This window comes from Triturus cristatus, chromosome 8, assembly GCF_964204655.1.
Source record: "Triturus cristatus chromosome 8, aTriCri1.1, whole genome shotgun sequence".
NCBI lineage: Eukaryota > Metazoa > Chordata > Amphibia > Caudata > Salamandridae > Triturus > Triturus cristatus.
Genome location: NC_140591.1, coordinates 1,072,523,467 through 1,072,806,906, shown reverse-complemented (window position 1 = coordinate 1,072,806,906; position 283,440 = coordinate 1,072,523,467). Strand labels below are relative to the sequence as shown.

The 283,440-nt window shown below is 46.8% G+C and overlaps 1 protein-coding gene across 2 annotated transcripts; it reads right to left on the bottom strand.

The window, feature by feature from the left end:
- Positions 1 to 48,064: 48,064 nt before the first annotated feature.
- On the bottom strand, positions 48,065 to 278,308 carry GPR45 (G protein-coupled receptor 45). 2 transcript variants are annotated; one of them, XM_085622605.1, is made up of 2 exons: positions 278,111 to 278,308; positions 48,065 to 52,489 (listed from the first exon to the last, which is right to left on the bottom strand). In XM_085622605.1, exon 2 carries the CDS (start codon positions 52,290 to 52,292, stop codon positions 51,177 to 51,179), a length of 1,116 nt encoding a protein of 371 aa, XP_085478731.1. In that variant the 5' UTR covers positions 52,293 to 52,489; positions 278,111 to 278,308; the 3' UTR covers positions 48,065 to 51,176. The 2 variants fall into 2 exon arrangements, with proteins under 2 accessions (XP_085478731.1, XP_085478732.1); XM_085622606.1 differs by lacking the exon at positions 278,111 to 278,308 and adding an exon at positions 244,504 to 244,704.
- Between the last annotated feature and the right edge of the window lie 5,132 nt (positions 278,309 to 283,440).

Sequence of the window (283,440 nt, the reverse complement as noted above, 5' to 3'; positions counted from 1 at the left end):
AGGTAAAATACGTTTTTATGTCTTTGATGATGTAGCAGTCTATATGAAAATATTACACACATTATTTAATAGGTCCATTCCATTGGACTGCTCCAGTTGCTCACAAACATACTGAATTCACTCCATATTTGCAGAGGTTATTCTTTGCATTATTGTTGGATCTTCCGATGATCCCCATTCCGAAGAGCTTCTTTACCACCCACACACGTGGGAGGTTTATTCTCGCAAACATTGGGTGTTTATTAAATGTTGTCACAAGGGGCTAGCAGACGTAGGAGTGAGAAGAAATTGCTCTTCAGTTACTGTGGTGTGCCCTGTGTAGTTAAAGACTACCCAGCACAAATAAAAGATAGTACCTCACAGTCAGGAAAACCATTTTCAACATCTATTTTAATTTTGAGGGGCACAAGTCTTCTCCGGACTAAAGGTTTTCAAAGTTATTTTGGCTGTCTTCCTCCTTAAAGGGGCCATCCAGTGAATCCTCTCATAATACATCTCAAAACCGAAGATGATGTTACTTGTAGGCCAAAAGCCAACACAAGCGCAGATCCGGAGAGAGCGGTACCCCCAGTCATTTTTTGACTGAGTTTTTTTTAGGCTTTTTGTCTCTGTTTTTTCGAGTCGATCGACTCCTGGTGCCGTAGGGATGCCCGGCTTCAAGTCTTGCGGGGACTGTCATCGCATGGTGACGGACCCGCACTGCATGTATCTTTACTGCCTGGGGTGCGACCACGACCCCAAGTCGGCCATGGTGCCGAAGACTTTGCGGGAGCAGTCCAGAAAGTTGCTTGAAGTTCGGGAGTCGGCTCCGCGCCGCTCAAGGTCCTGGTCCCGTGGGAGGTCGAGGGACCAGTTGCGGAGCCACCACCATCGTTCGTCGGGATTCAAGTCTTCGCACTCCAGGTCAGGGAAGGCGAAGCATCACGAGAAGACGAAGAAGCGCCATCGCTCTCCGGCTTTCCCTCACCCGTCGCGTGTCGTGGCTGAGTGTGCAGGTGGTGCCTCCCCCGCGGCTCCGGCGGAGCCTACGCAGTTGCCGTCGGCCTACCCGCCCTTCCCGGCTCTGTCGGCGACTCCGTCCCAGCTGCAGGAATTTCTGTCAGCCCTGCCACGCCTCTTTGTGCCGTCGGGCCCTGCCGGTGTCCCTTCGGACCACGCGGGCCCGACTGTGGGTCCTCGCCCTTTACTGTTGGCGGCTCCGGCATCGCTGTCGGCCCCGGCGCCGCACGGCCCCCTTGGATCCCGGCGTGGATACAGGTCTACGCCGGTTGACCTTGTGACACCTCCACCGGCGTTGACCCCACTGGCTCCACCTCCGATGTTGCCCATGCTACCGGACGACAGCGTCCCCGGTTTCAGCCCCGATGTGAACAAGGCGTCGCTCAACGCCGATTCCCGACGCCGATGAGACCTTTCGATCCCTATGTCCAGCCTCCTTATTTTCGGCCTGTTAATCAACCTTCGGAGGAAGGAGAGGACTGGGAGGGGCCTGAGGACCCTCTCACAGCTCAATGTGAGTTTGACCTGGACTGGGCAGAGGAGCTGGGGGATGCCAGTGGTCTTGATACCTCTCCTGACCTTGGAATGCTAACTCCTCTTACTGTGGCTACGAAGGAGGGTGCAAGTTACGCAGTGGTGTTGCGTAGGGCAGCTGAGGCCCTCCACCCCAAGCTCCCTACAGTGGCCGTCAGGACTAAACTCCTGACAGAAGTTCTTCAGCCGGTGGCTACCTCTGCGGAGCCACTGCTGCCCTTTAATGATGCACTTTCAGACGTTCTTTTGGGCACCTGGTCCAAGCCTAACACAGGGGCTCCTGTGGATAGGAACGTGGCCTGACGCCATTGCCCGGGCGACCCCCTTTTCCTTCCCAACACCCCACCCCCGAGAGCTTGGTTGTCCAAGCCTCTACATCCCAGAGCGCATTCCCTACCGCACCTCCGGACAGGGAATCCAAGAAACTGGAGCAGTTTGGTAAGAAGATTGTTTCTTCTGCCAGTTCAGGTCTGCGGTCTGTGAACACTGCATGCCTCTTGGGTCTTTATTCCCACTCCTTGTGGGATACGGTGGCGCAAGTGCTGCATCAGTGTCCGGAGTAGGCGCGGACAGTGCTCTCCCAGGCTATTGCTGAGGGGAGGGATGCAGCAAAGTTCATGATTTGATGTGGCCTTGACACTGCCGCTGGGCAGGGCGATTTCCACAACGTTGGCGCTCCGTCGCCACGCCTGGCTGAGGACTACTGGTTTCTCTGGCGATGTATAGAACACTCTGATGGACATGCCCTTTGATGGCGTTCGCTTTTCTGCAATAAAGCAGTGCGTTGGAGCGCTTTAAGGACTCGCGGGCTACGGCCAAGTCCCTGGGCCTCTCCGCCACGCGCCCTCCTCCGCCTTCTGCTTTTCACTCCTTCTGCTTTTCACTCCTTCCATGGAAGGTGTGCCCCGACACGTTTGCTTCAGAGCCAGAGGCTGGCGCAGCAGCAGTCTCAGCGCGGACGTGGGACCCACCGAGGTGGGTCAGGGGGCCAGCGGACGGGTCAGTCCACCTGCCCCCCGTTACCAATGCCTCCAAACCTTCCTTGTCCGGTTTTTCAGGCCCACCAAACGCCAGTGGGCGGCAGGATTCGCCATCACCTCCCCCACTGGTGCACCATCTCTTCGGACAGGTGAGTTTTACAAACAGTCCAAAGGGCCTACTCCCTCCCCTTCGAGACTACCCCTCCAGCCATGCCACCCCAGTACCACCGCATGTCGGAGGATCACGGCACTTATTCAACTGGTAGTTGTGGCCCTCTTGGCCAAGAGGGCCATCGACCGCGTTCCAACACCAGAAGTAGGTCATGGTTGTTACTCCCACTACTTTCTGGTTCCCAAGAAGGACTAGGGCCTGCGTCCTATCTTTGACCTCCGGAACGTCAATCGCTTCCGCCGGAAGGAGAAGTTCAAGATGTTGTTGCTTGCTCAGGTCTTGTCTGACCTTGACCCGCAAGACTGGATGGTGGCGTTGGACTTGCAGGACGCTTATTTTCATATCCCCGTCCTGCTGGCCCCCCGGCGTTACCTGTGGTTCACGGTAGGCCACGAGCACTTTGTTCACCGTGCTCCCTTTTGGCCTTACCAGCGCCCCTCGGGTGTTCACGAAAGTGATGGCGGTGGTCACAGCTCATCTGCGCAGATCAGGGGTTTCAATCTTCCCCTATCTCGACGACTGGCTGTTGAAGGCGGGCTCACCCCAGACAGTCGTCTCCCACCTCCAGACTATGGCCGACCTCCTGCATTTGCTGGGGTTCTCCATCAATGTGCCGAAGTCGCACATGATTCCCTCTCAGAAGCTCCTCTTCATCAGAGCGGTTCTGGACACGGCGCTGTTTCGGGTCTATTCTCCCGAACAGCGAGTCCGGGATATTCGGGCTATGATTATGTTCTTTCAGCCCTTATCCCGGGTTTCGGTCCGGATGACCCTGAGGCTGCTGGGCCTCATGGCCTCCTGCTGATCGATCATGCCAGGTGGCAAATGCGGGCTCTGCAGTGGAACCTGAAGTTCCAGTGGGCGCAGCATCAGGGGAACCTGTCTGATTATGTACAGATCTCGGAGGGCACTGCACAGCAATTGCAGTGGTGGCTCACGAACCGGCATTGGGTAAATTGCAGATCCCTCTCCCTTCCCCCAACCGGAGCACACAGTGGTGACAGATGCGTCCCTCCTGGGATAGGGCGGCCACATGGGAGAGGTGGAGTTCAGAGGCCTCTGTTCTCCGGTGGAGGCCAGGCTCCATATCAACCTTCTGGAGCTTCGGGCAATCCGACTTGCACTGAAGGCATTCCTTCCCTTTGTCAAGGGGAGAGTAGTGCAGGTGTTCACAGACAACACCACCGGCATGTGTTACTGCAACAAACAATGCGAGGTGGGGTCGTGGACCCTATGTCAGGAGGCTCTGCGTCTCTGGACATGGCTGGAACACCAGGGCATTTCTCTGGTGGTTCAACACTTGGCAGGTTCACTGAACATCAGGGCAGACGAACTCAGCATGATGGATCACGAATGGCGTCTTCACTCGGAGGTGGCGCAAGGTCTCTTTCAACAGTGGGGAGAGCCTTGGTTAGCTCTATTCGCCACCGAAGAGAACGCGCAATGTCAGCAGTTCTGCGTGTTGGAATTTCCATGGCGGCACTCGCTAGGAGACGGTTTCGTCGCCAGTGGAGTTGCGGTCTGTTGTAAGCCTTTCCGCCTATAACACTTCTACCCAGAGTGCTGAAGAAGATCCGGCGCAACCGGGCCCAAGTCATTCTTGTAGCTCCAGACTGGGCTCGAAGAGTATGGTATCCTGAGCTACTCAATATGACCATCAATCCTGGATCTGACTGCCTCTGCGGGAGCATCTTCTGTCGCAGCAGCAGGGGACGGTTCTCCACCCAAACCTGTCCAGTCTCTACCTCTTTGCGTGGAGATTGAGCGGCGGCAGTTGATTCCTTTTGACTTGCCTCCCGAAGTTTCTGATGTCATTCTGGCAGCCAAGCATCCCTCCACTAAGTTGGTAAACGCCTGCAGGTGGAACAAGTTTGTGGCATGGTGCACAGCAAAGGCTGTGGATCCCCTTTCTGCCCCTCTTTCAGAAGTCCTTTTGTTCCTTCTTTCCTTGGCCGGGCATGGCTCTGCTCTGGGCACTATCAAGGGCTAACACTCAGCTCGGCCTAACCAAGTCCTTAACACACATAGCATCTCTCTCTATCCCCTTTCTTTAGGAACAGCTACCCTCTCTAATTTAAAACGTGACTCTGAGGGAGCATGGGTACTGGACCTATTTTCTAATTACGCTCCCGGTCCCCCCCTCTCCTTGTTGATGATTTAATGAACGGCAGTTAGCCGTGGGACCTTCCTATCTTCTTTTCCTCTATTTATTCTGGGTTTTTGAGAGTACTCTCTCAACACAAACGAACATCTACTATGGACAACGCAGGTCTGAGTTTCGATGATGAAACCATAGCGGAGATCCTTCGGGCACCGTCACTCCTAGGAGAAGATGGCAGTGCAGCGACAGGCAGCAAAGCAGACGACTGGAAGTCCTTACAATCACTAAGAAAACTACAAATAAAGACGGCTCTCCACGGGTTGATGATGACCGAATACCTGAGAGCCAATGTCGCACCCAACGGTCTCCTAGTCACTATACCCCCAAGGATTTTCTTGGAAGACTTGACATTTCGCACAGAATGGTCACAAATTGCTTGGAAATGCACACGAGACTGGCTCGTTTTAATAATAAACACAGCTAAACGCCTCTCGGACGAACTCCTCATTCAAATTACCATGGCTGAAAATGGTTTAAAAACAGGGATCTCCATTACCTCATTCAAATCCAGATTAGCGGAAATTAACGAAGAAATGAGTGAACATAAAGACTTTCTGACTAAACAAAAGATCACCAAGTTACAGAAAGACTCGAAAAGATTCAATAAGGAGAAAGTATACCCCTACACCAAAGAAGACTACATATTCCCAAACAACGAAACAACATCCGATGAAGGGAGTAGCAACAGATCTAGTAGGACAGGATCTGTGGGGAGTGATTCAAGTTATGAAGGGCCACAGTATTCATCATATGCTAGAGGAATACAACAACCAACACGCCCCCCGTTATTCCACAATCCCCCACCACCATTCTCACACTCATCCTTTCAACCACCAGCCTACCCAGGCCAATGGATGGGACCACCTCCGATGTGGCATGTACCTCCTACTCATCATCTCCAACCGCCTCATTTTCAACAATACCAGAACCCCCCTTTTCAGAACAGAGGCAGGGGCAAAGGAAGAGGAAGAAGGAGAGGAGGCTTCAAGAAGGTACAGTGGCAAGATCAGGAACCAATGACACTACGGAGCCAAGCAAGAGGACAGAGACCCTAGTTGTCAATCTTTCATCCAGACAACTGACAGCAAAAGAAACCACACTACTGGAAAAGGGCCTGGGATTTGTCCCTACACCTAAAGAAGATCCCTTTCGGTTACATCAGGAACTTCAACAGTTCTTCAGAAAAATCAGACTGAAGGCCTTCTTTCAAGGAAAACCTGACAACCCCCCTACTGAGACAGGTTTGAAGAAACCTTCCAAATTCACTCCAACAGCAGCAATGACCCCACATGAGATCCTGACGTTTGAACAAGCTGTCCTAAAAGACATAGGAGCTCTGAACCCTAAACGATCCTATGACAACCTATCAAGAGAGGAAAGAACAATTCTTCGAACTCTGACAGAAGACCACAATATAATAATCAAGCCAGCTGACAAGGGCGGGGCCATTGTTATTCAGGACCAAGATGCATATGACAGAGAATGTGACCGACAATTGGCGAACACCAGGTATTACGAATTGATCACGGTGGACCCAACAAAACGCCTTCAGACCCAGATCAAGAGCATGACCAATGAGGCAGTAACGGAAGGCTGGATTTCACCACAGGAAGGGAATTTCCTGACCACAGAGGAACCCCGTACTCCATACTTCTATACACTACCTAAAATCCACAAGGGGCTCACCCCCCCACCTGGCCGGCCGATCGTGTCCGGAATTAACTCTGTACTGGAACCTCTGAGTAAGTTCTGCGATTTCTATCTACGACCTTTGGTCAGCAAAACTCCGACCTACCTGAGGGACACTACCGAAGTCCTAAATCTGATAGAACTCTTCCCGGATGCGGACAAGATTGACTTCCTGGTGACCATGGACGTGGAAGCACTTTACACCAACATACCACAGGATGCCACTTTGGAAGTGCTGGAGAACACACTCTGGAACATTGAACCATGGCCCTTCGAAACACCAATTACATTTATCTGCGATTGTGCTTCCCTAGCTCTGAAAGAGAATTTCTTTGCTTTCAAATCACAACTGTTCCACCAAATACAAGGTACGAGCATGGGAAGCACATTCGCGCCGAGCCTGGCATGCCTTTACATGGCACATTTCGAAGATAGGCACATCTTAGGAGCAACTAACCCCTACAACAAACACATTCTCCTTTGGCGTCGCTACATCGACGATGTGATCCTGTTTTGGCAAGGAAATGAAGAACAATGCATCGCTTTCTGTGATTGGGTCAACACTCTGAACCCATATTTGAAATTCACCAGCACGAGATCTCAACACAGCATCCCCTTCTTGGACCTTCTTATTTCACTGGAGAACGGCTGTCTGCACACTACAAACTACAGGAAACCTACAGACAGGAACAATCTTCTGATCTATGATAGCCACCATCCCCGTGCTCTAAGGAACAACCTCCCGGTAGGCCAGTTCTTACGCTTACGAAGGAATTGTGACACTACCAAGGAGTTTGAGACACAATCAGCTCTACTTGAGCGCAACTTGGAGGTTCGACACTACCCTAAGAACATTATTCGCCAAGCTCACAAAAGAGCAAAAAACAGCCCCAGAGCAGCCCTTTTGGAAATAAAAGAGAGACCCGATTTGGAAACAATCACTTGTGTCACCACGTTCACCCCCGGCTCCAACAATGTCCAGAAGGCAATCAAAAGACATTGGACTATATTGAACTCAGGAGCTTTCGAACCTGGTCCCCCACCTTTGTTTGCATTCAAACGTACGCAGAACTTAAAAGACCATCTGGTACATACAAGACCAAAACCACAACCCACACACCAATCCACACTGTGGTCTCTACCACCTGTAGTGGGACACTATCCCTGTGGCTCTTGCTCAACATGTGCAGAAACTGCGATCTCGAGAGAAATCGACCTAGGTCTAATGACACCTTGGCGCCAAACTAGACACACGAACTGTAATACTACTAATTGTGTCTACACTATAGTTTGCCCATGCAACAAGAGGTATGTGGGAATGACCACACGAGCAGTCAAGATACGCATAGGGGAGCACAAAAGCACCATAAGACGCAAGAAGACCAATACCAAATTACTAACTCATTTTTCTGAATTTGGACATCCAGCAGAAAGTCTGCGATGGACCATCATAGTTTCCAATCCCCATTGGAAAAAACGGACCTTGTTTATACAAGAACAACGGTGGGTCCATAAACTGAGATGTGACTCAACGGGTTTAAATGATGAAATCCCGTGGGCCGAACTAACATGATTCCCAGAGAACCCCCGACTGAATTCTAAGCTGAATTAACCTAGGTTCCGACTTGGCAATCTGTTCATCTTGATCAGGAACACGCTTTCCGGTAGCACGGTCCTTTTGATACGCACACAACATTAGAGACCAATACCGTGTAACGAGACTCACTACTGTACCATCACATTGTGAGTTTTCCATCTGCTCTATCTGCCTGACTAGCATCACGTCTAACACTTTGCGGCTGCTCAACTACTGTCACTCCTTTTCGTCTGTTTGATCGCTGCCTGACATTTGGCCAATGCATTCTGGCCGTTCTCTCGTTTACTTAGTTTCTTAGTGAATGAACGTACCTCCTTCGCGCATTATATTTTCTGCGCTACAACATTCTGGTTTCACTTCGTTCAACCTTCGTATTCACCTCCCCTCACGCCGTAACGATCTAATTAATCGTCGTGACAACGCCCCTCCCATCTTTTTTCAACCAACCACGGCACCTCCTGACGCGTCCGTAATGGACCACGTCGTCATGGATACCCAGTAGAGAGCGTCACTACGTCACCTTCCAGCACCGTGACGCTTCCGTATTGGAACGCATCGCCATGACTACTCGGCGGAGAGCGTCCGCTCGTCACCCTATAGCATCACTCGACGTCATTCCGTCACTCTCCGTAGTCTATTGACCGTGCACTTTTTTAACGTTTGTTTAGAATACTTATAAGCCCCCCATATCCAACACCGGTCTACCATTCCGGCGTGTTACGGAGGAGGGGTAGGTTACCACCCTGCAGGCGACTGAACACTTGTGAGTATTCCGCCACCATGGCAACACGCTCGACGTGGAAACGACTTGGACAAGGTAGACTGAAAATACTCTTTGATTCCCCTTAGTTTCATTGCTCGCCTCATCCGAACCGCTGACGGATCCCTTCCCTTTCAACTCGGAGGGTAGGCTTGTTTCGTCCTTAGTAGCTTTTTAAATATTTTTTAAATATTTCTTAATTATGTTTATGACATACCACCGACACCCGAACGCACACCGGGTGTTTCTTTCTCATTGTTCTAATCGCCGCTGTAATAAAGACCTGCACTCCGGTCTTTTCACATCACATGGGCACATTTAATTAGTTCGACGAATTTATATGTGCACTGTGGATAGCGGCTATATTCTCCTTAAGCAATTTCTTGGGTGAATAATTTCACTAGAACCTACATGTGTAAATTAGAAGCATGTGCATTATGTTCATTTCTCGTGCCACTGTATAATGAACTCACGGCATTTCTTGGCACTTCTACATGACAGATGTTGTATTTTCTTGGTCTGTTTATATATGTGTGTTTGTCCATCTTTGTATTTTTTCAGGTTGGGTTTAGGTTTCCCTTTAAGAAGGAGCACCTATAAGCGCAACAACGCAATTCCCTTAACTATAAAGGTAAATTTGGTTCACAGTACCCTACTTTCTCTGGAACCTTCATTTTTTCATTTACTTTTCTGACCCACTTATTTTCTTTGGTCCTGACGAAGCGCAATCGGATCCCTTAAGGACCTATTCATATGCGCGAAACATGTTGACCTTATTTTTTTGAATTTTCACACCCCCATTCACTCACATATCCTGAGAGTTGCGGAATAATTTTTATATCTGCCCTCATTATATTTGTTCTTGAGGACCTCCAGGATCAGGTCTTGGTTTCTACCCAGCTATTTTAAAGCACCACTCACATCCCTTATAGACATACCCACACACCCACATGCACAACTGCGGCGTCTCCGAAAAAAGAACTCCGACAAAGAGCCCTCTTGCGGGGCCCGTGGGGGACTGCAGCGCCACCCCCACGAGGAGCAACGCCCTATGATGAAGCAGGACACCTGAAAGGGTGTGTGAGGGCACTAAAATCTAAAGGAGAAATTCCCCACACTCAGCCCGGCCTAACCAAGTCCTTAACACACATAGCATCTCTCTCTATCCCCTTTCTTTAGGAACAGCTACCCTCTCTAATTTAAAACACTATCAAGGGCTACCTGTCTGCTATTTCAGCCTTTCTCAGGCTGCCTGATCAGCCCTATCTTTTCAAGTCCCCTGTTGTAAATAGATTCCTCAAAGGCATTACTCACCTTTTCCCTCCTATTCCCTTTGTGATGCCACACTCTGAATTGAACCTGGTTCTCACATATCTGATGTGCGCTCCCTTTGAGCTTCTTCACAAATTACCTCTTCGTTTGTTAACCTTGAAGACTGCTTTCCTGGTTGCCATTACCTCCACTAGGCGCGTGAGTGAGCTCCAGGCTCTTTCTTGTGAACCTCCTTTTCGGTCTGTCCATCCAGACAAGGTTGTGCTCAGAACACGTCCATCCTTTCTGCCAAAGGTTGTCACTGCTTTTCACATAGGGCAAACCATCACTTTGCCCACCTTCCTATCGCCTCCGCATCCTTCTAGAGAGGAAGAGAGGCTCCACCATTTGGACCCAAAACGTGCGCTCTTATTTTACCTGAACCGCACACAACAGTTCCGGGTGGATGACTAGCTCTTTGTTGGCTACGTATGCGCCAAGAAAGGTCTGGCCATACGCAAGCGGACTATCTCCCAATGGGTCGTCTTGTGTATTAAAGCCTGTTAATCTGTGGCTAAAAAGGAGCCTCTGGTCCATTCCACCAGGGCGACGGCAGCCACTACAGCATTGGGCCATGGTGTTCCCCTGCAAGACATCTGTCAGGCAGCTACGTGGGCCTCGCTGCACACTTTTACTAAGCATTATTGCCTGGACAGCCAAGTCCGGAGAGACGGCTTCTTTCGCCGTTCTGTTCTCCGGGACTTCCTGGTGTGATCTTGGTTCGCAGACCCACCACCTAAGTTGGAATTGCTGGGGTATCAATTCTAAGGTAAGGAATCAATCACTAACTTGTTTCTTTCAGATGCACAAGTTACTTACCTTCGGTAACAATATATCTGTAAGAAACATTAGTTAGTGATAGATTCCTTACCTTAGAATTACCCCCAAGCGTCAGACTGGATCGGGAAGGTTTTTGTCAGCAGTACCCACATATATTGTTACCGAAGGTAAGTAACTTGTGCAACAGCCTCATAACTAGGCCAGGGCAAAGTTCACGGAGTTCCATGTGACAAAAAAAACTCAGTGGAGCTCTGCAAGTGGCGGAGTGCAGCCCGAACAGCCATTCACGCAGATCTTCCTGCCGCTCGAGTAGAAATTCTACCCGAGTGGAAGCTCGCTCTCGCCAACTTACTGTTGGCAAGCGGGGAAAAAACTCTGCTGCACTATGTGGAGCGGAGTTTTCTGCACTCCGTGAGCTCTGCGGAGTACAGAAAACTCCGCAAACAGAGCAGAGTTCACCACCCAGGCCTACTCCATAACAGTTATTCCTTGGTTGTAGAACCTAAATCAAGGAATGAGATTTGGCTCCTTGCACTGCAGGCAAGACTGTTCAGTGCAGAAAGGCACTTGTAATGGCAGAGGACCCTCAAAGTTGAGGCACCGAGCCATAAAGCTGAGAGGGAACCGACCTGACTGCGACACAGTTAGACTCCGAAGCCAGGCAAAACCACGATTCCAAGCACATTCCTCAGCAAGAGCATAGTGATCATCCTTATACTAGACAGATGACCTTGATACAGGTCACATTGTTGCGCGGTCTCCTTCCACCATGCAGCCTTCTCACAGAAAAGGAAAGCACAGTTTTGAGAAATCAATTTCCGAGGAGCTTGGGGCCTATTGTATCCTTAAGTTGGAGAGAGTATACACAAACCCCTCCATCCACAAATATCCCCATCATGCTGAGTACATTTGCACTCTGGTTTTAAATATAGGTCTTTGTCAAATGCTTCTTAATATAGTTCAGTGGCCTTTAAACCAGCATGAAGATGCTTAGCCTGTATACAGGGCAAATCCTCTGGGCTGCTCGTCTTTGGAGCCATAATGTGTTAAGGCTTCTCTACTGATGGCACTTCTGCCTGCCGCGCACTTCTAGTCAGAGAGGCAGCTCACCGTAATGTACCCAGTCCTCATTGAGACCATTTCCAAGACTGAGCACAGTACACAGTTTTTGCTTAAGACAGTGCTTTTTTTTTTAATGTTACTTAGTGTACCCAGTTAAAACTAGAGCAGTTGGAGTGTATATATGGGTGGGCTCCAAGGTGGCTGCTTTTCAAATGACCCTTGTGCCATGCTCTTGTCTTCTGGCCTATGTGGTCACACTGGGATGACACTCAGCAATTGTGAAAAGCCTGATGCTAGTGCCCAGTGCGAGATCCTGGAGCTTTGAGTGCTGGCGGAAAGCTTAATGTGGTTGACTGAATTGCAGAGTTTGATGCCTATGATGCATCAAGTGTCTTCTCAGGCACGGTGGACCTCGAGACATGGGGGGTGACTGGCCATTTACCCTTGGAGCATTGCTTTGGCATACCTCAGGCAAAAGCAGAACCAGTGAAGAGACTGATCAGAGGCAGGTGGCCTACAAGTCAAGGGGGAGGAGCATAATCCCCACTTACAAGAGGGCTTTAATTCGAACTATGACCGCACTACAGAGCTTTTCCTCATGGGCATTCCACTGCGCAGCGGATTCCGCTGGGTGGTTGTCGTTACTGTACTTCCTTTCAGTGCTGAACAGAGGAGAATTCCACACAAGGAAAGGAGCAAAGAGGAGCAAAGAGTACATTGGGAAACAAGGCCTCAGCAAAAGACCTCAAGGAAAATATACCTAACCAATTGGGTGTATTAGGCTAATGGGCTCTGATGAGATATGTAACATCTTCACATAATATTTAGCAAAAGATACTTGCATTATTAGGTCAGCCCAGCAAAGGGTAGAAAGACAAGTGGAGACCTTAGTAGGTAGAGTCTTGGTGAATAGAGCAAAAAGTGAAGGGCACTGCAAGGACGATGTCTATTGAAAGGGCCATGCAAAGCATGCTACCATGGTTGAGGCAAATATCTTTGAGGATACAGTGACAAAAGCCCTTGTTAAATTGGAAGAAAGGAATGAAGTGTTGGAAAACTTAAGGAGGAGCTCCAATATTAGAGTTCTGGGGATCAGGCGTGAGGGTGCTACCTGCAGAGATTGTAGAGAATGAACTTCGAGAGAGTGACTGCTGAACTTCTGGGCAAACAGCATGTCACCATTAGCACAAATAACTCAAAACATAGGTCTGGGCCTCTGTAATGTCCGTAGTCCGGTCAACGGAGTTGAGAGAGAATTAGAAGGACGGCAGTGCAGGTGTTATGGGGTCTGAAAGTTTGATGCTGTTCTGGAACTTGTGCCTGCGGACACTAGCTGGGAAGAAAGTCCTCATGAGCATTCAATAAGAATTGTTACGGAAAAGGGCAAACCGCATCAGTGGGTTACCCAGAGCAAATGAGCACTGAGTGGTAAACTAAGAAATATGTGGTTTCTCAAGTGGCCTCTGCTAGGGTTACGCCATGGGTGGCATGCAGCATCAGCAGCAGAAAATGAATTTCAACAATCAAAGCAATGCAGCTTCTAAAACAGTATTCATCTTCTACCTGCAGATTCTTTATCTTCGAATTATCCCCATGCGTCAGACTGGAATCTGAAAATTCTTGAGCAGTACCCCTGCACACCTGGAGTGGCGTCATTCAGCTCTTCGTTAGCCACTTCAAATGTGAAATGCGCAGTGCCTATATAGGCGCCAACCCAGCGCACTGACATCAGTTCTTTTCTTTCTGCTCAAGTCAGCGCAGAACTGGAAGAGTTCCCCCAAGTCACTTTTTGACTGGGCTTTTTTTCAACATTTTATTGAAAAGCGTTTTGAGAATCCTTTCTCCTGGTGTATGAGGGATGTCGCATAAGAAACCAATGTGTTTTAAACCCTAGGGTGCTTGTCACAGGCAGATGTCTGTGACAGACCAGCACTTGGGTTTGTTTGTGGTGCTTGGAGCAGGACCACTATTCAAAGGCCTGCGTTGCCTACTGCCCCATGAACCCATGGACTCTGAGGGAAGGTTCCCTGAAGCTCTTCGCTGCCTGACAGACGACCCCGGGACGCTCTTGATCCCGGTCGCCTGAAAGGTCCTCAGATGGCTCACGGAGCTCCGCCCCACGATTGTTCATGGCAGTCTAAATCATCGGGTGAGTCGTACAACAGGTCAAAGAAGTTGAAGTGTTCTTTATCTTCTCCATGCCTGTCCAAGTGACTGGACGAGGCGTGGAAACAACAACCCCTTTCGAGTCCTTGCTTCTCCGCAGAGCCTGTTCCTGGGTCTGCTCTGCACCTCCCAGAGCTGAAGCGACCCCTACCTAACTCAAGGAGTTCTATGAGGCCATGGACCTCCTATGTGGGCGGCCTGACCCCTGTGGAGCGCCTTCGGGCTCCCTGGGGTTAGGAAGGACCCCTACTGAATTTCTGCTGGTGGGTTCGCTCTCAGTGCCAGTCTGGTCCCATAGATCCGATGATGCTGAAACCACAACCCTCCTCAGAGCTGTGTTGTCATTCCCGGCGCTGGCCGGTACCATGCCCTCTGAGTCGGAGCTAGTGCTTTTTCTTTTGATAGGCTTGGAGAAGGAGACGATTGGGGATGGTTTGAAGTCCCTTATTCATTCCATCACCCCCTATATGAGCCAGAGGTCTACTGGTATGAGGAACTGGCAAATGCCAGTGGGTTAGACACCTCACCAGATACTGGCTTTGATGAGGGAGCCTCCTTTGCAATGGTAGCTGCGGAGGGTGGCTAGTTGCCCATGGTGATAGTCAAGAACGTCTTGGCGGAGGTGCTTCAGACGACCTTTGCAATGGTAGGGCGGAGGGTGGCTAGGGTCCTGGACCTTTAGGTGCCCATGGTGATAGTCAAGAAGAAATTCTTGGCGGAGGTGCTTCAGACTGGAGTTACCCCCTTCTGAACCTCTCATCCTATTCATTTAAGTTCTCACTGAAGTCCTACTTTGGATCTGGGCTAAGCCCTTCACAGGGGGCTCCTGTGCATAGAACGATTGACAACAGCCATCGCCTGCACCTGTGGGCCCCTGTTTCCTCACCCAGCACCCAACCCCGTAGAGCTTGGTGGTCCAAGCCCCCACCACCAGGATCAACAACCGGCACGTTCCATACCTCTCCACTGGATAGGAAATTCAGAAGGCTGGATACATTTGACAAGAGGATTTTCTCTTCCAGCTTCCTAGCACTACCGTCCGTGAACACTGAGTGCCTTTTGGGCCTATATACACACACATAAACACACTGTAGGATTCGGTTGCGCAAGTGCTGCCTATGGTCTCGGAGGAGGCCAGAACGATACTCACTCAAGCCATATCAGATCGACGAAATGCAGCAAAGTTCACCATCAGATGTGGGCTGAGCACGACAGACTCACTAGGCAAAATGATTGCGTCATTGATGGCACTTGGACTACGCACGTGGTTGAAAACCACTGGATTTTCAGGGGATGGCACAATGTTCCTTGTGGACATGCCTTTTGATGGCTCGCCTTTTTGGCAAACAGCCTGACTCAGTGTTGGAGCACTTTAAAGACAGCAGAGCTTCAGCCTGGTATTAGCTGAAAAAACATGACCCAAATATTCTATTTCTTTGGATTTGAAAATACATTTGTCTTTCCTCAACGTGGCACCCCTAGATTCTAAAATGCTCAACACATTTTCCACTACAGCGTTATGTTCACCTTCACTCTCAGTGAACACCAAAATGTCGTCTTGGAAAACCACTACCTGAGATAAATGATCAAACATGCCAGACATTAATCTCTGAAAAACTGCTGCCGCAGAGGCAATACAAAAAGGCATCCTACAAAACTGAAAAGTTCCATCCGGAGTAACAAACGCAGTTAAATGGCGAGAGGATTCATCTAGGACCACTTGATGATAAGCCGACCTAAGATCCAGCTTTGTAAACCAACAAGAATGACCAATTTTGGTAATCAAATCCTCAATCCTTGGTAGAGGAAAATTATCCACCCAAATTGCCTCGTTGACACTTCTCAAGTCCACACACATCCTAAGTTCTCCATTTTATTTTTTAGCAAGAACTATGGGAGACAACCAAAGAGGGCCCTCCACTTTCACAATGATGCCTTGTTCACACAAATGTAAAAGCATGATGGAAAGTTCCTTCCTCACACTTAAAGGTATGTTGCGCAACTTATGTTTGACTGGGACAACCTTGTGTTTGACTTTAATAGAGAAAACAAAATCAGAAATTTTCCCTAATCTGTCTTGAAAAACCTTCTCGAATCTTTTATTCCAATCCAAATCAGACTTGGACTGTACCACATTATCACCAGACAGATCCACAGAACAACAACAGCTAGGAATTATTCTTTCAATGGTGACAGGATCAATTGAACCCGGCCTTATGACTAATTTCAATTGTGCTTGATGAATCAAACCTAGAACATTAATGCCTTTGCGAGCAATGTAAGCTTTGCCCTTGATAAGTGAATCAAGAAATCTGATACTGGCCACGAAATACCCAACCAAATCCACTTTGCTGCACTCAAATGCCACCGTAGAAACATCAGGAGGAAGCAAAGAGAATTGTATATCTTTTATAATCAATGATGGTAATACGGGCACCAGTATCAACCAGAAGTTTGACAGACACTTCATCTATCCAAACTTCAACCTCAGGATCAACAATTGAAGAAGGATTAATCTCTTTCACACATCTAACCCCCAGCATCAATTCAACATTAGTGCTTGCATCTTCATTTTCTACCTCACTAACCTCAGTTACTAAGAAGCGAATAGGATTATTAAATCTTCTACCCCTACATACTTTTGAAAAATGACCCATTCTGTTGCACCTTTTACATTGTTGACCAATCGCTGGACAATACCTAAAAGAAGAAACGTGATTAGGCGAACCACACCTAAAGCAAAATATTTTCCTTTGTGTAAAATTTTGGGCACTAGGTTTAACAGCAGTTGTAGGTCTCTTTTGATTAACAGACATTGCGGGCTTATTTACAACGGCTCCTGAAATACAAGTTTTGCTGAGAGATTCCTCAAGGGACTTGACGTCTTGACCAGATCCCTCAATACTTTTCGCTATAACAATGGCCTTATCAAGCGATGGATTCTTGCAAGTGAGTAATCGCTCTTGAATCTTTTTTGAACTGCATCTAGCCACAAGTTGATCTCTGATAAATTGAGACGTAAATTCTTCAAATTCACAAGTTGAAGCTAGTACTTTCAAAGCAGTCACATAAGAATCAATACTCTCCGAAGGTTTCTGTACTCTGGTAAAAAACTTAAACCTGTGAACAACCAAATTCTTTGACTTCGCAAAATACTTGTCAAGTTGGGCAATAGCTGCGTCAAATTCATCAATGTCTTCATCCGAACCATCATAATCAGGAAGATGGTCAAAGACATTTTGCCCCTCAACACCAAGGTGATAATACATTAACCCTTTCTTTCTGTCTGGTTTAAATTTGGTAGCATCAATAGCTACTAAATAAGCTTTAAATGAGCGAATCCAAAGTTTCCACTCTAGAGGAGGATCACCAGGATCCTGAAGAAAAGAAGCTGGCGCTGCTATGTTCTGCATGTTGGCCCCAAGTTAATTAAAAAAAAAAAAAATTGGTTATGATCAACTTGCACTAGATACTAAGCGTGCAAATCGCTGAGATGACAAACACCACCAAGGCCAGCAGACTTCCTAGCCTTTTCATGGCCACAGACGTGGTCCCCACAAACGTAGGAGCACCAGTCAGATGTGGGCCAGTCCATCACCCCCAGCCTCTAAACCCCTTTAGTTTGCTCTTATGCCAGCACGGGCACCCAGTGGTGGGCAGGATCCGCAATCATCTGCCCCACTAGCAGTCCATAATATTTGCGAAGTGTGTTTTACAAATCGACCATAGGGGCTACTCTATCCCTTTTCTGGAAACCCTCCTATCGCCACCCACTTACGACCGGCTGATGGTGAACCATCTAGATTTTCTCCATCAGGAAGTGTTGGCCCTTTTGTCCAAAGGGGTCTTCAAGAGGGTGCCGGCATCAGAAGTAGGTTGTTGTTGCTAATACCGCTACATTCTGGTGCCTAAAAAGGACGGAGGCCTCTGTCCTATTCCAAACCTATATTCTCAACTTATTTTTGAAGAAAGAGGTGTTCTATATGCTTATCTTATCTCGGGCCCTGTCTGCCCTCGATCATGGAGACTGGATGTTAGTGTTGGACTTGCAAGACTCATATTTCCACATCCCCGTCCTGCCTGCCCATAGATGTTACCTGCAATTCACGGTGGGCCAAGAGTAGTTTCTGTTCGCTGTGATTTCCTTTGGCCTTACCCGCTCCCCTTGGATGTTCACCAAGATGATGGCGGTGGTTGCAGCATGGAGGTAGAGGTTCCAGTCTTTTTGACATCGAGAATTGCCTGTTGAAGGTGGACTCACCCCAGAGAGTCGTCTCCCACCTTCAAAGTATGGCTAACCTCCTGCATTTGCGGGGGTTCACTATAAATGTGCTGAAGTCACACCTGACTCTCTCTCAGATTATCCCTTTTATCAGAGCTGTTCTGCACACAGTGCAGTTTAGGGCCTATCTTCCTGAACAGCAAGTCCAGGATATTCAGATTATGATTCAGATGTTTCAGCCTCTAGCCTGGATTTTGTGAGACTGATTCTGAGGCTTTAGAGCCTCATGGCCTTCTGCAGCCTGCTAGTGATACTTGCCCACTGGCATATGTGGGCTCTTCAGTGGCACCTGAAGTTCCAGTGAGTGCAGCATCAGGGAAATCTCTCTGACATGGTCCAGATCTTGGAGGGAAAAGCAGAATATCTGCAGTGGTGGTTAATGAGCCGTGATTGGGTCAGCGGCAGGCCACCTCTCCCTTCCCCAACCACATCTGATCGTAGTGACAGATGCGTCACTCCTGTGTTGGGGCAGTCATCTGGGAGAGGTGGAGATCAGGGGCCTCTGGTCTCTGGCGGAACATGGATGCCACATCCACCTTCTGGACTCCGGGTGATCCGGCTGGCAATAAAAGCATTTTTGTCCTCCATCAAGGGAGGCTAGTGCAAGTGTTCACGGACAACACCACTGCCATGTGGTACTGCAACAAATGGGGTGGGTTGGGTTCTAGGACCCTTTGTCAAGAGGCCCTGCATCGCTGGACGTGGCTGGAACTTCGAGACAGTTCTCTGATGGTTCAACACCTGGTGGGATCTCTGGACACTTGGGCCGATGAACTTAGCCACAGATGCCTAGGGGAATCATGAATGACATCTCCATCCGGAGTTGGTGCAAAGTCTCTTTCATCAGTGGGAAGAGCTTTGGTTAGATCTGTTCGCCACCGCTGAGAACATGCAATGTCAGCAGTTCTGCACACTGAGGTTTCCAAGGTGGCTCTTGCTCGGAGACACTTTTCATATCGAGTGAAGGTCAGGCCTCCTGTATGCCTTTCTGCTCAAACCACTCATGCCCAAAGTTCTCAAGAAGATCAGGAATGACTGGGCCCAAGTCATCCTGTGGCTCTGAACTGGGCTCTGAGAGTTTGGTATCCCGAGCTGTTGAGTGTGGCCATCAGTCCTCTGATCGGGCTACCCCTTCAGGAGGATCTTCTATTGCAGCATGTAGGAAAGTAGGATTTGCTTCTATGGTTACCCCCACTTTTTGCCTGGTGCTAAGCTATTACTGACTAGTCTGACTGGGATCCTGCTTATCAGGAAACCAGTCTATCTGCTTTCTCCCTAAATAGTTATGTTCAGTACTTAGGTACATCCCAGATTGGATACTGGGGTACCCTTATATGTCCTAAGGTACCCAGGGCATAGCTACACCAGAGGTCTCCCATGGGCTGAAACATGCATTATGCCACCCATGAGAGACCATTCAAAACGGAACTACAGGCCTGCCATTGCAGCCTGTGTAAGCTGGTGCTAGCACCACTTACTAAAGATCTAGGTTTCCTATATCTAGGGTCACTGCACTTAAAGCCTATGTCACCCCTATAGCAGGCCTTTGCAATCCTGAAGGCAGGGTGCATGGTTCTGAGTGAGCAGGTGCCCCTGCATGAGCAGGACAGTCCTATAGGCTACGTAGTCCATTCTCCTGGGTTGTCCGTAAAGCAGCCATTTACTATATAGAGAGGCAACGCATAATCACGCGATGACCATCTCGAAACTGGCTGCAACGAATCCTATCATTCTTGGTATCAAACCTGTTGGAATCCTACCTCCAACACAGTAAACGGTGTAGGAGGTATGACTTACAGCACTGGAAGAGCCCTCTGTTAGGCTTGCCATGTCCCCGATACCAGTCTTCCTGACACGGACACCACAAAATGGTTGTTGCCGACCAGAGACCCAATTCTGCCCTCCTGCTGCTGAGCCAAGCTCGAGCAGGGGAAGGCAGAACAATAGGCATCCTGTTACATGGAGGTGTGACCACCTCCCAGACAGGATTTAGTGTAATGGGGCAGGGTGGGTGCGCTTGTCAGCACCACTCAGTCTGCATGTGGAGCACATTTGGTGTCTCCATGCATTGTACAGTTTAAACCAGCCCTGGGAGCAGTTAGCTCCTGCTCTGGCGCGAAACTAGACAAAGGATATGGGAGTAACCTCTCCTGTGTCCATATCCTTTCCTGGGAGAGTCTCTTGAATCATCCCAACCCTTTCCCTAGGGTACTTAAGGGCTTACCTGGGTGTCGGTTCCTAGATTCGTCGTGGGATAAGATTTAGATCAGACACCACTTCTATTTCTACACTCTGGACTTCGTTTGGGCTTATCTCCCTTCCAGTCTGCTGCATCGTCTGCGCCTGTGCACCATACAGGAACCTTCCAAGGCCTGTGGGCATCAAAGACACCTGAAGGAATCTTCCTTGGAGTGAAGGAGTCACTCCCCTGTATTTGCAGGCACTGCAACTAAGTCAACCGGTCTGCTGATCCTGAGCTCCTCAGAACGGCTCTGCAACACAGGTGGTGGTTTTCCACAGATCCTGAGGCCTGCCCTGCCCTCTCACCAAGTTTGAGGCCAGTATCCCTCGTGGGTGTTGCAATAACTGGACCCCTATGCACCGCTGCAACTTTCAGTTGTAAAGGCTTGTTGACTCCTCTCCAAAAAGATTTTCGGGCTCCAAGTAGCCCCAATCTCGAGCATCCCCTGTGACCAGAATCTTCAGCCACACCGCATCGTGGCCTGCATCTTTTGGTGAGCTGCTTGAGGTCCTCTCGCGACTCCAGTGCCTCCGACCTGTGGGCCCATTTGAGGTTCACCTTTGTTTCTCTTGAGCTCCTCTGATTGGTTGGGGCCTGACCTGACTCCCCTGCTTTTGGTGAGTCCCCTGGACCTTGCAGGTCCAGACGTTGCTCCTTCTTCAGCTCCTGCAGTGGTTGCATTTGCCAAGGCTTGTTGGTGTTCACACTATACACCGACCCTCAGCACTAGACAATCTTCGTGGGACAGCTCGTGCACGGCTCCTGGTCTTCCTCAGTGTCACCTTGTTCTCACAGCTGCAGAGTCAAGGTTCTCGTCAACTCTCCTACAACACCCGACATCGGAGGGCATTCGTCTTCCAAGTCTTCTGGTCACTTCTGAGTGACATGGCTCTGACCCTCTCCTTGCAGGTACTTCTCATCTAGAATCCACCTTTGGATTCCACCGGACACTTTCTCCTCTTCTTGCAGCAGCACTTTTCTGAAGTCCTCCATTGGAAATGACAGCGGTTTCCGACACCCCTTCACACGTATGCACCCGGCTTCCCTGGTGTAGGTTTTGTGGGTACTAGGGTATCCACAGGTGGGGTGGCTCTCCAACCGTCTGTCTCCACAGGGTTTCTTCAGGGTCCACTTGGAAGGGTCCTTAATCTTTAAAAATCCAACCGCGACTTACACGTAGACTTGAACGGAGAATGCGGTTGTGTACTCACACTGCAGATGTACCCATGGGGTTCCTAGTCACTCACCTCAGGTGGTTCCTAGGGTCCACAGCACTTCTATGTCCTCTCAACATTGTCTTGACTCCAGTTGTGGTTCTTATACCACTTTCTTAGTATATTGTTTGGTCCCTCCCCCTTGGGGCCCACTGTGCAAAGAAATCACAGTAAATAGCACGAAATACAAACAATTGTGGGATTTGTGCATATCTCCAGGTAGGAGATATTGGTTTGTGTTCGAGAGTATTATATAATATTTTTTATAAATACCTTGTGTGGTTATTTTTCACTTAATCTATACTATAAGATTGCTTTCTGGTAAAACTAGCTGCTTTACACTCCATCTGGACTAAGCCTGAAGGCTGCTCTCCACAGCTACCCCTTAGAGAGCTTTCTAAGGTTGTCTAAGACCTCTTAAATCACCATAAGGGTTGTCTGGACTGGTGCAAGGTGTCCACTTACATAACTACATCGTATACCAGGCCAGATTCTCACACAGCAGCAGGGGATGGTTCTCCTCCGGAACTTATCAACACACCGCCTTCTTGCTTGGAGATTGAGCTCCAACATTTGACAGCCTTTGATCTTCCACCCAAGGTCTGTGATGCTGTTCTGGCAGCAAATTGTTCTCCACCAAAACGGTATACGCCTGCCGTTTTGTGGCATGGTGTGCAGAAAAGCAGGTCTACCCCTTTCTTGCTCCTCTTTTTCAGGTTATTCTCTTTCTTTCCCATGCCCAGCAGGGCTCTGCCCTGGGCTCCTTAAAGAGTTATCTTTTTGCTGTCTGAGATGTTCTACAGTTGCCTGACCAACCTTCTTCAAATCCCCTATTGTACATAGGTTCTTGAAAGGTTTGCAACATATGCTTCCTCCTTCTCCCTTTATCATGCGTCAGTGGGACCTTAATCTTGTCTTCACATTCCTGATGTGGACTTCCTTTGAACCATTGCACAGTTGTCCTCTCAGGCTCTTTACCATCAAGATGGCCTCTCTGGTGGCATTAACATCTGCCTGGAGTGTGAATGAGCTTCAGGCTTTGTCATTCAAGCCTCTATACCTGAACATCTACCCAGACAATCTGGTTCTACGAACTGGGGCTTCCTTTCTGCTGAAAGTCATCATTCCCTTTCATGTAGGCCAGTCCATCACCCAGCCTTGTTTTTACACTCCACCACATCCCTCTAAGGAAGAGGTGTGACTACACCAACTCAACCCAAAATGAGCATTGTTGTTCTACCGTGACCACACGAGTTCCGGGTGGACGACCAACTATTTGTGGGGTATGTTGGAGCGAAGAAGGGATGGACTGTGCAGAAGTGGACCATCTCCTGAAGGATCGTGCTATGCATTTAAATCGGCTACGCATTGGCCAAGAAGCACTCACTGAAGGCTTTCATGCTCATTCCACTAGATCCAAGGCTGCGACCATTGTCTTAGCACGCGGAGTCCTGGACTACTGCTAGGTAGCAACGTGGGCTTCCTTTCACAAAACACTAGTGCTTGGACAGTCGTGTCTGTCGGAATGGGCACTTTGCCAGTTCGGTTCTCCCGGACTTTTTGGTATGAAATTGTTTGGCAGGCCCACCTCAGGGGAGGTATTGCTTGGTTATCTATTCAAGGAATCTGTGCTAGAAATCTCTATCAGATGGACAAGTTACTCACCTTCGGTAACCCCTCATCTGGCCGCAGATCCCTTAACAACCCACTCATCATTCCCAGTCTGCGAAGGGATTTCTAGGGACCGGGCTTTCACCTTTCAGAGCCATAGTTTTCCACACCAATGGTCAATGTTCTTCGTGGCACTGCGCTCCTTGCGTGGAAAGCCACGAAAGGTAACTAACATCAGTGGGCTGGGGTGGCGCCTACATAGGCATGTAAATTCCTGTGCGGACAATTCCATGTGGAGCAGATCGATGCCACCCACCGGCATTCAGAGATACTGCTTACAAGAATTTCCCCGATCCAGTCTGACTACTGAAAATAATAATTAGGTATAGAATCTGCAGCTAGATAGAATCTCTCCCAGATAGGGTGCTACCGAAGGTAAGTAACTTGTTGATAAAAAAATTAGACAATCCTCAAGACATTAAGAATGAACTCATCCAAATATGTATCTTGCAACACTGCTTTAATCGAGTCATCTCTTTGTCATGCACTTACATGCATGAGCATTTCAGGACCACAATCTCTTAACATGTATGCAATATTGGTAACAAGGTCTTGAATAACAAGTGGTGTTTGAGAACGTGGGTGCAGTAGACTGCATTTGTGTTACAGAGAACCATTACTATGGATAGACATAGACTTGAAGAGCAACTAAGATCAAGTGAGCACTTCAGAGGAATGCCAGTGATTCATCAGACCTCATTGTTCATCTTGGATGGCATCTTCTAGCATCCAGTAGTGCATTAACATGAATGAGACATATGCTGATGGCAATAGCCCTCGCCAAATTTGGCAAATCTATTCACATGGAGAGTAGTACTCGCCTTCTGTGTCCATGCACAAAGAAATTGATGTTGGGGATGGGTCAGGGTCCAGGCTTCAAATTGGTTCTGTCCATGTGACTTCAGATGTTGGTGTAAAATAAACAGGCTGTGCATGTTCGAGTTGATATGCACTCGTGAGTTGAGACCCAAATACTAATATGCGTGGAGGCTTGATTATGCAAACTTGTTTAGAGATGTAACATTGGTGAAGAGGTCAATGCTTGACCGTGTGCAACACAAGCTCTCATTTTGTCTGGCTTCCACAGGCCCTTCGAACCACTCTCTGGCAGTAAGATCGCACCTTGAGTCGGCTTGGGCATTGTTTCTACTGAGGTGTATGCTCACATGTTGGTAGTTTGGTATACCACTGAAGGAATATCGAGTAGCAATAATAACGTGACTAAAATATTAAAAACCAAAATATCTTGTAGGTAAGTGCACAGAGGGCAGAACAGCTTTTATATTCTCAACACCACATCTAACTACTTCGAAGATCTAAAGACATATGTTCAAGGTAAGTAGCTGAGGAGTTGGGTATTGAAAATTTATAGATACCTGTCGATATTTTGATTCTCAATATTCTCATCGCAATATTGGGAACACTCAATAGTCCTATGGTAGTCCAGACCTACGCCTGATGATGTGCTGCCTGAAGAATAGCTGGAATGGAATGTCTGACTAAATATCGACAGACAGAAAATCAACCTACAAAAATATCGAGACAGAAATATCGAAGTCCAAAATATCGAAGTCCTATCTAAATAAAGGTAAGTACAAACATATCGGAAAAAATATCGTTGTCAGAAATATCGATGTTAAAAATATTGTTTTTTTAAATGTATTAATAATAATGTAAAAATGAGTAAATAATACATATATTTAAAAAAAATTATAGATATATTAAACATTTAAAAAATAATACATATAATGTTAAAATTAATTAAACATCTACATATAAATTAATATATATACTTATTGCAACATTAGGGAAAGCGTTGGCTAGTGTAGGGGTAAACAATACTATTCCAACTCCAGAGAGTGCAACAGTAAGGAAAGTGCAGGATAGCGTAGGGGTAAAAATTACTATTCCCACTCCAGAGAGTGCAACAGTAGGGAAAGTGTTGGATAGCGTAGGGGTAAAAATTACTATTCCATCTCCAGGGAGTGCAACAGTAGGGAAAGCGCTGGATAGCGTAGGGGGGAAAATACTATTCCCACTCCAGTGAGCCCAACAGTAGGGAAAGCATTGGATAGCGTAGGGGTAAAAATGACTATTCCCACTCCAGAGAGTGCAATATTAGGGAAAACGCTGGATAGCGTAGGGTTACAAATTACTATTCCCACTCCAGTGAGTGCAACAGTAGGGAAAGCGCTGGATAGCGTAGGGGTAAAAAAGACTATTCCCACTCCACAGAGTGCAACAGTAGGGAAAACATTGGATAGCGTAGGGGTAAAAATGACTATTCCCACTCCACAGAGTGCAACAGTAGGGAAAGCGCTGGATAGCGTAGGGGTTAAATTAACAGAATTATCAATTAAATATTTTTTTATAAAAAGATAACATTAATAATTTACAAAAGAATTATTAATAAATACCAATAAATTAAAATTAATATTTAATTAAATTACATCCCACACTATTCCCCTCTTTAACACACAACACACTACACATACAAAAACACAATTTAACTATCAATTAATAACAATAATACATTATCTATAATTAATATAGTTATAAATGAACTAATTAATACATATTAACTACTAAATAATAATGATTCACCAATTAATTATTAATTAGCAATTAATTAACAATAACAACACAAACATTATTAATACATTCATTATATTTAATATATTTAACTAATAATTAACAATTAATAAATACCAATAAATAAAAACAATATCAATTAATTTAATTTAATTACATCCCGCCCTATTCCCCTATAAATCCACAACACATAAAAAAATCACATAATTAAATTATCAATTAATCACTTAATAAAAATAAATCACCAATTAATTAATTAACAATAAATTAACAATAAATACAAATGTATACATTAATTATAATTAATACAATTAATTAATAAAAACTAATTACCAATTAATAATTAATTGACAATTAATGATAAATACCAATTAATAAAAACATATTAATTAATAATTAAATTACTTCCCACCCTATTCCCCTATTAACCCACAACCCACTCTGATACTAAAACGCAAAATGTACTTTAACAAAATTACTAATTTCTAAACAATTATTTTAAAATGTATTAAATACATTAAAAAAAGGTTTAACATCCATATAAAATACATAACACTAAAAAAAAAAAATCGATATTATTGACCGATATTTTTGCTTACGATATTACTTACTTCGATATTACTTACTTCGATATCTAAAAAAACAATATTACTTACCTTGGGGTCGATATTCTGGTCAACGATATTCTTGACTTCGATATTCTGTCCCTACGATATTAAAAACTCAATATTAATGTTGTCGATATTTAAAATTCGATATTTTGACTAACCACCGCTGGAATGTGGTTGCCTCAGACATTTTGGTTGCCTGCACTGAGAGGTACTTGCGCAGGCCCTGCCTTGTGCGAATGAGTGGTAGTAATGTGCACACCCTGCCTGCTTGATGGGACATTTATGAAATCGACTGTTAGAGGCTGTGCCCACTAGTTTTAGCATGCATGCTGAGTCTGGCACTGGAGATCTTGGGTGTTTAGGCATAAACGACTTAAGAACATTGCAAGGGCTTAGCGACTTAGCAAGGGTGCGCCAAAGACGCTGATGCAGTCTAGGAGCACAGGCCCCATGGCAGCTCTCAGTTCACGTATTGATCCCTGCGTCTGCTGCCATCTCAGGCCAAGGTGGTCTACTGGTGTAGGTGCTCATCCTTCCAACCTCAGGAGAAGCACACTGCATGAAGTCACACTCATGAACAATAAAGTGTAACGTAAGCTCAGCAAATCATCTCTGCGCACCACAAGGCTTCCTACACACTGGTAAAAAAGAAAAGTCCCAAAAATGTTCCACTCACTACCAAATACGAGGTATGATAATGGCTAAAATACAGTGCTGTCAGCGTTTAATAGGCAGTTCAGTACAGTGCCTTCTGTGTCTTTCTGCAGGTAGTTGCCGCCAGCATCTGTGTCTAACAACACAGATGAAGTGATCCCAGCTCAAACAATACAATGCTGCCACCTGTCTGAATTGTGGAGGGAACTTTTACGCCAAGCAAAAAGGACCGATTGCTATGCTCACCCTTGGGCACTCCAAAGACCTGCCAGAAGCCCATATTTCCCACATGGAGGCCTATCTCGCAAATTGCCTGGCTAAGACAGAGACAGTTGAGGTGGTAGAGGGGTGGGGTTCAGTATGAAAACTGCCATCCAAAAAGATACCAGATATGGTGGTAGCCCTACTTACCATGTCCAGTAAATAGGAAGACCTGCTCAGCTTGCAATAAGGGCAATCATTTCACCCAGGTTTGCAGAGCTCCTACAAGTGTTGGGCCACTGCAGCGAAATGAAAATCTGTCAAGTGTCTGCCTGCAGCAAATCAGCCTGAGGGGAGGGCTTAGTGGCTGATTCAACTCAGATGACGAGTATGTACATACATCTGTACCATGTGGTTTTCGAGGCTACAAATGAAGATTTTAACTAGTGTTAACTCACCCTCGATTGGACTCAACTGGTCAGCCTTATTGACACGGGTGCCAAAGAGTGAGTTATACCCTGGAAAACTTCACGACTCGAACCAAACTCCAAACCTCACAAAAGCATATACCTATGGCAGCACCTTGTCATTAGACATTGCTATCATGGGGATCTCCAATAATGCACGCAAATCAATGCAGCCTGGAGAAGTTAGTATCTGTGCTGACATGCGGCAAATATGGCAATCAAACAAGACCATATCACTCCAATCATCAATGACAGAATCACAGAATCACAGAGGTGAACGGAACTAATAGGTTCTCCAAGATTGACCTAACAGCAGAAATTAACCAACTATGACTGAGCAAGGCATTCACAATTACACCACATTCACCACACACATTGACCTCAGGAGGTACAAATACCTCAATCTCAGGATCTCAAATGCAGCAGAGGCATTCCAAAATTGTATAAAGGGGGGACTTTTATGTCTGCAAATATGTGGGTTTATTCCCCAGCATTGAGCAACATCATGATTGCGTTGGGTCCTGTGGAAAAAATAGGAGAAAGTGTGAATTTCTCAAGTCAGAAAGTGAATTGTTTGGATACCTCAGGAAGCATAAACTCTGACCCAAAGAAGGTCAGTGATATAAAGACAGGATCACTTCTGAACTTTTCTGGGGTTTATAGTTGTCTCGGCTTGGTGAGTTACTGTGGCCACTTCGCTCAGAACTTAATATCATTGACAAAGCCACTGCTTGACTTATTGAAGTCAGATACTGTATGATTTGGGTCAGCGGTCTAAATTCCATCGGTCCAAAGTGGTGGTGTCTGTAGAGACCACAATGAAATGCTACAACCCAAGGAGGTTCTACAGCAATCCCCATGGCAGCAAGATGCCAGCCCTTCAGTCATAGGAGCTGTTCTACTCCATCAGCAGACCAGCAAAAAATGGGACCGTCACATATACCAGCTGACCACTAACTGACACTGAGCAGGGGTGTTTCCATATTGGGAAGGAAGGCAATAGCAATCTTGTGGGGTTTAGATATTTATATTTATCTTTAGGTAAACCCTTCCATGTGTGAATGAATCATACCCCCCTCCCGTTATTCCAAGGAACAGCATACAAGCCACCTCTACAAATTGAGAACTGGATTTTGCAGCCTCAAGGATACTCATTTGGCATAGTGGATAAACCAAATCTAAGAATCCCCTCTCGCATCACTCCTGAGAAGCCACTGAAGAAGAAACTGTATGAGACACAGAAACAGAAGAATGATTCTGAATCATGATCAGCGGTTCAATCTGACACTAGAAGAAATAACAGACGAGTGCTGTTGCCCTAGCAAAGAATGCAGTATTTACCAACAACTGGCCACTACAGTTAAAGACACAGTCAAACCACATAAAGTTAAGACTCGGATACAAGACTATATTTAAGATGAAATGTCTAAAGCAGAAGGCTGATTGTTGTTGAGAGGAAACCGTAGAGTTATTCAGTCTGCTCCTGCAATTTCTGGTGGCCAATGTTGGGCATCAAGGGATGGTGAAAACAAAGATGCGTCTCTGTCAAAAGGTATGGTTGCCAGACCTAGATAGGCATGTTGAGCATGCAATAGTAACCTCTCCACCATGCCAAGTTACTGGACCACACGACTTACATACTCTGACCATATCAGAGGAATTACCAGAAATACCCTGGTCTCGCCTTAGTGCTGTTTTTGCCAGCCTAGCCGGTCAGTGACACCTGCTAGTTGTAGTTGATGATTACCGCAACTACCCTAAGGCAGAGATAGCTCAATCAAGGGTGGCTGGCAAAGTGGTACCAAAACTACAGACAATATTCACTGCTCATGGGTTCCTACAGGAAAACCCGCACAGACCATGGCGGGCTAGGAATTTGCATTTAGTCATGCAAAGAAACATTTTGCTCAGCTGGCCATAGGCCGTTGATTGGGCAGAAAGATTTATGCATACTTTAAACAAAGATCTTCATATTTCCGAGCTAGAGAAAGACCATGCTGAGTGGTCTATCAATAAGTTCCTCAATGAATACAGTAATAGCCCTCCTGCCGTCACTAGAATTCTCCTGTGATCATACTTTTTGGACACCAAGTAGCTGTCTCCCCCTTCTTCTACTGCTCGTGGCAAACAAAAGTGAAAACTCATGAGTTTATGCAGGAATGATGAAGAAGAACAATGACAAAACAAGCAGAAAGTGAAGAACGGGAAAATAGGAACTTCGCACCATGGGGGGGGGGGTCATCCTACTTCACGATGTTATCCCTGGCAGCAAGTTTAAGACAACCTTTGAACTTTTGAACCTGCATACGTTTACAACATATTATTTGTCCTTTCAACTCGCACATTGGGTACTCCAGATCATAAATAATCACCATCATGAATGTTGTGGTTGTAGGACTGTGATATAAACCAGGGATTCTCTCCATATTACTACCGGTCTTCTTTGCATGCCTTTATGGCACGCAGGGCCGGCTTTAGTGCTGGTGGCGCCCTGTGCGACAGTGTTTGTTGGCACCCCCCCAATGACCACCTCCACAACGGATTCTCTCACTAGCACCCTTTAACAGTGACCAAGTCTCCATAACCACACTCTCTCAGATGCATTAAAATAGTTATATAGCGCCACTCATACCAGTGTAGGGTGTCTGAGCACTTTGCATCACACACACATTACACAGAGACAATCAATCATACGTGTGTAAATCAGTGTATAGGAAATGTTACATTAGCCAAAGGTCAAACATACTGGTAGGCAGTATAGTTTAAGAGTGCTTGGTGTGGAGAAGCACAAACTCAGAGTCGAAAAAGAAACAGCATAGTTGGGAGTTTTCTTTAATAATAAGAATCGATTTCTAGCCAAATTAACTCTTTTTGCAACATTAATCAATGTTCTAATAATGTACACTTTGCAGTGTGTATGCACTTCTAGGATGAAAGTTAATAGCTCACTATTCTATATTAGGACTTTAAGTTATAAATTGCAAGTAACAAAAGGATTTCTCTTTTGAAAGCAGTAACCTGCTGATCTGTTTACATCATACGCACTCTGTAATCTACTTGGTACAAGTTCTTTGCAGCAGGCATATTAACCCTCTGCACTAACTTCACCAAAGTCAAAACCTCAACTATACAAAATGCTGATCTCTCTCCAGGAAGATAATTAATCACAGGAGCTATCTTGACATTTATGTGAGGCCTGGTAATTGCCGCTGCAGCAGGTGCTTCAGAAGCATAATAAACTTTCAATCACGACGCCCCCAGGAAGCCAGCACCCGATGCGGTGGCACCGGTCGCACCGCCCTAAAGCCGGCCCTGGTGGCACGATACACACTCTTAGGGACACTTACTAAACTGTCATGCAACGCAGGGTAACAAAGTTGCTCCGTTGTATTGCGTGAAAGGAAGAAAGCCGAAACGCTCTATCTTTACAAAGATATAGAGCATTTCTGCTCTCTCCTTGTTCTGGTGCACTATATGCAGCCTAGCGCCAATGCAGGCTCCCTTACACCATAGTGCAAGGGTGCCTGCGTTACAAGTAGGATTGTTTTTGTGCAGGAAGTGATATTTTCCTGTACAAAAATATTTCTTAGAGGCATTTTCCTCTTTCTATGTGTGCTACAGAATGCAGCACAAGTAGAAAGAGCAAATAATGAGGAGAAATAATGATTTGTCCTTGTTACGCATCACTCAGGAAGGCATAGCATTTTGACACATTCCAAGGTTTACAAGCCCTTGAAAATCTGGGAATGGGCCCTCTCCATGGGTAAATGCATGGGAACGCCCATGCTCCGCCCATGTAACGCCTCCCAAGTTGAAATGTAAAGCAGCGCAAGCAGCACCTTACATTACATTTCTATCTAAAGCCTCTTAAGGCCACGTAAATCAGGCTTGCGTGGCATTGTAAATATTACTGAAGCCTTTGCATTGTCCTTCTTTCACCTTGCGTAATGCAAGGACAACGCAAAGGCTTCCTAAATATGTGGCCCTAATTTTATGAAAACTATGATTTATTGGCACCATTGCGCATGAGGTCACACTGACTAGGTATTTGGGGTTTTAATAACTTCTATTATCTTATGGCCTGTTTCATGTGCTCTCTTACCCTAAATAGTGTAACTCAGAATCAACAACTAACTTGAGCAACACTGGAACTTGCCCCAAAAGTCATTAATACTTTTTCAGGTTCAGAGGTACCAATTATTTATTACATATTTCGAAGAAGAATAATTAATGGACATTACTTGAACATTCTTGGGGATTACAACTGTGTGGTTTTAGATAGGCTGGGCGGAGTTCCAATATGTGGAATTCCTCGAAGTGACCAGAAAACTCCACTGCGCTACGCAGAGTTCTGCAAGCGGTTGAGTGTGATTTTTAGCGCCAGGTTTTTGTCCCACGTTGTAAAATCAGTGAGAACGGCACCAGGTGCAGTGCAAGAGGGAGCTGCTTCTTTCTGCGGCTCGAATAGTCTACTTGAGCTGCAGCTTCCACAACACGAACAGGAGGTTTCTCAACACGAGCAGTAGCGACCATACGCCCGCTTTGAGGAATCATGCCAGGAGATGGTCTGGAGTAAGATTTTCCTTGTTCGCACTTGTCAACTTCGGAACTCAGCACCCTGCGCGGAATGGAAAAACTCCGTGATCAGAGCAAAATTTCACACACAGGCCTAGTTTTAGAATCCTTTCTTTTGGGAGAATTATTATGCTCATAAGTTTCCCTTGAAGGGATGTATTCAACGAAGGTACCCCTTCATCCAGCTGGTAAGTGGTTCAGTTCAAGTGACATTAGAGGTGGGTATAAAATAAAGGGGTTGCGCATGTCCAAGTTAATATTGCCATGGGGGGCGACTCCAGAGTACTGGTGGGTTTCTCCTTGAGAATCACTGCGCCGGCCTGAAAAGGCAGTCTTGCTCACAGGTGTAACAGAAGCTGGCTGTACTGTGAATAGATGCAAAAACAACAATTGATGGACAGAATGCAGAACAATGTCATACATTCACCCCAGTACAGAGATCGGGGCCTAAATCCATCGTTTTTTGCTCACCATGCCATTCCAGTTTGAACCCAGCCATATGCAAATCAGTCTTGACCCTGTGCCTCATGGGAACAGTCCAGCCCGAACTGCCAAGCCAGGTCCTCCCTGGACTGGAAACAAGCATCCTAGGACCGGTTTCGGGGTTTCACCCCTCTTCAGCCAGGATAGCTTGATTCCAGTGGCATGGAGAGCACGGGACTCACGTCTGAGCATACCCGTCCCACTCGGGGTGACAAATGCAAAAACAACAATTGATGGACAGAATGCAGAACAATGTCATACATTCACCCCAGTACAGAGATCTGGGCCTGAATCCATCGTTTTTTTGCTCACCATGCCATTCCAGTTTGAACCCAGCCATATGCAAATCAGTCTTGACCCTGTGCCTCATGGGAACAGTCCAGCCCGAACTGCCGAGCCAGGTCCTCCCTGGACTGGAAACAAGCATCCTAGGACCGGTTTCGGGGTTTCACCCCTCTTCAGCCAGGATAGCTTGATTCCAGTGGCATGGAGAGCACGGGACTCACGTCTGAGCATACCCGTCCCACTCGGGGTGACAAATGCAAAAACAACAATTGATGCACAGAATGCAGAACAATGTCATACATTCACCCCAGTACAGAGATCTGGGCCTAAATCCATCGTTTTTTTGCTCACCATGCCATTCCAGTTTGAACCCAGCCATATGCAAATCAGTCTTGACCCTGTGCCTTATGGGAACAGTCCAGCCCGAACTGCCAAGCCAGGTCCTCCCTGGACTGGAAACAAGCATCCTAGGACCGGTTTCGGGGTTTCACCCCTCTTCAGCCAGGATAGCTTGATTCCAGTGGCATGGAGAGCACGGGACTCACGTCTGAGCATACCCGTCCCACTCGGGGTGACAAATGCAAAAACAACAACTGATGGACAGAATGCAGAACAATGTCATACATTCACCCCAGTACAGAGATCTGGGCCTAAATCCATCGTTTTTTTGCTCACCATGCCATTCCAGTTTGAACCCAGCCATATGCAAATCAGTCTTGACCCTGTGCCTCATGGGAACAGTCCAGCCCGAACTGCCAAGCCAGGTCCTCCCTGGACTGGAAACAAGCATCCTAGGACCGTTTCGGGGTTTCACCCCTCTTCAGCCAGGATAGCTTGATTCCAGTGGCATGGAGAGCACGGGACTCACGTCTGAGCATACCCGTCCCACTCGGGGTGACAAATGCAAAAACAACAATTGATGGACAGAATGCAGAACAATGTCATACATTCACCCCAGTACAGAGATCTGGGCCTAAATCCATCGTTTTTTTGCTCACCATGCCATTCCAGTTTGAACCCAGCCATATGCAAATCAGTCTTGACCCTGTGCCTCATGGGAACAGTCCAGCCCGAACTGCCAAGCCAGGTCCTCCCTGGACTGGGGGAGAATGTCTGCATTGTCAGCATTCCGTCCATCATTTGTTTGTTGTAACGCTTTTCGCCCTAAGTGGGATGGGTATTCCCAGACGTGGGACCCGTGCTCACTACGCCACTTGAGTCAAGCTATCTTGGCTGATGACGGCTGATAGCCATAAACCGGTCCTAGGATGCTTGATTCCGGTCCAGGAAAGACATGGCTTGGCAGTTCGGGCTGGACTGTTCCCATGAGGCACAGGGTCAAGACTGATTTGCATATGGCCATGTCTAAACTGGGGTGGCGTAGTGGGCAAAAGAACAATGGATTTAACCCAGATCTCTTGACTGGGGGAGAATGTCTGCATTGTCAGCATTCCGTCCATCATTTGTCTTTTGTTTGTTGTAACGCTTTTCGCCCTAAGTGGGATGGGTATTCCCAGACGTGGGACCCGTGCTCACTACGCCACTGGAGTCAAGCTATCCTGGCTGATGACGGCTGATAGCCAGAAACCGGTCCTAGGATGCTTGATTCTGGTCCAGGAAAGACATGGCTTGGCAGTTCGGGCTGGACTGTTCCCATGAGGCACAGGGTCAAGACTGATTTGCATATGGCCATGTCTAAACTGGGGTGGCGTAGTGGGCAAAAGAACGATGGATTTAACCCAGATCTCTTGACTGGGGGAGAATGTCTGCATTGTCAGCATTCCGTCCATCATTTGTTTGTTGTAACGCTTTTCGCCCTAAGTGGGATGGGTATTCCCAGACGTGGGACCCTTGCTCACTACGCCACTGGAGTCAAGCTATCCTGGCTGATGACGGCTGATAGCCAGAAACCGGTCCTAGGATGCTTGATTCCGGTCTAGGAAAGACATGGCTTGGCAGTTCGGGCTGGACTGTTCCCATGAGGCACAGGGTCAAGACTGACTTGCATATGGCCATGTCTAAACTGGGGTGGCGTAGTGGGCAAAAGAACGATGGATTTAACCCAGATCTCTTGACTGGGGGAGAATGTCTGCATTGTCAGCATTCTGTCCATCATTTGTTTGTTGTAACGCTTTTCGCCCTAAGTGGGATGGGTATTCCCAGACGTGGGACCCGTGCTCACTACGCCACTGGAGTCAAGCTATCCTGGCTGATGACGGCTGATAGCCATAAACCGGTCCTAGGATGCTTGATTCCGGTCCAGGAAAGACATGGCTTGGCAGTTCGGGCTGGACTGTTCCCATGAGGCACAGGGTCAAGACTGATTTGCATATGGCCATGTCTAAACTGGGGTGGCGTAGTGGGCAAAAGAACGATGGATTTAACCCAGATCTCTTGACTGGGGGAGAATGTCTGCATTGTCAGCATTCCGTCCATCATTTGTTTGTTGTAACGCTTTTCGCCCTAAGTGGGATGGGTATTCCCAGACGTGGGACCCGTGCTCACTACGCCACTGGAGTCAAGCTATCCTGGCTGATGACGGCTGATAGCCATAAACCGGTCCTAGGATGCTTGATTCCGGTCCAGGAAAGACATGGCTTGGCAGTTCGGGCTGGACTGTTCCCATGAGGCACAGGGTCAAGACTGATTTGCATATGGCCATGTCTAAACTGGGGTGGCGTAGTGGGCAAAAGAACGATGGATTTAACCCAGATCTCTTGACTGGGGGAGAATGTCTGCATTGTCAGCATTCCGTGCATCATTTGTCTTTTGTTTGTTGTAACGCTTTTCGCCCTAAGTGGGATGGGTATTCCCAGACGTGGGACCCGTGCTCACTACGCCACTGGAGTCAAGCTATCCTGGCTGATGACGGCTGATAGCCAGAAACCGGTCCTAGGATGCTTGATTCCGGTCCAGGAAAGACATGGCTTGGCAGTTCGGGCTGGACTGTTCCCATGAGGCACAGGGTCAAGACTGATTTGCATATGGCCATGTCTAAACTGGGGTGGCGTAGTGGGCAAAAGAACGATGGATTTAACCCAGATCTCTTGACTGGGGGAGAATGTCTGCATTGTCAGCATTCCGTCCATCATTTGTTTGTTGTAACGCTTTGCGCCCTAAGTGGGATGGGTATTCCCAGATGTGGGACCCGTGCTCACTACGCCACTGGAGTCAAGCTATCCTGGCTGATGACGGCTGATAGCTATAAACCGGTCCTAGGATGCTTGATTCCGGTCCAGGAAAGACATGGCTTGGCAGTTCGGGCTGGACTGTTCCCATGAGGCACAGGGTCAAGACTGATTTGCATATGGCCATGTCTAAACTGGGGTGGCGTAGTGGGCAAAAGAACGATGGATTTAACCCAGATCTCTTGACTGGGGGAGAATGTCTGCATTGTCAGCATTCCGTCCATCATTTGTTAGTTGTAATGCTTTTCGCCCTAAGTGGGATGGGTATTCCCAGACGTGGGACCCGTGCTCACTACGCCACTGGAGTCAAGCTATCCTGGCTGATGACGGCTGATAGCCAGAAACCGGTCCTAGGATGCTTGATTCCGGTCCAGGAAAGACATGGCTTGGCAGTTCGTGCTGGACTGTTCCCATGAGGCACAGGGTCAAGACTGATTTGCATATGGCCATGTCTAAACTAGGGTGGCGTAGTGGGCAAAAGAACGATGGATTTAACCCAGATCTTTTGACGGGGGGAGAATGTCTGCATTGTCAGCATTCCGTCCATCATTTGTTTGTTGTAACGCTGTACTGTGAATAGAGGCACACTCAACCTATTTGGGGGCATATTAGCAAGAACCTTGTTAAAATTATCGCTGTTTTAGCGGCAGGAAACTGCCGCTAAAACGGCGATAATGGGCTTGCTAATACGCGTTATAGAATTCCAATAGAAGCCCAGGTTAGATGTCATAGAAGCCCAGGTTAGATGTCATAGAAGCCCAGTTTAGATGTGCAGGACATCTACCCTGGGCTTCTATTGGAATTCTATAACGCATATTAGCAAGCCCATTGTTATAACCTGTTCCCGGTTTCCCTGTCCCTGTTCCCCCCCCTCCTTTCCTCTTCTAGTGGGTTTGTCCGCATTTGGAATGTTGGTGGCTGAAGCTCTGTTTAGAACGTTGCTGTGAGACGAAGAGAAGGCTGAAGGGTCCACTACTAATAAACCTGCTCTCCTCATCTTTCCTGTCTGGAGACTTCATTATTACTACATATTATTTGGCGACGATTGTACTCACCGTGCTGGGGACGGTCTGGACCCTTCCCCCAGTTCCGTTCTGCCTTCGTGGAGCCTCCCGGTCGCTGAGTCCCGTCAAGCCTCCTGGGTTTAGTGTCCGTCATTCCACCTCTAGCCAGCGGATGGTGTTTTCTTGCTGTTTCTGGAATATTGAAGCCTTGATCCTGGTCCTGCGAGGGTGCTGATTTGGCTGCCTGTTCCCATTTCCTCTTCGGGAGCTTGAAGGTGCTGGTGTCCGGAGTTCCAGTCAGAAGGTTTTGTGCTGGTCGCGTACTCCGTTGGAACGACTCATGGGTCATCGCCTCTGTTTGAGGGGAAAAGGGGGGGCTCTCCAGGTTTTGCCATCAGGAAAAAAATTACTTGGGAAACTGCACTACCCCTCACATTTTATATTCGTAGCTGTTATATCTTTCCTTCTCCCTTTTCCTATTTTTCAATTTCTTTATCTCCTGGCACATTTCTTTTCTTTCTTTTCTTTCACTTTTCGCTGGGTACCTGCCTTCCCTATTTCCCTTTCGCTTATTACAATGTCTGCATTCGCAATGTCGCAACCTCCTCCATTCCTTGAGGAGGGGGATGATCCAGCAGTTCCATGGAAAAAATGGGTAAAATTATTTGAATCATACCTTATTGCTATTGGGGGGGACAGATTTTCCGCTGTGCGTAAACAACATGTCTTACTACATAATCTGGGCAAACAAGGGAGAGAAACTTTTGATGACCTACCTGATGACATTGTTGACAATGTAAATGTAGAAGCAGTGGGTGAGGGTGATGTACAACGTGATGTGTATCAGTTAACGTTATTGAAATTGGAGGCACAATTTGGTGACAAAATTAATATTGTCTTAGAACGTCACAAATTTTTCTTGCGCATTCAAGGGAAAAGTGAGAAAGTGATAAATTACGTAGCTGCATTGAGAGGGTTAGCCTCTACATGTGAATTTGGTACGTTAACCGAGTCTCTAGTCAGGGATCAGTTAGTAAGATGTACTAGCAACAAGAAAATTCAAGAAAGACTTCTAGCAGAAGCCCCAGATTTGAAACGTGCGATTGATATCGCTAAAAGCATTGAACATACAGCGTATTGCATGAATGAAATGAAGGAAGCTGTTGAGGTAAAACCATGTGCAGAGGGCAGTGTCCACAAAATAGTTAGCAAAGACATCAAGCATAAACTCCCAGCTGCTGGTCCAGAAGTACACGCTGCAGCGAGTAACAAACCCAAATGTTACAGGTGTGGGAATCCCAACCATATGGCCAACAGCATGAATTGTCCTGCAAGGGGTGTCGTATGTAGCAAGTGTAAGAAGAGGGGTCATTTCTCCAAAGTGTGTCACAATGCTAAAACTAATGTCACCCATATGATAGGGAGTGATTTAGAGCCACAACCCATTAGTGAAGATATAGTTTTTCAAGTAGCCATCTTTTCAGAAGGTAATAGCACTGTATACCCGAAATGTGAAATTTTGTTGGACAGTATTAAGTACGAAGTTTACGCTGATTCGTGTTCCCCATACACTCTTGTAAATGAGGCTACCTTTCAAGCTAATTCAGGAACGCGAGCATATAAACTCCTGCCGCCTGACATCAAACCAGGGGGGTACAACCAAGATCCTATACCACTGGTGGGGATGCTACTTATGAACATAGACTTCAAAGATAGATCCACTGTGGGGAAAGTCTACATCACGAAGAACGGGTCTAACCTACTTGGATGGAAACACCAAAAGGATTTGGGGATCAAGTTAGACCCTAACGCACCTGAACCGGTGTACCTGATCGACAGATCCAACGTGGGGAGAGAAATATGCAACAAATTCCCTGAGGTGTTTACGGATGAATTGGGACTCCTAAAGGTTTCCTTCACAAAATCAAACTTAAGACAAATGCTAAACCCATAGTTCATAAACCAAGATCCATTCCACTTTTAACAAGAGTGTGGTATCCTGCTGCTCAGCCAGAGTGGTAGCTGTGAGAATGTTGAGATGTGTGTTGTAATGTGGAATGTTGGAGTGCCTGAGGCAGTTGGTGTATGGGCTGAGCAGCAGGGAAGCTGCTCCTGGTGGGGTTCGTATTATATCTACATTTGTGACTTCTACTTGGAATAAACCTTCTTGGAAACTACTATGGACTCTGTCATCATTTTCAGCTTACTACATTTGGTACCAGGAGTGGGGTATCTTCAGTTTGAAAATTGAAGAAGCTGAAGAAAAATAACCCACAATCAAGATTTAAGATCAAGACGATTTCATTAATACTTAAAAGGAGGATTTCTATTCAACTGGCACCAACAAGCCCCACCAGTGATCCTGCCATCGGTCGCCCGCAACACTATATTAAAGTGCCAGTTTCAACTCTAATCTTCCAGTTCCTCCTATTGAATTTTTGCCAGCCATTCCTGTGACATCGATGGTCCAGCCTGCTATTTCCTGCCGCTAGCGTTTACAATTTTATTTCACCATTCCTTCGTGCCTGCTGCCTCCGGTACTTATAATATTCTTCGACCTCGTTTTATTGGTTCCGCTCAGATTACAGAGTAAATTAAACAACCCAGATCGGGGGAGAAGAAATCTAAACCGGCGTTTTAAATGCCAGCTGGTGAGATCTGAAACCAACAGAACTGTGTAAATATCTGCTGCCATCTACTGGAGGAGATTGGGAATTTTTATTTGCCTGCTATTTCGGGATTAGAAGGAAAATGTTCCCGTTCTCCTTTCACCTCGATGTAAGTCTCTTGTGACAATTGGAAACAGCGCAGGAATCGGAGGACAAAGTTCCCTCTATGCTGCCTACCTACGATTACACCTTCATTAATAGGGGCATTCAAATATTTGCGTTGTCATTTACAATAGCTGACCTCGGAACATAAATTGTAAGTACTTTGCATCTTTTCCATTTTACCTTCTATATGCCCCATAATGGCGGTTAAACTGCTTCCGTTCATTTTTAAATTGCCACGAGCCATCTACCAAGAAGATCAACTCGGCGCGTGCAGCTTTGCGCACCCTCCTTATCATTGTCTATGACGTATGCCTGCCACTCTTTATACCTCTTGGTCACGTTTAGAAGCACGGTGATTCTTTGAGCCACCCGGCATTCCTCACGTTGGCGTGCTTCCATTTTAGCGTTTATGCCTTCAGTTTCCAGGACACTGTTATCATTGGCCGGCAGTTCGTTTGGTCAGCCATAATTTCTTTCATTTTCCAAGAGTCATTTGGAACATTGCCTCTGGTCGGTCATCCAATTCATAAGGCGGTACTGTGTTTTCATTTATTTGTTTTAAAGCTAATCGAACTTTTTGTTCATCGAGGAGTTTTTCAAAGGCAGAAATGTATTTTGGGATTTTACAAATTTTCGTTCTGTTTGAGACTTTGTTTGGCGTTTCACACAAGTTTTCATTGGAATTTGCTTGTACCGGTTCACAGCACTTTGTGTCTCCATCACCACTTCTTCCTGCTACTGTCCTGGTCTTCGGGTGAGAAGTCGCTCACCGGAGTGAGTTATCATTTATTTTAAAAATGTTTTGCAAATGTTCATTGCTCAACCTCGATTTGAGTGTTATTATGCGTTTAGTTGGAATTTTAATGTTTATGTGGTCTACCCATTTTTTTTATGTAGCACATTGTGCTGTGTGTCTTGATGCACACCTTTCCACTCAAAATGTTGAGGGAATGTTTATTTAATTGGAATGTTGATATTTTATGTGGTTTTCACCGCATCTATTCTTTTATGTAGCACATCGTGCTGTGTGCCCTGTTGCACACCTTTTCATTTAATTGGAAAATATAATGTTTTATGTGGTTTTTCTCCACATCCATTTCATTTGCAAGTAGCACTTTGTGCTGTGTATGGTTACCGTACACTTTAATGTTTTATGTGGTCTTTCTCCACATCCATTTCATTTGCAAGTAGCACTTTGTGCTGTGTATGGTTACCGTACACTTTAATGTTTTATGTGGTCTTTCTCCACATCCAATTCATTTGCAGGTAGCACTTTGTGCCGTGTATGCTTTGTCATACACTTTAATGTTTTATGTGGTCTTTCTCCACATCTAGTTTATTTACATGTAGCACTTTGTGCCTCGCCGTACATCTTCCACCCAAAATTTTGTGGTGTTTGTCATTGTGCAGGGTTATTGCATGATAGTGTTTTACATTATTTTTAACCTTCTGTGCAACTACGATGTCAACGGCAACGGTTTATTTCTATGTACTGCAGGGTTTTCTGCAAGGTATTCTGCAGTACAGGATTTGCTGTCTTTCGGGGAATTTCCTCCATTCTCTTGTTTGAGTCTAAAGCAGTTATTCTTTTTGTTTGTTTTCTAAAGTTGATTTTCACTCTTTCAACCTATTTGCTTTTGTTTTTTCCACTTTGTTGCTCTTACCCTTGTATATTTTTATGTTTGCCTGGCCAGCTTTCGTATCTTTGTACATGGGTTTTCTTTTTGTTATTTATGTGAGGGAGGATGTGGGTTTGTCTTTCTGTGTGAAAGGGTGTTAGTGTTTTAGTCTTTGTTTCTTTTTGGTGTTTCTTGGTTGCGTTTCCTATTTTTCCCCACTTTTCTAATGCATGTTTTTCCCTTTTTCAATTCATGCTTTCTGGTGTTTTTTCTATATCTTTTCATGGTTAATTTATGATGTGCGTTGGTTCTTCTTTCTTTTTCTTTGTAAAGAAAGGAGATATGTGGTATCCTGCTGCTCAGCCAGAGTGGTAGCTGTGAGAATGTTGAGATGTGTGATGTAATGTGGAATGTTGGAGTGCCTGAGGCAGTTGGTGTATGGGCTGAGCAGCAGGGAAGCTGCTCCTGGTGGGGTTCGTATTATATCTACATTTGTGACTTCTACTTGGAATAAACCTTCTTGGAAACTACTATGGACTCTGTCATCATTTTCAGCTTACTACAAAGAGAGCCACTAAAGAAGGAACTGGACAGATTGGAGAAGTGCAAGATCATAGAGAGAATTGAGAGTTCTGAATGGTTGGCGCCCATTGTAGTAGCAGCTAAAGGAGGAAACAAAGGAATTCGTCTATGTGTGGTGGACCTCAGGGATTTAAACTCTAATATTTGGGTGGACAGACACCCCCTCCCCAACATAAATGAAATGCTATCTGCAATCCACGAGGCAAAAGTTTTTTCGGTGTTAGACCTATCTTCAGCATACCACCAGGTTGCCCTCCATCCGGAGTCGAAACCTCTCACCTCGTTCATAACCCCACATGGGGCGTATCAATTCTCCAGGTTACCTTTCGGATTGGCGTCGGCGGCAGCAGTATTCCAACGCATCATGCAACATATTCTGCAAGGCTTGGGAAAAGTTCTTTGCTTCCAAGATGATATATTGATCCACGGTTCATCCGCTGAAGAGCATAATAAAAATTTAGAAGCAGTGTTGACCCGACTCAGTAAGGCAGGTTTTACCACTCAAAGGGACAAATGCAAAATTGGAGTGGATTCGGTGGTCTATCTTGGTCACAACATATCAAGCGAAGGAATCAAACCCAAATCCAGTTTGGTAGATGCCGTCAAGCAAGCCCCAGAGCCCACCAACAAAGAGGAGCTCAAATCATTCCTGGGCCTAGCAGAGTATATGGCTAAGTTTGTTAAAAACTTCGCAGACCATGTGCAGCCCCTCAGAGAGTTGCTAAAGAAATGTTCCAAGTTCGAGTGGAATCAAGAGCATCAGTCAGCTTTCACACTCATCAAGAAGGCAATCGCGGATGCCCCTATTCTGGGTGCTTTTGACCCCAATGCCAAGACCACGCTTACCACGGACGCTAGCACGAAGGGGCTAAGAGCAGCACTAACCCAGAAAAAAAATGGACAAGAGTCCGTGGTAGCGTTCGCGTCCAGAACATTGAGAGACGCCGAATTAAACTACTCCACGGTGGAAAAAGAGGCTTTGGCTTGTTACTGGGCCATAAACCACTTTAAGTATTTCTTGTGGGGCATCCCATTTGTGTTGAGAACGGATCACAAACCCTTACTACCATTATTCTCCACTAAACGGCTGGAAGGTACTACTCCGAGAATAGCGAAGTGGGTGCTGAGTCTTCAAGGGTTCAACTATTCCATGGTATACGTCCCAGGAAGTGATAATAGGATAGCGGACTGTCTTTCACGGCTACCTGTGAATGGGGGTGATCCGATGCAAAATCCACCGGAAGAGACGGTCTTATGGGTGGAGATTCCTGCGATCAATCGTAAGAAGTGGGAGGAATCCTTAAGGGAGGACAGCGTTCTTATTGCATTGAAGAACATGATTCGCACAGGATGGCCGGATAACAAGTCTGAGGTGCCGGAACCTATCCACCAATTCTGGCCTGTGCGTGATGAACTATCCATCGTAAGTGAGCATATCTGCAGAGGAAGTAAAATCATTCCCCCTAAGGACATGTACGAAAGAATAATTCAGATTGCACATGAGGGTCACCCAGGGAGGAGCATGACCAAAAGTAAAATCAGACAGCACTACTGGTTCCCGGGTATGGATTCCAGAGTGGAGGAGCAAGTTAAGAACTGCACGGCGTGTGGTTCCAGCGACAAAACCAAAGTGATTCGCAAGTCACCGCTTATTCCAGTTGAAGTCCCTACTATACCATGGGCAAAATTGGGGTTGGATATAATCGGTCCCCTCAATCTACTGAACCAATCTCAGAGGTTCATGTTCGTTCTGATTGACTACCACTCTCATTGGATTGAAACAAGACTGGTACCCTCCATCACAACGGCGGTACTGTTAAGTTTCCTGAGAGATACCTTCGCCAAGGAGGGCATACCAGAGGTCATAATAACGGACAACGGGGTTCAATTCGTTTCTGAAGAAATGAAGCTGTTTTTGACCACACTGTCTATCACTCACATCAAGTCACCACTCTACTGTCCCAAGGCCAATGGGCTAGTGGAAAGAGCAAACAGGATGATAAAGGACACCATTCAGCTTGCATTGAGCTCTCAGGTACCAGTGGAGGAGGCCATTAGGAAGATGCTGTGGTCATACCATACAACTCCCAATGCGGTCTCGGGAGTGTCACCGTTTGTTTCACTCAAAGGTAGGAACCCCGGTTCTAAACTTACGCCTAACTGGCTTAATGGAGGAACCCCTGTATGGGTGGACAGAAACTATGTGGCTGAGAAGACTCGGAAACATCAACAAGAGTACAAACTCAGGTATGACAGCCGTTGGGGAGCGTCTACAAAAAAGTGCAGAGAAGGCCAATGGGTGGTGGTTAAGAGGCCCTCTCTATCTAAATCCAAGCTCTCTTCATTTTCCAAACCGCTGAGGATAACAAAGGTCTACGGCAATGCTGTAGTGCTAGAAGATGGGGGCACGTGGAGCATGGATAACATAGCGGGGTGCCCAAGCACAGTCGGTACCAAACCTTCATGCGAGAGTGACCAGAGCCCGGCTAGGCCTTGTAGTGAGGAACCCAAAATTACCAGAACACGTAGACCCCCAAGTTGGCAATCAGACTACAAAATGGGACCTTAACCCATCCAAGGGCCTCTGGCCCCACATCCCTGGCGGGTGGGGGCCCATTGGAGGAATTGTTACAGTATTGTTTGTATGCTTTTGCCTATCGTGTTTTCCTTCTCGTTTTGGGGGATGTTTTTCTCTAAAGGTACGAGGGGGTCAACAATTATCCTTTACTACTGTATAGTATTTGGGTACGAAATGTTTACAGTATAACTTAGCTGTTTATTGCTTTGTCCCGCAGGGAGATGTGTTATAACCTGTTCCCGGTTTCCCTGTCCCTGTTCCCCCCCCTCCTTTCCTCTTCTAGTGGGTTTGTCTGCATTTGGAATGTTGGTGGCTGAAGCTCTGTTTAGAACGTTGCTGTGAGACGAAGAGAAGGCTGAAGGGTCCACTACTAATAAACCTGCTCTCCTCATCTTTCCTGTCTGGAGACTTCATTATTACTACACCCATTATCGCCGTTTAGCGGCAGTTTCCTGCTGCTAAAACGGCGATAATTTTAACGAGGTTCTTGCTAATATGCCCCTCAGTGCTCATTCCTTCTACCATGTTAGTTTATCCGTGTTTGTTATTGATCCTCTGAGGCTTAGGAGTTTTCCAGGCACTTACTGCTTCTGCTGCAGTTCATAAAAACCTGCCTGGCCAGCCACCACTCTCTTCCAGGCAATATAAAATTCATCTTCCGGTTTCAAGTTTGCAAATATAAGGACTTTAGAATTTTCTTTTATTTACCACCTCACGGTATCCTTTTCCATGCGGTTTAATAAACACATTAATAGTTAAATAAATGTCGAGTCTAATCTGTATATTTTTATACGTAGGTTTAACTAAGAGCTTCTGATTTGGGAGTTTAAGGTAACTGAATCATTTTGTCAAAATATCGTCAAGTGCGGAACCACAATATCAACTATAAATATGTAGCTCCTTTCTGAATTTATGTTGTAATTTTCTGATGCAGTATCTCATTTTCCTTTGGTTTTGTGTGTGTCCATCCGGTTTCTTGAGTGAAGGACTAGAAAGAGAATTATGTTAAATGTAGAAATAAATCCATAAAATAACACATATAGGGGCATATTATCAAGAAACGGCGTTAAATTTATCGCCGCTTTGGCGGCAGAAAACTGCAGCTAAAGCGGCGATAGTGGGCTTGATAATATGCTCTTGAGAATTCCCATTGAAGCCCATGTTCACACCAGAACATGGGCTTCTATTGGAATTCTCAAGGGCATATTATCAAGCCCATTATCGCCGCTTTAGCAGCAGTTTTCTGCCGCTAAAGCGGCGATAATTTTAACGCCGTGCTTGATAATATGCCCCATAGGTCCTCTTTTACTAAGGTGTTTTGTGATTGCAAAGCCTGTGATTCTCAAACAAACAAAGGGGCTTTTTTACAAGCCCCTTGCGCCACCGTTTGTCACTTTTTCCCCATATAAACATTGACACAGCAGTGGCGCAAGGGGCTTGTAAATAAGCCCCAGAGTTTGCAACTGCAAAACATCTTAAACATCTTTCGGACTTACAGAAGGGTTTTGCTTTCCAATGCAAATCCTACAAATAGGAGTAACGTGAAAGAGGCTTCACCCTCAGTAAAGAAAAGTATCAATGGTCTGTGACCATCAGAAGTATCCAGAACCACTGGGCCTTCAGAAGGGCAGTAAAGACCTCGCTATTTCAGGCATAATCCTTCAGCCCCTGTCTCCCCCCTAGTTTTTGCGACCTGGGACCAGTGCTCAGACACCCCGTTGCTGGGGCAGCCATGCGCTTTATAAATTTAGTAACATAACATAACAACAAATGCGGTCACAAACATTGAACAGTTAAGGACTTCAGAGTTGCGGTGGTAACTGATTCACAAACAGCAGGATGTCCCCATGGGACAGATTATCTTTTAGAATCATATTGGCAGCCTCGGTGGAAGCAGGTAGTGGTTCACTGGACCCTTGCCTGTGTACTTAAATAGGATTTTATTTTTTTGTTGAAGCAGCACCTGTGCTTTTAATGCAGATGAGCTCCTATTAACAAAGTGTTTCCTGTTTGAGACTGAAAATATAGTGAAGGAGGCCTGCTGTCATCCTGCATGCCACCACTCCTGAATTTGCCGACAATCACAAGGGTGGCAAATTGCGACCTGCCTAATTGTTGTTCATTTGCTGGTTGTTTTGCAAACCCTACATCCCTGTCCCTTCTGGGTTCTTGCTTGATGTGTCAAAATGAGATGGGACCTATCAATGCAAACTATTAATACTTAGAGGGAGATTTACTAAGATTTTATGCTGCGTTTGCGTCACATAAGTGGCGCTAATCGGTGCAAAATCATTTTTTAAAAATTTGCTTTCCAGCGCTAAACTTCGTTAGCACTGGAAAGAACGTAAATGTAACGCAAAGGAGCGCCTAGTGCTGCTTTGCATTACTTAGCGCCAAGGGGGAGTACCATGGGTGGAACATGGGCGTTCCCATGCAGCCACCCAAGGTTTCTGACGGTAAACCCTATTTACTAAATAAAGTGGACCAGGTTTAGTGTAAAAAGAACTGCACCCTTTTGAAGTAGACGGAACGAAGGAGAAATGCTTTAATTTCTTCTAACTTTTTCGACTTTACAGCACACATACAAAGAGGGAATAATGTCTATGCATAGTATATTGTAGTGAAAGGTGCACACTGCCAGCTCTGTGCACCTTGTTAAACATTTTCTTTCACTTTTATTTTTTAATTGATCACGTTTGAAACATTGCTACACATTCACTTTGCGGGCCTAATATTCACAAGTATCATGAATTCATGGCTGTTATCTCTGGCTGATTGTCAAATGTTGGTAGACACTATCTCAATCCAAGAAATAATTCAGTAACATGTAGGTAGTTACACCTTTTATTAGACCAACAAAACCAGTGGCACTAATAAGCACTGTGAAGCGGCCTGGCACCCCTGAAAAGACAACCGAAGGTAAATAGGAAATGCAGTACATTAGCTTTAGACACCACAGGGTCCTTCTTCAGGTGAGAGCTCTTCACCAAGGCTGAATGTTGCCCATCTAAGGAATTCACAACTTCTCGTCAAAAAGTAATTTCTTTTACTACCTTTGTGCTTATTTGTATTGCTACACATTAGGATTATCAAGTCAGATACAAGTTGATCCTCTTTAATTTGAAAATCTTTAATTTCCCTATATATATCGGACAAAGTTTTTCGCAATTATTATTTTTTTCCTGAGGAAACACAATTTAGCGAACTGATTGGCACTATGTTAAAATCTTGTTTGGTGACCTGTGAAAGGAGTTTGTTGATGGTTACAGCTCAATGTGCTGTGGGTTATGTCAAACACAAAACACCATAGTGGTATAACATTGTATTGCTCACACTGTGCGGATCTTTATTTAGGCTAATACACAAAGAACATGAAATTATGCAGAGGTTTTGTGGGCTCCCTCCAGACCAGAGCCTGGTGCTCAATAAATAAATAACTGAAACAGAAGAGGATGGACTAAGAGACAGTGACCCTGGGCCCATGCAATATCCAACCTGTGGATGCACAAACAGAATTTGTAATGTAGACATCTGCATATCCTAGGGTGCATGAAGGGGGGTGGGTTCCCCACTCCTCAGCCCAAAGACTTTGTAAATCTGTGAAACAACCAGCATATATCGCAGGGGGCCCAACAATTTAAATTACGCCACTGCACAAAATTACGCTCCGTGCAACAAAAGGTATGTCCAAGGATTGTAACAGATATTACCAAAACGTTAATGCCCTTAAATACCAATTAAAGACGGTTTATCATTTTTTGAGAATTTAGCACAAGTGAATTTTTCTCAGCTGCTGTGCTTTTCTCCAGTTTACAGTGCCATTGCTCTCACTGCTCTCAGATGGATGAGTGTAACCTAATTGTTGAGATAGGTCTTTTGATTTGCTCATGGTACGGCAGTGCAAGAGCTGAACAGAATTTGTATTTGCACTCTGCTAAAATATTGTGGGGCATATTTACAAGGGGATATCGCCACCAAAACATCACTTTTAGTAACATTCTGGTGGCGATATGCCCTTCTCCATATTTACAAAGCAATGTTAAGCCACCATTTCTAGCTTAACACCACCATGTAAATAAGGCCCATTTACATGCATTACTTTGTGTCGAAGGGGCATGCAATGGGGGTTGCTGTGGGCGTTCCACCGCAACACCCATTGCTTTTGACGCTGACCCAGATTTGCAAGGAGGTGTAAAACTGAAGCAGTGCCAAAAACTAACGCCATGCAAGAGCAGGCGTTAGAATGGCAAAACGAGGAGAAATACTTTTTATTTCTCCTCGTTTTTGCTTTTTCTATGTGTGCTGCATTCTACAGAACACATAAAAAGAGCAAAATGCCATTTACTAATTGTTTATGTGCTGGAAGGTGTCCCTTCCTGTACCTAAACAATCAATAAATAATGACGATTTGCTACTTCTATGTGTGCTGAATTCGGCGGCACACATAAAAGTAACAAATCGCCACTAGTGATTGTTTATGGTCACTAAGGGACACCTTCTTGCACATAAAGAATCATGGTGCAAGGGTGCCTGCGTTGGCGCTAGACAGCTAAATTTAGCACCAGTGCTAGTGTGGTGCACCGTATTCTTGAGGATACGGCGCAGCCCTGCGTTTTGAAAATGTCGGAGAGTGGCTCTGCCAAATTTGGCGCAGCTCTGCACTCCAACATTTTCTTGTAAATATGCCCCTGTATTTTCAAAAACGTTTGTGAGAACTATAAAGTAAAGCTTATCCTTTTCTCAACACATTTCCTGACATTTTCACAATGTCTAAAGATTTTGAGTCAATTGCGTACATTTTCCGGGAAAATGTTTTGAAATATTTTTTGTGCCTGATAAAAGTCCACAATATAGATAGTAGAATTTAAGTAGAGCTGAAAATACAGAATTTTCCCACAACTAATAATTTGGGCAAGGGGCTAGTTAAAATAATGTATTCCCTCCAAATAGCTCCATGATTAGTATCTGATCAAAATTCTGCTCATTATATACATTCTTCATCAGGCAAATTATCTTCTTTTGGATGTGTGGAAGCAAAGAAATGGTCTTATAACTTCCAAACTATGAGCCAGTCAGTTAGAGTTCCAGAGAGTGTTTTGTGTTCAAAGTAATGAGTCCAGATTAGGAGCCCTGGAAGTTTTCCTAAATTCACTGTACCCTTTTAATGTCTCCATGAGTCCTTATTTCCCATGCCCAGTTGGAATTTCTATCAAATCTCATTGGCTGCTCACTCTTGTTTCAAAAGCATAGATCAGGCGATGATTCTGTCTAAAATGTCACCTAACTATTGGCTTCTATTTTTTATTTAGATTATCTTCTAGATATGCAGCCTTTTCTCCACATACACTACTGAAATATTGACATTGAGAAAAGCACTTTTTATATTATATTTGAGTGATCACTAATTTGGAAATCTGGCATTGGACTTAATATTTCTTATTAAAAAGCAAGAATGCTATAGTATTGCCAATTTTGTTTTCCCATGATGGATAAAAAATGAGGTGCCTGCTTGCAGCCAATCTGAATCTTTGTTGCAGGGAGTATTTCGAGCGTTAGCATGTTCATTTTTTATTGGGCACTTTTTGAGTTGTCAAAATATAGTTCCAAAAGCACTATACTATATGTAGAAACTCCCAAAACATATAATCTGATGCCAGTACCATTGCAGCCCACATGATCTACCTTTCAGTATTGTAGAATTCTTAACTGTTGTTTCAATTGATGTAATCTTACCTTTATGTAAAATGACTACACATTAAGTACATTTATGGGACCCAAACATTTTGTTGATACATGAGCGCTCATTGAGTGATATTCTTGTCCTTTATTGTTCCTTGCAAAGCTCCACTTGAACCAAATTATAAATAGCACATAGGTTCTCTTAAATTGAAGAGTTTGTTCCATGCATTTACATCCTTGCTCAGAACAGTCTGCCCTTATTGCCTAAACAGCAGATTGGTGTTCACTGCATACGTAGATGGTACTTGGCCGGATTCTCCTCCTTGTTCGACCAGGCACTTTGGGTAGGATCTGGAAAGTTTTAGGCATGAATTCCATGCAAGCTTCTCTGAATTTCTTGATCCTCCAGCAGTAGATGACAGGGTTGAACACAGACTTGAGGTAACTGAGCCACAGAATGCACGTGCTGGTAATGTAGAAGGAAGGGCTGTAGTAGAACGTCCTGCTGAACACCGAGAGCAGACTGAAGACGGTGTGCGGCAGCCAACAGAAAGAAAAGCCGATAAACAGGATCAAGATGGTGGTGAAGGCCCTGGTTTTGAAGCTCATGTCTACGTTCATCTGGTGTGGCCTCTGTAGCCCAATGAGACCGAGCTTGCTCACCTGGCTCAAGCAAAGGCTCTCGGCATGGTTGTGAATTCTGACGGCATTCCTCCGCACGGTGTTGAGAATGCAGAGGTAAGAGTAGAGCATGATACTGAAGGGGATGAAGAAGATGGCCACCAGCAACATCACAGCGTAGGCTCTGTCGGCTGGAAAATCGGTGTACCCAAGGACGCACTGAGGTGCGCGAGCAGGCACTTCCACAAACGACCAACCAACCACTGAGGGAAACGAAATGCAGAAGGAGAGGGACCAGGATATTGCAATCATGATCTTGGCACGGTGAGGGTTCAGTTTGTCTTGCCGTTGAACAATTATTAGGAAACGATCAACGCTAATGATCAACAATATGGCGACTCCTTCTAGGACAAAGAACCAGTACAGCATGGCTGATATGCGACAGAAGTGAGCCCCAAAGTGCCAGTTCACCGTAATTAGGGTGACTGTGGTAAAGGGCATGCAGAACAGGGACAACATGATATCGGAAAAGGCAAGAGTTGCCAGGAGAAGATTAATAGCCGAACGCATGGCCGGCTTCTGATAAACAATGAGGCAAACAATGGCATTGCCCAAGAAACCAATACCAATCATAACCACCATTGTCATTGCCAATAATATCCTAAGTGGCGCTGGCATGGTATTGACGTTTGAACCTATATCTGTGCCATTCGGAGCAGAAAAAACATAGCCGTCCATGGGAGTGTTGTTGCAGGCCATCACTGCAACACCACCGGAGGCAAAGCAGAAAATGTTAATGTCTGTTGATTAACTTTAATGTTGTTCCCTGGAAAAATCCTCTGTGCCATTGAGTGACCTCTACAAGGCCCTTCTCAAGATGCAAAGTGTGATCCTTACACTGTGTCCAATCCAAGAGCTATGTCACATATGGAGCGTCTTCTCAAACGTGGCTCCACCTGTAAAAACAATAAAATGCATAAGATATACAGACATAACTGAAAGACAACGCTAATATTATTTCAGAGATAAACACTCAAACATAGCCAGGAAAACATTTAGAAGACATAGCAAAAACATCAATTAAAAACTGAACCACATCAGAAAAGTGATGTCTGTGTTCCTGTTATTTTTAGTGGATTTGGGTTTTGGACACTTTCAGGGTCTGCTAGCCAGAGGCGTTCTTCATAGTGCTGATCAAGAGCTTTAAACGAGAAATTAATGGGCATATTTACTAGGAAGTGGCGAAGCGTGGTGTTAGTCACCTTGGCTTAACGCCGTGCTCCGCCACTTCCAAAACGCAGGGCTGCACCATATTTACAAGGATTCGGTGCAACCCTGCGTTTCCCTCTACGCTGGCGCTAATTTTAGCTGCCTAGTGGCAACGCAGACACCGTTGCACCATAGTGCAAGGGTGCCTGCGTTGTAGGGGAAGATTGTTTATGTGCAGGAAGGTGTCCCTTCCTGCATATAGACAATCTGAAATGGCATTTTGAAACTTCGATGTGTGTTGCTTAATGCAGCACACATAGAAGTTGGGTAACAATAAACATCTGTTATTCAGCGCCAAGATACCCGTAGTGGTGAACGTGCGCTTTACAAATACACGTGTTATGGTGTTATGAAGTGAAAAAACCATCATAAGATTTTTTTTTGTTGTAGCTGCTTGGCAGTCACTCTATTTTTCACAATTTGAGGATCTGCTAAAGTATTCCTCTTATTCTGTAAAGCCGAACCCGCAGCCAAGTTAGTGAACCAGTGTGGCATCAATTTTGATCTAGCTTCCCTACCTCTCAAAGCCTTAAAAGGTGTTATACCAGTGGTAGAATGAGGTGTTGTGAGGTAACTCCACACTTTTTCTTGCAGAAAATCACTTACGTCAAGATTGGCTGCGATAGCAGTTTGAACTCCTTCCTTCAAGAATCTATTGGCTATCTCAACGAGACCATTAGAGGAAGGACTGTGTAACACAACTTGGCAATATTTAGTTTCAGAGTTTTCCATAAATTCAGAAACTTGGTGAGAAAAAAAAGGTTGGCCATTGTCAGTAACAATGCATTTGGGAATACTTTCAATTCTAAATAACCTTTGAAGAAAATAAATGACAGTGGAAGAATTGGCTGCATGTGTGAAAGAATAATACATCCATTTGGAGTGATAATCAATGGCAACCAAACAATACCTATTTTCAGGTGGTAAAACATTAAAAGGTCCTGAGAAGTCTAAAGCAATTTTCTCCCATGGAGAATCAGGAAATGGGACTGTAAGTAAAGGTTTCTTATAGGTTTTCCAGTGTTTATCGGAAACAATGCAACTTGGACAATTGTCTATAAACAGAGCTACTTGTTTATCTAGACCTGGCCACCAATAAATGTCTTTTAATTTTTTGCAAGTGGCAGAAACTCCTAAGTGACCCTCATGGCTAATCTTAATGATTCTTTCTCTGAGTGAAGTTGGAGGGACAAATAACCCGTTCCTTATGCAAATGCCATTTTCAAAAGATAATTCCTCACTAATCTGTGCAAAGTGTCTCAGGTCATTGCTTAAACTCTTATCACCAGGCCATTTACTCTTAATGAAGATCTCAACTTTTTTAAGAGTTTCATCAGTGCCATTGCGGATGTCCATTCATCTTGTGAGATGCTACCATTGCATAAAGAAATGGCATCTACAAGACCAACTACACAATCTTTGTGAGTATCATTTTCGCCCTCACCGCAGTCAGAAAGGGGAATACGAGAAAGGCAATCAGCCCGGATGTTTTTACCTCCTTGAATATATTTTATTATCAGATTGTATTCTTGTAATTTGGAAAGTAGTCTGACCAATCTTGCGGAGGATTTGCCTAAACCATTGCCAGAGAGTAACGAAACCAAAGGTTTGTGATCAGTGAAAATTTCAGACTGATTTCCCCAAATATAAGTTTTAAATTTTTGTACTGCCCATACAATGGCAAGGGCTTCGCGTTCGATAGTACTGTAGTTGCACTCAGTGGGAGTTAGGGCACGTGAGGCAAAAGCAATAGTCTTTTCTTTGCCATCAACCCATTGTCCAAACACTGCACCGAGACCTCTTTGACTGGCATCTACAGATACAAATGATCTGGCATTGTAAACAAAAGGATGTAATGCAGGGGCATTGATGACTAATAATTTAATTTTCTCAAATGTGTCACTCAGAATGTCAGTCCATTCGAACTTTATGCCCTTCTTAAGAAGGCACCTTAGTGGTTGGACTAATTGTGCATAGCCAGGTACAAATCTTGCATAATATTCACATAAGCCCAAAAATGAACGTAATGAGTCTTTGTCATATGGAGGAGGAGCATTGCGTATTGCTTCTATGTTACAAAACTTGGGTTTGATGCCATTACATGAAAATGTGTTTCCTAAGTACTCAACTTCATTAACAAGAAGTTTGCATTTACTGGCTTTTATTGTCATACCTCTGTTATGTAAAATGTTAAACACTTCAATGTTCTTCCTTGGTTTCGGTGTGAATTAAGATATCATCTTGGAACGCTTGTACTTAGGGAATGTTGCCAAATAAATTGTCCATAAGTTTTTGGAAAACGCTTGCGGCTAAGGCAAGTCCAAAAGGTAATCTTAAATATTTGAAGGCCCCAAAAGGTGTTACAAAAGCAGTGAGGGCTTGGCAATTAGGGGTGAGTTGAATTTGGTGGTAGGCTGAGTGTAAATCAATGGTTGAGAAAAATTTAGACTTCCCAATATTAGCTAACATCTCATGTATGAGAGGTAAAGGGTGGCAATCAACTAATATGTTTTGGTTTAGAGACCTCAAGTCCAAACATAGCCTCAAGTCGCCGGTCTTTTTTTTCCGTAGGACGACCGGAGAAATCCATTCAGATGAATCTATAGGAGAGATGATACCTTCAGTTTGTAGGTTATTAAGTAGTAATTTAAGATCATCTCTGATGCTTAGAGGTACAGGTCTAACTTTTTGTGTAATGGGAATAGCATTTTTTTTTAATACAATGGTGTGTTCGTAACCTTTGACTGTGGCTACAGAATTTTTTAATACATCTGGAAAGCTTTTCTGCAGGTCTTCGACAGTTGAGTTTGAATCATTGATTAATAAAATATTTGATGGTAAATCACCTAAAACGATTGGAGGATCTTGACCAGGACGTAAAATAATGCCCAATAGCGCAAGGTCCTTCCAGCCAATGATGTCTCTACCTTTGATGGCTACGTACATTTTAGTTTTGACAGATCTGCCAAGACATTCTAAATTGTCCTAGAAAAAACCTATGAGATCAATGTCTTGTTCACCAAAGGCTTTGGGTTTGATGTTGGGGTTAATCAGTGTTGTGTTTTTGTGCCAATATTTGTAAAATGCAGTGTCAGCTAAAATGGTAACAGGTGCTCCTGAATCAGCCATGGCTAAAATAGTTTTACCATCAATGCAAATATCAATTAAAGGTCCTTTTATGGGTTTATCAAAAGATTCCGGAACTTCAATGGTAACAACAATATTTGTAAACTGAGAATTACATTCTTGTGTGTCTAGAGAAACACTTGAAATTTTGACTCTGCTAGACGGTGTGTTGTACAATTGCTCCTGCATACACTTTGGAAATGCCCGATTTTTTGACATTTAGTACATTTCTTACCTATAGCAGGACAGCTGGGGTTGTTTCCAATGTGATTCCTAGAACCACAACGGAAGCAAACTAACTGGGTTCTAGACGGTTGGTTTACAAATTGTTTCTTGTGATATGTTTGTTTGGTTTTTATGGCACATACAGTATTATCATTAGAAATTAGGCTTACATTTGAAGAATCTGTAGATTGAGTAGGAGGAAAGACATTTTGATTAGTATGACTGGATAATACTTTAGATGTGACAATTGATCTCTCAATGCTTTTGGCAACGTCAATAGTTTCAGCTAAAGTAGGATTCGGAAAGGTGAGAAGGCGTTCTTGAACTTTCTTGGAATGGCACCAAAAGACAAACTGGTCTCTTATATATATGTCTACATTGGGCCTAAAGTCACACTTTCCCGCCAAAACTCTCAGGGTTGCGATATAATCCTCAACAGATTCTTCGGAAGATTGTTTGCACATGGCAAAATTAAACCTCTCTAAAAGTACACTTGTAGCATCAGAATATTGTTTGCCCATGCGCAACTTAGCCTCGATGAAAACATTCCACACGGTGTCTTCTGTTGCAGGAGAAGGATAACGTGGGAGGTTGTCGAAAACTCTACGGCCAGCTGTGCCAAGGTGATTTACTAAAAGAGCCAGTTTCCTTGAAGGGGAATATCCATCAGCATCAATAGCAGTGAGATAATTTTCAAAATCTCTTAGCCATTCAGACCACTTCAAATCAGGTTTACCAGGTTTTACAAGAAAAGGTGCTGGCTGAATGACACCCTGGCTGGATGCCATTGTAAGAAAAGTGAATATATATATATATGCTTTTTCTGCTAGTGCACACAGAAGTATAAACAAATTTCACAATAAGGTAGTGAAAGTAAATAATATAACTGCTGTGAAGTAAAAGTATTCGTGAACAAAAGCCTTTGCTGCCGTAATGTAGAAGTATTTATATATGTCACTGACAATGGAAAGTAAAACTCACTGTAATGCCAACCATGAGGAGGAAATGACGATATGAGGATGGTGTGCGAATCACCGCTATAAGTGTCGCATGAAATGGATGCAGGAAAAGTGTGAAGGCAAAGTCCAGTTGAAGCGCTTCTCCCGCTGAAGAAATCGACGATGTGAGGGGAGGATCGCCGATCGTTTGCAGACCGATCAAAGATGGCCGCCAGTGAGCGTGTGACGTAAACACGCTCTCCCGTGGTGCAAAGCGGCAGTCGGAATGCGATGAGGACGATGAGAGATGGAAGATGGAATGGCACAGTAGATTCGAACAGAAGATCGATGAGAGCGAGCAGGTGAGCGACTTTTGAACGTGGCTCTCTCGCGCCTCGCGTCTTAACGCACTTGAAAGGATAATAAAATTTGAAGGTTTTAATCCGACCAACCTGGTAAAAATCGACGAGGAGGCGAAAGGGTGCGCTTAAAAGTCCAGTTAATTCAGCGGTATCAGTCCGGTGGGCTCCAACAGTAAAATAGTCATCCAATCTTGAAAAGCGGCGAATTACCCCACTCCTGGTACCAATTTGTAGTAAAGGGGAACGCCAATAACATCAGGAAGCTCTCCGTATACAATCCACTCATTTATTGATAATTGTAGATAGGTAGCAGTGAAGAATAAGGAGCCCACGGTAACAGCCGTTGAGAGGGCAGAAACCAAAAGCAACTTAACTAAAGAACAGAATATGAATGACATAGTGGAATCCTAAGAGGAGATTCTAAATGTTTAAAGGAACAGTGAGATGATAAGAATAGAGTATATCACAGCCTACTTACACCCATACATTCGCAAGCACATATATGCACATGCACACACCCAACTATTCAATCCCAAGCACACACAAATTTAAATTCACCCATCCACAAGCACGTACACACACACACTTGCACAAACCCATTCACAAGCCCAAGCGCGCAAATGCACATACTTTCATACATGCTCACACATACCCAAACATTAAATAAAGAACTTACCTGGCGGGCAATGATGGTGAAGGCAGGACCAGCAGAAAGCTGGGGGGAGAAGCATGCTGGTCCAGGAAAGAGCTTGAGGCTCCAGAAGTGAAGGAAGAAACAAGATCTTGATGCCTTCTCTCATTTGTTAACTTTGCAAAGGGTCAGCCAATGAGACAGGGACCATTCCTAAATCATCGCAGTGTTGGATTCCACCAGACTCTGTGACAAGTTGGAAAAGGGTGGTGTGAGGTGTCACTGATAAACAATCAGCCCTGGGCACTTTAGGGCCTAAACCTAAAGCACACACTACTGAGTCTATGAGTGACTCTCCCCCGCATCATCAAGGGAGGGATTATCACAGAGCTTTGATGGGCTGATGAGATCTTCAGACTGGCAAACCTTGGCTTATTAGCGCAAGTAAAGTGCCTGGCTGCCTGACCCACACATGATGATGGTCTTCCAGGCTGACCTTTGCTCAACCTAAACAACACTCATCATCCTTTGAAGTGGCAGGGAGTAGGGGAAACAGAGCCCCAACACCTTTACAGACAAGATGCCACTGGCGAAGGGAATGATAACTGAAACATATTATAACAGAGCCCCACACCATCTATGTGGTATTGGTTGGAGTACTTACATATGCACCAGGAAGCCTATCTTGTTGAGGCTTCCATACTAAACACCATGGGGCAGATTTACAAGAAAGTGACGCATCTGTACAGATGCGTCACTTTCCCTGCGCCAGCCATAGAAACCCTTGCGCCACCATAGATGCGCCGTATTTATAATACGGCGCACTATGGCGCAAGGATTGACAGATGCATCAGAAATTTGCTGGAGTTGTGTCGCAAGCACAATGCAACTCCAGCAATGCGTGTTGAGGCCTATTCCCACTACACTGCGTCACTACTTACGCCTGCTTGAAGCAGGCGTAAGGTTTTGACGCAGTGGCGTCCTAAAAGTGGCGCAGTGAAATCTTGTAGATTTCACCGAGTCACTTTTACGAGGCCTTCCTGCGTGGGAATGCCCACCCTGCATACATTATACCTGACGCAGGTATAATGTGACGCAGGGCTTTACAACGTGACACATCTCCCTCCCATAGAAGCCCATGTTGACACCAGAACATGGGCTTCTATGGGAATTCTCACAGGCATATTATCAAGCCCATTATCGCCGCTTTAGCGGCAGTTTTCTGCCGCTAAAGAGGCCAGAATTTTAACGCCGTTTCTTGATAATATGCCCCTTAGTTACAAGCTAAAGGCCCTCTTCCTCCTTTCTCTTGATCTCAGGCCCAGACACCTGGGTACTCCCGTTGGTTTACGAAGTTGTTTGATCCCTATTGGAAGCTTGTATGTGATATATTATATCTGTGCTTTGCCTTTACTTGGAGAGCTCGCTCATTTTACAATTTGCATGGCCCCACTTTTGGCCGAATCTGTGTCTAATGGATATTATGATAATTCATTTTCTTTTGTTAACAAACCTTGTCTGACTTCGGTCGAGGTCAGATTTTCCGTAACATAAACATTCAATAGGCAAGGGTCCGGCATACCACCCATAAGTATTCCTTTTCTGCAGCAACAAATCATGCATGTGCTCATAACAATCTTATGTGCCTTTTAAGGTTGGATGGGCTCACGATTATCAAGCCTATCCAAGCCAAAAACAGGTCCCTGTCGACAAAGGGCTTTTCCTGTTTTTCTTATGAGCGTTCCAGGCATCACCTAAGGTATGCCTGGAGTGGAGCAGCTTTGAGAGCAGGAGAGGATCTGTTGGAAAATAATCCAGGGCCCAGATTTATCAAAGGATTGCATTGCTCTTGCATCATGCAAGGTGACGCAAGGGCAATGCAATCCCTAATTCTGTATTGCTTGGTAAATCTGGAGTAATGCAAGTCAGCGCAAGTAGCTGCCTTGCATTACTCTGCAGCAGGAAGGCGTTACATGGGTGTAGCATGGGTGTTTCCATGAATCGACCTATGCTTTTGGACACATTTCCAGATTTACCAAGACTGTTAAACCTGAGAATGCATCAAAATCGTACGCATTCCCGATAGAGGCTTAACAAGGAGAAATATCTTTATTTCTCCTTGTTGTTTCCTCTTTCTAAGTCTGCTGTATTTTGCATCACAGGTAGAAAGAGGAATACGCCTTTAAGGACAGTTTTTTGTGCAGGAATGGCCACCTTCCTGCACAAAAACAACCCTTCCTGCAATGCTGGCACCCTTGCACCATCGTACAAGGGTTCCTGCGTTGGCAGGACACAGCGCGCCAGTGCAGGGATAGAGCAAGAATGTGCCACATCTTTGATAGATACAGCTCATTGCTGCCCTCTCCATTTGACGCAGCACAGCAAGTCGTCTTGCTGCATTGTGATGCATCAAATAATGAAAAATCAGGTCCCTGGTAATTTTTGAACGATAAAGACAACTTTATACTGGTCCTTGTCACTCTCAGGCAATTAATGTAAGGATTGTAAACCAGTGTTAAAGTGATAGCTCCTACTTTGGCTTTCTCACGCTCAGTATTTCTTTACTGTGGGGATTAATGCAAATAGTACTTCAGTAGTCCAGCCATGCTATGGCATAACCTTTATCAAAATAACCAAAATTATGAGTGGGAATTTTAGACAAGACACTAGTCTTTTTAATAACCTTTAGCTTCTGCATTCTCCCTGCAGTGGCTGCATTAAACTTGGAGTTAACACAGTGAGCATTATTAGAGATGACCCTTACGTTTCTCAGTTGAGTGACAGATGATAAATAGTGCTGCCAGTGATGTTTTTGAGCCAACGGGCAAATACAAAAATCTAAATTCGAGATAAACATTATTCCTTTTACCATTGGGAAGCAGCTGGTCCAACCTCAATGGCTTTAATGCTTATTATTATGCTTTAAAAAAAATAAAATATATATATATATATATACACTCAAAAAACCATAGGTTTCACACAGGTTATAGTTAGGTGGACATTTCACTCGTAAAAAACCAATGAAATTCCCCCGTTATAGTTAGTTCAGATAACTATATCACGCGCGCCCGCAATCCACTGCCCATGACGTCACATATTACATCACTTATGACATGGTCAGTGGCATCACTCATGACATCACTGATAACATCATCCTTGTGATAGAGTGGCGGTCGCGCGAGTTATAGTTATCTGAACTAACTATAACGGGGGAATTTCATTGGTTTTTTACGAGTGAAATGTCCACCTAACTATAACCTGTGTGAAACCTATGGTTTTTTAAGTGAATTTGCAAGGTTTTTTAAATGCTAATTCCTAACTATAACGTGTGTGAAACCTATGGTTTTTTAAGTGAATTTGTACGATTTTTTAAATGCTAAGTTATGTATTTATTAATATATATATTTTTTTAAGGATTTTCACCCTGCACGCACCGTGCGCACACCGTGCGCACACCGTGCGCGCACACCGCGATTTTTTTAAAATAAAATTAAATGTTTTTTTCACCCTTGGGGGTCCTTCTGTGACCCCCTGACTAAGGCTAGGGGTCAGAAACTCTCTTCCCTGCCCCCTTTTCACGTTTTCCACCTTTTTTCCACCTTTGCTTATCAGTGCGACAGACAAAATGGCGGCCGACACTTCCTGATTTCGACCGATTCGAATGTTGACTGACATCTAACAACCAATTAGAATTACGCTCGCGCACGTCAGGGTGCGCGCACCGTGCGCGCACGGTGCGCGCATATAGATATGTATATGCTTTTAAATGCAATTTTCTCAGGAAATACTGAACAGATTGACTCCAGATATGCAAAAGGCACTTCCCTGACCTGAGGACTACCCCTTTGCCAAATTTCAAGTAATTCTGTTCAGCCGTTCGGGCTGTACCTTCGACTAAAGGTCCTAAAGGTAAGGAAAATGCATGGGGAAAACGCGTTTTGGGACCCCCCTTTTTTCTCGGCCCCCGCTTGACGAATCACCCCGAGACTTTCAGGGTAGGAGCGGAGCGGAGAGCCCCATTAGTTTTGAAAATTTTGCGAGGATTCGTCAACCGGCGCCAAAGTTATTCAAAATAGAATTTTCTGATTTCCTAGAGAAACACGGTCCTAACTATAACTATCTACTGGCGACCACCAGTAGATAATATATGTATATGTATATATATATCTATCTATATATATATATATATTCAGCAAAATCAATCCTTCCTTGTTAAAAGATTGCGCCGAGCCCCAATTCATTTCATTAGCATGCTTTATTTAAAGCAATGACAAACACTGTCCTGACGCGTTTCAGAGCCTTAGTTCCTTAGTCACGGGTCAACAGACGTGAACGTGAGTCATGTGATATAGTGCAAAGAATAATAACAATACAAACAAAGGACTACGATGTTGCCTTAATTGAAAGACTGCTTCCACCACCATATTGGAATGATTCATTAGTGCCTGATAATATCTAATGGTTTTGATTTCAAAAACACTAAATCACAACTTAGAATCATTTCAAGAATAACAGTAATGAAAAAGCAATTTCATACATAATAGGTTTAGGTTTGATCAAAATTAAATGTCAGTGGACGCCATTTATATATCGCGTTAATAAAAAATAAAAAGAGAAGAACTTTTTAAAATCAAGGCTGATGCAGAAGTGGAGGAAGAACCTATACGGTTCATCACCACGTTCACCACGTTCAGTAATCAGGCAAACGATGTCAGAAAATGTTTAAATAAATTTTGGAAGGTGCTACGAATTGATGGGACCTTCATGAAATGTATTGACGATTTCCCAAAAGTTACATTTCGAAGATGTCCAGCCTTAAAAGATGTATTATGTAGAAATATTTTAATGCCTGAAAAGGAAACTAGATCAAATATTCAGGGATTTTTTTACATGTACCTCATGCAAAGCGTGTAGGAACAGTTTCAACTGTAAACAGATAGTTTTATCTAAAACTATGAAACCGTTTATCATAAGAAAGCATCTTAATTGTAAATCAGATTTTTGTGTGTATGCACTTGCATGCCCTTGCCAGCTGGTGTACATTGGCAGTACGATCAACCAGGTTAAATTACGCATTTTGGAACACATGCGTGCCATAACAAATGAGGACAGGCAATATCCTATTGCTCGGCATTTTAAAGAATGCCACAATAAAGATATTGGATTATTGAGATATTTTGCCCTCGACAGAATTGCTATCTCTGAAAGAGGGGGAAATAGAATACAAGAGCTGCGCAGATTGGAATCATGGTTGATAATAAAGTACGAATAGATGAAGATGAAGATGAAGAATTATCAGTTCATCTTGGTTAAGATGTAGCTCCAACCTGACCATTTTAATGTAATGTTTTTTTTTTTTATATAATGAATCTCGAAATGTTGCCTTTTGTACAGGATGTTGGTGTTTTTAATAGGTGGATAGTAACCATTATATTGTTTAGTGCATTTGGTTTTATTTTTGCCGGAGACGGAGTGTATGCCTTATTGTGAAGAATTGCAGTATTAATCCTCATGAATTGGTATCATTTAATGAATTGGAAACACGGTCGATATTTGCCCACTAGGGCATTAATGCAACAAACCGCCAACATTGCTGTGAATATTTACCCACTTGGGCAATATTGTTAAGCATGAAATGAGAATGTTTTTAATATTAACGCAATATATAAATGGCGTCCACTGACATTTAATTTTGATCAATCCTAAACCTATTATGTATGAAATTGCTTTTTCATTACTGTTATTCTTGAAATGATTCTAAGTTGTGATTTAGTGTTTTTGAAATCAAAACCATTAGATATTATCAGGTACTAATGAACCATTCCAATATGGTGGTGGAAGCAGTCTTTCAATTATGGCAACATCGTAGTTCTTTGTTTGTATTGTTATTATTCTTTTCACTATATCACATGACTCACGTTAACATCTGTTGACCCGTGACCAAGGAACTAAGGTTCTGAAACGCGTCGGGACAGTGTTTGTCATTGCTTTAAATAAAGCACGCTAATGAAATGAATTGGTGCTTGGCGCAATCTTTTAACAAGGAAGGATTGATCGTTTTTGCTGAATTTGAAGGGGTCGCCACCCTGCCGGCAGCCCGCCACCCCTTAAGAGGCAGAGATCAACCGCGAAACAAGGTTTGAGTGATATATATATATACATAAAAGACACTGGGGACTTCCTAAAGAAGATCAATAAGGTTCAATGGGCTGAGGATCTTTTGTTCATAACTTTGGACATTGAATCCCTGTATACTAGCATTGAGCACACTACAGGCATTAGAACACTTTTTAAATACTAGGCCCTTGGAGTGCTATAATCATAACAGAATGGTTTTAAATGTAACATTGTGGTGTCTGCACAACAAATACTTTATATTTGGTAATGATGTGTATTTGCAAAAGAGAGGCGTGGCGATGGGATCCTGCTTCTCCCCTAGTTACGCGTGTTTGCACGTGGGTTGGTGGGAGGAGCAGGTTCTACAGCGCACACACAATATTGAATATTTTAACCATGTTGTACAGTGGATAAGATATATTGACGATGTTTTCATTGTGTGGAGAGGTGATGAGCAAAGTGCAATCAATTTTATCAATCAGATTAATGTGAACACGGCCAATCTCAAATTCACATCCCAAATAAATAAGAACAGTATAGACTTTTTGGATGTGAAGGTTTATATCTCCAATGGAAAAATAGCCACTACTCTGCATAGGAAAGTCACTGCTGGCAATTCAACATTACATGCCAGCAGTGCACACCCCAGACATCTCATCAGAAATATCCCATATGGCGAGCTACTGCTTTTGAAAAGAATCTGTAGTACTGAGGCAGATCTAGCCATTTGCACAGAACAGGCTCTGGACAGATTTAAACAGAGGGGATATAGTGATGCTATATTGAAGGAGGCTGTCAACAAAATGAACAACAAATCGAGAGAGTCTTTGCTCACATTAAATAATGACACTATCACATCCCAAAGTGAAAACAATGATGAGGATGCCCCAAGATTTGTAACGACCTATAATAAACAAGAAAGAAAGATAAGGTCGATGATAACACGCAGTTGGCCCATACTTCTGACTGACGGGGTATTAGCCCCGAGACTCCCCAGGCACCCTACTATTAGATGCAGAAAGGGGCCATCAATGAGAACCCAAATTGTTAAGAGTAGTACGGAAGTGGGAGAAGCGAAGATGTGGTTACAACCCCGGCCAGGGTTTGTAAAATGTGCTTCCTGCAGAGCATGCAGATTTGGAATAAATACCACACACTATTCCACCCCTTTTAGTCCAGACCTGATCACCATCAAAGGAAGTTTTAACTGTAGAACCAAGTATGCAGTTTATGTTCTGACATGCACCTTTGGCTTGAGATATGTTGGCACTACCAAGCTGCAGGTGCATGTCAGAATTCTGCAACATCAGAGAGCAATTGTTAATAACGACAGCTTCTATCCAGTGGCTCGCCACTTTAAGCAAATGCACGATAATGAGCTCAACTGTTTAAAGTATTATGTAGTGGCAGCCATCCCCAAACCGCGACGAGGTGGGAATAGAGAGAAGATGTTGAGGCAGATGGAGTCTAGATTAATATTATAACTAGACAGTAAATTTCCTAACCGCCTCAACAACACAGAAGATCTATACCACTTCCTATAATATGGATGTTGATGGTGATCATCCGTTTACTATGATTATGATTTGTAATATATATTGTGGCATTTTGACACTCAACTCACGCTAGCTTAGGCTTTCTATTTTTAGGTATCAACTGTACCTTTTAGTATATTTTTATAATATTCTCACAACGGTTATTTATTATAGGTTTTAGCACTTGCACTTTAAATTGAATTATTCTTCTTGTGCTATGTTATATCTGAGTTTTATCTACAACATACTAAGTGCACATAGCATGCACATATCTGGCATTCAGGCAGGGATTAAAAACAAAGGCTCACCAAAGACAATGGTTATTACTAGTCGGATGTAAGATCTGTAAAGACTTGCCTTTAAACAGTAGCCGTATGATCAAATGTTAATGAATATAATGTTTGCACGAAAGTCAATGTTTACAGTAATTTGAGCAATATCTGCACCTTATGGAAAATTGCATTTATGCAGTAAGATGTGGGGGTAACTCCACATTTTGTATTGTTTGCACTATAGTCATGTGTTTACTAGGTATTTTGCATAATTTCCAGAAGCGTTCTATTAGGAAATCTTAATGATTAAGATTTTATCGTTTTTACTGTTTTTATCATATTGATTTTTGGTAGGCATGGTAGCAAATAATGCGCCTATTATAATCTTTGGTCTTAGGTTTATAGGTTTTTAGAAAGTGTGCGCAAATTGAAATGCACTTTAAGATGTTATCAATATCGGACTCTGACTAGTTGAATTAATTGTTCCATCATTGATTTATATGGTTTATTTATTTTGGCGACATGGTAGTTTCAATGTGCAACAATGAAAAGCCAAAACAAAAAATAATAATAATATGGATAATTATACTTTGAAAAACAGACTCTTCTATAGTGAAATGTCACAAGAAGTATTTCTTTTGTGTTTATTTACCACGTGGGGGTCCAACACTGCATATTTAAAAAAATGGCGAACGCTGCTATGTCATCTGTGAACAAGGGCAATTGTGTCCGAAATGCGTCAGAACTGAAGAAGAAAATAAAATAACATCTGTGGCAAGCAATTCTGTGGGGTTTGTGTTTCTCTACTCGCCACACAATGTGCGGAGGTGCAGAGGTTCCTAGGAGTCGTATATATATATATCTATATATATATCCAAAACAAGAGTTGCCCCCCAGATGAAGCCACATCACAGCGTGTTAATCCATTTATTCCAAGGATTCTATCAGCCTGGTTACAGCACACAAATATTGCCAAACGCATTTCGGGCGTAACAACGCCCTTGATCACTGGCATAGGAGACCCAACAACTCGAGCAGTCCACCTGAGCACAATTTAATGTCCCGCCCATGTGGGCGTGTGCTGTAGAGGATTCTGGTAAGTGTAGTCCGCTCTTTTATTTTAACCCCAGTGGGTGAAGTGGGAGGATGAAATTAACTTCAAGCCGCGCTGCAGCGCATACCCACATGGGTAAGACTGTTCATTTTTCCGGGGGCCCACATCACCCTGTACAACATGGTTAAAATATTCAATATTGTGTGTGCGCTGTAGAACCTGCTCCTCCCACCAACCCACGTGCAAACACGCGTAACTAGGGGAGAAGCAGGATCCCATCGCCACGCCCCTCTTTTGCAAATACACATCATTACCAAATATAAAGTATTTGTTATGCAGGCACCACGATGTTACATTTAAAACCATTCTGTTATGATTATAGCACTCCAAGGGCCTAGTATTTAAAAAGTGTTCTAATGCCTGTAGTGTGCTCAATGCTAGTATACAAGGATTCAATGTCCAAAGTTATGAACAAAAGATCCTCAGCCCATTGAACCTTATTGATCTTCTTTAGGAAGGATTCTGGTAAGTGTAGTCCGCTCTTTTATTTTAACCCCAGTGGGTGAAGTGGGAGGATGGAATTAACTTCAAGCCGCGCTGCAGCGCATACCCACATGGGTAAGACTGTTCATTTTTCCGGGGGCCTACATCACCCACTGGGGTTAAAATAAAAGAGCGGACTACACTTACCAGAATCCTCTACAGCACACGCCCACATGGGCGGGACATTAAATTGTGCTCAGGTGGACTGCTCGAGTTGTTGGGTCTCCTATGCCAGTGATCAAGGGCGTTGTTACGCCCGAAACGCGTTTGGCAATATTTGTGTGCTGTAACCAGGCTGATAGAATCCTTGGAATAAATGGATTAACACGCTGTGATGTGGCTTCATCTGGGGGGCAACTTTTGTTTTGGATTTATAGCGGCCGGCCCGGTCGCGGTGAGGCCCCACTGCGTAACATGCAGGTCCGTAGTGCAGGATACTAAGAGGCACTACAGGAACGGCGTGTCCATTCCGAGGAGGATGAAATTAACTTCAAGCCGCGCTGCAGCGCATACCCACATGGGTAAGACTGTTCATTTTTCCGGGGGCCCACATCACCCACTGGGGTTAAAATAAAAGAGCGGACTACACTTACCAGAATCCTCTACAGCACACGCCCACATGGGCGGGACATTAAATTGTGCTCAGGTGGACTGCTCGAGTTGTTGGGTCTCCTATGCCAGTGATCAAGGGCGTTGTTACGCCCGAAATGCGTTTGGCAATATTTGTGTGCTGTAACCAGGCTGATAGAATCCTTGGAATAAATGGATTAACACGCTGTGATGTGGCTTCATCTGGGGGGCAACTCTTGTTTTGGATTTATAGCGGCCGGCCCGGTCGCGGTGAGGCCCCACTGCGTAACATGCAGGTCCGTAGTGCAGGATACTAAGAGGCACTACAGGAACAGCGTGTCCATTCCGAGGAGGATGAAATTAACTTCAAGCCGCGCTGCAGCGCATACCCACATGGGTAAGACTGTTCATTTTTCCGGGGGCCCACATCACCCACTGGGGTTAAAATAAAAGAGCGGACTACACTTACCAGAATCCTCTACAGCACACGCCCACATGGGCGGGACATTAAATTGTGCTCAGGTGGACTGCTCGAGTTGTTGGGTCTCCTATGCCAGTGATCAAGGGCGGTGTTACGCCCGAAACGCGTTTGGCAATATTTGTGTGCTGTAACCAGGCTGATAGAATCCTTGGAATAAATGGATTAACACGCTGTGATGTGGCGTCATCTGGGGGCTGGGGGGCAACTCTTGTTTTGGATATACATATATATATATATATATATATATATATATATATATCGAATAAGTGAAGTGAAAATAAATGTGCTTTATTCCTCCATTAGTAGCAGCATGATGCATTTCGACCGGGTAAACCCGGTCTTGATCACGATATATACACATATATATATATATATATATATATATATATATATATATATATATATATAGCTGTAATCTGTATTATTATTATTATTAAAATTGCAGCCTCTGCTGCTAATCAACTGGTAGCAGACAGGTGTGGGTTTTTTTAGACTTCTGAAACTGAATCTGATACTCATTTCATTACACTGTTCTATAAACACGTACATACACTAAAAGTTTTGGCCTGTAAAACATAACCTTGATGGACCCTACTGGATACTACAGTATGATCAAAGGAGATGATTCCCTTTCTGTCTAGCTGGAACAGATTGCCCAGCAAGAAAGTAAACTACACCATTACTTGATTTTGTAGTATCTAATAGCCTGTAGTGTGTAGCCTCCAGCACTAGCCTGAGGTGGCATTAAACACAAATTAGAACGCTATCATGAGATGATTGAAAGCTTCCTCTCTATCAGTGCTCACCTTAGTGTGTGATCAACAATATCAACAAACAAACAGATGACCAGCATGTATGGATCTCTGCAGTATCCGACTATTCAATATGGACGAGAAAATTGCTTCTGCTTGTCTACGACAAAGATGGCCACCTTATAGTTTAGTAACTGTATGGTGACACCCTTCCCAGTTCATTTACCACAAAGGAAATACTGTATTTGCTGTCAGCCTATATTTCACTGGTGTTTTGAGAAGGTCCAGAAGGGCTGGACTTAAGCTAAATTGTTAGGATAAGCACAGGCTGTGTAAATAGGTTCCGTCTACATTCATTGTACATAAATGCTGGCCCTTATAAATTGTGACTCTGAGATTGTAGAGAGTCCAATAGCCCACAGTGGAGGGCATGACCGTCTTCAAAACCTTGGTTTCTACCCTGACTGTGGAGACTGTTGTTTGCCCCCTCTGACAGGCAGTGCCAACACTTCCTCACACCAGGACAGAAGGGTGCCAAAGAGAGGCAGAAAATTCGAAGCATGTAAGCACATCCGCTCCCTAAATTTCTGAACTGTATTATCCTGAACAGGGCTAACAGGCACCCAAAGACCCTTCAACACACCCTGCACCACAATGGACCATGGACAATCAGCAAATCTGGACCAAGCAACAGTCACTGGGCAAAGGCGCCTGTCTCCTTAACAAGCTATTGGAGGAAGGAAGGCAAATATCCAAAATGGAAACCATGGATCAACTTGCTCCACCCACACCCGAATCCATGTTGGAAGAGGAGTTGAGGGCAATGAACGAATCAAAGTCAATCATGTAACACAAAATTGATACTATAAATTATAGAAATTAATATGCTTTGTACGGATGTCTTGAAAATCAATCATGGGTTAATTCAAAATAAACTCCGATTTACTTACGTTTCATCCGAGGTTAAGTCAATCAGATTGTCGACTTTGATGCTACAGTTGGATGTGAAAGTTATGCAGGCTTGCCTGGAAGATATTGAAGGCAGAGCAAGAAGAAACAATATTCAGATAGTGAAAGTGCCAGAAAGAGCCAAAAGATAAAGGCCCAGATTTACCTACCTCTCACACAAGGCAGTGTAGCACCCAAAGTTGCTGCGCTGTGTTGTGTGAGAAGGAGAGAGCAGGAAAGTGCCATGACTACAGAGATATGGCATTCTCCTCCCCTTTCCCTAGCACCAGCGCACAATCAGATCAGGCTGCCATGCACCATGCACACACCTTTGCACCTTGGTGCAAGTGTTTACTTGAGTTTAGCATAGGTTTTGTACTGGAAGGGTATCCTTCCAGTGCTAAATACTATACCTAGACAAGCTGTAAAACTGTTCCCATTCTGTATATGTGCTGTACAGTGTAGCACACATGCAAATTTGGAAAAGAAAGGGGATATAAAAGTATTTCTCCTTTAACACCTGCTTTCAAGTGGCACTATTTTTTGTCATAAATCCCTGCCTACTATTGTTAGTACACAGGGGTTTGTGTCAAAAACCAAGATGGTTGCATAGGAATGCCCATGTACCACCGATAGGACGTCCCTTGATGCAGAGTAATGCAAAGCAGCACTTCCTGCTGGTTCCCATTAATGTTTCTTACAAACCAACGCAAATAACAATTTCTGATGGTTTGTAAATCCTAAAAAGGATTTTGCTTTGATCTGCATTAAAAAAGTACCGCAAACTCAACACAAAACCTTGTAAATCTGACCCAAAGTGTCCAACTGCTTGTGGAGGAATAAATAAAAACAGTTTTCATTAAAAATGTTGTAGGGAGAAAAGGGGACTGAAATAAAGTTGTGTCAAACATGTACTCACTAGAAAAATACAATGAAAAGTAAGTTGTGGCTACCAAAAAAAAAAAGTAGGAAAAAGCTGTGCCTTATATGGCAAAGGGAATTGTATTGGGAACATGGTCAAGAGGGCATCCTCTTGCTAAAGTAGAGAGGAACATTAACAGTGAAGTGGGAAAGGGGTGAGGGACTAGTAAGGGGTGTTTAGAATTTAAGGGAGAATTAGAATTAGTATGGGGTGGTAAGGTTTAGGTAAGGGTACAAATATAGGGTAGTAAGGAGCTTTTAGGTTTCAGGAAAGGCTTGAGTTTTAGGGGTACTAAGCAGTTTTTAGGATTCAGGATAAGGTATGATTAAGGGGTAGTAAAGGATTTTCAGGATACATGAAAAGGTGAATAAAGGGTGGAAAGACGTTAAAGGGCAGCGATGGGTTTTTAGGGGTATGGGAAAGAGTGTGTAAAAGGGTAATAAGAGGATTTTAATGTTCAGAGAGCGATAGCATTAAGGGGTAGTAAGTAGTTGGTTGGGTTTAATTTTTAGGGTACAGGGAAGGGTAGTGATATTAGGGGTTTAAGTTTTACGGAAGGGTAGTCTTAAGGGGTAAGAAGGGGCTTTTAGGTTCAGAGAAGGATAGCGTTTAAGGGTAGTAAGGATTTTTTGGGGTTAAGGGTAGAGCCGTGTTAAGTAGTAGTAAGGATTTTTAGGGTTTGTGGAAGGGTAGGGTTAAAGGGTAGTAAGAGGTTTTTAGGATTCAGGAAAAGATGCATAAAGGGGCAAAAAGGGGTCTTTAGGGTGCGGGGAACCGTTCTGGTAAGGGCTAGTAACGAGTCAGGAGGCTTCAGGGATTGGTAGCATTAACAGGTAGTAAGAGGCTTTTAGAGTTCAGGGAAGGGTGGCATTAAGAGGTAGTTTGGGGTTTTAAGGTTTAAGGGATAGGAAAAGTTAATTGATGCTAAGTGGTTATTAGGATATAGTTAGATCAATTAAATTCATTCAATTAAAAAACTTCTAAAATTCTACGTTTTTGGAATTGTTGTAGGTAATAATGAAGTGCACAATATTATTACCTTGTCAATTTCAACTCAACGTTACTACAGTCGACTAAAAGTTAACTTTATTACAGACAACCAAAAACACTCAAGCCCAAAGAAAAGCCCCATGGTAACCAAGGAAGCTGGGAGCCCGCCTGCTGAACATCTGGAACAGAGATGAAAGCGTGCAAGCGTCATGGCAACATATGAAAATGCCATCATTCAATCCATATGGGCATAAAATATTTTATGTTACCTGCTAACTTCAAGGTCATTGCGTAAGGAAAAACAGATCCTGATGTCCTGGAACAGTAGACTATGGTAAAAGTGCACCATGAAATCCAGAAGCGAATATGGGTAGACCTGTTACCATTTACCCTATATGTTGTTCAGACGAGGAAGAGGCAACTTGCCACACCCCTTCTAGTGACAACAGAAGCATCATTTAGCTACTAGTGTGAGGTGCACCAGCACGTCCTGGTGCAATAGTTGAAGTTTGGGTATGATGGGTCAATAAGCACATTGTGCACTGGGGGGCTCGGTAGTTTCTAAACTCTCAGTGTGACAGCGCAGGTGAGTTGGGAACTTTACTGATGCTTGAGGTTTGATTTATGATTAGGTAAACCCAGCAAATATGCATGGTAGATTAAGAAGGAATAATAATAAAAATCCACATTTGAAAAACGCGAACAATCTCCCGTAAGGGTCTCTAGGCGCTGGGGGCCGTCGGGAAGATTAAGCAAGCTATTGCCCAGAGTCACATGGTGCTGGGCTAATCTGCCGCCGGCACGGGGATCGAACCGTGATCCACAGATTCCGGAGTCAGTCGCCTTGGCCGCGGCGCCACACCTCTTCCCTCTAGGGGACCAAACTAGTTAGTACAGAACCCATCACAAACAAGATACTATAGTGAGATGGCTGAAGCCGATTCAGAAAGAAAGTGCATATTTACAACTAAAGTGGCGAAGCGCAGGGTGGCTGCTGTGCAGCATAGTTGAAAGTAAGAGAAAAAGCACCATGTCACAGCAGTTTAAAAAAAAAAAAACTTTTAGCCATGCTGGACTGCAGTATGGTTGAAAATAATCTTTAAAAAACGCTGTGTCGAGGCCATTGTTGACTTCATCATAGCACTTTTTTATTTTGCACTTTCAGTCATTCTGCTTTACAACATGGCTAAAATCATTGACAAAGCCAATAGATCTCATATAGGTGAGACCTATTGGCTTTGCCAATGCTTGTTTCCTTTTAGTACTTCCCACTGTGGTGTTTTGTTTCTGTTCCTAATTCTCTGTAGTAGCCACAAGGTGAGTTGTCGGCGTTCCATAACACTTCTAAATGCATTCCACTGACTTATTTGCTACTTAATTTCTCAGTCCTGTTATGGAAATAATTTAGAGAACATGTAAAGACATAGAAAATATATTTATGAATACACTTGATGCCTCAGAACATGAATGTTTAACATATTTTGACAGGTTGCAAAGGGTAGGGAACTGAAGATGGAAATAACAGATTTGTGGTCTACTAAATGCATAATGCTTGCCATAGGTATTTTTAATAACAGCAGATTTCAATAATGAAAAATAGCAGATTGCCAAGAGTTCAGCAATAGGGTTGAACTAGAGATGAAGAGAGGCGGGGATACGAAGGTCACAAAGAAAGATGCCTGCTTCAGGAAAAACAAGCATTGGCAACTCCAATAGATCTCACCCATGTTCGAACTATGGGCTTTGCCAATGTGTTTCAACCATGTTGTCCACCAGCATGGCTGCTTTTCAGCATGGCTAAGCGTTAGTGGTGTCGAGGAGAGTGGCGTAGAGTGTCGTAGGGTGGAATGGTGAAAAGTGGAGTAGAGTGTTGTGACATAAAGTGTCATGTATTGACGTGGCGTACAGTGGGGTACAGTGGAATGGCATAGAGTTAAGTGGACTTGTGTAGAGTGCATTGGCGTAGAATGTTGCACAGTATAGTGACGTAGAGTGCAGTGGCGTAGAGTGCAGCAGCATACTATGCAGCGTCGTAGAATGCAGTGGCGTAGATTAGAGTGGTGCATAGAAGAGTGTAATGGCGTAGAGTGCAGTGGTGGATGGCAGAGGGGTGCTGAGAAGAGTGACATTATGCAAGTGGCGCAGGCTGCAGTGGTGTAGAGTAAAGTGGAGTTGCACGAGTGTAGTGGCATAGAGTGGTGTAGAGTAGAACATAGTCCCTTAGAGTGCAGTTGCAAAAAGAACACTTGATGGACAGAATGTTGAACAATGTCAAACATTCACCCCAGTACAGAGATCTGGGCCTAAATCCATCATTTGTTTGCTCCCCATGCCATTCCAATTTAAACCCAGCCATATGCAAATCAGTCTTGACCCTGGTCCCTATATGAACAGTCCAGCCCGTACTGCCAGGCCAGGTCCTCCCTGGGCAGGAAATAAGCATCCTGGGACCGGTTTTGGGGTTTCTCCCCTCATCAGCCAGGCTAGCTTGACTCCAGTGGCATGGAGAGCATGTGGTGTGGAGTAGACTACAGTGGTGTAGAGTACAGTGGCATAGACTAGAGGAGGAGAGAGGGCAGTGGTGTAGAGTCGTGCAGAGTGGAGTGGCGTGAAATGGAGTGGCACAGAGTGGAGTCACATACAGTGGAGTGATGCAGAGTGCAGTGGCATAGAGGGCAGTGATGAAGAATGGAGTGGCATAGAGTGCATTGGCATAGAGTTCAGAGTAGAGTGGCATAGAGTTCAGTGGTGGAGGGTGCAGTGTTGCAGAATAGAGTATCAGAGTGCCGTGGCATAGAGTACAGTGGTGCAGAGTAGAGAGCAGTGGCATAGAGTGCAGAGACGCAGAGTGCAGTTGTGTAGAGTGCATTGGTATAGAGTGCAGGGACATAGCGTGGAGTACAGTGGCATAGAGTGGAGTGGCATAGAGTGGAGAAGAGTAGATTACAGTGGCAGAGTAGATTGTGTAAGAGTAGAGTGAAGTGGGGTAGAGTGGAGTGGTGCAGGGTAGAGTACAGTAGAGTGTAATGGCGGAGAGTAAAGTGGTGCAGAGTACAGTGGCATAAAGTGCAGTGGTGCACAGTAGCATGCAGTAGATGGCACGAGTGCAAGGGCGTAGAGTTGAGTGTCACAGAGTAAAGGTGATTGGCATAGAGTGCAGTGGCATAGAGCGCAGTGTTACAGAGTGGCATAGAGTAGAGTTTTGCAGAGTAGATTGGAGTGGTGTAGAGTGCAATGGCAAAGAGTGCAGTGGTGTACAGTAGAGAGACATAGAGTATTGGCATAGAGAAGAGTGGTGCAGAGTAGAGAGGCATAGAGTCAAGAAGCATAGAGTGCAGTGGCGTAGAGTGGAGTTGTGCAGAGTAGAGTAGAGTGCAGTGGTTCAGAGTGCAGTGATATGGAGTGGTGTAAAGTGGAGTGGTGCAGAGTAGAGTACAGTACAGTGCAATGGAGTGGCGCAGAGTACAGTGGAGTGGAGTAGAGGGGAATGTGCTTGGTGTTTAGTAGCACACTGCCATTATTGACAACACATTTTTTATTGGAATTACCATTACATTTGCACTGACATACAGTTTTACTAATAAAACTATACAGCGCACAAATGATAATGTGTGGAATTGCTTCACCTAGTGTATTGATTTGTTCTTATCATATTCAAATATTTGTCTCTAACACACTTCAAATTTATCCAAAAATGTGCTCCATTTGTGTATTCCTAATTCTGGAATATTCTGAAATACTTGCACAGTTCATTTAAATGTTTTGTGTTCATGAAAAAAAACCTTTCCTACCCCCAGTATTCAGCAAGATTGTCACATAAATGCTCTCACTTTGAAGTCAGAGAAAGAAAAGTAAACATCAACCTCACTCGGAAGACAGAGCCTGACATTTGACCTTTGTCACTGAATGCACAGCAAATGTGATGAGATAAGAATAAGATTTACAGGCCTTTTTAAAGAAAGGAGCACCCGTGGAAGAATAGAGTTGGCGTGAAAAGGCTTTGCTCCTTGGGAGGGATAAACTTACCCTGGACAGCCTTAAAGAAATAAAGCAAGTAAACAGAAAGACAGGAAATGTGAGTTAGTAACCTAAAGCCAATGGTAAGCAATGGATGGAATGCATTCCCAGGGAAGCTTTCTTAAAGTCCCTAAGATGTATTTAGCAAACCAGACAGCTGCACTGTCTGGTAGGCTTCGACTTAACAAAGTGTTGACTGTTGCCCATGATTCTTAATTTTAAATGCAGTTACTGTACCGTACGCCAGGGCCTATACAGTTGTCGCAATAAAAGACAATTACTTTTTTTTAAACTCTTTATCGTTTTCCAAATGAAGTTAAAGTTAAATCATGGAAACAAAAAACAATGGCATTTCCACAGTGGCTGCTGCTTTGCCAAGTCATTTCCCTACTGGCTGTTGCTCTCTCTAAGTTGCAAATATTCATATCTTTGCCTCATCTACACTAAATTCAGACTTTCACATCTCTTTCTACCTTCAAAGCTTATCAGTGCTTCATCGGTCACTGCTCAGCATTTTTTTATCGCTCTTTCTTCTCCCCTTCGTACAACTATCCATATTTTTTTTTGTATTTAGCAGTATTGATAAAGCGCATCAATCATCCCGAGGGACATCACGGCGCTAGGACGGATTAGAAAAAAGTGTAATTGATCATTGGTAGGGTCAGTCTCTAGGGAACAGGGTGGTTTTCATTTTTTTTATGAACATTAGGTAGTCGTCTGTCAGGCGAAGATCAAGGGGTAAGTTGTTCCAGAGGACCGCGGCTGATTTGGATAAGGACCGGTCGCCCATTCTGGCCTTGGAAGTGCGCTTGATAGAGGTGAGCGCTTGATTGCATGATCTCAGGGATGGGACCCTAAGGGATGTGGAAATGTAGTTTATTATGTAGAATTTGTTGTTCCTTTTTATGAAGGGTTTTATGTGCAAAACAGAGGAGCTTGAAGCTGGCTCTCTGGCGGACTGGGAGCCAGTGTAATTCCTTCAGGCAGAGGGATGCTGAACTGTATTTTTTTTTTATTACATAGTAGTTTGGCGTCAGCACTCAGAACTACCTGGAGTCTGGCGAAAAGATAGTCAGCCATGCCTACATAAAGGGTGTTGCCATAATCAAGTCTGCTCATAAGCAGAGCCTGGGTGACCGTTTTTCTTCAATTTTGTGGAATCCAGGGAAAGAGTCGCCTGAAAAGTTTCAGTGTGGCAGAGGCTTTACCACACAACGAGGTATATTCACAAGAACGTTTGATAACTACCGCAAGAGTAGCTTAACGCAACTCTCAACATCGCAGCCCATCGCGGGAAAATTACGCCGTGTCAACCAAGTATTGACAACGCAGCGGTAGCATGCGATAGTCCCCAGATAACGCGTCAAATGGCTGCGCAAAATTCAACACCACGCCGCAAAAATGTGAAACGCGAACGCAAAAAATCATGTGATGAGGCCAATCGCGGTACAAAAAGTAGCGAAAACCAGCCACAGGCCTGCAAATCCCATGCATCTGGTGAGAAAATGCACCATAAAAACCACAGAAACAACACACCAGAAACAAGCAACAGCACGTAGCAACATGGATGCACCCTGACCCAGCGCAGAGGCCAACGCGAACCCCACAACCCCCACAGACCACCAGCAAGGAACAATGAACTCAGGGAAGGCCAAGGAGAAGAGGGAGAGGAAGACGGGGTGCAGACCGCAGGAAACCAAGACCAGCATCACGGAGGTGACAGAACACTACCAGCAACTGACCCACAAGCAGACCACCTGGAATGCAGTCGGAGTGCCGAGGAGGCCAATCGAGGAGGCCAAGAGGTGCCGGCATGACGTGACAACCTAAACCAGGCACAAACCCGCTGCCAACAGGAATGCAGCAACGGCGACAGGAAGTGGCAGTCCTGCACCATAGGAGGACCTGGAGGAAACCGAGGCCACAGTCAACAGTGCTGAGACGCTGCAGTGAGTAGGGAGTACGGACACAGCTCGAGAGGACCTGACACAACATCAATAGGGAGAGTAACGAACAGGGCCTGGGGGGACGGGGAGATGGGCACAATGGCACACATGCACAACAAGGTGTAGCACACTGCGCACCCAGAATTACCCAGGTTCATGTCCCTGATCCCCTTGGCACACTGCAGCACACACACATAGCAATCACAGCACACCCACATTGACGACAACGTGGTACAATGCGCATAGCCGACACTGCAGAACAGAGGACACAACTGGCTCCGCACATGCACAGAAACAAGCCTACTACATCTGACAGAGCAGAAAACTGTGAAATGGAAATGTACGCGTACGACCTCACTTCCGTCATTGTTGTAATCATTAATAACTCTCAGCAACACGTAAAGTGTCTTTATTCCAAGCCATCCGCTCTCAGAATACACAAGGTACTGTCAACGTTCTAAGGTGAGCTCCCGGGCAGGCTAACAGGGGAAGAAGGGGAGGGGTGGACGGAAGGTACCAAGGGAAGGTAAAAGCGGTAATTTACAACACATCTCCCTCCCATATATCAACCACAAAACTAGAGACAGGAAGAACATTACGTGGCCAGTCTGTCCCCACTCCAGCTTTGACCACCCTCCAACCGCACCACATTTTTCCCCAAGCTCTTAACATTTTGTGGAGGGAAAAATTTGCTCTGCCCCACTTGAACACGAGTGGGCCTCTTTACCACCACAGGGTCGTTAACAGAAAGATTAAAGCCTTTCACTCTGTGTTTCCTGTCATACCAATCCTTGTATTTGGATTGATGCTGCTGAACTTTGAAATGACACTCCTTCCTGTCATAGGCCATTGTTTTGCCCCCATCAAGCCAGAGGGGATTAAGTTTGGTGCCCGGCTCTCTCCCTCTTAGGGCCACAAACGGGGAGATGCCGCTTACACAGTTGGGTGCCGTGTGGTAGGCCCACAAACAGTCTCTGAGGGAATCATTGACATTGAACCCATTAGATATCGCCAATTGGATATGATCCTTAATCATACGATTGGTTCTTTCTGCTAATCCGTTTGTCTTGGGACAATAGAGTGCTGTCCTCTCGTGTTTGATGTTGAAAGTCTTCAGAAAGTTTTTCATTTCTTCAGAGGTAAACTGCACCCCATTATCAGTTACGAGAATCGAAGGAATGCCTTCAAAAGAGAAAACTGATTTTAAGAAGGAAACCAGATTGTTGGTTGTGGTGGAAGATGTAAACTTGGCATTGACCCAGTGCGAAGTGTAGTCCACCAAAACAAACATAAATCTCTTTTGTGGACCTAGAGAGTCCATAGGGCCGATTATATCCATGGCAAGTTTTGTCCATGGGGTTTCCGGTACCTCCACCGGGGATAACGGCACCTTGTGTAACATCTTAGACTTGTCGCTTCTTGCACAACTGATGCATTCCTTCACTTTTAGTTCCACCCTGGAATCCATTCTAGGAAACCAAAAACTGTTCCTTACTTTGTTTTTTGTAATACTTCTCCCTAAGTGTCCCTCGTGGGCAAGGTCTATAATTTTGTCTCTTAGTTCTTCGGGTGGAACGATTTTAGAATTACGGTATACCTTGTTGTCCAGAATTGTCAGCTCATTCCTGACCTCCCAAAAGTTCTTCAACTCCTCCGAGAACTCAGAGCATTTCTCCGGCCACCCGTTGATTATTAAGTTTTTCAAAGACGACATAACAGAGTCCTTCTTCATTCCTTCATCCCATTCCTCTTTGGTGAAGGTAGGAGTATGAATTGAAAGAATAGGAGTATCTAAGGGATCTTCCGTTATGTCGACAGCAAGAGGTGACCTGGATAAAAAATCAGCCATCACATTTTCCTTACCCGGTAGGTATTCCACTTTAAAACAAAACTTTTCCAGCCCCAGAACCCATTTAGCTATTCTGGGAGATTCACAGTGTACTTTTTTGGGAGAAAAAATGTAAGTTAGCGGCTTATGGTCCGTACGAACCGTGAACTTACACCCCCATAGAAAAAACTTGAAATGGTTAATAGCCCAGAAACATGCCAGAGCTTCTCTCTCAATCACCGAATAGTTCCGTTCGGACTGACTGAGAGTGCGGGAGGCGAAGGCAATAATGGTCTCGTCATGGTCCCCTTTCTGTGATAGTATTGCCCCTAGGCCTTTGTTCGAAGCATCAATACTTAAGATTGTTTTCTTCCTATGGTCAAAAGGGCCTAAAGCATGTGAACTTATGATTTCTTTCTTTAAGTTAATCACAGACTCACAATGCTTCTTTTCCCATATGAATTCTTGCTTAGACTTCAACAGTTCGCGTAAGCTGTCGCATTTCTCAGCGAATCTTGGGATGAACTTAGCCATGTACTCCACCAGGCCTAAGAAGGACTTTAACTCTTCTTTATTCGAGGGGAAGGGTGCATCTTCCACAGCTTGAATTAAACTAAGCTTGGGTCTAATCCCCTCAAAAGACAAATTGTGACCTAGATAATCGACCTCCGGAACTTTTATTTTACATTTCTCTCTTTTTACGGTCAATCCCGCATCTGACAGCCTGGCACATACCTTCCTAAACACTGAGTCATGTTCCTCTTCATTGGCCCCGTAGACTAGCACATCATCTTGGAAACACATACTATTCGGGATGCCCTCCAGTACCTTTTGCATCATTTTTTGGAAAACAGCGGCCGCTGAAGCAAGGCCGAAAGGCATCCTTCTGAACATGAATGTGCCAAATGGAGAAGAGAACGCTGTCAAAGGTCTAGACTCCGGGTGGAGCTCAACTTGATAATATGCCATAGATAGGTCTATTACAGAGAAAAATTTAGCTCTTCCCATCGTGCTCAGCATTTCGTTAATGTTGGGAAGAGGAAACCGTTCCACCCAAATGTTCTCATTTAGGCTGCGTAAGTCGATGCATAGGCGGATGGATGCCTTGCCCATTCCCCTTGGACACAATTACAATGGAGGCTAACCACCCTGAAGCGTCTATAGGTTGTATGACACCTAAATGACATAGTTTGTCCAGTTCATCTTTTAATGGTTGTCTTAGAAGTAAAGGAACTTGGCGAGTTTTATGCACAACCGGTTTTGCCCCTTGTTTTACCTTTATCTTATGCTGAAATTGCTTCAATAGACCAAGATCATCAGAGAAAAGGCGTGGAAACTCGTCACAGAGGGAACTTCTCAAATTCACATCTTTGACAAGAATGACCTGATCTTCACTGTTGGGGTCAAGAATAATACCAAGTTCCCTTTGATGTTTCCAACCTAGGAGGTTAGAACCCTTGCTTACCAGATATACTTTTCCAAACGTGGATCTCCCTTTGAAGTTTATTTGCGTTTCCATCATACCTACTAATGGAATGGGATCCCTAGTGTAACCATGAGGTGTGATGTCAGGTTTACTTATTGTCATGGCCAAATCATTATGAACTTTCCTGTAATCCTCCATATTTAATAAGGTGAAAGGAGAACATGAATCTGCAAACATTTCAAATGCATTGTCATTTAGTAGGATGGTGCATTTAGGGTACTCTGCAACAGTGCCGCCACCTGAATTTTTTACTTGGAAAACAAACTTAAGTTGATCATCATTACCGTCATTGATGGCTTTAATTTGACTATTGTCTCTATCACTGCACACCCTTGCTAAATGTCCCCTTCTGTTGCATTTGTTACTGAGTGGGCGTTACGAGCAGAGCATGCGGGGTTGTTTGCTAAATGGTTATTACTCCCACATCTATAACACTTAAGATCAGAATGTACTCTAATAGGTTTGTAGGTTGGCTCCCCTTTACTTTTGACTTTCAAAGCACTATTTGTGGAAATCTCAGATTGTACTACGGCCACCACTTCCTCAGAAATCTTTATTTCCCTCATACATTTGGCGGTATGCTCAATGGATTGAGCTATAGATATAGCTTCTTCCAACGTGGGATTTTTAGAAAGTAACTTTTCTTGTATCTTGCTGTTGCATGTACATCTTACTAACTGATCCCGTATAAGGGAGTCATTGAGATCACCAAAATCACATCTTTGGGTTAAGCCTCTTAGGTCCGCTATGTAGTTCTTCACCGATTCACCCTTGCCTTGGACGCGACTGAAATATTTATGGCGTTCTAAAACAACGTTAATTTTGTCACCAAAGTGGTTCCCTAACTTTAACAACGTGACATCATACACATCCAAGTTGTCTTCCTCTTCGAGCTCCGGTTCAGGCAGGGTCTCAAACACTTTGCGTCCATGCACACCCAGATTATGAAGGAGAATGTGCTGCTTGCGTAATGCAGAACATCTCTCTCCCCCCATGGCAATTAGATAAGATTCGAATAATTTGGTCCATTCCTTCCAGTGTATGTCTGGGTCACCACATTCGTTCAAAAATGAGGGGGGTTGACAGATGCCAGGTGTGCCCATACAGAAAAAGAGGAAATAACAATCTCCACCACAGAATTGGAAGAAAAATTGCCGCAAGTATAGATCAAAGTTCACAATGGTGGAATCCCAAGGTTGACTACCCCTATTACTGTCACAGGCTGAATGGGTAGCACCTACGGCGCAGAAAGGTAACACGTATCCCCACAGTCAAAGGCTAACTGGTGACAAGTGAATGCGTTTTCCAGTAAAAATGCCAAAGTGGAAGGTTAGTAACAGCAAAGTCAGCCAGAATTGTTCATGGGAAAACAAACAAAAAATATGTAGCACGCCCACGGAGACGGAGCACGCAGGCACTACAAAATTAAGGAAGTTTCACCTCACAAAAATATGCCAATATGGACAGGCTGTAACAGCAAAGTCAGCCAGTATAGTACAGGAGAAAAATTATTGTTCCCACGAAGACGGAGCTCACAGGCACTCTACAATAATAAGGAAGTTTCGCCTCACCGTCTGTTAGTCCAAAGCAAGCCCCCCGTCCTTCAATGAGGCTGCCCAATGCAGTAATCGCAGACAAAGCTGGTCTAGAGGAGAGGTCCCGCCCGCTGGATGCGAAGGAGACGCCCAGGAACCACGTAACCGGCGCTGATGCAGAAAGGCAGCCGGGAAGCTGAAGAAGATCAGGAGCCCACAGCAGGAAACACTGGAGGCGTTCAATGAGGCGAATCTGGAGCCGTCAGTTAATTGCAGACACTACAGCTGCAGGTGACCTCCCTCCACCGGACAGAAGACGGAATTCCTCCCACACACTTGTGGAGATCAGCAACTGGCATTTAGTGAGACGAATTATGAGCCGGCCGTGAAGATAGGCACACTCGCCCCAGGCAATGCACTCCAAGCTCCTCTGTGAATCTGATCCGAGCAGTGGTAACAGCCAGCGCTCACCCGGCACACAATCTGAAGTGACTGGAATTGGCGAAATCCTCAGGTGACCTCTACGTATCAGGAGAGCAGATCCCAAACGGCTACAGCCCGGTAACCGAAACGCTGCAGCTGAAGGTGACACCATCCACAGGAAGGATAACCGTTTTCCTCCCGCACCTATGGAGAGCAGCAGAGAAGGGGGAAATGGCTTGACCTGTCCCCCTTACAGAATCGTCGCCAGTGTTGTAATCATTAATAACTCTCAGCAACACGTAAAGTGTCTTTATTCCAAGCCATCCGCTCTCAGAATACACAAGGTACTGTCAACGTTCTAAGGTGAGCTCCCGGGCAGGCTAACAGGGGAAGAAGGGGAGGGGTGGACGGAAGGAACCAAGGGAAGGTAAAAGCGGTAACTTACAACAGTCATGTAGTCCAAATGTACACTGTCCCGCAGCAGAATTCAGCACCACCCAAACACTCACAATGTCATACAGTCTGCATGTAAACCAGAACAATGCACCAACATACATGTCAACACAATGTCAACATGCATATCTCCTTCACATTGCAGAGGGGCACACTCCAGCAGAGCACAGAAGACAACACATCTGTGATGCCGGAGAGGACCACCACACCTTCGACAGCGACGCCCTACAACAGCCCATGGACATCACACGCAACCCACCACCAGGACCCGGGCAGCCAAGCTACTCAGAGGAGAACACAGAGCCTACAACAGACCACACAGCAGGAAGCACCCGCAAGCCCAACTGGCTCACAACACTTCACCCACCCACACATGGCACCCCAATGCCATGTGTCAGCATGCCAAAAGGAGGTGGCCGAACAGGTGTGGGGGGGTCTGAACCCATGGAAGGCGAACTAGATCACATATGTTGGTGTCTATCACCCTTCAGGGATCACCTAAACCCCACAAAGGAGACACACAGCCATAGAGACACATGCAGATGCACATTCACAGTACAGAACCACACCCATGGGCACACAAATAGCAGTCACACACCCACATTGGCTCTGCCTACAATGGCTGTACACAGCACAATGTAATGTTGTAGGGCCCAGGGCCCTCATGCATACAACAAGACCACAGGGACACACGCAGATATCATGTTGAACTGGCTACCGGCACGTGCGCCCGGCCCCTTTATTGGCAGGGCCACATGTACAGTGACGCCTGTGCTGGATGTATGTGGGGTGAGTGTAAGCCAGCACGCACGGAGTGCTTGGTGCTGGCAACCACTTGAACAGTGGACACCGGTGCAACGGAAACTGAAAACACCTGCATAACAGAGTCAACTGCTGAACAACATGGAGGGAGCCGGAGAAAGTCCAGAGGACACACAACATGCAAACAGACGTGTCAGTGAGTTGCAGTACACTGAGGTAAGGGCACTACAGCTGAGCGCGCCCTTATGAAGAAAAAGTCTTGGATTGTGTCTCCTCGAGATATTCCTGATGCAGACGCAGTGGGGGGTGTTAGACCTGCATCATCTTCCTCATCAACGTCCCAGGTCTCCCACACTGTTTGAGGTGACATTGCTGCGCAACCCCTCAACAACACAAAACTCAATCAGTAACGGACGATGGCTTGCGGTGCACTGAGTCACTGGCACCTGGAGTGCCGAGCAGGGTATCAGTCTGATGATGGCATCCAGGACAGGTGTGAGCAACTCTGTATGTCTGTCAGTACCACCGTTTCGACTCTGCCAGATGGCAGTTGGAGGTGGTCCTGGCGGTGGTGCCATGTGCCTCCAGCGGTGATGCGATGTCCGGGTCGCTCAGGACTCGATTTCATGTGTGAGCCCTGGTGGACCGCAGTTGAGGCCGGAGGCAGCGGACAGCGTAGACGCCACAGACACATGGCGTTGATGACACTAAGGCCATCGCCTCACAGGCCATTCAATATCTCAGAAGAAGGGGTCCCAGACAAGACCAGCACAGAGTTAGTGGCCCCGGATGCACAGCGGCCGGCACAGGCACCCTGCCACGGGACGGTGACTTGCGGTGCAGTCAGATGGGCCATGCGACCAGAGCGGGTCCTCATCAATATCCGAGGTGTATGTTGTGGAGGGTTGCGGGGGACAGTGAAAGCTGTCCTCCAGGGCATGATGTGGAAGGTCTGATGTTATCCGGAAGCAGCAAATTTATTTATTTATTTATTTCTTGTGACTTGTATAGCGCACTATAACCCAGGGGTCTCTAAGCGCTTTGTTAGGATCAGCTATACAATAAAAAGATGCATCAGATTAAAATTTAGCGGCCACCCCACGCTTGCTGGAAAAGCACAGTTTTTAATTGCTTGCGGAAGGGCATTAGTTTCTTTTCATTGCGGAGTTTCAGCGGTAGTTTATTCCACATAGCTGGCAAAGTATGTGAGAAAGCACGCCCACCCACAGTGGTCAGTCTACAGCGTGGCTGAACCAGATATATGGAATCAGCAGATCTAAGCACCCTCCCTGGTTTGTAAAGGGACAGGCGAGATTTCAGATAGGTGGGTGCTCTGCCATGAAGCGCTTTGTGTACAATGCAGAGCCCCTTGAACATTAGCCTCTGCCTAACTGGCAACCAATGGAGTTCCCGCAGGAGGGGGGATGCCTGGGTACTCCTCGGATTCTTGAAAATGAGCCTGGCAGCATCGTTCATGACCGTCTGCATTCTGTTTAAGAGGCCCTGTGGGAGTCCTATATACAATGAATTGCCATAGTCCAGCCTAGCCAAAATCATTGCAGAAACCGCGCTCCTTAGGGTGGAAAAAGAGAGCAGCGGGGAAACTTTCCTGAGTTGGCGAAGGAGGCCGACGCAGCAGCCCACCACAGCTGTGACTTGCTTTTTCATGGACAGCTTGCTGTCCACCTGGATGCCCAGGCTCTTAACCACCTCAGCCGGTTCTGGAGGCGTGCCCAACTCCCCAGGCCAGAAACGGTCACACCAAGGGTTGCCAGCGATGGTAATCGGCAACACCTCGGTTTTGTCCGGATTGATTTTTAGGGAGTTGCCGGACATCCAGTTAGCTGTACTTCTCAGAATATTTTGCAGTCTGGTAAAAGCATTCTGGCTATCCTCCAGCTGGATGATGATCTGGGTGTCGTCTGCGTAGTTATATACCTGACAGTCCATTTGATTAAGCATTCGAATCAAAGGCTGTAGGTATATGTTGAACAATAGGGGTGACAGAGCAGACCCTTGTGGGACTCCGCAAGTGATCGAGGTTGCGGTAGAGAGCATGTCACCTAATTGCACTTTCTGCGCCCTCCCTTGAAGGAAGGATGTGAACCATGCCAGTGCTATGCCCTGAATGCCGAAGTCCCTCATCCGCGACAGTAGTTGTTCATGACACACGGTATCAAATGCCGCGGAGAGGTCCAACAGCACCAGGGCCCCCGGGATTTTCTTGTCTGCTCTGTTCCTAAGTTCGTCTACGATTGACAACATAACCAGCTCCGTGCTGTGATTCGCACGGAAGCCTGCTTGATTCGGCTCTAGCAGCGTGTTGCTTTCCAGATGTTCTGAAAGGGTGATAAGGACATGCTGCTCCAGGACCTTCGCCAGGAATGGTAACTGGGAAATTGGTCTGAAGTTCTTCAGACATTTTGCGTCTGCCCCCGGTTTTTTTAGCAAGGGAATCAGACGGGCTTCCTTGAAGGCAGATGGCACTTGACCAGTTTGTAGAGAGAGGTTCAAGAGACTCAGCACGTCATCCTCAATGCCCGGGAGTGCGAGTTTGAAGACTTCAGGTGGGCATGGATCCGCCCTAGAGCCGGACTTGACCCGTCCCGTGAGGGAGACTAAACTCTCCTTTGTAATCAAGGGTAGATTAGAGAGCGGGATTGTAATTGGCAGTATGGCTGGGATATCCACCGGTGGACAGTCAATTTGCGAGGTTGCCGTAATTTCAGTGACCAAATCAATGACTTTGTTGGTGAAGAAATCCTGGAACTTCTGACAGTCCTCCTGACTAAAGTCCGGGGGCTGTTCCTTGTTCTTCCTGAGCTCCATGAGGACTCGGAAGACTTCTTTCTGAGGGTTCGTGGCCGTAGAAATCCTCTCCTCGTAGAACTCGGACTTCCTGGCTATAATCGCTTGCTTATAACCAGCGAGAGCCCGTAGATAGTTACTACGAGAGTCAGGACTGTAGTTTTTCCGCCAGGTTCTTTCCAGTTTGCGTAGCCCACGTTTCTGAGCTCTGAGTAAGTCATTATACCACGGGGCCCCTCGTTTCCTATCCGTACGGTTCACCCTACAGATTGGTGCAACTTTGTCTGTGGCATTCTGAAGTTTGTCCATGAGTGCCCCACAGAGGGCCTCTGGGTTGAGGGGGCAATTGTTGGCAGGGGGGTTGGTGCGAAGTAAATTTATCATTTTATCCCCATCAAACTTATTCCACTTCCTAACTGCCTTCCATCCTCCTTTGGTTGTAGTTTTCAGTCTGTCCGCCAAAACCTTGCCTCTCACCAAGTGGTGGTCAGACCATACGCATGGCAGAGCCGCAGCCATGTCCTGGACAGGAACTGTCGTCCACACCAAGTCTAGGGTGTGTCCCTTAGCATGTGTTGGGCCTCTTACTTGTTGAACCAGATCTAATGAGGTTAACGCCTCATCGATCTGTAACGCCTGACCATCTTTTGGGACCTTCTCCCAATGGTAGTTAAAATCCCCCATTATCATTACCTTGTCATATCTTGAGCGAATGTCCTGGGCCAGTCTTATGAACAAGTCAGGGAAATCAGGCGAGGTCCACGGAGGGCGATAGACTAACAGAATCAGCAGACAATCCGTCCCTGATTGCAACTTAACGCCCATCACTTCCGCGCCTGCCAAATTTTCCGTCAAGACCCTTTCAACCAATAGGCGTGAGTTGTACAGGAGGGCAACACCTCCCCCCCTCTTGGCTCCAGATCTATTGTAGAAAAGTGCCGAAAAGTCGGATGGTAGGGAGGCGACGAGATCCGGCATAGAGGAATCCTCTAACCATGTCTCGGTGAGTCCCAGGAGATCTAGTTCTCCTTCCTCAAGAAGGGTAAACACCTCTAAATTATGTCGTTGCAGGGAGCGTGTGTTAAGGAGCCGCGGGCCTGACTCATAACCTTACGACCTGGCTGGGGAGTGGGGGCGGACAAGATTCTCTCACGCACAAGAATGTCAACACAATCTGGGCTAATATCAGAATTGCAGGTGTTCAAAGACTCCAACTCACCTCTGGTGTATACCAAGCGAGAACCAGGGGTCGTGGCCCCGGGTCCCGTCTGGTCCCTGATGGGCACAGATGGGCTTGCCTCTGGCGAGCCTCCGGCGCGCCCACGCTGCGCGCATACGCTGCGCGCCTGCATGGTGGCAGGGTTAAGTAGCCTCGAGCGTGCAAGGTGGCCAGGCAGCAACTAGGCTGTCAACCACAATGGCGTCCCAAAGCGGCGCTTCCTCCCCCAAGATGGCTCCCGCCCCAAGAACCCAAGAAAGCAGCTAAAGACCCGCTCAACAGCGGTGCAATCTCCGATTAGAGTGTGGGTATATCCTAACTCAAACCCCACCAGAAAACGGGACCCTTCGAAAAATTTTAAAAAGTGCAAATTAATTAATTATTTCCGCATTTAAAAAGCGCTATACTCGCGCTAGTAGCAGCATGTAAATTCTAACAGGAGCAGCCTCAGTATCGCGGCGCTTACCTAGCAAATGGTGGAGTGGAATGCCACAGCCTCGTTTTCGCAACAAAGTCAGTATCACCGCCATGATGGTGACGACAACCCCAAGTCCATGGACTTAGTCACCACCTAAGTCCAATCAGAAAGTGTCCATGGGTCTTGGGGAATAGACATATTGGCACTGGGGCTGAAAGGGGATGCAGTCTGCGATGAGGCCTGTACAATTACGTCAAGTCTGCCATAAATAAACCAAGGCTGAATTCGAAGGTGTGTGTGACCTATTCGACCGCAGTGTAGGCCGGGGGGGCAGCGGTCAGCAAGGGCCCACAGCCATGTGTCATTGGGATGCTATGCACATGGTTGCTGCCACCTGACCATAGGGAGTACAGTGAAGTAGAAGCTTCCTTTTATGCGTACACGGACAATGCATGATCAAGACTCAGTTCCAAATGTGTGACCTACTTGTCCGTAGTGTGGGCCGTAGGCAGTAGTCAGCAGGGGACCACAGCCACCTGTCGTTGGCTCGCGATGCACAGAATTAGTGACACCAGGGCACTTATCGGTAGTGTTCGATCACCTCCGTAACGATGATCCTATTCCCTCCGGACTAGAATGCATCATCCTCTTACGCCTCTCCTTGCGTGCGATGATATGTATTCTGCCTTTGAGTAAACGATGTTCAGTTCCAATTCTGTGACCTACTCGTGTGCAGCATAGGCCGAGGGCAGTAGTCCGCGTAGGCCCACAGACACGTGTGGTTGTAATGCTATGCACAGACTTGGTGGCACCACATCGAAGGGAATATGGTGACATGAACTCTGCCTTAAATAATGTTCACTGCCATGGGGTAATCAAGACTCAGTTCCAAATGTGTGACCTACTTGACCGTGGTGTAGGCCGGAGGCGGCAGTAGAGAACGTCAATGACTACAGCGGGCCTGTGTCGTGGAGGCCGTGATCGTCTGAGAGGCTGCCAAGGTTGCGGCCCTCGGGCTTGGAGCTCGCGCAGGCACATGGTGGGCCCTCCTTGACACACGCCGGTGTCGGAAGTTGATCAGTGTGGCCTGGCTGCACAGGGACGGGCCTGACTGGTTCGGGGTCCAGCGGGCACAGGATCGCAGGCAACTCCGCTCAGGAGGACGGCGTCGGCCTCTTGGCAGGGTGAGAGGCGCTGCCCTGGGAGAGACGTTGGGCTTTCCGGAAGAGGACCACGCCCAGGGCTACGTGCTTTTTATTCACACCCCTATGCTGGCCTGGTGTACGCCGGGCCATCCCAATCCGCTCACGCTTACGGGGGGATGTCACGGGCAACATTTCCGCGAACTCCCCCGCTGGCTGGGGTGACATGGTTGCATCCACTGTCCACTACACTCCATACACCAGCGGTGTATGTCGCCATGGATATGGGTGTGTCCGGCATACTGCGGTCTGTCCAGCACATCTCCGCCACTCTTGGCATTGTGTACTTTCCCAATCATTGTTCTTCTGCATCCTTCACACATGCCTGGTTGCAACCTCTCACCACATTCGGCTAGTGTGTGGCTGAGGTGCCATGCCGTTCATGGCTCATGTTAACGGCTTGCCCAGGTTACCATTGTGAGTTGTTCTATCGTGTCTGGACGGTGGGCATGTTGTTTTGCATGTTGGTTGTGATTTTGTGACATGTGCATTGCCAGAGTTGTGAGTTGCATGGTTGTGGAGTTGAGGTGAGTGGGGTGTTCATTTGGAACTTGCCAAGGGGCTATGCATTTCCCGTGGTGCCATTCTGGGAACGCTGGTTGCTGATGGACTGTCGGAGGATGAAGGAATCATGCCCACTGGCTGGGTTTTTGTATGCAACATTGGTGGAGGTTCCACGGTGTTCGGTTGTTGCCTTCACATTGATGTGAGACGTGTGCTTTCTGTTGCGGTGATTGTATGCTGTGTCACCAAGGGGCACAGGTATGACATGTGTGCTGGGGATTGCCCCCAACACGTGCGTGCATCCATCTGTGGCGTATGGTCCTTGCTTAGTCTCCAACGGATCCTGGGCATTGTGTTGGACGTGTAGGGACTGGGTTACCAGGCTGATGGTGGCATCCAGGACAGGTGTGAGGGGCTTGGATGTGGCTGGCTGTGTGACTCCTCTGACTCTGGCGGGTGTTGGTTGGGGGGTACCAGGGGCCAACAGGTGCAGCACAGCCAGTAGCTTTGTGTGGGGTGGGATGTTGGTTGTCCGCTGTGTTGGTGCCGTTGGCCTGTTGGGCATTGTTGGTCAGGATGCGTGCGATGGTTGTCCTTTTGAGCCTGTAGTGGGCAATGACATTGTCAGGTGTTGGGTCTGTGAGGCTGGTGCGTTTCCTGGGGGTCCGCTGTCTTTGTCTGCGCTGCCTCTGTGGTGGTCCGGGGGGGGGAGGTTCCGGGTGGGGTTTGGGGTCCTGGGGTGGTGGCGGTGGGTGTTGTAGCCCTCTTGGGTGTCCGGGCCGCATGACCAGTGGCTCCATGGCATCTGTTGTCCTTCCGATGTGGCTGTGGGCTGTGCTCCCTGTTGTGGTGCAGGCTGTGGTCCGACTTTGCACCAGGTCAGAGCAGGTGTTAAAATCCTGCTGCTAACGCGACCTTATCACCTGTTTTGTGTTTTTATCGCAGTTCTGGCTGTTAGTTGAGAATGTTGTGGAGTGGTGTTGTCGCGGCTTTGGCACTGGAATGCCTACTCTGCATCTCATTAGCGATAGTTGCAGGGGTCATCTATGGCAATGCTTTTTGCGGCTGCTATCGCGGTTAAACTGGTGCTGTGGGATGTTAACACCAGCGTGTGATTGGGGCGATAAGTTTATCGCAACTTTGGCTGCGATAAAGTGCCGTTAACTCGGCGATAGATCCTTGTGAATATGCCTCAACATGCGTACTTGGTCCCCCCATAGATAGGGTGTCATCGAAGATGATGCCCAGATTTTTTGCCGCTCGCTTGGGTTCTCTGGCGATGCCTAGTGCCTGGGGCCACCAGCTATTGTCCCAGATATCCTGGGCACCACCGAAAAGCAGGATTTCATATTTTCCAGCGTTTCCTTTTAAACAGTGCAGAGACATCCAATCTGCGAGTTCAGTGAGACAGTTAATTCGGTTATTTTTTGTTTCAGTGTTGGTCAACCTATCTATCAAGGGAATCACCAATTGCGTATCATCGGCGTAGGAGCAGATATCAAATCCCCATTTCCTACTGATATCCGCCAGAGATGAAACGTATGCATAAAAAAGGGTGGGACTTAAGGTAGCTCCTTGCGGGATTCCGTACTTGATGCTCTTTGCGGTAGAGGTGCAGGATCCCATTTGAATTGTTTGGGTTTGATTTTTCAGAAAAGAGGCGACCCATGACAGGACTTTGGAACAGATCCCTTTTTTAGAGTAGTTTGGTATGAGAAACAGTATCGAAGGCCGCAGTGAGATATAGTAGGATCAATGCTACGGCTCTGCCCTGATCAACTAGTGATTTGATATTATCAGACACAGCCAGTAGAGTTGCTTCGGTACTGTTATTGGTTCTAAAGCCTGTCTGTGAGGGGTCAAATAGGTTATTAGATTCAAGGAAGGTGTTGAGTTGCTTATTAACTAAGCACGCCAAAACTTTGGATAAATAAGGTAGTTGAGAGATGGGCGATAGTTAGCTGGGTCATATATTCCGAGTCCTGCTTTTTTTTAAAGTGTGAATACTACTGTTTTCTTCCAAATGTCTGGGAATGATGCTTGCTCCAGAGATTGGTTGAATATTTTAGTGACATGATGGGATAAAATTGGCGCTAGTTTGGCGAAAATAAAATGCGGGCAGGGGTAGAGTGGGCATCCCGCCTTGACCTCAATCATGGCTTGGGTCACTCCCTCCTCTGAAAAAGGGGTTAGAGTGTCTAGGTGAGTTTGTGCAGAGGGATGAGGAGCCAAATTTTCCCAATCAACATTATCGTCTTCGAGGGAATTGTCGAAGGATGCATAAATTTTTGTCACTTTGTCAGTGAAAAAATTATTTATTAGTTCGCAGTTCTCTACCGTAGGGGCCATGGTTTGTGATAGGCTGGTGGCTTTACAAAGATCACGAACAACTTTATAGAGTTCCTTGGACGAGCTGCCGTTATCTTCTATCCTTTTTGAATAGTACTTTGTTTTGGCGTTTTTTAAAGCGTGATGGTAGATTTTCAGTTCAGCTAGGTAGTTCTGTCTATCTGTGTTGTCCTTTGACAGTCTCCATTTGTGCACCAAGGTGCGACATTTTCGTTTGTTTATTTTTAGTTCAGGAGTGTTCCATTTTTCGGCTCTCGAATTGGTAGTCGTTTTTTTTTTGTTTGGGGGCGCATTTGTCAAGCGACTTCTCTATTTCTTGTTGTTGTAGGTGAGTGGCTGAGGTGCTAGCACAGTGACAGTGAATTGTGTCCTGATCTAAGTGAGTGATGTGTATAGGAAAGGTTTCCTGAGTAATTAGTTTCCAAGATCTTATCCCTAATTGGTGTGTAGCTTCAGACTTAGATGACTTAATTGGTATAGTTAGGGAAAAGGAAATTAAGGAGTGATCTGTCCATGTAAGTGGTTTAATTTTGTGAATATTAATAGTCGTTATGTTTGAGAACATTAGGTCCAGTGTGTGTCCAGCCACATGGGTTGGATCCGATATCCTCTGAGTTAATTGCATTATGGCCATATCGTTTTCCAGGTGTTTAACACCTGGATTAGCAGCATTTTCATAATGGAGATTAAAATCACCCATGACTAGGAATTGATTCTGTTTTAGGCAGAGAGGAAAAAGTTGAGCAAGTAAATTAGTGCTTAATCAGGAATATTAGCCCGTAGGATTGTAAATGACTGCTCCTCCCAGTAATATATGGGCACCCTTCAAAACTGTAAAGGCTAGGATCTCATGGGAGCCTACTTGGGCAATTCTTCTGGGAATGCAGGAGAGAAGGTCTTTAAAAAGAATGGCTATACCCCCGACTCTCTTGCCTTTCCTGTCTTGTTTTAATATTTTATAGCCAAGTGGAAGGGCTGAAACAATATCAGGTGAATTGTTGTCGTCGATCCAGGTTTCGGTGGCGAAGGCCAGATCTGGCTTAAATCGTCAAGTGTGTCCCAGATCTCAATGCTATGTTTGGGAAATGACCTGGTGTTAAAATAGATACATTTTAGGATCCGGTTACTGTGGTGGTGAATTAAGTTTGCCGTTAAGGGTAGAGTGAGGACATCTTGGCATCCTCATTTACAGTTGAGGCAGGAAAAAGGTCTTTCCACCTCCGTTCGAGCGGCTTTTTTGCAGCATATGCCCGAGATGTGTTTGTCCACCAGTTTCATAAGCTCATCTCGTGAGGATATAAGATGGGAAAGTCTTTTTGAGGTGTGGAGGGCAGCAATTCTGGCCCCTGTGCCCGGTCAGGCACGGACAGGCGCAGACGGGCATGCCTTAGGCGCGCCTTTGGCGCGCCCGCTGCACACGTCCGCTGCAAGTTGAGACAGGCATCTGTATTTATGCAGCTAGTTGGGCAGCTAGACTGCTAACCGCCGCTGGCCTAGTGCTGAAAGAACGACACTTCCGGTCTGCGTCCGAAATCCCTCCTCTCAAGCCGAACAATCCGTGGTGGACCTGGGAAGACGCCGAGCTGACCGAGTGCAAAATACAATGTGCAAATGAGCGCGATTGCTTCAGGCAAGTTTAAAATCAACTCTAAAATGGGTTTCACAATGGGTTTAAAATGTTTACTCTGTTAATAAGAGTATTTTAAAAACAACACATGGAAAATTGCTCGGAGCCCTTTGCCAGGCGCTCCGTTCACTGACCAAACCATTTGAGATGCAATGACTAGTTTCCTCTAGCGCGTCTGCTGTGCGTCGAGGCAGGCATCTGTATTTATGCAGCCGGTTGGGCAGCTAGACTACTAACCGCTGCTGTGCCTCGTGCTGAAAGAACGACACTTCCGGTCTGCGTCAGAAATCCCTCCACTCAAGCGGAACAATCTGTGGTGGACTAGGGAAGACGCCGAGCTGAATGAGTGCAAAATACAATGTGCAAATGAGCGTAATTGCATCAGGTAAGTTTAAAATGAGGCAAGTCTAAAATGGGTTTCACAATGGGTTTAAAATGGTAAACAAACATAATATTGAAAAAAAATATCGACTGGACAGAATATTGAGTTTTTAATATAGAAAGGACAGAATATCGAATTGCCAAAATATAGTGGTGAAGAATATCGAAAATCAGGTAAGAAATATCGATTTACATAATATAGAAGTAAGTAATATCGACAGTCATAATATAGTTGCTAAAAATATCGAATTTTTTTCATAGTGATTTAAGTGTTAGTATATGTGTTAAAAGTGTGTATTAATTTAGGAATGTATGTTTGAATATTTTTAAAGTAATTAATTTTATGTAATTTAATTATTGTGTAAATTAATTCCGTAGTGGGGATGTGGGTTTATAGGGGATTAGGGTGGGAAGTAATTTAATTATAGTACATTAAATAATACTTTTTAGGAATTATTAATAATTTTTAATGTAATTTTGCGTTTTACTTCTGTAGCGGGTTGTGGGTTTATAGAGGAATAGGGTGGGAAGTAATTTGATATTGATTTGTTGGTTGTTGATTAATTAATTGGTAAATATTTTGTATTAATTGTTAATTAATTTGTATTAATTGTTTAATTGATAATTATGTTAATTGTATTAATTTATTATTTGTAGCAGGTTGTGGGTTTATAGGGAATATGGTGGGAAGTAATTTAATTGGAAATAATTAATTATTGAAATAATTTTTGTATATTGATAATTAATTTATTAATAATTAATTATTGTTTGGTATTATTTGTATTTATGAATTTTTGGTATTGGAGATTAATTGGTTGTTAATTAATTATTAATAGGTAATTAATTAAAAATAAAATGTATTGGTATTTATAATTAATTAATTATTAAATATTGTGTGATTGGTAATTAATTTTAATACTTTTTTTAGTATTAATAATTAATTTATTTTTAATAAAATATTAAATTATTATTTTCCCTACTATTGCACTCACTGGAGTGGCAATAGTAATTTTTACCCCTACGCTATCCAACGCTTTCCCTACTATTGCACTCACTGGAGTGGGAATAATAATTTTTACCCCTACGCTATCCAACGCTTTCCCTACTGTTGCACTCTTTGGAGTGGGAATAGTAATTTTTACCCCTATGCTATCCAACACTTTCCCTACTGTTGCACTCACTGGAGTGGGAATAGTAAATTTTACCCTCCCGCTATCCAACGCTTTCCCTACTGTTGCACTCTCTGGAGTGGGAATAGTAATTTTTACCCCTACGCTATCCAACGCTTTCCCTACTGTTGCACTCTTTGGAGTGGGAATAGTCATTTTTACCCCTACGCCATCTGACGTTTTCCCTACTGTTGCACTCAATGGAGTGGGAATAGTAAATTGTGCCCTCCCGCTATCCAACGCTTTCCCTACTGTTGCACTCTCTGGAGTGGGAATAGTAATTTTTACCCCTACGCTATCCAACGCTTTCCCTACTGTTGCACTCTTTAGAGTGGGAATAGTAATTTTTACCCCTATGCTATCCAACGCTTTCCCTACTGTTGCATTCACTGGAGTGGGAATAGTAAATTTTACCCTCCCGCTATCCAACGCTTTCCCTACTGTTGCACTCTCTGGAGTGGGAATAGTAATTTTTACCCCTACTCTATTCAATGCTTTCCCTACTGTTGCACTCTTTGGAGTGGGAATAGTAATTTTTACCCCTACGCTATCCAACGCTTTCCCTACTGTTGCACTCACTGGAGTGGGAATAGTAAATTTTACCCTCCCGCTATCCAACGCTTTCCCTACTGTTGCACTCTCTGGAGTGGGAATAGTAATTTTTACCCCTACGCTATCCGATGCTTTCCCTATTATTGCACTCTCTGGAGTGGGAATAGTAATTTTTACCCTCCCGCTATCCAATGCTTTCTCTACTGTTGCACTCTCTGGAGTGGGAATAGTAATTTTTACCCTCCCGCTATCCAACGCTTTCCCTACTATTGCACTTACTGGAGTGGTAATAGTAAATTTTACCCGGCCACTATCCTACGCAAAAAATATTGAATATTTTTAATTAATATTACGTTAATATATATGTATTGATTTTTTTTTTACTTACATTTATTATTTATTAATTTTAAAGTTATTTAAGTATTTCTAAGTATGTTTTAGTTAATTATATGTATTATTTCATTAATGTTACATTACTTTTAAGACATTTAAAAAAAAATCGATATTTTGACCAACTATATTTTTTACAACGATATTTTGGATTCTATATTTTTGTACTTACCTGTTTGTAGATAGGGATTCTATATTTCCGCATTCTATATTTTTGCCTCGATATTTTGGCAGGTCGATATTCTCCTTCTCGATATTTTGTCAGTGATCCGTTTAAAATGTTTAGTCTGTTAATCAGAGTATTTTGATAACAACACATGGAAAAGTGCTGGGAGCCCTTTTCCAGACGCTCCGTTCACTGACCAAACTGTTTGAGATGCAATGACTAGTTTCCTCTAGCATAGTATATAGAATGATACGCTGACAGCCCTCCTTCGCATCTTCAAAGACCGCAGCCAACCCACCCTGTGCTTATGCTAGAGAACCCACTGGAAAGATCCACAATAAATTGGCCATTTCAGCCCATGATGCCAGATACTGTTCCGCCCCCTCATCAGTTCTTACTGTCCTCACCTGTAGCTCCTCAGCAAGGGCCCATTCCACCACATCCTTTTCTCACACCTATTTCATAGAGCCAATTGGGGATGCATTAACCATCCTCAACCCAGCTCTATCCCCTCTTACTTGTTGGATTTATGTTTGCCTTTGACCAGGGGGGATACTTACAATAAAATTGTGCAGCACGCTGTTACTCCAAAATTGGTAGCATCTGACTGACCTTTTTTAAACGCAGGGGTGCGCCTATTTACAAAAATACGGCGCACCCCGGCATATCCCCTAGTGCTGGCGGCAAATAACAGTAGCGGCCCGTGGAGGGAGTTACCCCACACCCTGCCCCTGCCCCACCCCACCTCACAGCCCCAGGGAACTCTCTCCACGGGCTGCTAATGGTAAATAAGCAGCCTAGCGCCAGCGCAGATACCGTTGCACCATGTTGAAAGAACAGCCTGTGCTGCAGGGAAGATTGTTTATGTGCAGGAAGGGGCACCTTCCCGCAAATAAACAATATTTAAAGGCGATTTGCTTTCTCTATGTGTGCTGCAAAATGCAGCACACATAGAAAGAGCAAAATACGAAGAGAAATTGATCATTTCTCCTTGTATCGCCATCCTAAGACCAGGTTTTCTTGTAAATATGGGGCAGCGTCAAAAAGCAGTGGGTGTTGAGCTGAAACGCCCACAGCAACACATATTGGCCGCCCCTTTGCAGCAGCGGACTGCTGCGGTAAGGGGCATATTTGCAAGGTGGCGTTAAGCCACGTTCAGTGGCTTAACGCCACCTTGTATATACTGGGTAGAGAGCAACGCCACCGGAGCATCAGAGAAAGTGATGCTCCAGTGGTGTTAGGGGCTTGTAAATATGTCCCCAAGTCGATGCTCCACTGCTTTTGGGCTAGGATTGCACTGCAGAAATACCATATACATACATGCAAAAGTAGATACATAGCCGTTGTATCGCTATTCTGCACTTTGCTAGCAATAGGCCCAATACAGCAGGTCTATGTTGGGTTCCGTTTTTTGAGTCTAGGTTTTACTACTAATAGGGAATGTTTTGGAGTGATGTCTAACTTATTACTTACTACTGCTTTAGGAGTCGTGACTACCCCCTCCCCAATATTCAGTCAATATTCTGCAATTGCAGGTCACATGTAGAAAAAGCCGCATCCAGCCCTTCACATACTGGGCAAGCAGAGGTCCTGTCGACAAGAGAATTACTAATGAGAATCAATGCTTAAATGAATTTCTATAGAAAGGCAGTAAATCGACTGGCCGTCAACAGGTGTTGCAGACAGCATCATTCAACCAGGTTGCCACTAAATCAATCCCCATCCAGAATCCATATTCCACAGCTCTACACAGAGGAAACTGAGTGAGAATGGGGACACAGAAAAAGCTTACAGGATTTCAGACCCTGTCTGGAATATGTTTTCACAGACTGCAATATCGAATTCGATTGTTTGATGAAGGTAGGTTTGAAGCTTGTGATCAGGATTACCAGGAGGAGTAAAAATGTGTTTTACGCACAAACTCCCATACTGCATGTGGCGAGCAAGCGAAGTAAGCAAGCCTGACCACTGCAGGGAGGGTTTTGGTGGGGGGGATTCTCCCCCCACGCCCCCACAGAAAAAGGTTTTGAAAAAAAATGGAAATATGGTGCGTTTTACAATATATTTTCCATTACGAAACTTTGTCCAATCATTGAATGGATGGATGGCGATTGGAAAAAGGGCTCTGTGGTTCAATGAATGAATACTTGGATGGTGAGTAGTGGGTGTATAACTAAATAAAAAAATTGATGGCAATGAATAAAGACATTTAGCTACATGGAGCAAATCGTCTCAATGTTCTGACCAAGGGTGGGTGCTCTAGCTTTCATTTCAGTTTCTGCATTAGAACACCCCCCTCCCCAAACACTACTAGCAGCAGTCCTTATGAAACATGCATAGCCCAGCTGTATGTAACACAGGACTATGATATAGCGTATCAAGGAATCAAACACAACACAACATGGAGCTTTGATCTAAAAGAGGAGAGAGAATGAGATAACCATGGAGTGGCTGAATTGCACAACGTGAAACCAGGAAACCTTGCATTAATCCTGGCTTCCTCTTGACCACATTGCGTGATTCCAGGCAATTACTTTTTCACAATACCTTTTTTTTAGGTCTCGCCTGAGCCAGTACATGCGCTGCTCTGCGGGACATTTAGTAAGAGGGCTTTTAAAAGTCCTACCACACGCTTTTGCTGGCCTCAAGCTTGCGGTTACGCACGCATGCACGCGCACAGCCGCCATCTGGCTTTCCTATCTTTTCCTCATTAAGGGCATCGCTCGCTGGCACCCTCGCGATCACTTTCACTTTTGCGGCGCAGCCGCGCGGTCGCGTCACTTTAGTATTTCAGTGCTCGTTTACTGTACTCTCTGTCTACCGAGACGTTATGAAGCATTAATCTGTAAATTTGCACTGCTTCGCAAGATTTTCCAACTGAAATGCAAGCATAGTTTCTTTTGCTAACGGTTCTCACTGAATACTCTCAGAGAAGTACCGTAAATATACTGCTAGGGTTTTGTCCCGAGGTGCGGCTGCAGTATTCAACTATTATCGGCTCGGCTCGAGCCTAAACATGCTTTATGCAAATGAAGCATCTCACATTCAGCAATGCTCGAGCAGGCGTTCCGTCATTAGCGGTTTCTGAAATGTCCTTCTTAAAAGCCCTACTGTTGAAAAAAGATGCAAAGCGAAAGTATTACTCGGGGTGCGCCGATTTGCTATTTACCAGGGAGGTTACTAACATTAGCTTCTGAGCGGTACACTTAATGTATTATTAGGCCAGCTGGAGGATGCAGATTCTGAGTGCGGAGCAGCGCTGAAGTCAACTGACGTGTCCCATATGACATTCCTCAAACACAAACCCAAGGCAAGCGTTTCCTGAAAGTCAATGAATTCAGCTTTCGCGGAAGAGCCGACAACTGCAGTAATTAATCATTGGGGCTAAACATTGTCTAATGGCCAGGTGGTTTGTGGAGTTTTCATTTCTGGTGTGGGCATGAGCTGTGACCCGGCCTATTGCCCGACCTCCGCAAGTCCGCGGAGAAAGCTCCCATCATGCACTTCGCGACTCTCCCAGTGACACCTACCTGCTACCTGACAGGTGAAGGGCAGCCTTTGTAGCAGTCCAACTGAGAGAGACCGCCTGCTCTGCAGTGTGGAGCATGCCGGACTTGACCTACATTTCGGAAGATTCACCTTTAGGTAGAAAACAACAGCAATAATAAATTGGAGTTTCCATGTTGACCCATGTCCATTCTTGTCTTATTTGCTGAATTCTTGTTATTGTAGTTTGTGTCCTATAATAAATGCTGAGTAACACAAAACATAAGCAAAGTAAACGAACACTACATGACATCCTACTATTACCAGGCACTCTTCAGGCTGAATCTGTTTCTGAATACACGTGGAAAGCTGCTAATTTGAATCAAATTAAAATTGCAGTTATTTATTGCTGGTGACCTCATACGAAAACCTATGATCCCTGGCACTCAGCGGTGTAGCCTGGATTGCCAGCACCTGCGGCAAGGCAAGTATTGCACCCCAAAATTTGCGCTGGGGTGCAACATTTTAAAAGAAAAAACATTCGGCAGAAAGACACCTGCTGCCAATTTCTTTCTATTAAATGTTGTACCCCTAAGAATTTTGCATGGGCACTACGCCACTGCTGGCGCTTACTCTTTTCTTTGCATGACACAAAGGAAAATTCATGAGCTACCACTGTCACCACCTATTTGCTCGATTTCTAGATACATTTTCTCACCTTCCAAATGTATTATGTTTTTTCACATAGCACCGTAAAAGAGTGCCGCGTCTCAGTCTGTAATAGAGTAGCTTTAACTGGTCACACTCTGACTATATGGCATGCATTACACCGCAACATCAAATTGACTACAGCAAGCGCACCACTACCATGACTATGTAAGGCAAGCCTAGTTAAAGCAGATGTTGAGTTAAGCTATATATATATATCTATATATATATTCCTAGATTCCGCCACACGTCCACACCTGGAAGAATGGAACAGACCACAAAGATGTGCTGTATTCAATTATTTATTTTTCGAAGGTGCAAGTCTTGCCACAATGCGTTTCAGCCCACCACAGGCCTTGATCACATGACATGGGATACGCGTCACCGCGAAACTTTTAAAGTGGTAAGTGCTCTAAAAATTGTTGTAATGTGAAACACATGTGCAGCCAATGCCATAGAAATGGAAGAAATTTTATGTTGCATTCGTAATAATATTAATAGCATTTGTTTCACGAGTATGACGTAACAGAAGAGAGTCACAGAATAAATCACAAGATAAATCACAAGATAAATCACGGCTGACTAGCAACACTTAAAATATAAATAAATATAATTTCAAAAGTTTGCTAATAGATACAGCTCACATTCAGGAAATAGCCATTAGGTATGTAGAGTCCTGTAATGTGTTGTGCATAATGTCACAAATATCGTGTTTATCTGTTGCTGCAATAATGTACAGAAAGTTATGCCACTCTTTTGTTTGCTTACTATACTCTGTTCGGTCTTTGTTATGGCAAATTGAGTGCACATGTGTTATCTTTGTGTGAAAATAGTGCAAAATAAAAGTGCTAAAATAGTTTAGTGATTTTAAAAAAAATAATATTTTTTACTAAATGTTGGTTTTGGCAACTCAATAAACCCCTAATATAGTTAATGGATTTACACAAATGGTATTTCTTCATTGTAGCAGGATTTAGAGCCCTAAATCTCTGCAATAAAGAAAGATTTACTAGGTTCACTGTTTTAACTGGAAACACTTTGCCTATATGGCATGCATTACACCGCACAACAAAACCATCACATTGACTACAGCCAGCGCACCACTACCATGACCATGTAAGGTAAGCCTAGTTAAAGCAGATGTTGAGTTAAGCTATATATATATATATATATATATATTTTTTTTTTTATTCCAAAGAACCTCTGTTCGAGGACGCACTCTGAATCGAAATTTAGTACAGGCAACAGCTCCTCTCTCCCCAGATAAATCATGCAGCCTTACGCGTATATCCCAGCATGTTGCATTGGCGGACTCACCTGTTGCCTACTAAAGGAGTTGACTAATTACATGCTGTGGTTCGTTCATTTCTCTGTGCATTCACGCTGTGCCTGTGAGCAAGGAGCTGACCGCTCTGAAACGCGTAAGGCTGCATGATTTATCTGGGGAGAGAGAAGCTGTTGCCTGTACTAAATTTCGATTCAGAGTGCGTCCTCGAACAGAGGTTCTTTGGAATAAAAAACATTGGGCGGTAAACCAACCGCGAGGATGCACCGCCTGCCAAGTAAGGATCACGGAGACAAAGAACTATTCACGTTCTCCCGGTGATGAATCGAAAGACATGCACGGATAATCTACAACTCGGAGGCCCACTGGAGGGCTCAATAGTACATATTTGAGCGCAGAAACCAACTATTGGGGACACAATAAACAGCCTGACTAAGGCGGAACTATATATCCCAGCATGCCGCATTGGCGGACTCACCTGTTGCCTACTAAAGGAGTTGACTAATTACATGCTGTGGTTCGTTCATTTCTCTGCGCATTCACGCTGTGCCTGTGAACAAGGAGCTGACCGCTCTGAAACGCGTAAGGCTGCATGATTTATCTGGGGAGAGAGAAGCTGTTGCCTGTACTAAATTTCGATTCAGAGTGCGTCCTTGAACAGAGGTTCTTTGGAATAAAAAACATTGGGCGGTAAACCAACCACGAGGCTGCACTGCCTGCCAAGTAAGGATCACGGAGACAAAGAACTGTTCACGTTCTCCCGGTGATTAATCGAAAGACATGCACGGATAATCTACAACTCGGAGGCCCACTGGAGGGCTCAATAGTACATATTTGAGCGCAGAAACCAACTATTGGGGACACAATAATCAGCCTGAATAAGGCGGAACTATATATCCCAGCATGCCGCATTGGCGGACTCACCTGTTGCCTACTAAAGGAGTTGACTAATTACATGCTGTGGTTCGTTCATTTCTCTGCGCATTCACGCTGTGCCTGTGAACAAGGAGCTGACCGCTCTGAAACGCGTAAGGCTGCATGATTTATCTGGGGAGAGAGAAGCTGTTGCCTGTACTAAATTTCGATTCAGAGTGCGTCCTCGAACAGAGGTTCTTTGGAATAAAAAACATTGGGCGGTAAACCAACCGCGAGGATGCACCGCCTGCCAAGTAAGGATCACGGAGTCAAAGAACTATTCACGTTCTCCCGGTGATGAATCGAAAGACATGCACGGATAATCTACAACTCGGAGGCCCACTGGAGGGCTCAATAGTACATATTTGAGCGCAGAAACCAACTATTGGGGACACAATAATCAGCCTGACTAAGGCGGAACTATATATCCCAGCATGCCGCATTGGCGGACTCACCTGTTGCCTACTAAAGGAGTTGACTAATTACATGCTGTGGTTCGTTCATTTCTCTGCGCATTCACGCTGTGCCTGTGAACAAGGAGCTGACCGCTCTGAAACGCGTAAGGCTGCATGCTTTATCTGGGGAGAGAGAAGCTGTTGCCTGTACTAAATTTCGATTCAGAGTGCGTCCTCGAACAGAGGATCTTTGGAACAAAAAACATTGGGAGGTAAACCAACCGCGAGGATGCACCGCCTGCCAAGTAAGGATCACGGAGACAAAGAACTATTCACGTTCTCCCGGTGATGAATCGAAAGACATGCACGGATAATCTACAACTCGGAGGCCCACTGGAGGGCTCAATAGTACATATTTGAGCGCAGAAACCAACTATTGGGGACACAATAATCAGCCTAAGGCGAAACTATATATCCCAGCATGCCGCATTGGCGGACTCACCTGTTGCCTACTAAAGGAGTTCACTAATTACATGCTGTGGTTCGTTCATTTCTCTGCGCATTCACGCTGTGCCTGTGAACAAGGAGCTGACCGCTCTGAAACGCGTAAGGCTGCATGATTTATCTGGGGAGAGAGAAGCTGTTGCCTGTACTAAATTTCGATTCAGAGTGCGTCCTTGAACAGAGGTTCTTTGGAATAAAAAACATTGGGCGATAAACCAACCGCGAGGATGCACCGCCTGGCAAGTAAGGATCACGGAGACAAAGAACAATTCACGTTCTCCCGGTGATGAATCGAAAGACATGCACGGATAATCTACAGCTCGGAGGCCCACTGGAGGGCTCAATAGTACATATTTGAGCGCAGAAACCAACTATTGGGGACACAATAATCAGCCTGACTAAGGCGGAACTATATATCCCAGCATGCCGCATTGGCGGACTCACCTGTTGCCTACTAAAGGAGTTGACTAATTACATGCTGTGGTTCGTTCATTTCTCTGCGCATTCACGCTGTGCCTGTGAACAAGGAGCTGACCGCTCTGAAACGCGTAAGGCTGCATGATTTATCTGGGGAGAGAGAAGCTGTTGCCTGTACTAAATTTCAATTCAGAGTGCGTCCTCGAACAGAGGTTCTTTGGAATAAAAAAATAAATATATATATATATATATATATATATATATATATATATATCTATATATATATATTTCTATATTCTTAAACTGTGGTATAGTGATAGGTCATGTAATGGTCGCGATATTTGCGTCTATCAATACTATCTGCTTTGATGCCGTGGGTGGCATAAAACACGCTCGGAGCACTAATGTCCCTGCATTCGAGAATTTTGTGTTCTTAGGTGGACCCTAGAGTCAGCGCGCATGAGCTGCTCTGGGAGAGTTGTTGTAGTGGAGTATTGAATAGAAGCTCCACCCACTGTCCCCCCATATTTGGCATTGCCTTGTGTCATTGTCCTTCGTAAATGCTGGCTTCTGATTCATAAAGAGGCTTGTTAGTCCCTCCTTAGTACCGCCTTGTCTTCATTTAGAACCTCCCATGGCATAGCCAATAGGTCTCGCCTTTGGGACCTTATAAGTGCTTAGCCATGCAACAGTTGATGTTGTTGCACCAAGGATATTGTGCTGCATAACTAAATACTTATAAGGTCCTAAAAGCGAGACCTATTAGCTATGCCAATGCTTGTCTTTCCTCCTCTGATGACAGCAACTTGAAATATATCAGTTCAGAGTGTTCGCTGTACAAAAGCGAAAGACTTTGGGCCTATTTATAAAATTTCATGTAATGCAGCAAAACAACCTGCTCCGCTGCGAGACAGGGAGAGAGCAGGAATGTACCATGTCTACTAAGATATGACGCATTCCTGCTCTCTCTCTGCTCTGGCACACTGAGTGCTGCCTAGTGCCAACAAAGGCACCCGTGAGCCATGGTGCAGGGTGCCTGCCTTACAGGCAGGATTGTTTTTGAGCAGACTGCACAAAAACAACCCTTTGAGGCATTTTTCTATTTCTACCTTTGCTAAAGAATTCAGCACACATAGAAAGAGGAATTAACCAGGAGAAATAAATATATTTCTCCTTGTTATGCCCCTGCTATATGGGAATGCGCCTTAATCCATGGGTGGATGCATAGGACCGCCCATACTCCACCTATGGAACGCCTTCTCAATGCAGAGTACACACAAAGTAGCAATTTGCACTGTCTCGCATTACTCTCGATTTACTAAACCATGCAGAGCCATGCAAGGTGGTTTTGTGTGTCTTGTTAAATTTCACTTAAGCCCTTGCATTGACGTGCGTCGCCTTGCGTGATGAAACGCTAGAGCTTAGTAAACCTGGCCCTATGTTTCTCCATCTATAGTAATACTCTAGGCCCCGCACAGTTGGCAAAAGACAGCTGACTTTCCTTTTGGCTCATTAAAATCATCATGGTCAGGGCAGTGGTGGTGGGGGCATAATTGTGCCTAAGTTCATGATTAGAATCTGTCACTTCAAAGCACTGCACTGTTATAATTTAATATACTAAACTGAAATGCATTGCAAAGATCCCATTATACAGAAATAAAATGTTTTTAATTTAAGAAGAGTCTTTATAATATGTGTACTGGACTGAGCTAAACAGCAGCAGGCCCCTCCCCATGCCCTTCCCCCCACCCCTCCCCCAAAAGCCCTGAAGGTCAGCACTGTCGAGGCGCCCCTGTCGGAGGGAAGTGCTACCCAAGTGGAAAAAAAAATGGTTTTGAAGCACGCATGAAACACGGGCATCGATTCACCAAAATGCCAGGAATAGTGGAAGTAACATAATATATCCTTTGACCTTATGTTGTCACTTCCTATGAGGTCATTATAACCGTTGACACAGATTTTTTTCCAGAAAGGCATGTCTCTTGTCCCTTACATCACAACAATCGACATTGCTGAAGTTTCATAAGAACTGCATGATTAGTATACCAGCATAACAAGGGCAAATGTATTTTTCAGATTCCACCTATATTGTGCTGCTGACGTGATCTTTGAAAATTCTGGGGCAAAATACTTGCCCTTATTTTGAATGAGCGAGCAATGTGAGAATGCCGGACCTATGCTATGGGGTTTCTCCCAGTCTGGAAAAAAAATGTAATGGGATGAAATAGTGCTTTTTAATACACAATTTTCACATAAATTTGTTAAAATGCCATAGATGCTTAGCGGGCACTCATTAAATTTACAAATCCTTTCATGGTGTGCCAAGCCAATGAAAAGTGACGTTACCCACAAGTTGACCCCGTTTTTTTTCAAAATGTGGCATGGGTGTCCTAATATGTCAAAAATGACCTCCATTGTGCCAGGGCCAGCATTTTGTCATAGGTGCCCACATATTACACTGGTTTCCCCTTAAATCAAAATTTACATAAGACATGCTAATGCCAGAATGTTGCACTTTATGCCAGCTATATACCATAGGTAACCCTTGTATCAAAAATGACCTCAGTATGTCAGGGCCAGCATTTTGTCATGGGTGTCATTCTCCCATATGCCAGGTTGCCCACTTTCATGGCAGAATTCCCCCCTCCAATGTAATAGTACCAGCATTTTGCCACTGGGGTTCACATGCTAAGACTTTCCTCAACTATGCCATTAATTTTCCACGGGTGCCCTATATGCCATGGAAAACCTCTAGTATGCCAGTACCAGTATTTTGTAATTGGTGCCCTTTGCCTCTAGTATGCCAGTACCAGTATTTTGGCATTGGTGCTCTTTACCTCTAGCGTGCCAGTACCAGTATTTTGGCATTGGTGCCCTTTACCTCTAGTATGCCAGGTCCAGTATTTTGCCAGTGGTGCCCTTTATCCAAATAGTAACCCCACTGTGCAAGTGCCAGTATTTTGTGATAGGTGTCTGTCATTCTAGGAATTGTTGCAAGTATGCCAGCACTGATATTTTGTCCTGGGTGTCTCTATAAAACAATTATTATCTTCAGTATGCCAGGGCCAACGGCAAACTCACAATCATCACAACCCATTCTCGCTCACACTCACATTAACTCACTCAGACTGATTCTCTCATTTACTCTAACTCTTCTGCATCCCCTTATACTCATTCTTATTTATCCTCAATTGCTCACTCCACTCACTCATACTTAGTGATACTCAGGCTCAGCTTTTACTTACGGTTTGGGCTGGGTTTGTGTCACTTTTGTGATGCAAACCTAGTGCAAAGTGTTAAGGTGGGATTTATTATCCAACGCAAATAAGGATTTGCTTTGGATATTATCCCAAAGTTGCGTATGCGCTGCTTTCAGTTACTTTGCATCAAGGGGGCGTTCAATGAGTGGTGGACGGACTTTCCTATGCAATGAATTTTGCACCAAAATCTTACGCCTCCTTGAGACCGGCATAATAAGGAGAAATGTTTTCAATGCTCCTCGTTTTTAAAAATTTGCATGTGTGCTGCATTGTACAGCATACATACAAAATGGGAAAAGTCTTAAAGTATTGTTTCGTACTGGAAGGAATCCAAGACAATACACAACCTATGCCTCAGAGAAGGCACACATCCTTGCACTATGGTGCAAGGGTGTGTACGTAAGCGCATGGCTCTGAAGAGCGCACCAGCACTCAGGGAGAGAATAAATACACCATATCTTAGTACATTTTTTCTTTCTACCTTTGATGCAATGTAGCATAGCAACTTACAACAAGTACTCAAGGCATATGCTAAAAGTCTGTTTTCTTTAAAGTATGTCTTCCCTGTCTACACAGGTTGCATGAGTCACGTGATGAGGGTTTATCAAGTGACGTGGTCCACATAAATTTTTAATTTATTTGTGTTTTTTTCGTTCACTCACACATGGTTTGGTGAAGTGCTGAATAATGAAGTAGTGGAGGTATGTTTCTGTTCTTATATTGTCAGGTTTTTTATTTCGTTTTATAACTGGTTTTCACGGTTTGTTTCAGACACACGGGTGATTAACTGTTTTGAATTTTGTTTTTGTCTTTTTCAATTTGAATTGAATAATTATCAAGCACGGTTATGTTTGACCACTGAGTGTGTTTGGGTGATACACTGAGGAAGAACACATATACTCAGCATGTGATATATACACGTTGCATTGGAATTCATAAAAAGGCAACACTCATTAACAAGCATGTGCAATGCAATAGGTCTCGCATTTACACAAATTTAAGCTATTGGCATTGTAAATGACAATGCCTTTTAGTTATGTTTTAAAAACGGAACAAAAATAAAAGGCATTGTCATTTGCAATGTCAATAGCTCAAACTCGCGTAAATGCGAGACCTATTGCATTGCAAATGCTTGTTCTAGCTTGTATTGTTCACACATCTGGACCGCAGAGTCACGTAGCTTTTAAACAAAACAAAATCCTGTCTTGTTTATTTTGGAACTTGTATTCTTTGCACTAATAGAAGGGGGCGTGATAATTATAATTTATTTTGGGATACAGAAACGCGCAATCTGTTGATTATCCATCTGAAGCAAACACAAGCCGTCAAAAGAATTACATTATTTATCTAACTTGACACCCCGAGCCACGAGACAAATACACTGCAAGTACTCCAACCCCCTCCTCACACCCGGGGCACAATGTCGTCGCTCACTGCCTGTCCCTCTCTGAAGAAGATTTTACGGCCAGGGGCGAGCCTGTTTTTGCTGCGGCGTTAGCTGCCCAACACAGGCCCTGTACAAGCATAGCTCTGTAATCACGAGACTGACAGGGTCTCAATAGAAGAGCAGATGGATGGGGCACAAGCCAGTGTGTCCTCAGCGGATCGTGTCATGGTATGGATCCGCAATGTGACCAGAAAGCCTTACTGCAACCAGATCGCAGGAGTCGCTTTGGGACGTTAGGAAATCTGTTCTATTTAGGGCCTGTTGTGACCGCCTTTATAGCAACAACGAGGGGCTGTAAGCATACTTCTACACTGTGTATAGCCGTGCTGTGTCCTCGATGACCTTCCTCACCCCGAGAAGCGGTCCAGCGATGCTGCCAGCCCACTGCCCACTGGCGGCATAGCCCTGTTCTAAGGACAACATGGCCATTTTATGAGCTGTGATGACGTCAGCAGTTAAACTGGACAACGAGGAAGAGGCTGGCTTTAGCACTCTAGAGTTTTTTCTCTCTACTTTCCATGCAAATAAAAAAACACGAGCACCCAAAAGGGGGAGGATTTTTCAGTGGCACCTTTCAGTAACTACAGAAGGATGAAGAGCAGAGGCGAAAATCTGACCCCTGGGGTCAGACAGAAGGTCATCGGTGTATTTACACCACGCTTGGAGGATAGCGCCTGACTGGGAGGGATGGACGAGAGGGCAGCTGGAAGGCTTCTTTACCTTCTTCGTTTACCCTCCTCACCCTGGAGACTCAGCTTGGCATCTGCAGCGTAACGCAGCAAGTGAAAGATCCAGTCTGGGTGGGCGGGGCCAAAAGGAGACAGGGCAGTAACAAGGAGGGACTTAGAAGCCTCAACGTACTAACCTTCCCATGGGTTATTATTAGGCAATCTGTGGACAGTCTGCGCTTCTTTCACCACAAATCAACAGAACACAAAGATGCACAGCGACATGAAAGCAGCAAAGCGAGAGTTGAACATGCAGCGTATTGCCCCGAACGTACTATCCTCTCCCGTGAAAGCAGAAGAGCAACAATTGAACACGCAGCGTATTTCCCCGGACATACTAACCTCTCCGTGGCTTATTATTAGACAATCGGAGGACATTCGGTGCTTCCTTTGCCACACATCAACACAACAAAAACACGTGAAAGCTCTTACTGCTCGCTCCGTCTCCCCGTGAGGCTCTACCTTCCTCTTTGTCTCATGGCTTGCCCCATTCTAGTTAACACGCAGCGTATTGCCCCAAACATACTAACTTGTCTGTGGCTTATTATTAAACAATCGGTGGACAGTCGGCGCTTCCTTCGCCACAAATCAACACAACACAAACATGCACAGCGACATAAAGCAGAGAAGCAAAAATTGAACACGCTGCGTATTGCCCCGAACGTACTAACCTCTCCCGTGAGAGCAGAAAAGCAACAATTGAACACGCAGCGTATTGCCCCGAACGTACTCGCCTGTCTGTGGCTCCCTGTCACACTGGCGAGTACTGGTGCATATCACTCACTCTTACTGCCTCTGTGTCTCTCTCGCTCTGTATCCCCGTGAGCCTCTACCTCCCTCTTTGTCTCATGGTTTGCCCCATTTTAGTTAACATGCAGCGTATTGCCCCGAACGTACTAACTGTTCTGTGGCTTATTATTAAACAATCGGTGGACAGTCGGCGCTTCCTTCGCCACAAATCAACACAACACAAACATGCATAGCGACGTGAAAGCAGAAAAGCAAAAAATGAACACGTAGAATATTGCCCCGAACTTACGAACCTCTCCCGTGAAAGCAGAAGAGAAACACTTGATCACGCAGCGTATTGCCCCAAATGTACTAACCTCTCCGTGGCTTATTATTAGACAATCGGAGGACATTTGGCGCTTCCTTCGCCATGCATCAACACATCACGAACACTTGAAAGCTCTTACTGCCTCTGTGTCTCTCTCGCTCTGTCTCCCCATGAGGCTCTACCTCCCTCTTTGTCTCTTGGCTTGCCCCATTCTAGTTAATATACAGCATATTAGCCCGAACGTACTAACTTGTCTGTGGCTTATTGTTAAACAATCGGTGGACAGTCGGTGCTTCCTTCGCCACAAATCAACACAACACAATCATGCACAGCGACGTGAAAGCAGAAAAGTAAAAATTTAACATGCAGCGTATTGTCCCAAACGTACTAAACTCTCCCGTGAAAGCAGAAGAGCAACAATTGAACACGCAGCGTATTTCCCCGAACGTACTAACCTCTCCGTGGCTTATTATTAGACAAGCGGAGGACATTCAGTGCTTCCTTCGCCACACATCAACACAACACGAACACGTGAAAGCAGCTTCACTTAAATGAAAAATTGCCTACAACCAATAATAATAATAATAATAAAGAAAACAGTGTAACGCCTCAAAAATGTATGCTATGCATAGACGTGAAAGCAGATTCACTTTGATGAAAAAAGTGCCTACACCAACTAATAAAGTCAATAGTGTACTGCCGCAAGTACACCGTGCAGTCCGGATGGGCGGGGCTAAAATTAGACAGGGCGGTAACAAGGAGGAACTAAGAAGCCTCCTGTACAATCCAAAACCAGCGTTTAGCATGGATGATGGCGCAAGCCAATGAAATGCAGGGGCGGGGCTTAAACACCACTTCTGAATTCTTACCAATTACAATGAGCCTCGCAGAGCGTGGAGCGAATGCACGCTCCAGCGCTAGGTCTGCGAGACCTAAAAATGGGTTTGAGCATCTGTTAAAAGTTGAATGTACGGATGGATATCGACGTAACATGAAATGTTTGTAGTGTCTTTTATGCTAAATGGATTGATTTGCTTGTCGTTAGTCAGAAGCTATATGGCACTCATGGGATTCTCCTCAAATTGTAGTTTGCCCTGAAGAAGGGCACACTTGTCCGAAATGCATTGGGAGTACCATCAAAATATTGTACTATATGGGATCAAAAACTTGCAGTGTTTTGGAGTTAAGCCTACAGGTACTCGTTGAACTGTGGAGAAATTGAGAGATAATGATGTGTGGTTAAAAACTGGATTACCTGTGAAAACATAAGATTAAAATACATGAACTTATTGTCTGAAACATGTTGGTATGATTTGTATTCATTCAGCTGTGCATCCTGATCTGGAGAACCTGACGAGGCTCCAATTACAGTTTTCATATATACATACGCGCACGGGTATAGTGCGTCTTGGGGTAGCACGCATTAAATATTGCCTTTGAGCACTGTAAAACAAAGGATTAGATTATATTACGGTATGCATTCTATCATTATGTTGTGATGTGGAGAATAGCCACTTTGCCTTGTGTCAAAGACTAATAAATCTGGACATCAATCTCACACAGTCTCACTTAATACTTGTCACTAACTGACTAACTCACACACAGGCTTACACATACAGACATGCATGCTCACACATCCACACACTTTCTCACATAAACACACTCAAACCCACAGGAACACACACAACATTAATTTGATAAAAAATGTACTTACCATAGATGCCACCAAAGGTGCTTCATTTTTAGATTACACTGAGAGCGAATAATAGAATATTATTCACTACAAGTATAATGAAAAATTGGCAGAAAATAAGGAATGCAGAGCAACTCTTGTGTTCTTGGGACTGATTTTGCCCCTCTGAGGCCAGCTTTTGCATAGACAAGGCCAAGGTTCACAAGGGGCAAGCCAGAGAGGACTAGGGTGACCAGATGTTCCGTATTTCCCAGGAAAGTCCTGGTTTTCAGAGGACTGTCCCGGTGTCCTGACACTTTTGTTCATGTTAAATACATGTCCCGGTTTTTGGGACAAATGTCAGGTCATCCTATGAAGTACAATTTACAGGTATGCTCTCCTTTCAGGCACCTCAGAAGTCTGAAATAATGTATCTGCTCCCAACAGAGACACAGAATGGGGAGGCGGAGGAAGCGGTACAGGGTAGTGGGGAGGAGGGAGCGAGCAGGGGAGCGCAGGGTGGAGGTCCTACCATTGCTGATGTTATGTAAGCATAGCCTTCAAGTAAGAGCGAGAGTGAGAGTGAGAGAGACAGAGTGTGAGTGTATGTGTGTGTGTGTGTGTGTGTGTGTGTGTGTGTGTGCACGTGCTCACATATTTACAAGATTTACAGGCCTAGCACGCACACATATATGTATGTATACATTTAGAAGGCTTCGCAAAAAATGGGACAGACCATATACAGAAGATAGACTAAAGGTTTTAGTCCTACTTTTATGTCTGGCCTGTCCCAGTTTTTGCATCTGAAAATATGATCACCCTACTGGCATTACATCCACAACTTTAAAACCGTTTGTTCGAAACCATTTGCTTTGCATTGTTTATTTTATAAGCACCAAAGCGATGTAGGCAGGAAACCAGAAGGTGTATGATTTTACATCTGATACATTAAGGTAGTAATGGTATGAGTGCAAATAAGATAAAAGTAACAAAGTATTTTTGGGGACATTATGTGATAAATGCATTGAGAGGCTGCCTAATCTGGAATTGTTTAGCTTGTGCTTTAACTGACACGTCTCGGAGAAGAGTTGCAGTTCCACCACAGGCAGAGGTGTCTAATACACCTTGGGGAAGTTTGCTTTGGACTTTTGTGATCCATTTCTCAGTGTCATATTCAGTGCATGCTTTAGCTATGGTGAATTATCGTTAGAGGTGGATTTATAATGGGCTATCGTTCACAGGGCCATATTATCAAGAACGGCGTTAAAATTATCGCCGCTTTAGTGGCAGGAAACGGCCGCTAAAGTGGCGATAATGGGCTTGATAATATGCCCTTGAGAACTCCCATAGAAGCCCATGTTCTGGTGTGAACCTGGGTTTCTATTGGAATTCTCAAGGGCATATTATCAAGCCCATTATCGCCGCTTTAGCGTCGGTTTCCTGCCGCTAAAGCGGCGATAATTTTAACGCCGTTCTTGATAATATGCCCCACAGTGTTTAGAGGTGAAATTTGAAGGCCAGGAGAATTGTTAGCCAATGACTTCCTCGATGTTTTTATGAGAAAGTTGCCCCAGTGTTCTTTATACAGACAATGAAGTTCAACTAGGGTTGGGAGAAGTTAAAGCATGTTTTGCAAAATATTTTATGCAACACATAACAAAAAATTGGTTTTTCATGTAGTAGTGGATTATTAGAAGAGAGGTGTAGGGTGCTGAACAACTGCAGTTGGCCGCGTGTCAGAGAGGAGAGTGTAGGTTGGTACTGCAGAGGTTCCTTGGGATGTATTGGCCAATGCCACATTGTCTTAGATATGAAGAAGAGAAATGTCCATACTATGTTCAGCCAAGGTAGGATGTCAGTGAGCAGAAAAGGGTGCAAAAAGGAGACATGAATAGAGAGTGAGAACAGTGAGAAGACGGTGAAGAAGGTCGGATTTAGTATAGGGAAGTACATAATGGTGAAAATTAAGATGTTCCGGTTGATCAAGTGAAAGTTCAGATTTTTCTCAACCATTGTAAGTGGGACAAAGAACTGCAGAGTGCAGTGATGGGAATTTATGAAATAACTCTAAGATGGTCCAATAATTGAATGTGTGCTGAAGCAGTACATGTCAATTGTAGGTTTAATGATGAGTGTCATTGTCAAGGACGGAGGATGAAAGTTGTAATTGATGCCTGAACTTGCCCGAGGAGAGATTAGCCGTGGCGTGATAAAAAATGATGGGGCCTCAATGTAGAAAGTGATGAGGGGACCCTGAGTCTCGAATATCTCACCGGTATGCATTGGGATGAATGTGGGCTTTGAAAGGCTGAGGGACCCCCTGAGGTGTTGGGGACCCCTATGAGTCAGGGGCTGCAGGGGCTTGCATTACACTCCTGGGGTTTAGAATCCAGGCCTGGCTAGAGCACACCGTCTAGAATACTCTGTCATCACTTCTAATTATCGAATTATGTTTTGAGATTATTTTGGTGTAGATGGTATGGTGGTACCATATGGGAAAGTCTGCTTATATGAATATTGTTGCAGATGGGTTGTGTTGGTTGTTTTGCTCTGAGAGTTCTGTGAGTGTGGAAGGTGTAGGAGTAAGTAGATGTCAAAGCTTGGCTACTGTTCCTCCTGGTTGAGTCATCTTGTGCTTATTAATTTCATATTTTGCTTAATAAATATTAATATCTTTTTTTTTTTTTTTTTTTTTTTTTTTGAAAAACCTTTATTGACATTTCGATCATTGACAAGTATGGGCCTACAACCCCCCAGGGCCGGCCGCTAAGCAATCAGAGCAATAAGGTCAAATATAAGCACATGCGGCACCTCGGTAGCAAAATCTTCATACTAAGATAGTTCGGCCCGGGAGCCGCGCAGGTAGGACACCAGGAGAAAAGGGGTTTTTCATTTTATAATGAAACAAAACAGTAGGATCAGGTGCCAAACAATTTCCCAACAGCGATAAAGGGCAGGCCGCATGATAGACGTTAGCAATAACCAGCAATCTATTGAATCCATGGCGCAAACACAGGAAATGATGGGGAAGAATATCGAAAACAGTTGCGCCTGCAGGCCCCCATACCTAACGCCCAGAGAACCCCCGGAAACTGTGGCACACACGGAGAGGCAACGGTTCACAACAAAAGAGGCGTACCACGCTGATCCCAGAAAGAAAGAAACAAGAAGAAACGGAGAAGAAAAAGGAGGCCATGGAAAAAGAGAGGAAGACTGAGAAAGAAAAGAGTCCCCCCCCCCAACCCCCCACCCTGCACCTCTGCAAATGAGTATGGCCCCTCCCCCCCGCAGTGTGCCTGTCGCCCTGGAACTAGACCCGAAATGTAGAAGAAACAGGGAAAAAAGGAATAAGAAAGAACCCCACCAGGCGGGGGGGTGGAGAAAATATAATTAGCTGGAGGAGGGCCTTCAGAACGTACCCCCGGCTTCTCCCTCCCGCACAGTAAGGTATCCCAACAGCAAACAATAAGTAGCACCAAATCGACCATAACAAAAGGGGGAATGGGGAGCATTGCGCACCGAATATGCTAGTAGCTATATCCTGGGAGTACACAACCATAAGTCCGCCCGTCTACCAGATGACCACCCCGAGGGATCAGCCTCAACCCTGACCACTCCTGGCGATGCTGCCCATGCCTACCCCCCGACCCAGCGCCATGTCCGATATTCCAAGGTGAAGGGATGTCCCAAAACAACCGGGAAGCGACGCACACAGGTGGGGTGAAGATCTCAGAACGCCAACACAGTCCGCATCTCGGAGGGACGTCTTTCCCAGTGCTACCACAGGATCTGCACTGCACACAAGGTCCGGGAAGGCTGAATCATCCAAAGTAGACAGACGTTGCTGGTAAAGTCCCTGGGTCACCGGAGGTCGTGCACGGGACGAGGCCACCACCTTCCATTCGGAACCACTACCTCCGGAACAGATCAAACCCTCAGTCAGCCGATCATACGGTAGCATACTGTCCGGAGTGTACGGCTGCGCACTAATCGCAGGGATGGCCGCGACATTATCCTCCTGTGTGCAGTGTAGGAAGTCCTTGTGTAACTGTGGACCAGCATGCCGCCATTGTCCCAACGCTGATGCCACACCGTCGATCTTACTCCCCAAGACCTCGATGCCACGAGCCAAGGAGAAATGAAGGGCACCAAGGGCCTCAAGGAGGTCGCCGTACCCCAGCACTGCTCCCCGCGGTCGCTCTGCCACACTCCCAAAAGTCACACACTCCCAATCCTGCTGCGACCCGGTGGACAGGATAGTAGGCTGCATCACAACAAGATGGCCGCCGGGGGGGGCCCGACTCGTATGGGGGCCGGGACCCAGGGACAAGCACCTCGGGATCCACGTCGCTGGAGACAGGGGTCCGGGGGCAGGCACAAATTCAGCCGTTGCGTGGACTCGGGCAGCAGTCGTCTCCACCAAGGACCAGCAGCCGCGAAAATCCGGGAGCAGTCTGCAAGGATCAGGGCGAGCTAGGGGCGGTGTCCGGGCAGCTCACCGTCAAAGGCAGGGGCAAACACCGAAGAGTCTGAGAACTGCACCCCCGGGCATGCCCTCGATCCACTACGCTTTAGCAACGGGAGCGGCCGTGGCGAGATGCAGGCCGGGGGCAGCACCGCTCCGGTGGACCGACTCCACCCAGTCACCACAGGCCGTTGTTGTTAAACTGCCACCCGGCCAAGGCGTCCACTCGAGGTCCCGGCTCCGGGGCCGCAAAGTTCATCCGCAGATTTCTCAGGCGGTACAGTAGCCAGAAACCCCGGAGTCACACGATCGGTTGCCACTCTCCTTCACAAACACGATCCCATGGCGCAAACTGAGGATCTAGTACAGGATATCCGTGCGGGATGCGGAGGTTCACGGAGCCGGGAATCTACGCTGCCGTCTCGGTCGCCATCTTGGCTCCTCCCCCCAAAAAAATATTAATATCTTAATGTATTTTTGGTGTAGGAGTAAGTAGATGTCATAGCTTGGCTACTTACTGTTCCTCCTGGTTGAGTCATCTTGTGCTTATTCATTTCATTTTTTGCCTAATAAATATTAATAGCTTAAATAATTTTTGGTGATATACCGACCTCGTTGCAACAATAATTGAGAACATAGAACAGCTAATGGGAATTCCCTAGTCTTCTATGTAAGACTCGAAGAAGACTTTCTTGAGATTCCAGAGGGGGCCCAGGGCCAACCTGTTGCAGGCAGCCTGTGGACCACGAATCTCATTAGGAGGTCTCCTAGACTCATCTCAGGCCTGCAGCGTCCACGAGCATATATTAGTGCACATACACTCTCAACTTAACCCTCAACACATTTCTCCTTGAGGGTTTTAAATTGCCTTCAGAAAAAATGAATTAATTACAAGGATAAAATATGTGTTTCGCAATTGTTAATATTGATTTCAATAGGAGCTCAGCTTCTCATGTGTCATTTCAAAATACTATTTTTATTATAAATATGAATAATACTGAAAACGCAGAGAAGAACAGCACAGTTTGGGTTCAATGCCTGAAAATCAATACAAAAAAAGAAGAACGGGTGCCAACAGCTTTGCAATGATGTGTTTGGCATCCCAGGCTTTGGATGAGTCAATTTAATTAAATCTTATTTTTTGTAAAGCATGTCTATTTTCACAAAGTAAACAGATGACAAACTAAATATATATCTAAAAAGAAGTCTCTCACGCCAGGCAATTGCATATAAGCTGTATTTATTTATTAATTTGCCAGTGGCAGGCTTTACAGATTTCAATTGGGAACAACTTAAAAGGTATGGTTAAAAAAAAAAATTAAGCTTATGTCATGGTGCGGCAATCAATACGGATAGGGTTTTCAGAGCATACGATGTAACCATTGCAATTGGACCACTACTGGCTGATTGACCAGCTCATTCCTGTCCGTTATTAGAAAGAATCTCAAACCCTGGCTATTTAACTCTTAGCTCCATAACTAGGCGTCCTAATCTCCCTTCTGTTGTGCTACCAGACTGAACAGGTATATTACGACAGCAGCAGAAAGCAAAGCCCGATGGCAGGGCCTACTGTAGACAGCTCCCTCACCCTGACAATGAATGCAGTCAGATACGGAAGACAGAAGTCTGCTACTGTGCTTGACTGTCCTAACAATGAGGTCCAGCTGGAGGGTAGGGTCAGGGATCTGTTTTGGGGTTGTTCCATGCTACAAATAGGCAGGGTGGATTTAGAGGCCTGTTTAGAGTGTTTAGATAAGGGCTGCTCCTGGATCCTCTATCATCCCCCAAGACCTCATTTGCCATCCCTCAGAATCCCCCTGTAGGCCATCCGGCTCCACAGACTTTATCTGTTTTCCACTGGGAGTCACTTAGGAGCATATATCAAGGTGTTGCATTGCCCTTGCACCAAACAAGGGGACGCATGGGTGATGCAAAACCTAAATGAGATTTATCAAGCCACACAAGGCCACCTTGAATGGCCCTGCGTGGCTTGATACACCTAGAGTAATACAAGACAGAGCAAATCGCTGCCTTGCATTACTCTGCGGCAGGGAGGTGTGCCATGGTTGGAGCGTGAGTGTTCCCATGCATCCACCCACGGATTCTGATACATTACCAGATTTTCAACATTGGTAGACCTGGGAATGCATCAGATTTGTACTCCTCCTCAACAGAGGAGCAACAAGTAGAAATATCTTTATTTCTCCACATTGTATACTCTTTCTAGGTGTGCTGCAAAACATTTTGCAAAAACAACAATTGATGGACAGAATTCAGAACAATGTCATACATTCAACCCAGTACAGAGATCTGGGCCTAAATCCATCGTTTAGTTGCCCACCATGCCATTCCAGTTTGAACCCAGCCATATGCAAATCAGTCTTGACCATGTGCCCATTTTGCAGCACACATTAAAAGAGGAAATGCCCTGGAGAATTGTTTTTGTGCAGGAAGGTGTCCCTTTCTGTACAAAAACAATGCTGCCTGCAACGCAGGCACCTTTGCAACATGCAGCAAGAGTGCCTGCGTTGACGCTAGGCAGCTAAAACTGCGTAAGCACGAGGTGAGGACAAGAACGCACAGTATAATGGTAATTACGGTACATTTCAGGCTTTACACTTTCACACAGCGCAGCAAGGTGGCTTGCGGATTTCTGTTGCGTAAATGTTTGATAAATATGCCCCTCAGATTGCCCTCAGTTATCTTCGGCTAACTACTGAAAGGTATCTTGCCATCATCCCACATGCAGGGTGATCTCCACCCTCCTTGAAACTTCAGGCCAGGTGCTGCTTGTACTGAGAAAGAGTGACAGGCTGCTTCAGTCAGCAGGTCAGCCTTTTACTAATGCACTGCCCTCAGCGCATGACTCCATGCAAATGAGGGAAAACTGTGCCTCTGCGCCTGTACCATATATTGCACGTGGGTGCAAAGAGGCTGTCAGGAGGTGCCCAGACCATGCTCCACCTGAGGGCACCCTCAGAGTAAAGGCGGTCCCAAGGACTCCCCAGACATCCTGCTGCAGGTGTATGCAGTCACTCACTGCATCTGCATGCAATGGGATCTCTGCCCCCCTTGAATGTGCAGGACGGATGCCACCTGCCCTGTGAAAGCTCGAGTTCGAACAATGGGCCTTTACTTTAATACAGTCCCAGGTCCACTCTGTCAGATCTGAGAGTCTGTCATGCACCATCTGCTTATCCTCTGTTTTTTGCTTGATACACTTGAAACACGCTAAGTCACCATACGCCACCCTTTGGTGGCTTGCCCTCAGTACACGCTTAGAGGCTTTTAGCTGGCCCTGAGAGACCATTACCGGACTCTGAAAAATCCTCGCTCAGCCCTTCGAGTCCCTAGGTTTGCCATCATAAACCCTTAGCCAGATCTCACAGACTATCAACTGAGCTCACACACCCGTACCCAGTTTTCACAGTGGCACATTTCCACCGTGCTAGCCACCAGAGCCCCTGATACCGCCTTTATGAGCTATTGGAGACAGTCACCTAGCCATCAATGGCACTCAGGTGGCCCTCGGGCCATCCCTACTAGCCATCAGATATCCATCCTGTGAGCTTTAAGAGTTCTCCAGTCCCACTTTATGAGTTCATAGAACCCTTTAAATAGCTTCACGAATTCCTAGTACCACTTTCCCGGCCCACTCAGAACACACATCTTCCGGAAAGCCTACCCTCATCTCCCCACCGATTGAACCCCAGGTAACCGCATTCACAGTGCAGCCAGGCACATCACTTCAGTAGTCTGCAGCTCCTGGAGTTCATTTTTTTTTTTTTTTTAAACATGTTTTTATTGCAGAGTTGTAAACAAGGCATCCAGTAAGTCAACCTGTACACGCACGACATCTCAAAGCTCATCTGTCGTTATAACAATGCACACAGCCATTCAGCCCACATCCCGGGGGCCGGGCGGCGTACCATCACAGTGACTCAGAGTGTCAAGGCGATCACCTCACAGAGAGGGCAGGTCAACAGCGTAATATAGTATCTGCTTTTATACCCATCAAACTCCCTCCCCACAAACACCGCCAAATATAGTCAGCCACTCAGAGTTGGCTGCACCAGGATTATCCTTATCCACAGCACCGGTCCACAGTAGCTCCCTCCCGGAGGCGCAGTGCCTACAGCCTATCCAAAATCACATTAGAGGTACCCAAGGAGAGCTGCTCTGGAACCCCACTCCCTTCTGGTCCTTAGTCAGAGAGCCGGTCTGCCGGCGCTCTTATTATCCCTACAACTATACCCCATGAACTCCCCCCTACCCCTCCCACCCCCCAACTGCTGCAGCTGTGGGTTATACTTGTGGGTTCTGACGCTATGGCGTGCCATTTATCAGGTTTTGCATGTGATCTCTCAAGCCTCCGGGAACCCCGCCTTCTGAATGTTCGTGCTCCGCGCCCTCCAGCAGGTAGTCTTGCAGAGCCTGTACTATCATCTCCCAAGCCCTCGCCCACTCCAAACCCTTTTCATTACCTGTCTTGACAGCCTGTCGCCTTCTGAGCACACTCTCACATCCAGACCATTTCAACAGCTCAGCCGTCCATCTCCTAACTGAGGGGCCCTCCCGGGATTTCCAGTGCCATGTGCAGCTCCTGGAGTTCATGACACACAGTACATACATATGGCAGAAAGTCACTTTTCCAATTGTTACTATACACTTGAAGTTCAGTAGCAAGCAAAGTTAATGTGCCTTCTGCATGGCACTGTTTGTCATCTGCAGTTAATAGGTTAACATTAGCAATCTATATCAGTCGGTTCATACGTATGTGTCAGAGATCCTCTAACCTGTAGACCCCAAATCTTAAACCGGAGACAGCTCAGGCGGTTATGCGCATGCTGGTAACATCTGCATAGGTTTGAGTCTTTACAAGGCTTCATTCTTCAGACACTAATGAACTGAACGTCATCACATTGGGCAGTAATATTATTAAATGCCAAAAAATCGTTGAGTTTATATCCTTTGCTATGTAATGGGTGATTATTAGTATAATAATAATTTAAATAAACGATACATACATATTACTGGAAAAATGATGAGAAAATGCACCATATTAGTTCCTCTGACTTGTTCATCTTGTATCATAACTGACTTTCTTTGCAAATGCTTTTAAAGAGAATGTCCAAAGCTTCCACATGGTTATATCTTGGCCTACTTGTGAAGTGAACCGAGTACAACTTTGTTTCCCCTTGGAGGGGCATTCAGTCAGTCAGGCGGGCTGGTGTGAATGAACTTTTGACACCTACCAAATGGGCTACAATTATCGAGTAGGCTGTGGGGGCTTCAACGCAGCAGGAAGCCTCCTTCCAGCCTGTATGAATGGTCTTTTATGCCATTCTGACCTGACCCCACCAGTGTGGGTGCACACGTCGGTATATTTATAAGCCTCTATCGCCACAGGAACTTCACTTTTAGTGACATTCCTGTGGCAGTGGGCTTCGCCTTATTTACAAGGAAGCTTTAAGCCACGTTAAAGATGCCTTGTGAATAAGGCACCATTTCACACTACACTTATCATGAAAGGGGTGGGCAATGGGTGTTGTGGTGGCTGTTCCACCGCAACACCCATTGAATTTGACGCTGCCCCATATTTTCAAGGGTGGAAAAAATATGGGGCAGCGCCAAAATTAAGACCAGGAAAACCTAGTCTTACCCTGGCGAAACGAGTAGAAATGCTTTATTTCTCCTCGTTTTTGCTGTTTCCGTGTGTGCTGCGTGTGCAGCACACATAGAAACAGCAAAATGCCATTGATTCTGAAAGTGCAGGAAGGTGTCGTGCAGAAAGGTGTCCCATCCTGCACATAAACAATCGTAAAAAAAAGAAAATTGCAACTTTTATGTGCACTGCATTAAGCAGCACACATAGAAGTTTGAAAACGCAATTTCAGCACAGGCACCCTTGCACTATGGTGCAAGGGTGCCTGCATTGACGCTAGGAAGCTAAATTAGTGCCAGCGCAGGGGTAAATACAGTGCAGCCCTGCGTTTCAGAAGTGGAAGAGCGCAGCGTTAAGCCAAGGAGGCTAACACCACACTCCGCCAATTCCCTGTAAATATGCCCCCTGTAAATATGCCCCACACTTTGGAGACCTTAGAATGTGCTACAGATTTAGTATTAGACTGTGAGTACCTTACACCAGATGCTTTAACAATCCACACTATCCTCCCTGGTTACTCCTGTAAATGTGTACAGGGGTGTAGTTACCAGTCTTGACACTGGTGCAGTAGCACCAGGGCCCAGGAGCCAAAGAGGCCAATTGCACCACAGTTATAGCTATTTTTCACTTCCAAACTATGGGAGGTGGCACATTGTCCCTGCCTGCACTAGGGCTCACACCCACAGATTTAACCACCTTTTACCATTAGAGATCAAACAGAATATATTCTGTACTGGCTCCTTTATGTTTATGCTATAACTATCAGCGGATTTGCCTCAATTCACTATCAAAACCAAAGGGGATGCTGGACGGAGTGTTGAACATTGCAAGCACTCTCCCCCAGTCAACTGATCTGGGTTTAATCCATCATCATTCTTTAGCTCACTACGCCACCCCAGTTCAGACATGGCCATATGCAAATCAGTCTGACCCTGTGCCCCATGGGAACATGGCTTGGCCGTTCGGGCTGGACTGTTCCCATGAGGCACAGGGTCAAGACTGATTTGCATATGGCTGGGTTCAAACTGGAATGGCATGGTCAGCAAAAAAATGATGGATTTAGGCCCAGATCTCTGTACTGGGGTGAATGTATGACATTGTTCTGCATTCTGTCCATCAACTGTTGTTTTTGCATTTGTCACTCCGAGTGGGACGGGTATGTCCAGACATGGGTCCCTGCTCTCCATGCCACTGGAATCAAGCTATCCTGGCTGAAGAGGGGTGAAACACCGAAACCGGTCCTAACGTGCTTGTTTCCAGTCCAGGGAGGACCTGGCTAGGCAGTTCGGGCTGGACTGTTCCCATGAGGCACAGGGTCAAGACTGATTTGCATATGGCTGGAATGGCATGGTGAGCAAAAAAAAACCGATGGATTTAGGCCCCGATCTCTGTACTGGGGAGACTGTATGACATTGTTCTACAATCTGTCCATCAACTGTTGTTTTTTCAATTCACTATCCACAGATCCATAGAATGTGTTTCATCATTATAAAAATAACACAAAAGGTATAAACCCTATAGTGTTCACAGGGGCACAGCTCTCAACAGTGCAGCAGGTACAGTGGCACCAGTACCCAGGGATCTGAGTGGGCTGATAACTGTTTTTCACTACCCAACTAGGGTACTGGGGCATATTTTCCCTGTTTGCAAAAGTACCCATGGTACCATTGCCAAGCCTGTTAACGTGAATCTAGTAAACTGACAACCAGTGCCTAGCCGGCCAGCCTCAATAAAATCAGAACTAAAAACGTTTACGTGCAGCTGCACAGGCCGGAGGGACGGGCAATAAGAGGAATGATAAAAAGCAAGAGAAAAGAAAGAATTGTTTCTACCTGCTCAATCATCGACTGAACGTTAATTCTGGGTTATAGCTAGCTCCATATCATGCATTGTTGAATTAAATGATCAAGATGTATTTCCAAAGAGAAGTCACGAAAGGAAACTATCCCGTGAAATAAACCAATCAGTTTGTACATAGAAAATGTATTACCTCCCATCAAGAGGCAAAAGGCAAACATGTGAATTCAACTTGTTTAGACGGAAGATTCCCTTGCGTTCAGCAAAAAATGTTGCAATTTCTTCTTTTTTTTTTTTTGAAAACCTTTATTTACACATCGAATATTCACGGTCATGGGCCTACAACCGCATGGGCCGGCCGCTAATGTAAGACAATAATACAGCAGTCACAAGAGTCGGAGCGAGCCGCACGCATAACGGCTGCAGCCGCCCACAACTGAACATTGTACTACAGAAAGGTTTCTTATTAACTATTTCATAAAGAAAACAACAAAAAGAAACGTATACCAGGCAAAAGAACTCCATGAATAGGGACTTGCTCTCTCATGGGCGGGGGACAACAGTGACCACTCAACCAATTACACAGATATTCGTGTGAAAAAAGGGGGCGGGGGGGGCCGGGAGAGGAGCGGTCATCAATCCCGCAAAGCGACCAGGAACATCAAAGTCAAGGGGACATCGTCACGTCTGGTGCGACCACCAAGGGGGGGGCGCAGATATTCCCCCGATAGGAATTCCAGGGACCCCACATCTTACTCCATGCCCTAGGCTTGCCCCTGGCCGCGTAAACCGTCTTCTCTCGGAACATGCACCAATCCATGTTTTCTTTCCATTTCGCAACTGTGGGGGGCCGGTCGGACCCCCAGAGCTGCGCAATGTCCCTTTTAGCGATCATGTTGCCCAAAGTCACCCAGCGTTCTTGTGCCACATCGCAGTCAGTCGGTTCCCATACATTCAACACACATCGCCGAGCCTCAGGGAGCAGCGCCACACCCGTAACCTCCTCCATCACTGCATGTACACCAGTCCAGAAACGTATCACCCTCGGGCACTCCCACAGAATATGAAGAAAAGTACCAAGCAAGCCACAACCACGCCGACATAAACCATCATCTTTGTAACCCATGTGAAGCAAGCGGGGACCGGTGACATAGACCCTATGTAGTATCTTCAGCTGCACAAATCGAAGGTGAGCCGGTATAGCCACCTCTCTCGGTGAGGCTATGGCCGCGACCCAATCCTCATCATCCAACTCTAGGCCATCAGCGACCCAGACCTCTCGCAAATGCGTGAGGAGGTCCGCTCGAGTATTAATCAGTTTTTTGTAGATCAGGGAGATAGTACTATCTGGCAGGTAACCATCAAGCAAACGATCTTCCAATGGGGAGGCTTCGGGGACAGCTGCAGGATTCGGGAAAGCGGAAAGTAGCGCATGGCGCATTTGCGCATAACGGAAGAACTCCCTCTCGCTCAGCTTATATTCCGTCTGAAGAGCTTCAAACGATTTAAAAGTGCCCTTCGTCCAAAGATCCCCCACACGACTAATTCCGATCAAATCCCACTTCTCAAAGCCTTTCGAACGCCATAGACCTCCCAACGCATCCGGCGCATACAGTGGAGTCGCACGAGACAGACGGCCCGTCCATCCCGTAGCAGCGGTGGCGCAATGCCAGGCGCGCACCGCATTTTTCGTAGGACCGGTCAATTTAGCACTTCCCTTCGTAGAGTAAAGCGCCCTATTGAAATCTCTGCCCGGCAACAATAGCTTATCCATCTCGTACGCGGGGTTCACCGCCGGGCCATATGTCCCATGATTCACCGCCACCAACTGGGACGCCCAATAATATCGTCTAATATCAGGGAGGGCTATGCCACCATCATACCACGGTAGGGTCAGTTTAGCGAGAGCAATGCGCGGCCTCCCATCCCAAACTAGCTGCCTCTGTAAGCTCTCTACCTCACTAAAGTATCGGGCGGGCACCACGTCCAGCGTATTCTGCAATGCATACAAAAAGCGTGGAAGAGACATCATTTTGAATAAGGCTGCCCGGCCAAGCGGCGATAGCGGGAGCCTACGCCAACGAGCTACATCGGCCCGCAGCCGCTGGAGCGGGGGCAACAGATTCAGAGCATAACGGACCGCCGGATCGAGGGACATGTGGATACCCAGATATTTAAATCCAGAATGTGAAATCTGAATCGGACAGCCACGCGGGAGAAGAGGGGGGTCGCCAACCAGCACATAAACACAGGATTTCACCCAATTAATGACAAGCCCCGAATTGCGGCCGAAGGAGTTCAGTACATCAAATAGCACTATCAACGATTTCCGCGGGGATGTGAGATAGAGCAAGATATCATCTGCGTAGAGTGATACGCGATCCTCAAACGTCGGTGTCCACCGAATACCCGTCATGGAGGGTTCCCACCGGAGCCACGCCGCCAGGGGCTCCAACGCAAGAGCAAAGAGAAGCTGGGACAGGGGGCAACCCTGCCGCGTGCCCCTGCCAAGCAAAAAGGGGGCAGAGACTCTGCCATTCACCACCACCTGCGCCAGTGGTTCCACGTATAACAACTTCACCCATCCAATGAACCCAGGTCCAAAACCAAACCTAGCCAGTGCCGCCCAGAGATACGGCCATTCCAGCGTGTCAAACGCCATTGTGGCGTCCAGTGACGCCAAAATGGCCGGCTCCCGAATAGAGTCAACTCTCGCGAGGACTCCATGGAATCGCCGCAGGTTCAGCGCGGTGTTGCGATGCGGAATAAAACCAGACTGGTCCGGATGTACCAGGTCCCCGATGACTTTAATCAGACGATTAGCGAGCACTTTAGCGAGAATCTTAGGTTCAGCGTTTAGGAGTGAGATGGGCCTATAAGACGCACAGCAATCACGCGGCTTGCCCTCTTTATGGAGCACCACAATGGTCGCTAGACGTTGATCACGCGGCAGGGCGCCGGCCTCTCGGGATGCAAGAAACATCTCGCGGAGATGGGGCGCCAACTTATCTGGACGAAGCTTGTAAAGCTCGATCGGAAGGCCGTTAGGGCCGAGAGCCTTTCCTGAACGGACCGAGCAAATCGCCAATGCTATCTCATCGTTTGTAAGCGCCGCGTCCAGCAGCTCTTTATCATCGACCGAAAGGCACGGCAAAGCAATATCTCGCAACAATTGGCAAGAGTCCTCTTCTGGCCTCTCCGAGACCGGGGAGTAGACGTCTCGCAAATGGTCTGCAAAGCAGCCCACAATCTCCCTCGGATCCGTAACACTCACACCATCAGCACGCACAATCACCGGGACAACACGACTCGCTCGTTCTCTCCTCTCCAACCATGCAATCAACCTTCCAGCCTTGTCACCAACATCATACAAGCGCCGCTGTTGCTCCCTACTAGCGAGCTTAGCAGCATCCGTAACCAACGCCTTGTAATCCGCTTGCTTCAGGCCAAGGGCATGGAGTTTGTCCCGTGTGACCCCCCGCCCGAGATCTTCTTCCAAGTCAGTTATGTCCGACTCCAGGCGTACCACCTCCTCAGTTTTACGCCACTTAGCATGGGAGATCAAAGATAGGGCCTGCCCACGGATGACCACCTTGAAAGCCTCCCACAACGTTACGGCCGAGGAGACTGAACCCTGATTTTCCTCGAAATAGCGGTCCAGAGGCTTAACCAAAAGAGCACGAGTCGTGGGGTCATGCAAATACCAGGTATTAATCGGGGCCACCCTCCCCTCTGCCCCCATGGCCACATCTAAGTGGAGCAGGACCGGGGAATGGTCAGAGATGCCCCGGGCCAGATGTCTGACCTCCCTGATCATTTGGGCTTGGGCGGCCGGCATCAGCACATAGTCCAATCTAGATAAGGAGCCGTGGACGCCAGAGTGAAATGTAAATTGGGCGAGCCCCGGATGCATTGATCTCCAACAGTCCACAAGCCCCATAGTGTCGATAAAGCCACCCAGCCAAGAGTGCGCCCCGGGGAGGTCTCTGGGAGGGTGTCGATCCTCTCTACCCGACACCACAGAATTGAAGTCACCACCCACCAGCAAGAGGCCCTCCGGGAGCCCAAGCAGCAACCCTCCCAAGTCCGCAAAGGTAGTGGTTTGCAACCCCGGGGGAACATAAACTGAAACCAAACACCAGGTCTGTCCTTCCCACCGGCCCACCAACACCACGTAGCGCCCCAGGTCATCATGTATTACCTCATCAATTTCCAGCGGGAGAGAGGATCGAACCTAAATGCCCACCCCTTTGGAGCCGGTTGTAAAACCAGAGTGGGCCACCAAACAGTAGCCCTTTCTATTCATAGCATGGCATGAGTGTCCCACCAAGTGCGTCTCCTGCAACAGAACCACATCCGGAGAGTGACGTTTCAAATATTGTAGCACCACCCCTCGCTTCAATCGGTCCCCCAAACCATTTCAATTCCATGTTAAAATGCGCAATCCCCTACCCCCATCCCCACAGCAACGAACACCCCACCCACGATGAGAGCTAAAAACAGCACACTGATTGCCTGGTACAAAACGAACACCACACAAAAACAACACCCCTACCACCACCCCCCCAACTCCCGCTACAAACCCCCCCACCCTGCACCCCTGCACAAGACCATTAAGCCACCCCAACTCGCAGTGTGCCTGTCGCCCCCCCATGAACCTACTCTACGGAAAGAAAGAAGAAAACCCCTCCCGAGGAGGAAGAGTCTCACCAGATACCCCGCAGCCTCCCAATGATGAAGGAAGGGTAATGCAGTCCTAGAAAAGAAAAACCAGTACATCAAACCCAAGTCGGGGGTGAGCCCAAAATTGTCAAGGAACCACAAGTCATTCGTTCACTCTTGGTCTGCTGATCCACCACCCACATCCGCAGCTCGTTCCTCCCCGCCGTGCCGACGGTGCAAGGTGTCAAGCCAGTCCTCAACCGCCTCGGGCCGGTCGAAAAAATGAGTCCGTTCTTCCAATTCAATGCGTAACTTGGCCGGGAAAAGCATAGAGTACTTCAAGCCCATGTCCCTCAGCCGCCGCTTGACAGTCATGAAGCCCATTCGCTGTTTTTGCACCGATTGTGTAAAGTCAGGATAGAAACTGATATCCGCATTGTCATATTTCGTCGGGCCATGCACACGGGAGGCCTGCAGGATTGCGTCACGGTCCCTGAAGTTGAATATCCTGGCAATGATAGGTCGCGGTGGGGCCCCAGGCCTCGGCCGGCCCCCCGGGACTCTGTGTGCCCGCTCCACCGTGAAGAATTTGCTGAGGCCTTTCGGCGCTAATTTGGTCAGGATCAGATCTTCCACAAAGAGATTGACCGGCCCGTCCTCCGACCGCTCCGGCACACCGATAATGCGTACGTTATTCCGCCGGGCCCTGCTTTCAAAATCCTCCAGTCTCTTGGCAGAGAGGTCGCTGAGGGCCCGCAAACTACGGATCTCCGTCTGCAGTTCCGAGACATCCGTCTTGAGGCCAGATGACGTAAGATCGAGTGATTTGACCTTCTCACTAGTTTTCGACAGATCAGCCTTAAGTAAGGTGATATCGATCAACACGGTGTCCAGCTTGTGGGACAGCGAGTCGAATTGCTGGCCGACCGAGGCCTTCATGGCGTCGATGGCACCCATGACGTCTTGTAGTGTCAATTCCGACGAGGGTGACGGGCCCTCCTTGGCTGTATCTGAAAGTCCACTCGATCCGGGAGATCCCTTCTGCTGGGCATAGCGGTCCATGTTGTTCGCTTGCACGTAGCTACCCCTCCGGGGAGCTCTAGACTTGTGCTTGTCGCCGTCCAGCCGGGTCGTCATCACTCAGCAGGGAGGGCAGGTCCAGTACACTTGTTAGACGCAGCACTCACCCTGGGGAGTCCACCTGACTGATGGGCAGCCCCCTTGTCAATGCCACTCGACCGCTACAGCTCGGTCCAAACTCTGAGCGACTGTGAGCGCCTGCCACCAGACTCGTAGAGGAAAGTCAAAAACGAAGGTGAAACCAGGGGGGGTGTTGGAAGGCGGACCCCGAGGAGTCGGTGAGACCACTCAGGGGGGGCCCCCACACTGTACGAAGTAGCCGAGCGCTGCAGAGAAGCCTCCTGGGAGGTCCTCCTCCTATCCTGTACTAGCACAGTAACACCACCACACCGGACTCAAGGAGGTTGTCTCAAGATGAGCAATTCTTTATCAGCACGTTAAAAGGTTACGGGTTCAATATTTACACAAAAAGGGGATCGAGGGATCCGCAAAGGTCTCAGTGTCTCTTTAGAAGGGAAGGGGTAGCGGGACAGTCCTTGGCAGGAGCTGGGTACGAGGGTACCTGGGGCCCAGTTCTTATCCTCAAGCTGGGGGACCTCCGGATCTCGGAGGGGTCGAGCCGCGACGGCGTCAGCAGGGCTCCGAGGGAGGTTTCAGCGAGGTTGGGCCGCGACAGCGTCAGCAGGGCCCCGATGTTCCGGGGGGCTTCAAGGTTTCAGCAAGAGGGAGCCGCGACGCAGTTTGCAGGGCTCGTGGTGGTTTCCAGCAAGAGTTCTTCTCCGTAGGGTCGGCCGCGATTCAATCAGCAGGGCTCTCGACTCCGGGATACAACTGCCGGTCTGTGGCGGGGTCGCCCCAGATATAGGTCTGGAGCCCTTTGATGTCCGGACCCTTGCGCCCGGGGGGCGGAGAGGCCGGGTTGGGAGCGGCCAGACGCCCAGCAGGAGAGGCGCCCGGCCCAGGAGAGATGGAGGCCAATCGCACCTTGGTGTGTGGGGACGGTTGGGGGTCCCATCGATACCGCCCTCCGCCAGGGCGATGAGGTGTTCACGTGACACCCCCTGGCCAGTTCTTGGTGCCTCAATGTCTGGGCCTTGCTGGGGCCGAGGCCGGGTTGAGCGGAGTCAGGAGGACTGGTGTGCAGGGTCACGTGGCAGGCAACAAAATGGTGGAGCCCCGAGGTGTATGTGACCTCGTGCGGCCCGAACGGGTAGCTCGTGGAGGCTAGGGCGGGGAACGGGCCCAACCCCCGGGAAGTCAGGACCACGCCACGAGGCCGGGTCCAACAGGCGTCCCCCCCAGCCAAAGGCGGAGAGAGTCACCCATCTTCTTGGGGATTCTCCTCGTCAAGGCGGAAGAAGCGGGACAGGCCGTCCACGTTGGCGTGGTCATTGCCGGGTCGGTGCTCAACCGAAAAGTCCATCCCTTGCAGGGCAATGGACCATCGCAGCAGCTTGGGATTCTCGCCTTTCATTTGCATTAACCACCGCAAGGGCCGGTGGTCGGTCTGGACCCGAAAGTGGGTACCGAAGAGATAGGGCCGGAGCTTCTTAAGGGCCCACACTACGGCGAAGGCCTCGCGCTCTATGGTGCTCCATCGTTGCTCCCGGGGCAGCAGCCGTCGGCTGATGAAGGCCACCGGGCGGTCGAGTCCCTTCTCATCAACCTGAGACAGGACGGCCCCGATCCCATATTCGGAGGCGTCTGTCTGTACGATGAACTCTTTACTGTAGTCAGGGGCCTGGAGTACAGGGGCAGTGCACATCGCTGCCTTGAGAGCCTCGAAAGCGGACTGGCAGCGGGGAGTTCAGTGCACCTTATTGGGTTGTTTCTTCGAGGTGAGCTCTGTGAGAGGCCCAACAATGCTCCCATAGTCCCGGATGAACCGCCGGTAGTATCCAGTGAGGCCCAGGAAGGCCCGCACAGCGGTCTGGGTAGTGGGGTGCTCCCATGCCTGGATGGCATCGATTTTTGGCTGGAGAGGGGCTACCTGACCGCTCCCCACCTGATGGCCCAGGTAGGTCACTGATCCTTGGCCGATCTGGCATTTGCTGGCCTTGATCGTGAGCCCGGCCCTTTGGAGGGCGGCCAGGACGGCTTTGAGGTGAATTAGGTGCTCCGCCCAGTGGTTGCTGTACACGGCAATGTCATCCAAATAGGCCGCGCTGAAAGCCTCGAGCCCGGCCAGAACCTTGTTTACAAGTCTCTGAAAAGTGGCCGGGGCGTTCTTCATGCCGAAGGGCATCACCCGAAAGTGGTAATGCCCATCCGGGGTAGAAAAGGCGGATCTTTCTCGGGCGCCGGGGGTGAGCTGGATCTGCCAGTACCCGGCGGTGAGGTCCAGCGTGCTCAGGTAGCGGGCGGACCCCAAGCGGTCGATGAGTTCGTCGGCCCGGGGTATAGGATGGGCGTCCGTCTTGGTCACAGCATTCAGGGCCCGGTAGTCTACGCAAAATCGTAACTCCGGGGGATGGCCGGGGGCTGCGGCCTTTGGTACCAGGACGACAGGGCTGGCCCACGGGCTGTCGGAGGGCTCGATGACCCCCAGTGCCAACATTTTCGCTACTTCGGCCTGGATGCATGCCCGTACTCGGTCGGGTACCCTGTAGGCTCGGTGTCGCACGGGGGGGCTGTCCCCGGTGTCGACGTCGTGGACGCACCAGTGGGTCACCCCCGGGGTGAGGGAGAAGAGGGCTGCGTAGTCCTGCAGCAGCTGTTGACAGTCGATACGCTGTTCCAGGGTCAGGGAAGCGGCGAGTTGGACACCTTTGATGGATCCGTCGTGGACGTTGTTCTGCAAGAGGTCGGGTAGGGGCTCGGAGTCGTCCTCGCCCCCCTCGTCGGTCGCCAGCAGCAGGCTCAGTTCGGTCCGGGCAAAGTGGGGCTTGAGCCTGTTAGCATGTAGAACCCGGAGGGGGTTCCGGGGGGACTCTAGGTCGACTAGATAGGTGACGGGGCTTTTCTTCTCCACCACCTTGAAGGGCCCGGTCCACTTGTCCTGGAGGGCGCAGGGTTCAACAGGGGCCATGACCCAGACTCTCTGGCCTGGCTCGAACTCGATGGTAGAGGTGTTCCGATCGTACCACCGCTTCATGTCCTCCTGGCTGGCCTCGAGGTTGGCTTCGGCCAGGGCTCGGAACTTGCGGGTCTGGTTTCGTAGGGTCAAGAGGTATCGGTAGACGTCAGGAGGGGCGCCTTGGAGCTTCGTCTCCCAGCCCTCCTTGACCAGGCTGAGCGGTCCGCGGACCGAATGTCCGTACAATAGTTCAAACGGGCTGAACCCCAGGGACTTCTGCGGGACCTCCCGATAGGCGAACAGGAGGCATGGTAGTAGGACATCCCATCTCCGCCGGAGGGGCTCTTCCAAGCCCTGAATCATCCCCTTCAGGGTTCTGTTAAAGCGCTCGACCAGCCCGTTCCCCTGAGGGTGATAGGGGGTTGTGAATTTGTACGTGACCCCGCACTGCTGCCACAGGGACCGCATGTACTTGGAGATGAAGTTTGTGCCCCTGTCGCTCACCACTTCGCGGGGAAATCCCACTCGGGAGAAGATCCCCATCAAGGCCCGGCCTACCACGGGGGCCGTTACAGTTCTTAGCGGGACCGCCTCCGGGTACCTGGTGGCGTGGTCCACGAGGACCAGGATGAAGCGGTGGCCCAGGGCGGTCCGGGGATCCAGGGGCCCCACAATGTCGATCCCGACCCGTTCGAACGGGGTGCTGACGGCTGGAAAGGGCTGGAGGGGGGCCTTGACCCGACCCCCCGTCTTACCGCTGGCCTGGCAGGTCTGGCAGGACCGGCAGTGGTTGTCCACGTCTCTCCGCATCCGGGGCCAGTAGAAGTGGGTCACCAGATGGCTGTAAGTTTTGTCTTGCCCTAGGTGTCTGGCGAGGGGCACGTCATGTGCCAGGTTGAGAAGGAACTCCCGGAAGCGGAGGGGGACCACCAATACGCGGCTGGCCCCGAGTTCTGCCACTTTCTGTTCACTGTACAACAGGCCCTCGGCCCAGTAGACCCGGTGGGTGCCGGTCTGGTCCCCGTTAGCTTGTGCGGATGCTTGTTGTCGGACCCCTTCGAGAGAGGGACAGGACTGCTGTTCTTGCTGGAACTGCTCACGGGTGGGGCCCCCTTCGTGGCGCCATTGTGCTAGTTCTGGTAGGGCGCCGAGGGAAGCAATCTCTTCGGAGGAGGGTTCAGTAGGCCCAGTGTCGGTGTCCGCCTCCCCCTCGCTGCCGGCGGGGGGTGGTGCGAGCCCCTCGGGCGGGGCGGCACCGGGGGCCAAGGACGAGCGGGGGGCCTGGGCGGTCATGGACCGGGTGATGGGGCAGGCCCATTCGGATAGTCCCAGCATTCGGAGGTGCTCTCGTCGCTCCACTTGAGCCCAGGGGGAACTCTCCAGGTCGTTCCCCAGGAGGCAGTCTACTGGTGCGTCGTCGCGGACAGTCACTTTTAGTAGGCCTGTCACCCCTCCCCACTCGAAGGGGACCAGGGCCATCTGGCACAGGCTTTCGCTGTTGTCGGCCGTCCGGACGGGGCACAGCACATTGGGTAGGATCTGTTCGGGGGTCACCAGGTGGCAGCGGACAGCGGTGACACTGGCGCCGGTGTCACGAAGGGCTTCGGCCCGTTGTCCATTGACGATGACCTGCTGCCGGTACTTCTGGGTGTTGCTTGGGATGGGGGTGCGGGGCACCATTTCTCGGCTGCCCAGGCAGACCAGGGACATGGCCGCCGGCTCCCATTCGGTGGTTCCTCGGTCGGGGGTTTCTTCTTCTCCTTCCCCCAGGGCTGCGGCCGCAAGCTGTCGGGGCGGGGGCCCGCCGGCCCCGCTTCTTCGGTTCAGGGGGCAGACCGGATCGCTGGCATAGTGTCCGGTTTGTTGGCAGCCGTAGCATGTTACTGGGGGACGTGCTCCGGTTCTGGCTGGGGTCGCCCCTCTTCGGGCTAGGCTCGGTGAGAGGGGTTGCTGCGGTGGCCCTCGAGGTGGGCTCCTGGGGGCCCCGGCGGGGGGGTCCCGGTTCCTGTTCGGCCCTCCCCCTCCACCGCGTTGGCGGGGAGGTCCGGTGGGGTTCCTCTGGTACTCCCCCATCGAGTTCCGGGGGACTCGGGTGTTGACCCATCGATCGGCCTCGACGGCGAGTTTTCGTGGGTCGGTCATCTTGCTGTCGAGGAGGTGTTGCCTTAGCTCCACAAAGCAATTGTTGGAGAGGTGTTCCCAAACAATGAGGTCGACCAGCTGCCTGTAGGTGGTGACTTTGCTACCCTTGATCCACCCTTCTAGGGCCCGGCTGAAAAAGTCCACATATTCCACCCAGGTGGTACCCGGAATCTTCTTGCAGTCTCTGAACCGCTGGCGGTACATTTCCGCGGTTAGCCCGTAGCGGGTGAGCAGGGCCTCCTTCATGTGGTCGTAGGAGGTCATCACCTCCTCTGGCAGCTGGAGCAGGGTGTCTCGACCTTCACTCAGGAACCGACCCCACAGGCCGGCGCCCCAGTCCTTTCGGGGCACCCGATGGGAGGTCATGGCCACCTCGTATGCCTTGAACCATTGTTGGATGTCGTCATTCTTATAGTACTCCTTGACGACATCTTTCGGGATATGTACCTTGGCCTCGGCAGGCGGTAGGGGGTCTCTATTGCTGAGGGTGTCGGTCCCCCCGTTCTTTGCCTTGATTTCGAGCTCTTTGAGACTTCGCTCGTGCTCAAGGGTCATTTTTTTTCCTCCAACTCTCGGTGCCGTCTCTTCTCTTCTATCTCCTCTTGTAGCCGTAGCTGCTCTAGGGCCAGTTTCTTTTCCGCCAGCTGGAGTTCGCCGTCCAGCCGCAGTCGTGCGAGCTCTAGTTCGTGGTTCCGGACCTTCTCCCGCTCTCGTATCTCCTCTTCGGAGAGGCCGGTTTCTAGGCTCTTTCCTCCTCCGGTTGCCGGAGTCGGTGCGGTTGATGTGGCCACAGTCAGGGGCAGGGGACCTTCTTCCTGGGAGTGGCCCGCCTCGCCCTCCAGCCAGGTCCTCAGGGCTTTCTGCATCTCCTCTTTGGTACCTAGGCCGGTGGTTGTAATGCCTTTGTCCTTGCAGAACTGTTTCAATTCTTTGTGCGTATATTCCTCCAACCGTTCGGGCTGGAACTCCGTGGTTGCGTCATTTTCTTGGTTGCTCATGACTTCTGTTTGTCTGGATGGGTAGCTAGTGGGTTACTGGCTGGTACGTACTGCGTTCGGCTCGGATCCCGTCGCTGGCCACCAAATGTTGGAAGGCGGACCCCGAGGAGTCGGCGAGACCACTCAGGGGGGGCCCCCACACTGTACGAAGTAGCCGAGCGCTGCAGAGAAGCCTCCTGGGAGGTTGTCTCAAGATGAGCAATTCTTTATCAGCACGTTAAAAGGTTACGGGTTCAATATTTACACAAAAAGGGGATCGAGGGATCCGCAAAGGTCTCAGTGTCTCTTTAGAAGGGAAGGGGTAGCGGGACAGTCCTTGGCAGGAGCTGGGTACGAGGGTACCTGGGGCCCAGTTCTTATCCTCAAGCTGGGGGACCTCCGGATCTCGGAGGGGTCGAGCAGCGACGGCGTCAGCAGGGCTTTGGCATTCAGTTCGTGGAGAGCCGCGATCAGGTCGGCAGGGCTCTCAAGATGGTTTCTACTCAGCTCGAGCCGCGACGTCGTCAGCAGGGCTCCGAGGGAGGTTTCAGCGAGGTTGGGCCGCGACAGCGTCAGCAGGGCCCCGATGTTCCGGGGGGCTTCAAGGTTTCAGCAAGAGGGAGCCGCGACGCAGTTTGCAGGGCTCGTGGTGGTTTCCAGCAAGAGTTCTTCTCCGTAGGGTCGGCCGCGATTCAATCAGCAGGGCTCTCGACTCCGGGATACAACTGCCGGTCTGTGGCGGGGTCGCCCCAGATATAGGTCTGGAGCCCTTTGATGTCCGGACCCTTGCGCCCGGGGGGCGGAGAGGCCGGGTTGGGAGCGGCCAGACGCCCAGCAGGAGAGGCGCCCGGCCCAGGAGAGATGGAGGCCAATCGCACCTTGGTGTGTGGGGACGGTTGGGGGTCCCATCGATACCGCCCTCCGCCAGGGCAATGAGGTGTTCACGTGACACCCCCTGGCCAGTTCTTGGTGCCTCAATGTCTGGGCCTTGCTGGGGCCGAGGCCGGGTTGAGCGGAGTCAGGAGGACTGGTGTGCAGGGTCACGTGGCAGGCAACAAAATGGTGGAGCCCCGAGGTGTATGTGACCTCGTGCGGCCCGAACGGGTAGCTCGTGGAGGCTAGGGCGGGGAACGGGCCCAACCCCCGGGAAGTCAGGACCACGCCACGAGGCCGGGTCCAACAGGGGGGATGCCAGCCCAAGACCCTAATGCCGTTGTTGTTCAATTGGAGCTCGGGGACAGTGCCAACCCAAGTCCGGGGTGGCGCCACGGAGCAGGCCTCTTTCTGGAGCACAGGATAAGTCGAGTTCCCAAAGTCCGATTTAAGTCCCGAAAACGGGATTCACCTCCGCTTCGGTTCACCAGTAATATTCTTTCAGAATAACAGGATTATAGCCAGGATAGACGTGGGAGGCCGCGAGGGTCCCGGGAGCCCTGTGCCTACGCGTCCATCTTGGTTGCGCGCTAGGCTCCTCCTCCAAATGTTGCAATTTCTTATCCTTGAACCCAAAGAAAGCAGCGGGCCAGTACAATTCAATATTGAATTTCCACTCGAAATCTCTTTACTCGTCATCTCCAAATTTCGTCATGTATGAATAGGGTTCTAAGATCAGAAAGATGTGTATGTATGGTCCTTTGTCTCGGGGTGCGTTAGAACAGGAAACAAACCATAAGATCACTCCCTCAGTAAATTCTCCGCGGCTAGCAGAGGAAAATGCTGACTTTTCAGTGTCTCTTGATCAAAACAAAGACTTTTTTGTAAAAATTGTGCTCTATCCTTGCAGATACTTTGTTTGGTGTATGATTTGCTAAGGCAGGGACATTTTCTTGACATAAAACATGTGACCGCAGAACAGATCTAGGCTCTAGGAGAGATGTTGAGAGAACCTTTTTTATGGAACCTGAGGGCATATGTACAAAGAAGTGGCGGAGTAAGGCATTAGCCGCCATGGCTTAACGCCTCACTCCACCATTTCAGAAACGCAGGGCTGCACCATATTTATAAGGTTATGGTGCAGCTTTGCGTTTCCCCCTGCGCTGATGCTTAGTTTAGCAGCTTAGCACCAAAGCATGCACCCTGGCACCATAGTGCAAGGGTGTCTGCGTGCAGGGAAAGATTGTTTATGTGTAGGAAGGTCCCCCTATCTTGAAATGCCGTTTTGTCACTTCTATATGTGCTGCTTAATGCAGCACACATGAAAGTTACAAAATGTCATTTTCTTTTAAAGATTATTTATGTGAGGGCGCTAGGTGGCGCTACCCAAGATGGCCGCGCTGCGGTGAGGCTCCCGGGTGCCTGACCCCTCGCATCCGCACTTCTGCCGTTGTGGCTGTCCTAGGTGACCCTAGATGACCGCCGAGTGTTGAGGGGCTGCCGCTCTACCCCCGCTGCAAGTTTCGTCTCCATCGCAGCAGCCTGAGCTGAGATACACAGCCCGAGAGTTCCGCCGCTGCCTGGGACGCGTCTGGCTGGTCCCGCGGACGGTGATGTTGGCTGCGTGAGCCCCCGGCGCGCCACGAGGGGCGCGGGCCGCTGGGCCCCTGACGACGGACCGGAGACCGGGCGCTTGCCCCAGCGGGACTTGTGCGGGCGCTGGACCTCAGGTGAGCGGGGGGGGGGCGGTGGCTGCTGAGCGCCCCCCCGCTGGTGCGAGGGTCCGCATCGGCGGGCAGATCGGCCCGCGGGGGCGGCTGGATCCGGCTGGTGGAGTCCTCGGCGGCTCTGTGCGGAGGCTTTGTGTCGGTGAGGCCCTGCCCCACATGTCCGCGACACTTTCTTCCCAAATCCCGACTGCTGGGCAGCCGGCTCCCTGCTACCACCGTGGTTCGAGTTGGCCGGCCCGGCCTCCACCCCTGCCGCTGTCCCGTCTTCTTTCTTCCCTCCCGGACTGAGGGGGCTCCGGCCCTGGACGCGCCGCTCCCTGCGGTGAAGAGGGCGGCGGGTGGACAGTGTGTTGCAGCGCCCTGAACGTTCAGACCTTCTAGCTTGCCTCCAATCTGCACTCCACGGCCACTTGCCTGCTGTCCTGCCCGCCTTGCTACTGGTGCCCGTTGCCCCCTGGTGCTGGACCGACGCCGCCTGAGGAGGCCCCGCGCTGACCGGTTCTGGTGGACTCTTGTGGGGGCAGCCTCGGAGGCGTTGCGGGCCCGCCGGACTCAGCGGACGGACGCCGCATTTGGGGTGGGGACGCTCCTTGTACCAGCTGATGGCCCGGATTTCTCCTTCCTGGGGGGTCGCTGCCGATCAGGAGGCGGCTCCGCCGCCCCCCCCCCTGCCGCGCCTTGACTGTTTACCCCGGCGCTGTGGCCGTGCTCGGGGGGGGGCTTGCCTGTTGGCGCGCGACCTGGGCCCGTGGGGGGGGCGCGTGCTGACCGCGCTCCAGGCCTCCTGTCGGTGGAGATAGGCCACGCACTCATCATTTGCCTTCTTGTGGGAACCCGCCGCCCTTGACCTGCTGCTGGGGGTTGCTCCGCTTGGCGGGTGCGGGCCGCCGGCTGGTCTGCTGTGCCCCTCCCCGCGTCCGGCACGTGCCCCCCGGGTCCACCATGGGCAAGGACAAGGGCTCCAGGCCTCCGGCGACGTCCCACCAGACGCGGATTGACCAGTTCGCGCACTCGGACCCGCCAGGTGCGGGTGGAGGTGGGGCGCCGGCCCCGAGCAAGGACTTGGCCGTCATCCTTCATTCCATTGATGCCTCTCGCACATCCTTGGAGGGGATGGTTGGGGAGGTGAAGGTCGACGTTGCGCTCCTGCGGCAAGACCTCCGCAACGCCACGGCTCGCATTACGGAAACGGAATCCAGGATCTCCACGGCGGAGGATGACATTCGCCTCCTACAGGATCAGGTCCGGGAACTCACAACCCACTCGAAGGAACTGCACAGGCGGGCGGAAGATGCCGAGAACCGTGCCCGTCGCAACAACCTTCGCCTGGTGGGCTTTCCGGAGGGGGTCGAGTCTGGCCGAGTGGACGACTTCCTCGAAACGTGGTTTAAATCCTGGATGCCGGCGGCTGGTTTGTCGTCCTGGTTCGTGGTGGAGAGGGCGCACCGGTCGCTGGCTGCCAAGCCCCCCGTGGGAGCCCCCCCCGCGCCCCTTTATTCTTCGGATCCTCAACTTTAGGGACAGAGACGCTATCCTGCGGGAGGCGCGGGTGAGTGGCCCTTTGAAGTTTGACAACCACACCGTTATGATCTTCCCGGACTACACCCGGGAGGTCCAGGAGCAGCGCCGCTCCTACACGGAGGTGAAACAAAAGCTGCGCTCCCTGGGCCTCCAATACCAGCTCCAGTTCCCGGCCCGCTTGCGAGTCGTTTTCCAGGAGAAGACACTGTTCTTTGACACCCCCAGGGCGGCCTGGACCTGGCTCACCGAGGAAAGACCTTTGCGCCAACCCGGAGGGGGACCGCCCGTTGCTGTGCCCCGGGGCCGGGGAGGAGCTGGGTCCCAGCGCCCCAAGCGCAGGAGGCGCACGCACTCCCGGCAGCGCCGTGGTGCTGCGGGGGCCCGGACCCGGTCCGCGGGTGCCTCTGGGAGAGGGGTGAGAGACTCCTCGGCCTCCTCGGGAACCTCCTCTCATGCGGTTGGGGGGTCCCGGCGCTGCCCGTCACCCCGACCGGATGGTTCTCAAACCCCCCTCAACGTACAAATTGATTTGTCGGACCTCTCCCGTAGTCCTGCTATATGACTTCACATTTGCTTCCTGCAGTCACGGGGGGGCGGCGACCCCGTCGAGTGGCGGGGGTGGGGGGCTCTGCAGCCTCAAGCTTTCCCACATCAACCTAGGACGCGACACTGGAATCCGTACTTCAGGAGGGGTCCACCACGCTCTTTACACCCGAGCACCTAAGCTTGGGGCTTTGTAGTTGTTGGTTCAGTTAGGGCGACAGATGCTTCCGTTCTTGAAGTGTAGGGTGGGGGGTTGGGGTTGGGTAATTGTTGGTTGTTCTTCCTTGGGGGAATGTTTTGTTTGACTTGGGTCTGGTATCCACTGAGCCTCCTATGCAGCATCGCGCCCCGCATGTCGACGCGCTTCTCCGCGCTGCCGCTCCCACGCGTCCTGCCGCTGCCCACTTTCCTGCGCTGCCCGCCGGCTTCCCCTAGTGGGAGATGCGTAGTCCTGTGTTCACCCTGGCTGCTTCGCCCCAGCGCGTCCCATTCCTGTCACTACCATGGCCGACCTAGCCGCTAAGGCGCAGACGCGCATCCTGTCCTGGAACGTGAACGGTTTGCTGGATAAACTTAAGCGCACCGCCGTCCTTAAATACGCCCAACGCGTGGACGCCGATGTGCTCCTACTTCAGGAGACCCACCTGCTCGGCGAGCGATGTCCCTTCCTTGCGCGCTACGGGTACGACCGGGTGTGGCACTCGGGGTTCTCGCGCGGGTCGCGGGGGGTCGCCATTTTGCTGCGCCGTTCCCTCCCGTTTGTGCTTAACCGGGTGATCCATGACCCCCAGGGGATGGTGCTTGCCGTTTGCGGCACGCTAGAGGGTCGGCCGCTTAGCCTCCTGTCGCTCTATGCGCCGCCCACCGGGCTATCTCAAGCCTTATCTCACGTCGCGTCTCTGTTGGCAACTCTTCCGCCGGGTGCTATCGTTCTGGGGGGGGACTTCAATGCTGTCTCGACTCCTCCGGTCCAGTTTCGGCGCCCCGCGCTGCGCGGGCGAGGCAGTTGGCGGGTTGGGCGGAGGCGCAGGGCTTGTGCGATGCGTGGCGTACCTGGCACCCGCGCGCCCGGCAATATACTCATACTTCGGCCGCCCATCGCACCCATGCCCGTATCGATGCGATCTTTGTTCCTCCCACCGACTGTGTAGGCATCCAGGATGTCCGCATCCTCCCTAGGGGGATATCGGATCACTCCCCGGTCCTCCTGGGTCTGGGTCTTCCGCCTCGGGGGGCCCGCCAGGTGTGGCGCTTCAACGCCTGGTTCCTCCAGGATAAGACACTCCGCAAGGAGGTGGGGTCCGCTCTGGCGCACTACTTTGGAGACAACGACGGGTCGGTCTCCTCGGCTGGCACCCTTTGGGAGGCCTGTAAAGCCACCATCAGGGGGACCGCCAAAGCACAGGTGGTGCGGCACCGCCAGACGCAACTCCAGCGGCTCACTGTCTGTGAGGCCCGCGCACTACGGCTGGAGCAGTCTCTTTCTGGGTCCGATGATCCGGCTGGAACCCGGCAGCTGCGCCTTCTGCGTGAGGAGATTCGTCAACGCTCGCTTGATGCGGCTCGGCTCCTCTGGCAATCCTCGGTGGCACGGGTATATGGGTGGGGCGACAAGAATGGTGCGCTCCTGCATCGGCTGGCTACCTATCCCAGGGCATCGCGCATCATCCCGGCGGTGGCCGACTCTGACGGCCTGGTCCACTCCAGTTCCGTGGCCATAGCGGATGCCTTCGCTCAATATTACTCGCAGCTCTATCGGGCCCGAGCGGCGGACCTCTCCCTGGCTTCATTGCTTGCCGCCAGTGGCCAGCGGCTTCCCCGTCTTCGGTCGGGTGATTGGGAGGGTCTGGAGGTCCCCATCTCTCCTGAGGAGATTGGCGATGCGATAGGGCGCACGTCCGCGGGGAAGACCCCGGGACCTGACGGCTTTCCCCAGGAGTTTTACGCCACCTATAAAGAACACCTGCTGCCGCGGTTGGGTGCTCTCTACGCGGAAGCGGTCGAGCGAGGCTCCTTCCCGCCGGAAGCCGACATTGCCACAATTGTGGTCCTGCCCAAGTCCACGCCGCCTCCTCGTGATAGGTCGGCCTACCGGCCGATCTCCCTTATTAATACAGATATTAAACTTTACGCGGCGGTCCTGGCCCAAAGGCTCCGGCCCTTCTTGGCGGACTTGGTGCATTCGGACCAATGCGGCTTTATGCCGGACCGGGGCACTCGCCACTGCCTTCGTCGCCTTCACGTGGCCTTGGCTCACCGTCACCGCCTATCTCCATATCTCACTCTCCTGCTCGCTGATTTTGAGAAGGCCTTTGACTCGGTCGGGTGGGCCTACCTCTTTGAGGTCCTGACCCACATGGGTTTCGGCCCCAAGTTTGTTGGCATGGTGCGAGTCCTTTACGCGCGCCCCCGCGCCAGAGTGTTGGTCAACGGGGCACTGTCGAGACCATTCCGGATCGGACGGGGAACACGGCAGGGGTGCCCGCTGTCGCCCCTCCTCTTTGCTCTCGCAATGGAACCCCTTGCTGTCTTGATCCGAGCGGATCCTCTCCTTCGGGGCTGGGAGTGGCCGGGTCTACCATCGGACAGGATAGCCCTCTATGCGGACGACGTTCTACTGTACCTTAGTGACCCGGCGTGTTCAGGCCCCCGTGCGCTCTATCTCCTAGGCCGCTTTGGCCGCGCGTCCGGCCTCTACTTAAACCCGCGGAAGTCGGTTCTTGTGCCCCTACACCCCTCCCGGGAGTGTTTTGATTGGCAGGACGCGATTCCCCTCCGTCGGTTGTCCTTCAAATATCTGGGCATTTGGGTCTCCCTTCTCCCGGAACTGAGCTGGGCTCTTAACGTGACCCCCCTGGTCAAGAAGGCCAAGGTCGATCTGGCGCGATGGCAATCGCTCCCGCTCAATCCGCTGGGGAGGGTAGCACTATACAAAATGATGATTCTCCCCCGGTTTCTTTATGTACTGCAAAACACTCCTGTGTCCTTCCCACGGCCTTGGTTTCGCGAGCTGGATGGGTTGGCGACCAGGTTTCTTTGGGGTGGTGGGAGACCACGGCTGGCCCTGTCGACCTGTCGCCTGCCCACCTTTGATGGGGGGCTGGGCATGACCAATCTCTACCTCTATTACTTGGCCACCCGTCTTCTGGTCATCCACGACTGGTTTGGGGGGGGATGGTCCGATCCGGCCTATAGGGTGGAATTAGGGGACCTGGGTTTCTCCTGCATTCAGGACCGCCTGTACGGTGCCCCCGTCCCTGCCTCCTGCCCAGACATCACTAAGGCGGTCTTCCTGGCTTGGCGGGCGGCGCTTCGCCATACCCGGTGGACCGGGAGACTGACTCGTGCCACTCCCCTTTGGCATGGGACGTGGATGCGGGACGTTGCGGGCCTGGAGGGTTTCAGGTCCTGGGACTTGCTCGGCGTCTCCCAGCTGGGGGACGTCTGGCGGGGGGGACGCATGTGCTCCTACTCGGAACTGCAGGCGCGCTTCTCCCTTCACTCCTCTCAATTTTACAGGTACCTTCAACTGCGGCACGCCATACGCCTCTACACCCCTCTGGACATTAGGCTGCCGGATCACAGCCCCCCGGAGGCTCAGGTCCTGCTGGGTAACCTGGGGCGGGGGGGCATCTCCCGAATACATCGTTTCCTTATTAACAATACCCCCATGGTCCGGGAGGGCTTGAAGGCACGATGGGAGGAATGGGTGGGTCCCCTGGACGAGGTTGACTGGCGGGACGCCCTTATGGCCCCCAGGCTGGTGACTGCCTCCGCCAAATTGAGGCTTATCCAAATTTATTACCTGCATACAGCCTACCTCACACCGGCTCGTCTACACCGGGCGGGCCTCTCCGCTGTGGCAGCTTGCCCCCGCTGCGGTTTTGACCCGGCTGATTTCATTCACATGGTGTGGTCTTGTCCGGACTTGGGGGGTTACTGGGGGGGCATAGAGGCAGATCTTACGGAGGTCTTGGGATGGGTGGTGCCACATAACCCTCGGCACACCCTTCTGGGCATCACTGAGGGCCTGGACGGCACGCGCGCAGAGAAGCTATTCCTCATGACTGCATTCATGGTGGCGAAAAGGGATATAGCAGCGGCTTGGAAGCACCCACAACCGCCTAGCTTGGCCAAATGGAGCACGGGAGTGGACTGGTGTGCGGCACAGGAGCGAACCCTTTATCAGGCGAGGGGCTGTCTTAAAAAATACCGTAGGGTCTGGGGGAAATGGCTGGGCAATGTGCTCTGATTCTGTGGTCGGGGGGGTGGCTGGGGGAGCTTTGGGTGGGGGCGGGCGGATGGTATGCTTTTATGTCACGTGCTTGTAACTTGGTGGTTCGTCAGGCTCAATGTTTTTTCTGTTGTTTCACGCAAAACAATAAAAACTTGTTTATCAAAAAAAAAAAGATTATTTATGTGCAGGAAGGGACGCCTTCCTACACATAAACAACCAAGGCGTTTTGCTTTTTCCATGTGTGCTGCGCAAGGCAGCACCAATGGAAAAAGCAACAAGTATTTACAATGCAACGGTCTCGGCATTGGTACAGTTAGAGCTATTGGCATTGCTCATGACAATGCCGTTTCTTTAAATGTTTTAAAAACAAAAACATAAACAAACATAATGTCATGAGCAATGCCAATAGCTCTAACTTTACCAATGCCGAGACCATTGCATTGTAAATGCTTGTTGGGACTGAACTCACTAGAGAACACACAGTGTCCTGAACTGAACTTGCTTATTAGGCTCCTGAAGCGGAACAGTTTGATTTTTACTATGACCTGCTGGCTAGCTGTTTTTACGAGTCGAAATGATGCAGAGCTGAAGGAGTTCTCTCATTCCTCTCGGACTGGGCAAGCAAGTGGGGAGTTGAGAGCAGCGGCTAATGCTTCCGTCATCCCCCTGCAAGGCATGGAATGGACATTGTTAGACCTTAAGACATCCTGAAGGCACTGATTGGCACAATCACCAGAGCGTCATTACCCAAAGAGAGGAGGGCCCTGAAGCACAGTTGGCTGCCTGGAGTACCCAGAAGGGGAAGGAAGGGGAAAGGAGAAACAGAAATGGGAAAAGGGGAAAAGAAAGGTAATTTAGAAAGGAAGGGAGAGAGAGTCAAAGAGAAAGCTATTTCTGGGCCAAGAAAGGAGGACACATTTTCACAGACTATGGTTTTTACGAGTATGGGTGCTGGACATCAGTGTCAATTACACCGAGTGCAGGAAGGAATCAAAGCGACACTGATGCAAAAGAACCCATGCCGTCATCTACTGTGAAACTTAGGGAAAATCTCATAAAAGACACTCGTTATAATGTAGTAAGAAAACGTGCAAGAGAGCTGAAGTGCTAAGGTAGAAATTCTACACTCACCCACACTTGCATTCCTTCTTTCAGGCCCACAGTTCACTGGCAGCATCTTCAGTGCACTATTCTCCAGCGTTTTGGGGCTTATGGTAGACAGTCTACAACCTCCAGGTCCACCCCCCGCCTGCAGTACATCCAGCCACCAGCCTTTGACGTGGGAGTCCTGCCAACAATAATCCCATCAGCGCGAGTTCACCGATATATTCCACAATAAGGCCTCACCAAAGCTAGTCATGCACTGTGGGGGGAGGGGGGCCAAACTGAATTAAAAAGTAGGCCGTCAGGGTGTAGAATGGCCGATTACTCCACATCGTCCCCACTTTATAACTCGCCCACCCTGCTCCTGTCGCCTCTCTGCCCCTCCTGCTCACTACCTGTCCTGCACCTCTACACTTCTGTCTCTTCCTGTTTCTGCCCCTCTCTGACGCCTGTCCGCTACCTTTAATCACTTTCCACCCCGTTTGCCCTCACTGTCCTCGCCGCCTGCCATTTACCTCTGCCCTGTTTCTGCCCTTGCTCCTCATGCCCTGCCCCCGAGTGCCCGGACCTGCAGCTCAGCAGCAGCGCTCTCTCCACAGCCCAATGAAGCCTATCCTCTGCCCAGGGCTGTCCCAGACACCAAGGGCTGGGGGGTGTGTGTGAATGGGCGCGCACTTAGGGGCCTTTCACAAACAAAAGTGACACTCGGGAGGGAGAGCGCGGCGGAGGGGGCGGGGGTTAGGAAAGGCCAAAGTGAGAGCAGAGGCACCAGCAGCCCAGGTGCCCCCCATATCTCTGCAGAGATCACGCTGCCCCCACCCCACCCCTTCCGAGGAAAAACAACACATACAACATGCACCGGGTCTGACCCGCAAGGGGCTGCTTTCCAACCCCCCAGAGCAGGGACCACCAGGGGGCCTGCCTGGGAAAACAAGCACGCCAAATGGGAGCACGTCTGAGAAAACGGGCTGTAGTGGGGGAGAGGGGCTCCTACAAATCAAAACGGGATGGGGGCCGCCTGCAAATTAAACACAAAAAGAAAAAAAAGTACACCAAAGCAACAAAAACAGCGGGGATGCCCAGCCGTGAAAGATGAGGGGGGCGGGGTTCGAACAACTGAGGAGCGGAGCGGAGATCTTGAATATTAATTTGGCGCTGCGCGTCAGAACAGAGTAGCCCGTTTTTGCTTCAAACTGTATTTTTTTAGGCCGGACTGAGAAGTCAAAGCAGCCCTGGCAAATGATACCAGTCCAGCCCCCATGTGGTGCATAGCGAACGGAGGGCCCGCCTAACAAATTGGCAAAGCGTGCACAGAGTAACTCCTGATGGAATAGAAGGGAAGTGGATTCGGACACACGCCACTTACTTCAAAAGGTACTGCGGCATGGCGCAGCCTTCGAGCTAAAAACGAATCCTTACGGGGAAAGTTGACAGGAAATAAAATATTTAAAGGGCAGGAGCCGAGAGCAGGGGGAGAGGACAAGCACACCACCGCCTTTCTCCGAGGCAGAGCAGAAATGCCTCGGAGAAAGGCAGCGTCCTTTTCGGATTCGGGGGCGTGTTTTGCTGTTGTCTCCTCCTTGAGACTTCTTGCAAAAAACACGCCCCCCGATCCGAAAAGGACGGGGCCTAATCTGAATGACTGACCTCTTCTCCAATGGCTGGCCAGCATTCAAGAGGCCAGCCAATGGAGAACAGGGGAGAAGAGGGGCAGGTTCAAGCCCCTCTTCTCCAAGTCATTAAATCTCTCGACTTCCGGTTCTGCCTTCGGCAGACCGGATGGTCCCGAGACCTAAAAACGATGAGAAATAAAGCATTTCTCTCATTTCGCCAAGTTAAGACCAGGTTTTCCCTGGTCTAAAATTTGGTGCTGCCTTCTATTTATGCCACCATTGTAAATAGGGGGCAGCGTCAAAATCAATGGGAGTTGCGGTGGAACACCCACCGCAACGCCCACCGCAACACCCACCGCTCACTCCTTTCACGCTAAGCATAGCGTGAAAGGGGGCCTGATTTACAAGGCAGCGCTAAGCCACGTTAAGTGGCTTAACGCTGCCTTGTACATAAGGCAAAGCCCCTATCGCCACAGGAACCTCCTAAAAAGGGACGTTCCCATGGAGATAGGGGCTAGTACATATACCCCCTGGTTTGGTATTATAGGCCTGATTCATGAAGGTACTTACCTGTAGTAATGTTGTGAATGTGGAGTCTCCAAGGCAGAATCGCTGCACTCAGAAATGCAATGTATAGATTCCGCCCCAAGTGTGGAGACTCCGAAATCGTAACTTTACTACATATAAGTGCCATCGTGATTCGGGCTCTTTGTATTCTAGAGGCCAGAGGTAAATCATGATTCAGACTGTGCCTGGACTGCTCTGGATACACAACTTCCCAACTGGTGAAAATTGATGTCGCCTTTGTGGATGAAATTACAGAGAGAAGAGTTTCTTTCTGCTCTAAAACTTGAATAGTATGATTTTGTTATGGAAATATGAAAGGTTTTAGCTTAAAGACTGCCTCACGGTACACTTTCTAGATATGTTCGTAATCCTGTCCAGAAAATGAATGTCTCCTGAAACTTTGGCTTAAAATGTATACTACATTGGAAAACATCTTCTATTTTTGTTGACTGCCCTAGGTCTTCAAAAACTGGCCCAAATTTGTTTAGGTTAGATATAAAAATAGATTACGGTGTCCTAATAATTTGGTTTATTTTATACATTATTTTAGTTAATCCATTTTTATAACACTTGATCAGTGACCGCTGTTAGTGTTAGCTTAACTCTGAGTTCGCGGCTGGTGTAGTCTTAAGTAGCCTGGCTTACTGTTGGTAAAATGCTCATATTTGTCTTTTCAGTTTGGAAGCATTTCTATAAAATCTGTATTTTAGTATGCATTTTTCTATGTTTGATACACTGAGCATTTTGTGATGCATAATAATGGGCAAGTAGTAGTTGAGGGACCAAAAATATACATTAATCTCAAGCTTGCAAGTATCTGCAAAATCAAATGAATCAAAACGTGATCCAGCTAACTCTCCTGGGCTTTTGGATGAAATAGTTTAAAGAAGCTTCTGAAATAGGGTTTGGGATTTCTATCAAATATATTATACATCCAGATATTCAAATCTTCCATCAGAGAGGTGTGTTCTTGTGACAAAGTCAATCAATCAATCAGGTGTTTGTTAAGCATGACTACTCACAAGTAAGAGTCTCAAGGTGCTGGGGGGGTGGGGAGGGGGTCGCAGGTTCCAGTCCATCAAGGAGGTGGTCTGTCGAAGAGCCAGGTTTTGAGGTTTCTTGCGAAGATGGGGAGCGATGTTGTCTGTCTAAGGTGGAGCGGAAGGTCGTTCCAGGCTCTGGCCACGCGGAAGGAGAAGGAGCGGCCTCCCGATCTGGTCTTGTCAAAGTGGCAGACAAGGCGTAAAACTGACGGATTTCAAGAGCTCCTTCTGAGGACCCTGGTGGTGATATGACCACACACACACCTTCCAGGAGGCAATTGTACCTCTACGTGTTTTTAATACTTTCTCTGTTCTTTAATCAACTACATTTTATTTCTCATGGCCAGCTTAATCTCTTCACCACATAGGAAATAAACTTCAAGCACTAACATTATGAGGAATTTCAAGCCGTATGATGACTTTTAGCACCTCCCTTTTAGAACTTGCACTAAACTAAGACCAGCAGGTGTCTGTTTTCTGTGTATAGCTTGAATAGGTTTATCCCCTCCTAGAGTTTGTAGGTCTTAGAAGTTCTCATTGTTTTTCTCAAGATTGATGCAAGGTCCTTTGCCAGTTTTTAGAATAGAAATGCTGAAGTTAGTCATATATCATGCTTTGTTGACACTGTAAAGGTGTTTATTTGTGGGTGTTCTAAACACAATTTAATTCGAAAATTGCTGTTGATCATGTTAGATGTATTAGTAGGCAAGCAGACTGTCCTGAATAAGCTGTCAGAAATATTTTGTGATTTGTGCCCTTTTTGATCTGAAAGTTTTTTGCCAATGCTGTGACCGGTATGTCTGTAAATCATATTGCATGTGATCTGCGTGCATGACTGATGACTACAGCCGGAATCAATTCCCTCTTGGGTATAAGTGCCTGACGGCCACAGGAGCTGCAACCTCTGACTGATAATTTTTCCCATCTCAGTTCATTCAACAGTTACTGCACCCACCAATACAAGTTGAAGTTCAAAATCAGGAGAACCCATTCAGAATAGAAGATGGTTACAAATTGAGTGAACAATTTGACTTATGTGAAGCAGGAGTAGACAGTATCCATCAATGAAAAGGACAGAGCATTCTGGAAAACTTAAGGAGTTCTGCTACACATGTCATTAACATTCTCTGGTCAGGTGAGCTACACAGGGAGCACTCTGGAAGGTGTAGTCGCGTGAAGCAAAACTGGATCCAGTGCTACTGAAGTTTGGCAATGCAAGCCCAGACCCTCCTCAAGATGTTGTGCAGCCAGTAAGACAGGCATATATACGTTCTCGAACTCGACAGACCATGTGCTGGAAAGGCACTATGAGTATCCTGAGTAGTTGGTGGGGGACTGAGGTCATACTATAATTTTGTCAGTTCAGATTAAAGGGGAGCTGAGGAATGATTTTACCTACCCTATGTCAGAACAAGAATGCAACTCACCATAAGGTACAACTATGTCCACCTTCAGCCACTCTAGCACATTTTGTAAAATAAACAAAATGAAGGACATCAGCCTGGTGAAACTACATTTTGGTGAATGACGAAAAACTTTTTTTTTTTTTTAAGGAAGTCAAACAAAAAAGGACCTTAAAAAGGGCACATGGCGCCAAGAAAACAACAAGGAATAGCAAATAAGCAGAACAAGCATTGGCATAGCCAATAGGTCTCGCCTTTGGGACCTTATAAGTGTTTAGCTATGCAATAGTTGATGTTTTTGCCCCAAGGATATTGTGCTGCATAATTAAATACTTGTAAGGTTGTGAAAGCGAGACCTATTGGCTATGCCAATGCTTGTTTTGTTTGAGAGTGAGAGAGTTAGTTAGTGATTGTGTGAGAGAGTTAGTTATTTAGTTAGTGCGAAAGTGAGTGAGTGATTTAGTTAGTTAGTGAGAGTGTTTGAGTGAGAGAGTTTGTTATTTAGTGAGTGAGAGAGTGAGTGAGGTAGTAAGAGAGATTTTGTTAGTTTTTGAGAGAGAGTTAGTTCGGCAGTGAGAGAGAGAGCGTTTGTTAGTGAAAGATATTTTGAAAGTTAGTTAGTTATTAATTGAGAGTCAGAGCGTTAGTGATTTAGAATGAGAGACTTAGTTAGTGAGAGGGAGAGGCCAGTCGTAATCAGCCAGGGCAGAATTATGCATGGTAATATTGCTTTGCCTGGTTCATAATCAGGGCCTATGTATAAAAACATCTCAGAATTATGGTGACTGAAAATTATTTTGTGATTATATTCAACACTGACTTCGTGTTTAACATAAACATATGCTCTGATCTGTAATTGAGTGGACTCTCCTGAAGAACTCTGTCAAGAGGAATACTGCGATTTCTTACAAAACTCAAAGTAGGAAGGTAAGCACACAGTAGCACCCCAAGAGACACGGAAGACTTAAAGAAATGTGATTGAGACGAAAGAAAATGATATATAAATGCCATGGCGTGTAAAAAAAAAAAATCATAAATAACCATGATCCCAATTCACGTCAGCACTTCTGTGAATGCAAGAGGGGAAAGCATTCCGAGGCAACCGTTCGGATGCAAAAGAAGACATTTGCATGTAATGCATGCAGCAGAACTGCAGACCAGGGCAAGAACGGATATCGCCTGCACAATAGACACACACTGAGCAAATTACAAATAATAAGGGGTCAAAGATTCAGTCTTGAGGGAACGCAGACAGTATAACAGATGAGAAGCCTTAAACACCTCTGAAGGGGGGGCAGCCAATCAGCGAGAGATCGCGGTAATAAAGCCAGCTTAGTAATTTACAAACTTACAATAGAATTCATACGAGGTGCCATAATGATACGCCATGGTCACTGGTAAACAAAGGCTGATGAAATTTCAAGAAGCTACTGATTTCAGACATGACCAACACCAGCCTGGGGGCACTTCTCTGACTTCCCGTGCTTATGTGCATATCACGCCGGCCATGCGTATCTCTCATAGGGATTGAAAGGTGCTCACTTTTTAAATTTTTCTTAGCTGCTCTGATGAGTGACATTCAAATTGTGCAGCCATGTAAGGATGCGGGGCAGGATGAGGGGGGAAGGGGTGGGGCAGACACGCCTGTTCAATTATAGTGCCGGGAATGCCTTCTACATGACTGGAGCACGTTTGATCAATCACAGACAAGAGATGTGCCGTATACATTAGCCTGCAATGTATGCAACAAACGTAGAAAGGAATATTGTTCTCCATTGGGAGATAGTTTTTGTTGTCGCCATTTTTTACTCGTTTATACATGACGGTATTGCTAAAACAGTCCATTTTAATTATTGAATGAATGAACTCGTGATTGTGCTAGCTTGCCCCTAGAGGAGCGGGAGCAGCGGCACGCGGCCATGCTAATTAAAAACAAAAGGTCGGCGCGCCGCTGCTCGCTCCCGCAAGGCGGATGCCACCACAAGCACGAGTGTTCTTGAAAAGGAGATGACCGATTTCTAAAGGTCATCTCCTAGAGTAACGCATGGGCGCTGCCTAGGCGAGATCTAAAAAGGAGTAGGCATGATGGAGAATGAAAGAGATACTATGATACAGGTATAGGTGCTGTATGGTTAGGCTTAGAGGAATAGATCATAGGAATGGTAGTAGTACTAGGCTCGGGTAGACGTACTACCATATGGGTTTGCATAATGGTACTACAGTTAGGGATAGGTAGCCGTAACAGGTTATAGTTAGGTGAAGCTGTACTAGGTTATTTGCAGAGGGAAAGGTACTAGAATATAGGGAGGGGGAGTCTTATTGTGGTATAGTTAGGAGTAGAGAAACAACTGCACAGCAGGGTTAGAGTAAGGGTGTAGGGAGTGCTAGATGTACAATGTTATAGGCGGGAGTAATAGCAGTTGATATAAGAAAATGTAGAGGTTCTAGAGTCTAGGGAGTTTTAGAGAGGTGTGCGGGGATAGGCAGCAGCACAGGAGAAAGACAGGGGTAACTGTACTAGTGTATCAGCAGGCGCAACAAAGAAGAGAAAAGCAAATAAAACCTTGATGTGTGAGAAGTAACTAAGTAGGGGACAAGGAAGAGAGATGAACTGAAGAGGAGTGAAAAGTTAGGAGTAGTGTTAGCTACTAGGATACAAGAACAATTGATAAAGAGTGAAGTAATAAAAGTGGAAGAAGAATGGTCTGCGGGAGTTTTCTTGCCAAACGAAAATAAGAGATCTGTCCGATTTTCTAAAAAAAGGCAGCAGGACAAGTATTTGACACGAAGACCAATCACCAGAATGGATCCAACTGCCTCGCATGCTGTTCATTGACAGTGGTGTAAGGAAACTTGAGCCCCCCCACTGCAAAGTACAAAGAGGGGCACACCTCAGGACTCACTAAGGAGCTCTCAAGCAAGGGTACTGTGCTGCGGGGGCCTCCTGGAGCTCGAGGGCCCCCGCACTGCTGGGCTGCAAAGGCCTTTGTTCAGCAGCGGCTGCCGTAAACAAAGGTTGGTGGGGTCGGCTTCGCGGGAGATTACAATATAAAAAAAACCTTACTTTTGCTGAAGCGGCTGGTGTGAGAAAGTGGCTCTGTATATTCTGTTCCCTAATAGGCACAGGGTGTACAGAGTCCACGGTCCCCCAGGGTTTGGCAGAGGCTAAAGTTAGATATAACCTTACTCTCTAAAGTGGTAGCTTGGTCGAGCAGTAAGGCAGTATCAGAGGACAGTGTAAAGCATTTGTTGTACACATTCAGTCAGCAAATGGTCTCACACACTCAATAACTGAACTCTAGGCCAATGGTTTATATATAAAAAATATATGCTTGTTTTATTTTAGAACCAACAATTGGCATTAAAATATACTTTCTCAGAATGAGATGCTTTATATAAATACTTTTGCAATATGCAATTGACTTTGTAAACAGTTACAAGTGGTTGCAATAGGCAACAGTATTTTAAACACAACAATACATTGAGCTCAATAGAAATTTCAAGTTATTTGCAACAGATTACTTTTAGGAATATTTTTGGAATTCCAGGACTGGATCCTAGATTCAGTCCTGGGTCAGTACTTAGAATCAAGTGATGAAAGTGTGATGATTTTTAAACAATATTAAGCTATTTTAAAAGTTGACAGAAAATATTTCATAGAAAACAGTCAATGATTCCCTATGGAAGAAAATTCAAGTTGCAGGTACAGTATGTTCTAGTTACTTTTGTAATCCAGTACTGGGTACCTAGACTCAGTACTGGGACCTTTATCTAAAACAGGTAAGTAATTACGTTTTCAGATATTATACGATTTTTAAAGAATATTTAAAGATTGCAGAAATTGACACTTAGAAGAAATTAAACAGAAAAACAGTCAATGATTTCCTATGGGAGAAAATTGGGTTACTGGTAAGTACAGTTGTAAGTATTTTTCAGAGTCAGTCCTGGGCACCAAGATCCAGCACTGGGAGCTCACCTAAGAGCAGGTGAGTATTTTCGTTTTCGTTACTCGGCTGATTTTTGGTGAATATTTTAAGATTTGAAAAGTCCACACTTAGAAGAAATTTCAGAAAAAAGCCAGTCAATGTTACCCTAAGAAGAAAATAGAGTTATCGGTTTAAAGGTTAGTACTCGACTGGCAGAGTTGAGGTTCTGGGCATAGACTCAGGGGTCCCCCAGGGTCAGGTAGGTACAGTTGGTTCACCCTCAGCGATTCTAGGGCGGCTGGGCGCAGAGAGAGTTAGGCCCAATGTTATCCTATGAGGGATAGGAGGGCCTTGGTTGGTGGCTGCTGACTAGCAAGCCACGCGGCTGTGGGAGCTGGGCTCCTGGTCACTTACTCAGGGCAAGTGGGGAAGTAGGTAGGTGTAGAGTTTGCACTGCCAGGGCCACTTGGGCGGCTGGGTGCAGGGTACTTTTGAGCCTTCGGGCGCTCAATTGATTTCAATGGGAAATCTCCGGTTTAGAAAAAGCCTGCAAGCTCGGGGACGAGGATTCTTCAGGTGCCACCACCACTTCGAGAGGTAAGTTGGGTAGTTGGAGGATAGGTAGGTACCCTGGGATTGGGCACAGGGGGCCGCGGGGTGCCGCGTGCAGGGGTGCCTTTTGGTGTTGGGAAATCTTACCCTCTGTTGATCGTGGTAGGGGGGGCACCTTGTTCTGACAATGCAGGCTTCTTCAGGAGTGTCGAGGGAGGTCCTTGGGTGCCGGACTCGGGGTCACAGTCGCCGTGGGGTCATCCTCGTGATATTTGTTCACTTCGGCACCGGCCAGGTTTGGCTGGTGCAGAGTGTGCTGGGTTCGCGGTTCCGGGCTGCTGCCAGGGATTAGAAGTAGGTTTTGAGTAGAGCTTCTACTCATGGGAGTCCCAGGGGCTTAGAGCCAAAAGGTAGCGAGGTCCTCCGGGGTTTGTAAGGTTGCTGGCCACAAGAGATGCCGGGTTGGAGCAGGAGCAGGTTCGAGGGTCGACGGGCCGGTAGGGCTGGGGCCAAAGAAGTTGGTGTCTTCCTCTTCTTAGCAGCTGCAGGGCAGGTCTTCTTTCTTCTTGCTCTTTGTATTTCGGAATCTGGAATCTGGGGAAGGAAGGTTCAGGGTGTCCCTAAATACTAGATTTAGGGGCGTTACAGGTAGGTGAAGTCCTGATAGGGTAGGGCTTCCCATCTTCAAGATGGCGAGAGCCCGGAGATGTGCGTCACCTCGCCTCCCCCACCTGAGGGGTGGGGTTGACAGGCTGGCACATTCCCTGTCCTTATTTGTGGTTTCCGGCCTAGGTTCCCGGCAGAGTGGGGGGTTGCAGTGGCCTGGGGAAGCTCACAGAGGCGGCATGCCTTTGAAGCTTCCCCTTGCCCATCCTGGGGGAGGAGATTTAGCACCTCGCCCAGGATGTGCATTGTTGCAGGCCCAGGAGAGCAGGGGCTCTCCTACCCAGGGGTCCAGCAACATGTCTGCTGTGAGGCAGCCTAGGCAGCCTCAAAACAGACGTGGATTGTAGGTTAGGTTTAACGGGGCATCTCTAAGATGCCCTCTTGGGTGCTTGGTATATTAAATCCCACACTGGCATCAGTGTGGGTTTAATGTGCTGAGAAGTTTGATACCAAACTTCTCAGTCTTCAGTGTTGCCATTATGGTGTTGTGGAGTTTGTGTTTGATGAGCTCTCAGCACCATGTACTCTTAAATGGCAGCACTGCACTTACAGTGCCCAGGAATGGACCTGGGTACTGTAGGGGCACAGGGCTCATGCTCATGCTCCTGTGCCCACACCACTGGCATAGGGCACCCAGCTAGAGGGGTGGCTGATGTATGCCATGGCAGTGTAGGTGATGGGCATGGCACACAGGGATGTGTGCCATGTCGAATCTTTGTTTTGTCTTGCACCCAGACACCCAGCCTGCAAGGGCAGTGTGTGTTTGTAAGGGTACAGGGCCTCTAAGGGTGGCACAATGAGTGCTGCAGCCCTAAGAGGCCTTCCCTGGTCACAAGGCCCTGGGTACCTAGGGTACCATTTACCAGGGGCTGACATGTGGCCAGGATTTGCCAATTTGGGATTTGTGTGTTTTAGGGAACGCACATAGGCCTGGGCACCTGATTGGCAGGAGTCCAGGGCACACTCAGTCAAAGTACATTCAGCAATTCAGCAAAAAGTGGGGGCATACCATGCAAGAAAGATGGCACTTTCTCACAGCTGGCCATCTCCAGAGTCGTGTTCGCCACCTTTCCACTTCCTGGGTCCCGGCAGCCCCTGGAACCCAGACTCCCATCCAATTCCTGTGCTGCAGTGCAGCGCAGGCATTGGTCTGAGCAGTCAAGAAAGACGCTCTGCTCAGACCAGGTAGTCTGTGGGGTTTCTCCAGCCCGGCTGCTCAATACAGTTGGGATGGAGAAAACCTAAGTGCGCATGTGTGTTTTGGTTGGTCTGAAACGTGCGGCCAAAACACATATGGGCACTTAGGGAGTGGAGTGCAAGAGCATTGTTTTATTTTACATTTGCTGGCTCTGAGCCAGGCAGTGGGGCGACGATCCTCCGCCATTATGGAGGAGCCAACACTGTCTTTGTTACGCTACTGTTCAATGACAACATCTGAGGAAACATGTTATTGGAGAGTGTTTCTCCTCAACACGTTGCCTTATGTATGTTTTTCTCCAGAAACCTACACAACTGTCTGTATGCATTTTTTAAGGAAACAGCTGTGAAATTATTTTTCAAAAACTTCTATTGTTGAATTATCCTCCTTTTTGAAGGGATAACTCCCCTGCAGATGAAAAATAGGACTTAACATCCATTTAGAAAGGATTTAAACATGGTATTGATAGGTCTCTGTTCACTTGAAGTCCAAAAGCAGGATGACAAGAGGCTTCTGTGCTGCTGACATATGTGGTGATTCTTGAGTTTATATGACAACCACGCTATCTCTTCCCCATCCTCTTTTTATTCCCTTGTAGTTGGCAAGATCAATAAATGTTGTGTAAAAAGTATGGGGAGTGAGGTAAAGTCTAATGTGGGTATGTCAGCGCCTAATGTAAGATGATATTTCGTAATCTAACAGTACACTCCATAGTAGTACAAACCGGCACTGCTGCTAAATAGCTCTATTTAAATAGATGTTTACATCTTAAAATGTCACGTTTCCCTCTAATTCTTTGAGAAAGGAATTTAACCTTCGACACCTGTTCAATTTCAATCATTCGGCTTTAGGGCACATTTTTAATATGGCACATAAAACGTGTATTTTTATCTGTTAAAATGTACCATTAAGGTTCCTGTTGATGTTTTTTTTGGTATGATTTCTATTACTATTTCTTGGCGCAGCAAAGGTGCAGCAGAAAGCACAATTCCAGGTGAAGAATGACATATTAATTAGTGTAATGACGTGAGTCGTTTCCAGGACAGTGCGTCACGGAAGACTGCGCTCAATTAGTTATTTTGTTGTTATTTCTGCTGAAGTGGACGTGTTTCGGCGAAAAGGCTAATGATGCTCACGGAGTAAGTGCACGAATGTGTTTTGACTGAAAAAGGTTTGAATGAGACCCCTGGAAAGGGCTGTTTGCCTCTTTCAGTCAGTCCTGAGGGGATTTCCACGAAAACGCCACTCTCTAAAGCAACGTAAATTATTTCTAGGAAGTGGTTAGGGTCTCTTTTGTGGAAAGCTACATTTAGTGCAAAACAATTATTTGGCCGTATTCGGCCTAGTGCACATTCGTCATTCCACTGCGGAAATTCAGCATAAAGAAAGCATAACCTGAAATATTGCTAACGCCCTTCAACCCAGAGCTCTCCAGTACACGGCATTTACAGACGCTTTATGTGACTTTTTAGGTCTCGCCTGAGACAGCGCTTTAGCGCTGCTCTGGCGAGACTTATAGTAAGCACTTTTGGAAGTGCAAACGAGTGCTTTCAGGCCGCCAACTACTGTGCATGTGTGCCGGGCGCGCGCACCATTTGGCAGCCTGAAAGCACTCGTCTTTCACTTTCGCCTGTCACACAGCCGATCACTTACATTTCGAGGGCGCTTTGATGTTTTCAGTGAGCCGCGCGGCCACTGAGGACATCAAAGCGCCTGTGAACACCATTTGCCACCCCCACCTCTTCAGCCAACTTACTCGCCATGTCTGCTCTGGATTCTTGTGCCTCTTTTTGTAACTCAGGAGCAGTAACATTGTCGTGGTGTCACTAGGGCTTCAAGTGGATGCTTTTTCAATATTATATACAAGCCACAGTTACTGCTAATTTATCTTATGCAACTAACAACGATTGACAAAGCCAATAGTCCTAACTTGTTGTAGGTATCATGTTACTTGTTGTGTGTAGCTGTAAACACGTAGCTACAGCCGCCCACCTAGTGCTTAATTTGTAACAAATAAGTGCTGGTGTTTTAATGAGGCAGAAGCTTTACACTTTATACTTTTTTTTTATTTTGCGTAACACAGAGGACATCAACTGAAATTTAATAGTGGCTTGGCTACAGCCACTTTCCCAGTGCTTAACTTGTAACAGAAGAGGTGCCGGGGCTCTGATTAGGTGGCAACTTTACACAGCATGTTGTTTTGTTTAGCCTGCCTAACACAGAGCACACAAACCGGAAAAATGGGGAGGGGGTGTTCTTTAAAGGCCACTACTGCTAACTTACGAGTTTTGAAACCAGGTTTTAATGTCTGAATATGCTTAATAGCCTGTGATTGTGGACAAATTAGTTGATATTTCTATAGACACAAACATAAATATGACCTAAAGTGGAGCTACGTTATTATTTTATTTGTGTGTAGCTGCAAACACGTAGCTACAGCCACCCTCCTAGTGCTTAATTTGTAACAAAGGAAGTGCCGGTGTTTTGATGAGGCAGCAGCTTTACACTGTATATGTCTTTATTTAGTTTGCGTAACACAGAGCATATAAACTAAAATTCAATAGTGTCTTGGCTACAGCCACTTTCCTAGTGCTTAATTTGTAACCAAAGAGGTGCCGGGGCTTTTATCATGTTGAAGCTTTACAGAGCATGTTTGAATGGTTAGCCTGCCTAACACAGAGCACAGAAACCCTACAAATGGGGAGGACATGTTGTTTAAAGGCCAAAACTGCTACATGCCACACACTGATGCACGCCACACACTGCTGCACGCCACACACTGTTGCATGCCGCTGCACACCACACACTGCTGCACGCCACACACTGCTGCACGCGTAACACTGCTACACGCCACACACTGCTGCACGACACACACTGCTGCACGCCACACACTACTGCATGCCACACACTGCTGCACGCCACACACTGCTGCACGCCACACACTGCTGCACGCCACACACTGCTGCACGCCACACACTGCTGCATGCCGCCACACACTGCTGCACGCCACACACTGCTGCACGCCACACACTGCTGCACACCGCACACTGCTGCAACCGTGACACTGCTACATGCCACACACTGCTGCACGCCACACACTGCTGCACGCCACACACTGCTGCACGCCACACACTGCTGCACGCCACACACTACTGCATGCCACACACTGCTGCACGCCACACACTGCTGCACGCCACACACTGCTGCACGCCACACACTGCTGCATGCCTCCACACACTGCTGCACGCCACACACTGCTGCACGCCACACACTGCTGGACGCCGCACACTGCTGCAACCGTGACACTGCTACATGCCACACACTGACGCACGCCACACACTGCTGCACGCCATACTTTTTTTTTTATTGTGCGTAACACAGAGGACATAAACTGTAATTTAATAGTGGCTTGGCTACAGCCACTTTCCCAGTGCTTAATTTGTAACAGAGGAGGTGCCGGGGCTCTGATTAGGTGGCAACTTTACACAGCATGTTGTTTTGTTTAGCCTGCCTTACACAGAGCACACAAACCGGAAAAATGGGGAGGGGATGTTCTTTAAAGTCCACTACTGCTAACCTACGAGTTTTGAAACCAGGTTTTAATGTCTGAATATGCTTAATAGCCTGTGATTGTGGACAAATTAGTTGATATTTCTATAGACACAAACATAAATATGACCTAAAGTGGAGCTACGTTATTATTTTTATTTGTGTGTAGCTGCAAACACGTAGCTACAGCCACCCTCCTAGTGCTTAATTTGTAACAAAGGAAGTGCCGGTGTTTTGATGAGGCAGCAGCTTTACACTGTATATGTCTTTATTTAGTTTGCGTAACACAGAGCATATAAACTAAAATTCAATAGTGTCTTGGCTACAGCCACTTTCCTAGTGCTTAATTTGTAACCAAAGAGGTGCCGGGGCTTTTATCATGTTGAAGCTTTACAGAGCAGGTTTGAATGGTTAGCCTGCCTAACACAGAGCACAGAAACCCTACAAATGGGGAGGACATGTTGTTTAAAGGCCAAAACTGCTACATGCCACACACTGATGCACGCCACACACTGCTGCATGCCGCTGCACACCACACACTGCTGCACGCCACACACTGATGCACGCGTAACACTGCTACACGCCACACACTGCTGCACGCCACACACTGCTGCACGCCACACACTGCTGCACGCCACACACTGCTGCACGCCACACACTGCTGCACGCCACACACTGCTGCATGCCACACACTGCTGCATGCCGCCACACACTGCTGCATGCCACACACTGCTGCATGCCACACACTGCTGCATGCCGCCACACACTGCTGCATGCCGCCACACACTGCTTCATGCCGCCACACACTGCTGCATGCCACCACACACTGCTGCATGCTACACACTGCTGCACGCCACACACTGCTGCACGCCACACACTGCTGCATGCCACATACTGCTGCACGCCGCACACTGCTGCAACCGTGACACTGCTACATGCCACACACTGATGCACGCCACACACTGCTGCATGCCACACACTGCTGCACGCCACACACTGCTGCATGCCGCTGCACGCCACACACTGCTGCACGCCACACACTGCTGCATGCCACACACTGCTGCACGCCACACACTGATGCACGCCACACACTTCTGCACGCCACACACTGCTGCATGCCGCTGCACGCCACACACTGCTGCACGCCACACACTGCTGCACGCCGCACACTGCTGCATGCCGCACAATGCTGCACACCGCACACTGCTACACGAAACACTGCTGCAGGCCACACACTGCAGCACGCCACACACTGCTGCACGCCACACACTGCTGCATGCCGCTGCACGTCTCACACTGCTGCACGTCTCACACTGCTGCACGCCGCACACTGCTGCACGCCGCACACTGCTGCACGCCGCACACTACTGCACGCCGCACACTACTGCACGCCGCACACTGCTACACGCCACACACTGCAGCACGCCACACACTGCAGCACGCCACACACTGCTGCAAGCCACACACTGCTGCATGACGCTGCACGCCACACACTGCTGTCCGCCGCACACTGCTGCCCGCCGCACACTGCTGCCCGCCGCACACTGCTGCACGCCGCACACTGCCCACATCTGCTGCACGCCGCACAATGCTGCACGCCGCACACTGCTGCACTCCCCACACTGCTTTTATGCGAGTTTATGCTACTGACATTGTAAATGACAATGCCTTTTGTTTGTTTTAAGACCAAAACATAAATAAAAGGAATTGTAATTTTACAATGCCAATAGCTCAAACTCTTATAATTGCGAGACCTATTGCATTGCAAATGCTTGTTTTGCTAAGCAAGAGGAGTGAGGCCCAAATACAAGAAGGCGCAATCTTTAGAGTATTGAGGCAATATCACAATATCGTGACAAGGGGCAGGTACAGCCTCAGGCGAACATACCACAGAGTAGTGCTTTAAGTGGGCTGGGGCTCTCCATGTCTCGGACTGGGTAGTAATTCGAAATGGACATTGAAACTGGTCCCTATTGGGGCCCTATATTCATGTCCACATCTTGAGTGGTAAAAACACTGATCTGATCAATTTCTGAACAATGAATGCAAAAAAGTTAAGGTTATCCATGTCAGCGATTTAATTCCAGATTATGTTTCATATGTTTTATTCAATCATGCATTCCCTTAGAGCGTTAGCTATTTCCAGGATTTGCGTTTTATTTAGTTTTTCTCGCAGCATATTACTCTTGTATTGTGCATACTTTGAACTGAATCGCCTCCAGGTTATTAAAAGGGGTCATGGTTGACCACTCTGGAGTTGAGGCTGAAGGCAGTATGAGTTGTCTGCAGTAGGTCTTAAAGGTGTCAAAAATACAAGGTCATCCAATCCTTGGCCTCTCTACAGAGCGCACAGAGCAATGGTCACATATTCCAGTTGCAATTGTGATGCTGAGAAAATGTGTTTTAGTTTGCATATTTAAGCCCTGCTCTTAATTACACAGGGCCAGTGCTTTACATGGGTCGGTACTCACTGTTACTGAGTACTGGCACTTCTCATTTTTACCGCTCTGAGTACTGGCACTTCTCTGCTGCCAAGTAGAGTACTGGTACTCATCAAAGGTAGGGTCATTGTTGCTTTGGCTCACGCGCACGAACGAGGCTGTCTGACAGCCAAAGCGCCTCTAGCCCAAGATGAGCCACCTTTAAACAATTCAGCAGTGCCCATCTGTAATGTCCGGTGTTCACCACCACGCTGTGTTTGACAGAGCAGGGTCCATTCAGGCCCTATGCTGTCAATCACATTCACACCATGGTGTGCATTTGTGCACACACTCGAATCCAGGCATCCCGCTGACAGCAGCAATTAAGAAAGCCATAGGAGATAAAGGGTGTAAAATGGCCTTTATCCCACCTGATTCTTTTGTGTGAGTGTCTGTCTTTTGTGTGTCTGGGTGTTTGCCTGCTTGTGTGCGCATGTTTGTGTGTGTGTGTGTGTGTGTGTGTGAGAGAGAAAAGCAAGTGAAAGAGGGAGACAATCCAGCCACTAGGGAGGTATTTTAAAAGACATTCTTAGAATGCTTTGTGTGAGCATTGCTGCTTGTTTCTGTGAGTGCGCACTCAAGAATATATAAGTATTCTGCCACATAGTAGAAGTGTCTTATATGTCTTGTCCTTAGCCCTGCCCCTAGCCCCGCCCACTTGCTACACTCATAGCTCATTTTAAGAGTACCTCCACTTATTTTTTCCCATTTAAAGCACTGCACAGGGCACATCCCTTTTAAAGACCCTGCACTTTTATCATCCCTTTCAAAGCACTGCTACAGAGTTTACATGTGTTAAATGGAGACAGACCAACACATACTTACATATATTTGTTTATTTTACCCTTAGTAGAAGAGAATTTCTGATTTTAGAAAATGTCATGACTCCTTGTCTCCTGAAGAAAGAACAATATGGACAGTGGGGGCTGACCCGGAAAGAAGGGGAGGTGGGGTGAGTGAGTTCAAACAAAAACAATCACCTGTAATGCAGCCTGGGTCGAGAACATGCAAAGTGCGCATGAATGTTTTGCCGGCCAAGACGCTGCAGCAAGGAACAAATTGAATAATAATAACGTTGAGTTATTATCATTATATTTTTCCTTTTTTTTCACTGAGAAAAGCAGTGGCGGCGAGACTCCTCCAACTTAGCAGAGGAGCCGCCACTGTATATGGATGGTTACTTTATACTCTGTAGCCCAATAATCAATAAAACAGTAAAGGTCAGATTTGCAAGCTCCTTCCACACAAGAGGTGGCCTGCAAATATACACAGCAAAAAAACACGTTTCAGACACATGATAATAGGTATGAAAAACGAGTGTCTGCTGTAAAGTGCAGCAGTTACCTCTTACATATTTTGCTGTCCCAGCACCTGATTAGAAATTCATTGTCATTGTGAAGTTGTTCCCATCACCCAGGGGCAGAGGCAGAAAGGGGTGAGAAATAGGACAATGGCAAATTGGAAGTAGGGCCAGTCTGGGACTCGTAAACAGACCTATTAAAAACGTTTAAACCCAGACCCACTTCCTTCATGTTCCCCCCCCTCTCTCTCTTTTCCCCACCATGCCCCCAACCCCACCCACTCCCAAGGTAGTGGTGGCTATGTTGTGCCCACACTAACTGATGACTGAAAGCCCTGTGACGGCTGAAGCGTACAATCCTACAAGGGTGGAGATGGGAGGAGGATGGCAGCAAACTGGGGCCTCTGAAACACAAGGCCACCCAGCACTGTAATCTAGACCTCTTCAAATTAAAAGGCAGGAAGCACCAGCATCACCCTGATTTTACAACTACACAGGAAATGCCCTTCTCTCTATCAAAAGTAATTAGGCCTCAATGATGCAAGTTGCAAAGCCAATAGGCCTCACCTTTATATTGTGAGCACCAAGCTGTTGGCTTTGCCACGTACCCAACAGAAACCTGCGATGCTCCAACCTCGCACTGGCTGAAACCCCACGGATCCGCAGAACCATATCAGGCGGAAGATCATTCTCTCACATCGCAGCCAAGACCTGGAAAGAGCTACCGGTAGACATCAGACACGACCCCTCCCTGGACACCTTCAGGCAGACCCTCAAGACCTGACTCTTCGGCTGAACGGAGCAGCACCCCCCCCCCAACCCCACCCCCACCCCCAGCACCCTGAGACCCTCACGGGTGAGTAGCGCGCTTTTATATGCCCTGATTGATTGATTTGTTTGCCATTGCTTGTCTGTAAAGTATTGTTTAAAAAGTGAAAAAATCATGAAAAAATACTGGAGAAAAGCAAACATATCTCATTGTATAACAAAACTGTATGTATATTGAATTAAATGTTTTCCATGTTTATAAATGGCATGGTTTATTATTGAAAAACACCCAGAAAACTGAGCAGAATATAAAAAGAATAAAGAAGTGTCAGAATGTAAAGTGAAATGCTTCCCAAGACCTAATTTACTTTCCACAGGAACCAGCCTGCAGAAGCCCATGGAGCAGATATATGGCCCTTCAGGAGTAGTCATGCTTCTTCTTTTTTTTTTGAGAGAGACAAATAAAAAGGCCGCGGAACAAATCAAATTGCATATCCAGCAAAGAATAAGAGCAATACATAAGCAAAAGACATTCCATGGAAGGCAGCAAAAAAGATCATCATCCAAATGAATGATACTTATTCGTAATCGTAGAGGGAAGGATCATGGTAATAGTAAAAGAAAGGATAAGGCGTAAGCTCCTGTGTCCATGACAGGGACTGTATCTGCCATCCATTGCTGAATTGAGTCCCATATCTGACTCAGCCTCCACCTTCGTGGATCATTCTCTGCCAGCATCATCTCCAGCATACTCATATTCACCAATCCTTGCCACTAAATCCAGGGATCGAGAGCATCACTAGAAAGCCTTGAGCATGCCAGTACCAATCTTTGCCAGGAGATTAAAAAACAATATAAGCCCCACTAGATGAGGAGGGATAACAGGCGAGTGTGTCAGCATAATCAATTTTAGGTCAATCATGACCAAGGAATTAGAAATACTCTATATCTTGCCGAAAACAAAATCCCAAAATAAACGCACAGTAGGATAAAAAGTGAAAACATGAACTGCATTGGCCCCCTCGAGCCTGCAACGGAAACAACGGTCATCCTCCTGAAGTTTCAGAACATAAAAAGTCATGATACATTTAAAATGATGCATCTTAATACACAACACATTCAAAAGTGACTGAGGCAAAAAATGGATACACTGCAGATCATCGACAGTTACCTCTGTATTGAGAAGCAGGCTCCATTTATTAGCCATCATCACAAACAAAGACCTGCTCTAAAACGGGACAAACTTCGTGAGCATTTCCAAAGCCATATCATGGCTGTAATAGTTAAGTAAAACCAAAGGAAATGATGGACGGAGTGTTGAACATTCAATCAATCAATCAATCATAACACTTGTATAGCGCGCTACTCACCCGGAGGGTCTCAAGGCGCTTGTGGGAAGGGGGGCGCTACTGCTCGAACAGCCAGGTCTTGAGTTGTCTCCTGAATGCGAGGTGGTCCTGGGTCAGCGGAAGGTGGATGGGGAGGGAGTTCCATGTCTTGGCCGCCAGGTAGGAGAAGGATCTGCCTCCGGCAGTGGTTCTTCGGATGCGTGGTACGGCGGCGAGGGCGAGGCTAGCGGATCGTAGCTGGCGGGTGGGCGTGTGGAAGGTCAGGCAGTCGTTGAGGTACTTGGGGCCCAGGTTGTGGGGAGACTTGTGTGCGTGGGTGAGGAGCCTGAACGTGATCCTCTTGTTGACGGGCAGCCAGTGCAGGTTCCTCAGGTGGCCGGAGATGTGGCTGCGTTGAGGGATGTCCAGGATGAGTCGGGCGGAGGCGTTCTGGATGCGTTGTAGTCTTTTCTGTAGCTTGGCTGTGGTTCCGGCGTAGAGGGTGTTTCCGTAGTCCAGCCGGTGGTGACGAGGGCCTGGGTGACGGTCTTCCTGGTTTCGATCGGGATCCATCGGAAGATCTTGCGGCGCATGCGGAGGGTGTGAAAGCATGAAGAGGAGACGGCGTTGACTTGTCTGGTCATCGAGAGGGAGGAGTCCAGGATGAAGCCCAGGTTGCGTGCGTGGTCTGTCGGCTTGGGGGCGGTGCCCAGGGCTGGGGGCCACCAAGAGTCGTCCCAGGCGGAGGGTGATGGTCCGAGGATGAGGACTTCCGTCTTGTCTGAGTTCAGTTTCAAGCGGCTGTTCTTCATCCACTCGGCGACGTTTTTCATCCCTTCGTGGAGGCTGGTTCTGGCGGTGTCGGGGTCTCTGGTTAGGGAGAGGATCAGCTGGGTGTCGTCGACGTAGGAGATGATGTTGAGGTTGTGTTGGCGTGCGATGGCTGCGAGAGGTCTCATGTAGACGTTGAAGAGGGTGGGGCTGAGTGATGATCCTTGCGGGACGCCGCAGATGACTTCGGTGGCCTCGGAATGAAACGGGGGGAGGCGGACTCTCTGTGTTCTTCCAGCGAGGAACGAGATGATCCACTTCAGTGCCTTCTCTTGGATGCCGGTGTTGCTGAGGCGTTGGACTAGGGTGCGGTGGCAGACAGTGTTGAACGCGGCGGAGAGGTCCAGGAGGATGAGTGCCGCTGTTTCCCCGTTGTCGAGAAGGGCTCGGATGTCGTCGGTGGCTGCTATGAGGGCGGTCTCGGTGCTGTGGTTGGCTCTGAAGCCGGACTGCAAGGGGTCGAGGGATCAACTCGTCTCGAGGAAGGCGGCAAGCTGTCTGTTGGCGATCTTCTCGATGACTTTGGCAGGAAAAGGGAGGAGCGAGATGGGGCGGAAGTGTTTGAGGTCGGTGGGGTCCGCTGTTGGTTTCTTCAGTAGGGCGCTGAGCTCGGCATGCTTCCAGCTCTCCGGGAAGGTGGCGGTGTCGAAGGAGGTGTTGATGACGTCTCGGAGTTGGGGTGCGATGGTGGAGTCGGCCTTGTTGAAGACGTGGTGGGGGCAGGGGTCAGTCGGAGATCCGGAGTGGATGGTGTTCATCGTGCGGGCTGTGTCTTCGGTGGTCACTGCGGTCCAGGTGCGGAGGGTGGCGGTGGGGTGCGTTGGTTCGACGGTTGGGTGCGAGGATGGTGCGCCGAAGCTGTTGTGGATGTCGGCAATCTTGCGGTGGAAGAATGAGGCGAGGGAGTCGCAGAGATCGTGTGACGGGGTGATGTCGTTGTTGCCGGTGCTGGGGTTGGAGAACTCCTTGACGATGCTGAAGAGTTCCTTGCTGTCGTGGGCGTTGTTGTCCAGTTGATCCCTCAGTGATTTCTTCTTGGTGGTGCGGAAGAGCTGGTGGTGCTTGCGGGTCGCGTGTTTGAGGGCGGTCATGTTGTCAGTGGTCCGGTCGCGGAGCCAGGCTTTCTCGAGGGTGTGGCAGGTTTTCTTGGAGTCCTTGAGTTCGTCGGTGAACCTGGGGGCCTTCTTGCTTCTGGGTTTGCTGGGAGGGTTCCTCAGTGGTGCGAGGTCGTCGGCGCAGGCGGTCAGCCACTGCGTGAAGTTGCGGGCTGCTTCATTGGGGTCCGGTGTGCTGGCAGGAGGGTTCTGGCTGAGGGAGGTGGTGAGCTGGTCGGCGGTGATCTTGCTCCAGCTTCTGTGAGGAACCTGTTGCGGGTGGTGGTGGGTAGTGGTTTTTCTGAAGCTGATGTGGACGCAGCTGTGGTCGGTCCAGTGAAGTCCGGTGGAGTGGCTGAAGGCGATGTGCTTGCTGGCTGAGAAGACGGGGTCAAGTGTGTGGCCGGCGTAGTGGGTGGGGGTGTTGACCAGTTGCTTGAGTCCGAGGTTGGCAAGGTTGTCCAGCAGGGTGACGGTGTTGCGGTCCTTGTTGTTCTCCAGGTTGAAGTTGAGGTCCCCTAGGAGGATGTAGTCGGCGGAGGGGAGGGCGTGTGGGCTGATGAAGTCCGTGATGTCTTCGCTGAATTGTGTGCGTGGTCCCGGGGGTCTGTAGATGAGGGTGCCTCTGAGGGTCGTCTTTGGGTCGGTGTGAATCTAGAAGTGGAGGTGTTCGGCGGCGGTGTAGGTGTCGTCGGCGTCGGTCGTGATGCGGATGGTGTTCTTGTGGACGATGCCTCCCCCAGTCTGGTTGCCGCGGTCCCTCCTGATGATCTTGTATCCATCCGGGATGGCGATGGCGATGTCGGGGGCTGAGGAGGCGTTCATCCATGTTTCAGTGAGGAACGCGACGTCTGGTGATGTTGTGTCGAGCAGGTTCCAGAGTTCGACGGCGTGTCTGTGGACGGAGCGGGTGTTGAGCAGGATGCACTTGAGGTCGCAGCTGGGGTTTGGCTTGGCGGGCACGGTGCATGTTTGGAGGCAGGTGAGCTTGCAGGTTGTGCAGGTGAAGGGTCCGTGGAAGCGTTTCGGGGCGGCTTGGCAGCAGGCGGGGTTCCGGCCAGTATTGAGTGCGTTGAGGGCGGCGGCGTCGTAGGTCTGTCGGGTCGTCTTGCGTCGGTGGGGGCCAGGGGTCCTGGCGCTGGGCGCGGTCCAGGCGCGGACGGGCGCAGACGGGCTTGCCTTTGCGTGCCTTCTGCGCACATTCGGTGCTCCCGCTGCGCGTGACCGCTGCGCGTCTGCGCGGTCGCCATTTATGGCAAAGTGGGAGGGAGGGAGGAACAGCTGGGAGGCGGGAGCGGGTAGGGTACTGAACGAAAAGGGGGCATGGCCGCTAGCACGGCGGCGGGAAGCGGGGAGCGGGGCGGGCAGGCACAGGGGGGCACAGACAATACAACACAGTCCAGATAATTGCAAGTGCAATGAATAAAAACGGGAACCACAAAGATTACCAGAAAGCAGGATTAACAGAAGGGAAGAATGGTTAGAACAGTACACGCAAATGCACGCAAATCCGAGGCAGGTTCTACGAGGCAGCGGCGAGGCGGGGCACACACAGCAGCTGGTGGCCGTGCGGCGCGGGGGTGTCCTGAGAACAGGTCACACTCACCTGAGCCGCGCGGTCGCCATTTATGGCCAAGTGGGAGGGAGGGAGGAGTAGCTGGGAGGCGGGAGCGGGGAGGGTACAGAACGAAAAGGGGGCGTGGCCGCTAGCACGGCGGCGGGAAGCGGGGAGCGGGGCGGGCAGGCACAGGGGGGCACAGACAATACAACACAGTCCAGATAATTACAAGTGCAATTAATAAAAACGGGAACCACAAAGATTACCAGAAAGCAGGATTAACAGAAGGGAAGAATGGTTAGAACAGTACACGCAAATGCATGCAAATCCGAGGCAGGTTCTACGAGGCAGCAGCGAGGCGGGGCACACACAGCAGCTGGTGGCCGTGCGGCGCGGGGGTGTCCTGAGCACTCACCCCCAGTCAACTTTTCTGGGTTTAATCCATCACCGTTCTTTAGCCCACTCCGTCCATCATTTCCTTTGGTTTTGCTTTGTTCGCCATAAGTTGGCAGGGTATGCTCAGACGTGAGTCCCTTGCTCACTTTGCCACTGGATTCAAGCAAGCCTGGCTGAAGACGGCTGAAATGCCAGAAACCGGTCCTAGGAAGCTTGTTTCCGGTCCAGGGAAGACATGGCTTGGCAGTTCGGGCTGGACTGTTCCCATGAGGCACAGGGTCAGACTGATTTGCATATGACCATGTCTGAACTGGGGTGGCAGAATGGGCTAAAGAACGGTGATGGATTAAACCCAGATCAGTTGACTGGGGGTGAGTGCTTGCAACGTTCAACACTCCGTCCATCATTTCCTTTGGTTTTTGTAATAGTTAAGTACCAGCTGCCTAATGCTGTACACTCTGGGTGCTCCTATCGCTGGTTTAAAAAAATTCTAAAATGTGTCTACCCCCAGTACACAGATGGACTTGTATATTTCTTACACCAATTTTTTTTTCACATCACAACCAAAAAAAAGTGTGAAGGTGATGGAGGCACCTCACGGAAACACCACCATGGGAGCTACTGATAGGTTCTCATCAGTGTGCTCCGTTTTTCATCATTGGCAGCCTCCAAAACCGCAAAGAAATAGTGTGTAAAAAGTGCACAAATAAATTGAAAGTGTGAGAAGGTAAAACACGCACTAAGAAACAACTTTCGTGTGTCACCCGATCCTGACCCCCTGCTATCAAATCAAACAAATTACACTCTTTTTTGCTTTTACAAACTAAAAATGAGCTAAACCACCACTGGCAAACCATCAACTTTCAATCACTGCTGTGTGTCTGCTCAGTTTAAAAACAAGTCATACTGTCGCACTCCATCAGTTCTTATGGAACGCCAACATGTTTCATTGCCTTTTGACAATTTTCCGGCAATTTCTTCAGGGCTAGGGGTCAGTCCTTGCCACACTGTTAGTTCAGTAATGTACCTGGGGACAATAGAAACAGACAACACGTAACACAAAGTTAGGCACAGCGCACAATTAAAATCACTCCACGCAACGCTTGTTTTATATATGACTCACTGCTCACATATACAGAATATTTACCCGGTGGTTGCCCACACCTTGCATACCGGCAGCCACCTTTCCTGGGGATGTGTACGCGTCCACACCACCCACACGTAAAAATTACGGTTGCTATCTGTCAACCTGGAGAAAGATATAGACCTCAATTAATGGTGGAATAACACGGATATTTGTATTCACAGTGCAATCCGGGATTTGCTCCGCTCCCCACCTTTACCTATGTCTTACACTAACATATCAGACACAGCTGGGGTGATGGTCTGTGAATATATGCCTGCTTAGACACAGACCCCATTTCAAACGCCCCCTTTGTGAGGATTGTCTGCCAATATATGCCTGCTTAGACATAGACCCCATTTCAATCGCCCTCTTCGTGAGGAAACGGTTGTAGCAGTCGTCCCTACTCCCATGGACAAAGACCAGACCTTACTTGCACCCACCACCAAGAATCTGCTCTCCTCCCCGCTTACCGATACATTGCTAGCATCTGGCTTCAAACTCCGCGCACACTGGTTCTGTCTCCTCTGTGTCTATTTAAACACATCGTATCGGGCACAAGTACACGTCCACCCTCTTCCGGTATCACATGGTCACATGACCCTTTTCATGGGCGCCATCTTTGAATGGGGAGAAATGCTGAAGTATGTTTTTTTTAAAAAGGGCATCGAGTTGGTATGTATATACAAATGTTGATAGACCTATATTATTGAACGGACACACTCGGCATTACTTTCCCATTGACTACCCATAGATCTAACTTGTTTGTCAATTCCTCTCTCATAGTGTGACAGCACTTCAAGGTTGACTCTACCATTGTGCCCCATCGAGTGTAATGATCCGGTGTGTGCAAATCAAATGGTGTCTTACTGTATGATGCAAATACTGCCAGTCCGTGACATAATGCACCTAGGTGTATGTTCCCACCTTGTTCCATTCAATAACATTGTTAAGGCCACGTTGGTCAGCCCGCTCCTGATAGATCCAACAAGCCTCTTTGTTAGCAAGTCTATTCTCAATGTTATACGTGTCTCCCACCACTCTCTCAAGTACAACCCATTTAATGTCTTTGTAGTTGTGTTTCTGTTCTTGGAAGTGACCCACTAAACATGTAGTCAGTTTTCCTGCCTTAAACGTACTCAGATGTTCTTGGATTCTGATCTTAATTTTACGTGATGTCAATCCAATATAGTGCAACCCGCAATTATCCAGAAGGAAGCACGCTTGGGCCGTTGTCTCCGATTATCAACCAGGGGTTGAGTCATCCTACCTATCAAGTACTTATTCACTCTTCTGGAAGGTCAAATTTATGGCCCTAAAGCTAGGCGAATGGCCCTTTTTAAAGTATTTACCACAACGGCGGTGCCTTAGTCACAAAATCGAATGCAGGGAATGCGGCTACCACTCCGAAAGTCTGGAGCATATAGCCTGCACATGCCCAGCTCTGCTACATGACAGAAGGACCTTACTGAGAGCAGAGTGGATCAAATTAGGCGCTCGCACATGTCACCAGGCAATAATGGCAGCTATGAATCAAGAAAATATAAAGCTGAACATCCGGTTCACCAAATTCGTTGCCAGAGCTGCAAAAATGCTGGGGAAAGAAAAGGTAGCAATTCTTTCGCCAGTTTGCCCAGCTATCATGCTGCAATAAAAACTCTAGCGTCCTCAGGCCCCCTTCAGCAAGGTCCACATGGACACCGTGTTCAGCATTTCAAAACCAGCTGTCATACTTACTTGTCCCCCTTTTTTAAACTTTATTAAAACCACTCCGTGACTGCCATGGTTCTTAATGAGCTTGATCTGTAAAAGACAAATGCATATTCGGACAATTTTTAAATTGTGTCCAATTTTACTGCTAGACTATCGCACTGCTGCTGTACTAACCAAAGTTCTTTTTCGCTCCTTTTTAAATTTGTACATGTATACGTGAGTCATATGGTTTTAACATTTTGTTATGATTTTTAGTAATCATCAAACAAGGAGAAGGAACAACACAATTAAATGACAATAATATCTATATCAGAATTAAATCCTCAAAACGAAAAGAAGTCATTACGCATTTCGTCTTAAAAAGACGTCATCAGGGCTTAAGTAATTTTAAGGTGAATCTCCTCATTAAAACGTTCAGAGGCACCGCATGAATCAAAATATTAAATGTACTAGTATTCTTAGAGGAGTTTCATCTATTTAATATCCATTAATTTTGCACGTGTATTTTTCAAACAAGTAATCTTATTCAAATCTTATAACGGTATGAAGTTCTCAGTGGTAGTAATTGACCATCGTTGACAGCGTGGCCCGATAAATCCCGCTGTGCAAAATTAACGGATATTAAATAGATTAAACTCCTCTAAGAATACTAGTACACTTAGTATTTTGATTCATGCAGTGCCTTTGAACGTTTTAATGAGGAGATTCACCTTAAAATTACTTAAGCCCTGATGAAGTCTTTTTAAGACGAAACGCGTTGGCTGAATTAAATATTGCAACAATGCTCTGAGTCCCCCAGACTAAGATTGTTTTCTTCGTGGCTTGGTTGGGTACGGAGGGTGGGTTCCGGGAGGGTTTGGGGGGTTGTGGGACAGTTGAGCAGACACAGCTCCCCTTGAATACAATAGTTCGTAGGCTAGGAATGTAATGCACCACACTGGGATGGACTGGTGGCTTCCCCAGCTGTCTTGGGACATTTTGGAATGTATTGTGGACAACACTATAATGGGTACAGATGGCGCACAATGCCCGAATTGTAGCCTGTACTTTCTGAATAATCACAGTGTTCAATGTGATGTGTATTGCGATGTACCTCCACATGAAAATCCCAATAAAGTTTGTTTAAAAAAAAAAAAAAAAAAAAGAGTGATCTTATTTATGCAAGAAAGCTGCAAGTCTTTAATTTGAAAAAATCGAATGACTTTTCATGAAGAAAACTTGACTTGAATTACAATAAAGAAGATTGGATCTGAATCATGAACTATCTGCCTAATGACTTCTTTTCGTTTTGAGGATTTAATTCTAATATAGATATTATTGTCATTTAATTGTGTTGTTCCTTCTCCTTGATTGAGTATTAGTTAGTGTGGTTGTTTAGCGGTAAAACCACGAGAAGTGAGCATAAAAACTACACATTTTTCTTTATTACTGAATCTTTTTTTGATATATGTAAACGCCTAGTGCGCTAGTGCTTGAAGCCCTACCGATTGAGTTCTGTTGTTAATTTTTAGTAATCAAACAATAAAATAAATTTGAATTACATTTGAATTAGTGTAACCCGCATGGGCATGTCAGCCTGTAAATCACATTTGAAGTGTTGCAATTGTTAAATTTGTTCAGATACCACGTTCTGCCGTTGATCAATTGCACACTTTTAGTCACCCCTGTGAGTTCACATACAGAACATCCACTACATGGGTAGTGTCCCGATGGGGCGTGGCTTGCAGGCTGATGGAGGCAGACGCATGAGCTCCGAGCTCCGCGCCGGCCCTGTGAATTGTACGAGTTAACAACCGTCCTATCCTCGGGGGGTCGTCACAGAATGCTCCCACAGTAGCGTGGGGCTCCGAGGAGGAGGTCGCGGCCCTTTCCTGGCCGAGTTGCGGTGTGTGGCTGCAGCGTCGGCCTTGAGGGACTGCAGGCCGAGGAAGGCAAGATGGCGCTGACCTGAGCGAGGAACGCGCATGGACTGTCCCGCGAACCCGGCTTGGGACGCACGGAGAGCATTGGAGACCAACTGCTGGGAAGTGGGTGCCTGAGTCTACCACTGTGGCGACAGCGGTGCGGATTGGGACGATCTGAGACTCAAGACCGCTGTTCTCCGTGGTGGACCCCTGGCGAGATCGGCTGAGAGGGGCGGCGGTAATTGGGTCGGGAGACGCCGATCGTCACCGCCATACGGCGGTGTTTACTGGTTTGAAGTCCGACCAGCTTGTTATACGGGAGGCCCCCCGTTTGAGACCCGGCAGTATTGAGTGTCGCGGACTGCTCTCGCCATAGCGCGGCACCTTGAAGAGGGCATCGCGGTCCCCGCTTGGATGGATTGGGATGCGTGGATGCGGCGGCGACCTTGAGTAGCTATAGGCCGCGGCTGGCGAGCTGACGCCGGATTGAGAGGAGAAGACAGTCGGACTGCCCTGCGGGTTGCGGGCCCGGCTTGGGACATTCTGGGAGCCTTGGGGGCTAACGGCTGAAAATCGAGTGCCCGTACATGCCCCTGCAGCGGTAGTGCTGTGGATGGTGACGGCCTGAAATCCTGATCCGCTCCTCCCCGTGGCGGGCTCCTGGCGCGATCGGTCGAGAGGGGCGGAGGAGACTGAAGAGAGGGACGCCGACCGTCACCACCATACGATGAAGGTTCCCGAGGTGCCTTGGGGCGGCCTCCTTGCTGCACATGAGGCCCCCCGCCTGAGACCCGATAACATCGAGGGCGCTTGCGGGTGAGTGCTGTCCCGCGTGCCCTTTATTGAATTGCGCATTGGAGCTGGAAGGGGCCTCCCATATCGCTGCAATTAAAAGCTTGAGCACTCCATGAACCCGCGCTGGTCTATTGCGCACAAGCTCCGGACTGCCTAAGAATACAGCGGGAAGACCGGCGGCCCCCGGGACATCTGAACTTCGATCTGGACCATAGCCTGTTTGTTTGATTGGATTAGCTTGCGAGCTGGGGTTGCCTCTGACTTTCTGGTGGAGTGGGTGACCTGAGGACCCCTGCAGATCAGTTGCTGCGTGCCCCATAGCGCCTTCTTAGACACTGGTGGAGCGTTGGTGGGGGCTTGATGTGGTGAGATCAACGCTGCAAGTAGGATGTGCCCTGGCCTGAAGAGTCAACTCTGTTTCACGACTGCGCTATGGGGAAGCCTAGAGGGAAGCATCAGACGGCCCCGCCGGATCAGGAAGACGTGGGGCAGGAGGAGATACGACCGGCTTCTCCTGAAGTGCCAGATGATGCAGGAATGCAACAGCAATTGGCCCGTATACTCCAGGCTATCACTGATACAAGGGAGGCCCTGCATCAGGATATTGCTACAGTGTCGGTGGGCCTGGGGCTGCTGCGAGCCGAGCACGCCAAGTTGGCGGACAGAGTGGATCAGGCCGAAACCTCCCTGGCAACTTTGGAGCCGGCGCAGAAGACCATTGCTGACCAGGTAGGAGACCTCACCCGTAGACTTTCGGTGCTGGAGAAAAGGACCGAAGACGCCGAGGGGAGAAATCGGAGAAACAACATTCGAGTTTTGGGCCTTCCGGAGGGAATCGAGGGGTCCAACATGGTCCAGTATCTGGAGGACTGGCTCCGTGACAAGGTAGCACCGGAGGGGATGACACCGTTCTACACACTGGAAAGGTCTCATCGAGTTCCGGCCCGCCCACTGGCGCTGGGTCGCCTTCAACGTCCAGTGGTGGCCAAGCTCCTCCACTGCAAAGATAAGGACCACCTTCTGCAGACGGCGCGCATGGCTGGGCCATATACGGTGGACAACAGCAAGGTTTCAATTTTTCCGGATTATACACTGGAGGCCCAGCACTGCTGTGCGTCTTTCTTAGCTGTCAAAAGAGCTCTACTTGATGAGGGACTTCAATATTCACTGATGTTTCCGGTCCGACTGCGGATTATCCTGGATGGTACAACGCACTTTTGTGAGGATCCGTCGGAGGCATCGGACTGGCTGTAAACATATAAGACAGGCAAGAGGCCGGCTGGTGAAACTGAGGCTCGCTTACCCCGGGATGATTGTCACAGCGCCGGCGAAGGCCTCGGCGGCGCCCTATCACACTGAAGACTCCCAGCTCTTCCCAGACAGAGAGGGAGAGAAATGAAGCACTGCGCGCAGTGTCGGAACTGCTACGGGACCCTGAGAAGGGTTCGGAGACTGGCACAGAAACTGATAAATCTACTGCGGGCACAGACACGGACGAGTCCCAGGCTAGTGGCCTGCAGATGCCACATGTCACACCAGGCACTGCTGATGATATTGTTAATCATGTCTCATTGATTTGTTTTCCTTGCAGGCCTGCTGGACGAATTGTGTGCCTTCTTGATATTGGTACTATACGTATTTTGTTTGTATTGTGATATTGATTGTGGGCTAAGGCCGGGTGGGAGTTATGTACTTCTGCTGGTGCAACACTTTACGGGAATGAGAGAAGATTGCACTATGTGGGGCATAGGTGTGGTCTTTTCTTCATAACTTTATTGCTGGTAATTGACAGACTGCAACCACTTTTCCCCATTGTTCCTCTGTAGTTACTAGAGAAAAGTCAGTTTAGAGTAGTTTGGATGGGAACTAGTTTCTTAGTACCTGTCCTGGGGTGGGGTTGTTGGGGTTGTTTCTTTTGCAGTAAGGGAATGTTTCAGGGTATATGGCGTAACCTTTTAAAATTAGCTATGTGGAGCCAGTGCGGATCAACAACATGGGTTCGATATCTGATTTGAAATGTTTATCTTGGAATGTCAGGGGTATGCACACCATGTTACGGAGACATAAAATACACGCATACTTAGTCCGTAGGGGAGTCCAACTGGCTTTTCTTCAGGAAACACATATAGCACCAAAAGAAGATGTGACAATGCAGCATAGGTGGAGAGGGCAGATTTTTTGCACAACGTACTCCGCCTTTGCACGAGGGGTCCTGATATGGGTCAGGGCGGGTGTCCCTTTTCAACCCACTCGACAACTGAAGGATCCTGACGGCCGTTACCTATTGGTTGCAGGTCGGCTAAATGGTAGGGATGTAGTGCTTGGCAGCATATATGCACCAAACACGGACCAATCGGCCTTTTTCACACAATTGTCTGGGAAATTCGCTCCATTCTTGACTGGGTCAGTACTTATGGGTCAGGATTTCAACTCTGTCAGGGATGTCCTACTGGATAGATCTCATCCTCCCCTCCCGGACGCACCTACCCATGCTCTTTCAAAGATTAGGCGGGAATAGTAGCATTGATGGGGACTGATAGACACCTGAAGGGCGCACCACCCAACCACCCGGGATTATTCGTTCTTTTCTGCCATGCACGACCTTCATGTTCGGCTTGATGCGATGCTTTGCTCTCCTGACATACATGCTGTAGTACAGCACAGTGAATACCTCACTAGAACGCTATCTGACTATAACCCATTATTTTTACGTGTGAATTTATTGCCTGATCGCCCCAAGATTCCGACTTGGCGCTTAAACCCAGAATTGTTGGAAGATCAAGCATTTTGCGAAGTGGTGGGAACTGGCATTACTGTTTATTTTCAGAATAACACTAGTACTGCCTCATCGCTGATGGTGGAGTGGGACGCTTTCAAAAGTGTAATACGGGGGCATTGCATAGCGTATAAGCTGGGAGTACGTAGAGTGTTATTGCAAGATTTAGAGAGGGTGGATCAAAAGTTGTGGGACGCTCAGAGGGAGTGGCCTGGGCACCGAGATCGCCAACAAGACTTACTAGTAGCAAGGGAAGAGGTCGCAGTGCAGGTGGAGTGATTGCGCTGCTTTGACTATAAAAAATACGCTGCGCGGGCGCATGCAGAGAGCAATAAATCTGGGGCGCTATTGGCATGGCTAGCTAATCCAGCGCGAAGAGGGACGGTCATTTTAGAACTCCGTGCCCCAGATGGGGAGGACCACTATACGCAGCAGGGGATAAATGACCTGTTCTTTGCTTATTATAATGATCTATATCAAAGCAAAGTGGCCCCTGGCGAAGAGGTCCTTCATGAGTTTCTAGAGGAGGCAGATCTCCCAGCGCTAGATAGTGAGAGGGCGGAGATACTGGGTCCGGACATTACCTTGTCAGAGGTCCGTGGTGCGATTAAGCATTTGGCCCGAAAAAAGACCCCTGGTGTGGATGGCCTCTCGGTGGAATTTTATAGAGCGTATGTCGACCTGCTGGCCCCTAGGTTGGTGACACTGTATAATACTGCGAGGAAAGAGCGCCTCTTTCCTGCCACTACCCGAGAGGCGTTAATTATACCGTCACTAAAACCGGGTAAGCCTCCCCATGACAGGACCGCCTATCGCCCATTATCAATGCTGACCACGGATTATAAAATCTTGAGTCGGATTTTGGCGACCTGCCTGCTCCCATATATGGACCAATTAATACACATGAATCAAGCGGGATTTATACCAACATGGAATACGGCTCAGAATGTACGGCGCCTCATTACTATTTTAGAGGCTGACACCTACCACAAAGAGTCTGCTGCCGTCTTGGCAATAGATATCGAGTAGGCCTTTGATAGCTTGGAATGGTCATATTTGTTCCAAGTCATGCGGCAATTTGGATTGGGAGATGGCTTTGTAGATTGGACATCTCTTTTGTATAGACAGGCCACAGAACGGGTGAAGACGGGAGTGATGATATCAGACACTTGCTCTGTGGGTCGAGGGACGAGGCAGGGTTGTCCCCTTTCTTCTCTGCTGTTCGCCCTGGCCATGGAGACGCTGGCGGCACGGGCTAGGAAGGGCTTGCATTATTCAGGATTGAGAGTGCAAGAGCAAATTCATCATATCGCATTATATGCTGATGATCTCCTTCTGTTTTTGGCTGATGTAGAGGGTGCCCTTCGTGGCACAAAGGTTTTAATGGAGGACCTTGGCAAGGTGGCCGGTCTAAAGGTAAATTGGACTTGCCTGTTCCCTGCGGCGCTGCAGGCTGAGGGCCAAGTATATACGCAGGAGGTACGATGGGAGCGACAACGTCTGACGTACCTTGGCACTCGCAGTTATCACACCCAAACGGATCTATTGGAGGGTAACATGGGCAGGGCCATCAGAGCACTTAACGGTTGTATTGAGTTTTGGGGTACGATCCCACTTTCGGTAGCTGGACGAGTGGCCATTCTCAAGATGGTAGCGCTCCTCAGACTGTTGTATTATTTCAGGATACTGCCGATCTGGATCCCAGCATCTGTTTATAAGCAACTCCAGTCGATGGTGGTTGGGTTCCTCTGGGCTGGGGGACGGCGGAGAGTGGCTCTTAACAGACTAATGAGACCGCGATCGGAGGGTGGACAGGCGGTCCCTGATTTTGAATCGTATTATTTGGCGGCACAACTACAGTGGCTTACTCAGGTGGTGGTGTGGAAATATGGATTTTTCTGATCAGTTATGTCCCCTATCTTGGACCCCAACGGTTCCATGTATGAATCACAAGTACATGTATGTTTCCTCCAGTTCCAGTTATGAAGACGCAAACACATGTGCGTCCACCGTCAACATGTCCTCTGTCAGATCCGCCATGAATGGGCTGGATATTCGATTCCTAAGTACGAAAGGCCACCGACTTTATATGGCTCAGTTACTCCATTTTGCAGTTCAGGCGAGTAGGCCCGATTCTGCCATCAAGCTTTTCTCTGCTCTCTGCCTCTGACAGCTTCAGCTTGAGCTCGCATCTGTATCCATGAACTTTGTCCTACTCCCTGTGCGGCTAACGGTGCCTGCCTCGGCCGGTTTGCCTGCCTGCCAAAAACTGTATTTCACCTTCGAGTTATCTGCTTCGCTCCTCAGCCGATGCATTCCTGTCTAGTAGTTTAGGTAAACATTTCCTTCAGCTACCGAGCAAAGGGCCCGGCCTCTCTGTCCTCATGCAAGTAATTCATAGTCCTGTTACCATGGAAGGTTTCTGCCCCTTGCATCTCATATAGACACTTAGACGCTTGTGCACGCACACACAGTCAGTATAGAATAGATTTTGTCCAAGAGTCCTTCCTTTGTGGATAACATAGTTCTTTAAACATAGGATGTTAGATATGATTTGGGATTAGGTTGACTTGACCCCCCAGACTTCTTGTCTCCACATGTAGAGCTAAATGTCAAGTCCCCTTCACCCCCTAGTTGCACGTCAATCACACGTCATGCTGCTGCGCGCGCATCTATGCCAAGTATAATCTTATAGATCCACCTATATATGACATCCTAACCAATTATGTTTCTTTTTACTCCTCATTACGCCCATTTTCGGTTACGCATGTGAATTATCATCTTCCTTATCAATTGTTACGCCTCCCGCATTTGTTTCATTGTAATGTATGTTCTATAAAAACAACTTCTTGTCAATAAAGTATGTACTTCACTTCCTGAACCTCCGTGGTGATGGAACTTGGAGCAACCGATTATAATCGATCATTGGAATAAAGCCCATTCCGAACCTCTAATACCACGGATTCTGCCTCTTATTTACTGAGCTGTTTTATTATGTTTCTGTATCAAATTAAGTCCCGGTAATTAAATTATTTACCACATGAATGGCGCCCGAACAGGGACACTTTCTCATCTCACGCGCCGGCGGTGAGTTGCAGGCCCGGTCTCCTGCCACAGCTGGACGGACAATTACGCGTACCAGCAGGATTTCCTGTATCTCCCTCCGGTCAAGCGGGGGCGACTGAGGCTGCGATCAACACCCAGACGAGGCGGTGAGAAGTGCGAAGTATCCCGACCAGAGCCTAGCTGAGAGAGCAAGATCCGAGGTATACAGAGGCCCACCAGTTCCCGAAGTCCTGAGTCGAGTCCAGTTTCCGACGAGTCGAGTCGAGTCCAGTCCGGTTCAAGTTCAGTTCAGTTTCCGAGGCCTTCCGTTTCCGAGCTACCCGGTGAGTACCATTACTGGGGAGGCATTCTGACGTGCACATAGGTTGTGCCGGTCAAGACGGGTTTGGGTACACAAATCCGGTCTGCACTGTTTCAGCAGTGTATCTGTACTGTTTAGCAGTATATCTAGTATATCAAGTATATAAATTCAGAATAATTCAGTTAAAGTCGAGTATTATGTTTTAGTGATTAAGTTTTCCTTAGACCGTCATCATTATTGATTGTTCAGGTAAATGTTAAATGTTAATGTTTTAAGTACGTTCTGCATATTGTGGTATGAATGACTGTTCATTATCGTGTTTACTGTATTAAGTTTGTTCAAAATCAAGTATCAGATCAGTTCTCAATATGCCGCTCTTTTCGAAACTAAGACAGATCACAACAAGAAAAGGGGTACTCGAAGAAGCCGTTCCTATTCCTCCTAGGGACACTCCAGGGTACTTCATGTATCATAAACATGGCTTAGATGCTATATTATTTCTTGATTTATGGGTAGACTACACCAAGGAATTACCAGAAAGTCAAAGGTGGCCCACAGCGGGAACCTGGGATGCAGAGTGCATCATGAAAGTAGAGGAAGAGTTATGGAAAAGGAAAGTCAGACAGTCACAGAAAGACGCCGTTGAGTTATGGCGTAAAGAATCTCATAGACGTACCGAAAAAGCCCTCCGACAGGAAGAGAGAAATAAAGAGAGTTCAAATAAAGTTCGAGAAAACATATTAATTGAAGAAGGTACAAGAGTGAAATCAGAACAAGTAGACAGACAAAGAAATGCCCTTATGAATGGTATGTATCCCCTTCTGGCCGAAGGATTACCTAAGGCTACTCCAGAGATACCAAAAGACTTGCCACCCCCATTATTTCCAATAAAGGTACATCCTAAGGGGCATCCTAGAACCGCAGAAGATGTTTTTCTTTCCTCATATTTAGATGACGCAGCTCCCGAGTATGCTAATTCCGCCCCACATGGACCGCCTGCCAGGGAGGTTCAACGCCAAGATCCAGTACCCGTATCTCTACAGCAGCAAATCCTGTCACAAGTTCCGGCAAGCACATCTGTTTCTGCATCTGTTCCTACAGCTACTTCTATAGCTGTGTCCACACCTATAGTTGCTGTGTCGCGTTCAACGAATCCTTTCACGCCCGATACCCCAGACGGGGCTACGGGAGGTGCTACCAACATTTTCTCTACGCCACCCAGAATAAATAAACTTACCTTTCAAGAGTCAGCACATTCACGTACCCCCAAACTCATAAACGCCCGTACGCTTAAGGAACTCCTTGTAGATTGTAGATATGACCCTGTGCCCGGCAAAGAGGACAAAATGATCATGGCATCATTACGCATCAGACGAGCCGCGGTGTATTTAGGGAAGTTACCAGGAATGACTGCGCATCTAGATAATATATACCATTTTGTTCAAACAGGGCGAGATTCTGAATGTATTAACAGAGCTATGGAATATCAGAAAGTGGAGATACAGGGGGAACTGTTACGTTTCCTCATAAATTGTGTGATCAGAAATCAAGACCGACCGGGGGTAGACCCGGAAGCAATGCAAATTCTTACCAGATGGAGCCAGAATATATCAGAAGGGAGACATGATAAGCAAAATTGTATAATAGCCATGTGCCGAAAGATCCGTAAAGAAATAGAACGCCTACACGAAGAAAGATTAGCGGTAGACCAGTTCGAACAAAACGAAGAAGAAGGATCAGGACTGCCCACAGGACAGTCAGACACCATAGCCTATGTAGGTAGAGGAAGGTCTTGTAATAGTAATAGATGTCTTATTGACCCGATACGTCCGATATGTCCAGATAATAACAGGAATTTCCCAACACCCATAGTCCATATAAGGTCTAACGAGCATTCGTTCCAAGCCGCTGACAAATTACTCCGAGAACGAAGGGGTTATCATTTCCTCGATTCTATGGATGAACAAGAATTAGCCAGGTCAGCTGTCCATTGGGTTGACAGTCCCGGAAAGTACAGTGATGATACAGTAGCACGCACGTTTTTGAATCTCACCCCAGATGAACAGCGTTTAGCTGGGATTTATATGATTCAACAACTCATTATACTATATCAGAGTCAACATTCGGACCCTGGTCCCTTGCCTGATATATTGACTGAATTACTCATGAATAGATGGAGAGGTTCAGGTACTAAATTAATTAAAGAAATACTAGAATCAAGAAAGCAGTACATTCTTTTTGTATGTTCAGAACATGTCTCACTACCCATTAAGGAAAGAACCACGTATTACATGGACAGACAGAATCCTTTACGAGAAGTACACCCAATAAAGGGCGAGGACAATGAGTTTAAACGCGTATTTGTATACACGCCCATATCGAAAATAGAATTGTTAGAAATGAAGAAAGTGGTACCCAGTCATGACAAAGACCCAGCGGGTTTTCACCGAGAAATTAAAGACATGTTACTCATGGGAGAGTATACCTATCCCGACATTATGACAATATTAAAGGTATTGATGCCTGCTGGCATTTACGAAAAACTCAGGGAAAAAGAGTGGGAGGTAGGAGACCAAAAGATAGAATGGTCAGCATTAGAAGCAGAAGAAAGGGTCCGAACTGCAGGAGCAGGGCTTGGGGATAAAACTAAAGCACTACCAGGTTTACTAGTACAGGTACTGCCACGTTTATTAACTACGAAAAAGGAAGATTGGGGTACAATTTCAGCCTGTAAACAGAAGCAAGATGAAGACACTAGTGATTACTATGCCCGATTTGAAAAATGTTTTGGTATAAATAGTGGCATAAAAGCAAGTAGCGAATCATACCCACATCTGTTTGTGACAAAATTAGTAGAAAATGCCTTGCCTCAAGTGAAGAACAGAGTATTAAAATTCGAGAGTACCTGGCAGGGTAACACTCCATCACAAATGTTACAAATGTTACAGTACCACCACAATAGAATTAGAGAGGAACAAGAACATGAACACAGACGCATGAAAGACACGAAAATGAAAATGCTAGTTTCTCAGACAGTTCCGGCTGAAGGACATAAAAAGGGTATGACACATTCCGGTGATTCAACAGGACCTGTAAAAGGGACATGCAATTATTGTAAAAAGCCAGGTCATTACGTACACGATTGTCCAGTTTTGAAACATAATATCGCCATAGGTAATACAAAAGAAAGACCTCGGCCACCTAGACAGCATCAGAATGAACAAGGAGCCCCGCAGCATGCACAGTCCATGCCAGCTCCACCACAGTCTATACAGTTTGTGCCAGCTGCACCAGCGCTGCCTGTTGCTGCCACACAAACCACGACACGACAACTGTACCAAACTGCACAGTACGACTATCCTGATTATCAACGATACGCATGAACCAGCCTGGAGAGGGAAGTTGACTTACCCCTTATCGAGATCCCAGTAGACCAAGAAGGACCTTATGTACATAGTGAATTATTAGGCCAAGACAGAAAATTTTTACTCGATACTGGGGCAAGTCGAACAACCATAAAACGTAGTGAAGTTCCAGGGGCACCCCTCTCAGGCTCACAGAATATTTCCCTTGGTTTTTCAGGAAAACCTATTGTTAATGAGGTATCACAACCTCTTCCACTTACGATAGGACCTTTGACCCGAACTACAGATTTATTGCTTACTAAATCATGTCCAGAAAATCTGTTAGGAATAAAAACACTGAAAGCTCTAGGAGCTATTATATGTTGTTCTCCGGAAGGAGTAAGATTGTTTTTACGTGATTTTAAAGGTCACTATGTATCTAGAGACATGGATCCCCGACTGCAGACTTTACCTACACATCTATGGGCACAAGGCCCTACTGACGTTGGTTGCATGAATATTACACCATATCGAGTCACATTAAAGGCAGGAGTGGTACTACCACGAATGCGACAATACAAGTTACCACCAGATGCTGTAGTGGCTTTGCTGCAAATCATTGACGAGCTCATTGCCCAAGGAGTAGTTGTGGAAACAGACTCCAATGTATGTAATTCACCGATAATTCCGATTCTTAAACGAACAGATCCGAAGGCCCCGCCAGTATATCGATTGATTATTGATCTGCGCGAACTAAACAAGTGCATTGTGCCACAATTCCCTGTGGTCCCAGATATCTCGTCATTACTGACAGCTATTGATTCCGAAGCAACATTCTTTACTGTAATTGATCTCAAGAACGCCTTTTTCAGCGTCCCAATAGATCCGGAAAGCCAATATTTGTTCGGATTTAGTTTAAATGGACGAAGCTTTAAATTCTCACGCGCACCTCAAGGATTTACAGAGAGCCCCAGCATCTATAGCCAAGCACTGAAACGAGAACTTGACAGTATCCACATGCCAGTTAACACTGCCTTGCTTCAATATGTCGATGATCTGTTGATCACCGCTAGAAGCGAACCGGAATGTGAGAAAGCATCACTGACAGTTTTACACTTCCTAGCCGAAAAGGGGCACAAGGTGTCCCCTTCTAAGCTGCAATTCTGTGTCCAGCGAGTTGTTTATCTTGGACACTCGCTGTCCAAGGAGGGAAGGCAGCTTACACCCGACCGCATTCAGTTAATAGCTAACATGCCAATACCCAAGACACAAAAGGAAGTACGAGCTTTCATAGGCCTCACTTCATACTGTAGGCAGTGGATCCCTCAGTATGCATTTCTAGCAAAATCACTCATTCAGTTGACAACACAGGAGGCAGCCACATCGACTGTTCTCCCTTGGACTCAGGAACATACACAAGCTTTTGAAAGCCTAAAGAAAGCTTTATGTCAAGCACCTGTTTTAGCAACGCCATGTTACAGAAAACAGTTTACACTCTTTGTTACAGAACGCGAAGGTACTGCCTTGTCAGTACTCACACAGGAACAAGCAGGAGCACACAAACCATGTGCTTATTTTTCTAGTACATTAGATCCCGTAGCTCAGGCTTTGCCTGCGTGCCTAAAATCAGTAGCAGCGACAGCTTTAGCAATCAGACAAAGCGATGCGATAGTGTTAGGACATCCATTGACAGTTCAAGTACCACACGCAGTAGAGGTTCTTGTAAATAGAACGCAAACACAACACTTGACTATAGCGCGACTTACAGGGTATGAACTAACATTGTTCCAGCCACATATAGAAATCAGACGCTGTAACACATTGAATCCTGCCACACTTTTGCCAGTAATCGGAACAGACCCACTAGCTCATGACTGTATTGAAGTTATTACAATAACGACGAAACCCAGACAAGACTTAACCGATGTCCCATTGTCAGATCCAGACCTGACATTGTATGTAGATGGTTCATGTATGAGAACAAATACAGGAGAGTTAGTGGCTGCTTACGCAGTCACAACAGATACTGAAGTCACTGAAACAAATCGTATAAATTCCTTGTCAGCTCAAGCCGCAGAGCTCATCGCTCTGACACAAGCCTGTATCCAAGCCACAAATAAAAAAGTCAACATATACACTGATTCACGTTATGCATTCGGAGTTGTACATGACTTCGGCGTGCTGTGGCGAGAGAGAGGTTATTTAACTTCCCACGGCGCCCACATTCAGCACGGACCCCTCATTCATGCCTTATTAGATGCGATACATCTACCCACTGCAATATCAATTATGAAATGTAAAGCTCATACGAAAGTCACTGATATCATTTCTCAAGGCAATGATCTAGCCGACAGAACAGCTAAACAGACTGCTCAAACACAAACATCCGACATGACAAAGACAATAGTCCCGACGCCGACACATTGTATGACAGTTAAAGATCCTACTCTTGACGTAATTGACATACAGACACATGCTACACCAGATGAAATAAAGAAATGGACCGAATTAGGAGGGATCCAAACGGATCAAGGATAGATGATGAAGGAAAAATCCGTGTGGTTCCTTCCTGATTCAATGGTCCAAGTTATAATTAACACTATACATAGTCCAGCACATCTAGGAGAAAAAGCTATGCTAGACAGCATTCAACACATTTGGTTCAATAAACATTTATGGGCAGCAGCCAAACAAAAGGTTCGTACCTGTATGATCTGTTGCCAGTTCAACCCAGGAAAAAGCGTTCCCGTAGAACAGGGTGGATTTCATCCTCCTGATCACCCTTTTGAAGTCCTCCAGATGGATTATATTCAGATGGAACGATGTCGAGGATTCAAATATGTTCTCGTAGTTGTCTGTGCTCTTTCCCGTTGGACGGAGGCATACCCGGTTTCAGATTACACTGCCCCGACTACTGCCAAACAGTTGGTTCGAGAATTCTTCCCACGATACGGTTTACCACGTGTTGTTCACTCAGATAACGGCCAGCCGTTCTCATCCGAATTAATGAAACATGTTTCACTTTTGTTAGGTTATCAGTGGAAATTCCACTGTGTCCGACACCCTGAGGCAGCAGGTCTCGTAGAAAGACATAATCAGACCCTGAAAATTAGATTGTCCAAAATATGCAGGGAGAAAGGTGTCGACTGGGTAGTAGCACTACCAGTTGCACTCTTTTACACGAGAATGGTAGCACACTCTCGAACAGGGCTATCCCCGTATGAAGTGATCTTCGGCAGACCACCAAATATGTGGGGGACGCCTATACCACGCAAAATAACTGATATTGACTGTAATATGCTGACAGATTACTTGGCTTCCTTGATGTCTGCACTACAATCTTGTCGTTCACAGGTAGCTGCAGCTTTTCCTGACAACACTGAGGTGAAACCCCATGACGTAGTTCTGGGAGACTTGGTCCTCGTGAGGAACTTTGATCGAAAGACTCAGCTGGAACCTAGGTGGAGGTCACCTCAGCTGGTGTTGCTCACCACAAGAACAGCCGTGAAGATCGAGGGCAGGAAAGGCTGGATTCATTCAAGTCATATCAAGAAATTTCATGGACTACCAGCAGATGTGAATACCGCACCTCGTGTGTCTTCACCCATTGACTCAAAACTTCCTTTTGTTGAAAAGAGTAGTTCTGAACTTTATAAACTAAAGCTTAGGTCCAACCAGTCAAGCAATTTGATTGTTTAAGTCCTCTCCAAGGTGAAGCGGTTGAATTGTCTCTGACATGTATCCCTTGGACCTGAATAGAGAAAGCACCCGAAAAATGTTGAAACGACAGGCGTACTGTAAATCACTGCGTAGTCATTGCATAGTGACGTTATTAATTCTGTTTTTCTTGAGTCTTTTAATAATTACTGCAAGTATATTGTTGCACATATATTATCCTATTTCTAGACATGTTTATAATGTTACTGCTGAACATTCTTTTAGTGAATTACCTCCGCATGAGTTGTCTTATAGATTTGCGCTGCGCAATAACACGTTTATCAGTATGTTACATCATTCCCATCAGGTTAGCAATGCTACAAATTGTTGGATATGTGGCCGACTCCCTCCCTACCAGAATTATAAAGGAATTTTACCTCTCTTTCCATACCCGTTCACACACAACGGCTCCTGTGGAGCATGGTTTAGTTTAATTAATTCTCTAGATTCGAATTCTGCAGTTTATCAAGATAACTGGGTATGGGGAAATTTGAACTTAGTTTTGCTTAAGGTCTGCTACCCTAACAAGGAGGGACTTCCCCAGAGAACAGGAACTGATCTAGAAAATGAGGTGTATGGATTAGGTAATTTCACGCTTAATCTTATGATCCTAAATGTCGAATCCGAAGCTACTCCAATTTTGCCCGCTATGTCAATATTTCCAGTAAAGGGTGAACTATGTGTAAGGAAAAATGGGTCCATACATATGGGCCATAGTAAATGCACGACTGTAGTAAAATTTAGTGATCAAGGCAAGTCCACATTTAGAGCTTCCCGCCATTCCTATTTCATATGTGGTCAGACGGCATATGTACGTTTGCCTCTAGACTGGGATGGTACTTGCTACATTGGATTCCTTCTGCCACCTGTTTTCCTAGCTCCCCCTGATTATCACAGAAATACTCATTTAGTAAATAATAGAGTAAGGAGAGATCTCCCAATAGTCGATTACACTGAAACAGCGTGGGAAAAATACACAGATTTCAATAAAGGTCTCTTTCCCTATATAGGTACTGTTACTAGTAGTAAGCTGATACGTAGATTAACTAGAACCCTTGAAGCAGTAGTGAATGAAACTATTCCCGCTTTAGGCAATTTAACAGAAGAGCAGTCTGCTATGCGGATTGTTGTGCTTCAAAATCGTCTTGTCCTTGACGTCATCCTGGCTGATAGGGGCGGAGCTTGTAGGGTCATCGGATCAAGCTGTTGCATTTTCATACCAGAAAATTCGCCATCTGTATATAAAGCCATAACTCGCCTTCATAAGATTGTAAGCCAGATACACCAGAACCCAGGCACCTGGACTTGGTCCGGTTGGTTTTGGAGTGTATTATCTACCTTTGGATGGAAGGTCCTATCTTTCCTAGGTATTGGCCTTCTCATACTATTCAGTTGCTGTCTATGTCTACAATGTGGACCAGCGATCTGTGGTCTGTGTGCCACATCGTGTATTCCACCACCAAGATTTCACTCATCACGGAAGAAGAAAGAAGAACAAATGATGCTATATGAACAGATCAATGGATTGATGAAGATTGATATCTCTTAACGGGCAAGTAGGGGACAAGGAGGGAATGTGGAAATATGGATTTTTCTGATCAGTTATGTCCCCTATCTTGGACCCCAACGGTTCCATGTATGAATCACAAGTACATGTATGTTTCCTCCAGTTCCAGTTATGAAGACGCAAACACATGTGCGTCCACCGTCAACATGTCCTCTGTCAGATCCGCCATGAATGGGCTGGATATTCGATTCCTAAGTACGAAAGGCCACCGACTTTATATGGCTCAGTTACTCCATTTTGCAGTTCAGGCGAGTAGGCCCGATTCTGCCATCAAGCTTTTCTCTGCTCTCTGCCTCTGACAGCTTCAGCTTGAGCTCGCATCTGTATCCATGAACTTTGTCCTACTCCCTGTGCGGCTAACGGTGCCTGCCTCGGCCGGTTTGCCTGCCTGCCAAAAACTGTATTTCACCTTCGAGTTATCTGCTTCGCTCCTCAGCCGATGCATTCCTGTCTAGTAGTTTAGGTAAACATTTCCTTCAGCTACCGAGCAAAGGGCCCGGCCTCTCTGTCCTCATGCAAGTAATTCATAGTCCTGTTACCATGGAAGGTTTCTGCCCCTTGCATCTCATATAGACACTTAGACGCTTGTGCACGCACACACAGTCAGTATAGAATAGATTTTGTCCAAGAGTCCTTCCTTTGTGGATAACATAGTTTTTTAAACATAGGATGTTAGATATGATTTGGGATTAGGTTGACTTGACCCCCCAGACTTCTTGTCTCCACATGTAGAGCTAAATGTCAAGTCCCCTTCACCCCCTAGTTGCACGTCAATCACACGTCATGCTGCTGCGCGCGCATCTATGCCAAGTATAATCTTATAGATCCACCTATATATGACATCCTAACCAATTATGTTTCTTTTTACTCCTCATTACGCCCATTTTCGGTTACGCATGTGAATTATCATCTTCCTTATCAATTGTTACGCCTCCTGCATTTGTTTCATTGTAATGTATGTTCTATAAAAACAACTTCTTGTCAATAAAGTATGTACTTCACTTCCTGAACCTCCGTGGTGATGGAACTTGGAGCAACCGATTATAATCGATCATTGGAATAAAGCCCATTCCGAACCTCTAATACCACGGATTCTGCCTCTTATTTACTGAGCTGTTTTATTATGTTTCTGTATCAAATTAAGTCCCGGTAATTAAATTATTTACCACAGTGGCACGGCACTGATGATGAGGAGAGGAATCAGCTAAATAGACAAACGCTTTCCAAACTGCTATTGCAATTGCCACTCCCAGCCTCCTCGCTAACTTGAGAGATGGGGACGTTTAATCTCTGCTGGAACAGAAGTCACAGACGCGCACAAATAGTGCATCCATATCCCGTTGGCGCTATGTAGTGCTCTACCGCATGGCGGTAACTGGGCGGCACTGGTGGACTGGGCGGAGAGGGGGTTGACTACCATAGGGGAGCTGTATGAAGATGGTTCTGTGATTCCATATGGGATATTACAGGACAGATATGAACTGGCTCGGGGAGACTACTTGTTACACTTAGCGCTCGTAACGGCAATCCAGGCGCATTGGAAAATGGGACTCAGGGAACCGCCCACCTCCATGGTTTGTCAGTATGTAGTCCTAGCTGCTGGCACCATCAAGGCAATTACCTGCTTATATCCCCGGATGACAAGCGAACGACTGACCCCACTAGTAACGCTCCGGCGGCGATGAGAAATAGACCTAGGTGACGAAATTCCTGAGAAGGCATGGGTGGGACTGGTGGAACGTGCATGGAAAAGCACTAGGAACGCACGCTTTCAGTTGGTACATTTCTTTATACTTCATCGAGCATACCTTACACCTGAAAAAATGTATAAATATTTTAATGTGACTTCAGCAGTGTGCCCGTGCTGCAGTATGGTAGGAGCGGATTTCTGTCACATGCTGTGGAATTGTCCTCAACTTTGTACATTTTGGGAAAAGGTGTTCGCTCTTTTACATGCTCTTTTACATGCTGTTACGGACAGGGACATAGAATCCACTATAGGTCTCTGTTTGCTGCACTGGCTCCCCCATACCTCTTGGAATAAGATAACAAGTAAGTTTATAGACTTGGGGCTTCTGCTGGTGAAGAGGGAAATAACAGCCCACTGGAAGGCCAAGAAGGGCCCTAGTTTTCAGAGATGGCGTACTAAATGTATTAAATGGCCGGAATGTGAGGGAACCACGAGGCTGCAGCTGGCAGCCCGCACTAAAAGCGATAAGACGTTGGAGCTGGCAAGGGCCTAGGAGGAACTAGTACATTTATTGAAAACGCTGCATACTGACTCTGACGAGGACTCGAGCACATCAGGGTTGGAGACTCCGCCTCGAGGGATTACACCTCCCTAAGAGGATGGCTACAATGCTTTCTCTCATGCAACTACCTCTGACACCACAGAGCGGCTTTCTGGTTTACTGTATTGTGCTCATTTACTATCGACACAGTTATGATTTGTCATTAACATTGCTCACAAATATTTGTTACGCCATCAGGGAGGGGGAGGGATAAGTGGGTGGAATGGGACTGCATTTTGTGATATTTGATTTAATGATAAGTGAATAGTTGCAGTTGTATGACACTGGCGGGGACGTTTATTTCTAGAGAATTTGATTGATATTATGATGTTTTAAGATTTGACAAAATATTATGGACTGTATTTTCCATTACTTCTAATTCATAATCGGATGTAGGAGATATTCGTCAGAAAATAATTTATTTTCATAACATGATGCGAAGTGTACAACTTTCATTTGATATAAAATGCACCTGTTTTGTTTGGAAAAAATAATAAAAATATATTTAAAAAAAAACAAATGGGTAGTGTCCCGATGGAAGGCCCGATTTTTTTAAATCAAAAGTCGGGCGGGTATGCACCAACTGGTCACGCAGGTTTCTTGATCTTTTAAAAGCAAACCTTGGCTGTGGCATTTCAAAACTGCTTGTGCTCAACAAAGGCCAATGCTTCCTAAAGATCTGCCGTATCTTAGTAGATAGGGGGTCAAACGTGGTGACTACCGGTAGGCAGTCACCTTTCTCCTTGACATTCCTCTCCAGTAGTGCTGCTCTAGGTGCATTGAGCGCCCTTTTCCTAGCTCCATTGACTACTTTTTTGGGAAATGCCCGATTTTCAAGTTTGACTGCCAATTCAGCTGCCTGTTCAGCAAATGTCTGAGTGGAGGTACAATTCCTGCGATAACGCAGGAACTGCCAACCGGGTAAGTTATCCCGGAGGGCTCGGGCGTGAAATGATCTATAATGCAGAAGAGAGTTTTTGTCTGTGGGTTTCTGATGCACATTAGTGCAGAGTTGATTTCCAACTGCACAGATGTCCAAGTCTAGGTAGGTGGCTGTATTTTATAAGCCCCTCTATTATTATCATCTATAAATCTCTTACAGAGACAGATGTTATTCTGGAATGGATTAGATGAGTGATTGATGTAATTAGCGTCAAACTGGCCCACATAAATGCTGTTATATAAATCAAAGAGAGAGAGAGAGGAAAAAAGGAAGCTGGTTCAATTCCCCCGAGTACAAATTTAGAAAATCAAAAGGAACTAGCCCCACGGTCGAGGGGGATATGTGTATGTAGATATGAAGAAACAGAATAGTCTCTTTAGTCAAGGAAAACCATTTAGGTTTTTAAGAAAGGCCTCACCCACCAACCTAGTTGGTGGCATGCTTCATCATCGGCCCCCACTTGGGGTACCGAATGTACCCCAAGTGTGCTGCGACGGCTGCAATTGCAGCGGAGCTGGTTTATTGTCAAGGTGAGTGTGCAGTGATGGTGTAGTGCGTGTATATTTAAAAGCTGTCCCTCTGGTCCCAAATACCAATTAGAATTATTTAATAATGGGCCATGGGCAGCATTAAAAGGAGGCAGGGAATGGCTAAGGAGGTATCAATGGCCGCCACCATCCAGTGGGGTCAACATGTTTCAGCCAGTGCCTGGAAACTGGGGCTGGCTTTCATCAGGACCAAGAAAGTGGAAGGTGAGAGGACAGGTCTAACAGAGTGTGTATAGCCGTCTATGTGAGGCGCACGCTAAGGCGCCTTAACTGGCAGAGGGGGTATTCCTCTTATTTCCAATCCTGTGGGAGGGAAAAGACAAACATACACAAAACATACCACATATAATGTTAGCCTCAAGCAATATCAAGTAACATGAGTGACATGGTATACCGCGGTGGAGGTGCAGAGCGGTACAGCACGCGAGGCAGCGTCAAAAGCGTGCTATAAGTGGCGGTGCACGCTAAAAATACGCGGTAATGTGTCAAGTGGCTCAAGGACACGGTAAAAACATGGTGAACAAAAAAACTAGAATGAACCCATGAATGCTTACACCAAGAATTAAAGGGACAGGCTCCATGAGTCAGGAGTAGGGGTATTCTGTCACAGCTACCATCTGGACAGCTGACATTAACATCTCTCAAACCATAGCACAAACATCTGATTGGGACACACTTACCGAAAAGAAGCGCAATAGGATTAGGACGATCCTACATGGAGTCATCCTCACGGAGTATCTCCGTTCAAATACTGCACCACGAGGCCTGCTGGTTACCAATGCACCAAGGATCTTTCTTGATGACCCCGTCTTCAGAAAAGACTGGGCCCAGATTGCTCGGAGGTGTACCAGGGACTGGCTAGTCTTAATCATCAAAACAGCCAAACGTCTTTCTGATGCCATGATTATTGATATTCAGCTTACCGAGAGTCACTTGAAGACCACAGTGACCTCCTTCAAAAAAAAGCTTGATGAGACCAACAAGGAAATGGCAGAATACAAGGAATATCTGACCCAGGCCAAAATTTCTAAATTCCAGAAAGATCTCAAGAAATTTAGTTACTCTAAGACTTATCCGTATGCTGATGACAACTACAGGGCTCCTTCCAAGACTGATAAATCTTCTGACTTGTCAGGAGATTTCAGTTCGGCATCAAGCGACTCCAGCACTAGCTCTAACAAATCCTAGGGCAAAGGCCGGTTTCAACGCTGGCAACAACCGTGGAGTATGCCACAGCAGCAACATTACCCCCCACCCCACTTTATGGCACCACAACCATTCTTTGGCTGGCCTCCACAATATCACCCGGGGCCGCAACCTTTTTTTCACAACAACCCTAGGCCCCCTCCTTTTTTAGGACAAGGCCGCCGATCAAGGGGCCGCAGAAGAAACCCCCAAGTCCACTGGGTCGAAGAGAACGAACCGGTGAGTGCCAACACAAGGAACCGGATGAGGGAACCCCAACCGGGGACAAGCTCGTCCCATTGAATCAGGACATTACACAGAAAACCTCCCTTGTTTTCAATCTGTCTTCCATTCCCCTCACACCGGTTGAAGAACAGGTTCTTAACAAAGGGCTCTCCTTTGTTCCAACCAGCAGACTGGATAAATTCCAGTTACATAAGGAAATGTCCGTTTTTTTTCGCAAACTCAAACTCAAGGCCTTCTTCGAAAACACTTCGGAGCCCACTGCCCCAGTGAAGAGCAATGAGACAGGCCTAAGACCTAAATCAACTTTTGTTCCACCTTAATGTGCCATCCCTGTGGAAATCTCCACCTTTGAACAGGCTGTTACCAATGATATTATCAGCTTACAAAATCCTAACCCTTTTAACAACTTCTCCAAAGTTGAAAGAGATGCCCTCTTGTCTCTCCAAGAAAACAACAACATTGTTATCAAACAAGCCGATAAAGGTGGGGGTATTGTGATACAGGACAAATTGGATTACTCTAACGAATGCCACAGACTTCTTAATGATACCACTAACTACAGACTCCTTAGCGAGGACCCATCTGATCGCCTAAAACTGACTATACAGTGCCTGGTTGACCACGCCGAAAGCCACGGGCATATATCCAAACAGGAAGCCGATTACCTATGCAATACACAGGCGAAGGTCCCGTATTTTTACACCCTCCCTAAAGTGCATAAACCTCCCAGACCCCCTTCCAGGAGACCCATTGTCTCCGGCATTAACTCCCTACTAGAACCTCTATCGAGGTACTGCGACTTCTGTCTGAAACCCATGGTGCAAAAGGCCTCTACTTATATCCGGGATACAAAGCATCACCTACTGGGCATTCTCAAAGACATCACCTTTGACCCCACGACGGAACTCCTGGTGGGTTTCGATATTGAGAGCCTCTACACGAGCATCCCCCAAGACGCCACCATCCAAGTTCTTGAGGAGATGCTCTTTGCAAACCCCTGGAGCTACGCTACTCCCAGACATTTTATCATTCAGTCTGCAACCCTAGCGCTGAAAGAGAACTTTTTTGAGTACGAAGGCAAGATATACTTACAGACCAACGGCACCAGCATGGGTAGTGTTTTTGCTCCTAGCGTGGCGGGCTTATACGTATATCACTTTGAACTTACGCACATCCTGGGCAACACCAATCCATTCAGTTCTAACATTATACTGTGGCGTCGCTACATCGATGACATCCTCCCCATATGGAGGAGCTCCAGAGAGATGTTGCTAGCCTTTACCACCTGGCTCAATGCCCGGGACACCTTCTTAAGGTTCACCCATACAGCCAGTCCTGACTCTTTGGACTTCCTTGCCCTGACTATTAGGAGCGAGAACAGCGTTCTCACCACCACCACTTTCCATAAACCCACTGCCAAGAATTCCTAGCTACACTTCAACAGCTTTCACCCCAGACCACTGCGGGAAAACCTACCATTTAGCCAGTTTCTCCGCCTCCGCAGAAACTGTAGCTCTACTACCGATTACAAACACCAAGCGGCTGACCTTTCAGTGAAGCTACAACAGAGGGGCTACCCACGCAAGGTTGTTGAAACAACGAATAAAAGGGCTCGCAACCAGAACCGCGATGCCCTGTTGGAAGACCGCGCCAAGGCAGATTCCACTACCCCCTCACCTGTGTTACCACCTTGAATACTGCCAGCAATCAAGTGATGAAGATCATTAGAAAAAACTGGCTTATCCTGAATACTGGTACTAGAAACTGGATCCACCTCTATTTGCACACAAACGAGCTACCAGCTTAAAAGATCGCCTGATCTCTTCACGCCCTAAACTCAAAGAACCTATCCGCAACACTATCTGCGACAGTTAGGGCCTCCCCAAAGTCACTGGCCACTACCCTTGTGGGGATTGCAGCATCTGTCATCTGACTAGACCATCCAAAAACCTGGACTTGGAACCAGGCAAAGTGTGGTACCAACAAAAACACACTAACTGCAACTCCACACATGTGGTATACCTGATTCAATGTCCCTGCAACCTCAGTTACATTGGCATGACTACTCAAAAAGTGAGGCTAAGGATTGTGGAACACCGCAGCACAATTCGTTGCAAAAAAACAATGAGCAAATTGATCAGCCACTACGCTGAACGAGGTCATACCCCCAATGACATGTACTGGTCTGTGATTGAACAATTTAACCCTACCCATGATAACATGGCAAAGTTTCTTCTTGACAAGGAGCAACGCTGGGTATACCGCCTTTCCACCCATGTTGAAGGTCTCAATGAACAGATACCTTGGAATACCCTGAATAATTGAGATCGTCCCTCCACACTTGCGCTTCTTCCGTTTTATTTTTACTTTATTTTATTTTTATTTCATTATATTTGGTTTCACTTTTGACTTCTTCTGTGATTTGCAGTTGACATAAGTAACTTCGCGCTACTCCTTACCCACTCTGGAGGCACTGCCCATGAACCACACATACATGCCCCTTTGTCAGTCACGTGCGCGATTTACCCCCGGCTATTGGCCTCTCTGCTTATGCGCATAATACATTCGCCACATTGCTTGGCATGTGCGAGCTGCACTTCACTGCCGATGCGCGGTTATACACCTTCTGTGTGACGCACTGGTCTTACTAGTCCTTTTAGTCTTTCTTTTCTTTTTGCCCGGTATTTTTACCGGTCCCTGTGTGTCTGTCTTCTGTTTCCTTCTTTTTTTACAGACACCTGCCTGTTAATTGCCTGCAGCTGCTCCCCACACCTGAGCGCTATCTTGGCGGGTGTGCTATTTAAGCCTCAGCTTCCTCTGCTCATTTCCAACCACGGAGTCGGAGAGAGGCCACACAGGTTTGCGGTATGAGCTCTGTCAGCTACAAGTAAGTGGGATCTAATCTCTGACCGGCTTTGATTCCTTTGCCGGTGAAGTTTATTTACTTCCCCCTTTTTTTGGTCCCTTTCTCTCTCTCTTTTTTACCCTGTCCAGATGGTAGCTGTGACAGAATACCCCTACTCCTGACTCATGGAGCCTGTCCCTTTAATCTTTGGTGTAAGCATTCATGGGTTCATTCTAGTTTTTTTGTTCACCATGTTTTTACCGTGTCCTTGAGCCACTTGACACATTACCGCGTATTTTTAGCGTGCACTGCCACTTATAGCATGCTTTTGCCGCTGCCTCAAGTGCCGTACCGCTCTGCACCTCCACCGCGGTATACCATGTCACTCATGTTACTTGATATTGCTTGAGGCTAACATTATATGTGGTATGTTTTGTGTATGTTTGTCTTTTCCCTCCCACAGGATTGGAAATAAGAGGAATACCCCCTCTGCCAGTTAAAGCACCTTAGCGTGCGCCTCACATAGACGGCTATACACACTCTGTTAGACCTGTCCTCTCACCTTCCACTTTCTTGGTCCTGATGAAAGCCAGCCCCAGTTTCCAGGCACTGGCTGAAACATGTTGACCCCACTGGATGGTGGCGGCCATTGATACCTCCTTAGCCATCCCCTACCTCCTTTTAATGCTGCCCATGGCCCATTATTAAATAATTCTAATTGGTATTTGGGACCAGAGGGACAGCTTTTAAATATACACGCACTACACCATTACTGCACACTCACCTTGACAATAAACTAGCTCCGCTGCAATTGCAGGCGTCGCAGTACACTTGGGGGCCGATGATGAAGCATGCCACCAACTAGGTTGGTGGGTGAGGCCTTTCTTAAAAACCTAAATGGTTTCCCTTGACTAAAGAGACTATTCTGTTTCTTCATATCTACATACACATATCCCCCTTGACCGTGGGGCTAGTTCCTTTTGATTTTCCACATAAATGCTGCCCAGACTAGGGGCAAACGTTGCCCCCATTGAAGTACCAGACACTTGGAGGTACAGTTGATCTTTGTGCGCAAAGAAGTTTCTCTTCAGGGCTATCTCAATACATTGAAGAACAAATGATTGTGGAGTGTCGAAAAACCCCTCGCATTCCCCCTGTGCCCGCGCTGCTGCCACCAGCGTGGCGTCCTGGGGTATGCTCGTGTACAACGAATCAATATCAATCGTGACCAAGAATTGTTGATCAGGGTCATATTCCAGTGTCTCCAAGATATTCAAAACATCCGTAGTATCTTGAAGATACCACGGTTGGGTGACAACACATTCCCTCAGAAAGAAATCTGAAAATTGCGACAACGGCTCCAACACGGACTGGATACCCGAAACAATCGGGCGTCCCGGTGGAGGCTGCTGTGCTTTATGTATTTTCAGCAGTATATAGAATGCCGGTGTCCTGGGTTTTAGATTTATTAAAAACTCAGCCTCTTTGAACATAATCCATTTCCTTTCTTTGGCATCTGTCACTAGTTTAATTATTAGTTCCTGGAGTTCCCCCGTGGGTTCACATGTTAAAGGTTTGTAATTTTGATGTGCCCCAAGTAGCCTTAGTATTTCTGCCTCGTAATCACTAGTCTTCATCACCACCACCGCTCCGCCTTTATCCGCCGGTTTGATGGTCAGTGATGCATGATTTTGTAAAGACTTCACTGCTCTCCAATCAGTCCTACTCATATTGCAGTAAACTTTTTGGTTCTCGGCTTGTTCTAAGTTACCGATGTCCTGCAGTACTTTCTGCTCAAAAACCTTCAGGACCCATTGAACTGTTCGGGGGGCAAAATTGGGAAGGACGATGTAAATTCTTGGAAAAAAATGAAGGAGGACCACGCTCCTTTCCTGCAAAGAACTTCCTCAACTTAATCCTCCTCATAAGCTCAAAGAACTCACTCCAGCATTTGACACTGTCATGCATGGGAGGGGGTACAAACCCTAGTCCTTTGTTGAGGACCCGCAGCTTGTCGTTTATTAATACATAGTCAGATAGATTCACCACTATGTCATTCACTTGAACATTTGCTTCAACATTCACAGGGGTTTTCTGCCCCGACTGTGTGTAATTCTCGAAGAGTAGGTCTGCCATGTTTGATTCAAATTCTGAAGTGCCCTGCCCCTCCCCCTCGGACCACCCACTCCTCCCCTCTGGCCTCCCTGGTGCTGCCCTAATAAAGAATAGAAGAGTGCCCCCAAATCCTCATTAGAACTCTCCTGGGGGTCAAACCTTACTCGGCCCTGATTTGAAGTAGAGGGTTGGACACTGATCTCGTCCTCCTCGCTACTGGTATTGTCAAAGGTCCAGTTCTGGGGTGTCCTCCTGCCCTGACGACGGCCACCCTTCTGGCCTTGAGGTTGGTATTCCTATTCAGTGGTGGACTGGTAATATTTATCCTCTGTGTAAGGAAGGGCCCACTCGTGAGTGTATCGTTCCAAATTTTGTTTTAACCCCTTGATTTTTTGATTAACCATGTACGCCTTATATTCTCCAAGGTCACTCTGAATTCTCGCAAGTTGTTCCCTTGAATCAACAATGGTAGTGTCAACCTTAATGGCCTCCTCTAATTCAAGTATTTCTTTTAGGAGTTCCTCGCTCAGCCTCTTGGCCGTGTTAATAATGAGGATGAACCAGTCCCGGGTACACTTATTAGCAATATAGCTCCAGTCGACCTGGAACCTTTTATCCTCAAGACGTACCAATAAATTGGCTGGTGCTGCCCCTGCCCGTAAATACTCGGTCATAAGCGCGCCATAAAGCGCAACCCTGATCTGGCGTTTCTTAAGGTTACTCAACTTATCCCACTCCTCCATCGGGCTGTTGTAGTGCCAATCAGGGGTGCATCGGGTAGTAGCGATGGGCCTGACAAAATAGAAGCTATCCGATCTTCCGAGAAAGCCAAACAGTTCCTATCCATACTTTAAATACTGTATCGTGCAAGCAGAACTCATGCGCTGGGCCAACCACCGCGTCATGTGTGTCTCACCAAGACCTTGCCTCGGTTGTTAAATTCAAAATAGCTCTCACGACTGGTCCGCGGTTCTCAATATCGTTCACAAAAGGAGCTACAGAGGTATATAGCGCAGGTCGCCCTCCACTCAAAATATCATCACAAACAAATGTAAATGTAAATATATATGTACTTATATAGCGCCGAATCACCCCTAGGGGTATCTCAGCGCTGTACTCATACCCTTCCTGGCTTTCCGTGTGAAGTGTCCACTCCTGGGCACCCCCATGGTGAAGCCAGGCATCCCAGCACTGTTGGGGCCGTTGTGGAGATTAAGCAAGCTATTGCCCAGAGTTGCAGCGTGGGACCCATGATTAGAATAGGCACTGAGGCGAGAATATCCGGTCCGAGGAATTTATAGCCCGAGACCCTGCCGCGGCGGGAATCGAACCCTGGTCCCGGACCAGTGCTCTGCATCGAGATCTGCCGCTCTAACCATTGAGCCACACTTCTCCACAAAGACCTGCTCTAAAACGGGACAACCTTCGTGAGCATTCCCAAAGCCATATCATGGCTCTAATAGTTAAGTACCAGCTAGCTAAAGCTGTACACTCTGGGTGCTCCTATCCCTGGTTTAAAACATTTCTAATACATGTGTACCCCCAGAACACAGATGGACTTGTATATTTCTCACACCAAAATGTTTTGCACATCACAACCATAAAAAAGTGTGAAGGTGATGGAGGCACCTCACGGAAACACCACCATGGGAGCTACTGATAGGTTCTCATCAGTGTGCTCCGTTTTTCATCATTGGCATATTTATTAGCCCTCAACCGGAACGGATCACCTGAGTGATCCCGGGAGAAAAGATAAAGAACTTTATAAACCAAACCAATATTTCTCTTTGCTGGAGCTTTTGTTACCAACTCTTGTAGGAGACTGCCAGAACAGCTGATCTCTACTTCATTGAGACTAGAGATAAAGTGCCATCCTTGCAAATATCTATAAAAATAACTATGAGGAAGAGAAAACTGCTGCTGCAAGTTCTTGAAAGAGATAAGGATATCACCCTCAAACAACTGACCCAATGTAAAACATGCGGCCCTCTGACAGTTTTCCAGAAATTGTCTTGGACACAAGGGGGTAAATTGGTATTATATCCAAAGTATGTCAGCTAATTAAACAGTGTAACGTCTGGAAATATTTGCTTAATCAAACCCCAAATAAGATGGAAAACCTTTAGGGTCTTAAATTGGGTTATCTTAAAATACAGTGTGTCCACAATACCGACACCTGTGACTATTGAATCCCCCAGTGGTAAGAAATCAGTGAACATACACCATTGAGCCCACGTCCCCCACCCCAAGACCAAATAAAGTTGAGAGAAAAATAAGGCAAGATAATAGAACCACATAACTGGAAGAGAAACCCTGCCATCCTCTTTAGACTGTTGGAGAAACTGGATCCTTACAGCGAAGTTTCCTGTAACACCATATAAACCTCTGTCATAAAGGTTCGATCTTAGTAAAGAAGGCCAATGGGAGACATAGGGGAACACAATGAAAGAGGCAGTGATACCGGAGAGGATGATCATTTTAATAAGGGTATAACGTCCAATCAAGCCCAGGTGAAGACGGTTCCATTTAATAAAGACATTACCTGTAGTTGTTCTCCACAATATCCCCCATATGGATGGATAAAGTTACCCCTAAATATGCCACCAACCGTACCTATCTTTTATTGTGTCTGGGGAAAGAGACATTAAAGTCTTATCTGGATTTAACTTGTATCCGGAGACTTCCCCCAAATGACTGAGCAGCTGCCACCACTGCACGTAAGTCAGTAATCAGGATGTGGGTTAGAATTGCCACACCGTCCGCATAAGCTAACACCTTGAACAGGTGTATACTCAGGGGCTGAATCTCTTCAGGTGATTTGTGAGATTGAATGAAATGCTCTATATATAGTGCAAATAACTGACGGGAGAGAGGACACCCACGAGAGATGGTAATAGGATCTGAAAGGGAACCTGAACAGTGATTCTCTGCTTTCAAGCCAGTATAGAGACAATGGATTCTGGAAACAAAGCCAGAGCCTAGACCAGCGGTCTCCATGCCCCCTCAATGGAAGGGCGAGGAGACCCGGTTAAAGGCCTTCTTGGAGTCTAAAAAGAAATGCCCCTGAAACCCCCGCGTGAGAGGCCGTGTCCAAAGTCATTTTTGCCGTACCAGGGATGAAATGTATCACACCCTGGAATAAAGCCATACTGGTTCGAGTCGACTAGCCCCAAGATGACTACCAACAATCGGTTCGGGAGAACTCGCGTATAAATCTTCAAGTCTACATTGATTAAAGGCATTGGGCGGTATGACCTGCAGATTGTTAGATCTTTATCTTTTTGGGGTAAAATAGCAATATTAGTCTCACCCAATGACCCAGGAACCTGACCAGACGAATCGAAGGAATTAAACAAATACTTGGGAATCGGAGATAGAATATGTGAGAAAGTAACACAGAACTTCAACGGAATCTGATCCATACCGGAGGCCTTACCTTTAGCCAGGGAACCAATAGTTGTTTCCATCTCCAAAAGATTCCTAGGTGAGGCTAATTTGGATCGCTGGCTATGACTCAGCTTATGATGGAAATGCGCCCCACAAATGAAGGAATATCTTCAATGGAGGAACAGGCGTCTTGATAGAGGTCTTGATAGAATTGCCAAGAGATGTCTCTAATAGCAGCTGGATCAACTATCAGCTCACCGTTCTCACCCCATATCTGTTGAATGGTGTTGAAACTAGAACTATCCCTTACTCTGAAAGAAAGAATCCAAACCATTTTTCTTCACTAGTTTCGAAACCAAACATTTGCCTTGCACAACAGTTTTTGACCGCCGGTTCCAGATTTGCTTTTGGAGCAATGCCCGAAGGGCAATACATTGTTCCAAGAGAGCCTCCATTCGGGGCCTATCCTTGGCGATGATACTATATCCCAGGTTGGATTCTAAAGTACTGAGGATCTGACGAGCCTCAGTCTCCTCCACCATTACCACCCTCCGTTGGTGAGATGCAAACTGGAGTGTTTGTCCATGACACAAGGCCTTACATGCATCCCAAACAACTAAAAGTGATGCTGAGCCAATGTTAAACTCACAAAACTCAGTTAAATGAGAGTTTATGGAGCAGAGATAGCCTTGATCATACAGCAGTCTACATGCAAATGTTCAGACCCGGGGCCCTGATGCCTGAATAGGCCCACTGGGTTGAATGAAAAGCAATAAATAATCATGATCAGATATAACCCTCGGATTGATAGCCACGTTCAAAGATTAAACCAACACATGACTGACTAAAAACATGTCTTAACATGACATAGATTTATGGGAAGCAGAATAGAACGAGAACCCCAGTTCATGTAGTCGCTTATAATGCAAAAGGCCAACCAATGCATATGAAGAGATAAGTTGTTGCAGAGCCCCCCTGAGTTGATTCTTACCCAGGAAGGCCACGCTAACTTGAAGCTGGTCAAGGGTCGAAGTCTGAGACGTAGAATCTCTACTGGGATATAATGTCACATTGAAGTCACCACACACAATAAAAGGTTTTGGCTAAAGGTGCTATTCAGTCAACAAAATATCATTGATTCTTGGATCGTCCGTATTTGGCCCATAGACAACACAAATAGTAAAGCAGATACTTTCCTTCTGAATGGTCGTCAGAAGCCAGTGGCCCCCCGGATCAACCCTCTGATGAACAACCCCCCATTAACTACTCCGAGCCAGTAGCGTGACACCCTTTTCAGCAGAAGTAAAACACACTGTGGACAATACCCTGTAACCAAGATCCTTTAACAGAGAACATTCTTCATAAGATAAATGCATCTCCCGCAGATAAATGATTTGGGGCTTGCAGGTATTCAACTCCTCCCGTAACAGCTGGCACTTGTGTGGCGACTTAACCTCATTAATATTCTATGATAAGATATGCAGTTACTGTCCAGGGCCCCAACTATGACCAACCATTATCACTTTGACTCCGAACCCACCAGCTGCCCCTCAACCCCACAATTTGATGCCGGTACACCCCACATGTAAATTGACAAACCAATTTAGGAGTAGAGAAATGCTACGTACACCCTATGCTTTAGATGTGAGCAGAGTGAGCACAGCAGATGGCACTTTCACCCTGGTGCCATAAAAGCCTTTGTGCAATATGTGAAATGCAGGAGATAAAATGAAAACACCTTAAAATCTGCTCTTAAACCACCAAAAAATATATCCCTGTTGCTGTGCTTTTATAGTTAAGCTGAGTAGAGTGGGGAGCAACACAGTCCAGGGGCAGGTACTTGAGGAGGGGAAGCAGCACATGATGGAAAGCTAGGAAACACATGACCTCATAGAGTGCTGAATGAAAAAGAAAAATGTAGTTCCCTAAACATAAGCAATGGAAGAATACAATTCAGCCAATCAAAATGATTGTAAAGAAGCAGCACTCCAGGGGTGGGACGAAGATGGAATAAGGAAGGCTACCCAGAGAAAAACAAGCAAGCAAACAAGTGATAAAATAAAGCCAACCAATAGTAAGCAATGGGCGGGCTGTAAACACACTGCAAGTTCACAATAGGTCTTTTACAACCAGATACCTTGCACTGTTTGATAGGTAAGACCTAATAAATCAAGGACCTACTGGATCTATTCCCGGTCTGAAGTAATATTTTGAAATGCCACTATCACCTTCTAGTGGCCAATTAAAATTACCGCATTAAAATAGAAGCCCTCCCATAACCTGCAGCTGTATTCTTTAATTAAGGAATTCAATTGTTCTCAATTTCTTAAATCTGGAGAATAAGTACATAAAAAGGGAAAGCTGATCAAATAACTGACATTCCCAGAACCATAATCGAAATATTCACTCTCCTTATAGTCTTTATATAGAACCCCCACAATACTTAGGACTTGCTTCTGGTACCAGCTATTAGAACTACAAGCAGTATGACAGTCCCAGGAACTTTCCTGTTTTTGTTCAAACATTGTAAATGTGCTTACAATTGTATTCCCTAATTACTGATCATAGTTGTGATGTGATCATTATCTCTGGCTCAGTGATCACTCATTATCAACTTACTAGTACCTTAAAATGACACCATCTTCAGGGCTGACAGCATAAAATAGGGGGTGATATTGCAGTCACTATAAAACTCTATAATTTGAAACTTTACAGATCACTTATTATGATTCTTTTAAAAGTGTCAAACTACCAATCAATAATTCCACCTCTGATTCCCCAATATACTACTCTATGTACCATCCACCAAAGAATAAAAAGCTTACAGAGTACATCACGGAGAGGCACATGCCCACAACGCTTAACATATTCATACAGTATTTCAGACATGATTGGGGTAACCCATGTTGCAAATATACATCTGCTGTTAAACTCCTAACACACATTTGCAATCTTAAGTGGCACCACCCCCCCCCCCCCCAGCTCACAAAAACATTTTGGAGTTAATTTGAATGACTTTGACTTTATTACTTGCCACCCATTTGCATTAAACAGTCTGATCATTGTATAGCCCCCTTCAGCTTCTGAGTTAATTCCCCAGACATTCCTGCAGCCCTGCCACTCGCTAAACAAATTAGCCAGATACATGAGGGGGAAAAAAATCACCACTTATTTTTTTGGGCAGCAAATCCTACCAACTATTAACTTAATTGACCAAATGTAAAATATGGCAATGAAACAAGCAAGGAATACCTAAACAACCTATGAGCAACACTAAAGGAGCTGCTCCCACTTCATCCCAATAAAATACACTCGAGGTGCAACCAACCATTGATCTCCCTGCAAATCTTAGAGGTATCCTCTATAAAAACTGATACATAGGTGTATGAAATTAATTATGTGCAATAATTATTACCTATAACATATTATGCACCTAAAATGGGGCATAACCTTTAGAATGTGTTGCTTACTGCTCCAAAATCCACAAGTACCAGTATATTCAGGGCATTTCCCCTGATACATATCACCAAATTTCGCCTAACAAAGTTTACCAAAGATGCATTTTTTATTGTGTCCCCCTATGTCCTGGGCACGTTAAAAAATGCACAGATCATAATTCCAATAAGTTCAGTAAGTTTTTGCACATATCGGTACAGAGCCACAGACCGCATTTTGTGTTCTAATTGATCAGAACCCTCTTCAAAGTTAAATTGTTACTTTTCATTCTGTAATAACAAGGATTGTGGTGAGCTCAAATTCAAATTAAATCCAATTGTAATAACTATGTGCATATTTCTGCATGATTCAAAGATACATGATACAAAATTGTGAAATCTACAGGGTATTTTGTTTCCAAGCATTGTCCTGAGGATGATCTCCCATAATAATTGCACAAGAGACCGAAACACCGACGTCTGTCCACTACTTGCTTCCTTAAAAACAGTTTGGCTTTTGTCAACACATAAATAATTTTGGTATCAACGAATGTATTCCAAGTCAAACTGTCTTCTTGTAAGAGTGGCCCAACAGTACTTTTGGCCCAATCTCTGGGCTTGAAGGGATACATTTCAGATATTAGTTTGTTGGATGCTGGAATTTGTGTAACCCCCTCATTTCTGTTTGTGCCCTTTGTTTGACCCTTTAAGTGAAAACGTTGTGTCTTCTTGAATGTGCCTGAGTGTGGAATTATTTTCTTTATTACTTTGATGCTCAGCACTAGGAAATATCTCTATGTATGCCCTGTTGATTAAATCTATTTATATTTCTTGAGTTAGGGTTTGAATAATCCCCTTTGTCAGCCTTTTGTTTTTTGGTTTATATTTATGCAAGCTCTCAAGAGGTTAACGGGTTGCCCTTATTTAATGTAAATTTAAAATATGTCAATGAAACAAGCAAGGGATACCTAGACAAAGTATCAGTAAAAATAAATTAGCTGCTCCCACTTTGTCTCAATACAATACACTCGAGGTCCAACCAACTCTGGATCTCCCTGCAAATAATATAATAATAATAACCTAATTTATAAGGCGCATGGATACGCCCAGAGGCATGTCCCTGTGCTGGGGGAAGAAACCCCCAAAAGCCTTCAACTCAACAGTCCTTACCTACTAACAGACACGAGGTCAGCGAGCTTTCTACCACCCTAACTACCCAGCATCGCCTTGTTCCAGAGTCAATTGGTATAGCCAGGTCTTAAGCCTCGTACAAAAAACTATTTCCAAAGGTTCCATCCTCAGCTGAAGAGTCAGAGAATTCCAAATCTTCGCCGCTAGAAAACCTAAAGAGCAACCGCCTATCTTGGCTTTTCTCACCCGAGGAACCTCTGCCATGTTGGTACCCGAAGACCTGAGACTGCGGCTTGAATGGTGGTCTTTCACCAGTGATGCCAATTATGTTTGGCCCCTGCCATTGAAAATTCTATGGTGGAAGCCCATAGCTTTGAACAGAATTCTCTTGTTGAGTGGCAGCCAATGCACGGTGGCAAGGGCTGGACCTGCAGCTGCATGTCTTGGGAAATTCAACACTAGTAGCTGTGCTGCCGCATTTTGCACCCACTGCAACTTCTGTAGTCTCCCTTTAGTTGCCCCCAGGTAAAGGACTTTGCAATAATCCAACTGCGCAGTCAGCAATGCCTGCACAATGATTTTTCTAACGACTAATGGGAGGAATTCCCTGATTTTTCAAAGCATTTTGAGGATTTTAAAACACTTCCCTGCAAATCTTAAAGGTCTCCACCATACAAACTGACACAGAGGTGTATGTAATTTATCATGTGCAATAAATATTATCTATTATGAGCTCTGCAAGTACCATGCAAAATCTGGTGCTTACTGCACCAAAATCCACAGGTACCATTATTTAAAGGGAATTTTCCACCAATAAATATCGGCATCTTTGACCTACCAAAGTTTATCAAGGATGCCTTTTTTATTGTCCCCTCCTTGTCCCATGTGCGTTAGAAAAGGCAAAAATCATAATTCCAACATGTTCAGTAACTTTTACACCTATCAGAAGTTGTCGGGTCACGGGTTACGAGACCCTAAGTCACCCGTCTGCTAATGTGCTCATTTATTCTGCATGGAAATCTTTGCCTTGTTCAAACCTGTTAGAGTTTACATTCTGGAGTGACATGTTCAATGGTCTATCTACTCTTCTCTGTCTCGATGCATCCCTTGTTCTTGTTTAATGCTTATAAGTAAAGCACACTTACAAATTCCTATGTCTTGGTTATTCTATAGAAATTTTGAAATGTAAATTTTTTTTTAAATAGACCAATTAAGCATCAAAGTCCAAAGCTGGTGAAAGGATGAGAAATGTGCACATGAGTACATTGTGACTTTTGACTCAAGTGTTTTCATGTCATCCATGAACAGCAAAGAAAGCTCAGCCGGTGATGCCATAAGAGTGTAGCTGTGCACATGCAAGTGTTTAAAGAAAACTTGCAGGAATAGACATGATCATGTAAGCATGCAGATACTTACAGTCCTACAGTGCTCTGAACTGACTGCATGACACATATAGGTGATGCCCAGTCAGTGCCCTTCCCAAGGGTGCCCCCTAGAATGCAGTAAAGAGAGTCCTATGGACCGCTCTAAACATCCTCTTGCAGGCGGGTGCAGTCACTCACCACACTGGCTCACAGGTCAATCGCTGTCCCCTTTGAAGTGCAGGCAAGGTTGCTGTCTGCAATAAGATGTAGACTAGCTGCTTCAAATAACAGGTCCACCTTTCACTAATATGCTGCTCCCAGGGCAAAGACCGAGCTAGCAGCTATCAGGCTGGCTGGGCCTTCGCCATACAGGGCTAGGAGCCCCAAAAAAGCACTTGCCACCAATAAAGAAATGGTTTGAAATGACCAAACTCATTCTCGTTTTTGGCTTGAGCATAATGGAGAACTTCAGGTTGAGTCAGGCATCTGGCCCGAGCCAGATTCAAGCTTTCAATAGCTCACCCACCGCTATTCTTCTTATTTTAATCTCATTATTACCTTTGTTACCTGCACCTCTAGGGCATGGAATGAACTTCCTTTCCATATCCGAGCCTCCCCTGACTTGTCATTTAGGAAGACACTGAAAACATTCAGCAATTAGTCTCTGACTGAGGTCTTCATGCTATCCAGCTATTCCGACTGTTTGAGCTAAGCGACAGGACACCTTCGGGTAACCGCTGCACTCTATAAATGCATATAACATAACATTATTTTATTGCACATTTTTACAATTTCCACATGCCAGCATAAAAGAAGCCTTCACTGCTCTAAATGTGCGCCCGGGCTGTCACCTCAATCAATCAATGAATCAATCAATCAATCAGATTTCTTCTAAAGCACGACTACTCACCCATAAGGGTCTCAAGGCACTGGGGCACGGAGGGTGGATCTGCACTGTCGGCGCTCCGAACACTTGGGACCTGTTGGACCCGGCCTCGTGGCGTGGTCCTTACCCCCGTGGATTGTGCCCGTTCCCCGCCCCGGCCTTCACGGGCCACCCTTCCGAACTGCACCGAGACCCCTCATTCCGAGCCGCACGAGGTCGCATACCCCTCGGGGCTCCGCCATCTTGTTGGCATCCACGTGACTCTGTGCGCCAGCCGGCGCGACCCCGCTCAACCCAGCCTCGGCCCCGGCGAAGCCCTGACATCGAGGCACCAAGAACTGGCCAGGGGGTGCCACATGAACCATTCACCGCCCCCGGCGGAGGACAGTATCGATGAGACCCCCGACCGTCCTCCCATCCCTAGGTGTGATCGCCCTGCAACTCTCTTGGGCCGGGCGCCTCTCCTGCTGGGCGTCTGGCCACCTCCACCCGGCCTCTCCGCCCCCCCCGGGCACCAGGGTCCGGACATCAAAGGGCTCCAGACCTATATCTGGGGCGACCCCGCCACGGATCGGCAGTTGTATCCAGGAGTCGAGAGCCCTGCTGATTGAATCGCGGCCGACCCTACGGAGAAGAACTCTTGCTTGAACTATCACGAGCCCTGCAGACTGCGTCGCGGCTCCTTCTTGTGAACACCTTGAAGCCCCCCGGAACATCGGGGCCCTGCTGACGCTGTCGCGGCCCAACCTCGCTGAAACCTCCCTCGGAGCCCTGCTGACGATGTCGCGGCTCGAGCTGAGCAGAAACCATCTTGAGAGCCCTGCTGACCTGATCGCGGCTCCCCACGAACTGAACGCCAGAGCCCTGCTGACGCCGTCGCAGCTCGACCCCTCCGAGATCCGGAGGTCCTCCAGCTTGAGGATAAGAACTGGGCCCCAGGTACCCTCGTACCGAGCTCCTGCCAAAGACTGTCCCGCTACCCCTACCCTTCCAAAGAGACACTGAGACTTTTGGTGGATCCCTCGATCCCTTTCGTGTAAATATTGATCTCGTAAACCTTTAAATGCTGATAAAGAATTGCTCGTCTTGAGACAACCTCCTTGAGTCCGGTGTGGTGGTGTTACTGTGCTAGTACGTGATAGGAGAAGGATCTCTCAGGAGGCTTCTCGACGGCGCTCGGCTACTTCGTGCAAGTGAGGGCCCCCCCCCCCTTGGTGGTATCACCGACTCCTCGGGGTCCGCCTTCCAACATTTGGTGGCCAGCGACGGGATCCGAGCCAAACGCAGTACGTACCAGCCAGTACCCACTAGCTACCCATCCAGTCAAACAGTAATCATGAGCAGCCAGGAAAATAACGCGACCATGGAGTTTCAGCCCGAACGGTTGGAGGAATATACGCACAAAGAATTAAAACAGTTCTGCAAGGACAAAGGCATTGCAACCACCAGCCTAGGTACCAAAGAGGAGATGCAGAAAGCTCTGAGGACCTGGCTGGAGGCCGAGGCAGGCCACTCCCAAGAAGAAGGTCCCTTGCCCCTGACTGAGGCCACATCAACCGCACTGACTCCGGCAACCGGAGGAAGAAAGAGCCTAGAAACCGGCCTCTCCGAAGAAGAAATACGAGAGCGGGAGAAGGTCCGGAACCACGAACTAGAGCTCGCACGACTGCGGCTGGACGGCGAACTCCAGCTGGCGGAAAAGAAACTGGCCCTAGAGCAGCTACGGCTTCAAGAGGAGATAGAAGAGAAGAGACGGCACCGAGAGTTGGAGGAAAAGAAAATGACTCTGGAGCACGAGCGAAGTCTCAAAGAGCTCGAAATCAAGGCCAAGAACGGGGGGACCAACACCCCCAGTACTAGAGACACCCTACCGCCTGCCGAGGCCAAGGTACATATCCCGAAAGAGGTCGTCAAGGAGTACTATAAGAATGACGACATCCAACAATGGTTCAAGGCCTACGAGGTGGCCATGACCTCTCATCGGGTGCCCCGAAAGGACTGGGGCACCGGCCTGTGGGGGCGGTTCCTGAGTGAGGGTCGAGACACACTGCTCCAGCTGCCGGAGGAGGTGATGACCTCCTACGATCACATGAAGGAGGCCCTGCTCACCCGCTACGGGCTAACCGCGGAAATGTACCGCCAGCGGTTCAGAGACTGCAAAAAGATCCCGGGTACCACCTGGGTGGAATATGTGGACTTTTTCAGCCGGGCCCTAGAAGGATGGATCAAGGGTAGCAAAGTCACCACCTACGGGCAGCTGGTCGACCTCATCGTGTGGGAACATCTCTCCAACAATTGCTTCGTGGAACTGAGGCAACACCTCCTCGACAGCAAGATGTCCGACCCACGAAAACTCGCCGTCGAGGCCGATCGATGGGTCAACTCCCGGGTCCCCCGGAACTCAATGGGGGAGTACCAGAGGAACCCCACCGGACCCCCCCGCCAACGCGGTGGAGGGGGAGGGACGAACAGGAACCGGGACCCCCCCGCCGGGGCCCCCAGGAGCCCCCCTCGAGGGCCACCGCAGCAACACCTCTCCCCGAGCCTAGCCCGAAGGGGGGCGACCCCGGCCAGACCCGGACCACGGCCACCAGTAACATGCTACGGCTGCCAACAAACCGGACACTATGCCAGCGACCCGGTCTGCCCCCTGAACCGAAGAAGCGGGGCCGGCGGGCCCCCGCCCCGACAGCTGGCGGCCGCCGCCCTGGGAGAGGGAGAAGAGGAAGAAGAAACCCTCGACCGAGGGACCACCGAATGGGAGCCGGCAGCCATGTCCCTGGTCTGCCTGGGTAGCCGAGAAATGGTGCCCCGCACCCCCATCCCAAGCAACACCCAGAAGTACAGGCAGCAGGTCACCGTCAATGGACAACGGGCCGAAGCCCTTCGTGACACCGGCGCCAGTGTCACCGCTGTCCGCTGCCACCTGGTGACCCCCGAACAGATCCTACCCAATGTGCTGTGCCCCGTCCGGACGGCCGACAACAGCGAAAGCCTGTGCCAGATGGCCCTGGTCCCCTTCGAGTGGGGAGGGGTGACCGGCCTGCTAAAGGTGACGGTCCGCGATGACGCACCCGTAGACTGCCTCCTGGGGAACGACTTGGAGAGTTCCCCCTGGGCTCAAGTAGAGCGACGAGAGCACCTCCGAATGCTGGGACTATCCGAATGGGCCTGCGCCAGCACCCGGTCCATGACCACCCGGGCCCCCCGCTCGTCCTCGGCCCCCGGTGCCGCCCAGCCCGAGGGGCTCGCACCACCCCCCGCCGGCGGCGAAGGGGAGGCGTACACCGACCCTGGACCTAGTGAATCCTCCCCCGAGGAGATTGCTTCCCCGTGCGCCCTACCAGAACTGGCACAATGGCGACACGAAGGGGGCCCCACCCGGGAGCAGTTCCAGCAAGAGCAGCAGTCCTGTCCCTCTCTCGAAGGGGTCCGACAACAAGCGTCCGCACAAACCAACGGGGACCAGACCGGCACCCACTGGGTCTACTGGGCCGAGGGCCTGTTGTACAGTGAGCAAAAAGTGGCAGAACTCGGGGCCAGCCGCGTGTTGGTGGTCCCCCTCCGCTTCCGGGAGTTCCTGCTCAACCTGGCACATGACGTGCCCCTCGCCGGACACTTGGGGCAAGACAAAACTTACAGCCGTCTGGTGACCCACTTCTACTGGCCCCGGATGCGGAGAGACGTGGACAACCACTGCCGGTCCTGCCAGACCTGCCAAGCCAGCGGGAAGACGGGGGGTCGGGCCAAGGCCCCCCTCCAGCCCTTTCCAGCCGTCAGCACCCCGTTCGAACGGGTCGGAATCGATATCGTGGGGCCCCTGGACCCCCAGACCGCCCTGGGCCACCGCTTCATCCTGGTCCTCGTGGACCACGCCACCAGGTACCCGGAGGCGGTCCCGCTAAGAACTATAACGGCCCCCGTGGTAGGCCAGGCCTTGATGGGGATCTTCTCCCGAGTGGGATTTCCCCGCGAAGTGGTGAGCGACAGGGGCACGAACTTTATTTCCAAATACATGCGGTCCCTGTGGCAGCAATGCGGGGTCACGTACAAATTCACAACCCCCTATCACCCTCAGGGGAACGGACTGGTTGAGCGGTTCAACAGAACCTTAAAGGGAATGATCCAGGGCCTGGAAGAGCCCCTCAGGCGGAGATGGGATGTCCTGCTGCCGTGCCTCCTGTTTGCCTATCGGGAGGTCCCGCAAAAGTCCCTGGGGTTCAGCCCGTTTGAACTATTGTACGGACATCCGGTCCGCGGACCGCTCAGCCTGGTCAAGGAGGGCTGGGAGACGAAGCTCCAAGGCGCCCCTCCTGACGTCTACCGATACCTCCTGACCCTCCGAAACCAGACCCGCAAGTTCCGAGCCATGGCCGAAGCCAACCTCGGGGCCAGCCCTGTCGTCCTGGTACCAAAGGCCGCAGCCCCCGGCCACTCCCCGGAGTTACGATTCTGCGTAGACTACCGAGCCCTGAATGCGGTGACCAAGACGGACGCCCATCCTATACCCCGGGCCGACGAACTCATCGACCGCTTAGGGGCCGCCCGCTACCTGAGCACGCTGGACCTCACCGCCGGGTACTGGCAGATCCAGCTCACCCCCGGCGCCCAAGAAAGATCCGCCTTTTCTACCCCGGATGGGCATTACCACTTTCGGGTGATGCCCTTCGGAATGAAGAACGCCCCGGCCACTTTCCAAAGACTTGTAAACAAGGTTTTGGCCGGGCTCGAGGCCTTCAGCGCGGCCTACTTAGATGACATTGCCGTGTACAGCAACCACTGGGCGGAGCACCTCCTTCACCTCAAAGCCGTCCTGGTCGCCCTCCAGCGGGCCGGGCTCACGATCAAGGCCAGCAAATGCCAGATCGGCCACGGATCCGTGACCTACCTGGGCCATCAAGTGGGAAGCGGGCAGGTGGCCCCTCTCCAGCCAAAAATCGATGCCATCCAGGCCTGGGAACCCCCTACTACCCAGACAGCTGTCCGGGCCTTCCTGGGCCTCACCGGTTACTACCGGCGGTTCATCCGGGACTATGGGAGCCTTGTTGGCCCCCTCACAGAGCTCACGTCCAAGAAGCAGCCCAAGAAGGTGCACTGGACACCCCGCTGCCAAGCAGCCTTCGAAACCCTCAAGACAGCGATATGTACTGCCCCTGTGCTGCAGGCCCCCGACTACAGTAAGGAGTTCGTGGTGCAGACGGACGCCTCCGAGTGTGGCATCGGGGCCGTCCTGTCCCAGGCCGATGAAAAGGGGCTCGACCGACCAGTGGCCTTCATCAGCCGACGGCTACTGCCCCGGGAGCAGCGATGGAGCACCATCGAGCGTGAAGCCTTCGCTGTAGTGTGGGCCCTTAAGAAGCTCCGGCCCTATCTCTTCGGTACCCACTTCCGGGTCCAGAGTAGACCAACCACTGGCCCCTGCGGTGGTTAATGCAAATGCGGGGCGAGAACCCCAAGCTGCTGCGGTGGTCCATCTCGCTGCAAGGGATGGACTTTGATGTCGAACACCGGCCCGGTAATGACCACGCCAACGCCGACGGCCTGTCCCGCTTCTTCCGCCTTGACAAGGAGAATCCCCAAGGAGATGGGTGACTCTCCATGCCTTCGGCTGGGGGGGACGCCTGTTGGACCCGGCCTCGTGGCGTGGTCCTTACCCCCGTGGATTGTGCCCGTTCCCCGCCCCGGCCTTCACGGGCCACCCTTCCGAACTGCACCGAGACCCCTCATTCCGAGCCGCACGAGGTCGCATACCCCTCGGGGCTCCGCCATCTTGTTGGCATCCACGTGACTCTGTGCGCCAGCCGGCGCGACCCCGCTCAACCCGGCCTCGGCCCCGGCGAAGCCCCGACATCGAGGCACCAAGAACTGGCCAGGGGGTGCCACATGAACCATTCACCGCCCCCGGCGGAGGACAGTATCGATGAGACCCCCGACCGTCTTCCCATCCCTAGGTGTGATCGGCCTGCAACTCTCTTGGGCCGGGCGCCTCTCCTGCTGGGCGTCTGGCCACCTCCACCCGGCCTCTCCGCCCCCCCCGGGCGCCAGGGTCCGGACATCAAAGGGCTCCAGACCTATATCTGGGGCGACCCCGCCACGGATCGGCAGTTGTATCCAGGAGTCGAGAGCCCTGCTGATTGAATCGCGGCCGACCCTACGGAGAAGAACTCTTGCTTGAACTATCAGGAGCCCTGCAGACTGCGTCGCGGCTCCTTCTTGTGAACACCTTGAAGCCCCCCGGAACATCGGGGCCCTGCTGACGCTGTCGCGGCCCAACCTCGCTGAAACCTCCCTCGGAGCCCTGCTGACGACGTCGCGGCTCGAGCTGAGCAGAAACCATCTTGAGAGCCCTGCTGACCTGATCGCGGCTCCCCACGAACTGAACGCCAGAGCCCTGCTGACGCCGTCGCGGCTCGACCCCTCCGAGATCCGGAGGTCCTCCAGCTTGAGGATAAGAACTGGGCCCCAGGTACCCTCGTACCGAGCTCCTGCCAAAGACTGTCCCGCTACCCCTACCCTTCCAAAGAGACACTGAGACTTTTGGTGGATCCCTCGATCCCTTTCGTGTAAATATTGATCTCGTAAACCTTTAAATGCTGATAAAGAATTGCTCGTCTTGAGACAACCTCCTTGAGTCCGGTGTGGTGGTGTTACTGTGCTAGTACGTGATAGGAGAAGGATCTCTCAGGAGGCTTCTCGACGGCGCTCGGCTACTTCGTGCAAGTGAGGGCCCCCCCCCCCTTGGTGGTCTCACCGACTCCTCGGGGTCCGCCTTCCAACAGGACCGATGCCCGCTCGAGATGCTCTCAGCCCCTGGTAATCACGCCTGGCCTGTACAGAATCTAAGGGATACTGAGGATGTTATGACAGTCTGACTAGCCAGGCATAAAAAGATTATTTTTATCTTGTTTCCCAATCAAGAATAACAGAGAACATTTACGTCACAGAGTTTAATTTCAACGAGGCTATAGTAAATGGCAGTTCTTAAAACGTCTCTATTGAATGGGAACTTGATTGCTCTACTATTAGAACTTTCAATTCCTGCTCTTGCTTTTCAAGGCGTTCCAGCATTAGAAATTGATGTAACATTTTCTTGCACATTAAGCTTAAGGGAGTCTGATATTTTCTGAACTATTTTTCACAGAATTAAACAGAAAACACGAGCAGCGTCAGCTTTACGTCTCTTAACAAAAAATACAAACAAGCATCATACCTTATGCATATAAACTCATATGTTGTTTACAAGTGAGTGTTTTGAAGTGGGGCTAGAACAAGCACTAGTAAAAATAGAAAGGGCCTTATTTAGAGTTTGGAGGAAGGGAGCACCGGAGTATAAATCAGCAGTGCTCAGGTCCCACCAAACTTGCTAATCCCCTTCTCTATTTAGAGAGCCTGTCTGCCATGGGGCCACCAAGTGACAGTGATGATTGTCTTGTCATACTGAGAGTAGTGGTCATCACTCGTGTTCACTCCCCGCATTGCTTGCGGACATGGGCAGGAAAAATGTAGAATACCTACCTGGAGAAGGGAGAAAACTCCCTGCATGTCGGGTCATTTGTAGGCCTGGGTGTGAAATTCCGCTCCGCTCGTGGAGTTTATCCTGCTCTGCCTAGCACGCGGACGTTAAGTTGGGGAGCGTAAGTGAAGAATATCTTACTGCAGACCACCGCCCGGCGAGATTTCTCAACGCAGGCAGTTGCAGATGGCTGCTATCGCTCGCATTGAGAAACCTTCTGTTCGTGTTGAGGAAGCTGCTACTCAAGGAGAACATCTACTCAAGCAGCAGAAAGAAGCAGCGTCCTGTTGTGCTACATTTGTTGCCGTTTGCACTGACTTTCCAGCACAGGACAAACACCCGGCACTTAAAAGACGTGCGAACGGCACAACCCAAAGCACTCCACCGCTTACCTTACGGCACTCCGCTTTGGGAGCTTCTTTCCTCTAAACTAAAAAGTTTACTGGCTGGAGCTTTAAATTTTGTACCTACTGAAGCAAAACCTCAGGGCTGTGAAGGGACCTGTTGAAATGACCTCCCACAGACACCTAGTGCCTTCTAAGTTCGTTCACAAGCACTATGAAAGGAGAACAATGTCACCTGTCTCTGAGGAAAGATCCACTACTTGAACCATGCAACCAAGGATGAGAAAAAGATTCTTTCAGAAAGAGGTTAAGGGCCTGATTCGCCAAGAGAAATGTACACTTTTATGTAAGTTTCCGATTTTTTCCTAGTCCCAAAGGTATTTTACGAGTAGTATCCTTGCAACTGATGAGTCTCTGCACTCGTGGAGGAGACTCAGCACATAAAAAGATAGGACAGTGCTATCTTTTTATGTGCATAGTCTCTGACACGAGTCTAGAGACTCCGCAGTCATAAGAACACTCATAGTCTCCAGATTAGATTGTTTGGGCCTTAACCTCTTCAGTCCACTTGATGAACCATTCACATCAAGCATACTACCCCTGTAGTGCTGTTGACGTGATCAGTACAAATACTGTATGAATAAAGAAACTCCTTCTGTTACAAGCACCGGAAGGGTTTTCTTTATAAAAAATTATGTTGCAATGCATGGCACACTAATGTCACAGAGATTGAAAGTGAAACCAGTTGGCGCCATTAGGCAGCAACTGGTTTCACTTTGATTGATGCTCAGGGATATAACTCTCTCCTGGAACACTGATCGTAGTGGGAGAGGCAACATTGGAAAGGAAGAAGGGGACAATGGCACTTTTCCATGCCCCTTTTCCAGCAACAACTCTCCCAAAAGGATCCCTACTTGGAGATTGCCCTATAAGGGGGATCTCCAAGAAGGGATCCACCCACTAGACCCCAGGGAGGGAGGAAGAGATGCCACCAGCATGGACAAGTGCTCCCCACACAAAAACAAAGGGACAGCCTTTCTGCCCCCCGCCCCCCACCCACTCAGGAGCCCCAATCACCCTCTTCCAGGGGGGTAGAAAACCCACTGCAATGCAGGGATCAATTGTTTTAACAAAAGAAAGTAGATGAAGTTGGTCCACCCTAGCATCTGACCATGCCCCCACACCAAAAAGGGCACCACTGTGTTTCTGCTCCCTTAGAGGGCAGATTGGGGGTTTCTCTCAACTTGCCCCCTGAGGGACAGAAAGCCCATTAGACATCAGGAAAAATATTTTTTAAACAACAGAAGGGGTTTGGGAGATTGAACCAGGCATTCAGCCCTGTAACCATTTCATAGCAGCACCAGCAGTCTCTCTGCCTCTTTTGGTGAGAGATTGAGGGGGTGACCTACACTCAGGGCCCCAGAGCGGCAGAAATCCCCCTAATCTTTGGGCAAATGCAATTAAAAATAAGGAGAGGGGCAGCCCAGAAAGAGAAGGCTGCGGTGAACCAGAAACAGCTCATAGACATATTTACCTGTATCGCCCACAGGAGCTTTGTAGTCAACTCATGCATGCATTCACTAATAGTGTGCCATTGCCTGAATATAAAGCAAGTGTAAAAATAATGAGCAAACATTGGTGAATCCAAAATGGTTAATATTTGTATTGTATATAGCATACAAAAAATAAAAAGAAACAAACATGCTGTTTCCTAAATGTGGCCACTGTATGCTTACAATACAGATTTGGCATTTGACAAAAATTCTCTCATTAGGCTGTTTAGTTTAATTTTTTTTTTTTTTTTTAAACATGCCCTTCAGTTGTGCTTTACGTTTTATTATTATTACTGAAAATGCAGGCAGCTACACTATTACAATGTCACTTACATATTTTATAACAGCAACTTTAACATGCATTGGCAAAGCAAATAATTCCGGCATTGGCTGCCTGCCATTTAGTCTTGTCAGTGCCCGTTTTGTCATGGTGTTTACTCGTCCGACCGGCATCATGTCGGGATGGAAACCGACCGACTAGTAGTCAGCGGTTCCATCCAACAAATTTGGTTGTGACCGCCCATGAGGCAGTCGTAAACATCCATTTTCCTAACGCGGCTTGTGCACTGGGTGGAAAATGGCTGCTGCACAAACCGCATTAGGAAAATGGATGTTTGCAAAAATCCATGCAAAGTGAGCCAGGCACCATGTGGTGCCTGGCACTTGGGGTATCGATATTTTGGGGGGCATGCCTCTTAGGAGGGGCTGCGGAGGGACAGGGTCCCTGCTAGGGGTCCCCAAAGTCAGTTTCTGATAGCCTTTCTGGAAGGCTGCCTGAAACATGCATCATAATCCCTATGGCGGTGCCTGAGCAGGCACCCCCCCATTGTAGGGGATTACTTTCTGCCCGCTGCCACGACGGGCTCCTTGAGCCCGTCAGATAGGCACCGGTCGGTCCCTCTGCCCCCTGCCTCCAACTGCTTCATCATAATGCGGCGGTCATACTGCATGTAAAGATGTCGGTCGTATTGCAACCGACAGGCCATCGGTTGCGATCCGACTGACATCGTAATTGACTCCAAAGTCTTAAAGTAGATTTAAAGCTAAAAACATTCTCTGCTGTATGATGAATCACCTGTTCACCCTCGTAAGCTCTGCCACAATGCACTGGTACCCCATCCATTCTGCCCATATTTTACCGTACTTGTGCTGACATCCCGTAAGTTATAGATTAGGATGACAAGCATCAAGGCTGGGGTCCTTTCCCTTTTTCCACCCATCCTAAGAAGGAGGGTTTCGCTGCGCCAGTTCCTAGCAACATCCTATTTCACAATCAATAAATCCAAATGTGGAAATGCTAATTTACATCTGTTTACATCATGAAAAGAAGAAAGGAGTTGTAAAAAGAGTCTAGGATCTTCATCTGTCTTCTCGCCGAGTTAACACCTCCCCAATATAACTTCAACTTGTGACAGCACAAAATTGTATGAAGAAAATCTCCTCGTTCTTCACCACATGTAGAGCATTACGGGGAGTTAACTTTCCTAACGTCAAAATTTCTGGGGGGTAAGGTAAATTTGGTGCATGTATTTCAGTTGACTTATGCAGAATTGGACAGGAATAGCCGCCATTCGTGGTGCCATCCTTGTTGCCTGCCCTTGCTCATTCACGAGGATCTCCAAATCCCTCCATCTAAGGGAGACGCGTCTGGCGTCTGGATCATTAACAAATTATAGAAAACGGACATCTTTCACTACCCCTAGTCACTCATCAGTAGCTTCGCCTCCAGTGGATTCAATTCAGGGAGCTCCTCTAGGTCTTTTATATGGTATTAATGCATGCCTCCGCTGTAAGTAGCTGTAGGAGTGGCTTTTCTGATGGTCATCATTATTTTGAAGATCTTCAAACAAGCACACAGTTGCACATCTATCTTCACATCTCTAAGTTTAGTCATTCCTATACTGTCCCAGCTGCAAAATCCTGGGAGGGTGCAAACATAGCTCAATCTGGGTTCTAGCTGCAGTGGGGTTCCTTTTGTGAATTTATTATGCCACCTGATTAACCAAAATACTGTTAATATTCTGCTTATTACTTTCCTGATTTGCATCCTTCTGCATTAATGATGTACTGCCTTTTTGTTGCGGATTTGAGTCTTTCTGCTTTCAGTATTTTGTGGCTTTTACTTTTTAACAATTTCCACTTTTTACATTTTATTACCTTTGGGCATGTGTTGCTTAGTTTTTTCTTTTGGTGATTTCTACTTTTCTAACTTTTGGTGATTTGTGACACTTCTACTGTTTATAACTTTTTACATTTAGTGACTATGACTCACTGATGTTTTTAGTATTTGAAGTTTTTTTTTCTTTTGGAGAATTGTGACATTCCCTTTAAGTAACTAACAGCTACATTTCACGTTTACTAATTTACTACTTGTGCTCTAAGCAACTGTGGTGTTCTTTGTTAGTAGAGACTGAAACTGATAGTGATGGTCGTCACTGTTTTAGGCTCAACATAAATGGCGCTCGGCACACATTGTATTTTGCACTTACTTCAAGAGACTTTGGATCACCCTTCTGGTCTACTTGCTTCATTTGCATTGGTGCCTTTAGACATTGATTTACAGCATTGTCAATCACATCAGCCCACAGGTGAATAATTGTTGGTTTACATATCGAAATTATTTGGCGTTGCCAATGCTTGTTGAAAGCAGTACTTAGTAGCTATTATCTTAGTATTATGACATAAAGTCTGACAAGTGATAATGCAGGGCATGGAAAAAGGATCTCTCGCTAAGCAGTCTGTAACAGATACATGAGTAGATGTATGTGTAATAGATTACTGGTATGTAATGTATATAGTGACAATATACCTTTCTGTGTTCTGTTTATGGAACGGACAAGCCTCAATTACGAAAGCAAACCCTAGAGCTCCCTTCTCAACCCACAGGTTACCGTGAGAATATGTATCTTCCAGCAGAGGAGCCCTTGGGTCGTGGTGTAGGGCAGGGATTTCTTAAGGATTTTGGGGGCCCTGGGCCAAGCATATTTTGGGGGCCTATGGTTGGAACATTTTTGAATTAATGATCCAGTTTCAGCTTTTTCATGCCTTTTTTCTCCAGGTCACTGAAACTGCAAAGGCAGACTAGCCCAAATTTTAAATGTGTTCCCATCTAATATTCAGGGATAGTGATGTGTGTTTTCAATGGGAAACATCCTTTACCCTGCATGCGTTACTCCGCGTGCCATTACCCCACATTTTGTACACCGCAAAATCATTTACAATGCAGGGTTTTACACCGCAAACTATTACAACGCATTCCCCAAAGTAACGCCCCGGTGGAGTTAGAATAGTAAATTGTGTTGTAATGGGGAATGCGTTCTAATGGATTGAGTTGTAAAGCCCTGCGTTGTAAAAGATTTTGCGGTGCAAAAAATGTGGGGTAGTGGCTCGCGGAGTAAAAGTGTGTGGGGTCAAGTGTCCTATTCGTTTTCAATATTGTAATATAGCAGCAGCTCACTAATATACCGGCAAATAATCTCTGTGACCCACTGCCAATTTTCATCTATGAGGCCCTGTTTTGACCTAAAAGGAACATTTTTTATGGATGTTGTTGCATGGTTGTGAAAGGGTAACTGTTCCTGAAAGAGTGTATCTCAGGGTGGAATAATGGCACATGTGAGGGGATATTCCTGATTAGGAAGTAGTGCCCTCACACACCCGTGAGGGTTTCATGCGTCATCATCGGGTGCTCGCTGCAATACCTCACGGGCACCGCAAGAGGGCTCTTTGGCAGAGATCTTTTTGTAAAATAGCCATGATTATGAATGCGGGTTGCGCGTAGGTCATCATGTTTCACGCCTCAGTGGTCTGCAAGAAATCCATGGCATTTCATCAGGACCAAAAGAGTAATAGATAAATATCCCTACCCTTTGTCAGGTTTGGGAGGATGTGTGCTGGTATCAAATGATTACCAAATTGTACGCACACAGAGTTGTAAGTTGAAAATGTACCGGAAATGCTATGGATCCTTCTTGGACCACTGAGGCGTGAAACATGTCGACCTACACAATCAGCACAAGTTGCTTAGTTGTACTTCCTCATTATTAGGAGCTTACAATTGATACATTGTTTTTATCTCTCCCAAGGGGGCCCAGGAATAAATTAGTTGTTTTGGTACTCCTTAGGTATTTTTAACTCACCATTTCACCTATCCCACACACCCACAAAAGATCTCACCAAAGAGACCTCTCGCAGGGCCCGGGGGGTGGTATTGCAGTGCCGACCACACGAGGAGCAAAGGCCCGATGATGAAACATGTTACCCTCACGGGTGGGTGAGGGCACTACTTCCGAATTAGGAATATCCCCTCACATGTGCCATTATTCCACCCTGAGATACACTCTTACAGGAACAGTTACCCCATTGAAATATCAGTATTTGTTGTTGGAAGCAAGGGTTCTGGACCTTTTATTAGCTCCTTGTACTCCCTCTCGATGTTATTGATAGCATGGTTTTAAAAAACATAAACATTATTTCTCTGCAAAATGTCTGTAATTGACTCGCACACATGACCTGTATTACAAATAAATTAAAAGAAAATTGGATTTAAAATAACCTATGTTTCAAAATCATTCAAGGTCATCAGGGCAGGAGTGTGTGGAGAACAGAGTCAGGTATAAAGGGGCCATATGGAAGTCTGGGCCCCTGGTTTAGAGCCCACTTTGCCCATGCCTTAAAATGTCTCTGGTGTGGGGACACACTTCTTGGCAGCCCGTATGAGAGAAGGGGTGTTTGAAGACATCAGAGAACCCTACATCAAAATTAATAAAATCAACACTAACTGACACCACTGAAACAAGCAAGTGGAAAAGAAAACCAATATCTGGAGCGAAGGATTCTGGGAGCTAGTTGTACAGACAAATTGACGACTTGTCAGCAGGCAAGAAACCCTAAAAGATTAGCTGTACTGAAAGTGCCCAGAGTAAGTAGTAAAGGTATAGGATCACTGTTTACTAAGTGACTTTATCTATAGATTATGGCTGAAATGCAGTAAGGGGCATTCGAAGGTAATATTCAGCACAAGTTATAATAGCTGTTATTGATGGTCGGACTGAAACCTAAAATAGGTTCGGGCACTAACAAAAAAGTGGCCCATGCTAGAGTGCCAATTTGAAACAAAATGACATTAGGCATCAAAAGTATGGAATATAATGTGATATGGTAAGTCAGAAATAATTCTCTTGTATTTGAAATACAGTAAACATGAATGTATTGCATCAATTGCATAAACAGTGGCCATGACCCTCACAGTAAGGGCCTGATTACATATGGGCTATTAAACTGCAATTCCTGTGCACACACCTTTCTGTGCAAGGCAATTACTAGTGGGGCAATTTTTACTGCACCCCGTAATTACCCGCTGTGATAAAGATCGAACCCTGTGTTAAATTTTGCTCGGCCAAACCAGCTGGAATTTAACAAGAGGAAAAAGGCCCACCATATGTACCAAAATCTGCACGTTATTCCCCAAAATCTTGGGAATTCCAAACCAGTAGCGGCTTTTGCCCCGGGCTGAGTGGCGGGGGTAAATGGGTACGAACAACGACAATAAAACAACAAAAAACAAATTAAAATAACTTACCTGCCGAATATCTGCTCTTCACCAGCACAGGCTCTCAGAATCCCCTGCGGCCAATCCTGACGCTGGTCTCATATTGCATAGCAGAAGCGTCAGGATTGGCCTGACTGCCCTCGATTTGCGCTCCCAGAGAGACTGGGAGCCTGTGCCTGCTCTCTCCAACCCGGCAACGCAGCTCAAGCTGGAGACAGCTTCAGTGCGCATGTCAGTTTGGCTGTCCTGAGACAGCCGGCCAAACCCACATGCACACTGACAACAGTGCCCACCACTCCCCCTCCGTGACTGCCCTCTGCGATGGCCTCGCCCTCAAGACTTGCCCGAGAGACGAAAATAAAATGAGGATAAATCTGGTTTATTAACATTTTATTTGTCAATTTTTGCAGCTGCTGGCGGGGGGCAACGCTCATCCACCATAGCCGAGGAGCCGCTGCTGTTTCAAACACCTCAATGTGGAATTTTTATTGGAAGTGATAATTATCGTATCCGACAGAGCATTCTGGTAATCAGACCCATAATGTACCAGATGCGAATGAACTGCACTGAAATATTGTTGTGCACGACCACTATCTATAGGCAGTGTCATTGAAAAGCATATGATTGTACCAAGAGTGGCAACCGACATGGAAAGAAACTGAACTGCAAAAGTAGCCTTTAGAGCTAAAGAGAAATGTGGCACTTACAGCTGAGAGTGTGAAAAGCAGCAGGATGACATCCAGAGAGATTAGACAACTCAAAGAAAAGCATCAGCAGTGTATTAAAGGAAACTGCATGGAGAGTAATGCACCGGGTTGTTTTATGAGGTTCAGAAACTAGAGCGCAATTGAGGACAACTCATGGTCCACGACTATATTTAGTAATCAGACAGATAAGGCATAACTTAAGGCATTTTCATGTTGTGCCTCCCCCGTCTCTTCTTCACCCCATTAAAAAAAATGATTGGTTTATTTAGAAGCAAAAACAGACAAGGTGGTCTGCTGACCCCAGCAGGCCACTATTCCAGTGACTTTAGTGATTCCTAATGGGTCGCAAATTGCGACCTAGCTCATTAATATTAATGAGATAGGTTGATTTGCGACCCATTAGGAAACGCTAAATGAAATTCATGAAGTTTCACGCATTCAAATAGCGATTACCTAATTACGATTCGCAGAGAATCACAATTAGGTCATCGCTATTTGAAATAATGACACATGGGGCCCGATATCATTTTTGCTTGACGCTTGCTGCATGACAATTTCATAACGGGGCTTTTCTCACTTTTCTTTATTCTTTCAAGTCACTGTGCAGTGCGAGAGTTTGTATTGACATCTACCGGGTGCTTCCGGCTTTTACGTGGACCAGTGCTTTGTAATCACTTTCACCATGGATACAGCCTGCTCAGCAGCTACCTCTGCTGAAGATAACACTTTCACCCACCCGACCTTATCTCTCATCAACAGATTTTCAGTGTCTCCAAATTCATAGTTTCGGCTTCCTTCTTCAGCTCTGTTAAGAATCAGCTGAACCCGCTGTCTCTTGCACAGCACAGTGTGTGCCCAGATTTTGCATTTTTCACAGCTTTTTGCTTATGCATCTGGCTTTGTAAGCGCCTGTTGATCGGTCTGTTATATCTCTTATAGCTTTTTTGTTTTTATTATTTGTGATTCCAATTATGTCTTTCGGTAAGCTTCACGGAGCAGCAAATGCAAAACAAACACAATAAAAACACAGCCCCGAAGAGGGCGGGGAGTTGCCACCACGTGGTGTATCTTTCAGTAAAAGTAGTTTGTCTCACTCAGGACACTTTAATAATGGCTGTAACGCTGAAATCTCTGAAACCACATTCTCCCCTGCAGCGTGGGCATAAGAGTCCTGCATCTCACCCACAGCGACTACATCTCTGGAGCCCTGCCACACCTTAATACACCCAGTGACGAAGCATGGGGGGGGTGAAGGAGGGGGCAGCATGAGTTTTGGGGCAACACCCCTCCACCCTCTTACCTGCGGTCGTCGCAGGGTGCCAAAATAACACAGAAATCGCCAGCACCCCCCCCCCCCCCCCCTCAAAGCTCTTTACCAGCGGCGGCCGGGCATCAAAAGCAGGGGGCGTCACGGGCAGCATAGGGTCTAGCTACGTCACTGGACACACCGCTCTCTGGGCTCGACTGCTCTGGCTGCGAGTAACTATTCACAGCACAGACACTTACACTCGTACCACACTACTCCCCTGGTGTAACGCAAAATGGTGCCGCCCCATGCAAAATGTGATGAGGGGCCCCTGAGTCTCCCATAACTTCTCACAGTTTTTCGTTATCCTTGGGCTGAATGGGACCCCTTTGAAGGTTTGGCCCCATCCTGGAGGGTTGGGGCCCCAACTGCACCGCATCACGCCCCTGTGCCACTCCATGAAGCACACGGCCAAGCTCCACTACTGTTAAGAGGGGGTGCACGCTCAAGGGGCAAATTCATTTTGCATTATGGAACATACCTTTATTAGACAGACATCCACAGTTTGCATTGGCACACCCGCTCCCTTTATTGCAAGGTACTGTACAAAATTGCTTTTACTGATTTGTACTTTTTTGCAGATGTTCCTTATTACACTGCAATGCGCTTATTCATTGTTTTGATGAATTTTGCAGGACTGACATGCATTATTTCGTCTCATCAGGCTGTATGCCCCTGGACCAACATCCATTGGTACTTACGGATCCAAACTTCGACTAATCTTGCAGAAGGGGTGAAATGCGCATACCCACCATTCATTAAATCTTGAACCTCTACTAAAATCTTCCTGAAGGCACCATCTATCATTTAATTTCTAACAGCTAGTACCAAAGACTACAGGTCAGCTTGTCCTCTCTCGGACTTCCTTGCCTCCCCTAAAAACAGGGCATAAAGGAAAATCGCTCTATCATCACCACTGGAGGATGTCCAAAAGATGTTTTATTCCAAGTTATACTGCATTGCATTGCAATAGTGTAAGATACTGAGGTTTGCAAATTAAACAGATTTGAAGTCTGGAATCGATTTGAAACCTGGTTTTTATTACTTAATTTTGACTCCCAGAATATCGTTATACACTACTAAAATTGAGGACAAAATAACAAAAGGTAAGTGTACATATGGAAGTATAGATTTACTTTTCCCAACTCTACATCTACGTACCTTGAAGCTATATATATTGTGTAGGTAAATATATGTGGATTGAAAATGTAGATGTGCTTACTCGTCAATATTATATTTTCAATATTGTGGCCCATCAATATTCTGGTGTTGATACTGGTTGCACACCTCAATGGTGACTTTGTGGTTAATCTGATATATGATGCATGTTATGTTGAGGGGTGATGGAATAGGCTCAGAGACGTCACCAATGCAATATTTTGCCACAAGTGGCTTATAAGTGACATCATCATAAATATGATGCTGAGCACTATAAATACAAAATAAACAGATGATGGATGGAATGCTGAACAAATCAAGCATTCATCTCCCGTCACAGATCTGGGTCAAAGTCATCGTTTGTTTGCATGCCACGCCATTCCAGTTTAGACTCAGATATTTGCAAATCAGTCTTGACCCTGCTCCCCATGGGAACAGTCCAGTCTGAACTGCCAGGCCAGGTCCTCCCTGGACCAGGAACAAGCATCCCGGGACAGGTTTCGGGGGATATCACTTCTCATCAGCCAGCCTAGCTTGAATCTGGGGGCGTAGCGAGCATGGGACCCACGTCTTGGCATACCCTTTCCACTTAGGTTGACAAATGCAAAAAGAACAGATGATGGACGGAATGCTGAACAAATCAAATATTCACCCCCAATCACAGATCTGGATTAAGTCCATATTTGATTGCACGCCACGCAATTCCAGTTTAGACCAAGCCATTTGCACTATAAATAGACATCATTTATCTCTGTTTAAAACCACAAAATTAAATTCACTAAACCTGTCTTCAACTGAATCTCTTTTTGAATCTGCCGCAAGTATGTTGGTGGCAGAGAATGGATTCTAATTTTAATGTAAAGCTAGCAAAATGAAGGGCGCCACCCCCCTAAGGGGCATGGCGCCGTTAGAGGCAGCAAAAGCGCCGACAGACGAGAACATCCCTTCCGGGTCACATAACCCGGAAGGGGGTCGGGGCTAAGTGAGCCGAAAGCGGAAGGGCTCAAAGGAGTGTAAGGCAGGCGACCCGGAAGCGGTCTTGTGGCGCGAGGCTTGAAAAGCCTACGAACTCGGAGACGCCCCCTCTTTTGTCTTCTCGCTTGCCAGGGTCGGAGGTCGCAGTCAAGTTGCTGCGGTGATTACGGGGCCCACGAGCGACGCTTCTTCGTCGAGGCTCCAACCGGCTGCGTGGACAGGTGAGAAGGCCTCACAGTGTACAAGTGCGATTTTATAATGGTTTTAGAATGCATTTTAAATGACGTTTTTTAGTATTTAGAAGTGCCCCGGGTATGCGGCGGCAGAACCGAGCGCGTTAGTTGGGCGGAGCATTTTTAAATGAAAGCGGAGCATCTTAGCCGTTGCCTCTCTTGCGCGCCCGCGTTTCTCACCAGTGGAGGTAGCTGAGTGGTTAGAGCGCATGCCTTGCATGTATGAGGCCCCGGGTTTAAGTATGCAAAATGATGGCAAAATTACTCGAACGTATGCATAATTATGTAAAACGTATTTTCGTCATTTTGTTCTATATAAAGCTGCCACTAAACAAAGAACAAGGGCTGCGAATAACGAACAACGGCCACTCTTGTTCTGTTTGTGTGTTTTCATGATAAGTTTTTACTGTGATTTTTACGTAATTACGTGAAATGACGTAATGGTGTACTTTTGGACATTTCACAAAACAACCGTAACACGAAATTTCTGTAAATAGCACGGATTATGCCGACGTAATATTGCATTTCGCCCAGGCCTGTTCGTGCTTCGGTGTACACAGTTCGCGTACACGTCATGTGATTATAGATTAGGTGATGGAATCTCCCAGTGCCTGCTTGCGTGTGGAAAGGTGCGGTGCTGTGTGGGGCGCTCCAATGCCATCGGGTCGAGTTCGCGCTATATAAATATGCATTTAAAAAAAAAAAAAAAAAAAAAACTTGCAAAGCAGATTGTATAGGGGCAGTTCTCAGGGCTCATGAGTGCTTTAAGAGTTAGGTTCTTGATTCGTCTGAGTGCTACCACGATTTCAATGGAACTGTATATAATATGTACTTTAAGTAAGGTAATGTGTTATAGAAGGTGCTATTTACACAACTTAATTTATTGCTTGACGCTAGTGGCCAGTGTTGTCGGTAGAACTTAAAAGAGGACGTCTAATCTGGAACGTTAGATGCAGCACTGCGGGGGTCAGTTGTCTGAGAGTATCACATGAATGAGAGCCTGGGCGGTCTTAGGGTATGCCATATGCGAGGCCCCAGGAAGCGCGCACGCGGCAGTTCTTAACACAAGAGTGTTTCAACATTATACCGGACGGTTGCAGGACACACTGGGCATCATTATGGGGTGTAACTAACTTTTCTATTTCTCATTAAGTGCAGAATGCCGCCAAAACGTTCAACGAAGGCCAAAGGGGCCCAGGCCAAAAAGGACGAGTTTATGGCGCTGACAGAGCTGCTGGAGGTCACAAAAGAAAAAGGAGTAGAGTGGGCGCTGAGGAAATTAAAGGAAGGGGCAGGGACGGCCGCCCAGGAGGAGTCAGGACGGGGCAAGCGAGCCCGGCGCACACCAGAAAGATTTAAAGAAACATCAAGAGGAAAGCGTCCCAGAGTTGGGGTTTCTCAGGCTACATCGTCAGGTGAGAAGGGAGCTATAGAGTCAATAGACTTGGTTACGAACTTTGCGCAAGATGCTATAGTCGCTCCCACAGATACAAGCGGAGGCCCCAACTCGCTGAATACTGCATCGCCAGCGGGCGTGACACCCGGCTTAAATGCGGGAGCGCCCGGGGCTCAGATAGTTCCACCACCAGTGGTCGCTCATCCTGGCAGCGGCATTGCACAAGTGTGGGTTCAGTCGGGGGGTTTAGCGCAATCCCCAGGTGTAATGGCAACAACATCGACCGGCCAGGCCTTTAACAATTGCCCTGCGAGCACGATGGCCCTCCCACCGGCTTACCAAGGTTTTCCGGGGGCGGTGGTTACCGGGCAATTCCCAGGCGGGGTGACGCCAACGCCGCAAGGGCAACCGGTCAGCAGTGGCCCTACAGTCGCAGGGGCAACAGGTAACACAGTGCAAGGGGCGGTGGTGCCGGGCGTGATGGGGCAGCCTGCACTCGCTTACAGTCCCTTGATCTACGGTTCAGCCTCCATGGCTCTATCGCCCTCTGCGGGCATCACATGGCACGTGCCCCTGGACACCAAAGAGAAGATACTAAAGGGAGAGTACGTAGACGTATTCGACCTCATTAATGCTGGGGTTGTCCCAGGTAAAACCAGGGTAGGAAAGGAGGGGGATTACAAGCAAAAGAGAGCATGGGTGGAATGGTCGATAAAGAATTGGATCACAGGTTTTGCCATTTATGCGGCCATCATGGCAGAAAGGTACCCCGCGGTGGCACCCCAGTTGTTTAGTTATATTTCCCTGATTCATGGGGCGGCTTCCGAATTCCCGGGCACGGGGTGGTTACATTATGACACTAAGTTCCGCCAAATGAAGGCAGTGCGCCCTGAGATAGCTTGGGACCAACGTGAAATTAATGTTTGGCATGCGGTGTTTTATTCGACGGTCCCCACGAACAAGATTAGTCACCCGAGCCAGAATCAGTCCTTTCGGAGTGACAGAGGTGCAGGGGATAAGAAACAGGCCTGCTGGCAGTACAACAAGAACGAGTGTACCAGGGGCGCTACATGCAGATACAAGCACTGTTGCTCCTTTTGCGGGGGTCCTTCCCACCCTGAAACCAGATGCTTCAAAAAATCAGGAAAACCAAGAGACCAACCGTCCCACAATGCGACCAAAGGTCGGCCCTCTCAACCATCCGAGAAACCTGCCAACTCCCATTAGGACTCATGTACTGACACATCTCCTTAGCAAATATGGTAAAACGAAAGAGGCGCAGTTTTTGCATGATGGTTTTATGTCTGGTTTCCGCATCCCTTCATCGGCCACCCCCTCCAGTGTTCCGCCGCGCAACCAAAATTCAGTGCTGCAGAACATGGAAGCGGCGGAGCAAAAAATCAAGAAAGAAATAGCCTTGGGGAGGGTGGCGGGACCTTTCAAACAGTGCCCGAAGCCCGATCTTATATGCTCACCCCTAGGTCTAGTGCCCAAAAAAGAGGCAGGTAAATTTCGTTTGATTCACAATTTGTCCAGCCCCTCAGGTCTTTCTGTTAATGACAAGCTCGACCCAGATTTATGTACGGTGCGCTATACAACATTTGATACCGCTATACAAAAACTACAGGCACTGGGTCGTGGAGCCTTAATGGCTAAGTCAGATATCGAGTCAGCTTTTCGACTATTACCAGTTCATCCTGAAGATACAAAGTTCTTGGGTTTCACGTTCAATGGCGAATTTTTCATTGATCTCTGCATGCCCATGGGGTGCTCTATCGCTTGTGCTGTATTCGAGACTTTCGCCAGGTTCTTAGAATGGGCAGTTCAGCATTTCCTGACATCAGTTACTTCTTATGTGGTGGTACATTACTTAGACGACTTCTTGTTTATGGGCCCTCAGGGGTGTCAGTCTTGCAGACAGGCCTTGCTGGCTTTCCAGCACTTGACCAAAGCATTGGGCGTGCCGCTTTGCGCAGAGAAGACAGAGGGGCCTACTACGTGTTTGACATTCCTGGGCATTGAAATCGATACTAGAGAAGGGGTGTGTAGGCTTCCACAGTCTAAGGTGACTGCATTCAAGGCAGCCATCGACGCCTGCCTGGGGGCCCGGAAAGTGACACTACACCAATTGCAAGTCTTAGTGGGGCAGCTGAACTTCGCCTTGAGGGTCATACCGATGGGCCGGCCCTTCTCTAGGAGTATCGCAAGGGCGATGTCAGGGCTTCGCGCCAAACACCATCACACTAGGTTGTCAGCAGAGGTAAAGAGCGACTTGGCCATTTGGAAAGATTTCCTGCAAAACTTTAATGGGTCAGTGATATGGCAATTCCCCAGCAGCTCCAATGTTGAGCTAGAATTGTTCACAGATGCGGCAGGCAGTGTGGGTTTCGGCGCAGTGTTGGGTCCTAAATGGTGCATGCAGCACTGGCCAAAGGAGTGGGTAAGGCACGGTCTGACACGGAATATCACCTTCCTAGAACTGTTTCCAATCATTGTAGCCTTGCATGTGTGGGGAGATATCCTGGCTAATAGGCGCATCGTGTTCTGGTCTGACAGCATGTCGGTGGTGATGGCGATCAATAATCAGAGAGCGAAATGCACCTGGGTGCTGCGACTTCTAAAAGAACTAGTGGTGCAATGTTTACGGCACAATGTTTTATTCACTGCTAGACATGTACCGGGTGTTGACAACATAGCCGCTGACGCCTTGTCCCGTTTTAAGTTGGCAGAGTTCCGCATCCAACGGCCGCAAGCAGACAGAGAGATGACGAACTTCCCAGCGGGGCTATGGAAGCTTGGTGCCCCACTGCCACTGAATTGATAACTGCGTCCCTGGCCCCCAAGACCAAATGTATGTATGAGAGGTCTTGGCAGTTATATCAAGGGTTCTTAAATGGGGAGGGGTTAGCGGAAGTGTTCTCGCCTTCGAGTGTGTTGGGGTTCATAGTACACCAAAGAGCCAATGGGAAGTCAGTAGCAATGATGAGGAGACAATTAGCGGCAATAGCTTTGTTTGCCGGGCTTGGGGGGGCCACAGACCCAACAAAAGATCCCAGGGTGCGGAGAGCTATGAAGGGCTGGGAACGTCTAAACCCGGGGGTCAAGGACAGTAGGAGACCCATAGTCGTAAGCAGGCTGGTTAATATCCTGGAGATTCTGCCCAAGATTTGCTTTTCGCCATACGAAGTGCAATTATTTAAAGTAGCATATGCGCTAGCCTTTTTTGGGGCATTCAGGAATTCCGAATTGGTTCCCTCCTCTAAAGCTGACAGGGTGGGGGGTATATGGTGCGAAGACCTAATCCTGTCTGGGGAAACCTTGAGAGTCAGGGTCCGGAAATCAAAGACAGACCCCTTAGGTAAGGGCATTTGGTCCCAGCTGACGGCTGTGAACGGTGCTATATACTGTCCGGTAAGCCTGACGAGGGAGTTCCTACAAATCAGGCCTCAGGGAGGTGATGGGAGGTTCCTTTTGCACGCTGACGGGAACCCTCTCACTAGATTCCAGTTCGGCAGGGTATGCAAGCTTGCCCTGATTAGTTCGGGTGTAGACGCAACGGACTTCACGTCTCATTCTTTCCGCATTGGTGCAGCCACCACGGCGGCGGGGCTGGGGTTACCGGAAGAGACAATCAAGAGGGTAGGCCGTTGGAAATCTAGGTGCTACGAGTGTTATGTTCGTCCGCAATTAGTTTGAGTTGTCAGCGTTGCCTCCTTTGCCTTGCATTGTCCCGCTTTGACCATGTGCCATCTTCACTACTCTAGGTACCACGACTCGAAGGGCCCAAATATGTTGGTGCGGCCACTCTTTTATTCGCAGGGTGGGACGTGCCTTCAAGAACTCACGTGAGGAGGAAAGACAGGAGTTAATCGCGTTCAGCCACCATTGGGTTGGGGTAGGCGGTCAACATTTAGCGGAAGTGCCGAGCGATTTGCGGAGGGCCTTGAATAGAGGTATGCCCACCCCCGATCTACTAGTGATTCATTCTGGAGGCAACGACATGGTCCCCGAGGGCAGGAGAGGGGTAAAAGAGTCCTTGTTCTCAGTCCTCGCAGCGGTCAGGAACATGTTCCCCAATACCTTATTGTTATGGTCTGAAATTATACCTAGGCAAGTTTGGGCGCGAGGGGCTCCTCCGAGGGCATTGAATAAGTCAGTAAGGAGACTGAACCAGTCAGTGGCGGAGATCTTACGGAAATCAAGCATCCGGACCATAAGACATAAACTGATACAAACCTCAAGGCCAGAACTCTATGCGTCAGACGGGGTACACCTGTCCGAGGCCGGTAATAACTTATTTTTACAGACAGTGCTAGGAGCCATCACGGAGGCTTTCGAGCGTGGGGGGGGAGGTCGAGTTGGCCAGTAAGCAACTCGCCCTGTGGCGGGGTCCTGAACAGGAGAAATGACAGGGACTCCGTTAGTAGGTGCCATTTTGACCCCAGAACAGGTCTAAAAATCATTTCATGGGCTCCGGGCTGGCGAGAGATCTGGGGCTGACCTGCTGGTGGCTCTGGATTCTCTAGCTCTACCCTGGAAGCCGTCGTTGGTCACAAGTGGTGGCAGATTATTTACCTGCGGCTCTGTTGTCCGGAGGGCGGTCAACCTAAGGAGAGCAGGCTATCTTGGTTGTGGCCTGCTGGCACAGCCCGAAGGTCAAGCAAAGGCCCCTTGGAGAGCGGGTTGTAAATATAATTTTAATGCGTGAATTTGAAGAATTTTTGGAATGCTGTGGTGTTTTAAGAAAGTGTTTTTAAAGATTATACAATAAATAAGACTGACCAATGGTAGGATTGGCCATGAAGTTTATTCAATAAAACTTACACACTGTGAAGACCAAAGCTGACTCAGGTGTCTCCTTGAGAGGGTGAGGTGAAGATGGGGCAAGTAAGGCGGGGGGCAAGTGCGCTTTGTATGCCTTCTATGAAGGGCGCCACCCCCCTAAGGGGCATGGCGCCGTTAGAGGCAGCAAAAGCGCCGACAGACGAGAACATCCCTTCCGGGTCACATAACCCGGAAGGGGGTCGGGGCTAAGTGAGCCGAAAGCGGAAGGGCTCAAAGGAGTGTAAGGCAGGCGACCCGGAAGCGGTCTTGTGGCGCGAGGCTTGAAAAGCCTACGAACTCGGAGACGCCCCCTCTTTTGTCTTCTCGCTTGCCAGGGTCGGAGGTCGCAGTCAAGTTGCCCACCCACCCATCCCTGAAGCTAAGGTTTGGGGTATGCGGGGTCCTGAACAGGAGAAATGACAGGGACTCCGTTAGTAGGTGCCATTTTGACCCCAGAACAGGTCTAAAAATCATTTCATGGGCTCCGGGCTGGCGAGAGATCTGGGGCTGACCTGCTGGTGGCTCTGGATTCTCTAGCTCTACCCTGGAAGCCGTCGTTGGTCACAAGTGGTGGCAGATTATTTACCTGCGGCTCTGTTGTCCGGAGGGCGGTCAACCTAAGGAGAGCAGGCTATCTTGGTTGTGGCCTGCTGGCACAGCCCGAAGGTCAAGCAAAGGCCCCTTGGAGAGCGGGTTGTAAATATAATTTTAATGCGTGAATTTGAAGAATTTTTGGAATGCTGTGGTGTTTTAAGAAAGTGTTTTTAAAGATTATACAATAAATAAGACTGACCAATGGTAGGATTGGCCATGAAGTTTATTCAATAAAACTTACACACTGTGAAGACCAAAGCTGACTCAGGTGTCTCCTTGAGAGGGTGAGGTGAAGATGGGGCAAGTAAGGCGGGGGGCAAGTGCGCTTTGTATGCCTTCTATCATTTTCATTGAATTTCAAAACATATTTTTGGCCAACAGCCCAAAATATCACACAGTTGAGGTAACATTAATAGGCTATCGCTGTTCTACTTTAAAGCGAGAGGTCTGCATAATAACTTCTAATTCAACGTGAAAGTACTTAAAATTGTGTCTTGATGTAATATTAGATTTACCAAGTTTTATGTGCACATCAACGACAATGACAGACAATGCCACATTGTACTTTAGTAGAGTACAAAAAAGGAATGTTTTCAAGTGGTTCAAATAATACCTTAAAAAACGCCCACAAAGGATCAAATTGAAACATGCACAATTAAGCCCTCTAGCAGGCTCCGTTGTAGCATGTACCTTCTTCAATCTCTAAATTGAACCATTCGGTGATCTCATTAAGGATTTAGACAAACCCTGTCAAAAAATTCAAGGGTGACACCTAGCTTGATTTTAAAGTCACCTCCTCAGCTTACATCTCTCTACTGGCTTCAGCTCTTGACAAAATATAAATCTGGATGACAACTGACCATCTCAAGTTCTTCAAAAGAAAGTGTTTGTTCTGTTCTCCCCAAATTCATCATCCACATCATTCCAATACAACTTTTGTTCCAATCTAGGCTGCTCCCTTTCTATCGCCTGAAAAAAACAATCCTCTAGTTTCCCTTTAGACAGAAGGATTTATTTCCTCAATAATATCAATACGGGAACAGTGGCGGCCAGCACAGATAAGCTCGGTAGGGCGGGGCAGGCCACGGCAGGGGGGTAGCCGACAGACGATGGAATAGATACTATTTATTTAATTATACCTATTCCGTCGTCTGCTTACTACTCCCCCTCCCACCCTGCCCCGCCCCACCACCCACCGCGTTTACCTGTGCCAGCCGCTACTGGGAACAAAACATGCAAATTATCAACTCAAACTCATCCAAGGGATCAAACCCTTCCTACCCGCCCAAGACCTGAAAGCAGTGAGGCAAGCTCTGATCCTATCCAGACTAGATTAGGGGAATGGCATCCGAGCTGGGATTCCTAAAGCTAACCTAGCTCTGATGAAAGCCTAGCTGCATGCTGTGGCTTGTCTTAGAGGCTGATCAGTTTGACTGCATCACTCCTATCTTAACTTCCCAAGTCATCAGCATATCGCTCTTTTTGACTACAGCCCGGATGCCATGGCCCTATGAACATCCCTTTTAATTCAGCGATTGGTAGGGTGTCTGTCTCCCTCCACCTACCCATTGCCTAAGGTGTGAACCGCGTCTATATAGATTTATTTTCAATGTTTGTTGACTATGCCTCCTGATGTGAACATAGAGTTTATGCTCCTTAATAGCTACCTATATGTCCTTGCATAGTACACTGTGAATTGCTCACGGGTCTGGGATCTTTTTTACAAACAGCTGCTAGCTTGATTTTCTACTCCACACTGCTTTATTACCGCCTTTCATTTTGTGAATTCTAATCCTCTTGACTGTTTGAACATGTATAAAGTTGTGCTGTGTTGTGTAAAGGGCTCTGACGCTCTAGGGCCTAGGGCGCCTTATATAAAAATCTTATAAATAAATAAATGAAGGCAAAGTGGGTCTTGCCACAGCTTCCCAAACTCAGGTAAAAGGCTCATGCACATATGCACTATAAAATAATACGCGCAAGTCAAACTGGCATTTCATCAACATGTCTGCCCATGGAAAAGTCATTCTTGGAATTCACAAAATGTATACAAGTATAAAAATTGCATGCGTGTCAGGTGGCTATTTTTGTCAATTTTCTCACAAACACTCAAAACTTGTATTATTATTTTGGTGAAATCCACTGTTGCAGAGTTTTTTCTGAAGGACAATGGAATATGATCAAAATGGGAGTTTATGAAATTATGAGCAAAGATCTCCTGCAGAATTTCATGTTATAAAAGAGTTTTTGGCCCTATAAACCTTTGAACTCGTGCGCCACTCTATACGAAATATGGGACGTAATTATAATTTGCAACGTTAAATGAACCGTGGTTAATCAGTTCAAACGAATGGAGGAAAAGTGCCATTAATCTCTCTTTCTGGCTGCCAGACAGTGGCTATCTAACATGCTGGTGTAATATGCGTCAGAGGAGGGGCAAACCTACGAAAAATGTAATTTATCATACAGCTGGAGAATAGGGGAGGCCGATAATTTTTCTGCTCACTGAGTTATATATATATGCTTAATTTGTAAAAAAAAAAACCAGTAAGCGGAGTGGGCCAATGTATCTTAGCTACCAATAAATCAGTGTTGCTTGAATACCAGGGATACTGAATACCAAAGTTGCCTAGCTTTCAATCCACCTCCTGCTCTTTCACGTTTTTAAACCTCCTGCATCTTTATCTCACAGTTGCAGGTTGTTTTTCATCTCCCCGTTCTCAAATTGTCACAGTTTCCTCTTTATCTTCCTAATATTTTTTCTTTTGGGTCAATATCTGATGATGAAAATAAGACCTGATCTCTCAAAACGAGTGCTGGTGCCCACCACCTACACAAATTAAGCACCAATTTAAAGCAGGTTCACATATGTTTTGTTAATCCCTGATTATATCTTAAAAATGTCATGTTTCATAAACATGGTCATCATGTGTGCAGCACTTCAAAGACAGATTCAAGCAATTCTGCAAGTGGTACACAGAGTGTTCTTGCTAGCTAGCAGAATGTTCCAAACCAGCAAATCCACAGGGAGGAAAATCCACCTTGCAACAACAAACCTTTCAGTCCTCGATCAAGAGTGCTGCGAAAAGACACAACGTTTGTAGGAAGCATTGTTATTATTTTTTTGGCAAAGAAGTCTGCCACAGTAGAAAACACTTCTACCGTGTGGCAGAACTTCTGTTTGCCACTACTTGAAGTTCTGAAATAGGTCAAATTCTTAACGCTGTTTGCGCACCTCCGTTCAATTTAGGTGAGAAAAAACAAGATTGAAAATCCTTTAGCAAGGACAAATTCCAAAATCGGGTCTCCAGAATCACAATTCATGGAATTTAACACTCACAAGTGGCATTTGCAAATGTGGAAGTTTCACAACTGTGAAGTTCCAACAAATTTAGGTTTCAGGCCCGGTTTATGGGAGTTATGGACTGGGTGTAAATTCAAAGTCGGTGAATAGCCACAGTTTTTTCTTCATGTTTTTATGCCTCTTGCAGGTTTTGACTGCCCAATTTCATAGTGTTGAGGTAAGGAAGCTCCATCTCCCTAGTTATTGAGGGCTCAGGAAAGGGATTTTACCTCTAGAGAATTACCACTGTAATTGAGCAAATGCACATTCGTATCATACTTACTAATGCCGCAATTCCACTTGGTGCAGATTCTGCATCTATTAAATGCGCACATATGAGAACATGCTGATATAGATTTCCTGGGGCACTCCCTGGAATCTGAGTAAATCCCTCAAAATAAGAAATTTGATACAAAACTAGGAATGGATCTACAGTAATAACACACCTGCCAACTTCATAAACAAAAATGTCGTGTGAGGAGGTGGGTGTGGCCCTGGAGGGAGTGGTGCCTCTTGCTGAGAACTATCTAAGAGGCACTCCAGCCCCCTCAACCAGCAAATCCTCTCCTCCAAAAAGCCAGCTAGCAGAGGCTGGTGCTGGTGTCCTGGTGTGTTTTTCTGCCACTTAATTGATGTGGGTTGTTGAAAGCCTCCAAAGAGGAGCTGGAAATCCACTCTTTGCAGTAGTTCTCAGCTCGTTTTCCTAGCCACCGTGTGAGATCGGATCCTCAACAGATGGCAATGTGAAGAGGAGGGGGGGGGGGTATTATGTGACGAGCATTGGCACCGTGTGAGTTGGCAGGTCTGTAACAAATCTGTGATTTTCACACTATCCTTTATTGTATTGGATTGGATGGTTGCACCCATCTTAGGTGTAAGGTCACAAAAGAACAAAGTAAGAAGGACTCTTCACAGAAACCTATCATTATAATTTTTTGTTATTTTTACACATTTTTGCAAAAAAATGCTTTATTCTCATACGAGTACTTGAATGTACTACCAGTGTGATACCAGTTAATAGCAATGTGTTAAAATATCACACAAGTAACGAGAGTCATCAGCCCCATCACAATGACAAAGTCGGCAGTAACTCATCAAACCCTTTCTATTTCAATGGGAGAATCCAGATGCCTAAGGCAGCTAAAGCCTCTGGATAAAACATCTGTCAAGAAAGAGGAATAACCAGGTTAATCAGGGCCAGAATTTCCCTGGTTATTCTATACTTCTAAAAAGACCCTTGGGGTCTAACTCGTAAACCCTCTTAACTCTGCCCCCCTCTTCCCCAACTCCTCCGAGGCTGAGTTACCAGTACCCCAGTAACTCTACTAACAGGAACTCAGGGCGCAGGAGAGAAAACCTTCCAGATGTTTATGCACTTTCCTCAGCAGAGCCATGCTATGTTTCGCTTCTTTCAGGACATGTTTTGAAACTGGGAAAGAGTCCTTAAAAAGATCTGCCTGTTGTATGACAGTGACGTCAAGAGAGTAGCCATTAAATGTAAATACCCCACTTTGAATGGAAACTCTGATGACATCAAGCAAGTGAATGAAGTGCGCCCGACCCTCCCTAGAAGAGCTTTCTTGCCTCTTTCATCGAAACAGAAATCCATTCATCCTTTAACATTTCCATTCACTCACTGATATACACCATTTCACCTTTGCATTCTGTCACCATTCCATCCATCCACTTACACATCCATCATCTATGCATGCATCCATCCATATACCCATTCAATCATACTTCGATCCTTTGACTTACACATCCATCAATAAAGCCTTTTTATCCATCAATTGATCCTTTTTGCTATCAATCAACCTCTCAGTTTTCCATTTACTCTTTCATCCTGTCACTTGTCCGCTCAACCCTTCATTCATCATAAATTCACCCACTCAATTATTCACTCACTCATACATCCTTTCCCTCTTCCTTCTTTCCTTACCCTCGTAACTTTTGAACTTGTGCACCATGCTACACCCCTGGGAATAGTTACAAAGAATTGGCGCAAAGCAGTGCAGCAAGCAAAGTTGTGTTGTATCACCTGGAGAGAGCACAACTACATCATATCTTCAAAGAAATGGCACAATTCTGCTCTCTCCACGAGCTGGTGGACTGTGGGAGGGATGGGCGGAAAAAGAAGCAAGGAGGCTGAATGTGTTTCTTAATGATGGCGCATTTTTATTTTCAGAGTTATTATATGTTGGTATATTCTGTAAGAAAGGGCCACATTCAACTTCTTCCTTCTTCTCTCTCCTTCTAGATTGTCTACTTCGTCCCAGAGGGTATCGCCCGGAGGCTCAAAAACAAAAGAAGAAAGAGGTGGCAGTAAGTATATGAACCTTTTCTAGAATTGGCCAGGATAGATACCTTTACCCCACCAGATGACAGCGGGAATCCTAAGTATTCGGCATAAAGTGAGTAAATAAAAAAAAATAGAAAACAACTGGACTCTCCCCAATTAAAGACTTTTATAATTATACCCTCTTCCTGTCGTTATCTCCATTTCTTTGGGGAGGCGAAATAAAAAAAAACTTTCACTGGTCTTGAGTGGATTACCTGGGTCCACTTCAAACGGGCTCCAGTAGTTTTATTATTGCACTCTTTTGCCCATTTTTCAGTGATTCCCCTTTTCCTAGGTATCATTCATTACCACATACCAAAAGGAAATCAGTAGATACCTTATTGGACTAATCCGAAACCCACAGTCACCTTATGCCCGTTGAAATATGTAGAAAGCCCTAAGGGAAGTGAAATCAGGGAAAGAAATAAGAATAAAAATGCCCCGAGCCTCCTCCTGGCCTCCTCGTATTCGCAGACCCAGCCCAACCCACTCCAGTTATTCCCCCACCCCCTTCTGAGTCACTTACCATGACTGCTTCAACTCTCCAGAGATGTGGCGGCTTGAACGCGTTCTCCGTGGGTGACCACCACTCCTCACTCCACTCTTCAGGAGTTTCGTCGGGTTCGGTGTCTTTGGTCCTGGATTCGCCCGGGTAGGATTCTTCAGGTTCTTGGCATTTTCCGAGCACTCCCCTTCAGACTTTCGGGTTCTTTTGGCCACACCTCCGATCTCTGTCTTCCTTTTTCCACCCTCCTTGTCCGTTGGTCTCCTTTTCTCCTCCGTCCGGGTGTTTTGATGGGTTCCCAATCTTTTTGACTCCGCCTTTCACCTGTACTGGATAAGGATTGTCCTTTTTTTAGTTTTATAACTTTTGTCTATTGTTATGTTCCAGGTTCTGCCTGATCGGTCGGACGGCGTTGTAAGAGGCGCCGACGATGGAGGTAAGTAAGGGGGGGTTTGCATTGGGGTTTCCCGGTCTTCCCTCACATAGACTTTGGGCTGCCTAGGGCCAATGCAGATACCCTTGTGCTGTAGTGCAAGGATGTCTTCTTTGTGGTCTGAATAGTTCTTGAGCAGGAAGAAGTAACGCCCTGCACAAAAACTACCCTTTGACCCTTTTTGATCCTTGTATTTGTACTGCAGAATGCAGCAGCCATGCAAAAGGAACCCGTAATTCCGAATCAGACACTTTGTTACCCTGACATACTTGCTGCTTGTCTGAATTGCCTTTCTGTTTAGTTTTAGCCTGTGAATTTTAAAGATTGCACCTTGACTTTTAATCCAGTGTATTTTAAATTGTATATTGTGCTAGAACTTGGGGGTGTTCGTTGAAATAACTGATTTATTGCTGCTCGAGTGGGCGGGGGAATCGAACCCTGATCTTTTTACTCACTTTTACCCCCGCCGCCATTTTTTGGGAAGGACGCGGTTTAGTTGTTCTTCCACGCTGGCTTCAAAATGGGACGTTGCATGAGCGCGCAGCAGACGCGCAGCTGGCGCGCCTAAGGCAAGCCCATCTGCGCCCGTCAGCGTCCCGGAGGCGGCCGGCGCTGGACATGCTGTTGGTTCAACTACGGAGCGGCCCTCACATATTAAATATGAGAGGGAATATTTACTCAGTATTGGTAGACGTATGAATTGTAGGCCCCACTTTCCCTTGGCTTTGAGTGTAGAGGCTGTCCCTTGCAAAGATTGCAATTGGTTGGCTTCTCATGCCTTTGGGTTATGTGGTGGAACACCGACTCCAGCGAAGAACAAAACCCAAAGGGTCGGGGGCGGCATGCACCGTCTAGCGTCATTGCTTAATATGCGCTCAGTTAAAAACACATGAGCTTCAACTTCAGGAACTATTAGGGGACTCTAGCCCCGACATGATGTTTCTAACTGAAACATGGCTGACCGAGGCTTCTAATCCCACCATCGCTGGGGCGATACCCTCAGGCTATCAGATTCTGAGGAAAGACCGGGGCAAAGGGAGGGGCGGAGGGATGGCCCTTATCTATAAAAGCACTCTCAGCTGTGTCCCGCTAGCTCTTACTGAGATTGAGGGGGCTGAGTCCATGGGTTTTGTTTTAACCATCTCGGCCCATCGGTCTATAGCCGGGGTGGTTATTTACCGTCCATCCAGGGCCTGCTGGGAAGTTTTTGGAGGCGATCAGCCACATTATCTCCCCTTTAGCTGCTAAATATAGTCATTGCCTGGTCCTTGGTGATTTTAATTTACATATGGACAATCTGTTAGAACGTGAGGTGTTCAAACTGTATGAATCCCTTGATATATTACATCTGACCCCTTTTGTACACCTACCTACCCACGACAAGGGCCATATATTAGATCAGATTTTTTCTTCCACACCGATAGACGTTGAAGCTCCTCTTCCCCTTACCTGGTCGGACCATTGTCTGTTACATTTTAGAGTCCCTAAGGGTTTCAATAGGTTCCTATCCCAGGAAAATGTCCATGCTAGCAGTTTTAGGCCTTTTAACCTAATTACTCTTGAGGCGATACAAAGTGCTTTGCAATCCCACCCCATTCCATCTTGTGAGACTCTCGAAAGCGATGTGAACTCCTTGGAACAATGGTTGTCCCTTAGAGCTTCAGAATTTGCCCCCCCTACCCTGAGAGCAGCCAAGATGAATCGCCCTTCTGCCCCTTGGTATACTGAAGCGTTAAGGAAAAGTAAAACTGCATGTAAACACCTAGAAAGGATATGGCGAGCAAACTACATGGCCCACGACAAATTGATTTTTAAAGCTGCTTTAAGAGATCACTACCGGAAAGTTCGCGAGGGAAAGAAACTTTTCCTCTCGACAAAAATCGACCAGTCTGGCAATAAAAGTAGAGAACTCTACAACATTGTTAAAAACTTTGCCTCTACCACAATCATTAGACGCCCGTTTGTAGCATCCAGTGAATGGACTAATATGATGGCTTCTTTCTTTTATGATAACATTTAAAAAATACAGAACTCTTTTGAAATACAGCCGTTGGATCCAACAGCAGATCTAGATTTTTCTACTGCTGCTGTAAGCTCTGAATTCTCCCTTTTGCAGTTCCCTGCTATTTCTATGGTCCAATCACTAATTCTCATGAAGTCCTTGAAATCGGGCTCACCGGCTGACCCCTGTCCTGCCAGGGTGCTGTCGGTAATTGCTGAGGCAATTAATCCTATAGTGAATCGGATTTTAAACAACGCGGAAGGTTATATACCTCTCTGCTGGAAACACGCCAGAATTCTTCCTTTGTTAAAAGAAAACCACAGCTGACCCCGAGGAAGCCGGCAATTACCGTCCTATATCTCTGCTTCCTTTTTTCGCAAAGGTCTTGGAGAAATATGTTAACTCTATTCTCACTGAATATATTGAGACTAATCATCTTTTGCACCCTAGTCAGTCTGGTTTTAGGGCTAACTTCAGCACTGAATCAGCCCTATTAGAAGTGTCTGAGACTATAAAAGCCACGCTTGACAGGGGAGGCAATTCGGTGCTGGTACTATTGGACCTCTCCGCGGCTTTTGACACCGTGCCCCACAACAGACTGGTGCAAAGATTGGTGGAGGGTCGTGTAGGTGGTACTGCCCTGAGTTGGATCAGGTATTTTCTCAGTAACCGTCTCCAACCCTTATGGTCCCCTCCTTTTTCAGCTGCTATTCCACCCTTGAATGCCGGGGTCCCGCAGAGCTCTATTTTGAGCCCTACCTTGTTCAATCCATTTATGGCCCCTATCGCTCGTCTTGCTGAACAACACGGGGCAAAGATTGTATTGTATGCAGACGATACTCAGCTGCTGTTCACTTGCGCGAAGGGTGTTGAATTTGATGGCCATGTAATAAATACTTGCCTTTCAGAAGTCTTTACGTGGTTGAAGGATAATCAAATGAAATGTAATCCTGATAAATCCGGGATTATTTTTTTCGTCCCTCGTCCCTGTGAGACCGGGCATAGCTGGTGGCCGCAGGATTTGTCGTCCCCTGGGTCGTCTGTGACCGTGGTTAAGAATCTTGGCGTTAGACTAGACACCTCGCTTTCTATGAAATCCCAGATCCAATCCGTTGCAGGGACCTGTTTCGGGATTTTACGAATGGTGAAGAACTTTCTGCCCCTGCTTTCTGTCCCTCACAGAAGAACCATTGTCCAAGCTTTGGTTACCTCGCGATTGGATTATGCGCACTCTTTGTACTTGGATCTTCCCAGCTACCTAATCGCCCGTTTGCAGGTGATTCAATATGCGGCTGCTAGGGCCATGTTTCTGGTCGCCCCTAGGACTCATACATCCCTTCTATTGTCCTCCCTGCACTGGCTGCCTGTTCAAAAGAGAATTAATTTTAAAGCTCTGATTCTTGTGTTTAAAGCTTTTAATCAGATTGGAGCTCCTTACCTAAGACATAGATTCCCCCGCTATATCCCTCAACGTACTTTGATGTCCTCTTCCGAACTCCTGATTCCTGTTCCGAAAATTGCACTTGCTCGGGTCGGAGGTCGCTCTTTTCAGGCGGTCCCCTTCCGTCTATGGAACAACTTTCCTCTGACCCTCCGACAGGCTCAGGATCTACTTACTTTTAGGAAAATGCTCAAGACATGGCTTTTCCAACTCTAATTCGCTCTACTAGCATATGCTGTTCGGTGTCTGTTTCCTTTTTCGTGGTTATGTGGTTTCTTGTTCGTTTTTAGCGCAGGGACACTCCAGGGAGTAGCCGCGCGCTTTTACAAATACCCAACTAACATAACAAAAATAGAGGCGAAATAAGGATATTTCTGCATGATATGCCAGCCTCAGGCAGGCACACCATTTTGGTGCATACAAACCCATGTCTACATATCTTTGTAAATATGGGTTAGCGCCAAAATCCATGGGTGGAAGCATAGTAACACCCAGGCACCACCCATGGAATGCCTACCTGATGCAACGTCAAATGGAAACTTGCTTGGCTCTTTATTTACCAAAACGGATTTGTGTTGGGCGGTGTCAAAAGAGGGAAGCAACCCCAATGAAAAATCTTGGTAAACCTGGGTCCAAATGTGGTAGGTCGGTGTCAATTTGTCAATAATTATAATTTGCAATTTTGAATTAACATTAGTTAAGGAATGCAAAGGTACAGTGTAGAAGTGCCTTTGCTAAAATAACTCCATGACTGCTAGCGAGGGGCTACCTAATATTCCGTTGCAATCTGTGTCAGAAGAGGGACAAACCTATGACAAATTTAATACAATTGTACTACTAGGGAATATTACAACTGAGCTTTTTGTTTAGATGTGAACGTTGTGACTCACTGCTACCTTATAATAGTAAGCAGTGCTTCATTTATAAAATAAATAAATAAGTGGAGTGTCCCAAAGTTTTCTTAGGTGCCCACAACCGTTCGTGCCAAAAACAAGGATTGCCAAATACCAATGCTGCTTAGTTTTTCATTATTTTAAACTTACATTTGCACACAGTTGATCTCAACAGGTTATTGAATTACCATATCACATAATCACCATTAAATGCTGCCTGGTTTTGATACGACCTCGTGCCTCTTTCTTCCACCAGCCTGCACTTCCTGCCTCTTTATCTCGGAGTTCCATTTTTTTTCCGTTTGTCTCACTTTTCATGTTCCTCTTCCTCCTTATTTCCCTTTTTTTCCTCTTTTTCCCTTGAGCTTGGACAAAATCTGTAGATGGAAAGTCAGTCCTTGTCCATCAAAACGATTGCAGGTGCACACCCCCTGCACAAATTAATCACTAATCATTAGGTTCACATATGCGGGATTATGCTCTGTAGCAGCTGCTAGCAAGTTACACGTTTTAAATAATCCTGATTATATCTCAGTGGTTATGTTCCAACAACGTGGTGATTATTCAGCAATATAGAGACATACAAAGCACATCAGAACCTCTCTGAGAGTGTATGACGCAAGCAATCATGCAAGCAGTACAGAATGTTTTTCAGAATATTCAAAAGCAGCAATTCCACAGGGCCTAAAATCCAATATGCAACAAAAAAAGCCTCTTTAAAAGTCGTTCATTTGGAGTGCTGTGAAAGGGCACAACGTCTGTGGAGAATATTGTTATTTTTCGGCAACGAATGCCTGCCACAGTAGAACTTACTTCTATAGTATGTGAGGATTTCTGTTTCCTTTACTTTGTGTTTGGTATTGCATGCAGTCAGGAAGCTCCCGTACCTGCCACTTTTCATGGGTCTGATTCTGAAAGCTGGTTGCGCTCCTTCATTCAAACTGGGGGAGGGAAAAAGAAAATCCATTTGCCAGGGCACATTCCAATCCTGGCTCACAGGATCAGAATTTGAGCATTTTAACCCTCACACAAGGAATTTGCAATTGTGGAAGTTTCACCAAAATGGTGAAATTTCCGTTACCTCAAATGTATGATTCAAACTTGGAGAATGGGAGTAATGGGGTGGGTGTCCCGACAAACCATTATTTTTATGGTTATACATAAATCATACAGGGATACCCCGTGTGATTTGGTGGAAGGGGAATAAAAACCCGCGCCCTAGTTATTGAGAGCCTAGGGAAAGGGATTATTCACAGTGAAAAAACATGTTTTATTGGGCATATTTTCTCTTTCTGCAGTTCCACATGGTTGAAATTCTGGGCTTCATATACAATTTTTTGACGCACGGCAGCGCAGCAAGCCTTCCTGCTACACTGCTGTGCGTCAAAATGAACGGGCAGGAATGCACCGTATCTAAAAGATACGGCGCATGCCTGTCATTCTCCCCTGAACCAGCACACAAACAGCAGTTGTGCACCAACACAGACACCCTTGCACCATGGTGCAAGGCTGCCTGCATTGCAAGAATGATTGTTGTTATGCAGGGACACCTTCCTGCACCAAAACAATAATTTATTGAATTTTGCTCCTTCTATGTGCGCTGCCGAATGTAGAAAGAGCAAAAAACAAGGAGTAATAAAAGTATTTCTCCACTTTAGGCCACTCCTACCCCTTCCCTTGGGGGTGGGGTAGTATTCTGGCACATTCCCAGGTTTCCGACACTTTGCAAAGCTGGGAATGTGTCAGGTTCTATGAATGTTGCATGGGAACACCCACAGCACACCCATAGAATGCGTCTTTCACACAGAGTAATGCATGAAAGGGGCCCGTATTTACACGGCCATAAAAAGACACCCAGGGGGGCTTTACGTGGCCTTGTAAATAAGGGCAGACACAGTGCCCCACCGGGCATCCAAAAAAGTGATGCACCGGCAGCCCAATGAGCTTGTAAAAAAGCCCTTCTGTATCGGTACGAATATGAGTTTTCCTATTCTTGCCATAGATTTCATAGAGCGTTCCCAAAAATCTTTTTAAATCCCTCTAAAATAAGAAATTTGCTCCAAACATCGGAATAGTTCTATGGTAGTTAATAAGTTACTTTTTAAATTAATCCTTTTGCGAATCTGCATGTGGGTGTACTTATCTTGGGTGAAGGTCACAAGACTAAGAAGCAGGAAAAGCCCTTCACGGAATCTTAAAATTTGTGTTAAAAATGCCTTTTTCCTTAAGAGTACTTGTAAGTACTACTAGAGTGATACCTGTCAATAGTAATGTGATAAAATGTTGTTTGCTATACAAATACACGGTTCCAGGAAGGATAGTGGAAATGGGTGAAGAAAGAAAAGAGGGGGCGAGGAAGAGAAACAGGCTAAACATGGAGACAGGCAATCAGAAAGGCCCACAAAGAGAGGGCACGCATGTAAGAAAGAGCCTGACACAGAGCAAGTGCCTTATTTCAGAATCCGGTTTGAGTGACGCAGTAGTATCCTCAGTAAGACTAGTCTGTCACAGTGCTAATGAGAAGGAAGTGTTTCCAGGTTGTGCTCCTTGCTCCTGTGTCCGTATTCATCAGGAAGTCCCTAACATCACCAAATTGGTTCCCTTTTCCTTAACTCCTTTGACTCTCACAGGCAAATTTAACACTACTCCTAAACAAGCATTTACAATGCAATGAGTCTCGCAACTGCGAATTTTAGAGCTATTGGCATTGTAAATGGCAATTCCTTTAAACAAATTAAAAGCCATTGTTATTTACAATACCAAAAGCAACACCTATTGCATTGCATAGCGCGTGTCTATTACTGTTTCTTACATCCTGCAATGTAACCATTGTCTCTGTGCCATGAGTCCTCAAAGAAAACTAAACAGTCTCAGCTCTGACCCTCTCAAACTCACATGAAGAAGAGACCATTTAAAATTCTGCAAAAAATGTAAATAGATTTACCCAGTCTTTTGAGGTAACTGTTTCCTTCAAACCTGCAGTGTTTGCAGTTTTATTCCACTTCTCCATTTCTCAGTTGAAGCCCTTCCACTCACACTCGAAAGCAGTGAAGCATCCGCAAGCATACCCTTGCTCCCCCTCGCTTACCTTACGCATCCTGATGCACAAGCTGGTTGTTTCAAGCCGTGCAGTATGTAACCAAGTCTTGGTAAATACTGACCCGTATGGGGATCGAACCTGCAACCTTGTTGTTATTATCGCCATCACTGAATGACTGAAAACGCTGCCAATTATAACAATTGCCACTTCGATCAGCGCTGTGGCGGCTGGTGCGGGCCTACCTATGCCGTTACCTTGCACCTTCCCCATCGTAAAAGGCGGCCTGAATATTGCTGCTTGACTCACCTTGTGCTCAGACAGCCCCCGAAGCGCAACAGGAAGCCTGCATCAGCCATACGGTGCACCGCGACCAGCCATGCGAGCCCCATTGTTACAATTAATCAAAACATCAAGGCGCCGGCCCCCAAGGCGAGCCCGGAGGCCTGAAACCACACTCTGTTGCAAGGCGGCACGAGAAAGCAGCCCCTTCCCCCCCATCGCAAAGCACGTCTGAAGAGCACACAGTCGTGGTAGTGCTGCGTGTATCTGAAGAGCACAGGGTGGTATTGTGCTGTGTGTATCTAGCAAGCACACAGAGGAGTATTAGCGATGCGTGGTTTCTTGACAACACGGAGAGGCATCCGCGCTACGTGCATCGGGGGAGCACAGGTTAGCGCTATGTGTATCGGTTGACCGCACAGAGAGGCATTAGCGCTGTATGTATCTGGAGAGAACATTTATCGGGAGAGCACAAAACAACCGCCCTTTGGAAACATGACCTGTGATTACACGCCTCCGAAGATAAGAAAGATCGTCACGACAGCCGTAAACAAAGCCATCCAGTCCGGAGAGGCCATCCCAAAAGGCAAAAGGGCGGCAACCAAAAAAGCTAATTTCCAATGGCAGGCCACCATTTAGCATAAACGGTGACGCCAGCCAATGGAAATGAGGGGCGGGGCTTCAAGCCCCCTTTCTGAAAGTCCTCATCCACAATATATCTCGCCGTACGAGTAGCGCATGCGTTCTGCAGCGCTAGGCGAGACCTAAAAACGTGTTTGCTCTACCAACCTCCTGAAATAAGCCACACCAGCATCCAAATGTGTAGAGAGGAAGGATGGGCTCTCTCCATGAATACCCACAGTGGAACAATATACCCAGGCAAATAAAATACCTATCAAACCACGTACGCAACTATCAGTGTGTTCCTGTCCACGACCACAGATGAGTAATAACAGTCTAGATGCAGACACAAACACCTGAAGATGGGGAGAGATATGTACATGCTTTGAGAAAAAAGAGCTCATTGTGCAAGGATTATGCATGAGATATATTTATGGTAACAGTAGAATATTAGGCTGAGGCCACAGTCCTAGCTGTGTGTGGTTCACATATATATGTAGTAACTTATGCATAGATCCCAGCTACCTGAAGCTATGCACTATCCTGAAACATAGACCTACCACAGAGTACTGTACACCAAAGAGGGTGAGACTGCAGTCCAAAATAGTTGTGGTGCAGTAGACCTTTGATGTAAGAGTGTAGCCAGAAAATTAAAATACCCCCCACTTTTATCCTTACCTTGAATGGCATCAGGTGAGTGAAGCAAATGAGCCGTGCCCAGCCAAGATGAGCGCCCTTCATCCCACCTTCCGTTCATCTATCTCTCCATCCATTAAGATTTTGATGCATCCATCCATTCATCTTTTCACGTTTCCATCCAACCATCCTTTCACCATTCCATCCTTCATTTACCATTCGGTCTTTCCAGTCTTTCATCATTACACGCTTTCATCAATCGTTCTGTCCTTCCACTCCCACTTTCAGTCATTCATCCATCCATCCTCCCATTCTTTTCCATCCATCATTTCACCCTCTTTTTATCAATTCACCCATCCATCCAGACTTCCATTTGTCCATCCGCTCATTGACCCAGCCTTTCATAATTCCAGCCATTCTTTCACCCACCTATGCAACTATTGTTTACAACTTCCATTAGTCCTTTCATCCATCTTTTCATGCATATTTGCCTTCCTTCTTGTCAGTTTCTACTTTCTTTTATGTGCATTAATTTCACTCTTCCTTCCAGCCCTCTCTTTCACAGTCTGGGTAGCATAGCCAGTGCATTGTGAGCCTTACTGCAAAGAACAAAATGCCCCCCTAGCTTGCATTTAATTGTTAAAATACAGCAAAAATCTGAGTTCAGTGGGCCTGTTAAGTCTCGGTGCCTCTGCACCTGCTACACCTATGAAAACTATGCCTCTGCAAACTCTTTTCCTCTCTTCCCTTCATCTTTTCACCTTTTGGGCTTTTTTTCTCTGATTGGATTTGCATCCTGGACCTCAGTTTCCTTTACACTGTGTTCTTAAGAGCTCTGTCTGCAGAGGTGCAGACAGACAAGGCTCATAAATCATTATGTGTGAACACCACCCCCGCTTAAGCTGAGAAAGCCAGAGTTCACTTTGCCACTGCTTCGACATAACTGATGGGTAAAGGATAAACTCTCTGTAATAGTATGATATCAGGAGTTAGAAAGTTACCTTGACATTACAAAAGGCAGCAAGGACTCAAACACACATGAGTGCGCACCCACATGCAAACACTGACGTCCACACTTACATACACACAAGCTTTAGGCCTCGTCACGGGGTACAAAAGCACTAGAGAAGTGTTACAATACAATGCACTTGCACTATATGTACTCATGTCAGCACAAACCAAGTTTCAATTTCAGATTTAAGACATAGGCAACTCATTACGATGTCAGTCGGAAAGGCCTCAAAGGCATGTGGATTTTCCCAATCTGAGTCAGAACCCATGTTTCCAACCAACTCTGAAACATTTTCGACCCAACGATTATGATGGTAGGTAACCGTTTGGTCTGTCCGACTCGGTTCCGACTGGTATTTGGAGACTCTGAGTCGGTCGGAGCCGAATTGAACAGGTCTACGGACCACGTTTCCTACCGATCGATTACGATGTCGGATTCCGACAGCTGTTTTGTATCGGTCTGTCTGACACGAAATGGCTGTCGGAAACTGACTTTAGGGGCCCGTAGCAGGCCCCCCTTTACACGGAGGCCTCAGGTTGGGGCCCGTGAGGGTACCCTTGGGACCCCTCTTTCCAACCATGCGTAGTGTGGCAGGCCCCATGGGGTGTCCGCCACAGGGTGCAAGGTTATACGCAACCACCCCATTTCTCAATGGGAGCCTGTGTTGTCTGTCAGAACACAGACTCCCATTGAAGTCAATGGGAGTCCAACCGAACGGTGTTCGGAATCATTGTAATCAGTCGGTCGGACTCCCCGAACCCGAGTCGGTTGAAAATGATTCCTACAAGGAGCCGCTCGGAAGGCTTTCTGACCAACATCGTAATGAGGCCCATAGTCATTGCTCCTCTACTCTCCTCATCCTCGCTCCGCTTCCTCTTTTCACTCTGTTAGTAAATTGGAAGCACGCTGTTGGGAGTTGAACAATCTAATTATCTGCTATTTTTGTAAGAACTGGACCTTAATGACAAGGTCCCTGGTAATTGCTAATGGCCAATAATAGAGAGTCACTGGTCCCGTTGGAATTACATGGTCCAGGGTAGATCAGCAGATCCAGTCTTTTTCACCTGAAGACAACAATTGTCAAAAGTAGCCACAGTCTCTGGGTGAATATCTGCAGTTTGGTTTTGGGAACCTGTAGCACATAATAGGGAAATTCTCTTGATACACTTTAAAATCAGACAACCAACTTTAAATACAATACGCTAATGTAGTGATAAACAGTACAGCAAGGTTACACTTCAAAAAAAATATTGTAATTTTTTTCATTCAATGAAGGTCTGGTCTTGTTGCCAGACTTTGCACATATTGTAACCAAGCAATTTGAATCCTTTAGAGTCAAAACAATCTTTTTTTTGGCAAGGCCCAGTGTTTAGTTAATTAAAGAACAAGTAATGTTTTTATACAATTTCATTTCAGTGTATAGCATTATCTGCGTTAAATTCCTTGCGCTACAGAATGCTGATTATACTACAGAACCAAAATGCGCCTCACATTTTAGTTTGGTGTCGCACATATCCCCCAGGTTTGTTGCCTTTTTTTTGCAAAGTGAATTAAGATTCCAAAAACCTCCAGAAGCAGGGGTAATGTGGCGGTATCCTCAGTGGCGTAGCTAGGCCTTTTGCTGCCCGTGGGGGTTGCTGCTTTTGCAGCCCAGCTGCAGCAGGTAAGAGCAAGGGGTGCTGGCGATTCCTGCGTATACTGACCCACGATGCCTGCTGGTAAGAGCCGGCGGGGGGTTGGGGAGGCCGCCGCCCCCAAAACTCGTGCCGCCATGGGCAGACCCCACCCCCCCTTGCTACGCCACTGGGTATTCTGCAGCTTTTGGCCTGAGCCCATGAATAATATCTCAGTTTTTGCTCCATTAAGCTTCATGCAAGCACTATTCATCGAAGACACTACACGTTTTAATCCATTTCTTAGAGTAAAAGTTTATAAATCTGCTTATCGTCAGCATTTGTGTAACATTTCTCACTTTTGGCCGTGCTGTTAGAAGAGACTGGATTAATATGCACATAGAATAAAAATAGTGAAATGGGGGACGTTTTTGGAACCCCACACTCGGCCCCCACTTCAGAGGATTTAAACGGCTATGTCTGACACACTACATTTTACCTATTAAGGGAGTACTAAAGCGTCTTAGGACTGCAGCCACAATGGTGGCTTCAGTCTTTAAAATCTTGATCCACCATATCGAATGGAGCAGGCGGATCGAGAAGTATCAAGAGTGATACATCATCATCACCTTACAGTGAGATCAGTCCTGTCTCTGTGCTGCACTGAGGTCAAAAGCCTGAGTGATAACTGTCCAGGTTTTGACAGAAATCCGTGAGGGTCTGCATTTGGGATGTCACTACTATTTTTGTTCCTCCACTAGAGTACTCAAGGCAGCAGCCTGACACTAACAAGCATTTGCAATGCAATAGGTCCTGCATTACTGAAAGTTTGAGCTATTGGCTTTGCTAATAATAATGCAACAACATTAGCTCAAACTTTCAGTAATGCGAGACCTATTGCATTGCAAATGCTTGTTTTGTTTTTTAGTGTGTGCTGTGCTGCTGACAAAGGAAACACTCCAATGCCAATCAGGCTTTTAAATAATGAGTTCAGTGCGAGGGTGATGTACGAAGTTTAAAAAATGAGAGCCTGGCATAACTCCGGTGGCTGAAGTGTCGGTGGTGGGGTTGGTTGGACGAGGGGGGGGATCTGTGGCCATCCAGTTCGCACAGTCTAGGGCACTTCCCGGTCATTATTTGCATATAAAGTGATATATATATTTTGCATCGCTATTCAGTGGTGGGTTAGGAGCAGGTGCGTCCGAAACGAGCTGGATGTTTTAGTGAGAGCAGGGGGTGGGGGAGCTTGACAGGCGCAGTTTACGGCCCTCTCGCAGTGGTAGGTACAGTGTCATCGGTATGGCACATGTATGATCGTGCCTTTTATGGTTTCGACATTTATTGATCACACCACACGGGGCTTCTTCGCAAAACTGTAATACGGCCCACTCTTTATGTTTTCAGACGCTGTTTTTTTAGTGTGAGCTGTGCTGCTGACAAAGGAAACACTCCGATGTCAATCAGGCTTCTAAATAATGAGTTCGGTGCGAGGGTGATGTACTAAGTTTAACAAGCAGCGTTCTTTACACTGTTACATAGGAAGCAACCGAAAGTGAAATGAATCACATTCGATGGCACAGAATGAATAATCACACTTGCAAACATTGTAATCAGCAGGCAGAAAGGTGTGACTGTTTACTGACACGTCATTACGATTTAAGTACACTGCTATTGTTGCGGAGCTGCACTTTGAAGAAGTTGGCTCTGCAGTGCATGCTAAGTGTATCCAGTTGTTGGAACAGAACAACTGGCGCTGAATAGAGGCACAGCCGACAACAGCACAGCGGCAGAAAATAATCGCAGAGGCAAACTGCCACTCAGAGGTTTCATTGACACATTGTTCACAGCCAGATGAATTGCCTGTGATTAAAAACTGTGCACCAATAACTGAGTGAGTGAGAGCGGTTTCATCCAGTCTTTTGCCCCCTGTTGGCAACACCGCGGGAACCTGATTCTGACACCATGTTATTAATTTTAAACATTTGCAGAGTGTTACTCCCCAAAAAGGGCTCAATACGTTTTCCTGCACACCTGTTCCCAGTCAATAGGCATCAGTGAGAGGCTGCAGCCAGATATAACAAGCCAAAGCCTTGTTATAGTGGAAATTGCCGCTGTGGGTGCCGATGAAGCATGCATGGCGTCAACCTGCCCGGGGGCGTGCTGTGTCTTCTGAACATGGAGACCACAGAACTGTTGATAAAATGGAGTTGCTGCATTTCATGTAACTGGGACAAACCAACCTTAGTTGGGCGAGCCGCGCATTTTATAAACATCACGCACGGCCGCCATCGGTAACAAAACAAGCTGTTCAAATGCTGTTTGTGAGCCACAAACTCAGACACGTACCGTGAAATGGTCATGTGACCCCTGCGACTGGTGTAAGCACCCTGGACGTGCTTCCTATATTTTTGTCTCACTGAAATACAAATGTGATGCATAAAATATAGCGATTAGTACCATCCCCTGCTCAGTGGCCATTTAGACTCTGCCCACTGCGAATGTTCAGAATTTGGCAATCTCAATAAGAACAGAAATGAGTACTCACTTTGACACTACAATCACCAGGACGCTAAAATCCGCCAGCAGTCACGAAGCAGAAAATAACACCGAACCACAAGGGAGTGGCGCAGCCCCATTTCTTTCATCGAAGACTGATGGAAAACAGTACACGAGCCACAAGATTTCTGCAGAGTTTACAGAAACGAAAGCGATTTGCGTCTCATTCCGAAGCGAAGCCGGCCAGGTCCATTGAGAACAAGAGCACGCTCAGCTGACACTGTGCGCTATACAGACACCCTCACTCATCTGGCGAGGCCTGCTGAGCACCACATGCAGGAGCGGGAGCAGCAGCAGACATGCGGCCCTTCCTTGATCCATCCTTGTCCTCTCACACTCTGGCCCGGTCATCCCCTGACTGACAGGAGGGATCCGCACACAGCCTTATTTACTCGGGAGGGCAGAAGCTCTGTGCCCACTACCAGCAGGTTCAGTCGTCGCTCTGCCTTGCCCGTCGCACAGAGGGCCGGCCCCATCAATGCTTAGGCTAGAGGAAAATAAGGCATAAGCAGGGGGCGAGGAGGGCACCTGCGGTGTCTCTCCCAGCCCCAGACCTCCTCGGACTAGCCAGAGATGGGGATAGTTGTGAGATTTGCTAATGCGAGGAGGATTTAATTAGGCACAGTCGCGCTTATTACTGCTGGTACGCGGTATGGCTATCGGAACCAGGGAGGACCAGGCACGGGGAGCTCGCCGGATGCCCCAAGTCTGCAGCCCCCGCATAACTGGGCCAGCAGAGAGGGCCCGGGCAGAGTGGCTCTGGGGGCACACACACCTCCACCCAAAATAAAGTACTGAGCCCGTGATACAGCAGCTGTGACACAGTCGAATATAACTATGGAGCAGCAACACATGTTTCATTTGTTTTGCAACGTAAGCAAAAGTCCATGAAAAACGTTGCAACTTGCAAGTTTGAGGAATTTTTTCGTATTGTGTGCGTATAGAGACCGTTACGATTTACCCTCATGTGTCCTCCTATTACCAACATAAAAGTGGGCCCGCATTATAGACAAATGGCCGCACGCATATAAACTAAAAAAACATACAGCCCCACGCATACAACATTTTAAAAAAAAACGGTCGCTATTGTCCCAGCTGCGCTTGGAAAGTGAAAGCGGCCATGGCCCTGAATGTAAGCCGGGAATCAAAAGTAGTGGTGCGCGCGCACCACAGAGGAGCGGGGGAAGGGAGCGCGGCAGCGAGGCGAACGCGCGCTGCTGCGCGTGCTAGACACAGACGGGAATGGGCATTGCAAAGGCGGGACATGCACCCGCCTTTGCCCAATCGCGTGCCTTTTTAAAAAAAAAAAAACACGGGAAAGCCAATGCCTGCCGGTGAAAGCCTGATCACACGCACGAGCATGTGGTCAGCTTTCAAAACCCCCTTACAAGAGGTCTCCCGCTGCGCAAGCATTGCTACACACTGCAACGCTAGGCGCGAGACCTAAAAAGGCATCACCAGCAATAAATAGCAACCACATTGTCAGTAAATGATAAAAAAATTACCTTTGGATAGAAGCAATATATTGCTTGCCGAGAACCTTCATGCAACTAATCAACTGATGGCCTGCACCCAAGACATATTGTTTGGGTTTCAAGTAGAACAAGTTCTCATATTTATTCCGTCTACTGCACACGTAGGCCCAACACCCCTGCAGCTTAAGTCTTTTGGCTGTCAGTTTGTGTTACAACAGCATGGAGCTGTGAAGAAAAGCTATCTGCCACTAAATCAAGATTTTTAGCCATATGAATATGTTATTCAAACTGGTATATATGATTCAATTATACAAACATCTTTACAATTATGGTTAGAGCTCTAAGTAAATGTAATGAACTGTCAGCCTACCTTGCATCATGGAAAGTGGATATTGTATAAAAACAAAATTTAACAATTTGGGGCTACTTATAATGCTCACAGAAGTCTCCCTAATTATATACAAATACCTGCAGAAGCATGAAAACAAGATTGGTAATTGTTTCCTTTCGAAATAAAATGGAAACTAAAAATTGCAACTTTAAAACAAATGTAAGGCTAAATTATTGTGCAACTTTAAATACCATTTCTCTGAAGCAACATTGTGCTAAACGTTTTTGATGCATGGTACCATTTTAAAGAAAGATTATTAGAGGAGAATCGGTCAACAAAACATTATGGTCAACATGAAAATAAATTAGGAGAACAATTAATTAAGTAAGTCAGAAAAGTGTACTAGTAGGTATAGGTCACTGTATGGGTGCAAATGTATAGCTTTCATGAATTCACTAGAATTTACATAAGTAGGTGTGGAAATGTAACTTCTAGCAACCTTTTGTGATTTCCATTTTTGCATGAGCAAATACATACAGGTGAATATTTACCCATGAGAAAAATGGTGAGTGATTGTCAGAAACATTTTAAAGCATGGGTAAAGTGGTCAATTGCACAGGATGGCCACCTTCCAGGGACCCCCTGATAAAATGACATTTCTCTCAATCTTTGTTGGATTTTTTAACAGAACCTCTTTTCCCTCTCTCTCTCTACTTAGGGGCCGATTCCGATCTGGGTCGGAAGGGCACCGAACGCGATACGGCTGGAAAAACTACGAGCTGTACGCATGTTTTCCGCCCGACTCGTACAGCTGTACGAGCGAGCAAGTACGATGCGAGCTACGTGAAATTCACCGACCAAGTCGTTTCAAGGTCTGAACCGCTCCGTACGTCTCGGCTGTAAGCTAACCGTGGCGTGCAAGGGATGCGATTTACGACCGAGACAGTACGATGCACGCGTCGGACAGCCGGTGCAAGCCGGACACTCCGGCTCGCAAATTGTCCGGGAAGTTCCTTTGAGGGTCTGCGTCGGACCCCCTGACACCCGCAGCCCTACGACTCGGACACAGGGGGAGATCCAAAGGTCCCCCCAACACAGGCATGTACGGTGCGGATGGCACAAACGGGTACCCACTGTAGGGGGTGCCCTTGTGCGAGACATACCCATTCAGTCAATGGGAGCCCATGCACGCGTCGTACGACTGGCTTCCATTGACTTCTATGGGAGTCCGACCGAACCGAGTCCGGCAGCATACGGCCGCATCGTACTCGCTCGGTCGGACTGCAGGACTCCGGCTCGGTCGGAAAACACTCGGGATCCGGCTCGGTCGGAGAGCTTTCCGACCCGAATCGGAATCGGTCCCACAGTGTTCATTTTAAGGTTTGTTGGCATCCCTATATCTGTAATGTAATTCAATATTGTTTGGCAGGCATTGTGTGGCTTGAATTAGTAGAAAATAGGCAACAAAATTCAAAGTTGTTCCCAACAAGGGGCCCCAAAAAAAGTCTGGCCCGGAACCCTTAAAATCATTAAGACAACACTGGTAATTGTAAATTCACTTTCCGTAACTCCTCCCAGACTGCCTTTATGCCTGCCCTTGTCAGGAGTACATTTTAAACCTTTTCCATTGAAGAAATAGATTGGAGATGGGTTGGGGACTACCCTTGTACATGTAGATTTGTGGGTATGGGCTGTCTCAGAGGGCATTCTAGCTCTCAAACTACTACTTCCTGCTTACCTCAGGCCTCTGTTTGTAGAGTTGCAGAAAGGGAGCAAAATCACACCCTGGCTAGAATCCAAATCCTAATATAATATGATTCATGTAATTATCAGAGATACTAATACAGACCTCTGATTAATGAAAATGCTGCCATAGTTCCCACTGCATGACACCAAAATGGACAAGAGGACTTTCGAAGCCTCTTGTACTTGGGACCAGTATATTTTTAAATAAAAGTATACACCCTTGCCTTTAGTCATCTGACAAGAGTGAAATAAATTATTCCTGATGTAACTGAACATCAGATTATTATTTCAATTTATAAAGTTGAGCCAAGACGGGTTTCCCAGTACTGAGCAAAGGGACAAAGGAAATGAATCCAACATTTAATGACATTTCATTTAAGGTACAGTTGATGGATGACCGGCCTATCAGCTTGGCGGAGGCCCTGGCCTCCACTCCCCTGACAAATAACTACCCATATTTAGGGATTTCCACCTGCTTGTTGGGTATCTCTGCCTTCGAAACTTAAATCTATGTGGCGGATGTATTGTAGGCAAATCTGAATTAGTAGCAGGGACCATATTTTTTTGGACCCCTCAGCACTATTTCTTTGTAAAACACAAAGATCCTGGCACGCTTGGAGTTGGCATAAATTTTCTCTTCAAGAGTCCATCCTGTCTTACAACACTTGACATGTGGCCAGTGGCAAATGAACTGCTTGGTCAAGGGTTTGACCTGGCAGAGTTGGATGAGGCTCCACCAGTGAAAACCCTGAGGTGTTTCCCTAAATGAGAAGAGAAGAATCACCACGTTGTTCAACAAGGAATTCACCATTTTTGGGTGGATGCTGGCATTATATGACCTCTAAATGAGGCTCGGAGTTTATTGAATAGATAGACAAAAAAGTATTTAATACAAGTCAAGTCAAGTCAAAGATAGCTTTATTCGATTTCATTAAAAACCATAAAAGCACAGTAAATACAACAATCACATATTAAAAAAGAATATACAAGTAAATCCAATTAATTGTATCTTAATAAAATGAACTTATTTGAACATAAAATTGAAGGGTACTAGGACATAGAAGATCTGCATCTAATTACATATTTCAAAAATTTGGATACAGCCTTGACAGTCATTTCATCTTCGAGCATAAGCAGTTTTACAAAAGCTGGTCTGCACTGCCTTAGACCCCAGGTTTTCAGTAAAGGTGTCAAATGTCTCTTCCTGCCCCACGCATAAAATTTGCAGAACAAAAGACTGTGAATAGATGATTGCTCAGAAATATCATCACATGGACATTTGATTAAGTGAGGCGACCAATTATTTGTTTCAGGAAATGTGATTAGCCTATAATAACAATCAGTTCTCAAACGGGCCAGTAACATTCTGTCATAACATGTATAATCAGGCGATAGATAAAACTGTAATCCGAAACCCTGAAGGAGTAACTGATGTTGTGAAACAGATTTTTTCGTGCTCTCTTTAATCCACCGACTGTTTTCTAAGAAAGCGAGACATCGGTCTTTAAATTCCTTTCTTGAAAGCGTGGATAATAAAGTTGGATTGTTAAAGTAATGTGGTAGGCCCATATTTGTTAGAAAAGCCTTTATGTATGCTAACCATGGAATATTTTTACCTCTTTCGAGGTTGATACAATCAGATAAGACAGTTCTATTTAAGGTAGTAGCTAGTGAGGTCCATATCTTATACCACAATAACAAAGGGCTAATTCTGATCAAATCAGAGATATAAGTTATGTCTAATTCGTTGTGGCACACATACGTGGAGGTAGACCTGGGGACTGCTAGCAAATACCGGAGGAAAATATTTTCCCTTACTTGAATTTCCCGGCAATCTGCAATACCCCAGAGACCGGCCCCGTATGTGGCAATTGAAACACATTTAGCTTTGTAAATGTCCATTAAGATACGGACAGGTCTACCTCCTAATTTGTTTGCGAACTGTTTCAGTGCTCCAAGTGAGCGAGCAAAAGCTAAATTCCTAGTATTAACTGCTGGTGTCCAAGAACCCCTGTAATTAAATAAAATCCCTAAATAAGAAAATGAATGTGTTAATTCTATCTTAGACTGATTTAAAAAAGTATTACAAGGAACTTTAGACGCTGATGAACAGCTCATGGTAAAAGTTTTTCCAGTGTTGATTTTTAGACCCCTGGATGACATAAAAATTGAAAAAGTGGTTAACGCTTTTTGGAGGTCTAATTGAGTTCTGGCCATGATGACCGAATCATCAGCGTATAATAAAATAGGAACGGCCTCACCATTTATCTGGGGATAATCTACTTTCTGCTTTAATAAGAACTCCGCCACTCCATTTATGTATAGATTAAAAAGAAAGGGAGCCAGGATGCAGCCCTGGCGTACGCCTTTCATGATAGGAAATTTATTTGTGCATTCACCATTTTTACCAAAGCGGACCTTTGCTCCTGCTCCACGATATAACTCTTTGATAAAATTCAAAATATTCAAATCAATACCTAGTGAGTTTAAAGTGTCCCACAAAAGTTCATGGCTTAAGCAGTCAAAGGCTGAGGTTAAGTCGACAAAGGTCATAAAAAGGTTGCCCTTCTTAGCTATCGTGTATTTTGCAGTTATTATAGCTAGATTAAGTCCTTGTTCGACTGTGCCTAGTCCTTCTTTAAAACCATATTGAAATTTAGAAAGGATGTCGCTGTCTTTAGCCCATAATTGTAATCTATTTAGGATAAGTCTTCCGGCTACTTTCATCAACGAATCCAGCAGCGAGATAGGCCTATAACATTTTGGATCATTACGATCTCCCTTTTTAAAAATAGGGACGATTATTGCTTCCTGCCAGGTCAAGGGAAAACCCTTTTTATTATAGCTGTTTAATAGGTTGGTCAGGAGCGGGGCCCAAAAGGGGATATTTTCCTTAAATAGATCTATGGGAATCCCATCCGGGCCCGGAGCTTTGTTTTTTGAACTTTCAGATAGAGCTAGCTCCATTTCCGTCACGGAAAACGAAATCTCCAGAGGGAAACCCACAGTTGAAGTGGACGAGCTGTTGTTTGATATACTTTGTGTTGGAGTTAGTAAACTAAACAGGTCATCCTTCTTATAAAGTTCAGTGTAGTGATCTACCCAAGCAGATTGTTCAATTGCCAGATCTATCACATCAGTTTTTCTGTCCACAAAAAAAGGAGCATTAACTGCTTTCCAAAATGCAGTGTTGTCTCTCAAACAAGACGCCTTTACTAGGGCAGTCCAGGCATTCTCCTTAATCTCTTGTTTTCGCTTTCGTAAGGTAAGTTTATAAACTAGTCTGGCTGCTCTAATGTCTAAATAATTCCTAGGCGTGGTTTTTAGGGACTGTTTCAGATTTGCATGGGCTTTACTACATTCAGAGTTAAACCAGCCCTCGGGTTTTGTTCCCCCTCCTTCTCTGGGCGTTCCAGTCAGGTTGTTAGATATTTGCATCGCAATCGACTGGAAGGCTTTAATGACCATATTAGGATCTGGAGAACCTGCCAAACAAGTCATGATGTTAAAAAACTGGTCAGTAATTAGGGTATGCAGAAAGTTGACAGAATCAACCATTTTCCATTTAATTGCATATCCGTTTTTTCTCGCCATTTGGATAGAATGACCATACAGATTTTCCACTATGTTTGGTAGTTTTCCATTTCTCAGTCCAATATCAAAGATTATGCTGATGGGAAAATGATCACTCATAGCAATCTCCTCTGTATTAAACATGAGGATATTATGGCGATAGCTGGTAGTGATTAATGAAAAATCTATCGTAGAATGTAGTCCATGCCCAAAAAAAGTGGGTTGAAAACTAATTTGTGGGTTGCAAAGCTCGTTAGCATAGCCCAAATTCCAATCGTGGATTAAAACATTCAATAGGTTACCTAACGTTGAGTGCTCAAAATGAGTACAACATTCGCCCGAAGGATTTAACAAACCGCAGGTACCCTTGCTGCTATGTGGGCATAAGTGACAATTAAAATCACCAGAGAAAATAATACACGTATCTTTATGATCCCGGTCTGCCCCGTGATAAATCAAGTTGTTTATATCCTCAAGAGCATGCTTATAATCTCCCTTGGGAATATTGTTATATAAATTCACCAGGATAATTTGTCGTTTACCTCCAAAAACGAGGGAAAGAATCTGGTAAAAAACATGACCATCATTGGTCAAGAGTTTTATTGTCGTGGTTACGGCGTTGGAAATATACGACTATTTTTTGGTATCTTCTGCACTGTTGTCAATTTCCAAGCTGAAAAAATTACCCCGGGTAGTGTCAGACCACAGCCCGTTGATACTTGATATAGATATTCCAAATCAACAAAAGGAGAGGACCAGCTGGACTTTTGAGAGAGCCTTGTTGTACGACCCAAAGTACATAACCTGGATGGATAGCTGGCTAAAAGATTATCTAAACATTAATAGAGGCTCTGCGCCCCTAAGAATTGTGTGGGACGCTATGAAGGCTGGCATAAGGGGAGAGACAATTAGTTATTCGTTAAAACGAAATAAGACAGAGAAAGAGGAAAGGGAGAACAGGCAAAGTACAGTTGCCGCTATCGAAGAGGAATTTATTAAAATAATAGAAGCCAAACAAGAGACGGAAGAAGTATCACAACGGTTAGCGATGGCAAAGGCAGCTATGGCTGAGTTACTAGCAAATAAAGCGGCAGGGAAATATATGGCATGGAAACAGGACCAATATGAATATAGCGAACAGATAGGGCGTATTTTAGCTATTAGGACTCGACAGGCAGTCACAAAAGGGGATATTTCACAGATAAACTCTGCAATGGGAGCTGTTGCCACAACGCCAAAAGAGATCTGCGCTATCTTCCAAGAATTCTATCAAAATCTGTACAACTCAGAAAATGGCGCCACAGACGGTGAAATTGAGAGTTACCTAGAGACTGTGCAAACAGAGAAACTAACAAATGCGGACAGAGCGATGACGGACTCCAACTTTTCATTAGAAGAACTAAGAGGGGCAATCAAAGATCTGCCAGCCGGGAAAGCGGTGGGTCCTGATTCTATACCTCTCGAATTTTATAAAAAATTTCTACCCAGTATTGAAGAGGATCTTTATCGATTGATGGGCGAGACGCAAAGAGGGGGGATTCCTCCTGAGTCCTGGAGAGATGCAACCATGGTTGTATTTCTCAAAAAGAACAAAAACCCAACCGATCCTGGGTCATACAGGCCCATAAGCTTGATGAATAGCGACACTAAGATATATTCTAAGATGCTGGCTAACCGTCTAAGTGCTTTTATTGGCAAGATCATCTCCCCTCGCCAGCATGGGTTCATCCCCGGTAGGGGCACTGCGGATCATATCCGCAGAGTTTGCACTCTGTTTGATGGGACGGCAGCCTCACGAGACCCTATGGCTTTAATCTTATTAGACGCAGAAAAAGCATTTGATAGGGTCTCGTGGGGCTTCCTCTGGGCGGCTCTAGGAAAAGTAAATATAGGGGATGTCTGTATCAGGTCACTGAGAGCTCTATATTTGAACCCAACGATAAGATTGCGGATTATGGGGGAGCAGAGCGGGGTTATAAAAGTCGGACGGGGTACCAGACAAGGATGCCCATGTTCTCCACTACTCTTCGCATTTTACATAGATGGGTTTATTAGAAAGATAGAGGCAAATAGAAATATTATGCCGGTTGTCCTGAACGGACATGAAACGAAAATCTTAGGGTACGCAGATGACCTAGCGGTAATATCTGTGGATCCGGCGACAGCTCTATTAGAGATAGAACAAGAAGCTACAGCCTATGGGGCGCTCTCAGGGTATAAATTAAACGAGAGTAAAACTCAAATAGTAGTTAACAAAAAGGTAAGGCTGGTAGATAATAGAATAACAGAATCAGCAACCTATTTAGGGATAACGATAACCGCCGATCTCTCAAAGATAGTGGAAATGAACTTGGGACCGGTAATTAAAAAGGCTAAGCGGGATCTAGATAGATTAAATAACCTATATTTAACAACAATAGGTCGATGTAATCTAATAAAAATGATTTTCTTGCCTAAAATATTATATTTGTTCCGTACGATTCCGCTTAAATTCAACAATAACTGGTTCCGCGAAATAGAGGGGCTTACAAATCATTTTATATGGGCTAAAGGTAAAACACGGCGAGCATTGAAATTTCTGTCATTACCAAGAGAGCGAGGGGGCCTAGCGGCACCGGACTACAGGACTTACTATTGGGCAACCGTCCTACAATACATCAAGGGGCTAGTGGGGGGAAACACAGAGGATCGATGGAGAGTGGGGGAGAGCATCCCTGATATATATGAGTTATTGATCAAGGACTCTGACAAATGGCTCCTTACATTCAACGAAGGCAGTTACTATAAGAAAGTCAAGTTCAAGACTGTGGGTGCAGCAATGGCAGTATGGTCAATCGTAAGGAAGAGAACACAAATTGGGAGGACGAACTATTATACTCCGTTATTTAATAATCAGTCGCTACCAATGGTATTCCATGATCCGGTTATGAAGCGTTGGGACATGAAGGGGATAAAAACAATAGGAGACTTGGTGGGAATCACGGGACTAATAACATTTGAACAAGCATGCCAACTATATAACTTAGACCGTAGGGATTTCTTCAAATATTTACAAATAAGATCGGTCCTGGCAAAGAAACAGGGAGGGGATACTAACTATAAAAGGGTAGAAATTATCGAAATCCTAAGGGCTAATAAAGGCTGTTCAATCTCACAGGTTTATGAAGAATTGACGAGATATAAGGAGGATGATTGTCAAAAAGTGATTGATAAATGGAAATATACGTACAGAGACCTCCCGAAGGTCTGCCCCTCCTAGACTGGACTGCAGGGGTAGTGAATGTGCGATACCCTTCAAGATGGATCTCTTTAGTTTCCCAAGACTCTTGCAAGCAAATAATATCATACTTGTCGATAAAGTCTCTAAAACTGGGATCCGTTACTTTGTTTGATAGGCCCGCAATGTTCCATGATAACAAGGCTAGTTTGCTACATTGGGGGACTATTATCGGATCCGTAACAGGAGAATTCTCGAAGCCATCTATTAAAACTGACTGTAGGGGATTAACTCCTGCAGTCGTTCCTTGGCTTAATCGCAGGTATTGGCTGGACATAACGTTTTCGGGGACGATGTGTATGGGTCCTACAAGCTCTCCACAAGATACATCTTCTGTTGTGGGTCGAAGGAAAGTATGGCTCACTGCTGTTTCAGGGGCTATTCTCTCGGTTAAGAACCCTAGGGTATCAGTTAATGGGTTAGTTCCTCTTTTGGTTTGCTCACTGGAGACCCCACTAAGGACGCCCTCAAGAGTGGTGAACAAGGGGCGTCAATCGACCGATTCCAAGCAGCTAAACCGGTTGTCGGTCCGTATTCCTCTCCAATTGTCCATTGGGCGTACGTCTCTGGTTGGTTGCCAACCCCGCACCCACCTGTCAACTACTCTATCTTGAGTGCCTGCCACACCCCTACTTCTATCGAAGACTGGTTCATAGGGATTACTAGGTGGGTAAAAGAAAGACAGTCGCATAGTTGCAATATCTTCATTGTTAAGCTGGTTGGGCCATGAACAAATGTAGTCAACGGTATCCGGGTCATCAAAGTTTACCAAAATACAATCCCCCTTCGTGGTTTTTTTGCCTTGCCCTACCCATGGTACTCTACGCACCATAAGGATCTTGCTCGACCTATTGGGAGGCAGAGGCCGTCTTGAGTTGAGCCAATGTTGTACCTTGTTTTTCAAGGATCCTATAGACTCCTCTGCACCCTCCCTCAGTTCTGGCACCCCGGTCAGGATCACCAAATAGGGAGTTACTTCCGGGGGCTAATCGATGGATAGTTTCTGCGGTAATACTCTTCCGTCAAGATTTGTCTTAGGTATCGGAGCGGTGTTTCTAGGTGTAGTGGCCTTCTGCTTGTTAGTTTGAAAAGGTTTGCTAGCATTACTAAATGAATTATTCTCGGGTGCGGTAGGATCAATAATTAAATTAGGATCTTTTAGAGATAAGCTTTTATTAGATCGCAAAACCCCCGTTGAATTATTATTAATGGTTTGCTTCCTTACTCCGTCGCTGTTTACTCCAGACTTACTCAATGGTTTGATAAAAGCAGTCAGTTCGGTTAGTTGTTTTTCAACGCCTTTTAATCTGGCCTCTAATGGAGAGAGGTGTAATTTAAATAATTTGCTCATATAATCAAGGATTTTAGTATCTGCCTCTATGGCCATGCTAGTTGAGGTTAAACTGGGGGAAACAGTGATACAATCTGTGTCCATCGTAGCATTATGCGAGTCTAGGCGAGGGTTACTATACGTAGACTGTCTATGATTTTGTCCCCCCTCTTGAACACTTAATAATGGCTCATGGGTCTCCTTATCTGTGGGTCTTGGCAATTTCTGATACTTTTTAGGTTTCTTAGTGTGTCTCGATTTTCTTTTCTTAACGGGTTTTAAAGATTTGGGTATTGCTCCCTCCCTACTCCCCCTCCGCTGGGTATCAGTTGATTCAACTAACAAGGGATCGTGTGGGTGTGTCAAGGACCTGTCTGGTTCTAAAACCGAAAGAAATTCAGAAGCTGATACTGACAGGTCAACCATGTTAGGGAGGCTCTGGCGAGCCGGTTGGATATCCGTAGAAACCACATCATTAATTAGTTTAGTTGGAGTTTTAACCGAAGCAAAATGACCCAGCGAAGATCGTTTTGCCCGTGCCAACTCCTGGGAGACTCTACGTTCCATAAGTGCGATCCCTTGGTCAATCACAGAGTTCGCTCTAACAATGAAGTTATCCAAAGGGCCAGTAATACTATTTAACTCCGTAGCTGTCTTGTTCCTACTACCTCTTGCTCTTGTAGTTGCCATAGTTTCGATAAGTGGCAAAGCAATAAATTGCCCTAAAACAAACAAAGGGTAACAAAGGTATTTCAAACTATCAGATAACAAGTCTTAGGGGGATAGCCCGGCCCGGTCTTAATCGGTCTTTAACGGGCTTAAACGGACCCGCCCTTGGCCCGGGCTTCGCCCGGCGTGCGTCCCGCGAGCGTCCCGCGGGGCGTAATGATAGTTGACCTTTATAGCGTGCCTGTTGAAAGAAGGGGGTGTGTCCGGGAAGAGACCTCAGGTGATCGTGATTACTCCGCTGAAAGGCCTCGCAGTCCCTCACGCCCACAAACAAGCACTGGCAATGGCGATGTAAATGAACAGAGCAGAGTCCCAAGCTCGAGCGGCGCCCGCGAAGCGGGGGCCGCGAGTCGTTTTAAGGTAAGCCGGTGATCAGGGGGTGTGTCCGGGAAGAGACCTCAGGTGATCGTGATTACTCCGCTGAAAGGCCTCGCAGTCCCTCACGCCCACAAACAAGCACTGGCAATGGCGATGTAAATGAACAGAGCAGAGTCCCAAGCTCGAGCGGCGCCCGCGAAGCGGGGGCCGCGAGTCGTTTTAAGGTAAGCCGGTGATCAGGGGGTGTGTCTGGGAAGAGACCTCAGGTGATCGTGATTACTCCACTGAAAGGCCTCGCAGTCCCTCACGCCCACAAACAAGCACTGGCAATGGCGATGTAAATGAACAGAGCAGAGTCCCAAGCTCGAGCGGCTCCCGCGAAGCGGGGGCCGCGAGTCGTTTTAAGGTAAGCCGGTGATCAGGGGGTGTGTCCGGGAAGAGACCTCAGGTGATCGTGATTACTCCGCTGAAAGGCCTCGCAGTCCCTCACGCCCACAAACAAGCATTGGTAATGGCGATGTAAATGAACAGAGCAGAGTCCCAAGCTCGAGCGGCTCCCGCGAAGCGGGGGCCGCGAGTCGTTTTAAGGTAAGCCGGTGATCAGGGGGTGTGTCCGGGAAGAGACCTCAGGTGGTCGTGATTACTCCGCTGAAAGGCCTCGCAGTCCCTCACGCCCACAAACAAGCACTGGCAATGGCGATGTAAATAAACAGAGCAGAGTCCCAAGCTCGAGCGGCAACTAGACTGCCGGGTGCGGCCAACACATCGACGTCTCCAGCCAGCCCTGGCTCCCCCTGTGGCGCAGTCGCTGCTCAGTATTTAATACAACTGACCAAATTGCCTGGGCAAAAACCTTTTTTCATGCAAACAACTGAAAAATAAGAAAGAATGGCCTGTATTACAAACTTTTCTACATCAAGTAATTAAATTAAGAAAATCATTAGAGAACACCTGAGTATCTTAAGTTGTGACCATCTGTTGCATGAACTTTTTCTATGTAATCTGAAATGTATATTGTTATTGATGCACAGAATATGATTGTGAAAGCAGAGACATCGAATGGATTTGGCAAGGATTCTTATCAATATAAAAAAGAAGATATTTTTCACTTCTGAACTGTTCCAAGACCAAATATATTATTAAAGGGAACATTGCCAAACATCAACATACTGGACAAAAAAAATCCACTTCATGACTTTTTCACACTTGAGAAAATGTTGCTCATTAAATCAAACACCCTGAGATTGGCCAGAGAACGAAGAAAGTCAAAGACTGATGGACTGAACGAAATAAAAAATTCATAGAAACTACACAACCTCTTACAATCTACTCTTGCAAGAACAATCAATGAGCACAAGTATATCATCAAACAAATGTCATTTTAAGTCTTAGTGATGGTAAAAATATACTACAAGGTCATAACCTAAATAAACATATAAAACAATGAGAATATTAGGGAATTGACCATCTGGATATGGTCAATTATAAAGGTCTCAAGGAGAATTTGGAACTAAGTAGCTTCCACTGAGCAGCACAGGCATTTCATATTGAGCCACTTTTATCTTATTTTGTTGTTTTATTTTCATGTGAGGAGTTGGTTTAAGAACGTAAAGTAAAAGTGGGCACTCAAAGAGTTGACATTAAAGAACTGTATTTGAAGCTGCATATGTTATGTTATTAATATGATGAAGTAGGAGATCTGTGCATCTACTGTGGCAGGTGAGGACACTGAAACAGATAGTTGCTAGTGCCTTCCCTGGGGAACTACGGGGCTTTCAAGTAAGCAGACCACTTTTTAATGTCACACCAGCTAAATCTGTATATCAGACCCTTAAATGCATTATTTGACTTTATACTAAAGTCCTTGTACACACTCAAAATTACACATGCGGAATTGTATCCGGTCTTATATAAATTCCGCCTCTTTATTTTCTTCTTTGAGACAACTAGCCAACACGTGTTTCATCTGGCATCATCGCCTGGACTTCATGCGAGCTAGAAAATATATACATATTAAAACTGCCATAAACATTATGCACCAAACTTCCAACACCAAAAAACCTAGGAAACCAAATCTGTGACTCATGCTGCAAGTTTACGGTATCAACAAATCTCACCAGTTCAAATCACCAAAGTTTCTTAATGTATAGTGTAAAAACCCATGCAAACTTAATTGCATAGTACATCATCATTTAAGTGGTTGACAATTAATTATCAAACCGCTTTTTCTGCAGGTCATGCAAACATGTATATAATTCCAAAGTTATTGAGACAGACAGAACTTCAGTAATTGAATACTGGCACAAATAGGCATTGATACATGATTGTCGTCCAAGTACTTGACATACACTTAAACATTCTGAAAGGCGTCACATTAGGAGTGAATTCTTTAAAATTAATATCAATGTGATGAGTGAGTCTACCCCCAATAAAATAAGATGGACACTATTCACATGATGCTTTCGGATATAGAATAGGAATTAATGTGATGCCTATTGTAATGTTTTACACTGGTTTGTAATTTTTTTGTAGTACATTTTATTTTACTACGCGTATGCTGAAATTCAGAAATCCACTTGCCATTCAGGAGTTTACTTTAAAGGTGGGAATTTACCAATCTTATTTTTGTGTAGGTCCTACCAGACCCAACATTTCCCACTGATGAGACAAGATGCCTCAATATGCAATGGCCATAATTAGGGTCTTTTAAAAAAATCTAAAATTCCAGACATCTGTATGGGACTGATTCTCAAGGTGGCAGTCTTTAAATCGATGAGCTGGAAAGAGTCATGCCACAGACCATAAATTGAAAGTATGAAACTAAGTAAACTGTGTCCTTGATTCTACTCTAGATATTGTCCTACCAGATTATAAAATTAGGTCTCTGCTGCCACAACAGTGGCCAGCCAGCCCAATCTAGCCTTGGGGGCCTGCTTGGCATTTATTTCCACAAATAGACTCGCAAGGTGACGCTTGTTTCTGAAAAACAAAAAATAGATAACCCTGGCATGTGGAAGTTTTCACCCAATGTACTAGGCGCATTTTTGTTATATTCTTGCCTGAGAACATGTCACGCAAGGTGGTTCCAGGCAAGTCAATTCATGCCCAGATGGCCCGCTGCAAGTAGAGTGGTCCTTCCAAAGCATGGCAACCAACTGCCCAGTGGCTGCCTGAGAGCCTTTTCCAGAGGCAGAGCCAGAGAAGGCTCTGCTGTCTAAAACCAGACTATCTCCCACCCCATTTCAAGCCAGTCACACCTTGTTCGTTTCCCTACTGCAAAAGAATGTTGTTTTCTTTTCAAAGAAATATGCACCTCTAATTCTCCTGGCATTGTCTTTTGTCATTGACAGAAGGTTCCTCCTGTTATTGCAGCAGCTGCCTCATTAAAGGCCCATCCCAACACAAGCACTGACAACACCAATAGGTGTGGCTTTTTATAATGTAGCTGTAGGTTTACTAAAGTTGAAGTGGCTGGCCCATTCTTGTAGCCTTAGGAATAAATTGTTAAGTTGACAAAAAAGTGGATTTTAGGTATAAGTTTCCCAGATCCTGATTGACAGAATCCAATCTTGTGCCATCTGCACTTGAAGACAGAAATTAATATTGTGGACAATCCACCAGTATAGATGATTGTTCATTGTCCTAGGTGTAGGGAGATGAGGCAACCCACCACCTAAATGGTTGTAATACAGCCGGAATAGAAATGAATAGGTTGAACTAACCTATAACTCTCTATCCACAATTAATATCTACTTACCTGTATCTGCATATTTACATAAAAAAACTCACAATTATGGTCGATAGATTGTAGAAACTAAAAATCTCTAAAATTGCCTAGTTATGGTGACAGTGTGCATGCCCAGAAAAGGCAAAACCATAATTATTTTCCTTAAATTGACTGTTGATGCAAAATAATTTGTGCGGTGGCCAAAAGAAGCCAGTCTCAAAGGGTTTTAGTTTTTATAATTATACTTAACTATTAAAGAATTATCTTTGAGACAGACTGTTCATATATCATGCCACCAACCGACAGACACACTACTACACAATACTGGAATCTTATTACCACAGGGCTACTCAGTCATCGTTCTGCAATGGAAACCTTGAATCGCGAGGAAGACAGTCAGAAACAAACTACAAAACCATATTAATGACACACTGTACGCTATTCAAGGGCTAATAATAAAATCCAGTGTTTTAAAATTGAAATATAGAAGTTCAGGTACTAATAACCCCAGAACAACTGTTGGTTACTAAGAAGTGCTGGCACTAACATATATTTTGTTGAACAGAAACTAGCTGATGTTAATTAGAAATCTCTACTGGAATATGCGAGGCAGAACTGATATATCTGATGACTCAGGTACTAGGCCTGTCAAATTAAAGAAGTGCAGGAATTCAGTAACTGAGAGTATTTGCCCATTTAAAACATTGATTAATATTGAAACACATACATCTAAGCCTATCACCTCTCCAGAGACAATAAAGTCAGATTTTTAGGAAAACGCTTCACTTAACTATATAGATATCAATAAAGGTGTACACTCTCAATTCTCAAGTTTCATATTTTTGGGGCAGTGGCACTGAAGCAAAATCTTCTTCGTCTACCCTCTTGTCTTCCAGATTAATAAAGCATTGCTCTAAAAAGTGAGAAAGCAGTAGGCCCAGGTGTAAATGTATTCTACTCAAGAATAATCTTAGATAAACCCTGATTACTGGATAGTGACTATCCACGCTAAATTTCTGGTTAGCATATAATTGGGATGGTCACATAATTGTTGGTCACATGATACCTGGTTCGAGCAGTCCCATGTACTGCGCTGCTGACGACCACTGCGTGACTTTGAAATTCCATGGAGTTGGGATAGACTAGAGTGTGCCTTTCGTGCATGAAGGCAAACCTTGCACACAATTTCTATGCAGAAAACCACTCACACTTAATCCACTGGTAATTCTCATGAGAAATACTCAATTTTGCCTACCCCTAGAAATGTATTTGAATGTTTGCAATACATTAACAATGTTATGGATTTACAAACATCCCAAGGAGACATAAAAGAAATCTATTACAGCTACATAGCCTGCTACAAGCCAATATTTACTCATGCGGATTTTCCACTTGGCGGATTTACGCATGAATTGCAGATTTCATTTTTTTTTACCCCTCACCAAAAAAAAAATATCTTTGCAGATAATCAATTTTCCTCAACTTCACAAAGGCCCATGGAATTTTGGCCCGCTCCCTGATTATTTTTAGCCTGGAAAACGGTTACTTCATTAGCAACTTTAGAAGAGTTTCCAAGTTAGGAACGTGGACGTAAACCCATAGTGACTACCCGCATGCTTATGAGTCTGCAAGTGACCCATGCGTTTTGCATGCCACCTTACGCACACAACTCCTTTACTAAAGCTAAACTCAATAGCAGTGATACCGCGATAGTAAGCGCACTTTACAATTGTAAACTGTCATTTACTCTGATTCCGTGAGTGTGTAATAGAGAATCAAGAATGCCCTTTTTTGTTTGTTTGTATTACACTTAACTGAGCAAAGGGTCTGTGACTTTTGGTCTACTGTTTCATTTATTCAGTCTTGTTTTTTATGCAAAATCCAGAAACCTCAGCTTTGTAAAACCTGGGACATTGAGTTCTTCTTATCTTGTTGCTTGTGTACAACCGAATGGTGCACAGTCACAATAATAGTTGATAATTGCCATACACAAAACATTCGAGGTAACGAAGCGCTTTCTTTTATTGAAGTTTCATTGGTTGACCGAGTAAGGATGTGCACCGTTAACATAGCAACCTGGAGTGCGAATTAACGAGTACACACAAGATGCACGGATAATGTTCATGATTCATTTGAAAACGGTACACGAACTGCCAAGTAGAGAACATGCGCCCCGCCCACAACAGACACCTGGAGACTTAGCCAATACCCCCCCCCCCCCACAAACCGACACTCACACACATACAACAGACACCTGGAGACTAAGCCATGGTGTTATTAGAAAACACGAAGGCACTCATAGGGCTAACAGGAATGAAAAACTTGATGACACTGACAGCACGGCAGACAGCTGGAGGGCTGAGCGCGGAGTGCACCGGCTGGGGAGCAGAGTGCACCGCTTTGAACCCCCCTCCAGCTGACCGGACATTACCAATGCACGCACTCCTGCACGCAGGGTCAGACGCCCCGAGTGTTGCGCACGCTCGGGGTCAAGGCCCGGAGAGAGCGCAGACCGGCGCTGGAGCTATGAACGCAGAGGTGTGCAGGCCAGACCCCCGTGGCCGTGCTGGACGCGCCGGCCTCCGTGGTCACCTACTTGTGCTTCTGCGGGTGAACCAAAGCCGACAGCACGGGACCTCCAGCTGCGGCCGCCGCTGCAGGTGGACGCGGCAGCCTCGCGCCCTTCTCCCGCCTGCCGCTGCAGCTGTCCTCCCGCCGGGCATCCTCCAGGAGCCGTGCTGATGTCGATGCCGGACTCGATTTCGCTCCCTCCTTTCCTGGTTCATGACTGGGAAACAGCTGGATGCCCCCCGGATTGAAATGACACTCTGCCTCCTTAAAGGGAAGGACCACACGCTCCCCCCGCCCCCCTCGACAATTCTCATCCGCCGACACAAGGGTCTAATGGGCATCTTAGCCACTGGCCTCACCTCTCAGCCACTGAAACAGGGGTCAAGGTGTGCTTTCTGGCCGTGTGTAGAAAATGACACTGCATAAGAAAACGAATTATAGGGTTAGATATTTTTCATTAATATTATTGTGTGTGCATTTTTTTTTTTATTTTGAGTTTGATTACAAAGACATGTAGTATCCCCTGCTTTGAAATTGTACATTTTCCATTAGTCGCTTTGCTGGCCGCCTGAGCCCTAAAGCTCTGTGATCGGTTGTTGCATTAGTGTCACGTTGCTTATTACGTTTTATATTTATGTAAGCATTATGTAGGCCACCTGTCATTTTAGCTTCAAAATTAATGACCATTTGGAAAATTGCAGGATGAGAGACAGAGAAAATGTGCAGCAAAAAAGATTTTCGTCAGTGAGAATGGGAACAGTTGTTTTAGATCTGACTTGGGCTGGGAAGAGAAAAGGAAGGAGACAGCGTCTAACGGGATCAAGGTGTAATGCAAGGTAGATGCAAAAATATAGGCAAACAGCAGACAGGTGTTTTGTCATTTTTTCCAAAATGTTTTAAAAACATTTTTTCCCTTAAAAATTCATTAAAGACCTAATTGAAAGTGCTCTAGAGAAAACAAGTGCAAAAACCACCTGGGGAAACACGATTACTTTACTTCTATCACTAAAACCTTTTGTCATATATATCCTGGCTGGGAGAAGGGTGTCAAAAGGGAAGGGGTTCAAAGAGGCCTCAAAACCCCCACCCCCTTTCTAATAATTACACTGTGGATACGTTTACAGGCTTGCCCGACCAGAATAGTATGTTTGGCAATCATGTGTTTGACCGGTAACAGAACTTAACTGCAATGCTGAAATAAGTCTGAGAAAGGTCCGAGCTCCCGAACCAATTTACTGTGGAACACAACAGCCAATGGACCTTTATTGCCTGCTGAGAAGTGTAGAGGGGAGAAACAAATCATTAAACAGGATCGCAATTTGCAAGAACTGTGACTCTGTAGAACCACAGACTCCGGATTCCAATTTAGTGGGTTTATTGCAAAGCCAAAACAACTGAATGTACAAGCACCTCATTACGAGGTTGTAGAAATACATGGGAACTAATACAAATCCAAACCTTCGGGCTAACTTTATGCGATGAATCATAAACAGATTGACCATCTCCAGAAGCAGAACACAGGCAATGAGTGCTCCCATGTTCAGTTCAGTCTTCATCTGGCGGGAATTAATAAAAAGCATTAGCCTGTCCCTACGCTACCACTATTGTGACATCCCTACTTAGCATTTCCCAGGCAAGATCAGGAAAAAAGGTGTCAGCGCGTGAAGACTTCCTAAGAAGTACACTCATGTTGTATGGGTCAAGTAGCCAAAGCTACGGAGCTCGCTCTAAGATGCGCCTTCCATCTCCTTCGATCTCCTCGCCCCTTCTCACCTGTCTCCACACCGGGACATTATCCCTAATACAAAACATGAAAAGGCAAAACACGCCCACAGATCACCTCATCTCACTGGACACTTCCCATAGGCGATTTACCATGTGGTGTCCTTGATTCCCAAGCCTACCTCAATGATATAGAACACCGGCACCTGATTATCAGCTCTCCTCAGCATAGTGTATCACATCCTCCTGAGTCTAACTCTCCTAAACAAAAGACATTAGTCTAACTTACAAAGACGACTTTCTCCACCTGCAACAGAAATGTGAGAACTGAACAAATCCAATTTGTACATCAATTTTACCAACGGCACAAAGAGCATTCCAGGGAAAATAAATTTCAGGCCTACAAAACGCGGCTAACATAAGAATGAAATACATAGGCCTTTCAAATACACACATAAATGAACATTTCATTTAGGCCTTTCTACACCATTACATTACAAAAGCACATCAAATTTGCAGACGTTAAATGCAATTATCACGTTTATGCGCAACTTCAATATGGTGCACGTTTAAAGCATGCACATCATATTACATGTACGCAAATTTGTTAAACAGATGACATCAAATACTATGAATTACAACGTTATAACATGACGAATACGTTGTCTCTACATAACACAACACTTTCCCTAACATTTGCACTTTCATGTGTTATTACTGAACACTTTCTACTGATCAAAGATTATCACAACAAAGGAATATATGCAGGTGCGGACTATCCATGGTTATGATTCACCCCTACAATTTTCAGAACACCATCATGCTCCATCAGTTCCTCCCTCTGATGACGTGTCATCAGAACAATCACAATTCCCTGAAGAAGGAACCAACCTAAACAGAAGTTGTAGCCTGTCTTCCCTGTCAGAACTTCTCTAAGCTTTTGAGATTCTCATAATGACTGTCCTGCAGTCTCTCCATCCTCCTCTCTCATTCCCTAAGAGATCTCTCAACTTGTCCCGCCTTATGCCATTTGTAGACTTTCACAGCTCCCATCAATATGATCACACAAACCACAACTATGATAATGGGCTTCAAGATATAACCACGTATTCCCTTTCCAAGATTTGCAAACCAACTTCCTACTTTTTGAAAACCTTTTCCAACCTTATCCCAAACACCTTGTGTAGCCAAATCATGGATCTCACTATGAATCTCAGGGATGTTACTTATATACTTCTTCAGATCTTTGCTGTTATCAGGTATATAAATACACAGCTGTTGAACCCACACCACGTTATAGACTCCACCTTCTTTTGCTAGTAAAACATCTAAAGCAAGGCAATTCTGGATCACCATAGCCCTTATCGACACTATCTCTCCATCTACAAGCAACAATGACTGAGCTGTTTTCGCTGACAACTTATCTACAATTGTTGACAATCTTCTAATCTTAACATTGTTGAGAACCACTCCTAAGCTAGGTATCATTGCTCCGAACACATCTCCAACTATCTCTCCTGCACTAGTACCTCCTTTCTCCATATGATGCACTCCACCTCCTAAGGGTCCTAGATCCTCAACATGATGGATCTTTGGGAATACCACAGCTACATAACTTGCACCATACCAATTTATTGGCAATCGCACATAAGCATTTTTCCACACACGAAATACACATTCGGCACGACTTGCACCGTCTCCTGCTAGAACTTCTTCGCAGTTGCTTCAATCGTGAAGATATGATCACATACACTCTGTCCCACATAGATGTTATCATAGTATGTCTATATCTGTCAAATGCATAACTTCCCTCTGTGTTCAAAACCTAAAGCTATTGGACCAGAACTCCCTCTAGCCTTGTGACCCAATTCCTCCTCGGTCCATGCAGTTTTCCCCTCTGTAGCGTTAGTCCTCACTGACGACTATCTGTGTCTTATCTTTTACTTGATCTACAAATTTATTTTCTATGTCAGTTAACATTCAAGTCAAGTTGCGACGATGTGCATAAACTGTATCTAAGGTGACTGTAGGTATGAAACACTTTCCTACTCTATCTTCTTGCTTGTGATAATCATACTTATTCAGGTGCTTATAAGTGGGAACTTCTGAAAGCACTACATCGTAGTTCAAAAAGTAAAACTCATAATGACCTTTACCGTAAAACATACTAAGCAACAGACTACATGTAATCCCATATGTCAAAGGAAGATGGTGATAATGTATACCTTCATCCACAGATGCAGGAAACTGCATACACACATAGAAATCTCTCACATCCATCGTATTCACATACTCATAAAGCCGCTTCCCATAAGCATTAAGCATGTAATCACCTTTAGACAAATCTATGTGTAATATACGACTAGTCTGATCTAGCATAGCCTTTTCAGCTCCTACAATACCCTGGTTCTTGCTAGAAGTAACAGGTGTGGTTGTTCCTTTTACGTCCACCCCTTCAACTTCAGCATCATGTGAAATTTTTACAGAATTTACAGAAACAATAATAACTACCTCTATTACTATTATCACTCCTACTATGAGTGTACCTATCACACACTTAGACCTACAATTCAAATTTCCAGACTCCATTTTCAATTGTCAGCTTAGCACAACAAGAGGATTTGCACAAAGTCTCTTTCTCCGCCTCTTGTTTCGGCTATTCAGTTCAATGCAATTCTTTGAAGTCCTGGAAATGAATTCACAGTTCGCTCTTTTATTTACACAGTTCAAAAGACTTCCTTAGCCCTCTTTCTTCTTCTACAGAAAGCCTACTAAATTTGTTCTTCTTCCACACGGGCCTAAGTTATCTTCTTTAAAGCAACATATTTACAGTTCATAGTACATTCAACAGTCTCTTATAAGCTCAGAACCAATTTCAATTATGACACGTTGCAAAATTTCTTGACGAACAGCTGCAGTTTCTTGAGCTGATGACTGAAATCCAAAATTTGGAGAAAAAAAATCTTGTAGAATCAAAACTCGCATTTTGCTCAAAAGTGGAGGTCTTGGTACTGTCACTGTCAATGCCCACTCTATTTCCAGTCCAGGAACTATCAGTTCCACATACATTTTCAGTTCTGTGGTCCTGTTGACCACTCGTGAAGACATTAGCCTCCTGGTGCCCACTACTCCTGGCATTAGTAGCTAGATAAGTCCATTCTGGAGCGGCATATATCTGACAAGGCACCCTCACCCTTCTTGAACTTTTCAGAGTCCCCTGTGCTTGTTCTGCGTTGCTTAGCTCTGATTCAGACGTTTCAGACACAGGAGCAAGATCTCTTTCAGGTGCCAATCTCTGATTTAACTTCCCTTGTCTCCCAGGCCACATTTCCTCTGCAAGTCCTGCCCTTCTTCTTTGCACCTGGCAACCTTGCGCACCAGTTCTTTCGGCCAGGTCTGACTCTATATCGCTTGCAACATTACTGTCTCCTTCAGAGTAAATACCTGGGCCTTGTGTAGCAAGACCCCCCTCAGCTTGCTCTGGTGGGCAACCAGCTTCGTCAGCAACCCTTACAGCTTGGCTTGTCCTCCCCGTGGGCTCACAACCACAGCTGGATTTTCTTTTTGGAGAGGAGCTGTTTCTTCTGAGAGTTCTGAAACTCTGCGGGTATGGGAGGCGTGTATCCAGTTCCG

Coding starts and splice junctions, on each gene's coding strand:
- GPR45 (XM_085622605.1), bottom strand. CDS start 52,292: ATGGCCTGCAACAACACTCCCATGGACGGCTATGTTTTTTCTGCTCCG.